Genomic DNA, 288,358 nt, shown 5'->3' with positions numbered 1-288,358 from the left:
CGTGCACCGAGCGAAAAACTTACGAAAAGCGGCCGGAATATATGGCCTAGGTCCTAGATTTCGCTGTAAATAGAAGAATGTGAGCCGAAGATAGGGAACCCTTTGAACTTGTATTTGGCGTCCGATTGCAGGCTCTGAAGAACTGCGTCATCCTTCTGGGTAATGTTGATGTCGAAGATCCCGGAATAAAGTGCCAGCGACTAAGTTGTCTTTATCGGACACATGTTGAAGAAGGGAGGGGTCGCTTCGTCGGGCTTTTGCCGTAAGGTAAAAGTCAGAGGTTTATGGTCCGTGAACAAGGTGCTTAATACTCAGATACGCGGTTAATAATTCACGATCATAAGCGCTGTAATTCCGAGAAGAAGAAACTCAACGGTTGCCAGCTTCGAATCGCTCTTTGGTGAGGTTGCTAAGGTGCTGGAACAACTTGGAGGCCAATATTCCAAAACTAAAGGCATGGAAATAATAGCAGGATGTGATGTTAACGCCCACCGTATATGCTGGGGAAGTTCCAACATCAATGTGAGAGGATCGAGACTACTGGGTAATCTGGTAGGAAGCGAATTGCAGATTTTCAATTTGGGTAATGAATTCACTTTCTTCAAAATGGAGTGGAGAATATCAAACGATATCACGCTCTTGGATCACAGGTGGATTGATTTCGTAATGCACATGCACCCACCTCCACCTACTTTATTTCGGAGTCCACGAAAGCGATAACGGAAGTATGCGACCGCCTGAATGCAACACTGCATGTAATCCACAGTTGGTGCCTCCATAATGGACTCACGGTGAATGCTAGGAAGACTGGAGTAAATATGTTCACTAGGAGCGTCAGGTGGTGCAGCTACACGCTACCCACCTTAGCAGGGACGGAAATCCAGTTGGAACAAACAGTCAACTATTTAACAGTACATCTGAGCCAAGTTAACGTGGAAGTACCATATCCAGGAATAATACCAAAAATCCTGCAGATTGCTCTGGGGCTGCAGGACTGCGATAGGTAAGACCTGGGGACTTGCACCAAAACGGATTCATTGGATGTATACATCCATAATAAAACCCATTACGCCGACGGCAGCATACGAAGCTATTCTAAATTTACCCCCAATCTATTTGGGGGTAAAACCGAAAGCAGTTAACGATGCAAATAGGCTAGATACCATTAACGCCTGGAAAGTCGGCCAATTATACGGTCATGCGTCCATCTGGAGATTTCTTGGCAAACATCAGGTGGCTCTCATGCCCGCCGATCATACGGTTTCCAGATTCGTCTTTGAAAAGACATATTGGGTCGTATTCACCAAAAGAGAAGAATGGTCTATAAATGGCCACGAATATTTTGGGTTAACAGACTTAATATTCTTCCCCGATGGGTCAGCCATGGAAAATGGATCGGGCGCAGGGGTGCTCTCGGGAAATCCGATTATGGAATTGGCTCGACCTCTCGGAAAAATGACGATCATATTCCAGGCGGAGATATATACCATTTTATTGGCAGCAGAAGGATGTTTGCGGCAAAAATGGAGGGGTCGCTTCATTCAAATCTGTTCCGACAGTCGGGCGTTGGTGTGAAGTTGTCATCAGAAACAGTCCTGATGTGGGTGCCTGGGCACTTAAACGTCGCTGGTAATGAGGAAGCTGACAGACTGGCTCGTCAAGGTTCTAAATCCACAATGGTGGGGCCAGAACCAGCTTCTGGCATCCGGCCATCTACTATCAAATCTGCTCTGAAGGGGGAAATGACAGGAATTCACGCAGCCGAATGTAGAGATGTGAACTTCTGCCTACTGACGAAAATCTTTGTGAAGGAATCCGATGCCGCTAGAGTTATATTTTTGGTGTTCCTTAAGAAGTGGGACTCCCCACACTAAACTAAAAAGGCAAAAGTCAGAGGCTTATGGGCCGTGAACAAGGTGAAGGGCCTGCCTTAATACTCAGATACGCGGCTAATAATTCACGATCATAGGCGCTGCGATTCCGAGAAGAAGAAACTCAACGGTTGGCAGCTTTGATTCACACTTTGGTGAAGAGCAGCGCCTACTACTGTTTTTGAGGCATCGACGAACACGGCTAGAGGTGCATCTTGTTGAGGGAATTCCAAAAGAGTAGCGTTGAGCAGCTGCTACTTGATGGTTTCAAACGCTGGGACAGTTACTGGAGAACACACAATTAATTGCGAATCCTTGGTCGTAGGAGCGTACAGGAAGGCGTTAAGTAATGCTTGATGGTGAGCGGCTTTGGGGAGGAAACAATGGTAGAACCTTACCATATCCAAGAACCTTCTAAAGTCTTTGACTGCCTTTGGCAGCGGAAAGCTGACGATTGCTTGCACCTTATCTGGGTCGGGTTAAATGCTGTGAGGGGTGATGGAATGGCCTCGAAATTTCATCTGCTGTTGGAGAAATTTGCATTTCTCAACATTGAGAATTAGATCATTTTCAAGGAGGTATTGAAAAATGCACTCCAGACGTACCAAATGCTTGGACTCGGTGGAAAATGCGACCAGAACGTCATCCAAGTTGACGAAACTGAAGTCCAAGTTTCGTAGAACAGAGTTGATGAATTTCTGGAAGGTTTGTGGCGCATTATCCAGGCAAAAAGCTCGAATAGTCCAAAAGGAGTGCTAATTTCTATCTTTGAAATATCTTCCGGAGTTGCAGGGATTTGATGGTAGGCCTTGGTGAGATCCAAGGTTGAGAAAAAGAGACAGTTTGCCAAATAGTCTTGGATAGGTGGAATGAGGTATCGGTCTGGAATCGTCTGAGCATTCAGGCGTCTATAATTTCCACAAGGTCGCCATTCACCATGGGGCTTCAGGATCAAATGGGGTGGAGATGACTAAGTGCTTCTGAAAGGTCTGCATATACCCTGTTTGAGTAGTTACTCAAACTGTTTTTGCGCAATAGCGAGCTTCTGGGGTAGTAGAGGAGGCACCTACGAGAAGATTGGGGAACCAGTCGTGTTGATGTGATGCTGGACATCATGCTTAACTGGCTGAGTGGGACTACATTCGGTAGCAATGTTGCGAAATTTTTGGAGGAGTGCGCGAATACGTGGATGGGCAACACCCTAAAAAACGATAGAAAGAGTGTTGCTGTTAGAGCTGGTTGAAATTTTCCTTGACTACCAAAGAGTTTGTGAGGTCTACCAGGGACAGCAACTCTGCGCCTAAAATGGGAACACTGATGTCAACCAAAATGGAGCGTCAGGAAAATGTCCTACGCAAGCCAAGATTCACGTCTAATTGCCTGTAACCGTAAGTTGCGATGGGCTTGGAGTTTGCTGCCGTTAATTTTAGCTGCTGGGGAAATAGTTTTTTTGCGTCTGGAGACGCGGAGGACTGTGATGTCTGCGCTTGTGTCTATAAGCGTATAATGTAAGGTGACGTGTTGCTGCACTTCGGGTAGACGTCGCTGCGCCCCCAGAGGATTCAGATTTTTGGAGTCGCGTTAAAAGTTGGGCGGTATATTTCGTGGTTTGAACCGCAAATCTACTGTGGTACCAGCACACGCCGGATTTCGATGTGAAATTATCCACTGTCGCCGTCAGTGTGGCCACATTGCTCGTAGACGCGGCCAATTGTCTCTGAGTTCCGTCATCTTGACTGATTTGCGAGACCACGGGATGCGTGCATCTCGTGTATCTTATCCGCAGTCGCGATCGACACCTCAAGAGAATCGCCGTCTGCACACGTTGGATGGCCTGTGTATCCTCCGGCAGTCGCTGAAGTCACATGGACGTTAGGAGCTCCGGGCCGACCTAGTACTCACCCAGCTGCCTCATTTTCCGAAGCAAATGGCTGAGTGTGCGGTTGCCAAGCGTTAATTCTGTCAGCAAGAGATTCAGCTTGGTCGTCTCACTTACCTAATGAATTGGTCTTTCAATTATGTTTTTTAAAACTTTTTTCAAAATCAATTGAGCCGAAAAGGCCTACTTCACATGACAAAGATTACTCCGTGTGAGGGGAGGTTGCACCCTCTTCCAGTTCGCCCAGCATCGTTCCGCCACAAATAGCTTTCCTCTACGTGAGTTCCATTTAACGGAATCTATGGCATTGGATGAGTTAAGGGGGCTAGGATCCTTTACGAGGAAAGATCTATATGACCGAGAGTTTGTGCCCTGACGTCAAAATTGTTAGAGGCACTCAGCATACTGAGACAATTCTGTTTCCAGAACCTAGTTATAGTCATCTTACAATACCAGATAAATACCGAGAGGAAAACTTGTTGACACTGCTTACTTAGTCTATGGCTAATTGGAAAATCGGATGGAACCTTGCTCCCTTCTTCGGCTGCTACTTGCAGTTAAACCGAAGAAGGGAGCAATACGTTTCTGAAATGCATGTATTTGCGGAAAGCTGCTGTTTTTTATTAAAACTAAACTACAAGAATCGCAGCAAAACGACTATTTGCCCATTTTAACCTTCTCAGTTTTCTAGCTCTTCGGAAGCCTTACGGAGCGAACGAAGTTTCTCTTAGGGTTTAGACGTTCTGCGATTTACACAGGTTTAAAAAGTCGAAATTATTCCAGTGGGTCGGTTCATTTAAGTTATCTTTATCTTACATCATCCTCGATTTAGCTTCTGGAACACTTGGACGACGAGTCACTTTGGTTGCTCACCAATTAATGGGGTCCTCATGCAAAACCGCTTGTATCTCTTCAGATTTTCATGACTCAGCGTGGTCACCACGGCAGGCAATCTAAATGCGTAATTTTATGATTCGATTCTAAACAATGCGAACATGCTTACGTAATTCTTCGGAGCAATAATTATTGTAAACATTTCTGTAAAGTACCGCAATAAATTGTTGAAATCCTTTTGTAATACCAAGTTCAAAACATATTTTGGAGGTGTTATCGTTTGATCCCATCTCACTCCCATGCTCGAATAGCCGAAACGGGCGACATTTATTCTGTTTTTGAATTATATAATGGACTATGAAAGTTTACATCAGATAGAAGGATTCGCTTAGATAGGACTGAAATTCACATATAAATGGCCAGATATTGTGTTTTCGGTAACATTTTGTATTATTATTCATTCATTGGGAAGAGCGATTCGGTTTAATTTTGTTGTGATTGTGCGCGATTTCAGGATTTATTGAAAAAGATTTCGATGAACGGCTTTATGTCTTTGGATGTTTTCACAATTTCGAGTAAATTCTTATTTCAATATTTACTAAGGAATATTTTATTGTTTTTATTTCCAGACAAAGTGGAGAAAGTCGAAATCGATCTTCCAAACAAAAAGGTCTTTGTGAAATCACCAATGCCCAGTAATGAACTCCTAGAAGTTATTCAAAAGACGGGCAAGTCCGTGTCGTATGTGGGTGTAAAGCAATGAAGGCTGTAGATATTTTCTGTTAAAATGAATTGTTATTTTTCTATATTTTTTGCTTGATACTTCTGAAGTAACCAGTGTCCGAATTTATTATGTATAAATGTATTTATCGTCTATTAATTGAAATTATATAGGTTTATGTGAGAAAATTTGATGGTGTTTTATGGACTTATATTGGGAAGGGAAGAATTCTATTCTTGAGCTTGGGGGACAGACATAGGAATAGCGTTTTCTCGCGCGTAGAGCATTCATGTATTACCATGTAAATAGGAATTATTGTACTTATGGTAGGGTGTAGGGATAGGTAGGTATCAGTGGCCGCTCCGAGGAGCTCAATTAGCGCTGTGGTGCGCCGTTTTGATGCCAAAAACTTCTAAGACCGCGACTACTGTTATGAGGAGGCAGAGTCTAACCGGCTCGGATCTTCAGAGCCACCCCGTAGCATTCATGAAGGAAAGCAGCTCTCCCACCCTGCAGCTAGAAATCTCTCTGAGGCGTCTGTAGCCTGACTCTAGCTAGAGCTGGGCAATCGCAGAGAAAGTGGATGAGGGTTTCCCTTCCTTCTCCGCAGCTTCGGCAATGCGAATTGTAGGGTGTGCCGAGGCTGGCGGTATGGTCCCCTATGGCCAGACTGCTGTAATCTTGAATGTATTGTTATATTATAAGCGGGTCGAATTCTCCTTGACTTGGCACAGTTCGTAAGCCTTCGTCATCTAAGGCTCGCGGCTGCTAGGTAGGGCGAGTAGACTCCGCCCTCAAAAGCCGTCAGCGAAACACCAACTGTATTCACCAAAGGGCTGTCAAGAGCAGAGCCTCACCTGGCCAATTCGTCAGCCCCCTCATTCCCCTCTATATTCCTATGCTCGGCAAACCCAGAAGAGGGTGACCTTGAGTGTGCCGCCCAGATGGTTCAGCGCATCTCTGCTCTGCCCCATCACCTTGGAAGATGTTGTCGCAGAGTACAACGTTTTGATGGCCGCTTGGCTGTCGGACAGAATGGCTACGTTACGCTTGGGGGTTGAATCTCGCTCCAGCCATCGACAGACTTCCAAAATAGCCAGTATTTCCGCTTGGAATACATTGGCGAAACCTGGGAGACCAAATGACTTGAATACACAGTGTGTATTCGAGAAAATTCCCGCGCTGACCCCACACGCCATCTTTGATCCATCGGTAGAGAATACTGAGTCACAACCTTGCAACACGCCGCCGGTCTTCCACTTTGCTCTGGTGGGAAAGTCCACAGCAAACTTCCATATTTAATGTGAAGGTCTAGGGGGAGGAGATGCAGGAGTGTATTGAGAGCATCTGCCGGGCAGGACTGCAGAGCTCCAGTAGCACCTGCACACGCAGTTTTTTGAATCCCATTAAGCTTTATCCTATTACGTTTTTTGCTCAAAACCTGCCACCATACAATAGAGCCGTACGTTAGGATCGGACGCACTACAGCGGTGTACATCCAGAGAACCATCCTCGGCCGGAGACCCCATTTCTTTGCAAAGGTTCTCTTGTAAGCCATAGAAGGCTATTCAGGCCTACTTAACCCTCAGTTCTATGTCTCCAATTTAGCTTTGGATCTAGGATTACACCCAGATACTTTACATTAGAGGAAAGAACCAATCGCCGTGGTAGGTGGAATTCAGATATCCTTGCCTTGGTGATGAATAATATCAGTTCCGTTTTGGTTGGGTTTATGTTGAGTCCACGTCTAGCGGCCCACAGGCACACCTTTCGCAACGCTCCTTCCATGCTGTCGCTCGTAATGGATGGAAACATCCCTGATACTATTATCATCAAGTCATCGGCATACGCCACCACCTTCACCCCGCTGCTGTCCAATGTTCGTAAAATTTCTGCCATTACTACTATATCTCCGCTGTTCTGAAGAGATGGCTCCACCCTAGGGCCTGTCTCTGTTAACAACTCTGATCAAGTGATTGCCTCCCAGATCCGACTATAATTGCCCTTAAGTCAACCCCCGTCGGACCGTCGATCGTCATCTCCTCCAACAGCTCATTGACGGCGTCGATTGGACCTAGGTCGTCGTCCGGTTTTGCACCCGCGTTCCTGACTCCGAACCGCACTTTATAGTCGACCTTTTCTTGTGCCTCCAGGCACTCTTCGTTTATACGGAGTAGAAAAGTTTGGCTGTTTGTCTAGGGTTCCTCCCTCCTCCTTGATAACAACTCAGTAGGGGTATGTGGGAACATTTTTGGGAATTAGACCAAATTTGGAAGACGAGAAGAGCTCCTTTCCGATGTTTGAGACTTTTGGGGGAGAGAAGAAATGGTTGGGTCTTATGCCGTCGTAAGCGGAATACTTAGGAACTGTTGCGTGAACATTTCCGGTTCTATCATTTAATCATTTTGTCACATTCTGCACTCATGCCCAGATTTACAGCTGCGGCTAACCAGAATGTTCACAATTCTTCTATATATTATTTCACTTTTCGACACAACGAACTTTGTAGTACGTTTGTTCGGTTCTGATAGAAATTTTTTTAAGGGAAGTTTAAAGCGATTTAGAAACATCAGGAAAGAAATTTTTCATATTGCGAGGAAAGTAGGCATGGATAAAGAAGATATATATACATATATGGTTGCCATTTACGTCTTGCCGGGGTATGCGAGGTGTGACAGAGCAATAATGTGACTAGCTATGGTACGCTGTTACCAGATCGCGAAAGATCTGTGCCAAAATGGTTTCGAAAAACCTCACAATTGAGCAGAAGGACAATCGACAAAATAAGTGTCTCGATCTTCCAGACAGAATCGCTAATGAGCAACATTTCTTTAGTCGTGTGGTCACAGGTGGTGAATCATGGATTTTTGAATACGATCCTGAGACCAAGAGGCAAAGCGAGGAGGCACGCTCCAAATTTTCCTCGACCAAAGATACCTGGAATCAACAAATCGAAAATCAAATCAATGCTGATTTGTTTTTTTTTGTGACAAAAGGGGAATCGCCCACGAAGAATTTGTTCCTTCAGAAAAACTATCAACCAAGTTTTTAATAAAGACATCCTTGAAAGGTTTAGAAAAAGGGTGATTTGCGTGAGACCAGACATTGCAGATAAAAGAATCCTCCATCATAACAACGCCCCATGTCACTCTGTGGTTCCCCAGCCACTCTATTCACCTAACTTCACTAAAAAATGTCCTCCATCCATCCATCCATGCAACTCGTCTACGTCCTCTGGACAAGGCAGCATGAAGAACGTCACTGATACCATGAAAAAATAATACCGGTGACCCTCTGAACTGATCTGATCTGATCTGGAATCATCCCACCGTTTCTGCCTTCTCCTGTATAGGTCTTTCCTAGTGGCTTTTTGAAAGTCCGGATTCATCTCGAATGGATTCGCCTTTCTTCGCTGATAGAGATAGTATGCTTTATTCGCTAGAAGGCCAAAAGGAATTATTCCCGCGACAACTCAGACTGAATCATTCGATATTGTTCTATATGCGCTCTGCATGCACTCAGCGCGATTGACCGGTATACTAAACTCAGTTTTCTCCGGTTCACTGTGTTGTTCAGTGCTCTAGTCCAGAGAGTATCCTCCGCATATAGAAGAATGAATTTTGCTACCTCTACAATATAGAACCTGCAAATATATTTTGGCCTTACGATATTAGACTAATGGTAAGGATAATTCCTTGCTAGAGATGAAGTGACCTTTGCCACCTTTTCTCGTGCATAGATAGTAGAAAGTCACCACGTATTAAATGATCGATTTTGAGACGATCTCGTGATCAGCAACCCCACTATTAACAGGATGCTCTTTTTGCGATTCCTATTTTAGTCCGCCAGGTCCAGCTTAACCATTCGTAACCATGATTTGATGGCATGAATGGTTCCAGAAAAAGTTCTTTGAGAGGTAATTCTGAATTAACCGAGCTAAGTAGCCAGAGACATCCAGTTTAGCCAAAGTGCCTTTAATGCAACCCCAGTTGGCTGACTTAAAGGCCTTTATGACATCTAGTATCGCTACCACCCGGCACTTATCAACGGATATTGCCTCCCGAGCTATATCCATGACCATTTCTATTGCAATGACCGTAGAATGGGATCACCGAAATCCATTTCGTCGCTGTGATAAATCGTCCGTAAGTTGGTTGAACGAGAGCAGCCTACTCTCCAAAATTCTCCCCACCGTGTCCAAAAGACAGATAGGGCGATATGAAGAAGGCGCGCCAAGTGGTTTTTGGTATCCAGTTTCCGATCTTCTGGTTTCCCCCATGTACTCTGGCAAAGTCTCGTTGCTCGCAGTCACGATGATATCAACATCGTGATTTCGGTTGTCGCTTCTAATGTCCAGAAGGATGGCCGCTGTGGGTGTAGTGATCACTGACCTGACATATTATTCGTGTCCCCAACGAGGTACTAAGGCATGTCAGATCGACGACCGAGACTAACCCTCAACCTCCGATGGTCGGCGCACATCTATAGTATAGCTTTCAATTAAGTTTTGGTCCTTAGGGTTAGTCACCCGGCTTCGCTACTGTAAGGCCCCGTGTTGAAATTGTCGGCAATTATTTTACTATTGTTTCTTTTATTTTTTCTATTTCACGTTACCAGACGAGCGTTTCATGCAAGTCGTGTTACTGTAATTCCGTTGTGGTTTACAAATTACCACCACGTCTACATTCGACTCTCGAATGGTTTGTCAAAGCAGCTCCTGAGCTGCCTTACAGTGGTTGACGTTGATTTGTGTTTCTCCTCGTACTAGATGCAACCTAGGTTTTTGGGTTAGCAATTGAATCTCTTTAGGGATACGTGCTCGCTGAGTTTGCACATGGTCCACCCTATTCTTGCTTTGCCTAGTGTAACTATTTTAACTCTCCCCTTGATTCTTTTTATGGTACTTTGTCCTATAGCACTAGGATTGCATTGCTCCTTTAGTGCAGCACAGATATCTCTCCAGGAAGTCACCTCTTCTAAGCCTCGCATTCGATAGTTTTTTTTTTTTTTTGGGGTAGGGTAGGTGAATGCATTTACGCACAAAGTGTTGGACTCCCGATTTGGTACGTCGTCGGACTACCAACTAAACACCTCCCCATCGTCAGAGAGCTAGCCTGGAACCGTTTGTCACATTACTTTGGGCTAGTCCCCGAACTCTCCCGCCTTGCGGAGCATTCAAATCAAGGAATTCCTTTCACCAACGGGAGGGGAGAGGAGGAAGGGAACTGTCAGTTCAAGGAACCCCCTGCCGTTCGGCTCCTCCACCGGTCGAGTTCTATCTTCTTATCATCGAGAAGGGCCCGAACGTAATGGGCAACACGGTTCCACCTGTCAGCAGTCCTCAGCATCTCTCCGACAATGTTGTCTGGAGAGAGATCCCCTGTGTTTAAATAGAGCTGCTGACGAACCCCATCCCAACTTCCACAAGAAAAAAAAGTGTGGTGGGCGTCGTCCACAACTCCATTGGAAAACACACAATCCGGAGAACGCGCATTTCCAATCTTGTGCAGGTAAGACTGAAAACTTCCATGCCCACTTAAAAACTGGGTAAGGAAATAGTCAGTCACACCATGCTTCCGATGAGCCGCGCAGTCCATCTGTCTCTAGTTTCATTTTGCCACGAGAGCTGCCACTCGTTCTTCGCGAGCAACCACCTCCCTTGGCTCATCTCCCTTGCGCTTGTATATGGTCTGACGCTCCTTAGCACGAAGGGAAACGGGGATCACTCCCGCGATCACCATCACGGCCGGTTCAGAGACAGTGCGGTACGCAGACGCCACCCGCAAAGCTCCCCGTCTCTGTACTTGCGCGAGACGTTTACGATATACCTCCTTGCTAAGGGCGCCAGCCCATACCTCTGCGCCGTAGAGCAGGACAGACTGCGTTGAACTCATCAGGAGACGTCACCTGCTAGACGTAGGACCCCCAATGTTTGCCATTAGCCTACTTAACCCCGAAACTCCAGCCCGCAGCCTTGTTCGCTGCTGCGTTGATTTGCTGAGAAAAGTTCAACTTTGAGTCAAGAGTCAACCCGAGGTACTTTACCGTTGATTTTGACTCGATTATCGATTCGCCCACCGATATGGGACGCAGGGTCGGAATTCGCCTTTTAGTCAGGATGACTACTTCGGTTTTTTCCAGTGCATGATTGAAACCATGAGTAGTCAACCATCCGCTTACCCGTCGCATCAATATGCCGAGTCTGCTTTGCGCCTGTTCGACAGTGCGTCCAGCAACAAGCGCTGCGACATCATCTGCATAGCCGACCAGGAGCGACTCTTCTGGCATATCGAGTTTAAGCAGACTGTCATAGGTAGCGTTTCAGAGGTCCGGCCCTAGGATGGATCCCTGTGCTACCCCCGACGTGACCTCCATCCACCTTTGACCCTCTAGTGTTTCATAGAGCAGGGAGCGGTTCCTCAGATAGTCCCTCAATATCCGTAAGAGATAGTTCGGCACGTTGAAAGTATTATCTAGTGTGCCTAGAATGTCTTTCCATCTTACGGAATTAAAGCCGTTTCTGACGTCAAGTGTTACGAGGAGCACCACCCGTCGAGTTTGGGGGCTATGTGCCCCTGCTCGTCGAACGGCCTCCACGACTTGCATGACAGCATCAATTGTCGATCTCCCTGCTCTAAAACCAAACTGCCGGGGAGATAAATCTCCGGCAGCGCGTATCGCTTCGGTGAGTCTACTTCTGATGAGCTTTTCGAGCACTTTCCCAGCAGTGTCAAACAAACATAGTAGACGGTATGAGGACGGCAATTTGGGGTCGCCTTTCCCTTTATGGATCAGCGCAAGCCTCGCAACCTTCCAACGAGCAGGGAAAATGCCCTCTTTCAGGCAAGCGTTGAATGCGCCGAGCAGTAGGTCTGGCCGGTGTTGGAATACCAGTTTGTATACCTCTGCTGGAATACCATCTGGTGCTGGTGCCTTCTTGCTTTTTATGGAGATGACTACCTGTTCCAACTCTTTTATAGAGAAAAGTGGACAGTCCTCTGTGCTCTCCGCGCCGACGTCGTCATCCCATACGGGGTGCGCAGGGAAAAGTGCTCTCACAATGCGGTGCATCTGCTCGGCCTTAAGTGGACAGGGTTTCCGCAGAGCCGCGATTTTTCGGGTTACCAGTTTGTAACCGAGCCCCCACGGATCCCCATTTATTTCGTCGACCAGATCTTGCCAGTAGCGAGCTTTACTCTTGTTTATTGCGCTGCGGAGTCCCCTTTTGGCTGATTTGTACTCCATCATTATGGTACGTGCCTCCTCCCAGTCGCCTAGAGTTTGTATCCATCACTTCGAAAGCAATGTATTGGTGGTCACTTGCCGAGAAGTCTTCCAGGACTCGCCACCCGTCTACCAGCGGCACCAGTGATTCCGACGCGAAGGTTACGTCTGGAATGCTTCCCTCGCAGCCCGGGCGCCGGAACGCTGGAGTGGATCCGGTGTTTAGAAGTACCAGTCCTGTTCTCGCCGCCATTTCCAGAATTCGTTTCCCTCTGGAATCTGTATGAGGCATGCCCCATTCGAGTGCCCTAGCATTGAAGCCACCCCGACCCGGATCCGCCCATCTGTGCTTAAGATAGCGTCCTCCAAAGCATCAAGCCTCCTTTGAAAGTCCGGCATCGTCTCATTCGGCGTAAGATAGACACTAAAAAACGCTATCCCTGAAACAGCCGTCCCCTCGGCCTTGGGCAAGAACCCTAAGGAGGGTGCCGTCCCGAACCCAGATGGCAGCGGTACCTGATATGTCTGGGTGCCATGAAACTGGGCCCTTGTTTTGGTACTGCTCACTGATGAGTACTAAATCAGCTTTCGTCTCGACAGCGAACTGCGCTAGCAACTCGTGAGCGGTTGCACTCCGGTGCATATTGATTTGTAGGATGCGAATCATGTTGACCGCGTCCTAGCTCTCTCCAATTCTGCTCGGAAAACTGGACACCACCCCGAACCCGCAGTGTGCGCAACGTTCTCATCAGTCGCGCCACGGTCCCTGCATAGGGCGCAGCTTTCGTTTTCATTGCAGATGTTCGCTTTATGGCCTGCCTGGCTGCATTTACAGCATGTTGCTCTTCTGTCAGGTCCCCGACAAGTTGCAGATGTGTGCCCATAATCCAAACATCTGTAACATTTGATTGGCGCGGCCCGGATTCGTATCCTACACACTACCCAACTAATTCTTATTTTCCCGCTGTTTAGAAGCTTCCACGCGGATTGCTCGGCAACTTCCACCACAGCGAGTTTTTGGCCTCGGCAGTTCGCGGAGGTGATACCAATCCGGACATTGGTTATCTCCAGGCATTCGCGTTTGATTGCCTTTTCTACCTCGTTCTTTTCCGTGAGACAGTCAAGGTCTCGGATTTCCAAAGAACACGTGGGTTCCAAGCTGGAAACTAAAACTTTTTTTCCCAAAAACCCCTTGACTGCTTCACAGAACGTGACTTTATTTATAGTCTTCGGGCCTAGTTCGACTAAGACTCCACCACCCTTCGTTTTACGAATGGAAGACACTTCTGCTCCATTATCTTCGAGGACTTCCGCAAAAGTCTTGCCTTCCGTCGGCGTTGCATTCGATAGTAACCTCCTGCTTCCTGGCTGCAACCTCTGCTTGCTCTCCTGGCATCTTTTTCATTTTGCCGCAGAAACTGTCCACAGTGTCTATCTATAAATCTATTTGGTTTCAGCATCAGGTCGCCTTTCTCTTATACTTGATGTGGCGCATATAATCACCCAAGTTCCAAATTCACCTTTACTTTTTGAAGAATATCTGCAAAAGCATATCTCTCTCCTTGGAAATATTTAGTTACGGACGAATCTTTCTCCTGCCTTTTTTCCTCTTTTTGTTGCTAATCTTTGTCCTTTTTTCAGTTTGTCGAATGTTAGTTCCTTCCGCTATTGCAGGCGCTGAGGTCGTAGTGGAAAAACTACCTGCTTTTGTCGCCTCAGCTTTGTTCGGTGAAGAAGCCTTTTTTCTTCTTTGTAGCTCGCTGGGAACCTGGAGGCTGGCTTACTGACACTTTTCTTACTATATTCGCTCGCTTTGCTGCCTGCTTTATCACTAGGGAGCATCCCTTGCGTTTCCTGCGTCATTTTACACCCCTTATCAATCTTACCCCAAATCATCTATGTTTCCAAAGTGAAGGAAGAGCTCTCTCTCTTTTCGTGCCTTTTACTTTCACAGTTTGTACCAAAAGCAATTATTTCGATGTGGGGACTATCTGCATTGCCTTCCGAGTCCTTCGACAAATCTCAAGTCTATCGTTGCCTCCGGTGCTGATCTCTTGTATCATTAGAGTAGTAGCTAAATTTCCCATTATTGAGGCATTGCCGCCTCTGGATATCGATATCGGAAGCCCGCTTGCTAGTACCAGGATCTGAATTCGATAATTCAAGGAACAGCTTTAGTAGTGGATAATAAATTGATAAGAGAAATCATCCCCGGCCGACGTCTGATGGTCTCTTAAAAAACCTGCACCTAAATGATGGACCATCCTTTCAGGCAGATGTCATGGAGAAGGGCAGAATTGTTGACATCGTAATAATTCTAATGCTTATCCTTCATCTTGTCATGTTCTTGAAATATTTCAAGAACGATAGGACAATAGACACAAGACGGTGAGTCCTGGTGCTGCTTTTCACGGCACACCACAGCTCATGCAAATTTTTCCAAGTGAAAATGAAAAATTCGGCTGAATGGCTAAATAAAAAAGGAAACTGGAGTCTCTAACTATCGACGGGTTCCCGAACGCATCGTAATTCCGCCACTCAGCCACAAAGGAACAATGTAGAAATGCTTTTTCCGAACAAATCGAATGTAATGAAATAAATTTCCAGTCCATCAACCACAGCTACACTTTCTCCCTGGTGTGTATTTTAGTACGCCTTAATTTTGTTTTCCTTCATTTCGTCTGTTCGCTCGTTCGTCCATTGTGAGCCTGTCGACAATTGTTAGGACTCTCCTTTCCCCATTGGATTTTATTTTTATTTGTCACCCTTAGACTCACCCCGTTTAGCCTAGCGACCAAGGAGCGAGACTGAAGGCAGCCATGGGAGCATCCGGCGCCCGCTCCACTTGGGGCCTTGAGCAGAACGAACCCAAGGTAGCCCGCAAAAACTTTCTTCAAATGCCCCATTCAAATTTCATCCATTGGAAATTTTCCCTTTTGGTCTTCCAGGAGCCATTTTAGAGGTTGTATTGTTTGTTGTTTCGAATTCTTGTAAAAGGAGTCGGGGGAGTGTGGAATAGTGAAGACTAGCCGGACTGAAATAAAAAATTGCTGGACCACGAAAATTGAGATGACGGGACAAACAGCTTCTGGAGGAACGCAGATGAATGGGCGTATTATCCTTAGAAAATTGAATGGCGGCAATTTGTGTTTTATTCTTGTCATTATTTATTGTAGACGTTATCCGTTGTCTGAGATCGGAGTGCTCAGGACATGCCGTTTTGTAATGCATGTTGTTCGGTTTTTATGTGTCCTGCCGGTGGGTGTAACGTCTAACGTGGGCAAGGAGTTCAAAGGGTCAAATCGTTGTTTTACGTTTCAGTCCCATAATTCCTCCAAACATAAATCTCATCACTTCCCACAACCTGAATTTAAGAAGAATCTCAGTCCACCAAGGACGATAAGCCAATCTAGTAACAGCGTCCTCTTCAGAGATAACTAAATCTACGTAATTCGGGCTAAAGATGGCTGGAAGCGCTAGTTAGTAGTTTCGAAACAAGAGCGAAATGGGGCAGTCATTAGGGGATAATGGTGACAAAGGATTCTGCCCATAATCCTGATGATAAGCATAATTGCAATACATTTTCACCAGCCGCACGGCACTCATGTATTGGATGAATACCCAGAGCTCAGAATATTGAAATATAGACAATTTAGCTGCTAAATCGTTCGGAGAGGAGCTGCAAATTACCGAGAGGATAATTAATGTTATTTCATGATAAATGTTTGGATGGAATCCTAATTCTATTGAAATCGCAACGTATCCTGGAAACTGCTTTAAAATTGCTGGTCAATGACTGAGTAAAGAGATTTCTGGCTTTACGGAGTGAATGGATGTGGTGAAGTTGAAAGGTGCGGTTCCTTAAGCCTTTAATGGATATGTAAATAATAAGGACATTGATACTGGTTTATGTTTGAATATTTTGCGGGATACCATGGATATAGTGATTTATATCATTGTATAGTTTAAAGCAGCAGAATGGTTCCGTACTTTAGTTCTGGGACTTAAATTCGATTTAAGGTTGATTCATATAGCAGATGGATGAATCCTGCAGGCAGGACGCTTCAGAGTATCTCAAGAAGCTGATTTTTGTCAATCCTATATTAGAAGCATAAATACTAAAGACTGTAGTAGGCGCACAGCTTACTTCTTAAGTTTCGATCAACCTATTCTTGGTTTTTTTCAGGGGCTCCAAAAGATATACACTTCTCCTATGTGCCTTAAAATAGCTTAAAATGTGGCTCCCAGTAAATAGGGTTGTGGCGGAGTGATAGTAAGCACAGGCTAATGTGCGGCTTGCCAACTGCAGGATTGTGCACCGCCGCAAACGTCCCTGTACTCAATTTTTGCAAGGCAATTGTCGCCCGTCCTTAATGTGTGACCTATCCACTGCCACTTCCTCCTTCCAAATACATCGCATACGAGTGCAAAGCCTATGCGCCGATCAAGGTGTTCGTTTGAGAAAGTGTGAGGCCACCGTACTCTGATGATACGACGCAGATAGGTATTGACGAAAGCTTAGACAAAGAATATTAATACACAACAGTCTCAAGTTGATCTATAGACAGGGAAGCGAAAGCGGATCTAGCGCTGTTAATGGGTCGACTCCATCCAGTTTGTTGCCAACGTCGGCAAAAATGACGTTTCCTGGATATACAAATTGATGCTCTGCCAATTAATGCAGATATAGTTAGGGTTAGACTGAAAACCTTGGTTCGATTGGTGTTTATCTTCATTCCAACTGAATTTGCCCATCTTTCCAAACCCGGAGCCTTTTGGCCAAGGCTCTTGACCTGAGCCTAAAATTAAGGCGGACACGACGGATGGAGCACCAAAAGAAAAGGTGGGGAGACGAAGGATGACTAGACCGCCAGCTTTGGTTATTAAACTGACGGAAGGCAAGACTTTTACGGAAGTCCTTAGCGAAATCCGTTACAAGTTTAAATCCGAAGATAACGGAGCAGAAGTGTCTTCCATTCGTAAAACGAAGGGTGGTGGGGTCTCAGTCGAACTAGCTAGCTAGCTAGAAGCTACGTTCTGTGAAGCAGTCAAGAGGCTTCTGGGAGAAAAAGCTTTGGTTTCCAGCCTGGAACCCACGTGTTCTTTGGAAATCCAAGACTTTGACTGTCTCACAGAAAAGAATGAGGTAGAAGAGGCCATCGAACGTGAATGTCCGGAGGTAACCAATGTCCGGATTGGTATCACCTCTGCGAACTCCCGAGGCCAAAAACTCGCTATGATGGAAGTTGCCGAGTAATCCGCGAGGAAGCTTCTAAGCAGCGGGAAAATAAGAATTGGTTGGGTAGTGTGTAGGATACGAATCCGGGATTATGGGCACACATCTGCAAACTGTCGGGGACCTGACAGAAGGCAACATGCCGTAAATGCGGTCAGGCAGGCCATAAAGCCAACACCTGCAATGAAAAGGAAAGCTGTGTCCTATGCAGGGACCGTGGCACGACTGTTGAGAGCGTTGCGCACACTGCGGGCTCGGGGTGGTGTCCAGTTTTCAGAGCAGAATTGGAAAGAGCTAGGACACGGTCAACATGATTCGCATCCTACAAATCAATATGCACCGGAGTGCAACCGCTCGCGAGTCGCTAGCCCAGTTCGCTGTGGAGACCAAAGCTGATTTAGTACTCAGTGAGCAGTACCAAAACAAGGGCCCAGTTTCATGGCACCCAGACATATCAGGTACCGCTGGTATCTGGGTTCGGGGCGGCACCCTCCTTAGGGTTCTTGCCCAAGGCCGAGGGGACGGCTTTGTCTAGATTCGGTGTTCAGGGATAACGTTTTTTAGTGTCCTGGTCGGATGTGACTTCAATGCTAGGGCACTTGAATGGGTCATGCCTCACACAGACTCCAGAGGGAAACAAATTCTGGAAATGGCGGCAAGAACAGGACTGGTAGTTGTAAACACCGTATCCACCCCAACGTTCCGGCGCCCGGGCTGCGAGGGAAGCATTCCAGACGTAACCTTCGCGTCGGAATCCCTGGTGTCGCTGGTGGACGGGTGGTGAGTTCTGGAAGACTTCTCGGCAAGCGGTCACCAATACATTACTTTCGAAGTGGTGGACACAAACTCTCGGGGTGCGCCGCCCCGGCGATCTTTCTGTGCATGGAACGGCGCGAAAGTGAACACCGGGAACTTTGTCGAAACTCTGGGAACAGGTGGGGCCACGCAGGGGGGTACTCCTGTATTGGTGGACAGTGGAAATCGCAGAGCTCCGGAAGGAGTGTCACACGCTCCGCCGCTTAACACAACGTCTAAGCGACCGGGAGGAGGCATGTACCTAAATGACGGAGTACAAATCAGCCAAAAGGAGACTCCGCAGTGCAATATAGAAGAGCAAAGCTCGCTGTTGGCAAGATCTGGTCGACGAGGTGGATGGGGACCCGTGGGGAATCGGTTACAACTGGTAACCCGAAAAATCGGGGCTTTGCGGAAAACCTATTCATTTAAGGCCGAGCAGGTGGACCGCATTGTAAAGGCACTCTTCCCTGCGCACCCCGGATGGGATGATGACGTTGGCGCGGAGAGCGCAGAGGACTGTCCACTTTTCTCAATAAAAGAGTTGGAACAGGCAGTCCTCTCTATGAAAAGCAAGAAGGCGCAAGGACCAGATGGTATTTCAGCAGAGGTATACAAACTGGTATTCCAACGCCGGCCAGACTACTGCTCGGCGCATTCAACGTTTGCCTGAAAGAGGGCATTTTTCCTGCTCGTTGAAAGATGGCGAGGCTTGCGCTGATCCATAAAGGAAAAGGCGACCCCGAATTGCCGTCTTCATCCCGGCCACTATGTATGCTTGACAATGCTGGGAAAGTGCTCGAAAAGCTCAACAGGAGTAGACTCGCTGAAGCGATACGCGCTGCCGGAGATTTATCTCCCAGGCAGTTTGGTTTTGCAAAGATGATGCTGTCATGCAAGTGCAAGGTGATGTCATGGCGCTTGTTGCTGGAAGCACTGTCGAACAGGTGCAAAGCAGACTTGGCATATTGATGCGACGGGTAAGCGGATGGATGACTACTCATGGTTTCAACCTTGCACTGGAAAAAACCGAAGTAGTCATCCTGACTAAAAAGAGGATTCCTACCCTGTTTCCCATATCGTTCAGCGAGTCGATAATCGAGTCAAAATCAGCGGTAAAATACCTCGGGTTGACACCTGACTCAAAGATGAGCTTTTTTGAGCAAATCAGAGCAGCAACGAACAAGGCTGCAACTGGAGTTTCGGCGTTAAGTAGGCTAATGGCAAACATTGGGGGTCCTACGTCTAGCAGGCGACGTCTCCTGATGAGTTTAATTCAGTCTGTCCTGCTCTACGGAGCAGAGGTATGGGCCGACGCTCTTAACAAGGAGATATATCGTAAATGTTTCGCGCAAGTACAGAGCCGGGGAGCTTTGCGGGTGGCGTCTGCGTACCGTACTGTCTCTGAACCGGCCGTGATGGTGATCGCGGGAGTGAAGTATTGCCTCACGATCACTGATTGGTTTACGTTGTGGCCTGAGGCAATGCCTCTGAAGGACATAACAGCATAACAGCAGCTAATCCCCCCAAAGGGGTAAGTGGTAACCATATATATTAAATAGCCAATGAGTTGTTCCCCCAAGAGCACTTGACGCCGAACAGTAGAAGAGTCCGGGTGTTTCGAGAAGTTTTGAAGCGTATTTCAACGAACCGCGAGCGATCATGCGTAGATTTGGTTAAACCGTTATATCCTACCAAGGGATAAATGACAACCACATATAGCGTAAAAGTGTACTACTGGCACCCGAGGGGAGCTACGATTACCCGCAAGCTTTTTCGTTATGCAACATATGGCCAGTTACGGTAGCTTCTGCTTCCTTCAAAAACGCATTCCCTTGTACTTCTCGTACTTTGCGACGATAAGTTTCTCATGCTTATTGATGGGGGATATGATCTGGGTCTGTGTCAGTCAACCTTGAAGATAATACGGACGTTCCAAAATAAAGTGGTTAGAAGCATAGTAGACGCTTTCTGGTTCATTCTGTATCATCTGCAAAAATGGAGTTGGTTATTCATTGTAGACCTGACAATTAAACATAGTCACTGACTACGCTCACATGAGAGTAACAAAGTCCGTAGTCGTAGTTTGGCGGGAGGTGGTTTTAGTGGGTAAAAACCTTACAGTCTCAAAGATCGTGAAACCTGAGGCTAGACTTTTGAAGATTTCCACCTCTTAAAAAAAGATCTGTTTTCACACCGAGCCTTGGACATGGCCGATAACTTCACCCACCATCATCATCATCATAAACGGCGCAACAACTGATATCCGGTTTAGGCCAGCCTTAATAAGAAACTCAAGTCATCCCGGTTTTGCGCCGAGGTCCACCAATACGATATCCCTAAAAGCGTTCTGGCCTACGCCATCCTTCCATTTCAGGTAGGGTGTGCCTTCGCTTCTTTTTCTACCATAGATACTGCCCTTATAGATTTTTCGGGTTGGATCATCCTCATCCATATGGATTAAGTAACTCGCCCACCGCAATGTATTGAACCGGATTTTATCCAGAACTTGGCGGTCATGGTATCGCTCATAGATTCCGTCATTATGTAGGCTATGAAATCATCCATTCTCATGTAGGAGCCCAAAAATTCTTGGGAGGATTCTTCTCCCGAACGCAGTAGAGTCCGCAATGCTTCTTGCTAAGAGTTCGCAATGTTTCTTGCTAAGAACCCAGGTCTTCGAGGAATCCATGAGAACTATAAGGAGGAGGTAAGATCATTGTCTTGTACAGTAAGAGCTTTGACCCTACGGTGGGACGTTTTGAGCGGAACAGTTTTTGAAAGCTGAAATAGGCTCTGTTGGCTGCCAACAACCGTTCGCGGATTTCATTGTCATAGGTGTTATCGGTTATGATTTTCGACCCTAGATAGGAGAAATTATCAACGATCTCAAAGCTGAAATCTCCCATCTGAATTTTTCCCGTTCAACCAGTGCGATTTGATGTTGTTGGTTGGTTGATTTTTGGTGCTGACGGTGCCAGCATATATTTTGTCTTGTCTGCATTGATGTGCAGCCCAAGATCTCGCGCCAATTGCCGCCTGCTTGATCCTGATGAAGGCAGTTTGTATATCTCGGGGGTTGTTCTTCCGATGATGTCGATATCGTCAGCATAGGCCAGTAGTTGAGTGGACGTAAAGAGGATCGTATCCCCTTGACCGTTGTTGATGCCGAGTGATCTCGAGAGTGATCCTGCTGCTTTTATCTGGTCTCGCACATTGGTCAGGGTCAGCCTTGTTGGTCTTATCAGATTCGTTGGGATACCGAATTCTCTCATTGTCGTGTACAGTTTCACCCTCGCTATGCTATCATAGGCGGCTTTAAAGTCGATGAAAAGATAGTGCAACTGGTGTTCATGTTCCAACAGTTTTTCCATGCCGCAGAGAGAAAATCTGATCTGTTGCTGATTTGTCTGGAGTGAAGCTTTTTTGGTAAGGGCCAATGATGTTCTGGGTGTATGGGGCTGTCCAACCTAGTAAGATAGTTGAGAATATCTTATAGGTTGTACTCAGCAACGTGATACCTCTATAATTGCTGCACTGTGTGATATCTCCCTTTTTATGTACAGGGCAGATAATGCCTGGTTGCCAGTCGTCAGGCATCGATTCGCTGTCCCACACCTTGAGCATAAGTTGATGAACTGCTTGGTGTAATTGGTCGCTTCCATATTTAACCAGTTCGGCTATAATTCCATCGGTATCTGGCGATTTATGATTTTCAAGTCGATGAATTGCACGGACTGTTTCTTCTATACTTGGTGATGGCAATGTTTGTCCGTCATCTTTAGTTGGCGGGACCTCCAATTCGCCGATGTTCTGGTTGTTGAGCAGTTTATCAAAATACTCAACTCATCGCTCCAATATACTCATTCTGTCGGAAATCAGATTTTCCTCTTTGTCTCGGCAGGATGCGCATCGAAGTGTGTAAGGTTTCATTCATTCTGCTGACTTGTTGGTAAAACTTCCGCGCTTGGTGCGGGTGCTCCCTGTTCTTTTCCAGCTCACAGACCAGCCAGAGATAAAGGCACTTTTGCTGGCCGGCCATTGATACTCCCAGACGATGTTTGCGCATTAAGAAAGTTTTTCCACTGCTGGACAACACGTGGATCGCGGAATCGACCCGTATTCAATTTCAGGGGCCGATGCTCAATTTCTCTGTGAGCAAACGTAGTAGTGACAATTCCTTAACCTGCTACGGACCGCGGTGAGGTCAATCAGACTAGATGTCAATTGAAGGTCAGTCGAAATCAAGCTGATCTTGTAGGAGGTCCTGTCTTCGAACAATGTTCGCTGATAGCGATGCGGTGAAAGATGCAGAAACCCACATACCTGTTACCATTGTTGTTACAGTCACCGAAAGCGTGCGTCCCCATCACACGCTTGGGCAATGTGTTGTCATTGGTAGGCAGCGCCCCACGAGTTGGTATTTGTTTATTTTCTAATATGACCTTTTATATTCTATTTATATTCTTTATTCAGCTTTAGAAGTTCAGGCTCCCCTCTTGTCCTTTGGCAAAGTCTCCTAGCTCGCAGGCATGATGATCCCAATCGGGAAACTTCCTGGTTCCACCAGTAGTCTCATTTCCTACTGAGATGCAAACGTCGTGTGGAGTCGCATGCCTTAGTCGCCCGCTGACAAAGGTTATTCACCTTTTCCAGTAACATTCTCTTTGGGATGTGACTTTCTTTTAAGGACGCTTGAAATTCCTCCGCCGCGAAAGCTTCAGTTTCCCAGCCACCTATCCAGGGTTTTTTTTCTTCTCTTGCAACTTCGACTGTCGCCTCCTCTATTTTTAATGTCGAGAAAAATGCCCTGATGGTCAGTGTGGGTGTAGCGTTCGCCTACTCCACTGACCATGCCTCTTTTCAACGAGGTAGTGATATAACTCAGATCGACGACTGAGCATAACCCTCTGCCTTGGAAGATGGGCATGTGTCCAACGTAGGCTAGCACAATGTCCAGTTCTCCGCCAAGGTTTTACCTAGGATTGGAATCTTGGTATTCGTCACTCGGCTTCCTGACTCTAAGGTTCGTGAACAATAATTTTATAATGGCGGCGTATTGTTTCTTACATGACTTGTCGCGTTTTCCAGAAATATCTTTGCATTACCATAATTTTGATAGGGTTTGCAGATTACCGCCACGTCGACTTCTTTCTGAGTTCTGCGTTCGCCTGATACGGCTCACATTACTACCCAAGTCAGTCGATTCAAGATCCGCTTTCAGTCTCCGAAGGGTATTGGCATAGAGTACTTATCATGATCACAATATTTTGATGTTCTTAAGGAAGCTCCTCCCGAAGTACGTAGAATTACACATTGGAAGTACTGCCCAATTGGATCTAGTCAGAAATCGGCTCCGGTCTTGTGGTGCCTTCCACAATACAATAGTTTAATGCCAACCATGGCAGGAGAGAAAGGAGTACTCTACAGAGTCCGACCATCTAACTTTGGCCCAAAATATCCAGCCTATCTCCGGATTCCTCGTGGAGTTACTGAAAGCAAGAATTTAGGTGGATCTCGACACTGTTACCAGAAACCAATCATAAAACATTTTCGAGAGCCAAAGGTCGCTGCTGGCCCACATCTGTATATCCCTTGAAGTTGAGTCCTTGAGTGAATTCTTAAACCCCAGCTCAAGGGTCACATAGCTGTCTCAGCGTGTAACCAAAGCATGCGACGCTACGATGCCACGACAACGTTTGCACCACGGCAAGAGGCCAAACTACTGGTGGAACACGGAGATCGCCGCCTTGAGATCCTCTTGTCTCCGAGCGAGGAGACTTTCCCACAGGACAAGGGGAAGGTCGGAGCACCAGGAGCGTGAGGAGAAATACAGGGATCTGCGAAGCAACTTTAAGAAGGCCATTCGGAGAAGCAAGCGGGAATGCTACCAGAAGCTCTGCATGGAGGCTAATGCGAATCCGTGGGGTACAGTCTACCAAGTTGTAATGAAGAAGATCCGCGGGCGAAAATCACCTCAAGTGACATGCCCACGGCTCTTGTTGCAAATAATTACAACTCTTTTCCCGCAGCAGGAGCAGGACGAAAGAGAACCCCAACTGACAGCTCAGCAGGACGTCTTCTCGATTCCTGATGTTACCGAAGAGGAACTTTGGGAAATCTGCAGACGTATTGGGGGCAGCAAGGCAGCAAGGTGGCGGTTAAGGCCAGACCAAGGTGGTGCGCAAGCACATTCGAATCGTGCAGGGCGGAAGCAGTGTTTCCCGCTCAGTGGAAGAGGCAGAAGCTGGTGTTGCTACCGAAGCCCCGAAAACCGCCCTTCGTACCCTCTTCATATCGCCCTATTTATCTCTTAGACACCATGGGGAAGATGTTGGAGAGGGTGATATACAACCGGCTGCTCCCGTTCATCGAGCTTGCGGGTGGTCTTTCGGAGTGGCAATACGGGTTTCGGCGAGCCCGTTCTACGGTCGATGCAGTAGCAAAGGTCGTATAATTGGCTCGAAATGCAATGGCCATGGGCAAATGCTGTGCTCTGGTGACGTTGGACGTCAAAAATGCTTTTAACTCAGCCAACTGGGGGTGGATTAAGGGCGCTTTGGCCAAACTGGGTGTTCCTAGCTACTTGGCTTGGCTCATCGAGAGTTACTTTTCGGACAGACTTCTCTGGTACGAGACGGACGACGCGACGGGCCGAAAGAGTACATTGTGACAGCAGGTGTGCCGCAAGGTTCTGTATTGGGACCGCTGCTGTGGAACATAATGTACGACGGAATGCTTGGCCTTCACGTGCCGGAGAAGACAACGCTGATTGGTTTTGCGGACGACCTGGCGGTAGTTGCAATTGCAAAGCATCCCGAGGACGTGGAATTTTATGCAAATGAAGCCATTCCATCAAGTCATGGTTACGAATGGCCAAGCTGGACCTGGCGGACGAAAAGACGAAGGCGGTCCTCATTATCAACTGTAGGAAGAACAACACGGTTACCATCCAGGTTGGTAATCGTGAGGTCGTCTCAAAATCGGTTGTCAAATACCTGGGGGTGATGATCGATGCCAAGCTGAGTTTCAAGGGACACTTGGATTATGCGCGAGAGAAGGCAGCAAATGCCAGCTCATCTCTTGCAAGGATGATGACTAACGTGGGGGGGCCGAAGTATAGTCGCAGGCTACTCATCGCGGGAGTGGTGAGGTCGCTCCTGCTATACGCCGCCCCTGTCTGGGCGGGAGCGTTGAACCACGCTGTCAACCGGAGGAAGATAAGTTCGGCATACCGGCCAATTGCGCTAAGGGTGTGTAGCGCATTTAGGACGGCGTCGACGGAGGCAGTGTGTGTCATCGCAGGAATGATCCCTATAGATCTTCTAGCGGGCGAGGAACACTGGCTCTACGAAAAACGGAAGGCAAATCCAGCCGAGGTGAATGCGGATTTCCGAAAAGCCATCAGGAGAGAGTTGTGTGGCAAGTAGCAACAACGATGGGATAACTCCGACAAGGGCAGGTGGACCCATACATTGATCCCGTGTATCGAGAAGTGGGTCAACCGAAAGCACGGAGAATTGAATTACCACCTGACACAGTTCCTTACGGGACATGGTGGCTATAGGAAGTACTTGCATCGCTTCGAGTTGGACGAGTCTCCCAACTGTCCTGAGTGCGGTGCTACACCCGAGGACCCGGAGCACGTTATGTTCCATTGTCCCAGATTTCTGCAGCAGAAAAGGAGGTTGAACAGCATCTTAGGGGCGGACATCGAGCCCTCCAACCTGGTGGAAGAGATGCTGAAGTCGGAGGAAAACTGGATGGCGGTAAATAAGGCAGTAGCCATGGTGCAGACAAAACTCCTGGAGTTGGATCGAGCTTGGAAGGCGGCGCGACGGAGACGAAGTTTTTTCACGGTGGTCCCGGGGGGAGAGGCGGAAGAGTGGAGGTTGTTTTAGTGGGTGCGAATCCCACACACTGCTGCAACCTGGCGCAGCAGTGTCTTTCTAAGATTTCCACCTTCATCCATAAAAAAAAAACCCAGCTCAAGACATCACACATATCGAATTGAATATACTATACAAACTATCTCTCCTTAAGATCCAATTCTCTGGGTAACCTTCAAGGTGGCGTAGAAGAATAACCCAACTTTCCTGGTCCCAGTGGGATAACACCTCAAGGTTTCCTCCTTCCATAAAACCAAAGGAGAGGGACTGAAGATAAGACTTTATATGTAAACGTAAGCATCCTTTTTTCTTGATAGCCCTTTGAGCCCGTTTCCCTCAAAGTGTTTAAAATTTAGGATTCCATGCAAATCTCGTTGAATCATAATTAATTCAACCGATAATACGTTAACGACGCCTAGACTCGATTGATAATTCCCTACACGTTCATCGGTGGCCGTTTGCGTCCCAATTCGTTTCCTTTCCTTTCACAAGGTTTCGATAATGTTACAATGAATCTATCAGGCGAATGGCTGGCCCAACGAAAACACAAAACGTTTACAAATCACAAATGCCAGATGAAATAGTCGACGAGAAGTTGGGAAGCCGATCGCAATGGCGGCCAGGCAGGACCATAAAAACTCATTTTATTGTTCTTGTACGTAGTTACGTAGTTATGGATCCATAAATGCTGCACGAAATGACTCTTTTCGTCTTACTGGAAATTTATTATGTACGAATTTGTGTATGGGCTGTTTCGAGTCTCAACTTTATTCAGTTCCAGTTGGAGCGTAGGATGGCCTTCCCTGCGGTCCGCAGGGATCGGCAGGACATATGAAAAGCGAGGCAACTATTTGCCTGTTTGCTGCTGTAGACATTACATTAGGATGTCCGTATAATACGAAGTGGCACATTTGGGATTAAAATAGTGAAAATCGATAGCTGTTACGTTATGATTATGGTAGCGTGGCAGCGGAGCCTGGGAGCCAGCTTGCTGCCATGTACACGTATGTATATCCTGTGGAGGACGTGCACGACGTACGAGATGCTACGTGAAGGCTGTGGGACGCTTGTTTGCGAAAATGCCGGCGGAAAATTGATTGTTTACAATGAGATTTTTCGCATAGTGCAAATTCGGCTCCGGCATTAGAAATTAATTACTCCATTGTTCGCAATTTGTTAAATATGCTATGCGGAATTATGTTATGAGCGTCAAAGGTTTCGTTGGGGATGTTGCTACGTTCATTAACATGCCGGGGACATTTCACTCTATGTTGTTGTGATCAGGGATGATATCCGGGATAGAGAGAATTGTTCGGCGTGTAACCTTTTTGCATATTTTAAAACAAGGTCGAAAGGGTTCACCTACACAAAGTGAATGAGGACGTGACAAATTTAAGGGTATTTGTAGTGTTGTCAGGCTGCTTAGTTGCAAATTTGTTTTGGGTTCCCCGGCGAACCGTTGGCTTTCTTTGGAATGTAATCAAACGGTGTGCGATAGGAAGACCTTATATGACTGCAAAGCGAAGGAAAGAAGTATCCTGCGGGCCATACCAAATATCGAGTATTATTCTGTATAATGCGAAGAATATTATTCAATTTCAGGGTCGGTGAGATACTATCCCAGTGGCATTGTTCACGTTAGACAGCACGGGGAATATCATATTGCTTTTAGCCAGCGAAAGTCCTTGCGATTTCATCTAGTTGGTAATCCCTACTTACATGAAATATCATTCAATATGCCGGTGAGCTTTTAATCTATAAATACATTCGATATGCCATTGCTTCCTGGGATATATAGCCGACGGTATTGATTTGTTGTTCTCGAAAAAGGAGATGGAAATAAAAACTTCACATATGAGCAAGTCCTTTATGCAGACCTGATAGAGGTTCCTGGATAATTCTGCCAGAGGAAGTCTATTCAGGGAAAAATATGTGAATTACCATGACAATAAACTTGCTACGGAGATAATTCTAACGGGGCCAAGTATCCCTTTATCGTCTTTTCAGGAGTTTCATATCAAATCCTTTAAATGGATTGGAAGATTTACGGCGAAAGAGGTTATGAACCTTTCTGCCCTTCTATTTAAAATTCATCTCATATTGTACATGAATTCCGGTGGGATGGGGCGTCGTTACTAGGATACCAAATATTTGCTACTCAATTGATAATTTCACTGTGCAAATCTGAAAATAATCTACCGCTTTCATTCCGAAATGAATGAGCAACTTATATATTTGTCAGACATGGTGGAGTCATACAATGGTAGATGCAGAATGAAAGAAACGAACCGTGTATTGCTATTATCCAAGAAACCTTTTTCATTCTGATAAGAAATCTTGAAGCAGGAACTCGGCGAGAAGCCTTTTCAATTTACCTTTCCCCCAAAGGTACCTCCATAAAGGGAAGTGGATGAATCCCGTCGGTGTAATACATACGTACATGGAGAATGTACGCATATATGGGACAGGGTCTCATTTGCTGCCAAGTCTAATCCAAAAGCAGCGCAACACACTCTGTTTACGTACATGAACGTACTCAGTTAATGTGAATAGATAGATGGATATCCTTGGGTTAAGATAATGTATTATACACTGGAGACTTGGGGAAAGGCTGGAAAAATTTGAAAACCTCAAATACACTGTTTTCACCATATGTTCTTGTAGTTTCATTTGCTTTCAACCCGTGTCGCATTTTGTGTACACGATTGAAACAATGAAGCGGATATAGAAGGAGGGTTGGGAGCTTTAAATTTCACTACGGAGGAATCTTACCGGTGATATTTTCTGATGCGGTTTGAAGGGTATTCATGGTGTTTTCTAGGTTCCTCCGGGAAAACACTTAGGGAAGGTGTGGGGGTGATTGGAGAAAACGGATAGAGAGTTCAAGAACATATTTCGGGAGGATTATCCCCTTCGTGTACACCAGACAATTTAATTCAAGCTAGGACCCTGTAGGAAATCTGGAAGGTATGATATGGGGGATCGTCAGGTTATTCAGTGACAGGCTAGCAAACTCTTATAAAGATAATCGTACAGAGAGACTGTGATCCAGTGTTAAAAATGACATTCCTACCCGAGAATTTAATTGTTGGTAGAATAGTAGGCTACCCAACCTCTGCTCTGTTCGTGCTCAAACCGAATAATTCGTCGTCGGGTAAAACTGATTAAAAAGGATAGAATAACCCTATAAAGAAGACTCTTGAAAGCAGGCTGCTTAGAGCTGAACATTAGTTTGCAGTTAGAGGGTTATGATCGGTGCACTTAAAAACTATGTGATTGATTAATGGCATGCACTCATGTTATAACCATTGAGGGGTTATTTCGTTAGTAATGGAGGGATCATGACTGTCCTAAAGACTTGAAGAGATAATAATAGTGACTGCAGTAACGGAGAGCAGCTCCCCCACGTAAAACACCTTATCGTGCCGGAGGAGCCTGTGGTAGTTTACTACTATACTAAGGGTGTCCAAAAACATATGGAGATGGAAATAAAAGAACAAGGAACAAGTGGTAAGAAGTCATAAACTTCGATCCGCCCGCGACTTTGAGAAATCAGCTCGTGGCCGAGGCACGAATTTTTGAGGCCTCATCAGATTCATGTTCCCCTACGGAGAAATCTGTGGAAGACAGGTTTTCCACTTCAGTGGAAAACCTACACCCGGTGCCTACGGCACGGTCAGGCAGAAAGGATAATACAGCAACTCCCTTAATGAGAGGAACTGGAAACCTGACTATGACCGGCCTGTCGGTGACACTGTTGCCTAACTTTTCCAAAAAAATGGGAAAGAAAGGCTCGGTAGAAGGAGACTTCAGTCGCAAAGGGGAAGAGGCTACAGGCTTGCCTGTCAGAATCTTTTCCTCCGCCTCTACCAGGAAAAGTGGAAGAAAGAGAAGCTGTGATGCGAAAGCAAACTGATCTAATTCCGGTATGTGGAAACAGATCTGCCCGGACACCGTAAACCTTGAAGGGCTATTAGCCGGACGGCACTGCAAAACAAGGTGAAGTTTCTTGCGAATGAGGACATGCTCGTTGGTACACCACCAAGTGTAGCGATGTCCAGAGAAATCGGACCCAAGAAAGCGGGTCTTTCGGCGAAAGGCAGCGAACGCAGCAGACTTTTCAGTTAGCGGTGGTTTCCATATTAATAATAATCGTTGGGCAACAATCCAATTGGATCTGGGCCATGAAGTGTGTGAGAGCACTTCATTCAAGACCGAAACAGTACACTGCAAGATTACAGTACCCTGTGAATTGACCTTACAATCTGCACTTCAAAGTTGATGAGAGACTGGCGAGTGCTAGATGAAGTCTCACTCTCAGATCACCAGTCAGATTTAAGTCTGACTATTGCAAGTGAGCACTCTGTAATAAAAAGGCGGAATCCTAAGAAAATGGATTGGACAAACTTCAACGAACTTCTTGGCGACAAAGTTGAGCTCCCTAGGAGGTTAAGGACTGCTTTGACGGATAGAATATCAATTAGAAACTCAGAATCACACACTTTAAAAAGGCTTGTCCAATTTCCCGAGGCCAACTAGGTAAAACGGTTCCATGGTGGAACCGAAAACTGTAAAGACTGAGGAAATCAACCAGATGACTTCTAAATCGAGCTTGCAAAAGCAATAAGGAAGAAGACTGGTCAAACCTCTGGAACTCACAGCGAGAATATAAGAGGCTCGTAAAACGTTCGAAAAGTGACTCGTTAAGAGCATACTGTGAGGAATTGGAAGTTAAAAGGGAGATTTCTAGGCTGTGCGGAGTCCTTAATAAGAAAGAATTATCCTGGTTGGGCTCTCTTAGAAAACCGAATGGTATTTTCACGAATTTCAGAGTTGAGCCTATACAGACTCGCTAGGAAGTACACCATCCGGGAGAGCAAGTGACACAAGTGGGAGGAAGAGAATTGGCGGTTTCTGTAAACCTTTCAAAACGAAGGTGTTATAGGGAGAATTAGTATACGGTGAGAGTGGTTGTTACCAATGAAAAGGCGAGAGCTGCTGTATTATCATTTAAACACTTCAAAGCACCTGGCATCGACCTAGCGGTGCTAAAGGTAGGTATAGAGCACTTAGGGTGACTTCCAAGAAATATTTCATTTGCAGAAGGTTAAGGTGGCCTTCCTACCGAAGCCTGGGAAAATCTTAAGAACTTCAGGCAAATCAGCTTAACATTATTTTCGCTTAAATGTCTGGAGAGACTGATTGAGCGTCACATTCGTGAGAAGGCGCCAAGGTCATCATCATCATCAACGGCGCAACAACCGGTATCCGGTCTAGGCCTGCCTTAATAAGAAACTCCGAGGTGCGCCGAGGTCCACCAATTCGATATCCCTAAAAGCTGTCTGGCGTCAGGACCTACGCCATTGCTCCATCTCAGGCAGGGTCTGCCTCGTTTTCTTTTTCTACCATTGCCCTTATAGACTTTCCGGGCTGGATCATCCTCATCCTGCTAGATCTAGATGAAGGCAGTTTGTATGTCTCGGGTGGTTCTACCCATGATGTCGATATCGTCAGCATAGGCCAGTAGTTGGGTCGACTTGAAAAGGATCGTACCTCTTGCATTTACCTCAGCATCACGGAACACTTTCTCCAGGGCCAGGTTAAAGAGGACGCATGATAGGGCATCCCCTTTTCGTAGACCGTTGTTGATGTCGAATGGTCATGAGAGTGATCCTACTGCTTTTATCTAGCCTCACACATTGGTCAGGGTCAGCCTAGTCAGTCTTATCAGTTTCGTCGGGATACCGAATTCTCTCATGGCCGTGTACAGTTTTACCCTGGCTATACTATCATAGACGGCTTTAAAGTCGATGAATAGATGGTGCAATTGTTGTCCATATTCCAACAGTTTTTCCATCGCTTACCACAGAGAGAAAATCTGATCTGTTTTTGATTTGCCTGGAGTGAAGCCTGTTTGGTATCAGCCAATGATGTTCTGGGCGAATGGGGCTATCCGCAGCGCAAGATAGCGGAGAATATCTTATAGATGGTACTCAGAAACGTGATACCTCTATAATTGCTGCACTGTGTGATATCTCCCTTTTTATGTATGAGACAGATAATGCCTCTTTGTCAATCGTCAGACATTGATTCGCTGTCCCATACCTTGAGCACAAGTTGATGAACTACTTGGTATAACTGTTCGCCTCCATATTTAACTAATTCGGTTGTAATTCCATCAGCTTCTGGTGATTTATGATTTTTTAGCCGATGAATTGCACGAACTGTTTCTCCTATACATGGTGGTGGCAGTATATGTCCGTCGTCTTTAGTTGGCGGGACCTCCAACTCGCTGATGTTCTGGTTGTTCAGTAGTTCATCAAAGTACTTAACCCATCGCTCAAATATGCTCATTCTGTCGGAAATCAGATTTCCTCTTTGTCTCGGCAAGATGAATATCGGGGTGTGTAAGGCTTCACCCTGCTGACTTGTTTGTAAAACTTGCGCGTCTGGTACGGTTGCTTCCTGTACTTTTCTAGTTCAAAGACTCGTTGGTTCTTCCAGGCTCACTTTTCCCGTCTGTGAAATCGCTTCTCCGTTTGATGGAGTCCCTGCGCGTACCCGCGTTCTTTGAGAATGCAGCATTACTGGGTATGCGGCAGTCTACATTGGCCCCCCTATGTGTTCCGACATTCATCAAGGCTGGGAGGTGGCGGTGTTCGATCAACTCGTGGTCAATTTAGTTGAAAGTGGTCCCGTCTGGAGAGGCGCATATATGTTTGTGGACCGTTTTCTGCGCAAACCAGGTACTTCCAACAATCATTTCGTATTACACTGCTAATTGAATGATCCGCAGTCCGTTATCATTTGTATTTTGGTGTAAGCTATGGGAGCCAACGTATCGCCTGAATACGGGCTCCTTCCCTACTTGGCTGTTAAAATCCCCAAGTATGATTTTGATATCATATCTGGGACAGGCTTCGAGGGTTCGTTCTACTGCTTCGTAGAAGGTATCCTTCTCGACTCTGCAGTCTCCTCTGTAGGGGCGTGAATGTTAATGAGGCTTTTATTCCTAAATTTGCCTCGCAAGCGTAGAGTACATAGCCGTTCGCTTATGTTTTGAAAGCCGATAACAGCAGGTTTCATGTTTTGGCTGACTAAGAAACCTACTCCGAGCACATGGTTTACTGGATGGCCACTATAATATATGGTGTAGCGGCTCTTCTCCAGGAAACCGGTCCTTGTCCAACACATCTCCTGTAACGCTGTTACATCAGCCCTATATTGGGACAGGGTATCGGCTAGCTGCTCATCAGTTTCATCTCTGTACAGGGAGCGCACGTTCCATGAGTTCGTGGTTGTGTAATCGGTCCAGTCCGAGGCTCCTGTTGTGGCTTCGTAACAATTTGTTTTCCGAGTAGGATTGTCAGCCCTACCCAAACCCCTACCTGGAGGACCAGTTGATACAATTTGTTCCGTTTTTATGTGCGGGAGACTCGCCTTCATCCTTCTTCGTCTGCAGCTTTTCGTTAAGATAGAGACCGCAGCGGTCACCACGTGGAGGTGGAGATAGGGTTTGATAGTAGAGCTGTTGGTGTTGGTTCAGCAGGCGTTCCCCAGGTTTTATGCTCTACCGTGGGTATCAATCCACGTTTCGCCCTCGGACCTATACTACCCTTTGACCACCAATCTTCAGGATGACCGGGAGTATCAGTGATCTGCCTAAATCGAAAGAAGATTGATACTCTTTCCAGGCGGTACTACGAATTATTGACACCATAGGATATCATGACAACGACGTTTCACTTTGATAAAAAGTTTGGAACACGTTGGAGTGGCAAGGCAAATTGGGAGAGCGTGACTGTGACATATACTTACTTGGTGCACTGATGGATCCTTCACAACAGAGTGAGCGTACTAGGAGCATTGGCACACTAGTATATTTCAAGTGGAAATATACGCCATTGAAAGTTCTAATCGAGACCTTTGATTTAATATGCTACACGCCTATATCCGGAGAAAAAATATTTAAATCCCCCCTTTGCATGTATAGGAAGACCCTTTAAACTCCACCTAAATTTATGTCACTCGATGTATGCGTGGGAGTTCATAGTTCCCATCTGTTTACCAAATTTTGTTCAGGTCGGTTTAGCCGTTTTGGAGAAAAGTGCGTGTAACAGACAGACAGATAGACAGACAGACAGTGAATCGATTTTAATAAGGTTTTGTTTTGCACAAAACGTTAATAACTCACGAGTTTTCCCACAAGAGACGTAGGTTCTTAAGGGCAGTATCTTCACCCCAAAGAACTTTAATGTGGAAATAACCGTGTATGGGAACTGAACACGTGATAGTTGGAAAAGTCAGTTTAAACCGAATGTTCTGAAGGATTGACTAGGGACGATGATCTATGGTAGCTCTTTCCGGATTCTTACCTAAACAAGAAACATTTTCTACGTCTTCCTAATTTTCCAAAAATCAATCATTTTAGCGGTCTTCGTTCGCTGGTAACTTTAATTTTTGTAATAGGAAGTGATTCAGGTTGAATAACTCCAATTTATTTTCTTCCTTGAAAATATAAATGCAAACAGGGATATCAGCATGGATCCATCTGTTTAAAATATTCGAAATTCGCGAAGAGTTAGGTACTTACCTTCGCCTAAAGTGTGGCATTTTTCAAATGGCGCAGCTATCAAATGCTGTATGAATTTGTCATTTCGATCCCCTGTCTCCTGTTACATAATATGCTTAGGTAAATACACATATGTACATACGTAAGTGCTTACATTTCGTCTCCCATCATAGCGGAGCAATGAGAGCATGCAAACAATTTAAATTTGCCTTGTAACGACCACGCCATAGGCATGTCTTCCTCCTTTACCAGGACACCCCCTCTTTAGGCTCGCATATTCCAGCATGTTAAGCCAAAACAGTATGGAATCGACAATGTTTATATGTTGCCATGTTACAATATTTTTATGGTATTGTTTAACTTTACGCAAATGATATGAAAGGATATTTTCCTCTTATGGGATGGAATTCGAGTAAATATGAGTTGGAACTACGAGTGCTGAATTCTTTACTGGAGGAAGTAGGTTTGGGCACATTTAATGTATGTGTTTACTAAGCCTCGGAATTTTTCTTTTGGAGGAACATTTTTTTGATGGGCTCATATCCATATGTGTGGTAAAGAGTTTGGGGGCTCTCCTTAAGTCCCTTCGAATTCACGATGGTGACATTGCATATGTATGCATGAGACAGCGCCGATATGCTGAATTCCTTGTTTTATCGATTGCCAGATAGAGGGTTTAAACAATCATCTACCCCGTGTTGAAGCTGTAAATTTGGAGATAACATGCATGTTAACTCCTAGAGATTTCCAAGTTTTTGACTATAGCACTTAAGAACAGTTTTACAGAGGTGGCGGTTATCGTCCCTTATATCGTTGGCTTAGTAATTGGCTGGGACTTTCCTCAATGTCAAAATAGTCTTTTGTTAGTCTATTTTGGTCCAGAATAGTGAATCAGCCAACCAGGAGAGGAGGAGGCTGGTGCTTTTACAAGTTAAAGGCTGGAAGCTTCTTTATATAGAGGATTTAGTGCTTGCCTTTGTAACAAGTTCACCACTTGTAACTTGGATGGATAGTTAATGCTACATATATCGTTTTCTTTCGCTTTGTATGTATAACTCAAAGCGTGCCCAGAATCCTAGCTGAGAATGAGGAAGGATTAAATTAATCCTAATCCTCTGGCAATTAAGTATTCATTCGCTGTATTTCTTGCCTATTGGACTTTAAAGGATGACCTTATCTAATAGAATTCATAGGACAGTAAACTCTAGTAATTTTATAATCGTTTCTCCTAATGAAATGCTATTAATGCCACGGAGAAAAACAGTGTTTATAGTTACGAATTGTAGCTATAATTATAAGGCGTTAATTGATTTTTGCAAGGGGATGCGCTTCCCTCCGATAAAAAGCATATCCTAAACCAGTGGTGAAACCTGAAGCTAAGCGGTAACCTAAACCTCGAGTGAAAGTGTGACTACCGTCTCGAGAGTGGAATAATAAATACTGAAGTGGGTACCAGGCGACCCTCAGTTTCAATTAGCTTTGTCCCGGCAAAAATGGGAGCCTACCGAGATCGAGTTATTTTTCCCAGCAAAACGAAGGCCAAAATTAAATTTCAATGTCCCAACTCTTAGGAAAAGGGGCAACCCTTAGTTCATTGGTGGAGAGCATGAGTCAAGACTCAGATTTCCTACTCAATTGGAGACCAATCCAATTGTTTCCTAGTTTTTAACGGACGAGCCGAAGCAAGCCCCTTTTGTTAGCACTCCTGACCGCGGGTTTCAGTCGGCGACTCCTGCTCAAGCTAAAGTTTTACACATGGGTAAGCATCTATCTTTGGGTCAAAAACAACCTCTAGACCAACCGCCTTCAGTCAAAACAAACCTCTCCGGGCAAACCAAAACCCCCGTGTTGTGTTTAAGTTGAGGGGGAAGGATCATACGGGGCATCTGTGACTAAGGGCACATTGAAGTTGGGCCGCTGGGCTCTCCGACGTTCTGACATCCTCAGCCTAAAAGGTAGCAAAGAGGGCTCGACCGGCATCGGCGAAGTCTTTATTTCCAAACAAGGCTCTCGAAGCCAATGGATGGGTTTTATGTGGTTCGACAATTATTCATCCGGTTACGATATTCAGCAGTGGCAATACCTTAGCGGGAAAGTGCTCCTATTTGTAAGGATTGCAAGGCATTAAGCCTTTTGAGTCGGTAGGTGTGTACCAAAAAATGTTTCAGCTAAACTTTGTCGACGAAGGCACGAACGATTGGTTCATACAGTATTGCTTCTTTTTCTACGATATGTGGGAGGGTACGCGACTAGCCCTGAAGAGGGTCTTCGAACTACCATCATTCAAAAAGTCCTTCCTTTGCATGGTGGTTTTAAAAGGCCTCTAGGGTACCTTGGTTAACGACTTATACGATGGCACACGGGCAACCTAATCATTAGAAAGTTGACAGGGAGATAAGTCAATTTGTTCGTGTGGTGGACAAAATTCGCCCATGCCAAAAAAGAAGTTATGACCATATACTACCATATATGCTGGGGAATTACCCAATTTCTTTAAGGTGGTCAGCTGAGAGGTCATCGTCATCACTGTAGCATCCTCTGACATACGGCTGTTATCAGAGAGTGGAGAGTATCAAAGATATCGCGCCCTCGGTTTACATGCACATTAATTTCGTAATGGATGCGGATGCACCTCCACCGGTCAAGGGTGAAATCTACCTGCATTACTTAACAGCCCTTGGCTTCAGATGGAGAGGGCTTACTACTTCGGCCAAGTGAAGGTGGATTTTGCCCGCCTATAGTAAGACCTAATTGCGACAGCCTTTAGAGGTAAACGCGTGCAAATGGGTTCAGGATTATGACAGTCTGCACGCGGCACTGGTTAGTAAGGGTCCATGTGGTCAGGGCCGTGTTGTTGAAGCTGCGGACAGGAGAAAAAAGCCCTCAGGTATTTTCTTTGAGATTGTCAAGCTCTAGCAAGATCCACGCTGTGGACATTAGATAAATAATTCTTGGAAGACCTCAAAGACATCTGTAGCTACAGAAGGAAAATCAAGGGCTGCTCCTCTTGCTCTTTCTGCAGTAGTCATGATCTTAGGAGTGTATGGTACCAAAACGGTATACCACAGCTCTAATTGGGCTCCTCAGAGCAGCAACTGATACTCCCTAGCAGCCGATGCTGAAGCCGTTCATGTCAACTACTCAATTATTATTATCTGAGGAGGGTAGAGATTACTTAAATAAGTGTATTAAAGTGAATCTATATTTTGAAGGAAATTTCAAGAAAGACGAACCCCGAAAAAAACCAAACAGTAAAATTTCTAGCTTTAATGCGCCAGGAGCCAAACTTGTAAACCCGGAGACCCCTCCCCCCATTCACAACCATCTGAAGAACGTTGCATTTGGACGGCCACAAAAATACTTGGGCCCAGTCGCAAAAAAGTCGGAACGAATGTTTCAAAAATGAATGCAAGCTAACGTCGGAATGGAAGCAATGACTTCACAGATAGAAAAATGAAGCCTGGGAGAATCAAAAGATCTGTGAACTCGAGAATTATAGGGAGCAACCGCACCTGATGCGGAAATTTTACTAACAAGTCAGTAGTATGAAGCCACATACAACACGGTGATCATCCTGCCGATGAAAGGAACTGCTCAGCAATTGATATATCTGCGAGTTGACGACGGATAAATGCTACCATCGCTAAGCGTGGAAGAATCAGTCCCTGTTCTTCATCAGCTTAAGAAACATAAGAAGCCAGGAGCCGATGGAATCACAGCCGAACCAAAATAAATACAAAGGCAATCAATTACAATGGTTTAAAAGAAGGTGATAGTTAGTTAGTTTAGTTTAGTGGGGGGAACCGCGAACATCCCTGCGTTCGATCCGTTTTCCTTGACGGACCCTTCGGTGAAGATTATTAGGTCTGCAATCCCAAAAGACTTGGAGATAAATTTAGAATAGTTTCCAGTGCCGCGGTCGGTGTACTAGTCATATTCCCAGTAATACTTATGTAGACAACCGAGCCTCTGAATCAGCTTCCTGCTGTTAGCAAAGTTCAATCTCGGCCATCAGGTGACACGTGCATATATCACAGTGGGTTTTATTATCGATGTATTCATCCAATGAATCCGTTTCGGAGAAAATCCCCAGGTCTTACCTACCACAGTCCTCTAGCACCAGAGCGATGTGAAGGATTTTTGATATTGTTCCTGAATATAGTGCTTCCTCGTTAACTTGGAAGCGAGATGTACTCCTAAATAACTGACTGTTTTTACCAGCATCCTGCTAAGGTGGATAACGTCAAGCTGCCCCATCTGATCTTCCTAGTGAACACTGACCGTGAGTCCATTATGGAGGCATCAACGGTGAATTACATGCAATGTTGTATTTAGGCGGTAATATATCACAACTATTTAGACTAGATCGTCCCCAAATGGTTGTGTCTAGAAGCCATAGCAAGGTGTCCAAAACTAGGAGCCATAGCAGAGAAGATAGAACCTCTCCTTGTGCGCAGTTCCTAAGACACCCTGCCTCAATAGACTTCTGTCCGACCAATATGAGGATCTTTCTCCACTCTAGTATATGAAGGATTCAACTGATTAAGAGCAGATCGATTCCATGCTGTGTAGTAACGTTACAAATCGCCGTGAATGAGGCATAATTCAAGATGCCTTCGATGTCCATGAATGCACCCAAGACGTGTTCTTTACCGGACATCGGCCTCTCAATTTTTGGCGCTAGCTCCTGGAGTGCTGTCTTTGTGGATTTGCCTTCCTGGAAGGTTGCCTAGAGTGAAGTGGACACCTAGAGATATATGTATCGCTTATAAACCAATCTACTAGTCTTTCCAGTCCTTTTAGCAGAAAGGTAGTTAGACTGATGGGTCGAAAGCTCTTTGCGTCTGTGTAGGTGGGTTCCCCTGGTTTGGGAATAAATATTACTTTCACATCACACAAGCTGGTTGGAGCATGAGCATGCGCTAGGTAAGTATAGTATATATTCCGAATGTAAAGATCCAGGGCATCCATTGCCTTAATTACTAGAGCAGGAATAACGCCATCTGGACCTTCAGACTTGCATCTATGGAACAAGTTAAATGCCTATTTGACCCGTTCCAGTGATACTACTTTGCTTGCCAGAGTTCAATCTTTCAGTTTAGGGCTGCATCTGTCGGCATCGAGAAGAGATTTTGGAAGCTGCCTCGAAAATGCACTTCAAGCAAATGGTTTGCCGTTTCTTCATCACTTTCTGTGTACTTTCCGCCCTGTAAATGTAAATAACCCAGTCTCTGGCTATGTTCTTTAACAAGGATCGCTTCAGTTTTGAGGTTGCCTGAAGGGTGTTTGTCTCTTCGCAAAAGCGTCCACATGATGGTCGTTTAGCCGATCTTATGATTTTCTTTAGAGCCTTCTGTGCATCTTTATAGCGATTCCAGCCAGCGGTTGAATCATACTTCAGAGAACGATTGAGGATCATCCCTGTCGCTCTCCTCTGTTTTGCCAAATCCGAGTTCCACCTTGGTGTTTTACCCTTCTTTGGCGTTTTGAGTGGACACTTTTCTTCGAAAGCTTCCCTCATGCTAGTTTTCTGGGTTATTTTCTAAATTCCAACAATGGATTTGATGCGTCAGCCAAAGATCGTAACTCGGCCAATCAGTTTTGTTTTGTACGTCCCCTAATCTATCTTACGTGGATTTCGAATTGGAGTGGGTGAAGGAGAATCTATGCCGACTACGGAATTAATGCGTCTATGATCTGAGAGCCCGAAATCCTTTGATACTCTCCATTCTCCGACAAGAGCCACAATGTCAAGGGATGCCACCTTGATGTCGAAGACTTCTTGCCTGACCACGTTGAAGAAAGTAGGCTCATTACCCAAATTGAGAATTAGAAATTCGATTTTTAACAGATACTCCAGTAGTTTCGATCCTCTCGGGTTGATGTCGGAACTTCCACAGCATATATGGTAGGCGTTAACATCGCGTCCTGCTATTGTTACCATGCTTGTTCTCTTGGCATATTAGATAGCTTTGATGAATGTTCCACTGGGAACTTCGTCTACGTCAAGCAGAGCACCATGGAATCTCCTTACTTCCTTGTTGGCTTTTTATGTTCAATTTGATCGCTGTGGTGACGTCATCATCTAGGTCGTTAACCAAAGTAGCTTGGAGGTCTTTTGAAACCACCATGCAGGAGCGGTTTCTATCACTTCTATTGGCATTCAACAAGTTAACATGTCAGAAGTTTAGGCCCCAAATTTTTCCACCAACAACCCATAGTTCTTGTATGAGATATACACATGTCTTGCAGCTATTGATCCGACGACTGATAAGTGCAGTCACTGCTTCACAATACTGGAATTTATCTGAGAGATATGGCACTTCATCTACAATTCAGGTGAACGCACGTCCGCTTCGATGGTTTTAGGAGTCGACACTCGTAATGTGACGGTCTCTAGCCCATACTGGAGGCGGTTGACTGTTTGTTCCCCAACCTTCTTGTATCCGGTTCATGAACGCCGATAGTGAGGAAAGTTTCCGGCCTATCGGCTCTTCTCCTTGCTGCCTATTACCGTCCAGGTGGAGGTCTTGAGGTTATTTTGGACTACAAGTAGTTCCAGAACCTCAGCACCATTACGCTCCTCTTCTGAAAACCAGAGAAAATACTTTTTAAACCCTCTGAGGGTCAGTCACGCATTCCCCCTCCACATCGTTGAAAGAGTAGCAGTACTGTCTGAGGCACTTGTTCGCGCTTTCGTAGGCAAAGTTTCTCCGTAGCATTTTAAGGTATACACCTACCGACTCAAAGCGTAGTATAATCCCTTGCGACGATGCAGTCCTTATAGATAGGAGGAGTTTCCTATTAAGCTGATTGCATTGTTCTGTATCGTAACCGGCTGGATTGGTGTCGTCTTATAAGACGATAGCCTTGACTGCAAATGAAGACTTGACCATTGCAGGCCTGGCAAAGAAGACTCTTCTTTGCTGCCATTTGAGCCAAAGAGTTGGGATCGTCAGAAGACCACTGCCGCTTTCGTTTGCCTTGCCAGACGATCCTTTATCTTCAAAATTGGTACAACCCGGCGGTTGTCCTTTGCCCGGTGTGATTTGCCCCAAGGCGGTTTGCCCGGAGGCAGTTTTCCTGAAGGCGATTTGCCCGAAATCGGTTTGCCCGAACGTTTTTTGTCTGGAGGCCTTGTTTTGCCAGAAGGCTGTTTGCCCGGAGGTTGTTTGCTGAACGAAGCTTGATGCTTACCTGTAGGTAAAGCTTTAGCCTCAGCAGGTGGCGTCAATTGGAGCCCGGGGTCAGGAAAGCTGACACAAGGGGACTGTTTCGGCTTGTTCGTTAAGGACTGGGTTCCAATTAGGTTGGATTCCACTTGAATAAGTGGAGAATCTGAGTCTAGACTCAGGTTCCTGAGCGAAGAGCTCAGGGTTGCCCCTTCGCTCAAGGTTGGATCGTCATGATCAAAGTGCTGTGCTTTCTTTTGTATTTCCTTTTAAATTTATGTCTCCATTTTTAGTTAGTTGAATAATTCAGTAGAATTTCCGACTCCCCATTTTATATCATTTTCCATTTCGTTTTCGATACCATTAAGTCGTGAATATCCTTTCTGTAACTGTTCGAGCTAGATATAACCTTTTAGAAAGATAATGTAACTTCCGGTCCTACTTGCAAGATATGCATACAATGATGGTTGTTGCCTCTTCCTTTGCTCTTGCCATAACTTTTTCGTTGCTATTGACAGTTTCCCTATTCGGGGATTATTTGTATTCTCTACATGTTGCACATATGCTCCAAAGGATTCTCCTTCATCACTGTATCTGCTCACATCCGCTTGTTTATCGAGCCGTTAATGCAAAGTTGCAACATCGATGTTGATTTTATCGTTGCAGATTTGCTGCAATTCTGTTTTGTGTGCAAAGTAAATACGAGCAACCAGTACGCAATTAAGAGAGTTCACGTTGGAAGTTGACGCTCCCGAAGAACCACTTTCCATACAAAACTTTCGCAGGTGAGGCAACTGCTCGTGTATAATTTACAAGTGGGAAATCTAAGGGATGCGAGGTTGAATTGCCGAACTTTTAGTTCTCCGAAGAACACCAGGTAATTGGAGCAAAAACTAAATGACCAAACTTGAGTCCTGAAGCTCTGGCACGGGTTTCCGCACACATTGAAAGCAAATATACGTAATACATACACCTAAGTAGTTTATTCCTATTACACGTCAAGCAGGGTGGAAAATGGTACACGCAAGGCTGTAATACAACTCTTTATGATACCAACAACTGAACAGTAGAAAGGTGAGATTCCTACATCTCCCTCTCCTTACAGAAGACGTAATTTTAGAATATCGCAAATATTATTTGCTTCACTCCACATCGTCACTGGAACAGGATCGTAACCATTTCTGAGAAGGAATAATATCCTTGAAAAGCTTGTAACAGCAATAAGACGAAATTACTCTATATTTCACTGTGTCCTTATGTCCTGAAGTATTTGCTATGAAAAATTCCTCCCTCTACTTCGGTTGTGTTTTTTGCAGATGGACATTTGTAACTTTAATATTTTTTGCAGGAGTCGTAATTAATTTGTTTGGTCTATCCAATTTAGAAATTTCTTGGAAATGAAATGATCTGGGATATTTGAAGGAATTGCGTACGAAGTGGATAGCCTTAGTGGTTGCCATGGGTGTTTGGTGGACATTACCATCAGGTTTTTCTTGGGAAATAGGAGAAAAAAATAGAACAAAATCATCTTGAAGAAGTGGAGGAGCCAGTGCTGACATTGCGTATTCCTTTTGAGTGAAGCAGGAAATGATAGGATGACTTAATGAAATTCGGCTGAAGGATATTTTTCTATTTTTATTTTTCAGGTTGATGAATGTCGCCTTGGCTCATATTTTAGCGGGATAAACGTGGGCTATTTAAAGTAAATTGCGGATTATGTTTTCACATTATTTTTATGAATAAAAATTAGGACTAATAAGTGCTAAGTACAGTTGGGTCTGTTCGTCTAGGAGGAATACCGCACGTTCCTTACTTTCTCCTCCTGAAAGTAAAGTAAATATAAGAAAGAAAATATCCTCGCGAAAGTCAAATTAATATGACGAAGGAAATAAATGAAAAAAGATTTAAATGATTGTTGACTTGTTAGTATTTGGATAAGTCCTCCTTTTTGGTGGTTTTATTTTGAAAACTAATTATCACAGTGAGCTGAGCGTTTCTTTGTAGTATAAATGGTTTCGTAGCTTCTCTGTTTAAAAGCTTTTACGGTAACAGGTTTTGGGTGTGAGACGGTAGAGCGGTGGATACAGTAAATAAAATATTTTAGATTTGTCTTGTTCTGTTTCACTTTACACAACCAATTGTATTATTCGCCAATGTTAAGCCCTCCAAGCCAGCAAGCTAATAGTGGAGTATATATAGGTAAGGTCCCCGAAGGAATTCCAAAGACCATAGAGGCTGAAAGGGCAGGATCAAGTAGGGAAGTAGACCTGCAGCCCAGTGAACAGAAGAAGCTGGACGACCTGGATATTCTACGGCTTATGTTGGACGATATGCAGAAAAGTACCATGCCGGAAGAGGAGGATCATACTCTGACAGTAGAGAAGAAAGAGCTTCAAACACCAATCTAGTTAGTGGGTTGCACTAAGATAACTCAGGTAAAGCTCCACCATGCGAGAGATGCATCTGCAGTGATTATAAGGGTCACCTCCAAGGATAAGATTGGGATAGTGGCGGCTCAAAAACCGTGAATGTACCGGGGTAAATTCATGGTCCACAAGGAGGAACGAATTTGGGGCTCCTCTTACGAAAAACAAAGACCTTGCATCATTCTTAAAAGAAATTTAAAATATATGCATATATGTGTCTTTCCGAGTTGCTGACGAAGAAGAACTTGGGAGGCAGTCATGCCATCGAGATACTTCCCAGGGACAACATTTAGATCTCACCGGATCTGACTAGTGAAGTTCTGCGAGAAGAAGGTGTTATCACTGCCAACGAACACCAGCAGCAACATTTATCGAAGAGGTGAATACCTTTTTGAATTTATTTTCAAGTTAAAAATATACAACACAGAGTCAACTCTAACATTCTTGCCCAGCACTAGAAAAGAGGTACTAGACATACTCTGGGGAATACTCTGCTGAACGGGTTGGTCAAGAATTGGAGAATGTCGGATGAGTCTTCTATGCCGGATCACAAATAATCAAATTCGGCATTGAGGGCCACTCTGTGATAAAAAAATGGTAAGGAATCCCAGGCGGTCAAAGGGTAGTATAGGTCTCAGGGCGAAACGTGGATTGGTACCCACGATGGAGCATAAAACCTGGGAAACGCTTGCTGAACTAACACCAACAGTTCTACTACCAAACCCTATCTCCACTTCCATGTGGGGATCGCTGGGAGTTCTTTCTTCATGAAAAACTGCAGACGGAGGAGCATGAAGGCGAGTCTGCCGCGTCTAAAAACGGGACAAAATGTACCAAATGGTTCTCCAGGTTGGGGGTTGGGTAGGGCTGATAACCCTACATGGAAAACCGATGTTACGAAGCCATGGAAGGAGCCTCGGACAGGATGGATTTTACAACGACGAAACCGTCAACGCCAACGAATTAACGATTTGCGCATTTTCTCATGGAACGTGTGCTCCCTGAATAGACCGAATGCTGCTGAGCAGCTAGCCGGTATCCTGTCCCAATATAAGGGTGGTGTAACAACGTAGCCAGAGATGCGATGGACAAGGAACGGTTTCCTGGAGAAGAGCCGTTACACCATATATTATAGCGGCCATTCAGTAAACCATGCGCTCAGGGTAGGTTTCTTAGTCAGCCAAAAAATGAAACCTGTTGTTATCGGCGTTGAAAATATAAGTGAAAGGCTATGCACTCTGCGTTTACGAGGCAAGTTTAGAAATATAAGCCTCATAAACGATCACGACCCTACAGAGGAGACTGCAGAGTCGGAGAAGCATACTTTCTACCAGGCAGTTGAGCGGACCCTCGAAGCCTGTCCCAAGTATGATATCAAAATCATACTTGGAAATTTCAACAGTCAAGGAACGGAGCTCGTATTCAGACGATACGTTGGCTCCCATAGCTTACATAGGAATACCAATGTATCGCACGAAATGGTTGTTGCAAGTACCTGGTTTCAACCAAGTTGACCACGTACTGATTGAACGCCACTACCTATCAACCTTGATAAATGTCAGAGCATATAGGGGGGGCTAATATAGACTCGGACCACTATCTCGTTGGCATGGTGCTCCGAGCTCGAATTACGACATCACCTATAATCCCCTCTGACAATCAGGTGAGAGTGAACACTGAAGCCATTCACAACACAGCCCTCCGCGATACCTATAAGCGCGAAATGGATGCCGCAATAATCGCAGTCAACAGAGATCATGAAGATGAAGTATCAACAAATGATCCTCACAACCACCTGAAGAATATTATCATTGATACGGCCACAAAGATACTTGGCCCCAGTCGCAAGAAAAGTCGAAACGGCTGGTTTGACGATGAATGTAAGTTAGCAAAGGAACGGAAGAACGCTACATACTGAGTAATGTTGCATTCTCAAAGAACGCGGGCACGCGCAGAAACTTATCACGAACTCCGTTGAGTGGAGAAGTGACTTGACAGACGGAAAAAGGAAGCTTGGAAGAACCAACAAGTCAAAGAAAGTCTGATTTCCGACAGAATGGGCATATTGGAGCGATGGATTGTGTATTTTGATGAACTGCTCAACAACCAAAATATCGGCAAGTTGGAGGTCCCGCTAACTGAAGACGGCGGACAATTACTGCCACCACCAAGTTTAGGAGAAACAGTCCGTGCAATTCATCGGCTTAAAAATCATAAGTCGCCAGGAGCCTATGGAGTTACAGCCGAATTGGTTTGATATGGAGACGACCAATTACACCAAGTGGTTCATCAATTGATGCTCAAAATATGGGACAGCGGATCAATGCCTGACGACTGGCAACGAGGCATTATCTGTCTCTTAGATAAAAAGGGGGATATCACAAAGTGTAGCAATTATAGAGGTATCACGTTGCTGAGTACCATCTATAAGATATTCTCCCCTATCTTGCTAGGCCGGATAGCCCCATACGCCCAGAACATCATGGGCCTATACCAAAAAGGCTTCATTCCAGGTAAATCAGCAACAGATCAGATTTTCTCTGTGCGGTAAGCGATGGAAAATTGTTGAAATATGGACACCAGTTGCACCATCTTTTGATCGACTTTAAAGTCACTTATGCCAGCATAGCCAGGGTAAAACTGCCGTATACAGCCATGAGAGAATTCGGTATCCCAACATAATAAGACTGACTAGGTTGGCCCTGACCAATGTGCGAGGCCAAATAAAAACAGCAGAATCATTCTCAAGACCATTCGACATCAACAACGGTCTGCGACAAGGGGATGCCCTATCATGTGTCCTCTTTAACCTGGTCCTCGAGAAAGTGTCCTCTTTAAGTCCACCCAACTACTGGCCTATGCTGACGATATCGACATCATGGGAAAAACGACCCGAGACGTACAAACTTCCTTCATCCATATCGAGCAGGCGGCAATTGGGGCGAGATCTTGGGCTGCACATCAATGAAGGTAAGACAAAGTATATGGTGGCAACGTCAGCGCCAAAACGGAAAGAATGAACAACATCTAATTGCACTGATCACACGAAAACAATGAGATGGGATGCTACAACTTTGAGACCGTTGATAATTTCTTCTTTCCTAGGGTCGAAAATCACAACCGATAACAGCTATGACAATGAAATCCGCACACGGTTGTTGGCAGCCAACAGAGCCTATTTCAGCTTACAAAAACTGTTCCGCTCGAAAGGTCTCATTATAGGATCAAAGCTCTTACTGTACAACACTATAAACTTGTCAGTCCTTATATATTCCACGGAGACCTGAGTTCTTAGCAGCAAAAATAGGAACTCTTGGCTGCGTTCGAGAAAAGAATCCTCTGAAGAATTGTTGGCCCCCTACATGAGGATGGACGATTCCGTAGCCTACATAACGACAAAATTTATGAGCGATACCACGACCGTCTGGTAATGCATAAAATCCGGTTCAACAGGTTGCTTTGGGCGGGCCACTTAATCCGTATGGATGAGGAAGAAAATCACAACCGATAACAGCTATAACAATGAAATCCGCATAAGGTTGTTGGCAGCCAACAGAGCATAATTTCAGCTTACAAAGACTGTTCGGCTCGAAACTTTTCAACCGTAGGGTCAAAGCTCTTACTGTACAAGACAATGATCTTGTCAATCTCCATGTATTTCTCGGAGACTTGGGTTCTTAGCAGAGAAAAATTGCGAACTGTTGGTCGCGTTCAAGAGAAGAATCCTCTGAAGAATTTTTGGCCCCTTACATGAGGATGGACGATTCAGTCCAAAAAGTCTATAATGACAATATCCATGGTAGAAAAGGAAGATGAACCAGGCCTTGCCTGAGATGGAACGATGGCGTAGGCCAGGACGCCAGTCAGATTTTAGGGATATGGAATTAGTGGACCTCGGAGGTCCATGACGATTTTGTGGTTATGGAGACGTAAGGATTGGACGAGTTTGTCGTTTTTCATACGGATCTTCGGCAAGCAGGTGGGAGTTATCGGTCTCCGGGGAATTTCGTCGTATGGTACAATATTGACCCGCAGACCATCTGAAAGGAATCAAAGCGGGGTATATATAACATTTGTTTCCCCTTGTCGTACGCGAGATAGTCGATGATCATCTCCGATAGTTTGGTCTCAACACTGGTCCATTGTCCACATCTCCGGCGCCAGCGGTATTCCATTGCCAGCGCCGCCCGGATCCTTGATTTTCTTGTCGAGTTATAATATTGATGCAATCACTGTGAGTCTATTTCGCTATGCCACTATATGATGATTTTTGAAGCAGATAGTTGCTTGGCTACTAAGAGGATGCTAGGTATGAAGCTATGCTGTTCGATTGCCACAATTCGGCTATTATATGTGTGATGCAGTTTATATGTACCTTTATAAAGTGGATCCATTCATTTTGATACTACTCATTTGTGCTAATGTGGGCTGGAATTTAACTGGGTTCGCTATCATATTTGGTGGGCTTTTCAATGAAATATACAATGAGAAAACCAGGGGCTGTTTTTCCCTAATCTATGTGTGTTTTTCAATAACCTGCGGACCTATCCACATGGGACCAGCTTTTTTGTTTATTCGATGTTGACACATTTGATATCTAGTTGATTGACATCAGCATGATGCATGCAAATTTGAATTCCAAACTTAGTCTATAACTCCAGAGCTGATCAATGGAATGCAATTTTGGAAAAATACACGCAACCATAGACATAAACTAACAAGAGCGCCTTTGACCGAAAGCAGAGCGCACGGGATCATAGAGATTACAGAATGTTTCGATAAAATTCCACTCATAGAATAAAGCGCTTTCCGAATAAATTCAAATTTTTCAGGAAAACTTCTGTTTGGACAAGCTATATTGAATTTTGCATCGACATACCGTCAAGTTCAGTCCTTTCAGGATCCTTTGCATTGGCCATGCTACAAAGCTACAGATTTAGGGAACATGCCATCAATGGCTTTTCACAACTTTCCAGAGAAAACTAGTTGCGAGTTCAAATCGACAAGAACTTTATCTGGTGATAGAACTTTTCATTTCCTTTCGCTAAGTGTTTTCCCAGCTTCTTGCCGTTTTCGTACGGTGCGGTGACCGACCCCCCATTTCGCGCCACAAGGATACGCGGGCTTGGGCTATTCGCGCTTTCTAGATTTCCATTAAAAATTGAAGTTGTATCCTGGGGAAAAAATCGTTATCCATTAGACTTAGCACGATATCCTTACAAAGCAACATTGTGTTGGACATTTTGCTTACAGGATTTTAATTTGACACAAAGCGCTGGGATGAAGGAGAGCAAAGACGAAAGCAGCAAGACACTAGGATTGAGTATGTCTTGCCATAAGTCGTATGGATTAAAGTGCACTTGGGATGGTTTAAGGCGAAGTGGGTAAACCACTTTTATTACCATGCAATTGGTCTGATAGATGTACTGAGTGAGAGCGATGCGAGCGTTTAAGGACGGACGTGAAAAGTGGGTTTTCAGTTTTATGGCCAAGTGTAAAATTTTTAATACTTGGACTCTAGTGAATTTAAGAAGTAGCATTTATCTTAATTGCATGCTCAAGATGAGCTTGTAGCATCTCTTGGTTGCTACTTGCTTCATAGTTTCTGCACTTGGTGATACAATTTTCAGTAAAATGTATGAGAGAAGTTTTAGGCAAGGAGTACTAGGAAGGATGGTTTCTTTTCCTCGTTTATTTCTAACAAGTGTTCTGCTATATATCTACCGTGTAGATAAACGAAGATTTATATAAATAATAGATATGTATGGGGAGAGATGAAGAGACTCCGGACTGTGCTAGTTCATCATTTCAGTTCGACAGGATTTGCCATCATTTGGTGTGGGGCATGGTGATAACAGCGGGGATTGGTTTAAGCAAATTTAGGATTTCAAGGCAAAGCTTATCTTTGTCTTTGCTTTGGGTTTCATTTTCGTTTTAATTTGCCCACTGGAGGAGTGTCCGGCAACGAGATCCTTCCAGACCGAGGGGCGGTGTATTAAGTAATGGAGTCCTTTTTTAAATCACCAAGCAAATAAGTATTTAAAGTAAGTTTAATAAAATATTACGTACCACTTTGAAAAATTGTCGTTCTATATGTACACGAATATGGAGGAAAGAGGAGAAGGTTAAAGGGAACGATTGCAGGAAATCATCGGTCAAATATTTAACCTTAATTTCAGTATTGATTATATTACTCCAAGGAAAAAGAGTAGGGGACAAAGTTTTCGGTACTCTACAATGGAAATAGGGAGTCCCGCCATGAGTTATCTTCTGGGGTAGGTCGAGTGGATGCATTTAGACACTATGTGTTGGACCCCTGTAACGGTAAGTCTTGGAACTACCAATTAAGCTCTTCTCCGTTATCAGAGAACTACCTGAGAACCGTCGGAACTATTATTACTACTACCTTTCAAAAACCGGAGAAAAGAAAAAGAATTTGTTTATTTAAGGAACCCCTGCCATCTAGCCATTCCATCGGTCAAGTTCAATCTTCTTCGAGGAAAGAAGAACCTTATCGTATTGCGCTACGTGAGTGGAGCTAGATTTCTAATAAGCCACGCGGTCGATTTATTTCCTGCTTCTTATAATTGCATAAGGCGCTTACGATACACATGCTTGCCAAAGCATGGGGTTCGTGTCTTCTCAGCATTCGCATCATTTCACTCTCGTTGTCCTGTGACGAGTGGACGAGGGACTCATTTCTTTATATGCAGCATATGTCTGTTTCTCCTACTTAAGTCACTTCAGTCCCTCTATTACCCTCCTTTCAGTTTCCTATTTCCTATTCCAATAGCCACTTATTTTAAAATATTAATTTTTATTTTCAATTCTATTTACAACACTTTTCTCCCCTTTTGACTTTAATGTAATCATTTAATCAAGTTTTTTTAAGGAAGTGTGTTACTAACGCTTGTTTCTAACTAAGGCGAAATTTTGTATATGCAAATGCGCCGTTCGCGCGAATTAATTACACTTCATCAAGTTTTCTTTGCGAGCAATATCTGTGGAAGGCAAGTACCAAATTTTTAAGAAAAGTGAGTGGTGGCAGCTGTAGTCAAGATATGGACGTCTAGGCATTAAGTCTGGCTAATAATTCGTGAACAGAATGCCTTTGATCGTGCCAAGTAATTTCTGGCGAAGAATTCTAAAAATAAAAAGTATTCAACTAACGGCGTCCTAGTTTTTCGAGGTCTGCAATCTTTTATAGGCAAACTCATTGTATTCTGGATAAGGTAAATTTAGTAGTGTGGTGTTTTCGTTTTCACCAAGTGATTTGGAGAGTAGGCCTTCATCGGTTTTTTTTAAAGAACACATAGTTTTGATCTACTAGAGTTGTGGAATAATTCTTTAGGGTTTATAAAGGCCTGGAAATAAAAGTTTCATAAAAAAACAAACTCAAAGTAGGAACACTCCGGTGGAGTTTCTATATTTGTGGTGCTCCATTTTTAGATTTTGGGATAGCTCCCTCCCGAACGACTTTGGCCACTCAGGATGCTTTTTAGACATGCAATTACATATTCCACTACAAAGACCATATCTCTCCGCTGCACAGCAGAATGGACTGCATTGTATTTAAAAGTAGGCGTCTCCTACACGAAGGTGGGACCCCAACCTTTCCTTTGAGCCGACTTCGGCTTTGTCCGCTGCTGCTTTGATTTGCATGAAAAATTTATTTTTATCCGCAGTATAGGGATTTTCTTTAGCTTAGTCAAGTAATTTAATCCAGATGACGTAGGGCTGAAACCATGGACAGTTACCCATCTCTTTTCCCGTCGCATCAATATACGAAGCTTTGCGCTTTTTCAACACTAAGTTCGGTAACAAGTACTGTAAAAACATCGAGTACGATCATTTTGACGACCCGAGATTCGAACCTAGAACCCTACTTAGGATATCTCCCTCAATATCTGCAAGAGTTCCTCCGATAAAAAAAAGAAGTAAAGAAAGACGGATGACCAGTTTATAACTATGTTCCCTTGGGTACTCGTTCTGTCAATTTTGGTCATTTCCTCCCAGCCGTTTGAACGTTTGCGTGTAATTTTCGCCCACCGCCAACATATAGAAGGCTTGTTGTTCTGGATGCCTTTCGGACGAGGAAGTCCCGCAACCTATTCTAACTGAGTGTATAGCAGCGCCAGCTGCAGACCTTCGATTTCAAAGTGTCCTTGGGTGCTCTTTCGACGAAACTTCCAATATGGTGGGGTATATTGATGGTTGGGAGGTGGGGTGTATTGATGGTTGCTTGTCGCCAGGTTTTTTAGAACTCACCACCTCTTCATAGACGGTGCCTTTGATTCCAACATCGGAGGTACTTCCTTTGCAATCTGAGTGCTGGTGTTTAGAAATATGAACCAAGCTCTCGTCATCATCATCATCGACGGCGCAGCAACTGGTATCCTGCCTAGGCCTGTCTTAATAAGGAACCCAAGACATCCCGGTTTAGCGCCAAGCCCCACCAATTCCATATTTCTATAAAATGTGTGGCTGCTCACAACCATGCGCGGATTTCATTGTCGCAGCTATTATTTGTTATAATTTTCGACCCTAGATAGGAGAAATTTTCGACAGTCTCAAAGTTGTAGTCTCTTATCTTTATTGTTCTCTTGCCCAGGGCGACTAAGTGTTATTATTTTTGCGACGGCAAGAAACACACAGACATCCCACCAATTCTTACATTCAAAGTTTATCCTTGTTTGGAATTTTGACGATCATCCCCTTTTGCCTCTTTCTGGGAAATGACTCGGATTTTCGTAGGAATGGAGGACGCAGATCTTCAGTAACTGCAGTTGCAGTGGTAAATAACTGTCAAGTCCAGCGAATTTACTCCGCTTGAGAATAATGATGTTCGAAATGATTTCTCTTCTTCTTGGAGGAATAGTCGGTATCCGCGTGTTACGGTGAGTCGCTATTCCATCCACAAGAGGGGGAACTCCACCGGGGTTGATACGGATAAGAACCATGGTGAAGTCTTCTTTTCACCTCTTCAGTTGCTCGTCATCGTGGAAGAGAAGTCGACCTCGACGTCTTTCACAGGACTGTCGAAAGATTTGGGGCCTCATGCAAGCTCTTCGAGAGACGGTATACACTTCTGGAATCATTGCTTTCTGCGGCATCTTCCGCACCCCTGGCCAGTGCAACATCAATTTTTTTGGTACGGCGTACACCAAGTTCTCGGCTTCAGCTCCGAATCAAAGTCCGAGCTCGCCACGCCACGCCCGATCACTCGCAGCGGTCAATAGAGCCTTCAATTCCTTCCGTTCATCAATCTGCTTCCACGATTCCGCAATCAGCCAAATTTTATATTGCCCTTCGGGACGTACCCGAAGAGCACCTGAGAAAAGAGTATTTTTGATGGCAGTCTAATGCCATGTCTATCGATAGCCTCAGGCGGGTTACTCAATATATCTACCATCCTATCAGCAAGATAGCTGTCGAGTGACAGCTGGATCATACAAGCGCTCATGTTGGAGTGAACGTATGGGACCAACAGAAGGTGACTCTTTTCGAGGCCGATGTCAGCCCCTTTCTTGTTACACACATCTAGGAGACAATTTCTAAATGTACTGCTGGTCCCGAAGTTGTCGACCTGATTGCACGTACGGTGCCAGTCAGTTGAAACCCATAAAGTCAGGACAGGCTTTGTTTTAAAACAATGTGCCACCGATAACGAGGCGGTGGAAGTTGCAGAAATCCACAAACTTCCCACCATTACCATTCCGGTCGTCAAGACCGTGCTTCCTCTTCACATGTCCGAGCAAGGTGTCGTCAGAGCCCACCTTGGCATTCAGATCTCTCATCATAATGCCATCTTCAGGAAGCCTTCCCTGAACTGCATGTTATTGCTCCTTTTATGCTATATTGTACAATTATGATGCTCCATAAACTGGATAGGAATATTGCGATCAGAAGTCTGTTAGAAACCGGTTCCAAGGTGAAGAGAGCGCACCTTTCCGTTGCTGTGGGAAACAACCTGACACCGGATTAGCGTCTACTATCACTCGGGTTTCCAAATTACAAAGCACATTGCCGCAGAGTGGGGGAAGTGCGCTCCTGAGTCTCACCATTTTAGTTCGCTTAGTACCAGAAAGTCGAGAAGCGTGCGCACATTTCAGAAATCAATCATAGTCCATTTCCGATAGCCAAAGGTCGTGTGCGTGAGGACAGTCCCTATCCGAGATGTTGTTGATCTTTCGGTATATTGAAGTTTAAAAATTTGCATGTTGCTAGGTTGCTTTTAGTCGCTTTTTACGACTAGCAGGGAAGATCTGAGTGGCTTCTTAAGCCCCCACCCGCAAATTGACAATGTGCACACACAATTTTGGCATACATCGAGGTTTTTGTTTGTGTACTTAGCAGTGCGGAAGCCATATTGCAAGTCGGACACCAGCAGAATGTTTTCATGTTGAATTCATGATCCATAGTCCCTTTCAGGAGTTTGAAAAAAACCTTTCTTCCACCCTTTCGCCGCGATCACCTGAGGACACCGAAGACCCGCCTGCCAGCACTTGTCATACCAACATGTCAGCGGTGTGAGGGACAAAGCAGGAATTAAATCTATGAACACTTACGCCTCAAATGGGGCCCCACATTAACCTAAGCATACGCCCTATAGATAAACCATTTGGTATGCACTTTTTACTGATGTCAACTTGTCAACTATTTTAATTATTTTTTAATTTCCTGACATATCGTCGATGGAATGGTTCTCCTATATTTGCTACATTAATTAGTCCGCGCTAGGGCAGTAGTGTCCTTTATATACAATGGCTCTAGGCAGAAGCTTCTGGGATGATGAATGATAAATTTTAATCGGCTCTCATGAGAACATACCGTAATTGGAGTGGAGCTGATTTTCTCTCCAATGGTTACAAAAAGTTATGTTTTCCAAGTAATTTTCTTTGCAAAGTCATTTTTTCCATGTCAGCCTTCATAAATTTCCATTTGAATATTTTATTCATGAAACTCTTTTACATATCTGTGCAATTTAAACCATTTTGACAATTAAAATTCAAATTAAATTATTCCAGGTACTGTGGAATACCTAAATATCATATGGCGCCCGCTACATGGTCCTTTCGTGTATTATTAAAGTGAAAATTCTGAACACACGGAGACATTTTTGCTTCTAATAGCATATGAGGGGGGGGGGGATTCTTTAGAGAGCTTTTGTTGCGTTTCTATGGAGGAAAATCCTTCTTTTCTGCCTTTCTACGATGACATCGACATATATGTATGTATTTAATGCAAAGTCCTATTCTGGGTAGTGGTAAGTGCCACCCCAATGCGTTGTTGGTCCTAAGGGCCGATCCTTCTTTTTAAGATTTGATAGGAGCTGCACTTATTCTTATTGCTTTAAACTCTGACAAATGGAAATCCCTTCGCTGGTAGTTTCCTTTGTTTGTGCTTTTAATTCTCTCAAACAAAAACGCTTAAATATGAATCACACATGCTTCCATCTACACCGAGACTCTGTGGTGTTAGAATTTTGTGTGTCTTCTGACGCACTTGCAGGCGAGGAAAAAAGGACTCCATTTAAAAGATCAAGTTAGAAAAAGTGAAATGGAAATTAATATGCTCGACTGGGTAGTCCTTTCGGTGAACATACAGAGACTAAAAAAGAATTAGTAATTAAAAAGACACATAGCGATGGGAGTGACTGCGGTAACTGGAAAGGTTATGCCATGGCAACAACTACCCTTGCCAAACAGAATAATTCTACAAAAAGCTGGTGAAGAGGAATCTACATTTGAACCCTTGTTTGATGAAGGGATAATTTTTTTCAGTCCAATTAACCCTTGGACCAACAATCAATTTTTTGCACGACTGGCGGTATATCGCGAATTTGAAGGAGTAGACGTTTGGGAGTGGATTTGTTATGGGAATGATATTGTGTGTTTTGGAAAAATCAAGTCGGGTTTGTTCTATTTTTAAATCTGCTATGTAAAGAGAGAAGTACTCTTTGATTGCTGGGGTACTTTTCGTTCCTAAATGGAATATATTTAGACAAACATGCTTCAAATGAACCATTTAAGTTTTTCATTTATTTATTTTTTTTGATAATTCATAACACTCACAGGGACCGAAGGCTATAGAATTTCTGAATGAGTTGGTTAACAATTCGGAGCTATTAAACAACTGCTTCATGGATAGAGTTTTCTCGTATGAACCGCGATTTTTAAGGTTTTGTGTAAACACAAAACCTTATTAAAATCGGTTTACTGTCTGTCTGTCTGTCCGTCACACGCATTTTTCTCGGAGACGGTTGCAGCGATTGACACCAAATTTAGTGGAAAGCTGGGAACTGCGAACGCTCATGCATACAGTGAGGCCTTTTACAACGAATTTAAGGGGGGGTCCCCATACATGCAAAAGGGGGGTGTACATTTTTTTTTCATCAAATATAGTCATGTGGTCTTAGTTTTCACATTTGTTGGGAAGGTGGGGAGTGCGGGTGGTTGAAAGTGACCATTCCTTTACGGGGGCCATTCTCAGAAACTACCCAACCGAAAAATCTGAAAAAAATCAAGAGGCTGCCACTATATGGTGCCTGGGCTCCGAAATACCTTCCACACTGATATCTGCATAAATAAAGTTAATAATAGTATATTACTGTAATTTTTAGTAATTCGCTGCAGAACCCCCCTTAAATTCATGCTAGGACCACGAAACGCAACGCAACGCAACAATATAGGGTATAATATAGAGCATGATCTCACCAAGTTTGGTGGAAATCGCACTATTACTAACAAAGTTATAATACGTCAAAGTTGTCGCTTCTTCGCAAATTCAAGACTATAAATGTCAATATCATCCGAAAGTGGATATTCCCACATAATATATGCATATATTACGTGCTACGTACTAAGGAATACACAAGACCTTTCGTACCTGAAGCGTCCAGCTTCCGGTTTCCCGACTTGTTTGTAATACTCCTGTCTGTCTTTGATCATTTCCACATAATGGCATGGACTAATCCTGAACCACGCTACCATGTTCAGGCTAGGACTAGTGGGAGGAGCTTTGATGCAAAGGTACGATTAGTCGAACAGGAGTATTCGATTGTTACCTCAAATTGAATTAGGAGCTAGTTTGTTAGCCGAAGTCTTAAAACGAAAGATTGCCTTGGAAAATATTGTTCCTTTTGATAATACTTTTTAGCCAATAAAAAGGAACAATATTTTCCAAGGCAATATTTCATCTCATATTGAAATAAGGACAAAGATGTTTGAAATAGTGAAAATCGCTTTTCTAACAAAGCAAACCGTTGAAAATGAAACAAAAAATACAGTGGTAAAATGAGAAAGCCTTTGACGAATATAGCACGTTCTACAGGATGAACCAACGGATGTTATATATTTGGAAATCCTTTCAGTTTTTAAGGTTTTAGGTAAAACAAAACCGGATTACCGTCTGTATTTTTATTTGAGGAGGTGGAAATCTTCAAAGACACTGGTCGGGACACGCCAGCCTGTGGGACAATTGTTCTCTTAAACCACCCTCGACTTCTCCCATGCCCCGGGGGACGACCTTAAGTTATTATGTCAAGTCAACTCACTCTAGCTTGTTCACCTTCCTTCTCTATGCGACGTACGTAGCCGCGCTTTTCTCGTCTCCTCTGCCCTTTGCAGTTTACACTGGGTACCTAACACCAGATTTTCTGGTACCAGCACCTCTCCTAGAGTCTCTACTAGATTCTTCCTTTCTTCCACAGATCTTGGACAGTGGAAGAATATGTTGTCTGGATCCTCTGGGATTCTATCGCAATTCGGACAATCAGGTGAAGTATCCAGTTTAAACCTGTATAAGTTCTGGCGATATGCTTCATGCCCCTTGAAAAACTGGGTAAGATTACAATTCATTTAACCGTGTGGTCTCTCCAATCACTCCTTATAGGCTGGCATGAGGCTGTGTGTACACCGACCCTCTCGCAACGCTCTCGCATAAATTTACATATCTCTTGCTTTCGGCGTTCTTCGTCCTAGCAAAGGGCGGACTCTGACAGCTTTCGGGGACCTCTGAATGTGGCGGGAATTTGTTTAGTCAGCAGAGATGAGTTGCAGGAAATTTGCGGTAGAATAGGTGAAAACAAAGTTCAGGGGTGGGATGGTATATTGAATAGGCCCCTTAAACTTGCCGTGAAATTTAGACTGAAATGTTCGCTGAGTTGTTCGAAATGTGCATGTCTTAGGGGATATTTCCTGCGGCGTGCAAGGTGGTAGAAGTTAGTATTACTGCCTAAGACTGGTAAATTTCCGGCAGAGCTTTATGTCTTTTGGACACTGTGGGGAAAATGCTATAATAGATTACTCGCGGTTGTTGCAGGCCAGGGACGCCTCCCAGATCGACAATGTGGATACCGTAAAATCAAATCAACCACTTATGCCATCAAATTGGTTACTGGATTGATCAAAGATGCAGTTCACGGAAAGGGTAGTACTACCAAATATTGCCGGTATTCAAATTAGGAATCATATTGTCACTTGCAAGCCTACCATTAAATACTTGGGACTGATGATAGATGCGAAGTTTAGTTATAAGCGGCACATGTAGCCTGTTTGCGACAAAACATCTAACGCAAGTATGGTCATGGTAACGATGATGTCGAACGTGGAAGAGCCACGGTATGCTTCCAAGTTGCTCATAGCTAGGATAGTGAATTCGAGACTGCACTATGCAGCTCCTGTTTGGGGAAAGTTATTGCAGGTTACAGTTAATACAAATAAACTGAGTATAGTCTACAGAAGAACAGCCCTAATGGTGTGCTTTGCCCTCAGACTGTCTCAGATGATGCAACAATCGTCATCTCGGAAATGATGCATATTGACATCTTGGTATATGAGTCGATCTAGATTCGTTAAGGGCGTGTAGTATCCATCATTGCTGACTGATTTCACTAGGAGACACCCTACCCCGAACTCAACCGTTTTCGAGATAGATAGGCTATTGAATTAGATATTTTGAAATATGTGACTCTTATTATGATTATTTAATTTTTACAGGTAGGATAAGATGCTTTATGATCTCAATAACCATAATTGTACGTAAATTAACTAAATAGATCGTTGTAGAGGATTTAAAGTTAAAAAAATTAGTATAAAGTTTAATTTTCTTTAGAGGATATCCCAAAAAAATATGGCAATTGCTTTGCGGATGTGCCCAAAAATCATCATCATCATCAACGGCGCAAAAACCGGTATCCGGTCTAGGCCTGCCTTAATAAGGAACTCCAGACATCCCGGTTTTGCGCCGAGGTCCACCAATTCGATATCCCTAAAAGCTGTGTGGCGTCCTGACCTACGCCATCGCTCCATCTTAAGCAGGGTCTGCCTTGTCTTCTTTTTCTACCATAGATATTGTCCTTATAGACTTTCGCCTAAAAATATCTACGTTTTATCAGCTATCCAACTAGGTATAACAATCTAGGGTTTTATTTAAATTCACAGAAAAAACTTAGCTTCTTATGCAACATGGGATTTAAAAATAATGGTGCTTATTTAATCTAATTTATTGTTCGAATTTAGATAACTAAATAAAACAATAGATGGGTACAAAATAACATTTATTTAACTTTTATGTTTGAATAAAATACCTTTAAATTTCATGTTGAACATGTCTACCTCTGTTTTGCACACATTTCCACACTCTTTTGCGAAGGCCACTTTTTACTACACCAGTTGTCAAAGTCTTTATTTCATTGGCCGCATTAATTATTCTTTCTTTCAGAACTTCAACCGATAAATTGGGTTAGGCTCACTGTACACCATGCTCTTCATGTGCCCCTACATATAAAAATCCACGGGGGTTAGGTCTGAATTTTTGGCTGGCCACGGTCCAATCCATTTGCTGGGATAATTTGTGTCCAACCATTCTTTAACACTTCTCCTGAAATGCGCAGGGCAGCCATCATGCTGAAACTACATGCCTCGAAGTAGATTGAGTGGGACATCCTCCAGTAAGTCGCCTAGGTCACCTCTCAAGAAACTTTCGTAGTCTTCGCCATTTAAATTATCAGGAAGAAAGTAAGGCCCAATCAAATGATTAGAAATGATGCCCATCCACACGTTGTGACCCCTTTACTCTCTCCTTTTTGGGACTTCCTTCTTTTGGGGCCCAATAGTGAACGTTGAGGTAATTTGCAATCTCATTTTTATCAAAGTTTGATTCATCAGCCCATCCTTCAGTCCGTGTCCTAAGAAGACCGTGGGATTAAGTCTTCCAGACAGGTCCTCACGTAAAACCCTCAAGGACTTAACTGTCAGTGCAACTGAAGTTGAAGAGGCAATAAAACGAATGAAATCAGGGAAAGAAACGGGACCTGACGAGATCGCGTCTGAGCTCTGGAAAACGAAGAGCTGGGACTCGACACTGTGGCTCAGTGAATTCTTTAATCTGGTTATTCAGGAAGGAAGAACACCATTTGACTGGCAAGAAAGTACCACTGTTCCAATATGGGAAAAGAAAGGTAGTCCAGCAGAATGTTCAAATTACCGTCCGATCCGATTACTTTCTCATACCATGAAGATTTTTGAATGCATTCTTGACAACCGTATTCGCATCGTTGAAATAACCGTGAATCAAGTCGGACGCAATACACGCTGGGCGGTTACTCATGGAGAAACACCGTGAGAAGCATCGCCGTCTTTACATTGCATTTCTGGATTTAGAGAAAGCGTTTGACCGTGTGCCACACGAACTCATCTGGTATGCTCTACGACAACACTATGTGCCAGAAGAACTCGTGCGCTGGGTTCAATTGCTCTACCACGATCCGAAAAGTAAAGTTCCAAGTATGGTGGATGTATCAAAACCGCTTCGTGTCTCTGTTGGTGTTCATCAAGGAAGCGCCGTCCCACCACTCCTATTTGTTCTTGTTAATCTAACGTCCAGCGCCCTACACACTACTTTATGTAGATGATGTTTTCCTAGCACGGTCTCAGATTGAATTTACACAAAACTGAATTTTTGAAGGCCGATCCCCATGAAACAGGCACAATCACTGTCAGCGGCAGTGATCTGCCCAGAACTGAGTGATTTAAATACCTCGGGTCAACGCTATCAGCCAATGGAGAACTGCGTTATGAAATTGCTTCAAGCATTAACGCAACCTGGACGAAGTGGCGTTCCACAACTGGTGTTCTTTGTGATCGACGTATCAACGAACGTCTCAAATTTAAAATTTACCGCAATGTCGTCCGTCCTGTTGTTCTCTATGGTTCTGAGTGTTGGCCATATATAAAAGACAATGAACGACATCTTGCGGTAATGGAGACGAAGATGTTACGTTGGACTACTGGCGTCACACGTTTTGATCACATCCGAAATGAAGATATCCGCGACCGTTATAGGATTGCGCCGATCATGGAAAAGTTGGGACAGAGGCGTCTTCGATGGTATGGTAACGCAATTCGGGCTAACGAGAATTCACTTGCCAAGATTGGTTTGAACATCGAAGTCGATGGTAAATGACCAAAAGGCAGGCCTAAACAACGGCGGCTTGATACGCTGGATGGGGATTTAGCCTGGAGATTGCACCTAGATCAGGCATTCGATAGAGCCAAATGGCGAAACTGATCACGACGAGCCGACTCCGCTTGTGAACGGGACAAAGGCTGAAGAAAAAAGATTAAAAGTGTTTTTTCGCGGTTGCTGAACTGGTCGTAGGCCACATCCCAAAGGGACGTCATAAGATCTGGCGTTGAAGCGGATTGATGAATGGAAGGCTGAAGGTTCTATTTACTGCTGCGAGCGAGTGCGGGCGTGACGCGCTCGAACTCCGATACCGTTCGAAATGCCGAAAAGTTCAGCCTGGTGTACACCGTGACAAGAAAGAATTTGCTATTGGGCTGGTTAGGGAAGCGGAAGGTGTCGCAGATCACAATGATTTTAGGATCTATACCACATCACGAAAGGCTTGCATGTGGTCGCAAATGTTTCGATGATTCTATGAAGAACGTCAACGGTCGACTTCTTATCCACGATGATGAACAACTGAACAGGTGGAAAGAACACTTCACCATGGTTATTAATCGTATTTCATCTGGTGAGGTTCCTTCTCTTGTGGATAAAATGACAAGTGACTGTTCCTCGAAGCAGAAGAGAAATCATTTCGGCCATCAATGCACTGAAATGGAGTAAATCTACTTGGCTTGACGGTCTCCCGGCAGAGTTACGTATAGCTGAAACTTCAGTTACTGCTGATCTGCTGCTTCCAGCCGTACAAAAACCTTGGGAATCCGAGACCTTTCCCAGAGAGTAGATAAAGGGGATGATCGTCAAGATCCCAAAAAATTGCACCCATTTTGAATGTGACAATTGGAGGGTTATCTGCGTGCTCCCTGTCTTCACAAAAATAATAGCTAAAATAGTCCTGAAATCCTGGAGTTTTAAGATTTAACTTATTGTTAGTTTCTATTCAGAAAGATTCAATAAAATGATTATGTCGTTCCGTGGCTTCTATCTGATGATATGAATTGATTCCTTTCAAATATCCTCCAGATAACAACTATTCATTTATTCATTTTTCTGCCAAATTACAGCATCCCAAGAAACGGTTATTATGTACCGATGGTTATACATATATACATTCATGTAATACAGTTTCAACTTGTGCCAAATCGGATTAGGAAATGTCACAGAAAATCATTGAAGCGAAACTGTAAGTGGATGTGTCCTTTCAATCGACTGACTCCTACAGGGTCCAATCTGAATTGATATAGTGACCATCAAAATAAAAGATATCAAGGATTCAACTCGCAATTGGGTTGCAGTCCGCAAGTGAAAATTTGTGGCAGCTGAAAATAGCTCGGAAGCTGATTTAATACATTAAAAGTAAACAGACCAGAAGAAATGCTCCCTTAAATTGCACAGCAGTAAATGCCAAATGGAATATATCAATAAATACATAAATTTGCAGTTTGATTCAATACTCCATACTATTTAATTCGAACTGTATCCGCTGCCATGTAATCTCAAAACGAAACTCAACCACGCTACATGCGCCGGGAAGCCAGAACCTAGCCACAAAACGATACGTTTGTCGCTCCAATGTCCCTTTCGAAACCGACAATATATTGTAATGAGTGGTTCTGCCATAATTTCATACATTGTTTCAATGTCACTGTCTACAAAATGCTACCCCTCCTACGCCGCGCCATATAGTGGAAGAGACCACCACGTTATCCTTTACCCTTATTGTCTTCCTCCGAACCGTTCGTACTTCTGCCGATGTTTTTGTTCCCGTCTCGACACCGCCAGCAGATTAATTTCGAATGTTGATTTTGACATGGTATATGATCACGTTCAACGGAATGTCCCAGCCATTCAGCAAGTTTCAAACATCCTTTCATTGCCTTTACGCTTCCACCATTGGCCTTTTACGCTATTCGGTTGCTACCCCCATTTCTGCAGCCATTGTTGTGTATGGTGTATGAGGAATGTAGAACATGTCGTTGTCATCTTCGGCGTAGATGTCGTACTAATCCTGGATCTATTGTCTAGTTATTGGCAAAGAATCTGGAAAGTTGTTGTCAAAAATGGTAGAAATATTCGGGACATGGTATCAACAGTGTTGTTGTGTTTAAAAGGGGTTTGTCACTTTTATTCATTGCTACATGTCATGGTTAGAAAGCCAATTTCAAACAAACTTCGAATGGCATTCACTTCCCCGCTGGTGCTGAGTAGACTGCTAATCTACCCTCGACGCTATCTCCAGGCCTTCAAGAGCTACAAGCAGGCGGATATCCATCAGAAGAACAGGCAGACAACGTCGTAGGACTTGAGGAATTCCCAGGAGGTCGCTGAAAATATTTTTACGAAATACACTTTCAGCATTTTTGCTTCATTTTTCGTATATTATAAGCTGTAAGGGCAAGGGTCGTGAACATCCCCCGAGATTCCTGGAGTTCCCAGAAAATAACATTTGGCAGAAGGTAAAGTTAGAGTGTACCTTTCCTCGTTGACAACCCTTCCTGCCGCCTGCCGAAGGCATCCACTTCCTCACAGATTCCCAACAATAAACTCGCCGGTCAGAATGCAGTGAATTTCTTCAATTGGATGCCAACGGAAAATGAGAAATTGATTTCGTGCAGAGAATTCTTTCCTGTCCGTATCCCGCAAAATGCGTTTACACATTCACAACATGCAGGGGGATTCCGAAAGTGTGTAGAAAGAGGAGTTTTGCTACTTGGCTTGACAATGAAGGACGCGAATGAAAGTTACTGAAGGAGCAGGAGACCGGACCGAATGGAAGGAAACATCTGTTACTGCTGCTGCTAACAGGATTGTTGTCATTTCTCCATTCAGAGTGCAGACAGGAAATTCGCAGAAACATTTACGTCCGGAAAATGCATTTCGAATGAATTGAATGTGAGGGTGTCCGGAGGCGGTAAGGGTTCGTTACAAGCACATGTATTTATTATATTTGCCCGCAGCTTGGCTGGGTCAAATTGAGTTTCTTGGATGCCTGGAATAAGTTTTAGTTGGGTGCATTCAGGCAAACGATGAGCAATAGGTTTTCCAAGTTTTCTTCGAAATTAAGTTTGAAATGAATGGCATCTGAATATGATGAAACTGTGAAGGACCTCGCCAAGTTAATTAAAAATTTCATTAAGAGCAGAGCGAATGGATGAGGTCGTTCGTAGTTAAATTTGCATAAGAAATAACTGCATCCTATCTTTTAGTAAAATAGGGAGCGCATAATTAACAAAAAGTTTGGATTTTGAAAAGGACTTTCTCTCTCTTAGAAATCACACATAAGCTTGATGAAAGGGATAAGATAAAATGCAGACTTCCACAATATCATATTTGCTCTATTTGGTAGGAGCTCTTTAAATCAACACATGGTAACATCTCGCATATATCTAAAAGGTTTTAAGTATATTCTTTCAATGGATGAATGACGAAATCTTAAAAGCACGTTGCTGCAACGTGTAGCAGCAGTGTGTGGAATTCGCACCTACTAGAATCTCCACCACTTTCTCATCTATTTTCCCGTGGGACCCTTGTGAAGTATTCATCATCATCAACGGCGCAACAACCGGTATCCGGTCTAGGCCTGCCTTAATAAGGAACTCCAGACATCCCGGTTTTGCGCCGAGGTCTACCAATTCGATATCCCTAAAAGCTGTCTGGCGTGTTGACCTACGCCATGGCTCCATCTCAGGCAGGCTATGCCTCGTTTTCTTTTCCTATCATAGATATTGCCCTTGCAGACTTTCCGGGCTGGATCATCCTCATCCATACGGATTAAGTAGCCACAACCTTTTGACCCTTTGACCCTTTATCCACAACCGGACGATCATGGTATCGCTCATAGATTTCGTTGTTATGTAGGCTACGGAATTGTCCATCCTCATGTAGGACGCCAAAAATTCTTCGGAGGATTCTTCTCTCGACCGTGGCCAAGAGTTCGTAATTTTTCTTGCTAAGAATCCAAGTCTCCGAGGAATACATGAGGACTGACACGATCATTGTCTTGTACAGTAAGAGCTTTGACCCAATGGTGAGATGTTTCGAGCGGAACAGTTTTTGTAAGCTGAAATAGGCTCTGCTGGCTGACAACAACCGTGCCCGGATTTTCTCATCGTAGCTGTTATCGGTTGTGATTTTTGACCCTAGATAGAAGAAATTATCAACGGTCTCAAAAATGTATTCTAATATTTTTATTCTTCCCGTTTGACTAGTGCGGTTTGATGTTGTTGGTTGATTCGTCTTCGGTGCTGACGTTGCCACCATATATTTTGTCTTGCCTTCATTGATGTGCAGCCCAAGGTCTCGGGCCGCCTGCTCGATCTGGATGAAGGCAGTTTGTAACATACGTCTCTCTCTCAGCATAGGCCAGTAGTTGGGTGGACTTGAAGAGGATCGTACCTCTCGCATTTAGCTCAGCATCACGGATCACTTTCTCGAGGGCCACATTAAAGAGGACGCATGATAGGGCATCCCCTTGTCGTAGACCGTTGTTGATGTCGAATGGTCTTGAGAGTGATCCTGCTGCTTTTATTTGGCCTCGTAGATTGGTTAGGGTCAGCCTAGTCAGTCTTATCAATTCCGTCGGGATACCGAATTCTCTCATGGCCGTGTACAGTTTTACCCTGGCTATGCTATCATAGGCGGCTTTAAAGTCGATGAATACATGGTGCAACTGTTGTCCATATTCTAACAGTTTTTCCATCGCTTGCCGCACAGAGAAAATCTGATCTGTTGCTGATTTGCCTCTTTGGTATGGGTCCATGATGTTCCAGGCGTATGGGGCTATCCGGCCTAGCAAGATAGGGGAGAATATCTTATAGATGGTACTCAGCAACATGATACCTCTATAATTGTTGCTGTGTGATATCTCCCTTTTTATGTATGATACAGATAATGCCTCGTTGCCAATCGTCAGGCATTGATTCGCTGTCCCATACCTTGAGCACAAATTGATGAACCACTTGGTGTAACTAGTCGCCTCCATATTTAACTAATTCGGCTGCAATTCCATCGGCTCCTAGCGACTTATGATTTTTAAGCCGATTAATTGCACGGACTGTTTCTCCTATACTTGGTGGTGGCAGTATTTGTCCGTCGTCTTCAGTTGGCGGGACCTCCAACTCGCCGATGTTCTGATTGTTCAGTAGCTCATCAAAGTATTCAACCCATCGTTCCAATATGCCCATTCTGTCGGAAATCAGATTTCCCTCTTTGTCTCGGCAGGATGAGCATCGTGGTGTATAAAGCTTCATCCTGCTGACTTGTTGGTAAAACTTCCGCGTCTGGTGCGGTTGCTCCCTGTACTTTTCTAGTTCACAGGCTTGTTGGTTCCCCCAGGCTTCCTTTCTCCGTCTGTGAAGTCGCTTCTCCGCTCGACGGAGTTCGTGATAAGTCTTTGAGCGTGCTCACGTTTTTTGAGAATGCAACATTGCTCGGTATGCGGCATTCTCCCGTTCAGTTGTTAGCTTACATTCATCATCAAACCAGCCGTTCCGACTTTTTCTTGCGGCTGGGGCCAAGTATCTATGTGGCCGTATCAATGATAACATTCTTCAATTGGTTGTGAAGATCATTTGTTGATGCTTCATCTCCAGGACCTCTGTTGATTGCAGTTATTGCGGCATCCATTTTCCTTTTATAGGTGTCGCAGAGGGCTGTCTTGTGGATGGCTTCAGTATTCACTCTCCTCTGATTGTCAGAGGGGATTGTAGGTGGTGTCGTAATTCAAGCTCGGAGCACCATGCCACCGAGATCATCTATATTGCTCCCCTCTATATGTTCTGACATACATCAAGGCTGAGAGGTGGCGGTGTTCAACCAGCACGTTGTCAATTTGGTTGAAAGTGGTCCCATCTAGAGAGGCCCACGTATGTTTGTGGACCGCTTTCCCCGCAAAACAGCATAGCCTTTCGCTTATATTTTCAAAGCCGATAACAGCAGGTTTAATTTTTTGGCTAACTAAGAAACCTACTCCGACCACATGGTTTACTGGATGGCCACTATAATATATGGTGTAGTGGCTCTTCTCCAGGAAACTGGTCCCTGTCCATCGCACCTCTTGTAACGCTGTTACATCAGCCCCATATTGGGACAGGGTATCGGCTAGCTGCTCAGCAGCATTCGGTCTGTACAGGGAGCGCACGTTCTATGAGCAAATGCGCAAATCGTTAATCCGTTGTAGTTGCCGGGTTCATCGTTGTAAGATCCATCCTGTCCGAGGCTCCTTTCGTGGCTTCGTAACATCGGTTTTCCGTGTAGAGTTGTTAGCCCTACCTAACCCCCAACCTGGAGGACCAGTAGGTACATTTTGTCCCGTTTTTAGGCGCGGGAGACTCGCCTTCATCCTTCTCCGTCTGCAGTTTTTCATAAAGAAAGAACTCTCAGCGATCACCACGTGGAGGTGGAAATAGGGTTTGGTAGTCCAGCTGTTGGTGTTGGTTCAGCAGGCGTTTCCCAGGTTTTATGCTGCATCACGGATAACAATCCACATTTCGCCCTGGGGCCTATACTACCCTTTGACCGCCGCTTTGAAGTATTACTTCGCCGAAAGGGTTACGGGGTACGTCAGTATGTTCAAATCGCGTATCTCTCATTTATTGTGGATCAAGGTTCCATCCAGTTGTTGTAACTTTTTTTTTTATCGCGGCTTCTCTTTTCATTCGTGAATTTTCGAAAATGGGACATAAAATAATACACGACTTTGAATGTAGCGATGTGTTCCGCGGATTCGTCCAATGCGAGGGGATGTTAATACTCCTTATAACTACGGGTCCTATAAGAAACTGCGTCTGGTGGTAATTTAATTTTCTCTGTCGCTCAATTTATCTTTCAATGCATGCTAGCGCATGAATCCAGTTATCCTTTTTCTCCTCGGTACAACTCCTTCTTGGTGACTCTTGGAAGTTTATAATCACTACGGACAAATTTGCCCTCTTTCATGGTGAAGATAGTGTGCGTTATTCACTAGAAGATCTAAGAAGGTCATTCCTGCGAAAACGCATAATGGTTCATTCGATGCTGTTCTATATGCAGTGGAAACCCTCACCAAGTTTGGCCGATATGCCCAGACAGGAACCACATGTAGCAGTTTGGTTGTGAATGACAGTCCGAGTCTCGAGGCTTTTAAATCCCCATCCAGCGTATAAAGCCACCGTTGTTTCGCCCTGCCTTTTGGTCGTTTACCATCGACTTCGATGTTCAGACCAATCTTGGCAAGTGAATTCTCATAACGCGAATTACGTGACCATACCGTCGAAAACGCCTCTCTCCCAACTTTTCCACGATCGATGCAACCCCATAACGATCGCAGATGTCCTCATTTCAGATGTGATCAAAACGTGTAACGCCACTAGTCCAGCGTAACATCTTCGTCTCCATTACCGCGTGACGTCGTTCATTGTCTTGGTACCCACGATGGAGCATACAACCTGGGAAATGCCTGCTGAACCAACACCAACAGCTCTACTACCAAACTCTATCTCCGCCTCTACGTGGTGACCGCTGGGAGCTCTTTCGTAACGAAAAGCTGCAGACGGAGAAGGATGAAGGCGAGTCTCCCGCTCCTAAAAGCGGGACAAATTGTATCAACTTGTCCTCCAGATTGGGTAGGGTTGACAACCCTACATGGAAAATAACTTGTTACGAAGCCTTAACAGGAGCTTTGGACAGGACGGATTATACAACGACGAACCCGGAAACGACAACGGAATAACGATTTGCGCATTTTCTCATGGAACGCTCCCTGTACAGAGATGAAGCTGATAAGCAGCTAGCCGATGCCCTGTCTCAATATAGGGCTGATGTAATAGCGTTACAGGAGATGCGTTGGATAGAGACCGGTTTCCTGGAGAAGAGCCACTACACTATATATTATAGTGGCCATCCAGTAAACCATGTGCTCGGAGTAGGTTTCTTAGTCAGCCAAAAAATGAAACCTGCTGTTATCGGCTTTGAAAACATAAGCGAACGGCTATGCACTCTACGAGGCAGTTGATCGGACCCTCGAAGCCTGTCCCAGATATGATATCAAAATCATACTTGAGGATTTTAACAGTCAAGTAGGGACGGAGCCCGTATTCAGGCGATACGTTGGCTCCCATTGCTTACACCAAAATACAAATGGTAACGGACTGCGGATTATTCAATTAGAGGTGTCACACGAAATGGTTGTTGGAAGTATCTGGTTTGCGCGGAAAGCGATCCACAAACATACATGGACCTCTCCAGATGGGACCACCTTCAACCAAATTGACCACGTGTTGGTCGAACGCCGCCACCTCTCAGCCTTAATGAATGTCAGAACATATAGGGGGACCAATATAGACTCGGATCACTATCTCGTTGGCATGGTGCTCCGAGCTCGAATAACAATACCCCTAGAATCCCCTGACAATCAGGTGAGAGTCAACACTGAAGCCATCCACAACACAGCCCTCCGCGACACTTATAAGAGGGAAATGGATGCCGCAATAACCGCAATCAACAGAGGACCTGGAGATGAAGCATCAACAAATGATCTTCACAATCACCTGAAGAACATTATCATGGATACGGCTACAAACATACTTGGCCCCAGCCGCAAAATGAGTCGGAACGGCTGGTTTGACGATGAATGTAAGCTAGCAACGAAACGCAAGAATGCCGCATACTGAGTAATGTTGTATTCTCAAAGAACGCGGGCACGCGCAGAAACTTATTACGAACTCCATTGAGCGGAGAAGCGACTTCATAGACGGAAAAAGGAAGCCTGGGAGAATCAACAAGTCAGTGAACTAGAAAAGTACAGGGAGCAACCGCACTAGGCGCGGAAGTTTTACCAACAAGTCAGGAGGATGAGCCTTGTACACCTCGATGCTCATCCTGCCAAGACAAAGAGGGAAATCTGATTTCCGACAGAATGGGCATATTAGAGCGATGGGTTGAGTACTTTGATGAGCTACTGAACAACCAGAACATCGGCGAGTTGGAGGTCCCGCCAACTGAAGACGACGGACAAATACTGCCACAACCAAGTTTAAGAGAAACAGTCCGTGCAATTCATCGGTTTAAAAATCATAAGTCGCCAGGAGCCGATGGAATTACAGCCGAATTAGTTAAATATGGAGGCGACCAGTTACACCAAGTGGTTCATCAACTTGTGCTCAAGGTATGGGACAGCGAATCAATGCCTGACGATTGGCAAAGAGGCATTATCTGTCTCATACATAAAAAGGGAGATATCACACAGTGCAGCAATTATAGAGGTATCACGTTGCTGAGTACCATCTATAAGATATTCTGCGCTATCTTGCTAGGCCGGATAGCCCCATACGTCCAGAACATCATGGGCCCATACCAAAGAGGCTTCACTCCAGGCAAATCAGCAACAGATCAGATTTTCTCTCTGCGGCGGGCGATAGAAAAACTGTTGGGAAATGGAGAACAGTTGCACCATCTATTCATCGATTTTAAAGCCGCCTATGATAGCATAGCCAGGGTAAAACCGTACACGGCCATGAGAGAATTCGGTATCCCGACGAAATTGATAAAACTGACTAGGCTGACTCTGACCAATCTGCGAGGCCAGATAAAAGCAGCAGGATCACTCTCAAGACTATTCGACATCAACAACGGTCTACGAGAATGGGATGCTCTATCATGCGTCCTCTTTAACCATTGAGGAAGTGATCCGTGATGCCGAGGTAAATGCAAGAGGTACGATCCTCTTTAAGTCCAGCCAACTACTGGCCTATGTTGACGATATCGACATCATGGGAGGAACGACCTGAGACGTACAAACTGCTTGAATGCAGATCTAGCAGGCGGTAATTGGCGCGAGATCTTAGGCTGCACATCAATGAAGGCAACACGAAGTACATGGTGGCAACGTCAGCACCGAAAAACCACCAACCAACAACATCGAACCGCACTGGTCAAACGGGAAGAATAAAGATAGGAGAGTACAACTTTGAGACCGTTGACAATTTCTCCTATGAAATCCGCGCACGGTTGTTGTCAGCCAGCAGAGCCTATTTCAGTTTACAAAAACTGTTCCGCTCGAAACGTCTCACCATAGGGTCAAAGCTTTTACTGTACAAGACAATGATCTTGTCAGTCATCATGTATTCCTCGGAAACTTGGGTTCTTAATAAGAAAAATTGCGATCTCTTGGCCGCGTTCGAGAGAAGAATCCTCCGAAGAATTTTTGGCCCCCTACATGAGGATGGACAATTCCCTAGGCTACATCACTACGAAATCTGTGAGTGATACCATGACCGTCCGGTTGCGGAAAAAATCCGGCTCAATAGGTTACGGTGGGCGGGTCACTTAATCCCTGTGGATGAGGATGATCCCGCCCGGAAAGTCTATAAGGGCAATATCTATGGTAGAAAAAGAAGACGAGGCAGACCCTGCCTAAGATGGAGCGATGGCGTAGGTTAGGACGCCAGGCAGCTTTTAGGGATGTCGAATTGGTGGACCTCGGCGCAAATCCGGGATGTCTGGAGTTCCTTATTAAGTCGGCCCTAGACCGGATACCGGTTGTTGCGCCGTTGATGATGATGATGATGAACATGTTATCTCGTAGTATTGAGGGGTGAGAAAGAGGTCCACTTTCCCATTTCACTTCATTCGCAGACTACACAAACCTGCTAAAGTGCCTAAGTGGGACCTCGAACATACCTGTGCAAGCGCGTGTTGGCGGGGTACTTTGGTGGAACTTCAATATTGCGGGTAGCGCTTTACGGTCGATTTGGCCAACATTTTAGGTTTTTGGGAAAATGCTAGCCTAAACTATCCATTGGGCACGGCTCGTATAATATCTTGGATTGGGGAAATGCTTTTCAATTGTGCAGTCTAGATCTGTAACTTCTGGTGGACTAGGTTAAGGAGCAAAGATAGAAAAATCAATCCCTGTGCAGTGTCCACAATCTAATCTATCTTGTAACATCCTTCTTTGTAGAGTCAGGGTCAATTTCCTCTTCCTGGTCAATTTTAAAGTATCCAATTTCTTCCCTTGTTAACTCTATTATTTGCATACTTTGTATTTGACTGATTCATAATTCACTCTGATATTCTATATCTCGTTCTACTCCTGATAAGTTACAGAAAAGTTCAATTCAATTCGAGAGGTTGGCCCCGGAACTATTTATCTTCATCGATACATAATAAGAACTATGACCGTTAAACTATTCGGTTGCCAAGTAGGTCACGAAGGTAAACATCTCATCGAACTGCTTCCTTGAGAAACTACAACTAACTTCCGTCCCTCCAGGAGAGCGCACGAGAAGTAGGGAAAAACCCTTATGAAATATTATTCCACTGGGAATTCCTTTTATTGCAATGCTCAGTAGATGAAAGCGGCTCCTTTGCAACGATTATCCTGCACACTTCCAAGCAATTTCTCATGTTGCTGTTAATAAGAAAACAATGCGATGAGAAACTTTCTCGATTTATTTCCTCAAACTTTAAGGAATCTTTAAAGAATTCGCAACACCGCAAAGCAATAAAAGTTTTGCAATTATCCAAGGTGCAAGTTTGAATGCGGTACATTTACATTCAAAACAGGATCATGTTGCAACAATGTGTAAATATAATAGATTATCTGGATATGTGCAATATTGCACGGGAACATTGTAAACATTTTATGGAGCTCTCGATACTGGCGTGTCTTATGGTCGACTTCAATCGGAGTCGTAAAACTGGTGCTGGAATCCACCTTTTGGGGTCGTTCCCCATTGGGGCTGTGCTTCCAGGAGTATGCGAGAACCATTCAATTAGTGAAAGTTCTGTTCTTGTAGCTCGCTTCCTTGGAATCAACTTATTATTTATGCCACCATACATTTCCGAGGAATAGTTTATTGTCAAGGATTTCCCTAGCGCTCTAAAACGGCGGGGGTTATTTGATGAGATTAGTTGTAATCCAGGTGAATAGTACTTTGACAGATTTATTCACAGAGGGAGTGAAAGGATCTCAGATGGAGCACGAAATAATTAAAAGCGATTCTTAATTATTTTCGAATGAAAAGGGCAAAGGTGTTGCTTCCCAGATCCCAAAGCTACTCCTCGTCCTTCCGAGGTAAAATACCTGTTTCATGGGAAATTAATCGATCCACGGCTACAGTAACCAGGGAGAGAGAGTAATTAATCCCACTAGATATCATAATTTTGAACTTTTCTTTTGTCCTTAAACATTTCTTGGTATCCATGTTTTCGGTTAGCACAGGAAAAAACAGGATCTTTCGGCGGCAACATGCCTAATCAAATTTCATGCTGCCGGCATATTGTCTGATGAAATTAATCCTTTTTCTAATGGGAGCGCTTACTCATGGCTTTGGCGTTCTGGTGGAAGTACAAACCCCCCCCCCCCCCCGCCGTTCAGGTATGAGAAGCAACGATGAGAAATCCTGAAGGCTATCTTGGGTTTGTTCGTTGAAGGTTCTTTGTGTCCTGAGGGGTGGGGGTGAACTGATGACTGCTTGAACCAGGGGAGCGTTGTGCTGCGTTTGAAAGTTTCCCTGAATCAAGTTCGAGATTAAAACAAATATTCATTTGCGAACATATTAGATGCTTATTTGTTGATGCTGGGAGGTAGAAAGCTAATTGTTCAGGATGAAATTTGGTAATTATTTTCAATTCCTTTGCGTGTGTGCCGCTTTGTTTGATGAAAGCTATCAAATCTTTTGTTGAGGACGTGTATATTTAACTTTGGGTTCTTTGCTGGAAAATGTTTGTTCAGGCAACCTGTGTTGTTGAAATGCGAAGATTAGAGGGAGTTTGCAACGTGCTCTCTTGGAAGTTCTAGAAATTCGTTTTGTTTCAATGTCAACTCAGGTGTTGTTCCTGCCAATGTTTATGGATACACTCTACAGTAGATGAACTGGTAGATGATAAGCTCTTGGAGCGATTTCTTATGTCAACAGTTTATAAGAACCACAAACGTATGCTTGTACCCTCCTTAGACAGCAACAGATGGAAATAGTCGCAGAACTCTCAAGAACTTTCCCTTCTTGCAGTTTGCCTCCACTTATAGCCCCTGGAGGGATTGAAATAGTCCCCATAACAACTGAGCTTACAACATCCTTCGTCTTCTCGTGAATGTCCTCCTCAATGTATGTATGACTGATCCCAAGAATTTAATATGATGTTCAGCTTCTTTTGACCGAGTAATGTTTGTTTGAATACTAAGAACTATTCTTATTTTTCGAGGACGTAGTGCACAAGGATCGCATTTCATCTCATTATAATATAATGGGGCAGATTTCTATTTGGAAATAAGGTAACTGAGCTGGAAGAAGGCTCTTATGTTCCATTTATGGGAAAAATGAGAAAAATATAATTTGGGAATTTCCATGGAAATCTTCTTTTCTGGAAATTTTGGTATATTTCAGGGTTACCTAGAAACGGGTAGCTAGGATTCATTCTTGGGAAAAGTAGTGCATACAATCGTAATGGTGGGATTAATATAAACTCTTTGAGGCTGATGATGAGAACATTTTTTTAATCCAGTTCAAGAGGGGTGGAACTGGATTCAATTGGGTGATTTTTTCTTCGTGGAAGGCGATTCTTATTCTTGGTTTTTCTATGGAATAGCAAAATGGAAATACGGCAATCAAATTACAATTTCAATCAGCATTTCTTCGTTTCAAGGTGAAGGTTCAATTTCCAACCTCATCCCCAAGTCTACGGAAGGGGAATCCCGATTAATACTCGTGGGAGCCACGCCACCTAAAAAGTTATGACGATTGGTAATTTCATCATGGTAAAGTTTGAACCTACACCCGGAGGGAGAGGGGATGAGTAGTGTATGTTAAGTATGGTGATGGGCAGAGTATGGAAGGGAAGAAGACGATGTTTACTTTCTAGCCACTTGCGTGGGTGCGGTAGGGGGTGGAGGAGGAAGCGTTCGGCCTCCTTTCCATTCTCTCTTTCAAATCACTGTGACAAGCCCAAAAATCTGACCCCTTTTTAGGCGGAACAACTTTTGAAGAGGGTATGACTGCTAGGTTTCTTTAGCAGGGCGTCCTCTGTGGGTAGGGTTGAAAATTTAAACTTCACCATCTGAAAACATCGCCAGTGGTAGGTTATTGGGTTATTCCATTGAGAACCCTCGGCGGCACAGAGCACGTTTGCAGAATAGTGTATTTCAACATGGTTTCAATCAGACTGTCTGAGTGTTTCAGGATGCATAGAGAAGCTGCAGGAGATCTAGGTTTGATACCTGTAGCTGACAATATTATGGGAACTACAACTATCGAAACGCCAAACTTCATTGATTTCCTGACCTTCCTGCTCAATTATTTTGGTTATTCTTGTGTAGCAAATGGCTAAAACTCATATATATAGTTGCCTATTCAGCTCTTTACTCGGGGACAAGATGCAACCGTGGCGGATTCCACTATGGACCTCAAAATCTTCTAATATTTTACCTCGGTGAAGCACGTGACATTTTGCGGCATCATATGCCGCTCTTATAATAGCTATTATTTTTTTGAAATGTCCCTCCTGAGTAGAGCACTCCACATATACTTCTTCTTTATGTTGTCATTCTTCTCGAAATCGGTGAAGAGCAGGTAAAGCGAAGATCTAAACTCCGAACACTGTTTCAAAATGATCCTTAGGGTGTGGGTGTGGTCGACGCAGGAGAATTCGGAGCGGAAACAAGCCTGGTCTCTGTTGATCAAGCTTCCGCGATATTCTTTGATGCGTTCCAGGATTACTTTAGCTATTATCTTTGCGAAGGTACGGAGCATGCAGACACTTTTTTAACTGTCACACTCAAGACGAGTACCCTTCTCTGAAATTTTAATCATAATCTCTTTCTTATGCACTTTTCGAAAGGTCAAGGATTGTCAAGATTTCCCTACGAGTGGAACTGGTAGATTTGCAGCTATAAATAACTCTGCATGGAGACCATCCACCTCATGGATGAGAAATCGGTCATTAACTTTCTTGACAGAACCATGGAAAGATTTGCACCCACATGAAATTTTTTCGTGATGTGGCATACACTTCTAAAATCATCGTTTTCTGTGGCATCTTCTAAAATAAAAAGAATAATAAGAAATGCCGATAGAACGGATTGGGATTCTTATGCTAAGCACTTGAGTAACAACATTGCTCTCCTTCAAGGGGGCGGTGACATAACGGGTGAACTGGAGCTAGAAAAAGTGGGGGGAAACCTTAACCTCATGGACTCATATAAGACAGCTGTCGGTGGAGTAGGAAATTAACCAGAATGAGAACAGATAAAACTCTTCAATCGGTCAAAATAAACTGGAGACTGGCCCAGGTATAAAAATGCATTGACTACGTATAGCAATGCGATCAGGGAAGCACAACAAACGAAACAGTTTCAGGGAATTCTGTGAAGGAATCGAACAAACCATAGAAGCATCCAGCTTTTATAAAGCTGTAGCTAAAGAAGGACAATATCTTCTGTCTGTCTGAAGAAGAAGGATGGGACATTTATCGAGATTGTGGAGGACAGAGTATACCTGCTTCTCAGAGCTCATTTTCCGGGGTCTTCTCCCACGGCGAAAGGCGACAGAATTCTGCTTGACACCCCAACAACGAATGAAAAGGGAAGAAACGAGAACTGGAAAGTAGCAAAAGAGGTATGCTCGGAAGCTAAGTTAAAGATGGCGTCCTCCCAGCACTAACCCAGAAAGTCCTAGAAATCAGCTTAGATTCTCTTCTGAGGATGGCAAGACCTGGGATATATACCAAGCGGGTAAAAAGGATCCTTTTCACTCTAAATCTTCATCATCGTTTGTACTCAGAAAGGTGAAGAAGGTCATAGACAACTATATTAAAACTAACGTTCTAAAGTGTCAAGGCGCTTACCGGGCAGGACGGTCAAGCGAAACTGTTCTGCATCACCTGGCGGATGTATTGCGGGATGCTCTGATCCTCAAGGGAGTGGAAAATACCCTGGCTTTCTAGATGGTCAAAATGTGAGAGAGTAGGCAAATAAAAGTACAGGTACAAATTCTATTTTCATGAATATTAATTAAGGTTGTCTACAGGGCGGGGTATTATCACCGCTTATGAAGATTATGGTAGTGAACGAACTCCTGGACGAGCTAGCAAATACTGGGATACAGGTCCAGTGTTAGGCGGACGACATTGTTTTAATTTGCAAGGACAATACCCTATGTGATAGAATCTAATCTGGATTATGGGTTACTAGTGCCTGGTGCAGGAAGGCGGGTCTGTGTATCAATCCAGTCAAAACCGCCATACTACCATTTACTAGGAAACGTAAGCCTGATCACCTGTGAGCCATAAGGTTGCATGGCATGGGGGTGAAACGAGAGACAGAGGTCAAATATTTGGGAATTACGTTAGCCCAAAAATTACTCTGGAATGTCGGAAACACTTGTCGGAAAGTTCAAGGGCTTTGATGACTTGTAGGTCTATAGCAGGCAAAAAAATGGGGTTGCAGCTAGAAGTAAGGCCAATGATTACCAATGGGGCGGTAATATGGACGCAAAGAACCGAACTCAGTACACAAGCCAGGGAGTTACGCAAACTCCAAAGGCTGACTTGCGTGTGTATCAGTAACCCAACGACACCCCCGGAAGTCCTTCTGGGATTAATCCCTCTCCATCTGTACATACAGATGCAGGCAAGAAGAGCAATATTCAGGTTGGGCGGGAGTATCATTGAGGTCAGGAGCTGCCTAAATCGAAGGAATATTGACATTCTTTCTATGCGGTACCCCGAATTATTGATACCAAAGGATAACATGATAACGAGTTTTCACTTCGACAAGAAGTGAATACGCTCGGCTCGCTGCTGTCATGTTGGGTGGGAATTGCCCAAGAAGGGAGCAGGGGCGTTTTTATACGGGTCTGGACCCTTTTGTGGAATTGGAAACGGGTTCATGGCTACGATATTGAAAAATGAAGAGCAACGGCTAAGGGAACTATACTGGGGGAGCCTAACAGCAATGGATCAGGGGTGCTTATTGGGGGATAGGAACCCAAGCGCACAATGGACTGTTTAAACTTTACCAGGAAGAACTTATTATATAGAATTACAGTGGGCCACTGTCGATCAAACTATTAACTAGGTAAGCTATGGATATCTACGGACACTACCTGCAGATGCTATGCGGAGTGTGTTGAAAATTCTGTACACGTTCTGGGATAGTGTCCGGTACTTGTGCAAAGTAGGTCCAGGCATCGGGAGAATACTTAATACCAGATGCAAAATTGAAAGATTTGGAAGTAGGGAATATACTAAAATTTAGACTTGTTTGCGCACTATAGTTGATAGGTACACAATAACCAGTAAATAATAGTTCTTTAATGACGTAGTGCGATTTCCCCTTAATAGAATAATAATAATAAGCCTAACCTCTCAACAAAATAATGATCATATTCTGATCGAAGGCTGGGGCAGTTTATTGACAGCAGAAGAAAATTTACGACAACAATGATGGGGTCGCATTATTCAAATCTGTTTCCACAGTCAGGCAGCGTTATTAGAACTAAACAATAACGAAAAATCACGCCAGTTGGTGTGAAGTTGCTACATGTTACTGTTGCTGGGGCAGATGAATCCATAGTGGTGGACCAGTACCAACTTTTGGCTTCCAGCCATCTACTCTCAAGTCTACTTTGAAGGGTGAAATTGGATGGATTGTCGCAGTCGAATGGAGAATTCCTGCTGTCAGACGAACATCTTTTCAAAAGAACGCTGGACCGTCAGGGTGGCTGTGACAATATGCAGTCAAAGTGAGGAGAAGGAGATGGTTTGCACTTCATCTGACCGGTCCCCTCAGACCTTAGACAAAGGTATCTTCGTAAGGTTTTCTTCAATGAAGAAGCAGCTCTCTGCCTCTGAATGATATTCTCAGACTTGCGAGAATTGGAAAACGCATCATAGCACAGTTTAGCTAACGGAAGCACTGAGCGTTTGGAGCTGTGTCTCCCTCCACTAAACTATAATAAACTGAACCAGGCACCATGACCTGACTGAGTACTAAGAGTAACCGGATTCTAAGAGACTTGCAGGAAAATGAGAAATGGTAAAGCTGTAAGTCCAGGTGCAATTCCTATAAGACCTCTTGAGTGAGTAGCCTTCTTTGTCAGATAAATAGTGTTTGTGGTTGACGACTTACAAATAACTCGAAAAGCCATAGTCGCATCCTAGGAACTGGTTTTAAATGCGATAATTTGGTTAACCGAGCAGATAGGTTGGATTAACCCTCCTCAGTGGAAACATACATAGATTACGTGGACGGCGAATTTGGTTGGAGAAGCTGGAGTTTAGTATTCGATCTTCTTTGTTTAAAGGTGATAATTAGCCTTTCTCGTGCTCTGACAAAGAACTACGAGATACGTAGATTTTTAAGCCTTTTTTTATTATCCAATCTACTTGATGGAACCTAAATCACGAAGGATACATATCTTGTATGATTAAAACATGAGTAAAGATAGCGGAGGGTTTGGCTTTCTGGTGCTTTCTATTATTATAAGGATCAAAACAGACAAGCGTAAACATAAATAGACGACTAATTCCTAGAATTCCAATAGTGCCATAAATCCATGATACCCAAACAGAGCAACTATCATAAATTGGATTATCCGACAGGACAGTAGTTGCTCCTATTTCATACCATTCGTTTTCTGCCTTGGCGAACATCCCTTATGGTGGAGCGAGTTAGGTTCTCCTAAAATTCCCAGACGATAATTATTCTAAAAGTTTTCAGGCATACCCAAAACTAGGCCTCACGTTCGGACTAACTCGGTTGAAAGCTAATGAGTAAGTCAAACACACACTAATTAATTTTCTCATAAATAATACAATCCATCAACCGGATCCAACCATTCAATTAACTCCGAATCATATCAATTTTCCGATCCTTAGCTAATCCATGCCGAAACGCCTAATTTGATTCCAAATTCATCCGAAGAATAAATATATTCTCAATAAATCCTTCAGACAAAAACCAGGACATCAGCAAGTGTGCTCACTCCCTGTTCGGTTGATGTATTTTGTTTAATCATGTCGACTGATTTCAGTCTAATCACCATCGTGGCGGGGATGCGGCACGAGTGGGGCTCCGTTGGGTGGCGGGGAGCAACTTGTTGAAGGCGCTTATCAAAACGTCCTTCATTCTTTTGAAGGTCAGTCAGATTCCTCTGCGAGAAGATGTACGAAGCCACGCGAGGAATGACTGGTGGGGGTTAACTGGGGGAGGAAAAAAGTAAATCAAATTTTGTTCACATTCTGGGAAAATTACGCTTTGTTTCTGACGGCATCGAGCCCGTGAAGAGATTTTCAGAAAATTCGAATCTGTAACGTTTTTAACGAAAGTTTAATCTGGGACAGAATGCAAATGTCGCGAGGCTTTTTGGCGAGAAAGTATGAGTTCAAATATTGCTGAGGAGCGAATTTAGGTAGGGAAAGAAAGGGCAAAGGACACAGACCTGTTGAATGCTTATGGGGGAAGAACAGATTCATTAAAAATAGTAAGATAATTTTATTAGCACTAAATTGTGGTAGCATCATTTTTGAAGTAAAGTACTCCTGTTGCAACTAGTACTACTGTTCAGTAATATGATGCTCAATAAACATATATGTAGCTTTGTTCGAGCGCATGGACACTTCATTAAAACATGCTTCCCACTTCAGTGGTAAGATCGCATTGTCTGTAGCGCAGGCTGACAGAAGAAGTGTATAGTAACTCTCATAGTCGGTGAAACTGGAAACCGGATTATAGCCGCTCTATCTAGGACGAATTGGGGAATTCAGTGGAACCCAGACTAAACGCAGTAAAGTCTTCACTTACCGGTGGTTTTTCATCACATGTAAGACCACACTTACGTATGTCCATAGGACCATAGGAGCTCAATTGGTAATTCTTAATCGCACACTTTAGGATACTATGAGGTTGACAATCCGTGGCCAAAAAAGGAGTTCTATACTCTGAGAATTTCAAAATACCTGGCATTGTTGACGTTTATGGAGCGATACTAAAGGACGGTATAGGGCACCTAGGCAATTTCAAGAAAGCATCTTCCGGTCGAGTCTTGCTTAGGGTACATGCCTATTTCTGAGCAGAAGTTTAAGGTTGGGAGGGGGGGAGACTTCGTAATTCGTACTTCGTTGCCCGGTTGTTGTTGCTGTTGTTGCTTACCTGTTTAAAGAGGTTGATTGGCGTCCAAGCCTTTGTACGCATTGCTCCGCCTGTGTTCGACCTCGTCTAGAGATCAATTGCATTTGAATGTGGTGTGCCACGCCTTCTACTAGTTTTCCAGGCGTTTGTTGTTATATTTTTCAACAATCGTTTGGAATTAAGCGAGGTGTTACTGACTTTTGAGCAGGACTCCCGTGGATCCACGTTTCTTTGCTGGTTTGAAGGTAGGCAATGTTGTTGCTCAAGTGCATTGCATAGGATTCCCAATCCGTTCTCCTGCGGTTTCTTATTATTCTTTACCCTTAATGACGAATCTGATTATTCTGCAATCAGACATAGAGGGCTTATCCGACACCTTCCAATTTCTGACCAGCCTGTTCATTGGAGTATTTCCTGCCCAGTCTGGCCACAAATGTTGGAGTTTCCCTAAGTTATATATTTCTAACTTACTGCTAAGAATAAATTCAAGAAAGTACTCACCTCTACGATTGGTGTCGCTGCTTCCTCAAACTTCGTGGTGGGCGTTGGCATCGCAGCCGAGGAGTAGTGGCAACACCCTCTTCTCATAATACTTCACCAGTTTTGCGACTTGTTCCGGTGGAGTCCGGTTTTCGTCTCCTGGGAAGTATCCCGATGCCACGACTGCTTCTTGAGTGCTCCTGCCGGCTTCCAATGAGACTTGGATAGCTACAAGATCCCCGTTCAGGAACTCTGAAAGACATATGAATTTTAAATTACGCTTAAGAATTATGCAAGCTCTTGGTTTTTTTACAAGAGGAGCCCCAAATTACCTGCATGTTTCCTCCTTGCATAGTACAAATCTGCCCACCCAGGCCTCCTGAGCCAGTGCTATTCTAATGTTTTCCTTGGAACTCGCCCTTGCAATTACCGTAGATGCACCTTTCGCATGGTGGAGGTTTATCTGGGCTATTTTAGTGCTGGCCATTGGCTCCGGTATTGTTTGGAGCTCTTCTCCACTGTCGGAGTATCGCCCTCCTCCTCCGACATTCCGCTTTCTCGCGCGTCGCTGTCCACCCTGAGCCCTAGAAATCCTAGGTCTAGGTCGTCCAGCTTCTGCTCTTCACTGGGCAGCAGGTTTACTTCCCTGGTTGATCCAGCCCTTTCCGCCTCTATGGCTTTCGAGGCTTCTTCGGGGACCTCGTTATGCTTTTCACTCGGTGTCTCTTCCGAGGTGTCGTTCCTTGGCTTTTCCCTGTGCACATGCATGGGAATGTTGCCAAATCGATAGTTGATATTTCAACTCCGACGTTGCTCCAGGGATCGGTCATCGACCCCCTTTCCCTCCATCTTGCTCCTGAAGACTCTCCATAATCGCGTATGGAGATCCTCATTCTTAGCGATTAATAGCTCCATGAGATCTTCCGTCTCAATTGTTGCAGCTCTTGGGAGAAAAACTGGCACCATGTTTACTCCTGGTATATCATCCCCAGCGCATCTTGACAGTTCTGCTCCTTCCCAGCCTGGCAATTTAGGAACTATGGTCCTAAGCCACTCTGCAGTGTCTTCCGTCGCGCAGTCCACCAGTGTGTGACATGCTTGAAAGCATATCCCGGTGAATACAAGTCCATCCCTTGCACATCTGCCTGACGATAAGGTTTTCGATACTTTCCTGCTCCTCACGAGTGAATATATGCTCGGGAAACATTTTGGCAGTATGGTCAATCGAATACCTTTGAAAGCACTAGCATTGCTAATGGCGAGCTTCCTGATTCCTGCTTCCACCGCTCACCTGCCCGGGTTTTCTCCCCCCTTTGGTTCAGACCATACTATTTAGCACCTGCGCCACTGAGATCTGTCTCCTTCCTGACATCTGATATATTTATCTCAAACGTGTTTTTGCTAGTCCCTGTTTTTTTGAGCAGTGGTGTTCATTGGTTGTTGTCCTCGCAGTATACCAATGTTGACTTTGGATCTACTGCTTGACATCCCAACTTTTCCCTCTTTGGATGTAATCACCTGACTCTCAGTATTTCGAGGATGTGCCTCCGCCTGGCTAACCAGTTTGTGTGCGGTACGGGGTCTTGCTTTATTGGATGTAATTTTTTTATTTTTTTTACTGGTACTTATTTGATTTCCACGATAATGGTGGCTAGGAGGTCCGCCGTACCATAGCGCCCCGAAGCACGGTAAGGTCTAATTTACGCGCTGAGGCGACCAGGTATCAGAGAGGTTTCGTTCGAATACAGTCGGTTATCCCCGATTGCAAACTATCCAATGGGCACGGTTCGCCTGACGTCCTGGATTGTTAGCGTTTTTTTAACAGTAGGATCACCTCGTACAGGGCTAATACCATTCACTAGCAGTCTTGGTAGACGAGAGGCTTGGCCCCTGGAAAGCCGCACATCGCCTTAGAGGAGAGACAGCTGACTCTCAGCGAGAGATAGGTTGGCCTCAGGGAGCTATATTCCGCGTCAGTCTATCCTGCAATATATGCATAGCATTCTTGGTCATCTGGATTTTGTATATATTTATTTAGATTATTTTTTGCTCGGAAAAAAACTAAAAATTCAGGGAGTTAAATGCAGATTGGTGCATTTTAGGTTATAAGGTAAATTGAGAAGGCTTTTCTGTTACAGTAGAAAAAGGTAGGCCCCCTACCCTTGATCAGGCACAGTCTGGGATATAAGACGGTCATCAATATTGTACACAAACCATCAGTAAAAGCTCTGCAGCAACCATCAGAAATAAATCTCACGCTGTTAGTCATGTGAAATCAGTGTATCTCTTGGGTGAAGCTATTACCAACAGCCTGTTTGGTTTCAGGCTCACGTATAAGGAAGAATTGAAAGCATTACCGTCGGAGCTTCACTTTCACAGTTCATCAGAGTGCCCACAGGATTTTCCACCAGGCAGGACGTATCAGAGCGCCTGAGCTTCCTGAAAAAGCTTTAAACAGCTTCACGATTTTTCCCCCGCCTGTGCTTCGAGAGATGCTTACACGTCTTCGAAGCTGTGACCTCGATCTGTTAACTTCGCCATGCTCCCATAAGATTGTTAGGCCCTTTGATAGTGCGTTACCGAGGCGAACGAAAAACCAAAAACCGTTTCAGTCAACGAACTGCAGTTAGCGACGGGATGCATGATACATCACCAGTCGAGTCAAAGGTAACTTGAAAAGTTACTTTCGATCATGCCAATTTGATCAACGCAGCGTCAAAACAATTGTCAGGCCCCCTTTAAATTAAATTTAAATCAGATGTCCTTCATAGGGGGAGTGGCCATCGCCAGTGCGCCCTCAGTAGTACCACCTGGAATCAGAAAACATCACTGAAATCATCTCCTCTGTATAGAAGAAGAAGAAGATAACTTCTTCCTGTTAAAAACATCAAGCGAAGAGCATTCATTAGGGATTACTGTGCTCACTGTATAATTTTGCTATAATTTATTTAACCTTCATACATATGTATGGAGAAAGTTTGATCAGCTCGCTTCTGAAAGGGACTTTAGAAGTTAAGAGAACGATGTTCACTGTTACAACACTTCATTTTATTTTATTAAAAACAGTGGAACTGCAATGCTTCAACAAAGGGTGAATTTCATAAAAACTTTTTATAGAATCCTTTCACTATATCCAACGACACAACTGGTGCTCGTTATTTTTATTAATCTAATCACGTCTTGTCTCTTTCCGTATTCACTTTTTTCTCTATGACATCTGACATTTCTTGTCACCTACTCTGCTCTTCACTCTTGTAGCGAGGTCTGAACTGAGTGGAGAGCGCCGGTGACGTCATCTGTCCGCTGGTATTCGCAACATTCGAAATAAATTTCGAATGCCGCGAATCCTGCCGCGCCATAGGACAATAGTACCGTTGTGCACCCCCAATTTCTTACATAAGAAATACACAAAACCTTTCCAAGTCCCGGTTTCCAGCTTGTTTCATTTTTAATACGCATTACTTTCACATCGCTATAAGAAATTCATTTGGGAGATATAACCTTTGACTACGCGATCCACTTCCTAATAAACATCCATACATGGTTAAACACCCCTTATGCCTGCGAGGTAATCAAGTTCCTCTAATAAACAAACGACATCATTAATTATTTCTCATTTCAATTCTCCTCTATCTAAAAAATAAAAGTAAACCTTTTCCATTAGAAATGAAAAGCACATCAGAGTAAACACGAAATATTTCGCAAATGTTTATTTTGGGGCAGAATAAGTAAATAACAGGAAGTGGTGGAAATTACCAACGGCAACGAGATTTATTAGATGTGTTCCATTTGATAGACCTCACAAACATTTGGGAAAAGTAAATTCCTTTTCGCAATCAGAAGATTCAACATGCATACATATGTACAGAAGGATACTCGTCTGTATGTAGCCAGGCAGGCGCTGGTATCTTCAATCTCGGCTGGATCTAACTGAAATCATAGCATTTTAACAGGACGACTCGACACATGCAAGAGAGCCTTTCCAGTTTGGGTGATTGCCATCGCTTATCTTGTTAATTAGGACTTAGCACTTGAAAGTGCAGGGAAGAGTTCATTGGAGGAATTTATTGATTTCACAGGGACTTACTGATGTGATGTAATTAGGGCGTACAGTTGCTCCTTTTAACATTATCGCAGGAGTAATTGACGTCGTTAATGTTAAGTGAAACTCGTTATTAATTGAAAATGAAAGCTGATTTTTAGTGCCTACGCTAAAGGGGGGTCTTTTATTAGTTAATAAAGTTAGAAAGACTTCAAACACTGGCCCCTCAATCTGGGATGCTAACTTCCCTTGCTTTTAAATTTTTGCGTTATAAGCCTCTTAGAAATATATTCAGGATTCAGTTAAGCCTTTGAACTTTCAACCTTAAAATTCTCCTTGTTCTCTTAGTGATACTACTATAAGTAATAAGGATATTTCTTTGTTTGGGGGCAGGGTAGGTGAATGCGTTCACATAGTGTTGGACTCCTGCAACGATACGCTATCGGACTATCACCTAGATACCTCCCCATCATTAGAGAGTTAGCCTGGAACCAGTTGTCCCACTACTTCGGGTAGAGGCGAGAGGGGAGTTACCCCTCTGCCGCTCTTGGGAGCCCTCAAATCACTAACCCGGGGTTAATGTTGCAGCCACGAATCTAAGTTGCTAATGAACCGCAGAGTCCATCTGCCTCTTGTCTTACGTTGCCTAGAGAGTTGCCATTCATTGCATCTGGCTCTTCTCCTTTACGTCAATATATGGTTTTACGATCCTTGTCAAGAAGGGCAGTGGGAATCACTCCCACGATCACCATCATAGCCGGTTTCGAGACTGTGCGGTACGTAGATGCCACTCGCTAAGTTCCCCGTCTCTGTACTTGCGTAAGGCGTTTTCATATGCTTCCTTGCCAAGAGCATCAGCCCATACCACTGCGCCGTAGAGCAGCCCATACTACGTTGTACTCATCAGAAGACGTTGCCTGTTAGACTCAGGACCCCCATGTTTACCGTTAGTCGACTTAAGGTTGAAAAACCAGCTGCAGCATTGTCCGCTGCTGCTTTTATTTTCTTAAAAAAGCTCATCTTTGAGTCAAGAGTCAGTCCAAGGTTGGTTTTGACTCCATTATCGACTCGCCGATTGATAAGGGCCGAGATTCTCTTTTAGTCAGGGTGACTACTTCGGTTTTTTCAGTGTAAAATTGAAACCATGAGCAATAATTCATCTGCTTACCCGTCACATCAATATGCCAAGTTTGCTTTGCGCCTGTTCGACAATGCTCCCAATAAGCGCCGCAACATAATTTGCATAAACCCCGCATCCACGATCAGTTAGCAGGGCCTGTCAGTTACGTCGGATGAGCCTGCAATGTACTCGGCCACTAGATAAACTGAAAGTACCATACACGTACCGGCAAATCCGCAAGTTCACTAGTTAAACTTCAGAAGTGGAAGACTTTGAGGCGAGAAGGTGATAAAGCTACCCATAAAACACGTGCTCAGAATCTAAACAAATATGAAATCCACACTCATATCCTAAGCAAACATGTCTGGCCGATTGGCCGAATTATGTTTTGTTCGTTCGTCGACCGTCGGAGCAGTAAAAACTGACAAACCAACTGCATGGCATCATCGTTACGGCTGCTGGTTAAATGCGGACACTTCAGACGTAACTGATAGCCCCAACTGATCGAGGATGGCGAGCTTCACCGGCCAGGCGCGACCCTTCTGGCATGCCGAGTCTAAGCAGACTGCCATAAAAAGTGTTCCAGAGGTCCGGCCTCAGGGTGGATTCCTGCACTACCAACGACTGGTTCTCCAGCCTCCGTGATGGATGATTTGAATCCCAAAGATGGGTCCTGACAACACGTTTTTTGGATTGGCGGAAGGTTTTTGGAATTCTGCAACATCAATCGCCTCGTTATTGGTAGCATATTATTCGAGCACAGAGCGAGATGTGCGAAACAAGAGAAGCGCTGACATTGGTCTCGAAAGGGATCACCATCTGATTTGTTTTCGTGTTGCCTCCGCTAGTTCTCACAGGGTCGGAGAGATGGGATCCCCAAGTGGGAGAGCTATCTTAGTGATCGGATGACAGATACACTGAGCAACCCGCCTGAGAATATCGATGAACATTGGGCGGCCATCAGCAATGCTTTTTTCGGGTGTTACGTAGTTCATCGGCCACATTCTGAAGGAGCATCATTAGATGTGGCTGACTGCGGGATCGTGGAAGCGGATAGATGAATTGAAGTGATTGAAGGCTCTATCGACTGCCGCTGGTGATGGCCGCGTGTTCCACTTGAACTTAGATACCTGTCGAAATCCCGGCTTACTCAGCGATACGAAGTGTGTATCACGGACGAAGAATAAAGCCGCTGGCTCAACGGTCTCCCCGTAGAGGTATTTATCGTTGCACCCGAATTTTTTGCAGATCTGCTACCTTCCCCAGAGAGTGGCAGTATATTGCGATTTTGACTGAAATCCAGGCTATGTAGCGTCCAACCAAGTGGTGTTACTGGAACGCCGTAATAAATGAAATTCGCTTGCCTGGATAATCTGGGTTCTCAAAATGCGAATATATACGAATTGAATTGTGTGTGGTGGGGGAGAAGTTATAGCTTCTGAGCACTCAGGCCGTGTTCGCCCAGTGCACTCGTCACCCCCATTTAACAGAATATTCCTGATTCGTTAACGTATCGCAGGATTTCCGTTAGTGGATGTGATGACACCCGCCGCAACTGGAGAACATCGGCACCAAAGATCTGTTGCCTGATGTGTCCATAGCCTGGGATTCCGCTGCTTTTCGACAGGATAAACTGTGGGGTACGCATGTTTGGTTCTGGCAGTTTGGTGTGTGTAGCAGCGTTTAGGCTCTGTCATCTGTCATTGTGGGAAGCTTCTTCCTTGTTTTTGATGAGAGTCTTTATCAATGCTACTGGTACTCCAATTGCTGGTTCTTGCTTCCGAGATTTCATTTCGCTCGACACCACAATGAACGGGTACCCAGAGTAGTTCCGCCGTATTGAATTTAGAAACAGAGTTTTATCGATTTCGACATTCCTGAACGATTTTTTAAGTGATCAAAGGACTGATCAACGCCCTCAATGTAGCTTGACTATCGCAACAGATCGCGATGCGCCTGCCCTTCAATCGCTCGTTAATCATCCAGGTTGCCGCCCTTAGGATCGCATACACTTCAGCCTGAAAACCGTTCCAGTTTGTTCCAAAGGAAAAGCCCACTTCTCGTTTTTATTCCAAGAATCCTGTTCTGGTTTCGAGCCATCGGTTTAAAAGACTTCTTTATATCCCGCCACGTATTCCTCTGGGACTTCTCAGATCTCTCTACGCTTCAGGATAGTTTCATATCTTCAACCAGACAGATGTATGGGGGCACGAGTATCGGATGGCACTATAAGAACTGGATTCAATGCTCCCATTAACTCTTCTAATGGTCTGCGTTCCCTACATCCGTTGTTTCTCCATAGATCTAATCAAATTAGTCTATAAGCTTCTCTTATTGCAGTACTTTGACTAAATATATCCAGGGGCTACAAATTTAGTAATGCATTTTGAACTGCCCCGGATACCGTGCTCATGGCACCGGTGATACCTAAACACACAGTTTTTTTACAGTGTGGCTAGTTTAAAGCGAAAACTCTTTTGTTTCACCTTAACCCACCACACTACGGATGCATAAGCGAACATCGGCTAATGATAGCAACATATATCCACATTACTAACTGAGGCCTAAGTCCCCATGTCGAGGCAAAGTTCCGTCTGCACAGCTCATAAGCTGAGAGCCCGTTTCATCTTTACCTCAACATGTTTGTTCCAAAGCCTTTTATCTAGAGAGACTCCCAGATATTTCACTTCTTCGGAGAGTTGAAGGGTAGTACCTCTCATCTCAGGGAGGCAAAGCCCATCCAGTTTTCCGCTTTTTATGAATAATACCATTATAGTTTTATTAGGATTAACTGAAAGACCGTGTCTGAGGCACCAACTGTCTACCGGATCAACGGCACGTTGTATATTTCTACACACCATTCCAAGATCCCGATCGACAGCAAGCACAGTCACGTCATCAGCATAAGCTTGAGCGTGTATTGCAAATTTTGCAGTTCACGTAGTAGTGAGTTGATTAGCATTCTTCACAGAAGTGGGCACAGCACACCTCCTTGGGGACAGCCTTTCGTTGCATCTGCTGTTAGGTAGCGAATAAACACCCACTTCAGCACACAGCAATCTCTGCGTTAGCTTAGCGTGGAACCACTTAATTATTAGTTTTCATTAAGTGGGTGCGACAAAAGCCCTTCGCACGAATGTGACGCTCAACCAGTCTCTGCAAACTTTTCAGCAACAATGAAGTCAAGCTGATCTGTCTGAAGTTCTTTGGATTAGAATAGTCATCTTTCCCAGGCTTCGGTATGAAGACTACCTTTTGCCAAGAGGAAGGCACGTAGCCCAGAGCAAGATACCCTCTAAAAATATTTCTTAGAAGTTGCTCTAAGTGCTCCATACCCTCCTTCAGCATTTCTGGATAGACGCCATCCATGCCAGGTACTTTGAAATATTCAAAGGACAGTATGGCAGCTTTCACCTTTTCATAGCTAACAACCGCGTTCGCAGTGTTCCAGTTCCCCTTGCAGCACTTGCATCTGAAGGGCTTGCAAGAACCGTCAATTCTTCTCCATCTCTCACCCGTTCTCCCGGGTGGTGTATTTCCAGGAGGGTCTGTACTGATTCCAGTCTGGAGCTCGTGAAAGTACCATGGGGTTTTCTAAGAGAGTCCGACTCATCCGTTGTAAGGACCCTGCACAGCCTTGAGTCTCTCTTTCACCTTCCAGTTCCTCACAGTACGCTTTAAGAGAGTCTCATTTCGAAAACCAAACAAGCCTCTTATATTCACACTGTGAGCTCCTGAAGTTTAACCAATCTTCGTTCTTATTACTTTTGCATTCACGGTTCAGAAGTCGCCTGGTTGATTTCCTGAGTTTTTGCAGTTCCCGGTTCCACCAAGGAACCTTTTTACCGCTTTGGCCTCGGGAAATAGGACAAGCCTCTTCATAGCACTTTAAAATTAAAATTTCTAATTCATCTTCCAGCGCCAAAGGAGCTGTACTTTATAGCCAAGAAGTTTATTGGACTTTGTCCAATCCGTTTTCCTTGGGTTCCGCCTTTGTATTGCGAACTGTTCACCCGCAATAGTCAGATTGTGAGACCTCGTCTAGTACCCGCCAGTGTGTAATCAACTCTAACACTTTTGAGGTTCAAGTTGTTAGGTCAATTACTTCGCAGCATTACGTTTGCAGTCACAAGACCAGCTGAAGTGATGAAATCAAATAGCTTCTCTCCTCTTGGATTGCATTTGCTACTATTCCAACCAATATATTGAGCATTCGCATTGCAAACTATTAGGAGTTCGAGTTCACTTGATTCTGCATACGGATCCACCAGATCCCTAAGTTCTCGCGTCGGTGGAGGATACAAAGAATCATAGTGTAAATAAGCGGAGGCAACTATGATGTTTTGCCTCATATCGAACGATGACTGTAACTAAGTCGAGGGAACAGAACTGTCTCAGCATGGTTGCCTCTAACCGTCTTGATATCAGGGCGCAAGCTCTCGGTCTTATGGATCTTTCATCGTGGAAGGTCATAACGCCCTTTACTGATCTAATGCAGATTCTATTAAATCGAATCCATGGCTCTTGCACCAGCGAAATGTAGGGGCAGTCCTGCAGCTTTATCAGCCACTTATCGCTGCTAGGAGGTGGCTTTGGCATGCTGCAGGTTTATTTGCCCAATCTTTATGTTTTTCGACATAGACTTAGTCTAATGAGATATGGAAAACAGTTAGAAGTGTATGCCGCGTTTTCGGGATTTCCCCCACACTGTAACGCCAGAGACTCGATTGTCTAGTGTTTGATTTCTCTGAGAAAAGCCGCACTTGGAGGTACAGCAGTTCTCGTGCCCTCATTGATGAAAAATTTCATCTTATCTCGCAGTGCATTCGTCTGTTTTCCACTTGGCACCTTGACTGGTTTGCAGTGTCCGGTTTGCATAGATTCCATCACTCGAACTGGCGTCCAGTCAGTTCGGTTCACGCCTCTAGCTTCCCTTTCTTCCGCCTGTTACTTGAAAGGTGTGGGAGAAGTTACTAGCAGGTAGGATTCACTCTGTAGTTCCTTCACTATGCACTATTCTTCCCGCGCAGCTCCATTGTGGAAGAGCGCACGGAAGATGCTGTAATTTGCTCTATATTGTGTGAGTCGAAGACCATCATTGTTCTTCGCTCTCAAAATGGAGGTGATGCTCTACAGTTTCCTGATATGATTGAATTTCAATCTATGCCCGGGTTCATCAAGCATGAGGATGGTGTCCTCTGCCTTCCTTCGAGAGCCCGATAACCAACATTCGACATGTTGTGTCCTGAGCAGCTCAGTGTATACAATAGCGAACTTAGGCCGATCGTCAGAACTCAACGCCGGGATTACCTGTTGGAGCCACTTCAAGGCAGCCTCGTCAGTGCATTTCAAATGGAGAAGCCCATCACGAAAACCTTGACTGTCAAATTTTGGCTTTGTTCCAGGCTCCAGCATTTTTTTTCCACAGGCAATCTCGGAGGATGGTAAATTGTCCGTCTGACATTTTGCCGTCTATGGAGAAAACTCCCATGACAGCAGTATGAACTGAGGCTTCAATTTGCGCATACGTATTCTTCCTTCCTGCATTCGTGTCGGTATTCCTTTGGAAGGGACCAGCTTCATTGAGATCTCTCTCGCAGATTTAATCACCTTTCGGCACACCGGTCCTTATCCCCGTGGATGGGAGGAGGCGTGGATGTAAGCCCTTATGCGGAGCACAATAAAGCGTTGGCCACTACAGATGTGTTGGTCTTATGCTTCTTGCACGAATTACCGCTGACAGAAGAGTGTGGTGCGTCCAGTGTGGATCTCACCGGGGTTACCAGTTTATCTCCACCTTCCGCCGAAGATTCCATTTCCTTGCTTTCGATTTCTCTGGACGTCACCGCACCTAGTGGTGCACCCACGCCCATGTCGTCATACCCAAGGTGCTTCATCTTCCTTCGCAGTGTCTTCTTCTGCCCCTTGGATACATTTCCACATACCGACGTTAAAACAGTATCTTCCATGTCGCCACCCTCCCTTTCTTCCACCCTTCCCGCTAAGGGTGAAGAGGAAGGTTCTGACAGGCAGAATTCAGCCTCTAGTCCCGTCCCTCCTTAGTGGCCCAAGTTCCCTTCTGCCGAGCCTTCGTCTTCCGTTTGCCGGTAGATTTGGGCTGCTCGTGGTCGCGGGTGGAATCGATGTCTGTGGCTTCTTACTACTTGGAGAGTGGAGTAGTAGACTACTCAATGCTGCCTCACCCCGAGAACTATTTATTCCCGAAAGTCTATCTCAAATGTATACCAATTAAGATCTAGGCGAAGAGCTCATTACTTAGGTCTAAATCGTTCGTTTCCTCTTTCGTTTGTACAGAGGCCAATCATTTGTATTACCTAATGAAACGTCTGTAACTTTATACAACTCCTTTTGTTACGAATAATTGCTCCAAACTTATCACTTGATCCTAATCCTTTGGGATTCATATCAAGTCAAATTGATCCCGACACCTTAAAATCCCCGAAGTCCATAAATCTCTGTCCTATGCCAACAATCTCTACACCCAAAACATAACAAATTCCTTGCGAAAACATGCAAGCGAATCCTTTCGCTTCATTTAACGGGACATTTTTCGACTTGATATTGTACCTCTCACAGTTTTCCACTGTTCAAAGGCGAGGAAAAGCTGACGAGGATAAATTTCGCGCAAGAAAAATGCTAATTTCGGAGGGGGTCAGTCTAATGATCACAAAGATTCTGCCTGAAAGGTACCAATTGATTTCGTCGAGCTACGCTTCCGATTAGGGACGCTTACGGCACGGGGTCAAGTCAAAAGGTTAGATTTGATTTGTAAGGATATTCCGGGAATAAATTTCACAGTCATCACTATCTCCATTATAAGCGCCCCATGATGCTGTTGTTCCTGCTACACTTTGCTGACTCGTGACCCTCCCGGATGATTTAGGTGATGATAGGCAATTTGTAGGATAATATATTTTTTTTTTGTTTTGTCCATAAGTTTTCCATGGGATTATGCGAATAAAAATCGGAAAAGGAAGTAGATGAAATGAAACGAGGAGGTGTTGATTTATGGACTAGGATTTTTCCCGTTGGATTATTTATTGGCGCCGATTTGATCGGGCCATATGAGGGATGAATGTATGTATCAATTCTCCGTAGTGAGATAATGGCGACTGAATTAGAGGAAAATGTCGATAAAATATTATGAAGACATCATGGCGCGTAGCGGAACAGAAATTCGTTACATAAGTTATCAATTAAGTTATATAAGTTATATGCACATTGCCGAATTCTGACTACCTGGGACTATTCTTTTGGGGAGCATCTATCAAAAGTACCATGAAAGCACTGGAAGCATATGGAACTTCGCAATCTCTGAGGAGCATGAATACTTCCCTATTCAACAAGTGTCTTACTTATGCTAATAAAAAGCACAAAAGCACCCCCAGATCAGAGGCAATACATCATATTGATAGTGAAAGCGGCTCATTGTGATCACAAAATGTGGCTTCTCCTCGAAACCCGGCGCGTATGTATCCATTGTACAAGGACCCAGCAATTTCACTTTAAAATGTCTTGCCTTATTTGAAAGTCATTTTACAACCTATCTTCGTGGCATCCATTTTATTGCCTCCACATTTCCACTTAAGGGATGGAAAATACATACTGAAATGCCTCACTTGTAATTTATATATTGTGCCTCCGCGAGGGATGTCAAAGATAAAGGTCAATGAATATTTGATGAACCGCCGAAGTAACGTTACATTACAGAATGTGGTTTCATTCACTTTCCCGCTCCGTGGAGAGCAATAACGAGCAATGGGGGGCAATATATCTTTCAAGGATATTTTGATTGATGATGTCCCACGTATCCTTGTACCGGCAGAAAATTATGCTTCTAATAAGCGGCAAGCATCTTGTTTCGATGGCACTAGGAGATAGATGGTGCAGATGCTATTAGAACGCAGTGAAAGCTTTAATAATGTTTGCACGACTCACAGAGGCCCTCTTGTCTGAGAGGGTACATATTGATGAGTTATACCAGACGCAATAAATATTTGGTAGGTTGCTGCCCTAGTCTGGTGGGGTTGGATTAGGATTTTTATATACATATGTTCATACATATATTTTAATATACATATGGCATATATGCATGTTTAAACGAATGCAGTTGCAAATAATCCTCAACAGCACAAGGTGAATTGGGGGTCATCTCCGTGGAAAATAGCAACCACGGTATTCTTGGTGGTGGTCCATTGGATCCATTGGGACTATCCATGATCTTTAAAGAGGAGGTGCCCAAGCAGGTAAGACACACGAGGAGGGACCTGGAGTTGTCAACAGGGAGATATGAGTCTGGCTCTGCTAAGGTCGTACTTGTAATTTGTATTAAGAGTCTGCCCTTTCGGACTTCAAGTAAGATACACTAAACCGATATTAGTAAACTGCGCAGATGGTTTTTGGCTTAGGCGTCAGGAACTGGAATTACAATTAACGACGCGTAAAAATCAGTTGTAATCCTTGCTGGAACCATCGACACTGTCAGCAGAGGAAGAAAGGAGGTCTAGACCTCTAGCTCTGCTCATCAAACCGAAAGAAGTGAAGGCATGAAGACATTTCAGCAGTTGTTTTTCATACGAAAAATAAAGACTGGCGGAAGTTCTGAGAAGAAATCAAGGGGCTATGGGGAGAGAAGGCTTTTCTAGCTAGGAGCGTGGAAGGTTCGCCGAACTTAAATGATTCCGACAATTTTACATTCTTTTATCAAAATATAAGGGGTATAACGACCAAGCTGTCGGATTTCAAACTGTCTGCCTTTGCATTCCAAAACCACGTCATCTATATTTCTGAAACCTGCCTGGATGACAATAGTTTAGATTCCGAGCTCGTCGAAGATTATTTTGTCTTTCGTTGTGACAGAGACTGCGCTGCGCTTGGCAAGACAACCGGCGGTACTAATTGCTGCTAACTCCCCTCTCCGTGCTGAAATCATCTTTTCTCCTTCTCTACCTATGATTCTGTCACCATACGAGTCATTCCGTCAAACGTATGCCCCTTTATCATATCGTGTGTATATTTTCCCTGCCTCAGTCTACCTTCTCTGCACGAGGATTTCTTTGATAGATTATCAGAGGTCCTAATCGTTTTGTTTCCCTCACTTCCTTTCATCCTCTGTGGCGACATTCATCTTCCCATGCTCTCCTGGCTCATTACTCCTGGCCTTCCCTCCCTCTCTAATAACTCCACCACCCTTCTCTTCCTCTATCCACGTTCAAGTATATCTGTGACGCCGTCCAGGTTAACCTTTCTAGAAACCACTTAGATCGCACTCTCGACCTTGTGCTCCCTAAACTTCCTGTGCGTTGGCTTCCCCATTCCTTTCATGCTCCGTCTTACGTTGCCCCCGACGCCAGTGATCATGCTGTCGATTTCGATGCTCAGACATCTTGACTCCACTCTCCTGTTGCTCGCAAGCCTACCGAGTTCAACTTTCGTAAGGCGAATTTCGAAGGTCTGAACTCAGCCTTGGCGGCAACCACCATTTACGTGTGACCAATCACTCAACACCTTCATTTTATCTGATCTTCTTCCTTGTTACGTCCTCTCCTCTCCTAAGTGCTTACGCTTTTACCCTGTCTGGTTCACAATTGAAGTCCACAAAAAACTACGTCAAAAACACACTGCGAGGAAAGTTCCTGTCTTCTAGGGTCTATGTTGACTTAGCTTTTTTTTCAAATCTCTACGTTCCTCGGTCAAATTCTTAATTAATAACTCCAGAAACGAGTGTTTGATTAGTGTTGAAGACTCACTGAAGCGCGGAAACCTCAAACCTGTCTGGTCCCAATTTCGCAGCTCCCGCTGTTCTGCCCAGCTATCCCTTCTGTCCGTTAAATTCTCTGGCTCCTCAGCTAACTCCCCCCAACTATCTTGTGATTTACTCTACTGCTACTTTTCCTCCGCATCCCTCCTGCTAGCGGATGTAGCCTGCCTCGTATCGTCTACCATTCCCCTTGTTACCCCTCTTCTTGTCGAGTACCTCGTTGATATACTTGATGCCCATATCGGACCTGGCTACGATGGTTTTCCAAACCTCTTTTTGCTCCCTTCTCCTATCTCTTACTTTTAACAATAGCCTGGAAAGAATCATTTTTCTGGCTTGTTGAAAGAGGCTCTCATCATCTCCATACAAAAAACCCATTTCCCCCTCTCCACCTGTTCCAAAATCTTGAGTCAGTGACTGGTTATCCGCCCAATTTAGTCACCACATAGGGAAAGAGAAACATGGCCTTGTTAAGCGTAGGTCCGCTGCCTCGAATCCGCTTGACTTTACCAACTTTGTCGCCAAATGTCTAAATTCACGGCAAGACGTACATACCATTTACACTGATTTCGCTAAAGCCTTCGACTCTGTAAATCACAAGATACTTCTATCCAAACTCTCGTCTCTAAGCGTTCCCCTACCACTTGTTTTATGGCTTGCTTTTTACCTTTCCAACCGATCTTGCCGCGTCTGTTTTGATGGCTGCACTTACCACTCCTTCCCCCTTTCTTTGGTTTCCCATAGGGGTCTATTCTCATCAGTTATTTTTATTTTTTATCAATGACTTTCCCCCCTTCTTACTTGTTTTTGTTTGCTCTATGCAAACGACCTTAAACTGTTTTCCGCTATATCGTGCCCTATAGACTATGTTTCCCTTTAAACCAACCTAGAAACTCTGGTTCGTTGGTGCTCGGCCAATGGTTTAGCGCTAAACGTCAGAAAGTGTCACTTTATGTGCTACTTCCTAAAATCCTCACCCACTTCTTTCTCCTAATCTCTTAACGGATATCCTTTATCCTGCTTAAATTCCATTCAAGACCCTGGAGTCACTTTCAATAATAAGCGCCGCTTTGACACCCATTGCTTCGAAGTCATCAATCGAGCAGCAACATTGTCAGGCTTTATACTTCGCTCTTCCCCTGATGTTGACTCCATCCAACCCTCCTTACCTCTCTTCAATTCCCTCGTGAGGAATACTCTCGAGTACTGCTCCGTGATCTGATCACCTTCCCGTAACTGTGATTGTCTTGCCCTTAAAAATGTGCAACGGGCGAATTTGCCCGTTCCCTCTTCTTTAAGAAAAGCTTCTCTCGTGTGGACTATCACTCCGGTCTTCGCTTTCTGAATCTTCCCTTCCTACAACAGCGTAGATCCCATCTGGATCTATGAACATTTTTTAAACTTCCCTCGAATCTGTTGGACTGCTCCGCCTCTAACGACATCACCTGCCGTCCTGCGTTTTATAACACACGTAACGCAGACATTTGCAACGTGCTCTCCGCAGAGCTCGAAGTCTACTTCCATGAGGTGGATAGGAACTCGTACAGAATAATGACAACTTGTTTGGATAAGTTGGTGACTGGAAAAATCGGTACTTCATGGAAATCCTGTTCGCACTACATAATCGATGGACGGCATAAAAAGGGATTATTCCATGCGAAGCCTTATTGGTTTCATGTTAACAACGTGAAGTTCGCTTTGAAAGATCTAGAAAAGGCTGTTCTTTATATGAAAAATAAGAAGGGAGGTGCATGAACCCAAACTGGTGTTTCACCACCGGAAGGATTTAAGTGTGTGGGTGAGGAGAGGAAGAGGCAAAGCTTGCAGTCCTGGAAGACTTCTCGGCAAGCGGCTGTCAATATATTGCACCTGAAGTGGTCGACGCTATCTAAGGAGATATACTCGTCTGATGCTGCCCTTACACATGGAACATTGTGGAGATACACATTGGGAGATTCGTCGAAGTTTTTGGAACAGGCAGACCTACGTTGAAGGTCACTTTTGGAGTGGTGGCGTTGCAGTTGACGCTGTCGTAAATTCTGTGTTTTACTTAATAACGACATTCTATGCGAAAGACGTGACAATCCTTTTGCGGTTTGGTGGGACGGGTCGGAAATTGCTGACTTCCGTAAGGAGTGTCTCCCTCATTTGGCACAATGATCAGATGGTTGGGAGAAGGCGATCATCACAATAGTAAAGCACAGATCAGCTAAAAGGAGTGCACTGCGATAAATAAGAACAAAGCGAGGTAGGCGGGGATCTGTATCTTTGTCACCTGGAAAATTAGGGCGCTGCGGTAATTGTGCATAGTTAATATTGACTAGATGGATCGCGTTGCACGGGCATTATTCCATAAACGTTTCGTACGAGTTGATGACAGCAGATATTCCGCCAGAAGCGTAGAAACTCAAATTCCACCATCGGCCAGATCTACAAATCGACGAGTTTAACGCTTGCCTTAAGGAGGACATTTTTCCTTTCCGCTTGAGGATAGTGGGGCTCGTGCAGATCGCCAAAGGGAAAGGACACTCTGAGCTGCCATCTGCATTTCGATAGTTATGAATTCTTGACACAGCCGGGAACGTATCCGAAAAGCTTATTAACTAAACTCGTTGAAGCGATATCCTTATATGTTGTGGAGGTCATAGATGCGGTTCATCGAGCTGAGGCACACGTCGCCGATCTCGACGAGTAGTGCTCCTCGTAACGCTTGGTGTCAGAATTGTTTTCAATTTCAGAAAATTTATTCCATGTTCCTAGTTATCTCTTACGAATATTGAAGGATTTTCTGAGAAGCGGGCCTTCTTTGAGACGTTCTATGGGACGCTGGAGGTCACGTCGGGAGTAACACAATTATCCATCTTAGGACCGGATCTTTTGAAACGTTTCCTACGAGAGAAGGCTCGACATGCCAGAAGGGTCACTTTTGGTCGGTTATGTGGATGGTGTCGTGGAAGTTACTGCCGAGCGCATTGTTGGACAGGCGCAAAGACGGGTAACTGGATGGATGAGTGCCCATGACTTTAAACTTGCGGTAGGAAAAATCGAATCCCGACAGTGCATCCTATCTTGATCGACGAGTTGATTAAAGAGTCATAACCGAGTGTTAAATTTGCGAGCAAATCAAAGCAGCAACCGACAAGGCTGCAGCTGGAACTTCGTCCTTAAGTTGGCTGATGCCCTTGGCAAGGAGGAGTATTGTAAGTGCATTGCTCAAGACGGCATTGTCTCAGAACAGGCAGTAATGGTGATCGCTGGAATGATTCCTGTTACCTCCTTTGCAAAGGAACGCAAAGCCATCTACATACGCACGAAAGAAAACTCAAGGGAATTGATTGCTCGTGAAGAACGGCAACATACATTAAACGAATGGTAACTCTCTGGACAAAATCAGCATCAGCCATTTAGATCCGTAACTGAATCGAAAGCATAATGAGATTGATTATTTTCTCCAAGATTTCGCCAACTCATGTTTTCTCGTCTTGTCTTCAGTAAGAAATGAATAACTTCACCGGCGTACGGCCCGGATGCCTGTGGACTTGCTAATGAGAAAGTGATAGTGTCAGTGGATGGGTCACACTTTAAGAAAGACGACAACTTTATCTGTGGTTATGTCATGAAACGTAATCTACCATCCCAGGATGAAACCTTGGACCGATATGGAAACATGTGGCACGGAAGAGCTGAGGAGGAAGGCAAGCATCTCGTAAAGACTTGGAGAGAGCCGAAGTATATTTCAGTAAATTGGCAGTGACCGCCTGTGGAGGTGATTTTCATGCCATGGCTCGTTTGCTGGATAATAGGGACCACATTTAGAAAATAAGGATATACCTATGTAGATATCTTCATTCCCCATTATCCCTTAAATTAGGTGTAGCGCCGCAACGCATGCATTGAAGGCTACCTAATCTGACTTGAACAATTGTATCCTTTCAGGGCTGTATTAATGGGCCAAAATATTTGCCTAGATATTAATGATCAAAGAAGTCGCTAAACCTCAATTTAATATTGAAAAAAAAAAATTCAAAATTTCAGGATCAATTTACAAAAGTCACAACGAATAAATGGCATGTATCATTTAGCCTATTTAGTATTCATCACCGTCTCCCCCGCTTTAAACTGAAGTCATCAGAATATTGATAGGTTAAATACAAGTCCTGAATCTATCTCAATAACGATAAAAATCAAAATCCTATCTATTCCATTGTACTCATCTTTCATACGAGCCGAAGCGCAGATAACGTCCATTTGTATATAAATCAGAACAGCGCAAGAGGCAAGCGTAGCCCTAAAGGCTCCTGACACGTAATCAAATCACTCTCTAAGAGATGACATTAGACGGGCTATTTTTCTTCTTCCGGATTCTAGTCACGTCCTTATGCCATTGTGTACAAATAGATTCATTTGGAAAACATTGCAATGCATGGAAGCAACAGAATTGCGGAAAAAATAGACTAACTAACACTGACAGCACACTGTAAGCGAATACAAGGGTTTTTGTCTGGCTCTACGGCAGGATATGCTTTTATTTTAGGGAGTAGTCGGGACTGAGTGCTGAGGGTGTTGGTAAAAAAAGGTTTTACGATAGTGCAATCTACTCTGATCTGGTCTGTCTATGGTTTTGTTGCTCGGCGCTGAGTCTATATTTTATTCAAGGTCGAGTCCAAGGATACTCGTACTTCAATGGCAGATACCTTCTATCATACAATTTCCTTTCCATAGAAGTGTGCTTGACATGTTCTCCAGTACAGGCCATGATGTACAGGACTAAGATCATGTCCATATGTACACGGGAATAGTACAATAGGTTGGATAACATGACGTCTATCATCGAAATTTCTATCTGAGATAGGTCCATATTTCTGAATGCAGATTCCCGTCGTCGTAAATGTGATTGGAATGGAAACATTGCGCATTGTTATTAGAAGTCATCCAAACTTCTTTTATAAATATATTTTTTGATTATCTGAATTGAAGGCATTATCTGATTATTTACAAAAAGTAATTTCCTTTTGTAGTTTTAGTTGAAACCACTTATCATAATTTATTTAATAAAGTAAATAAAGACGCGCCGCTCACGCTTCCTAGTAGTGACGTTTGCTTCCTGGAAGACATACTTCAGACTATCCAAGGATTCTGTCTTGGACGTTTCACTGACGTATAGACTGAATGCGTGGATAGCCCATGCTCGAGGACATTATATGTAGAAGCGCTCGAATGGTGGCTGCAGCGGCATCAGGATTGCGTTAATTTTCACCAGAGTGTGCGTGTAGCCTTCGATATGCATGGGGGTGTGGACTACTTGCAGCGCGTAACGAGATGGAGGAGGGGTCCACAATTTGGCAACAGCCTCCCGTAGCGGTCGAAATAATCCGGTCACTCCAAGACCGTCTGGCAGCACACTGCGGCTGTACGGAGGCAAGTCAAATGAAAGGCAAGATTTGCGATGAGGATGGATCATCGTGCGCGAAAATGACAGCCCTCGAATTCCGAGGCTAGCATTCTAGGATCCCATTGGACTACGGATGGTATGTAGTTGTCTGCTGGCATCTGAATTGTAGGAACTTTTCGAACTTCAACCAGATTCAAACTTAATTCTCTGGTCTGTGATTATTACAGCGGGAATACCAAAGCGTGGAATCCACTCTTAACAGAGGGCCTTAGCACACGAGTGCGCTGCAGTGTCCTTCAGAGTTTTTACCTCAGGTCATCGAGTAAACTGGTCAATGATGGTGAGGCAATACTTGTAGCCGTGCGAGTCTCGCAAAGAGCCAACAATGTTGAGACGTGTTGACCTTTTTTCATGTCTCAACTAAGATTTAAACAAAATAAAGGACTTCTGGGCTTGAACAGCATTACAACATCGAACAGTCTGTTGAAAAGATACCGATTTTGATAAGCATTAGGTTCGGTTTCAATGTTCGCTTCTTGCTGATCCTTTTAACTTTTTGATCAGATGTTCAAACTATCCTCCGCGGCTCCGTCACTTAGTTCGAATGGGTTTTTCACAGTGGGGAAACGTCCTGGTGTTAGAGCGTTAAGGTAATTTGGGTCTGTGCTTACACATGCTTCTATCTGAGCTAACGTCGTGTATAATCTCCTCCACGTTCAATAAATGCTTTCCAATTATTTTCAGTAGATGTCGCCTCATGGGTTTCACGGCTACTTCCCAAATACCTCCAAAATATTGAGGTTGTGGTGGGATCTTTTGTGCCGCTTTAACAATCTGTTTTGCAGCCTTTTTAAGCAGTTTATTAGCTCCAACGAAGTTGGTCCTGTTTTCACCCTCTCCCTCTTCGCGGGGTAAACCTTCTAATTACAGTGATGTACGTTTTTACTGAAAGATCACTTGCCAATTCCAATGAGGAGCTTGTATTGAAAGGCATACGAAGACGGCGATATGAGTTTTGGTGGTCTTCGTGCCTCTACCACTACTGGATTTGTTCGTGATGGGGCCAGTGTATTCAATCCCGGTAAGTACGGTAAGTAAGCTTTTCCTGGTAGAACACATTCGGATCGTTGTTAACTCAGTAGCTGCTGGTTTGGTGTTGCGGTTGCCTTAAGAAATTTTACGCATTTTCTGGTTACTACCGTTACGACGGTTCTATTGATAATCCAGTATTTTGTGCAGATTAGAGCCTCAACCAGTTGGTGTTCAACAAGTAAAGCGAGGTGGTGATAGTGTTTGAGGCAGGTTTGAGGTTTTTTGTTTGGTGATGCTGAATCTTTGCTTTGCTGAATCCTTCCACCCACTCTGGGCAACTGTTTCGAATTCAGGAATGGTGCCAATCTGACCAGACTACTTGATCTTTGCAATTGCTGGTTATTGTCGGGAGATTTCATCTCAAGTGGGAATGTTTTCCGCTGCGCTAACAGAAGACAAATGATTTATGATTCTCTTAGTTCCTTGAAAGTAAGAAAGGTGCTGTTGGGGTTCCTTATCTATCTCCGGCAGTAGTAAGATAAGATTTTTTTCAAAATGTCGTCTTTGCTCTTATTCTCGATGCTGAACCTTTCTTTGATATTCGCCTCGGTGTTAATAGTCGTCGGATTTGACGAAGGCCACCTGAAGCTCTGTTCGATAATCTTCTCTGGGTCATTCCATCCTAATTTGTTGTAGATCTATGCCTGGTGAAGTGATTGTACAGTCAGGGAAATAATAAGGTGTAACATGACTCCAACCATGTGCCTTGAGAGTGTCCTTCACTAGGTAGCGCTGCCCTACATAATTCGAGACGTGGGATCGATTTTATTTTCACAGGGGCGATTTTGGATTTGGATGTGATGAGTATGTCGAATGGCCTGTTTCCCGGTTCCTTTGGTGTGGTGGGATGGTACACCATTTAATTCCTGAGAGTCATAACTGCTGCATAATGATTTTGCCGAACACTATACATGGTTGTAATCATTCGGCTAGATCAAACAGCTTAGTCATGTCTGAGAGAAATAACCTTTTTGGCAGCACTTCTTACCTGATAGGCCCTGGTTGGATGTCGCCACAATCCCAGTGTCTAAATGTATTCATTCTCTTGGATGTTGAGCGATACCTTAGTTTTTCGGTCGCTGTCGGGAATTATCGATAACATCTCGTTGCGGTTGGCAGCCTACTTCCGCAATTTAAACCCACCGCTCTGCGGTACTGCCATTAAGCATGCTTTAGACCTTTCACTTGGTTAATGTTGTTACCTCCTTCCAGGATGTGGTTTACGTAGAAATCGTCAACCATAACTTTGCATGCCTGAGGGTAGCATAGCTTCTCATGTTCAGCTAATTGACGTAATGTCTGTAACACTCAAAATGGGGCACTTGTGGTACCATACGCGATCGTGGTCAGACAATGTTTGATTTGTGTCAAAGCATGGTTCCGCCAGAGAATGGGTTCAACATCCTGGTCTCGAGGATCCAACTTTGTTTGTCTAAACATCTTCCCGATAATCCCCTTAGGAGGATATGGGGGTGGTTGTTTTGAATGCTTGGTCCGATCAGCAAAATGTCGTTGAGAGACTTCCCTGATGACATTGTTTAGGATGCGTTCAAAATCATCCGCAGCTTGGTGGTTGTACTCTGTCCTGTGTATATGGTCGTGTTGCAAGTAATTGGTTTGACCGATAGGTGGTACTCCTCTATTAATTCGGTGTATTGTCGCTTGATATTAGCTAGTTTCTTCTCTAATTGAAAAAAAAAAACCATTGGTGCGCTTTTGGTTGAGAATCAGTGTTTGTGCGGGCTTAACATGGTCCTGGAATGGAAGTCTCATTCTGTACCTCCCGGATTCTTCGCGTCTAGTTTCATCTTGCTCCACTCGACTGTGCATATTTTCTCCGGGGCTCTAGGTTGATTGACTGCTGGTTCGGTGCATTCCCAGACTCGCTCAACAAGCTCTGTTCTTCTTCCGTACCGTTAAACGATGAACTCTTTGTGACGCGGTTTGAGCAGGCTGTGGGTCCAAGGAAAATCCATCCGAACCTCGTATTGATAGTACAAGTGAACACTCATATGAGACTCGGTGCAATCAATGAACTGAAGATGTCGATAAGTCCAGCCGGAGGATCAGTTAAATTGCTGCGTGATAATGTTAAAGGCAACTTGAACTTCGCCGAGAATGCTGTGTTTGCCACTACCAACGTTGCAACACTGAAGAACTCGTGTCTGGTCCTGGTCTTTAGTTGCAACCTAGTTATGTCTCCTGTCCGTACCCTTCCGACTGCTTCAGGACCACATATTCGCACACCGTTACACTGACTTTTCATACCCAGCAGTTAAGCTGTTGACTCAGTGAAGAGGGTCCGCTGTGATCAAGAATCAGCTAGTACTTTGAACGATGTTAATTATAAAGAGATATTTCTCACCTTAATGCTGGCAGTGGCTAGTAGTATGCTGGGATTTATCCTCTGCTAATAGTGCCTCTGCGACTGGTGCTGATAGACTTTCGCTGGATTACACCACATGGTTGGTGGGAAGTAAAGTATGGTAGGGTTCGGCACACGTAGGACTCAACACTGGCTCATGTATTCCCGCTGTGACGGTATACTGCTCAGATCCCTCATCTGTATCGTTCCAAAGTATCCTTTACAAGAGAGCTCTTTTGAATCCAGTGTTATCTCGGCACGACATTTATTAGAGCCCGCCGCGGCTCGAGCTAGCTTCAAAATCACGTCTACGGCGTTGATCGATGAATGAGTTTCACAAAAACCAAACTGTTGCTCCGATAGGCTATCCCTATATTCTATGACCGGGTGAAGTCGATTGTAGATAACCTTTTCCAGAATCTTTCCTACCATGTTGACAAGGAGAATCTAGTAGTATATTGATATATGTTCTGGTTGGTAATTGGAATTCGGTAGCAAAACTAGTTTTTACCTTTTCCACCAATTCTTCTACAATGCATGCCTCAAATACGTTGATAAACCCGTTGGGTCTGTTTTAACAGCGAATTTAAGAACTGCATTGGGAACAGTATCCAAATCAGGAGCTTTATTGTTACTGATTCTCCGGCAAATCTCCGCAAGTTCCACCTCTGTTACCGTAAGTATGGTGAAGATGTCTAATGTGAGGGAATGGGTTTACCTGGATCCAGGGGATAACGTCTTTTACCATTTATCTGACGCCGAACGAGAGGATGCTGGACTTTCCGTGTCGGCTTGATTCTCTGGAGGACGCCGTTTCGAGCACGGAGGAGACGAATCCTGGTAGGCGGTGATTTTACTGCAAGAGGGAAATGGATTTTGGAAATGGCGACGAGAGCCGGCTCGTAATTTTAAACATGGGATCCACGCCAACATATCGGCGCCCAGACTGTGAAGGAAGCATTCCTGACATCACTTTTACATCGAAATCTCCGGCATCGTCGGTGAACAGGTGGCGAGTCCTAGAAGACTTCTCGGCAAGTGATCACCAGTACATCGCGTTGGAAGGGGTTGACGCTACTTGCCGACGAGCACCAACGCGACGCTTCCCCTGCCTGTGAAATGTGGCGAGGGTGAACATCGGGAAGTTTTTCGAAGCAGTAGACAGTAGGAAGTAGGCAGAGCCGCGCTGGAGGGCGCTCCGAGGGGTGGTAGCATTGCAGCTGACACCGTTGTAAATTCAGTAGTGAACCTGATAACGAAGGCGTGTGAGGCTTCCATGCCCCGGAGGGGCCCCAGCCGCGACAAACCTTCTATGTACTGGTGGACGGCAGAAATTGCCGACCTACGGAGGACCGTTTGGCATAAGGTTTGCATGCCAACGAGGAGGCATGTGCCATAAAGGCACCATATAGATCAGCAAAAAGGAGACAAGCAAAGCTTTTATTTATAGCTTTTTTATTATAAAAGCAAAGCTTTTATTTATATAATAGCTTATAGGGACCTGGGGGCTATAAGCTTGTCACTCGAAAAAGCGGGGCTCTGCGGAGGCCCTGCATACTAAGTACCGACCAGATGAACCACATTGTACGGGCTTCCCTGGACCTCTTGCACGGGGATGGCAATAGCGCGGAAAGCGTCGTGGATTGCCTCCATTTGACAATGAGAGAGCTCGAAGAAGCGATACGCAATATAAAAAGCAACAAGGCACCGTATCCCGGGGGAAGTTTAAAAAGGAGGGAATTTTTCCTTGTCGCTGGAAAGTAGCAAGACTCGCATTGACCAGCAAGAGTGAAGGAAACTCAGAGCTCCTGTCTACATATCGACTGTTGTGTATGTTTGACACGGCCGGGAAAATGCTCCAGAAGCTCATCAGGACTCTTGCGGATATTGAGGGATTATCTGAAAGACCGCTCCTTGCTCTATGAGACACTAGAGGGCCAAAGAAGGATGGAAATCACGTCGGGAGTAGCACAGGGATCCACCCTAGGGCCGGACCTCTGGAGCGTTTCCTACGATAGTCTGCTGAGACTCGATATGGCCGAAGAGTCGCGGCTGGTCGGTTATGTAGACGACGTTGCGGCACTTGTTGTCGGACGCATTGTTGAACAGGCGCAAAGCAAACTTGGCATATTGATACGACGGGTAACCAGACGAACGTCTGCTCACGGTTTCAGCCTTGCGCTGAATATCGATCTGGGAGTTGACTATAGAGTCAAAACCAGCGGTTAAATACTTTGGTTTAATGTTCGACTAGAAGATAAGCTTCTTCGATCAAATTAAAGCAGCAGCGGATAGGACTGCAGCTGGAGTTGCGGTCTTAAGTCGGCTAATGGCGAGTGTTGGGGGCTCTCTATGTACTAGGAGATGTTTCCTCGTGGAAGCAACGCAGCCCTTCAGTTGCATCGTAAGCGCCTTGCTAAAGTGCAGAGACGGGAAGCTTTGGGAGTTCCGTCTGCTTATCACACTGTCCCCGAACCGGCAGTGATGGTAATCGTGGGATTCTCGTGCCCTCCTTGTCAAGGAGTGTAAACCTATCTACCGCCATAAGGGCTAGAACTTACAAGTGGTGGTTGCCCGTGAAGAATGTCAATCCATCCTTACCGAGTAGCAACTCTGTTGGCAAAATGAGCCAAGGGGCAGATGACCTGCGCGGTTCATCGTTAATTTGGACGCGTAGTTGAACCGAACGCAGAGAGATGATTACTTCCTTACCCAGCAGGAATGGAGTTTTTCAGCCTTGCCTGCACAAGATTGGGAAGGCACGATCTCCTGATTGTGTGTTCTGTAATGGAGTGGCGGACGACGCTGAACACACCTTTCCTCTTGTGAGAGGAGGGACGGCTTTCGTTAGCAGCTTTATGCAGATACAGGGGCACTCTCTCCAGACAACATTGTCAGAGAGATGCTAAAGAGCGTTGGCAACTGGAGTCGTGTTGTTCATGTTCGGGCCCCTCTTATTGGGAAGAAGATTAAATTCGACTGGTGGAGGGGTTGGATGGTAAGAGGTTCCCTGAACTAACAACCCCCTTCTTCCCCTCCCCTCCCGTTGGTTAAAGGGATTCCCTGATTTGAAGGCTGCCAAAGCCAGGAGAGCGGGAGGGCTAGCTCGAAGTACTGTGTCAAACGGTCCAGGCAAGTTTTCTGACGACAGGGAGTTGTTTAGTTGGTAGTCCGACAGCATACTGTAGAGGGAGTCCACTACACTCTGTGCGTAAACGCATTCACCTATCCTGCTCCCAAAAAATACCAGTGATGCAGGGACGAGTGGGTGAAGCGCTGGCGTAGTGCGTTGCTTCAGATAAATGTTATTTTGAAGGAGATAAAATAAATTTACCTGAAATTGAGTCGTTTTTGTTGCATTTATAAATTTACGGTACTTTTTGATTATAAGGTATAAGATGGCTTTCAAACTAATTCTTTCAAATAAAAATCGATAAAAACCTAAAAGATTTGTAAAAGATGTGGGAGTAAGTGCACAGAATAAATTCTGCCTGTTTCGATAAGTAGGCACTTTGGTAATTGAATGATGTTGAAAAGTTTGCTAATTGATGCATGGTTGAACGCCGAGGGAGTATTTTGACGGCCCAGAACGTTTTTTCAAAACCGCAGTTTTTCCATTTAGAGATGTTTTCGAAAGTGGAAAGTACGTCGTTGTCAGAATTACATTTTGTTCAGAAAATAATAACAAGAGGTAAATTGTCCAGTGTATTTAAAAACCATCAATTTTTCGAGATAACTTTTCTAATTTAATACCCAACCGTGCTTAGCTTTGTACTTGAAATCTGAGTCAAATTCATTAAACTTGTGTCCCTTAGGGCTACGTTGCTAGGTTACCCCTTGTTCAGGTCGTTGCAAGGCTAGTGGCAAAACGTTCCTATTCCAAAAAGAAAATCCCCTGACTTCTGGGAAGTATACAAAGTTCCTAAGTATTCGAATTCCTTGGAAAAAGATTTCATGCCAATCATTTTGTCCCGATTATTTCCTGGAGAGTGAGGAACAAACATCACGCTTGATAGAAGGAAAACCCACGTCAATGACCGATTTCACCGATATCTATGCTTTGATTTTCCGGAGGGTGTTGTCATTAATGATGAATTTTCCGTGCAGTTCTACCGTAGGAGCGTAGGTACGATATCAATTCTATTGATTAAGGATTTCATGATGGCACCCACTAGTTTATTTTTGGTGAAATATCAAAAAATCGAATTCGCCCTCCTGACATTTGATGTAGATAATTTCGATGCTTTAACGATAGCAAGCAGGAGCTTCTCTAATGTTTTTAATCAATTTTAAAATAAATTTGGTTTGATGGAAGTCCCTTAGAGGAAACAGATCCTAAATTTTTCACTGCTCTTCAGGAGCTTACCTTTGAACTTTGTTAATTCTTTTATTGAAGGAAGAAAAATGTCCCTGAAAATATAATCGCGGAGCGTCTGTATTTATTTCTGGTCTCTGAGGTAAACGGTGGATTCTCGGTTGTGAGGATGTCAGCCATCACTCATAGCGGCCTTATAAGAATAGAAGTGCTGTTGCCCATTAGTTGTTATAATATCCATAGTAAGGGAGAATGGGTTACTATTCCCCTATTTGCGCTGGTACACAATTTAAATGGCGAACATAAACAAATCAAACGAAGAGATGGTGCAAGTGAAAAGTGACCTGGCTGCGTTTATTGGCAGAACGAAAATGGGCCCGGTCACCCCAGCGTCCAGCGAAGGGCACAGCAAGGGCTGAAATACCCGACGAGACATAGGGACGCGCAGACGGAAAGAAAGACTCGCAGAAAAGGTCGAAGTGTAGGAGGGGATAAAGCGTGAATGTCCAGAGGTAACCAATGCCCGGATAGGTATCACCTCTGTAGATGCTCGAATCCTGGTAGGCGGTGATTTGAAGGCTAGGACCCTTGAATGGGACATGCCTCAGTCAAACTCCAGAGGGAGACGAACGTTTGCTGTAAATGGCGACGAGAACCGGGCTCGTTGTTTTGACCACCGGATCCACGCCAACGCCATAAGCCCCATAGACACAGTATAGCTCAGCAAAAAGTAGACTCCGTAGCGCTATAAATAAAAACAAAGCTGGCGGCTGGCAGAACCTTGTCAACGAGGTGAATGAGGACCCGTGGGGACTTGGCTATAAGCTTGTCACCCGAAAAATCGGGGTTCTGCGAAGGCCCTGAATACTAAGTACCGATCGGATGGATCGCATTGTACGGCATTGTTCCCCAGACATCCTGTACGGCTTGATATCAATAGCGCGGAAAGCGTCGAGGTTTGCCCCCTTTCGCAATAAGAGAGCTCGAAGGAGCGATTCTCACTATGAAAAACAAGAGGGCACCAGATCTTGATGGCATCCTGGAGGAAGTTTACAAACTGGTGTTCCGCCAACTGCCAGACTTGCTGGTTGCTTGAAGGAGGGCACTTTTCTTTGTCGCTGAAAAGTGGCGAGACTTGCGCTGATCAGCAAGGGTAAAGGAGACCTGGAGCTCCCATCTGCATACCGACCGCTGCGTATGCTTGACACGGCCGGGAAAGTGCTCGAGAAGCTCATCAGGAGTAGACTCGCTGAAGTGATCCGCGCTGCCAGGGACTTATCATCAAGGCAGTTCGGGTTCAGAACAGGTAGAGCCTCAGTGGATGCTATTATGGAGGTCATAGATGCGGTTCAGCGTACCGTGGCACACAGCCGCCAATGTGTTCTGCAATGAAGTGATGGACGACGCTGAACATACAATCCACTGTGGTGACCCAAGTTGGATAGGAGAAAAAGGAAAAGGGGAGGGGATAGATAGATAGATATTGATTGTATGTTAGGTTAGAGGATAAGCGATCCCAGTTGATTGATGGTGAAACAACTATGAAAGTGTCGAAATTGGCTTAGCGGAAATTTAAATCAACTTATTTTTGCGGCAGAGCTCCGCTTCAAATTCCATAGCTGGATGGTGTGCATCGATTTTGACATGTTGGGATATACGCGGAATTATGGAGGGGTAATGTTCGGGTAGATTCGAAAGGCAGTGGTAGGAAATGCGTATTGCTTCTTGGTGTTGCATTGTAGGCAAGAACAGGTAATCATGAATGAAAAAGAGTATTGTGGCAGAATGAAAAGGTTTGTTGAAAGGATTAGAAAGCCAGAATGGTTAAACCAGTTGAGCATACAGAGGTTAAAATTTTAGAGAGGAAGAGAGGGGACGAAAAGCAGCTAACATTAAGAAGGTCAGAAAAGCTATACAATTGAAAAACATTCAATAAACAGAACGGAGTTGGGCAGGGAGACAAGTAAGCAACTCACTCATAAAGAGAGACAGAAGAGGAGAAGATGACATCGGCGCGGATTGGATGCTTAATTGCAATTAGGACTCCAGCGACAGTCGACTTACGTGAAGCGTTGCCAGCTCTACCAGGGTGTTTCCATTATGACACTGAGGGTCTTTTCGGTGAGATTTGAACAATCCTTCAACAATCCTTTAGTTCATATCTCCCCATCCGCACTCTGGACTATTCTATTCCTGGTAACTTTGTCCAATATCTCATGACGACGAACCCATTCCCGATTCCACAAAATGGTGCTAGTCCATAAAACCGTGTCTTTGAACTTTTTGGTAAGACTTCAGGGCACAGTGTGGTTGCCCCATGCATCTAGCGGGCTCTTAGATCTTCTTACTGTCTGTAAAGTCGCTTCGCTGATTGGTGGAGTTTGTATAATGTCTTTAAACTTGCTCACAATTTTGAAGATTGCCACATTGCACGGTGCGTAGCAACCTTCCTTGCCATTGCTAACTTGGAATTGTCAATGAATGAGCGTTACGATTATTTAGGAACGGGGGACAAATTGGTTTGTGGCTGTATCAATGAAAATGTTTTTGACGTGGATCGGAACTCAGTTTGTTGTTCCATCCCCAAAGTATCTGGTAGCTGCTGAGGTAAAGCTATTTTGATGCCAGAAGCTTTCAAGGTTGTGCTTGTTATGCAAAGGATTGGGAGCAAAATTTAGCCAATCAAATTATCACTGACCGTGTCGGTGACTATTTTACGCTTGCGGCTCGGATAATGCCCCAAGAATCGACAATACCTCCACTTGAAATAAACTGGCCGCCTGACTAGGCTTCACTGTGCTTATCCGAAAATATTTCCACTCAGAATCCGCAAACTAACTCTATTCTGTCTGGAAAGAAGACCGTGTCGTAACTCTGCAACACTTTGCCAGTCTCCTACTCTTCCCTGGTTGAATAACTCACTGAAAATTCTCTTGGTGTTATGGAGGACCTTTTTTTAGATGGTTTCAGTGTTTACTTTTACCTGAATGTCAAACGTGATTTAAGGTTTTGTTATTATTCGAATCCGGAACACCATACCAACGAGATAGTGGTCCAGTATTTATTACCCCCTCCTAACGTACGTTATTCGATTGATACGTGGTCGATTTGTTTGAAAGTGGTGCCATTTGGGGAGACTCACGCTTATTTGTGGACCTCCTTCCATGCAAACCAGGTAGTTTTGATGAACATTTCGCGCGATACAGCAAGCTCAGTCCTTTGTCGTTGGTTACTTTATGACGCTACGGCTTTGTAACAGATAGTTTTTCAGAGTAGTGTTGTCGTCTATTCACTTAACCCCAATCTGGGGGCTCAGTTGGTAGGGATTGCCCCCTTTTATCTTTCTTTGAAGTCTGGGATTGATCGTAGAAATTGAGGAATTGATAACACAGTTCTAAAACGAACCCTTAATGAGATGTTGTTATAAAGACGTTCGATCCTCGCCTAATGAAAAAGAAAAACGAGAAATCTCCCATTAAATTTTAAGCTCCTATTTTTGAACCTTGTTATCGTCAATGAAATGAAAGTCGGAGCCGCGAGATATTCAATTACAGAAATTCTCCAGTTTTATTAATGCTTTTAATGCCCATTCCCCAGAAACAATTATCTCTGCTACATTTACTGGAAAACACGAGTAAAGTCATGGTTTTACAACTTGACAAAAATCTTTTAATCGATTCGGGGGGGTGGGAGAGAAAAATCGCAGAGAATCTCTGTCCCTTTATAGCCCTCTTTTACTGATATTTTCTTAGGTTGACATTTCCGCCTATTTCTTTTTTCGCGTTTCCCCTTATGCAGAGATGCAAATGCCGTGGAGATGAGATTAATTTTCTGCTATTGTCGTCCTTGCAGGGAGGAGCACGTAAATCATCTCTAGAAATGTTTTACTTTTCGCGGGGTGGCTTTTAGCATTCAAGCAATTTTATGGGGGTGATAAAAAAAATAATGCGATCGTAATACACACGTTGAAGCTCTTGGGGAGGACTCCCTGATTCGATTGTTTGTGCGTTACAGGACAGAAATCCTTTCGAATGGCTTTAATGGCGATTGTAATCAGATTGCTCCTTCAGTGGTTTAAACGCCATAAAATACCCTTTTAGGCTATTCAGAATGGTCCCTCCTAATGCCTTGTGACTGGATATCAGATATCCTGTTTTATGGTGTCGGCTAACACATCACTCCTGCAAAGCGTTGCGTAGGAAACTTGGCCACATTTGAATTTTCTCACAACTAATTACGGCCCATTTTATCATTTTATGTCCTTGAAAGCACTTTATCCGGCACTCTCTCATTAAAAATACGAACTAGAGGATCTAATTAAATTCAACAGCTCAAAGACAACTTCTTTTATTCCTCCCTTGAAAACTTTCTTTTTATTCAATGGAGGAACCGTGTTTCCCGGCTCATTTCAAGCATTCGGCGGTAATGTCGTCATAAAATTGAATAGAGAGTCAGAATGAAATTTAATTTAATGTTTTCTCGCACCGGAGTAACGCGCAAAAAATTTCCCAGAGAGAATAACATAATTACGGGTGGTTCGAATCATGGTTGATGGTTGAAATGTTACGCGGCCCAAACAAAGGAGTGGAAAATAAAAACCGAATGGCTGTCCAGCAGCAGAGGGGCTTCGCCTGGGAATTCGCATGCAAATTCCTCCATCTTGATAATGACAGAAGACTCAGGACACCGGGAAATGAGCGCTAGAAAGAAAAATGGATTATCATAAAATATAACCAAAAGGGTTGGCATAATAGGAGCTTGATTTATGGGATGTATTTTTTTGATGAGGATGGACGGAAAAGCTGGGATACTTTTTTATTACCGAGACCATTCTACTTGGGTCTGTTCTGGTACTTCCTTACAAAAGTGAAGGCGGAAGCAGATGGGTCCTGGGAAAAGTATTGACTTTTTAATGTTTGGATGAATGCAGGAAGCGTGTCCGAAATGTTCCAGGAGAATAGATTAGGGGGGGAGGTTGGTTAATTAATGACAGGGTAAGTTTGCTTTATTTTCTGGCTTACTCAGACGTCTCTCCAGTGTAATTGGTTTCTCTCGAGTAGAGCTTATACTGGACAAGGCGATTGGGCGTAAAAATTGCTGTTTTGTAGGCAGATCCTTCCGTAAATCTTTTTTTATATTTCGATGATGTACTTCGTAGCGCTCGTAAAGAGTTTAATTGTTTTAGATGATGTCCCAGAGATACTCGTTCCCTTGTAAAGCAAAGACATTAGAAGAATTTTATCGAATTGGCAGTAACAGCTAATATAGCAGTTAAGGGCAACAGACTGCAGCCGTGTTTCCGCATATGAGTATTTTGATACATTCCTGAATATGTAGTGGACTTCGTTAGTTTGTATATGTAATTCTTAAAGCTAATTTTTCGTGTTTGCTACCTGGCTGCGATATGTGTATGTCCGTTGACAACTGGCTAAAACACCCCTTATTGTTCCTAGGTTAATAACCTGGCTCCGTTCGACCCGTTATATTGGACTAGGCCTTTTAAATATAGAAATATACAATCCGTGGTTGGAGAGCCTGAACTGGGAAGCCCCTATAACTCTCCAACTTTTTTGCCTTACGTATATCTTGCGCAGTGCAGGATTGCCCTAATTAAGGTTTCTCGGAAGTACCTGATTCCCACTTGTCTGCCTGTAACCCCCTTGTCGGATTGAATAGTAATCAATCTCACCGTACCTCTAGCTAAATTACGGTCGCAGGTCACTGATGAGTTGTCCATTGATATTCACCTCTCGTCCATCCTTCCTAAGTTTGCTGCTATGCGCTGATAGTGTAATCCCTTTCCAATGTTTTCCTCACCTTAGATATATACTTCTTCGTTCCGGATCGCACATACAATCTAAATTGCCTCAGCTATCACCAGGCGCTTGCGATATATTTGCTTACTAAACGCACGACCCTTCGCTTCAGAGCCTGCCACATCCACGGCTTTATGACATGAAAACCTTTTTGTTCAGTAGCTCTGTTATCCTTCCAGCCATTCTATTTCCAATTTCCTAGACACCACCCTGACAATTTCTTTTGGGGTAACGTAGGCGAATACATTTACGCACACAGGTTGGATTCCCGCAATGGTACGTCATTGGACTACACCTCTCCATCATCAAAGAGCTAGCCTGGAACCGTTTATCATATTACTTCAGGCTAGCCCCTCCGGGGGACTGGGGGGGCTAGCCGGTGAGGAGGAAATTAACGATTAGTTCAAGATACCTCTGCCATCTGGCCCCTGCACCGGTCGAGCTCTACCTTTTTTGCAATGAGAAGAACCAGAATATAATGTGCAACAAGCCGCCATCTGTCAGCGCTCCTCAGCATCTCCTCGATAATGTTGTCTGGAGAGAAGCCTTGTCTTTAAATAGAACTGCTGACGAATACAATTCCACCTTCCACAGGAACAAAAAGGTGTGATGAGCGTTGTCCACAACTCCATTGAAAAACACATAATCAAGAGATCTTGCCTTTCCAATCTTGTGCAGACAAGACTGAACACCTCAATACCCACTTAAGAATTGGATAAGGAAATAATAAGTCTCATTGTGGCGTGCAGGATTCGCGGCATTCGAAATTTATTTTGAATGTTGCGAATACCAGCGGATATTCTGCCGTCCCTTCATGGCACTCTGCTCTCCACTCCTGTGGCAAGGTCTAAAGTGAGTGGAGAGCGCCGGTGATGTCATCTATCCGCTGGTATTCGCAACATTTGAAATAAATTTCGAATGCCGCGAATCCTGCCGCGCCACATCACTATGCTTGCGATTTAGCCAGCATCTAAGTTGCCAATGAGGCGCGTAGTCTATCTGCTTGTTGTCCCATTTTGCCAAGAGAGTTGTCACTCATCTAGGGTGCGTTGGTGATCTTTACGAGCAAACACCCTCACTTGCTCCACGTTCGCTAGCAAGAAGGGCAACGAGGATCACTCGACGATCACCATCATGGTAGAGACAGTGCGATACGTAGAAGTTACCCGCAAAGCTCCCCATTCCTGTATTCGTGCGAGATGTTTACGATATACCTCCTTACCAAGAGCGTCAACCTATACCTCTACTCTGTAGAGTAAGACAGACTGCATTGAACTCATCAGAAGACGTCGCCTGCTAGACGTGGGGCTCCCAATATTTACCATTAGACGATTTAAGGGCGAAACCCCAGCAACAGTCTTGTTCGCTGCTATTTTGATTTGCTCAAAAAAGCTCATCATTGAGCCCAGAGTTTGTCCAAGGCACTTTACCATTGCTTTTGACTCGATTATTGACTCGCCGTTGGATATGGGACGCAGGCTCGGAATTCTCTTCTTAGTAAGGGTGACTACATCGGTTTTTCCAGTGCAAGGTTGACACCATGAGCAATCAACCATCCGCTTACCCGTCGTATCAATATGTCAAATTTGCTTTGCGCTTGTTTGACGGTGCCATAAGGCAGGCTTCCACGTTCCGTTCGGCCTGTCAGTTACGCCGGAAGAGCTTGCAATACACCCCGCCGTTAGTTTTACTGAAAGCATCATACACGTACCGGTAAAGCCGCAAGTTCATTAATTCAACTCTGGACGTGGAAAGCCTTGAGGCCTGAGAGAATTTGAGATATTTTTGTGTGGGTTATCAAAAATGTAAATTAGCGATAAAGATGGTCATAAAATCCTCTCTCACATCCTAAACAAGCATGTCTGGCCGGTTGGCCGACCACCTGAATAGTGAAAACTAACAGACCAACCCATTCACGTTACGGCGGCCGGCCAAATGCGGAAGCTCCAGACGTAATTAACTGAACTGAATGTCGATGGTGGGCTTAACCGACCAGGCGCGACCCTTCTGATATGCCGAGTTTTAGCAGACTATCATAGAAAGTGTCGCAGAGGTCTGACTCTAGGTTAGATCCCTGCGCTACCCCGACGTGTTGTCCAGTCTCCTCTAACCCTTTAGCGTTTCATAGAACACTAAGCGGTTCCGCCGAGCTTTACAAGGAGCACCACCCGTCGAACTCAGCAGCTGTGTACTTCCGCTCGAGGAACGGCATCCACGACTTTAGACTTTGTATTAAAAACGAACTGCCGCAGGGATAAGCTTTGCTCTAGTTTAATACAAAGCGGAGTCTCCTTTTAGCTAATCTGAACCCTGTCATTATTGGACATGCTTCCTTCTGGTCGTTTAGACGTTGTGTAAAGTGGCGAAGTCTGGGAAGCTCCTTCCGGAGCTCTGCAATTTCCGCCGTCCACCAATACATAGAAGGCATCTAAATGCCCTCCTGGGAATGGAAGCTCCGCAGGTCGTCGTAATCAGGTTCATAACTGAATTTTCGGCAGTGTCAGCTGTAGCGCCAATAAAATAAATAGTAAAAATCCCGATGATAACTAAAAAAATAATGTATTTTAAAAACGTTCGTTTTATTTTAATTTTAAAAGTCTAGCAACTGTATCCTCATAAAATTTTCGATTAAGATGGCCATTGACTCTTTCTTTATTTCTATGCTATTTGCTTCCGAATGCTGGATTGCAATTGCATGTATTTCGCTTGAGCTTGTCATCTCAGGTAATACGGAGTGCCCCGGTACGGATGACTGTTTGGGTCATTTCCCCAGTTCCACCTACTGAGTATTGCTTTGCTCGTACTGTTTTGACGACACGTCTTCCACAGCATGAATCGCTTTAGGCAATCTTCCTTTAACGAGCTTTTCCAGGAGCTTAATGAGTTCATGAGCTCAAGAGAGCAGCTTCCTTCTGTCCAACGTTGAACGTGCTGTACCCGGCTTACGCCTAAAGAAAAACCTTGAAGAATAGGGGACCTCATCCGGTGTCTGTGAAGAGGCTGCGGGGAAAGAAGGCTCTGCTTTCTTGCCTATATGCTTGCTGAAAATTTGAGATTTTGGTTGCCTCACAGAAAAGATCGAAGTATGAGAGACCATCAAGCATCAATGTCCGGAGGTAATAAATTGCCGAGTTGATATCACTTCTGAGGATTGTCAAGGTCAAAAACTCGTTATGGTGGAAGCTACCGAGCAATACGCGAGGAACTTATTAACAGCGGAAAAGTCAGAATTGATCGGGTAGTGTATAGGATACAAATTTGATTTCGGCTACACGTCTGCAATCTACTGAGAACTTGAGAGGAGGTCAGCATGTTCCAGATGCAACCAGGTAAGTCATTAATCACAGCATTGCATATAGCGCGGATTCGGTCATCAAAAAATCGCTTTTGAGCGAGGAGGAGGACACTCCTGACGGTGACCGCACTGTGGGCAGGTTAAGTACCTGATAGCAGCCCGCGGAGCTTCCATGCCCGATGTCATCCAGAGGTGGCAAATCTTTTATATATTGGTGAATGGTGGCAATTGTCGAGCTTCGGAAGGAGTGTCTCAAGACTCTGGTCGGGCTAGTGAGCATCGCCGACATGGAGACCAACTGAGCCATGTTGATGGTATTCGTGTTTTGTAGATAAATGTCCTATAGCCGGAATGGCCGTTTCCACTTCGATCGGTGGAGGATTGAAAAATGCGTAGTCGACACGCGTGGTCGTCAGAAAGGGTGGATCATAGTTGTTATCCTGATTACCTTACCAATATTCCTCCTCAGTACAACTCTTGGATACCGAAAATGTTGCCAGAAGTGCCCCGCGATCGACTTGGATAAGGAATGTACCCTTAGTGTGGATTATCCCGACGTCTTTGAGTGATACCTCGACCCTTTCTCTGTCGGAGACCGCCAGTTGAATGATTCGTATAACCAGTGTTTTAGTTTCATCAATTCCTTCCATGCGGTCACGTTGGACGTTTTGTTGTCTGGGCCACATTTTGACTTCTTCGGCCGTTGGTAGATTGTATCTACGACACAATTAGGAATATGATCCAATTTTTTGATGAATTTTGGGAGCATAAAAATACATCTTTTTGTAGTGGGCATGGCTTAAACTCAGAACCGTCAGACTCGAAATAGGTTAACTGATTGAAGTCTACAGCCACTATGAGGACGTTGAAGCGGGGAAACACGTGTAGCGGTTGATATAGAGGAAACCGGATACTACAAACTGTTCCTTCTTCTTCTGTAGTGATGTGCGATCTTGAGCGATCCGAGGCATCTCATATAAGGAGTCGAAGTTTGATAATATGTCGCAGATGGTATAATCAGTACCCACTTTTTCACCAGGTCCAGAATGCTTCTGTTTCCATATAACGCAGAGAGCAACTTATCATATTTAGTATCCAGTTCACCGTAATAGATACGACTGACTCGCGTCCATTTGCAAATGTCATTTACTGATTTGATTGATTGATCTGATTTTGTTGGGTTCTCGTTTGTACCATTGTAAATTGATCGTACGGGAGAGTGTTGATATCGTCGTTGACTTCGTGCATCCATCGACTGCAAATACAGATGTCAACACATTCCCCAGTAATCCTCGTTTGAACTTAGTTTGTATACTCAGCAGCTCATAAATCTTGCTGAAAAGATCTATTAGTTTGAAGGCAAGATGCTGAACCAAGGGGGTTGTTTGACTTGACGCTTTAGTATTTAAACAGATCTACCTTGCCATATCGGGAAATCAACCTGCATTCTGAAGGTCGTTAAACTGCAAAATTAACCTGCAACTCTGGCTTCACAAAGCTTTTCGACGTGCCACCCAGTATGATGGCTTCACATTTCATATTTGCAGATATGCTTTGGGCGATTGTTATGCCGAATGACAAGAGGATAATTGTCGAATTTAGCAACTCTCTTGGGTAAGTGCATGGAGCCGACCCTACCTTCTTCGGAAACTTCGTCTTCGTAACTATTTTACCAGCATCAGATTACTGTCTCGGCATTTACTGTGATTTCTTGGGGCGTAGCAGTTTGGCGTGCTCACCCAATGGCACCGACAATTGCCTTTCAGTTTTAAATGATCCGATGGCTGGATGATCTCTGGATCATCTGCAAGCTTTATCGGCAAGGGACAAAGATTCATAGCACTAACCGGCTTGTTTTGGCAGCCATGATATGGGACGGCGATGGTTTGAATTCTCTCGTCATCTCCTGGGTAGATCTTCAGGAATCGGGTCACTTGCTGTAGCTGTTGCTGTAGAAGAGCCAGCTTTCCGGTCTTAACATTCGGAGTCTCGTCAATTCACTTTGTTCTAATAAATGATGTATATATTCTCGATGCCACTTCTGTCAGAACGTCAGATGTACTCAATTGCTGCCACCCCTCGTGCAGACTCCATTGAGTCCAATCAACCTCAGAAACTGATACTGATGGCTGTACCAGAAATTAACTTGGCGTCCAGGCTGCGACATCATCATTATTGTTGGAGATTAGATCCTGAGGTTTCGAGTTCAGGCAAACCTTAACCTGGTATAGCACAGTCGTAAATTGGAATAATTTTCACTTCGTCGATTACCCACTTCAGATGTTGCTAAGCTGTTTGCAGGGCCTCAGGGATCACGAGAATACATTTCGAATTAATACCGTCCTTCGCGGATATAGCTAGGGGTAACCTTCTTCTTTGGTACCACTTCTATCGCCTGTTGTGCCCCTCCTCTCCTCCTCCTCCTAACTGGTTGCTTCCCTTCACGAAATTAGTACCATTCTCGATGTAGATCTCGGAGCATTTTTTCTGTTTCTTCTACTTTCACTTCATGGTTACATTTTACAGGACCTATTTCGGTTATTAGGATGTTTTCTCCAAAAAATCTGAAGCCGTTTCTGCCGAAATATGATGTCTGCCCACATTAACTTTATTTGTTCAATAAAATAATACCTTCATACGAAACACGTGGCTTTAAGATAAAAATTCAATACAAGATAAAAGGAGGAATCGCCGACGCTAATCGAAAGAAAATCAAACAAAGCAGCCATATTTGATTTATTTTTCAATAAAACATCTCTGAGAGCTTAATGTCAGTTCCACTGAAAATCTAAATGTGCTCTACTTAACCATCATAAAAAGTCGATCATATCGAGTGAAAACAAGATTCCTGCCAACTCACATAGCCGCTCCTATTCTCCTTCTTCGAACAAAACAACCCCCAAACCTCCCCCACTCGCCTCCGTTCCGTTGCCTATTTCTATGTTTACTTCGGTAAATTGACCAGCTACCATCTGTCGTATCACATTTCCTTCCGCCTCTTATCGTGGTTGAGGCCAAGCAGAAATAAATCAAAGCCTATACAGAAGCCATTTCTAAGTTTGTTCATATCAAATTTATATCAAAATGTCAAATTATCTTGTGAAAGGCAAAAAGGATACAAAGAAAAACCGAAAGATCCCAAATGGGTTATGTCCCTTTGAATTGCGACCGAAGTTTTCTTAAAGTTCCATTACCCTGCAGGGTTTAGTGTCCTAATCAGAGGCTTTAGTGAAACTTTTGACTTGGTTGTCAAGTCCTCGAGTAATTACAGAAGAGTCCATTGGGTATCAGCGGGCTCTGTCGAATGTCGAAAACAGTTGGGGTTGAACTCCTTCGGCACTCTTAATACAGGAGGGATTTCCTGCAGTTCCTTTGCGATTTGACTTTTCAGCATACGCTCAATTTACCACATGCTAAAAAATAAATAATGGAAACTAAAAGGACACTAAACGGTCACTGATTTTACCCTCATTTCGGTTCCTATCCATACCAGCGCCGCTTTTAGGATGTGGTCCTTGCCGTAGACCCATCGTTCCCTTTTAGTTTGGTGACATTTCAAGGATAGCGCACAATTCAAGCGGAACTCAAACTTTTCCGACTTTTTTTCGCTTTCCGATCAGAGGAGTTATCCCGCTGTCAGTTTCTATTTGTATCCTTACACGAATCAGTTGAGAAATGCCGAAAAACTTTAGTCTTTTTTGGGTCTTGGCTAGAACTTCTTAGCCACGTTTGGAATGGCAGAAAAAGGGAAGCGGGTAAAGCATTTAGTTTGCGCTTCCAGAAGGGAGTTATGGGTATGAAGATGGTGCTGATACTGTGCCTGTTGGCTAAGTATCAGAGCCCGGTGGATATGTAGGGATGAAATGATTTGAGTCGAGCGAGCGGAAAGGTTTTTGGATTAGTGCCAGCTGTGAATGTTATGTTGGCATTTTACTGTCTGAGAACTTGTAGAGTTTAAGAGTACCGTGGCGTCTTCTGGATGGATACTTCAGCTTGCAATTTTGCGTCCAGTTAGGTCGTCATGTTTAATCAAGATGCAGTTGAGAGAGCGGACGAAGCGAATTTTCAAGGATCCTTAGTCAAGTGAGCTTTAAAGGAGCAACTGCGACGGAAGTGAATGGAATGCCATTTCATGTTCAATAGACAATTATTGAGATAACTAGTGCAATTATCAACGTGGGAAATGCATTATCTTAATTGGAAGAATTATCCCATTTTCTAAAAACAAATATTGATTCCTTTTAATGAGGGTTTAATAGTGATTAGTTGTAATTGGAAATGGGTATTTTAGCTTTATGTGAAGTAGAAGGTCGACCTTAAAATTTTTTGGAGGTTTCCTCTAATGAAATATTTCACTTTAAGCATTTGTTTTAATTTCGATCGTTTGAGTAGCTCAGAAAAATATTTTAATAATACAGTTAGTTGACTCTTTCTGTACGTCGTCAACGTTGCATTTTGTGTGTTTGATCAGTGCAAGCAGTGAACCGCTACATGGGCAACCTGGATATAGCTGGCTTCTTTTCGCAAATAGTCTGTTTCTTTTTCAGGGTCTTCAGTGATTTGTCGAATCGAGTCTCTGACTTGGTGAAGGAACCAGTAGATAATCAGAGCCCTCTTTCCAGTATGGTTTAATTGAAAGGTCTTGTGAGGTGTTATTTCATTCGCTAAGGTGAGCATTTTACTGTTTATTGCCGTGGCCAACAAATTCTGTCATTATGTAGGAATCGGATTACAGGCTGGTCCGCATTTTAGGGTTGACCGTGGATTTGGATCTGTACTCCACACGAGAATCTGAATTATGTACCGACAGCTCCACTACTCCACTACTATGATGAGGGCCGCGCAGTACGCCGACAATATCATCATCATCAACGGCGCAACAACCGGTATCCGGTCTAGGCCTGCCTTAATAAAGAACTCCAGACATCCCGGTTTTGCGCCGAGGTCCACCAATTCGATATCCCTAAAAGCTGTCTGGCTTCCTGACTTACGCCATCGCTCCATCTCAGGAAGGCTCTGTCTCGTCTCCTTTTTCTTTTCTGGATCATCTGTTGAGCCAGATTTTATTTACAACCTGACGTTCGTGGTACCACTCACAGATTTCGTCGTTATATAGGCTACGGAATCGTCCATCCCCATGTAGGGGGCCAAAAATTCTTCGGATATCGATATCCCTAAAAGCTGTCTGGCTTCCTGACTTACGCCATCGCTCCATCTCAGGAAGGCTCTGCCTCGTCTTCTTTTTCTTTTCTGGATCATCTGTTGAGCCAGATTTTATTTACAACCTGACGTTCGTGGTACCACTCACAGATTTCGTCGTTATATAGGCTACGGAATCGTCCATCCCCATGTAGGGGGCCAAAAATTCTTCGGAGGATTCTTTTCCCGAACGCGGCCAAGAGTTCGCAATTCTTCTTGCAAAGAACCCAAGCCTCCGAGGAATACATGAGGACTGGCAACATCATAGTCTTGTACAGTAAGAGATTTGACCCTATGGTGAGACGTTTCGAGCGGAACAGTCTTTGTAAGCTGAAATAGGCTCTGTTGGCTGACAACAACCGTGCGCGGATTTCATCATCGTAGCTGTTATCGGTTGTGATTTTCGACCGTAGATAGGAGAAATTATCAACGGTCTCAAAATTGTATTCTCCTATCCTCATTCTTCCCGTTTGACCAGTGCGGTTTGCTGTTGTTGGTTGGTTGGTTTTCGGTGCTGACGTTGCCACCATATACTTTGTCTTGCCTTCATTGATGTGCCAATTACCGCCTGCTCGATCTGGATGAAGGCAGTTTGTACGCCTCGGTTGGTTCTTCCCATGATGTCGATATCGTCAGCATAGGCCAGTAGTTGGGTGGACTTGAAAAGGATCGTACCTCCTGCATTTACCTCATCACGGATCACTTTCTCGAGGGCCAGGTTAAAGAGGACGCATGATAAGACATCCCCTTGTCGTAGACCGTTGTTGATGTCGAATGGTTTTGAGAGTGATCCTGCTGCTTTTATCTGGTCTCGCACATAAGCCACGGTCAGGTTAATCAGTCTTATCAGTTTCGTCGGGATACCGAATTCTCTCATGGCCGTGTACAGTTTTACCCTGGCTATGGTATCATAGGCGACTTTAAAGTTGATGAATAGATGGTGCAACTGGTGTCCATATTCCAGTAGTTTTTCCATCGCTTGCCGTAGAGAGAAGATCTGATCTGTTGCTGATTTGCCTGGAGTGAAGCCTCTTTGGTATGGACCAATGTTGTTCTAGGCGTATGGGGTTATCCGGCCTAGCAAAATAGTGGAGAATATCTTATAGATGGTACTCAGCAACGTGATACCTCTATAATTGCTGCACTGGATGATATCTCCCTTTTTATGTATGAGACAGACAGTGCCTCGTTGCCAAACCAGGTACTTCCAACAACCATTTCGGATGACACTGCTACTTAAACGATCCGCAGTTCGTTATCATTTGTGTTTTGGTGCAAGCTATAGAAGCGAACGTATCGCCTGAACATGGGCTTCTTCCCTACTTGTCTGTTAAAATCTTCAAGTATGATTTTGATATCATATCTGGGGCAGGTTCCGAAGGTTCGTTCTGCTGCCTCGTAGAAGGTATCCTTCTCCGACTCTGCAGTCTCCTCTGTAGCCGCGTGAACATTAATGAGGATTTGCTTATGTTTTCAAAGCCGATAACAGTAGGTTTCATTTTTTGGCTGACTAAGAAACCTACTCCGTGCACATGGTTTACTGGATGGCCACTATAATAATAATAATGGTGTAGCGACTCTTCTCTAGGAAACCGGTCCCTGTCCAACGCATCTCCTGTAATGCAGTTACATCAGCCTTGTGTTGGGACAGGGTAGCTACTGCTGCTGCTCAGCAGCTTCATCTCTGTACAGGAAGCGCACGTTCCATGAGAAAATGCGCAAATCGTTATTCCTTTGTCGTTTGGATAACATAACGACGAACCCGGCAACAACAAAGGAATTATTCTCTCGCATACGCTTAAGAGCTCCCAATATTTATTGCTTAGACCTCACGCCTCCGAGGTGTACAAGAGGACTGGCCCGGTCATTTTCTAGTATAGTAAAGGTTTTGACCCTACGGTGGGACATTTCGAGCGACACTGTCAACACTGTCGGTTGTCAACAATCACGCGCCGTATCACCCTCGTAGCTGCGGTTACAATTTCCGACCCTATATGGTTGCGATTGACCCCTAGGTGGAATATAGCGCGTCTAGCGTATGCGCTCTCTTTCGCGGTTACCTCAAATGCCCTTCAGCTCCCCCACGACTTCCCGAGAAGCTTGCACTACTCTTCTAATTGTTCTGCAAGAAGTGCCTTTGGAGCGACTCACTCGTCAGACATCCTGGGTGAGTGGATTCAACTGCATATAACAACATAGAAAGAACACTAACACAAAACAGTCCAACTTAATGGTTTTGAGATAACTGCATTCCCAGATTTTCGACAAGGCAGCTAAAGCGGATCTAGCGCTGTTAATGCGTCAGGCAACATCTAGTTCGCGCCATCGTCGGCAGAAACCACGCATCCTAGATATTTATATATTGATGGATGCCTTCGATCCTCTGCCCATTAATGCAGATACGCAGAGTGCGATGACCCGTCAGAATGGGAACCTTGATTTTGTTAGTACTTATCTTCAGTCCCACTCTACTTGCCTCTCTCTTCAAATCCATTCGGTCAAAGTCCATGCCCCAGTGAGAGAGCAAACACATGTGATCGTCATAGTCCAGTTGTTAGAAGAAAGATGTCATTGTCCATTGAATTTCTCCATATTCTCCGGACAAGGCAGCATGAAGAACGTCACCGAAAACAAGAAGAAAGGATGCAACCTCGGTGCAGCGCGAGACATTTTGCACCATCATCGTTCTGCTAATAACTATCAGTTTCCCCGGGAAGCCTCTGCTCCAGATACATTGCCTGTTCACGCTATTGAAAGATCTCTCGAAATCGACGAAGAGCAGGTACTGCAAAGATCTAAATTACGTGCACTGTTCCGAAATGATCCATAGGGTGTTGATATAGTCAATGCAAGAGAATCCGGAACGGAGACCAACCTGTTCTCTGTTCTCTTTCGACATGTTTTGCGTTCCAGAATTACTTTAGCCATTATCTTTGCAGCGGCAGCGATCACGCAGATACCCCTTTAAGTGTCACACTCGATCATCGCCTTCTTCCACTCTCCGGGGAAAGTTTTTGGATTCCGAAGATTTCTGGAATCAGTAGATCTGCAGCAACTGTAGTTTGCGGCGATAAACAACTCTGTGAGGAAACCCCAAGCCCAGCGGCTTGACTCTGTTTGAGTGCATTGTTGTAGAGGAGAAATTATCAACGGTCTCCAAGGTATAGTCTCTTCTCTTTATTATGCTCAGGTTGTTAGTGTCAGATGATGTTGTTAGTTCTTTGGTTTTCAGTATTGACGTTGGTTCCATGTACTCTAACTTGCCTTCATTAATGTGCAGCCCATGATCTCCATCTCCACGTGGTTGATCTCGATGAAGGTAGATCGGACTTCTTCTTCTTCGTAATATCAATATCGTCAGCATTATCGCCGATGACTTTTTCCAGGGCCAAGTTCAGGGGATACGCATATGTAACTCCTTATCTTAAACCGTTGTTGATGTTAAAGGTCTCGAGATTGATCCTACTGCTTTTATCTGGTCTTGCACGTTGGTTAGGGTCAACCTAGTCAGTCTTATCAGTTTCGAATTCTGTCATGACCGAGCACAAATTTTACCCCAGTTGTTCATCATTAGCAGCCTTGAAGTTTATGAAAAGATGATGCGACTCATGGTCATATTCCAAAAGTATTCCATAATTTATCACATAGATCTGTTGCTGGTTTACCTGGAGTAAATCCTCTTTGGTATGGGCCGATGATGTTCGGTGCGTATGACGCTCTTTGGCGCAAAATAACGGAGAATATCTTATCGATGGTATGCAGCAACGTCATACCTATATTATTGATACACTGCGTGGTATCCCCCTTTTTATATATGGTGCAGATAATGCCTCGTCGCGAGCTAATAGTTAGTTGAAAATCGTGATAGGTCTCTGCGCGTGCCCGTGTTTTTTGAGAGTGAAGCATGGCCCTGCATGCAGCGTTCTTCCGTTCCGTTGTTAGGTCGAACTAGTCGTTTTGAATCTTCCTGGAGCTGCGGCCAAGCATGATAATGTTCTTCAGATGGTTGTGAAAATGAATTGTTGATGCTTCATTTCTAGGGGCTCTGTTAGCCGCGGTTATTGCGGCATTCATTTGCCACATATAGGTGTTACGGAGAACTCTGTTATGGATGGCTTCAGTTTTTACCCTCACTTGATTGTCAGAGGGCACTAAAATTGGAAAATCTGGTGCAGATTACACTACTGTTAGCAATGTCATAACTAGAAAAATGTCACCAATGGAAAGTCGCTTTATCCTGAAACATCCTAATAAATTTGTATTAAATCTAAGTAGACGCTACCACAACCACGCGAGCAATATTATTCTAATTAATGAGAATATAAAGGAGCTTCTTTCGCTATAGAGAAATTTTTGACACGTACATTCGATATAATTGTAAAATCCGAAGGAATAACTAAAAATAGACTTCTATACAAAGTAGACCCATCGAAAATAAATACTTAACACCTACTCACTCCTATAATGCCAAGCATTCGGTATCAGCCGATACTAGAACAGCTAAGGATAATAAGATTAACTTGGCTCCCTCCTCGTCCATGTAAAACATGAAGACCGAAATATCTCGACCCCCATACCCGCTGCCAAGGGAAGTGTTCCTGAATTTAATTTGCAAAGTAACCAACCCCCAAATAGCTACTTACCTTTGAGGATCCGCTGGGCTTCCCACTATTTGTGAAAGGAAACGACAGGATTTACATAAAAACTTCTTAGGTTTATTTCTTAACTAATTCATTTATGATTTGTATAAGTCAATGAACATTTTTATACAATGCATGTTGTTGTAAGTTTTTATCACAATTATCACAACAGCAATACCTTAATTTAATTACCTCCATCCACTTTCATGTTTCTATTCAATTAAGTCCTTTACCGTTACTTAAATTATATCTTTTTTGATTCCTGTATGATTTGACTGTGTGAGTCCTCTTTTTCGGAATATGTTTGAATATAAAACTGAATCTGGTTAGGTTTAGAGTGTATGTACGTAATTGCTTTACCTTGGCTGTATTATAACTTCATTTGCTGCCTGGCTTCATTTCGATTTCGTCCTTTTCATCTTCCCTTATGAATCAATTTTCGTTTGATTTCTCGCTACGGTGACGCTACGAACGAATGGTCATGACGACATGTAGGTGCACTGTGATTTCTTCAAAGGTTCCGTGACCTCCAAGGGTGGTATCGCAGCTCGTTTCCAGTAGTCACGAACGTTCTCTACAGAGCTAAGGACACGGAGGAAATTTCTGCCAGCCAACATGCTAATGTCCTCCTCGCTCCAATTTGAATCCTCGAGCAGGGTGGCAAGCAGGTTGGGATATTTGGAGACATCCTCGAGCCCAACAGGTGGTGACTGCATACCATCGTATCGAGCCCCAATGCCAATATGCTGGATTCCAGCTATCGAGCGAATGTACTTGATGTGGGCGATCACGTCATGCAGAGTTGAAGTTTCGTCACAGGACACGTGCTGAGAGTCAAAGCTAATCATTATTAATCCCCCGTTGTCGGCAACAGCTCGTAGTATCTGATCTGGTATATTACGTGATGAATTGCATATGCTTCGAGCCACGGAATTGGAGAAGATGACTGGAGCCCTGGTGAGCTCCAGGACATCACGAACGGTTGCATCTGATGAGTGTGAGAGGTCAATCATCATTCCCAAGCGGTTCATTTCTTTGATTATTGCCTTGCCGAAAGCGCTTAGCCCTTTATCCATAGACATAGAACTGGACCCGGCCCAGGATGTATCGCATTGGTTTGTAAGCGTTACGTAGCGTGCACCAAGTGAGTGTAGTGAACGTAGAACGCCTAAGGATGATCCCAACGCATGACCACCCTCAATACCAATTAGTGATGCTAACTGACCTTTTTGGTGTGCAGCGAGAATTTCCTGTGATGAAGCGGCCAGGGTCAATTCCTTAGGATATTGTTCGGCAAAACGGTGGATGATATCGATTTGTTCGAGAGCTATTTGCACTGCATCTAATCCTTGTGCTTCGCATGGTACATATACTGACCTAGTAGGATAGAGTTCAGAGGAGTCTTTTAGAGGGATTATTTATTTAATTAAAAATATTAGGTGAAAATGAAAAATCCAAAATCGCTTCCTCTTCTAAATATATTTACTGTTTGCAGATATGCACATTTTGGCGACTACTTGTCACTTTCATCAGTGATTGGGTTTGGGTGGGAGAAGAAATCCAAAATTGTTCTACTTGTTTTTACACTGCCAGGTAGGGGGAAGGAGCAGTTAAACCCTCATTCACGCTTTCCCCCGATTACTTTTCTCACCGATGGAACGGATGTGTCCACTAGTGCGTCTCCTCACAAATTTTACGTTCTCCCTGGAAACCATGTGATTATTTAGGACGATATGTTTCGCTACCTTCGATTTAAAAACTATCGCACCCTTTTTTTCGGCGAACTCTGCTTCCTTCAGGTGCTCTCCAAGATCTTTTTTCCACGTTCCTTCTGGTTTGTCCAATGAATTATTTACTGCTATCTGCGCAGGAAATTTCATATAGCCCGGTCTTGGCCATTTGGTTGATTGGATCATTGTTCCATCCCAGAAGAGTTTTAAGCTAGATTTTCCTGTTGCTGAAAACGACGTCCAAATCATGTCTCCATAGTTTTCGATTCAACGAAAGGGCAATTTTATTGAATTTTTAAAGTTATTAGCCATCTGGGTAGTTGGCCCGGAGTCAGCTTGGCCGTTGAAGAGCCCTCTTTCGTTTGCTGATCAGACAGCAGATGGTTCGGTCGGTATATCCATTCAGTTTGGCGACCTCACAAATGCATTTCGTTTTTTTCATGCAGCATCTGATGAACCGTGCAGTAGAGTGCGATTTGAAGTGCCGTGATAACTTATTTGGTATCTGACTGTTTCCTGTAGATCTTATTTTGCATCGCTAGGATGAACTCGACACTGGATGCAGTCTATTGAGGAAGTCGAGCGTTTTTTCAACATCCTTCGTCTTCATGACAGTGCATATATCGTCTACATACTTTTTCCAAAATGTTGGCAACAAATCCTCTGCAGCTAGCTTCATTTCCAGGCTCGACATGAAGATTCCGCTAATGAACGGGAGAGGGGATCCTCCATCGGGGCTCCTTTCAATGTTTTGTAATATTTACGTCTACTAGTAGAGTAGTTATGCTCCAAATAGAGTTTGATTAGCTTCATATATTTCTTTACTTCACCTCTCCTCTTCCTCCTCTTCCGATCTCTGACATAGCTAATCCCCTACGACGAGGGTCGCTTCTTTGGCCAACACAGTCGAAAAAAGATCCCTGAGGTTGAAAGGCCCTAAGTCTTCGTCTTCTTCGGCTTCTTAAAGCCTCAAATGAATTCTTCACCGATCTAGATTCAAACAGTTTCTCCATGTTCTGAAATTCCACCACCAACCATTGACAATCTGATGTTCGGGAGACATTTCCGAGGAAATTATTTCCCTCATCTCCTTTTCTGGTTTATGGATTTTGGAGAGTGCTTCGATCCTAGGAAGTGCGAGGTTTGAGATTTCCAGTCTGTTGATTTGTAAAAGTGGTTGGCCATTCTTAATAACTATGTCCACCTGTTTTACGAGTTGTGGTTAAGGATCGGTGCAGAGTGTTCTGTACCGTACGTTATTCAGCTCATTTTCATGCGCTTTTCATAGTCCGCTTTATCGTTTATCCCGTTTAGAGTTTTCCTGTGAGCTCCTTAATTGTCTTCCTCTTTTTGTTGGTGTTCCTGGCTTCCCTAATGTTAATTTCCTTGACGGCGTCTGCTGTTGCTGGGGGAGTATATTTGAATTGGAATATGGAGAGTGAATACAAATAGAACAATTCTGGATTCATTTTCCCACTCAGTCTTTACTCAGCAAGCCCTAGATGAAGGAGTTACCTAGGCAATCAATATGTGGAAATATGAGACTCCCTGCCCGCACGAGGTCCCGTCAAAACACCAAGCCTTCCACCGCCTCCTCCTCACTTTTAGTCCAAATTTCTAACAATCCTCACTCAACAAGGCCAGCACGACGTTTCACTATGTAGTGAAATTCAAAGCAGAGCAATTCTACGGAATAACACAGTGTCGCAATCGGCTGCGAATTCTTGACTTGCTTCCAACTGCAACCCCCAAGAAGCACGAATATAACCTCACCTGCATCAATTGCGGCTGAAATACACATGCGGCGAGGCACTACAACTGCCTGATGTTTGCCTGCCAAAATCTATCTACTTTCCCATCAAAACTGATTACCATTTCTCTCCCTAAAGTAACCTCACAACCCAAGCCCACTCACTTTACTCTCGACTCTCAGTCACACCCTCTATCCTACGCATCCATCTCAAGAAATACTGCTCGTCCATAGACCTCTTTTGACATAAACTTGGAAATCCAAACCCTCTTCAATACGTCTACCTCTCAACTAGCCAACCAACTCAGTTCCTTCTTCCCCACATACAATACCCTGTCATTTCCAATGAGGAAACGTCTAGTTATTCTGTTCTTCCTTTGTCAGGTTGCTGCTAACAAAATCTGCTCAGGTGATATTGATGAATATTAATTCTGTAGTGAGTAAACAGGAACGACATGAATAAATGAACTTTTTTTCATACATCTAATTTCGTCTTCCTTAACGAAATTAAATTAAACAACAGATATAATTTTTACATACCCAACTATTCTGCATTCCATTACCATCGAATAGGTGGTGAAGGGGGAGGGGGTGATGCCATCTTGGAAGCAACTCCTCTTCCCCTCCAGAAAACTTTCATTTTTGCAACAATCGCCTCTTCCCTTGAACGAACTATCGTCTCCGCCTCCACCTACCTTTCACATTCCTTACTAGCCTGCCCTAACCAATCTCTAGACCCAGATTATCCTACTATGGCTACCTAAAATTTAACCTAAAGCTTCCTCTCCCCCCCTACCCGTCCACAACCTAAATCGACCCTGCTATACAAAAATAGTCTCTGCTGCTTAGCCAATCTCCAATCAGCCAGTTTCCTTACAGAATCTACACACAGTGTCCGTAGATATCCTTAGCTTTCGTAGGTCATAGTTTAGCTGGCAGCGAGCAGAGAGTATTTCCACTATGATGAGGCTCTTCTTGGTGAGGTTCAAACAATCTTTCAAGCGCTTGGTTTCAATACCTACTATGAGCACCCTGTACTTTACCATTCTTGATAAGTTCGCCCAGTAAAGTTCCCTCACCCGTTCCTCTCCATTTTTAAATGTCGTAACGAATTTCCGACTTCATAGAATGACACCGGTCCGGCGTCGCTCACCCTTTCCTAGCCAACTCGTGCGTTGCTCCAATGCCTTCTAATCCAATATGGTTCAACCCCAGAGTGTCCAGATCTTCTTGAGTGAGCCGAGCGTATTCACTTTGTTAAGGCATCCCCATACCAGTTTGGAATTTATCTAGTAAGACCTAAGTGCCTTAATTGCCGCTTAGCTGTCGGTTAGAATAGCAATGTTCTGCCCCCTATAGTTCTTTTTGAGGTTGAGGGGGTACATGCTGGTATGCTATTAGTTCAAAGCGTATTTTCCTTGTTCCAATGACCCCATCACCTGCTACCTCTGCCATAAGGGATCCGTCAGTGTACCAGGTAATCAGTTTAAGACGTATGTCAATGTCACGCTCTCCCAGCTTGCCCTGTTGCTCCAACGTGTTTCAAACTTTTTATTGAAGTGGAACTTGTTTGTCAAGTTATCTTTTGATATCAGTAATTTAGGATGCCGTCTTGAAAGAATATTTTCGGGGTGCAACCCCATTTTTTTTCGGTGCTATGGACCTGCGAGTCATTTGTACCTGTCAGCACTTCTGTTAGCCTACTCTCTAACATTCTGCCCATTTGCGGATTAGGGCGTCTAGAATCTTTGGTGCGATGTGTTATAAAACATACCTTTGTCCAAAATCGCACACAGTGTTATGGCATCTCGTGATATATCCGTCAGGTGATATAGTGACCGTCCTGCCCGGCAAACGTGCTGACATGGTTGTAGAGGATTGCGTATTAGAACGTTAGTTTCAATATAGTTGTTTATGACCTTCTCCACCGTCTTAAGTACGAATCGTGTCAGGCGGATTAGTCTGAAAGATTTAGGGTGAAAACGATCGGCAATGAAGATCACTTTTGGCTGTCTGCAAGCCTTGGGTATATATCCCAAGGCTTGCAGAGAGATAATCCCCCTGCCCCTTAGCACACTTAGGAGAAATCGTAAGATGATTTCGAAGTATCTCGGTAGTACTGCTGGGAAAATGCCATCTACTCCGGGTGATTTCAGTGGTTTCAAGGTCCTTACTGCCCATCGTACTCTTACCTTCGAACATACCTTTTTCGCTAGTTTCCAATTCACCTTTTTCCCCTTCAGTCGATTGTTGGGATGTCATGCGGAATGCCATTGTCTTCCACCATAGACACCCCAGGAAATGAATTGTGAGAAGCAGATGTATCATATCCTGCTCATTCTCGGTAAATATCTCATCTTTCTTCTGCAGAGAGACAGAAGATATTGCCTTGTCTTTGGCTATAGCTTTATATAGCCTGGATGTTGATGTAGTTTGTTCTATGCGTTCACAGAATTCCCTGAAGCTCTTTCGTTTTGCTTCTCTGTTGGTGTTGCTATACTCCGTCAGTGCCTTTTTGTATCTCGACAGTCCCCGATTTGTTTTGCCCGGTTGAAGAGTTTTTACACCTTCTTTCTTATTCCGGCGAGAATCCTGCTCAACCGGGGCACATCCCTTGATGATTTGATTGCCTTAGCCGGACTACTGGCCTGACGACTCTTTTGAGGCCTTTCATCACTGTTTCTAGCTCTATTTCGCTACTGATGTCACCGCTCTCTTGTAGATGAGCCATGTTGTCAACCAACTGTAGGTGTAAGAGTCCCAAATTGTTCTCTTGAGATTCCTTACGATTCTATTTAGTTCCGAGTTGTTCTCAATATTACATCTGATTAATCTGTGATCCGACATAGATGGCCGACGTCATCCGACGGCAATTTTTGACCAAACCGCTCATCAGAGTGTTCCCTGGAGTTATATCTAGTACCTCTTGTCTGGTGCTTTGTTTGTATTGGTAACTTATTACTGAGGTGGAATTCCGGAAGCATTCGCCTCTTCGATTAATATCGTTGCTTCCCCAGACCTTCTGGTGGGCGTAGGTATCGCAGGCGAGAAGAAGTGGTGGCACCTTCCTTTCGCAAAATTTCGTCAGTCTAACAATTAATTCTGGTGGGATCTGGGTGTCGTCTCCTGGAAAGTGTGCCACAATTACCTGTATACTTCCTCCGAGACCGCGAATCTGCCCCCGGTATACCCAGAGTTTCTGAGCCAGTACGTACTTTTCTAATGTTATCCTTGGAACTTGCTCTTGCAATTACTGCAGATGCATGGTGGAGGTTTATCTAGCCTATTTTAGTGCTGGCCATTGGCTCCGTTTGTGTTCGGAACTCTTTTCCATTGTCGGAGTATTATCCTCCCCTTCCGACATGGCCTAGATTGGGGTCATCTACCTCCAGGAGGCGTAAAAGTTTCCCCGTCTCAATTGCTATGGCTTTGGAAAAGTATGTATATTATTCTGAGCACATGTCGACAGTTCCGCTCACTTCCATCCTGGTATTTTGGGACTATGGTCCTCAGCCAGTCCACCAGTCGCGCCAGTCGCTCAGTTTATAAGTTTTATTAGCCGAAAGCATATGCCGGTGAACACGAGCTCCCTATTCTATCCCTCACACATCTTAATGACGATGAGGTCCTCAATTATTTCTGGCTCCTGGTGAGTGAGCACTTGCTTAGGAGACTCCTCGGTCTAGATCCGTAGCGTTTTGTGAATAGTAGGGTCATCTCGTACAGGGCATGTCTACTACCACCCACTAACGATTTTGGTAGACGAGAAGCTTGGCTTCTGGTTTGCTCCTAGAAAGCTGTATTCCGCATCAATCTATCCTGCAGTCTACTGCTTGACCCCCTGGCCTTGCATACTCCACCGCACAATAGCCTCAAGTTTCCCTATAAGCATCCTATCCACATCCACTCACGATTGATATCTAATCTCTTAACATTCTTCAAATCAAGAGGGTTTTTTCATAACTTTCACCATAAGTCATAAGTCTTAGTTAAGTTAGTATTACGTTAAATTTAGCATAAAATTAAGCAATAGGTTAATCTTCAGGTATAATTTTATGATTGTTAAAGATAAGTCATAGTGTTAAGTTTTAGTCATAAGCTATTTGTACTCTTAAATATCGTAAAATAAATTAAATAAAAAATCCTTTTTTACTCAAACCCAAACACTAATGAAGACGACAAGTAGTCCCCGAAATTTTAGTAGAGGAAACGGTTTTGAATTTTTTATTTTTAGTTGTATAACTTTACTAAAAGGCTCTAAACTCAGGTTTTGGTAATAAATGAAGTAGATTAGAACTGAGATCGAGAATAGATACTTACCACACTTGTGCTCCTACTAAGCCCTCTTTCAGTCTTGGGATATCAGTCTGTGACCACCAAGGTCTCTGCCAAATCGAAGCTTCTTCAACATCCTTATGAGTCCTGTCCAAAATATCTAAACTGTTGTGAGAGTACTTCCTAATATTCCAAGCTAAATTATTATGCCCATCAATCAATGGTATATCCTTCAGGATTTTCCTCACAATTTTCAATCGTTGATCATGTGAGTTCCTATTCGGGGTCCTTAATAAAAATTGATATAGAAGAATTGCAACTATTGCAATTAACATTAACGTTACGATAACAGAGAAACTAAAAACGCAATATTTCCGTTTAGATGGAGCTGGTTTGATTTGTTTCTTTGATTTTTGCAAGCTGGCCGCGTCTGTTGATTCGGAATTTGCCAAGGAGTCCTGTCGGGTGATGGAACGTCGAATGTTTGAGTGTTCTGTCACGTCCGGAAGGCCACCGAAGCCAGTTGTCTGCAATGGAAAAAGGAAGGCCATGAATAAAATTAAATCTATTTTCCGAGCTAGCAAATACGTCTCTGAATAAAGAGAGAGAATAAAAGTTTTTTCTAGGAAAGAGGCAGAAGAAGTATGCCATTGCTCAACATCTCCCGAATTTGCGCAAATTAAATACTGAGAATCCCCATCTGTTTCGTCAGGAAGATTTCCAACTGAGTTATTCAAAAATTCCCACACAAACACACATTTCTTTTGGGTGATTGTTCCAATTCTTGAAAAAAGGAGATACCATAAATATAATGCTTCGTAAGAAACCACATGCGCCCATCAAATATATTTGAAAAGCCAGGATAACGTTGCCATTCAATCGTTTAGAAGGAAAAAATATTTCAGTATTATTTTCATGGTTGTTAGGCAACTGGAAACAAAAACATTTCATATTTATCCATTTTATATATTCCGTTTTAATAAATCCCTGAAGTTTTTGAAGTTAATTTTAAGCATGAAAATTTCTACTCATTTGAAGTTTCCTTTTAAAGCTTTCAAAGACTATTTCAAGGACTTTTTCAACGAAGCTTAGTATAAGCTATGAATATGACTCTTTTATTAGAAATGATGTGTACTCTTATTCTAGGAGTTGCTAAATTTCAAGCATGACCTTGGGGTTGAAAACAGTTAAGATTTAAAGATTTGAGTAGAATTTTTCTGTGCAAATGTTGAATTTTCAACCCCACTCCCGTAGGAAGACGCGGTAAGCAGGATATGTAGAAGAGAGGGGAAAGTTTGCCCTCTCTAACTATTTCAAAGATTTGTGGCAGTCAGTGCTCTTTAAAAAGTTATGGCGCGCTCAGGGGTTATTTTTATATCATTAATAAGCGTATTGAAGGTTTTGAAAGGGGATATGGGTGCCACTTGCACATCGCGACGACAACTGCCCTTATAGCCAGCTTATTTATGATATATAAATAAACCCTCTCTGGAGCACCATAACTTTTTTAAGCGGGGTTGACCGCCGCAAGTTTTCAACGGGACTAGCAAATAGGGCCCTTCCTTTTTCTTTTGGGGACCTTCTCTAACGTCTTTCACTCCTAGGTTGGGGTAGACAAATCAAATTTTGTCATGATGATATCACTGCAGATAGATGCCGCAGTGTTTCAAAGGGGTTTGAGACAGAAGACTTCCTACTTCTCTCTTTATATCATCCTGTGTTAGGAATGATTCAAAAGTGATGACATTGGAATCTGTATGAGAAGTCCAAAAATATCGAACAGCGTCTTGCCATGTGTAAGTAATGAGAGAACTATTCAGTTAAGGACACATGTAAGATTACCTTTATGTGGAAAAACCCAAAGGTTGGTCCAGTTAACTTGCAGCGAAGCAAAGTCTCTTCCTCTTTATTGTCAGCAAAGCTGGCAAGTTGCTGGGCATGTATCCTTATGGTATAAGAGCCTTTGGTTCGGTTTAGCAAAATCTGTGATTGGAATGAATTATGAATTGGATCGCTAAAAGGGGTTATGATCTTTTATAATGCAACGACCCGCAACCTCGAAAGAATATGTCCTGATGTTAGAGATGTCCATGCTGATACTTAGGACCTAGTTCCAAAAGCGTCCTGTGCTCTCCGCTGATCCAAGAACTAAGGAATCAAATAGCGTATGCGAAATCACGTGGTGTCGAACTTTTAATGGGTTGTGCTACGAGCCCTCAATATATTTGTTATGGAAAAAGTAAATGTACCTCTAGAGGAGAGAGGCTATTTGATTTCACCACACACAGTTATCTTATGAGCGTGAACTTGGGGTGCGCCTCCAAAGTGTATATAGAGATTTCATGATTATATTGTGAAAGAACAGAACAAATAGAGTGAATAAAGTATTGTAAGCATGAATAAGTGACAATTTAGGGACCATTAGCACCTTTCTGGGGGATGAAAGTCGAAAAGTACTCCTCCAATTTAGGGTGTTATACCGACCGTGTTCATTGGATAATTTGAAGTCGGTAGTAACAGCCCCAATGGGTAAATCTAGCATTGCCGTGCGACTTTGGTCTATACATAGTTTGTCGAATCTCTTAAATCGCATAACTATGAGAAACATATGAGCGGCGAAGTCAATAAACACAAATAACAATAACAAAAGACTTAATAATCAAGTGTGGCCCCATATATATATAGTCGCCTTTTACCCTTTGGTGGGGTATACCACGGTAATCGCATCTATAATACGTACTATCGCTCGCGGTTACTTGAAATTCCAAAAAAAAGTTGAAACCTGCCGCAACGACAGTGTCACAAGCGACCCAAGCAACAGTTAATTATATGAGCATCGACCTGCCACCAAACGAAATATATATGGTTGACATTCACCCTTTGTAGGGTACAGTGCGTCAACTACACCTATGCGCCATAGTTCGCTGTTACCTCAAATGCGCTACAAAGGCTTGGAGCCTTCGGGTGACAGTGGTGGTCACCACCCATGAGCTACTCCCTTATAGCAACACTGAAAGGGCACTAAACCAGAACGGTCTCAACTTGTTTTTGGTGTTGAGCTAACTGTATTTTCAGACTTTAAACAAGGCAGCGAAAGTAGACCTAGCGCAGTTAATGCTACTATCGTTGGCAGAAACCACGTTTCCTAGATATACCTATTGATCGACCCCATCGATGCTCTGCCCATTAATGCCCAATAATCCGTCAGATTAAGAACCTTGGTTTTGTTGATGTGTATGTTCAATTCAACTCCAGTTGCCTGCTTTTTCATAGTCAGGTCTACGACCCGGTGTGAGGGCAACCAGATGTAGAACCCGAGAAAAGAGAATTTTTGATCGATATACTTAAGCGGGGTGCTCAGTAGATCTGCCGCTTGATCAGCAAGTTAGCTCTTCCACTATCGAGGGACAGTTGGGTCGATGCTGAACTTAAAGGGTCGCAGCTCTCTTACCTTCCGAGAAGTGCGGAAGCAAAACGCAAGCGAACGCAAGGAACTATGAGATGGTGATCTCGATGTCAGTGCCTTTCTTGTTATGCACATGCAGAAAACAACTCCTTAACCTACTACTGATCGCGAAGTCGTCGATCTGACTATTCGTATGGTGTCGGCCAGTTGAAACCCAACTGATCTTAAGGTATGCTCTGTGCTCGAATAATGTGCCACCAATAACGAAGTGGTGGAAGTTGAAGAAATCTACAAACCTTCCACCATTGCCATTACGGTAGCCAAGAGCAGTGTTAAGTGGAAAGTTAATGCTATGCACCTTGGGACCTTTTTCCCAAAGTGCACCAATACATTGAAGTTATTGCTAGCTTCTTTAACTTATATACTTGTACGGGTAGCCGAGTCTCATATGGGTTCACTCCGTATTGCCACTGCTCCTAGACCAAATTAAAAGAAAAACGTTATCTAGAAGATTTCCTTATTAATCTTTTTTTTGATATTATGTACGTTCTAAAACCCCTGGCTGATAAGCACACGAGATCCATTGAATGAAAACGCAGCAACTACCCTCGCTAACTGGGGGTGCTACGCCTTTCCTAAAATAGAGTCTCCTGCATGTAGCCAGCAGAGCTCTATCTGTTCAATGTTGGAACTAAGACACTTTTCCTATTCTCGGAGCAGAGCAGCATGCAACATTCATTCGCTCTCTACACTGGCTCGCTTCGGGACGTGGACCTTTCATATCATTACATCGGGTTTCTCCATCACAAGTCTGCCAGAAGCTAGCTCCCGAGTCAAAAGAGCGCACCTTGCGGTAGCCGTCAGAAGCAATTCGATCCCGGTTTCGCGTCTGTTACTTGGCTGCCCAGAGTATAAAAGTACGTCGCCGCAAGAGGGAGAGGAGTACTCAAGATGGCTTCCCGCCTACGGCGGTCGCAGTCTTTAGTGAATCTGAAAGCTTCCTTCAGAGAGGGAGAGTGTGCAGATTCTTCATTGCAGAAAACCTTACCAACGTGTATCAGTCTGAGATCTAAGGAGACCGGACAACTCCCCCACATTGGTTGTATAAAGTCGAAGCCCGTGTCCCGTTAAAATCTGTACTAGGGTTTTATGTCCCACTTCCTGAGGGACAATAAAAGTGCCGCTCTAGCGGCCCGGGTTCTTTCACAAGAATTTTCGCTTGCCAGCAAGAGATCAAATTTCTCCACTCCGCTGCGTGAATCCTTACAATCCTGCATGCCGTCGTTAATAATGCTGACCGACTGTCGGAACAAATTCAAATTCTCCGACCCTTCCATTTGTCGCAGACATTCTTCTGCTGCCAATGAAATGACATGTATCTCCGCCTGGAATATGGTCGTCATTTTTCTGATGGTCGGACCACTTACGTAATTGGATTTCGTGACTGGCCCCTCGGTGAAGATTATTAAGTCTGTAATCCCAACAGACTCATTACTATTTATCGACATTTCTTTTCTTTTGGTGATTACGACAGTGTATGTCTTCTCAAAGACAAATCTGGAAACCATATGATCAGCAGGCATGAGTCTATATGCATCGCTGGCTGTTTTCCGTTTCATCTCCAAATGAATGAGGGGATAGATTTAGGATAACTTTGAGTGCCATTTTGGTGAAAGTCCGCAAGTCTTACCGATCGCAATCCTACACCACAAGAGCAATCTGCAGGATTTCTGATATTGTTCATAGATACGGTTCTTCGGTTTGCATGGTGTCTAAATATTTTACTGTTTGTATCAGCTGATGTTCCTAGTGAACATGACTAGTCTAGTTTTCCTAGCGTTCATCGTTAGTCCATTGCGGAGGCACCAACTGTGGATTTCATGCAGAGTTGCATTCAAGCGATCACATACTGTGTCGATAAACTTGCCGGTAATTAGTATGGCAAGATCGTCCATAAATGCTTCCGCGAAGACCTTTTTGTCATCCTGTAGGCATAACTGGTATCTATTACCAGGAGCCATAACAGGGGGAGAGAATGAATCCCTGTGGGGAGCCTCTAAGACATCCTGCTTCAATAGACTTCTGACTGTCCAATATGTGATTAATAGCGATTCGATTCCATGCTATATTGCCGCGTCACAAATTACCACAAATGTGGGATAATTGAAGATATCTTCGATGTTCATGAATGCGCATAAGGCGTATTCTTTTTCGGACATAGCCTTTTCAATTGTTGTCTTGGGCTCAAGTAGTGCTGTCTCCGTGGATTTGTCTTTCTGGTAAGCATGTTGCCTATGGTGAAATGACTACTTAGGAATGTGTGTATCCCTTATGAACCGATCTATTAGTTTTCTAGCACTTTTTGTAGAAAGGAAGTTAGACTGATTGGTCGGAAGCTTTTTGCGTGCGTATCTGGGTTTCCCTATCAACAAGATCAACAACGGTCTACGACAAGGGGATGCCCTATCATGCGTCCTCTTTAACCTGGCCCTCGAGAAAGTGATCCATGATGCTCAGGTAAATGCAAGGGGTACGAGCCTCTTTAAGTCCACCCAACTACTGACCTATGCTGACGATATCGATATCATGGAAAGAACGACCCGAGACGTACAAACTGCCTTCATCCAGATCGAGCAGGCGGTAATTGGCGCGAGATCTTGGATTGTACATCAATGAATGGAAAACAAAATATATGGTAGCAGAGTCAGCACCGAAGACTAACCAACCAACAACATCGAATCGCACGGGCCAAACGGGACGAATAAAGATAGGAGACTACAACTTTGAGACCGTTGATAATTTCTCCTATCTAGGGTCGAAAATCACAACCAATAACAGCTACGATGATGAAAATCGCGCACGGATGTTGTCAGCCAACAGAGCCTATTTCAGCTTACAAACACTGTTTCGCTGGAAACGTCTCACCATAGGGTCAAAGCTCTTACTGTACAAGACAATGATCTTGCCAGTCCTCATGTATTCCTCGGAGACTTGGGTTCTTAGAAGAATTACGAACTCCTGGCCGCGTTCGAGAGAAGAATCCTCCCTAGATGAGGATGGACGATTCCGTAGCCTACATAACGACGAAATCTATGAGTGATACAATGACCGTCAGGTCGGCTCAATAGGTTATGGTGATCGGGTCACTTAATCCGTATGGATGAGGATGATCCCTCCCGGATAGTCTATAAGGGCAATATCTATGGTAGAAAAAGAAGCCGAGGCAGACCCTGCCTAAAATGGAGTGATGGCGTAGCTCAGGACGCCAGACAGCTTTTAGGGATATCGAATTGGTGGACCTCTTTGCAAAACCGGGATGTCTGGAGTTCCTTATTAGGGCAGGCCTAGACCGGATACGGGTTGTTGCGCCGTTGGTGATGATGAGGTGAGTTTCCCTGGTTTGGGAATAAATGCCACCTTCACATCACGCCAGTTAATTTGAATATAAGCGTGTGCTAGGCAAGTATGGTATATATTCCGAATATGTGGACCTAGAGCAGCCATTCTCTCTATCACTAGCACAGGAATGATGTCATGCAGACCAGCCGGCTTGTACCTGTGGAACGAGTTAAATGTCCGCTTTACTCGCTCCAGTAATACTAGTTTGCATCCCAGATTCCATTCCCTCGGTTGAGGGCTGTATGCATTTGTCAAGATGAAATTTTGGATGTTACCTGAAAAGTGCACTTTAAGCAAATGGTTTGTCATTTCTTTATCACCCCATTACCCCAATTGGATCTGCAGATCGGTTCCTACTAGATATTCTACTAGCCTGATGTTCGAACTTTCCTAGTATATATGGTGGGCGTTAACATCACATCCTGCTCAGGGTCACCGGAGGTTATCTGGTACCATGGGAACCAGGATGGCTCTCTGAGAGCAGGAGAATTTGTGGGAGATGTTTTCTCGACCCGGTTATCTGTGGTTGTTTATGGAACTGGAACTGAAGACAATTGTAGAAAACCTTAATATGGGCATGTTGTATGTATTTTTTCACGTTGTAGCTGTGTTTTTAAATTTAGGATTTTTTTTTTTGGAGTAGGGTACGATGCACCTCCTTGTCACGGGCATCAGCCCACACCTTCGCACCGTAGAACAGATCCGACTGCGTTGCTCCCATAAAGAGACGTTTGCTAGTAGATAGGACCCCCAACGTTCGCCATTAGCCGACTTAAGGCCAAGACCTCAACTACAGCTTTATCCGCTGCTTCTTTGATTTGTTCGAAGAAGCTTAGCTTGGAGTCGAGCATTAAACCAAGGTATTTAACCGCTGGTTTTGACTCTATAGTCAACTCGCCGATCGATATGGGACGGGGGTTTTTCCAGTTTTCTAATGTGCTTAGTAGATCTGTCCATCTTACGGAATTGAAGGCATTTCTGACATCAAGCGTTATGAGGAGCACTATCCGTCGAAATCGGCGGCTGTGTGCCTCGGCTCGATACACCCCAATTACGAACTCTTTAATAGAATCCACTGTGAATTTCCTTTTCTGAACCCGAACTGCCTTGGGGATAAGTCCCCGGCAGCACTACTACTACTCTTGATGAGCTTCTCGAGCACTTTCCCGGTCATGTCCAGAATACACACCGGTCGGTATGCAGACGGGAGCTCCGGATCTTCTTTTCCCTTGCTGATCAGTGCGAGTCTAGCCTCCTTTCAGTGACAAGGAAAAGTGCTCTCTTTCAAGCAAACGCTGAACGCCCCAAGCAGCAAGTCTGGGCATTGGCGGAGCACTAGTGTGTAAACTTCCGCCGGGATGCCATCAGGACCTGGCACCTTCTTGTTTTTCATAGTGAGAACCGCTTCTTGGAGCTCTCTCATTGTGAAAAGGGAGCAATCCTCGACGCTTTCCGCGCTATTGACATCAACCCGTACAAGATGTCTGTGGAGTAATGCCGGTACAATGCGGTCCGTCTTGTCGGTATCTAGTTTGCAATGCTTCTGCAAAGCGCCGATTTCCCGGGTGACAAGTTTATTGCCGTGTCCCCACAGGTCCTCATTTACCTCGTTGACCAGGTTCTGCTAGCCGCGAGCTTTGCTTTTATTTATTACGCTGCAGAGTCGTTGATCTATACTGTGCCTTTATGGCGCATGCCTCCTCGTTGGCCTGTTAACGTTGTGCGAAACAGCAGGGTTTATGGCACTCCCTCTGTAGGTCGGCAATTTCTGCCGTCCACCTGTACATAGAAGGCTTGTTACGGCTAGGGCTACTGAATTTACGATGGTGTCTGCTGCGATGCTACCACCCATCTCAGCTCTGCCTGCTCCAAGAGCTTCGGCGAACTTCCCGATGTTCACCCTCGCGACAGGCAGGGGGAACGTCGCGTTGGTGCAAGACGACAAGTTGCGTCAACCATTTCGAACGCGATGTACTGGTAATCACTCGAGAAGTCTCCCAGGACTCGCCACGTGTCCACCGATGGTGTCACAGATTGTGACGCAAAAATGATGTTATGGATGCTTCCTTCACAGCCTGGGGGCCGAAACGTGGCGTGGATCCGGTGTTTAAAATTACGAGTCTGGTTCTCGCCGCCATTTCCAGAATTCGTTTTTCTCTGGAGTCTAGCTGAGGTATGCCCCACTCTCCTCCGTGCTCGAAGCGGCGTCCTCCAGGGCATTAAGCCGGCGCCGAAAGTCGTCGTCTCATTCGGCGTCAGGTAAACGCTAAAAAACGTTACCCCCAAACACCAAATCCTGACAAACCCATTTCCTCGGCGTTGGGCAAGAACACAAAGTCGAACGTCGTCCCGAACTCAGATGAAATTTAGGGTTAATGTGGCTTGGAATGTAAGAGAGCATTGTATTAGTGGTAGGAAACTTGGATTGTGGATCTCGCTAGGTTCATTCCTCAAGTCACGTAATAAGGGAAAGGATCGTCCATAAATCATCGGAGGTTATCCAATACCATGGGAATCAAAATACCTCTCTAAGCGTTTATGCGAATCTATGAACGTTGTGTTAGTACGGAATCTGCGCTCGTAATGCTGCCAAAATTGTGGTTCTGGTTGAGGGCAGCCAATCAATTTTTACCCAGGAGGACCTTACTTAACTATAAATTCATATTAAACTCCTGTGGGTAAGACCGATGACCTCTAGATGAACCTCAATTACGTACTTCATTCGCACGCTCCCTTCTAGCTTTTCAAATCCCCGGATGTCTGCTAGCCAGTGGGACTATATTCCTATCCTGCTCCCTTTCTACAGTTGAATATTTTAAACCTGCTTCAAGGTTAATTTTCTTTCATCACACCGAAACCGAAACAGCGCAGAAATTATATTTCCAACTTTCGCTTCTGGGAAACACCGCCAAGTAACTGCAGTGAAATCTTGAAACTCCTGCGCCACATCATTTTAAGGATACAAAAGAAATTGAAAGACATTAAATGACGGCTCGTCCCCATCCAAAGCGTTTTAAAATTCTACCATGACAAACATCAAAAGGTTCCCTATTTGCAGCCAAGGCACTGGAAATATCAACTTTTTTCTTCCAGCTCGTCCTCAAGCACAATGGCCGCCTTAAGAACTCATACATTCAACTCAATATTGTACTTAGCGTGAATCAAGGCTGGATCTTTTTGATATCACTTTTAAATTGCTTTTGCCTTTCACTTGCGTCGCTTCCTTGCTAAAAGCATCTTTGCATTATGAACAAAATCCCTCGTGTGCTAACAGGAGTGCATTTGAAGAGATGCTTAGCTTACATTGCTGTTATCGTACGAGGGCTGTAATCATTTTCCGCTTTGTTGCTCACAACTTCTTAGCATGTCAAGCCTGCTTAAAGCTTCAAGTGTAATATGAAACTCACATGCACATATACTCATATGTGGCCCGGGGATACATGTGTGCATTCCACGTTAGCATTGAAGGTGCCTCGAGATCAAGCATCCATAATTTGCCCAACGTAAGGGTCCTGCCTCCACATTTTTGTACTGATTCGCCGAGGAACCTTCATCTCAAATTTTTAGTAAATTTAAATACTCACAGTGGCCATAAAAGACAATAGTCCCCAATGAGCGTGGAAGAGGTGTCCAAAAGTTTTCAAAGCCAACGTCCAGAAACACAAAACTGTCCTTGCCCAAAGCAAATGAAAGTGCTCACCTAGATACGAGCCGCCTATTCACAACTAGGCTCCTGTGGAAAAAGTGCATTTAGCCTGACACACTTTGCCGGCGTAGTGTACGGAATTATCATTCTATAATACACATTGGAGGACATGTTGGTCTCATTTACTGGAGATGCACACTTTCGGGGCGGAATTTTTAGGTCGATGACACACTAGGCTCTAAAATCTTGCTAAGCAAACATCATCAGCCGAGGACACGTTGAACTCACCGAAGAGGACATATTCATGCATTCATCTCGCATGCCAGTGGGCAGAAAAAATTGAGTTGTTCAAAGCAAAAGACATCCCACGCTGTCGGCTCCATGCACTACACTTCCAGCTGATCCCATCGCTCTAGTTCAGCCTTGACTCGTTTGCCAATTCACAATCCTCTTATCCTTAAATGTATCTGCAGGACCATCATCCACTTTCTTATTCAGGTCGGATCATTAAGTATGCACGGCATCTGGTCCAAGACGAAGACAAAATTGACTACACCGTTTCGAAGGATACGCGGTAAGGAACCAAAACGATACCCATAACAATGTGGTATGGCGCGGTGATTCCCTTGAATGGCTTCAATTTTGTTTCGGAAGAATATTCTTGTTCGTGTAGAAGGATGTCATTCTGCCAAAGTTTTCTTATGCGTCGTCTTTCATTCCTCCAATGTTCATGTCGGCTGCTGCCGCCTTTAAAATTTTCAAAGGACGTGAATTTGAACTGTTTTTATGGCTATGATTTTTTCTTCTATAAAGAAAAGGAAACGAGACAGAATGGGGGCGACTATCAGCCCAGTCAATACAGTCGGGAATGTTTCTTGTGTTGGGGGTGGTGAATTGTTAAACGAACTTTTGGGGTGCTTTGCGACACTTATGGCGAAGGTGCATTGAGCCCTCATGCTGTCTCGCCTACCTTCTTTCGGTAGTTATTTCCGAGAGGAAAATTGGATTCAACCCAACAATTTGACAATGGCCTGTTTTGTTGACCGTAAAATTAGATTGAATGGGAGCGGCTGATGGCGTAGGAACGCCGAAGTTTCGTGGCAAGGCTCTGCCGCTATCTCAAGAACGTTTATTTATGCGAAAAATTACTTGGCTGGTTGTGAAACGTTTAGCGATGGGGTACTTTCGCCAGGACAGGCCCTACCAATATTTCACCTAACTTTTTGTGAAAATATATGTGGCTATAAGGTTTGAGGTTAATAACACGCTTCCAGATATATATAAGGTCTGAATGTGTTTACGAGAATTTCGAAAGGAGCTACAAGCTTTCAGCATCAGATCGGGGGAGTCATTTAAGGCAATGCTTTGGGAGAAGTCGCTAGTTCACTTGGCAAACGTTCAATTTCTCTTGAACTACATACACATGTAGAATCCCGAAGGACTGGATTTAGTTTAAATTACATAAATCAATGAATTTATAGCTATTATGTCCGAAAAGATGTTTTTATATCTTTATTTTTCAGCCGAAATATAGGTCATGGTGTTAAGCAGGTAGTTTGTTGAAAATCACAGGGGAAAGCATATATCTATGCACACTCTTGGAAGAGGGCAGGGCCTTTACTTTCAATAAATAGTAAGGGAAGAACGAGACCTTTTACTTTGGGCTTAAAGGCGTATATAAATATGGCTGTATCACATCACTATCTCGGGGCCATATCGCATCAACCATATTTACCCGGTATCGTCGCTATTTTCTGCTATTGTTATGGTGCGCCTTTCCCTACCGAAGAGAGGAATGTGGAATCCACTGCCGTCAAGCTGAGTGAAGTGAGTACCAGACCTTTTATTCATAACCCGAAACCCTGGACGTCGGGGGATCCCTCAAAAGTAAAGACCGACAAGAACGTCGGTCACCGGAAGCCAACTAAGAAGTGAAGATCCGTTGCTGTCCTGCTCAAGGCCCAGTACGAGAAGGCCGTGCATCTTCTCAGAAAGATTGCTAAAAATAAGGAAGCTGGTACTGTCAACGAGCTAGATAAAAAAGGCATCGCTCAATACCAGGCGATTGTTGAGGAATACAACAGCAAACGCCTGGCAGATGAGCAGAAGGTGAAGCGCACCGCTCTCAAACGCAACTGATCTCAAGCAAGGACGAACAAGATCACAGGCGGAGCGGAGTGGACAAGAGCTCGGACGCTAAGCAACATCTGGAGAAAAGTACACAGCAGCAGGCAGCTGACGACCCACGAACTGCGAAACCCTTTAGTGACATAGCCAGAAGCCATTTACGTGTGGCGCTGGCGGATGGTAATTCGGCTAGTGGCAAACTAGCGCCGAAGGTGTGGACCAGCGTTAAGGCCACGCTGTCGGAGATGGTCGCTGAGCATCTCCTGGACGCTAAAGGCAAACACACCAGATCCATCCCTGCTTGCGAGGACCAATTCTTCGGGGACTTTTTCGGTTCGTGCGCCGCTAAGATCAGCGACACCTGGTAGGGCGTGAAACTCAAAATCATCCCCTATGACGAGATTCCCAGGAGACCGGTCGTTCGCATCTTTTTGCCGAATATCCGCGTGGATAAGGACAAGCTCGTCCAATCTCCGCGTCATCAAAACTCTAGATTCCATAGACGATTGGGTTGTTATAAAGGAGCAGGAACTCCAGACAAAAAGCCAACCTTTTTTACTCCGTATAAACGGAGAGTGTCTGGAAGTACTGGAAAAGGTCGACTATAAAGTACTGTTCGAAGTCAGAAACACAAAGGTGACAGTGTTCCGCTCTGCAAAAGCGGAAGACGACCTGGATCCAATCGACGCCGCTAACGAGCGGTTGGAGGAGATGAGGGTCGGCGGTCCGATGGGGACTGACTCGGCAGCGCTCGAAGTGGGCCTCGGCTAATCTGATTCTTTTATTTCTAGAAGAAGGCATCGACATTGTACTAATACAGCAGCCTTTGGTCGGAGGCGATCGAAGTATCAAAAGACAGACCTAGGGCATATATCCTCGCGAAGAAGTGTTTGCACGCTTTTCTGTGTCCGGACCTGAGTTCCAGTGACCTAGTCGGCAGGCGGGGGCAAAGTGTATATTTCCTTGACTTACATGGCTCCGCCAGAAGAACTACAACATTTGACAGCAACCATAGCAACAAACAAGGCCAACCTGTTGATAGACTGCGATGCGAATGTAAGGTAAACGCTTTGAGGTAGCTCGGAAATCAACGTGAGAGGTGAGCCATTCTTTGATTTTATTATTAATATAGACCTGTCGGTGTGTAACAGGGGTGGTACACCAACCTTGCATTTCCTCAACTCCGAGAACTGCGACCGTTCAGAGAAGGTCCTTGTTCTCACCCTTATAACTGACAATAGGATTCTTAAGGTGGAGAAATGGGGAGTGTCTGACCAGAGATCCTTCTCAGATAACAGTTGAATACTTTTCAGTCTAGATCTCGCCGCAGACGTCCCCAAACCTTTCAGAAACCCAGGCAGGGCAGTGGCTTCTCATATCACCCACTAGGGATGGAGCTTCATCAGATGGTGCATGATTAAGAATCGTGGTGAAGTACTCCTTCCACCTTCCCAGTTGCTCATCATTGGGGAAAAAAGCTACTGTAAGTGTCCTCTGAGGGATCATCTAACAACTTACGATCATATGCAGGCTGTTTTATGATTGATATATTGTGATGAAATTGTTAGCGGTTATTGCGGTATTTATGAAATTTCATTCACTACCCTTTTCACAGTCAACTAAACCTTGCAAGGATATTAAAATTCACCCGTGCCTAAGACACAGACACTTTTGATAGGGACCAACGATTATTAACGTTGACGGGCGAGTTTTTCGGAGTTTGTGTTGTTTGTGAAGCGAGAATGTTTTACTAGAGAAAAGTCGGATCACGGGGACGACCGTAATGAATTTGGAGGGTTCAAGGTCTGTTTCCCAGTGAATATATGCAAAAGCAACATGCCAGTGAAGGCAACCAACCATCATCCGATCGTCTCTTGCGAAGTCAATATCATATCGATCCTAAATTTACTGTTTATCATGATGGGGCTAACTCCACTGATATTCGTTGCCCGGGAGTCGAAATTCAAGTGAAATTAATGGCAGATTCTGCCATCCAACAGGTTAACCCTGCTGACGTGGCGGAAAAGACGTACAAGTCAATAAGACCATGCTTCCCCATCATATTGCCAAGCAAAGTCTTATCATTGCTCATTTTGAAAATCAGATCGCCCATCTTACAAGCTGCGTGTAGGTTCTTCATAACCAGGGCTAGAATTTCAAAGTCACAAGGGCTGCAAGTGATAAAGTTATGATTGTTGGAATTCCGCAACGATACACCACGTACTACCAACCAAACACCTTCCCCTCGTCAGACAACTTACCTGGAACCAGGGCTAGTCCTTCCCTCTCCCACCTTGAAGGTTCCCAAGTCAGGACATTTTTTTCACCAACGGGAGGGGATGGGGACGGGAACTCTTAGTTCAAGGGACCTCCTCCAAGGGCCGGCCCTTCACCGGTCTATCTTTTTTGCAACAAGAACGAATGTAATGCACAACATGACTCCACCTGTCAGCCCTCCTTAGTATCTCCCTGTCAATGTTATCTGCGGCGAGGTTCCCTGTGTTTAAATAAAGTTGTTTACGAATCCCATCCTACCTTCGACAGAAAGAAAAGTGTGATCGGCGTTGCCCACAACCCCATCCCAAAACACACAGTCAGGAAACCGTGCCTTCCCAATACTGTTCATGTAAAACCGAAGACTTCCGTGCCCATGTAAGAGCTCGGTAAGGAAATAGTTAGCTTCACCAATGTTTTCGAATAGACCCCGGAAGTAAGTTGCCAATGAGCCACGCAGTCTATTTGCGCCTTATCTGGGTTTGCCAAAAGTGTTGATACTCATTTAGTGTACGTTGCCGTACTTCTTAAGTCTTTTTGCTTGCTTTATGGTCGTTAGCAAGAAAGACAACGGGAATCACTCCTGCGATCATAACCACAGCTGGCTCAGAAACAGTGCGATTGACAGACGCGTCCGCAAAGCTCCTTGTCACTGTATTTGCACACGGCGCTTACGATATGCCAAGAACATCAGTCAAAAGATCATCAGTCAAACATCTTGGCTCCGTAGAATAGAATGGACTGCATAGCATTCATTAGAAGACATCGCCTCCTAGATGTAGAATCCCCAATGTTTGCCAGTAGCCGACTGAAGCCCGAAACTTAACCATTGGTTTTACTTGATTATTGACTCGCCGTTCGAAATGGGACGTAGAGTCAGGATTCTCGTTTTAGTCGGTATGACTATTTCGGTTTTTTCTAAAGGAAGGCTGAAACCAGGAGTCAGGATCCATCCCCTTACCCGTCGCATCAATATACCAAGTCTGCTTTGTGCCTATTCAACAGTGCGTCCGGCAACAAATGGGGCAACATCATCTACATACCCGACTAGGTGTGCCTTTTCTGGTATATCGAGTCTTAGCAGACTATTGTAAGAAATAATCCGGTCTGGTTATAAAATGGATTCCTGCGCTACCTTGCACGTGAACTTCGTCCGCCTCTAATCCTCTAGTGTCTCTGGAGATAATCCCTCAATATCCGTAAAAGATAGCTCGTTACGTGGAAAGCATTGTCTAGTGTTTCTAGAATGTCTTTCCATCCTACCAAGAGAAGCTGAAAGGACCAAGCTGTTGAGCGTTGTAACTTCGACAAAGGCTAGGAATCGAGGAATGGAAGTAGGCCTCGAGCTCTACGAAGGGCACGTTGAAAATGTTGCGTTCCGTGTATTATAAAATGCAGGACGGCAGGTGATGTCGTTAGAGGGAGAGTAGTCCATCAAACCCGAGAAAAAATGTGCATAAATTCAGATAGGATCTACGCTGATGTAGGAAGTGAACAGAAAATGGAACGGGTGAATTTACGTTGCATATTTTCAAGGGTAAGGCAATCATAGTTACAGGAAGGTGACCACATCACTGGGGATTACTCGAAGGTGGTCCTTACTAAGGAATTGATGAGAGCAAAAGGGAGTTGGAAGGGTCAAAATCAGAGGAGGAGCGAAATATAAAGCCTGACAATTTTGCTGCTTGATTGGTGACTTCGAGGCAATAGATGTCGAAGTGGAGCTTATTGTTGAAAGTGACTCCGAGGTCTTGAGTGGAATTTAGGTATGATATGCAATGTCGGTTAATAGAGTAGGAGAAGGAAGTGGATGAAGATTTAGCGAGTAGCACATAGAATGACACTTTCTTCCGTTTAGTGCTAAGTCATTACCAGAGCACCAATGAACTAAAGTGTCTAGGTTAGATTGTTAGACAGCCCATAGGCGACGATAGAACGGAAAACCGTTTACACTCGTTGGCAAACAAGGACAAGTAAGGAGAGGGGAAGGTCGTTGATAAAAAGTAAAAGAAATAAAAAAACCAGAATAGATCTATGCCGGATGGTGGGGGGGGGGGGGGTGGAGAAAGAGCGTGATATGTAGCCATCAAAGAAACCCGGTTGGATCGGTTGGAAAGAAACGCTTGGAACGAGAATTTGGATAGAAGTATTTTGTGATTTGTGTGTCAATATAAATAGTTCCTACCGTGAATTTAGATATTTAACTAGAAAAAGGTGGTAAAGCCGAACCAGTTGGAGGCAGTGGACCTACGTTCAACAAAGCCGTGGTGTTCTTTCACTATGTGGTGGGTGGACAACCAGTTGCTGCTGACATATCTTTCCAAAATTTTGGAGCATGAGGAGAGGAGTGTACTGGACGGTAATTTTCGACGTACGATTGCCAGTGGAAGGGAGAGATTTAAGCAAAGGAGGTTTGGAAGACCATCGTAACTAAGTTTGCCAATAAGGTACTCGGCAAGGAGAGTGGTAAGGAGGGAGATGGTAAGCGATGTGGGGTAGATTTCTTCCACTAGCGGGATGGCTCTACAGGACAAGAGAGTTGCGAATGCGGGACCAGAAAGGTTTGCGGTTTACGCGCTTTGTAAAATTACTGATTAAGAATTTGACCGAGGAACGCAGAGTTTTGAAAAAAACTAAGTTAGTCTAGGTTCTAGAAGACAGGAACTTCTTTCTCGCAGTGGACTTTAGTAGTGAACCAGACAGGGCAGGACAGAGCGTGAGCACTTAGGAGAGGAGAGGACGCAACAGGGTAAAAGATCAACCAGGGGCAACGTAAGAGGGGGGGGGGGGTGAGGGGATTGAGAACGGCAGCGCATAGGAAGGTTAGAGAGGACATGACCAAGAGTGCGATCTATGTCGTTTATAGAAAGATTAAATTGGAAGGTGGTGCAAGTGTACATGAACCTGGATAGAGGAAGGAAGGGGTGAGTGGAGTAATTAAGGAAGGAGCGAGGGTCAGGGCTAGCAGGCTAGGAGAAGATAGGAAAACTAAAGTCGTCGGAGAGCATAAAATGAAGTGAGGGGAACGAAACGATTTAGACTTATGATAATCTATCGAAGAAATCCTCGTGTAGAGAAGGGGGCGAGACGGGGAAAAATACACAGGATATGATAAAGAGGATACGTTTGGTGGAATGACTTGTATGGTGACAAAATCGTAGGTGGAGGAGAATAGGAGATTTAGGGGGTTTAAGGGAGCTTGAGAAGGTAATAATATCTGTGGACCCTGTCTAGAGAGTCTGTGAGGATAAAGTCCAGCACGGAAGCCAGACTGAAAACCAGGAAGCAGTGAAGATCATAAAATTCCTGTCGGTTCTCGGGTTGGTCGACATACTGTACGTAGTGATTATGTATACTATAACCATTAAAGGGACAAAATATTTCTTTTAGAAGGGGATGCAACTTCATTGACAATATTATTATTATTATTAACACCGAATATTTTCTAGGCGTTCCCAACGAAGGTTGAAACTGCATCATCGAAAACACTTTTATCAAGCCCTGAGTCTCGCTAAAATGTACTTTTTAACGAGATGCAAAAACACTAACTGGGGTTTTTTCCGCTTGGAAGCCATCATTGCCAACCAGCTAACTTGTTTTCATTCATAAAATATAATTCTTTGTTCCTAAATTCCATTCATTGTGAATTCATGTTTAATAATTGCAATTAAACCCCAACGGGACCGATAGAATATGTTTCAATTTTTCTCCTGACTCCTTGAAAGCATTCACACTAGAACAGTTCGGAAACTGAAACCACATTTCCTCGCATTCTGTTCAACTCACACCACAGTTTAAGCAAAATTTAACGTTCCAATAATTCCATAATTATTACCTTAAAACTGATTTTCATCGCCGTTCACGGTAACCTCATGCTAACATGAAACTTTCGAATAGTTTCGAACTTCACTCAACAAATGGAATCGAACAAGCGAAAACATTCAAATTCCAAGTTTCGAATTCGCAACAGTTACCCAACACCCCTCAACTATTCAAATGTTAAAAGGGGTTTGAATATGTATGCCACGCTTTTAATCAAACCAACCCCCACGCTCTCCATTTGTTTCACCTGCTTCAACGTTGCCTCTGGAAATTAGAAAATTTCCATGAAACTTCTCCACTAACTTGTCTAGAAATAAATTGCCAGAAATTTAATTGCCATTAAAGAGTAAGTTTTAAGTCATTAGGCTGGATCGCTCCATCGTTCATTTACGTCGACTGAGTTTGCTGAAAGCGAGACTTAGCAAGGTAAGCCGATCGAATTGCCAATTTCGTCCTGCTAATAGCTCCCGTACCCAAACTGTAACAACGGAGAATTCTTAAAATTTATACCCCCCATCCCCCAGCAAATTGCCGGAATATGCTCGTGTAAGTTTTCCATCTTTAAGGATTCTATTGCTAAGGACCCTTGCTCCTTCTAATAAAACTTCTTGTGAACTTTGCGGCCCAGGCTATCGTGTATTGGATCGGAAACTTTTCTACTCTGACATTTTAACAAGTCCAATGTCGAGAGTAGAACGAACTTTGATCTTTGCATGCCTGGACTCTCCTTTAAATCCCTATAAGGTGGTCGGGGTGTATTAAGTTGTACAGGCAGATGGCCTTTTGGGATGGACGAGCCATAATCAATAATTTCCAACTTCTTAGGTAACTATCGAATCGATATTAGCATAATTTCGGAAGGACGAATTCTCAATGCTTCTCTGGGAGTCGCCATCATCATCCGTCTTTAGTTGAAACCCATTATTTTTTCGTCCTCAGACGAAAACGCTATGGAATTTCGTCGACGAACTGAAGCTAGCAAGGGACTGCAGAGTACAGAAAATGTCCTTCACCTTCCATTCCACTGTCAGTGCTCCCTTGAGCTCGACGGCTTTTCTTTTACTTAAAGACAATTCATCTCCAATTCTTAGCTCCGTCCAGATTCTGCGGAGACTAGCACGCGAACGGCAAATTTACGACTTTATCGAAGAGCTAGCTGGTTGTCGTTTATTTCGTATTTTCCCTCTATTATCCTTCAGAAATGTCTTGAGCTAAATCTGTGACTGAGAGTGCTAGGACAGAAATGATTTTTCATTTGTTTTAATACAGAAAATATTCCTTGGATGTCTTCTTGGAGATGCAATTAAGAAAATGGAATCCGATTATTGCGACGTGATGTCTAGACGGAATTGAATATTTTATGGAGATGCAAGCCGTTCAGGTGCTTGAGTTTATAGTGAGATATTGGTGTTTAATTCTAGGTTTTCGCTTTACTCTAGATGACAGCAACAAATGTGGTAATTATGGAACAACCGAATAAATTGGAAATATACCAGTCAAGACAAAATTGGCTTCTTGGGTCTAAGCCAAATCCTGAGAGGAATTCGCTCGTTACTAAACTTATGCAATTGCGTCTTTATCTTATCATTTGCGCTGCAACAATTAAATTAAATGGTCTTAATAATAGGATATACCCCGCTTGTGAATGGGACAAAAGCTGAAGACAAAGAAGAAGACCAATTTTCAATAAGACTTTGAATCCTCGCTGGACAGAAATTAATTTCATTGAGCAAAGAGGGTGGCATGTGGCGGTTCGGCAAATGGATTCTGTTGCTTTGTGTTGATTGCAATGAAAGGAAGTAGATTGGTCGTGGTGCGAATACCTACTATTTTTAATTACCTAGGATTCCTTTAGTATTGCATGAAGAGCCAGAACAATACCGCTCGCAAGGTATGCACATTATCTCTGTCTTCTGTCTCCTGTCTTCTGTCTTCTGTCTTTTGTCTTTTGTCTTTTGTCTTCTGTCTTCTGTCTTCTGTCTTCTGTCTTCTGTCTTCTGTCTTCTGTCTTCTGTCTTCTGTCTTCTGTCTTCTGTCTTCTGTCTTCTGTCCTCTGTCTTCTGTCCTCTGTCCTCTGTCCTCTGTCCTCTGTCCTCTGTCCTCTGTCCTCTGTCCTCTGTCCTCTGTCCTCTGTCCTCTGTCCTCTGTCCTCTGTCCTCTGTCTTCTGTCTTCTGTCTTCTGTCTTCTGTCCTCTGTCCTCTGTCCTCTGTCCTCTGTCCTCTGTCCTCTGTCCTCTGTCCTCTGTCCTCTGTCTTCTGTCTTCTGTCTTCTGTCTTCTGTCTTCTGTCTTCTGTCTTCTGTCTTCTGTCTTCTGTCTTCTGTCTTCTGTCTTCTGTCTTCTGTCTTCTGTCTTCTGTCTTCTGTCTTCTGTCTTCTGTCTTCTGTCTTCTGTCTTCTGTCTTCTGTCTTCTGTCTTCTGTCTTCTGTCTTCTGTCTTCTGTCTTCTGTCTTCTGTCTTCTGTCTTCTGTCTTCTGTCTTCTGTCTTCTGTCTTCTGTCTTCTGTCTTCTGTCTTCTGTCTTCTGTCTTCTGTCTTCTGTCTTCTGTCTTCTGTCTTCTGTCTTCTGTCTTCTGTCTTCTGTCTTCTGTCTTCTGTCTTCTGTCTTCTGTCTTCTGTCTTCTGTCTTCTGTCTTCTGTCTTCTGTCTTCTGTCTTCTGTCTTCTGTCTTCTGTCTTCTGTCTTCTGTCTTCTGTCTTCTGTCTTCTGTCTTCTGTCTTCTGTCTTTTGTCTTCTGTCTTCTGTCTTCTGTCCTCTGTCCTCTGTCCTCTGTCCTCTGTCCTCTGCCTTCTGTCCTCTATCTTCTGTACTCCGTTCTCTACCCTCTGTGTATAATCCTTTGTTCTTCGTCTTTTCTTATCTGACTTTTGATCTCTGCCCTCTGTTGGATGCGTGTTCCATCAAAGCCAAACGGCGTGAAGGTGAACATGGATAGATTCGTCGAAGTTGTTGGAACCGGTAGAGCTGGGATAGAAGACACCTGAGGGGAGGGAGGAAGGGGGAGGTGGCGGTGTTGCCAGATGATCAGATTTTCTCTCTGTGGCAAGCGATGGAAAAATTGCTGGAATATGACCATCAGTTGCATCATCTTTTCATCGAGTTCAAGGCTGCCTATCACAGCGTAGCCAGGGTAAAACTGTACATCTCCATGAGAGAATTTGGTATCCCAACGAAATTGATAAGACTGACTAGGCTGACCCTGACCAACGTGCGAGGCCAGATAAAAGCAGCAGAATCACTCTCGAGTCCATTCAACACCAAACACGGTCTAAGACAAGGGGATGCTCTTTCATGCGTCCTGTTTAACCTTGCCATGGAGAAAATGATTCCCGATGCAGATGTCAATGTAAAAGGCACCATCCTGTTCAAGTCCAGCCACCTATTTGCCTACGTTGACGATATTGACATTATGGGAATTACAACCCGAGGTGTACAATCTACCTTCATCTAGATCGAACAGGCGGTGCGAGATCTCGGACTGCATATTAATGAAGGTAAGATGAAGTATATGGTCGTAGCGTTAGCATCAAAGAACAAAGAACCAACAACATCGAATCGCACTGGCCAAACGAAAACTATAATTTCTAATATCTAGGATCGAAGTCACAACCAATAACAGCTATGGTGAAGAATTTTTGGCCCACTACATGTTGACAGATGATTCTGTAGCTTACATGACGACGAAATCTATGAGCAATACAACGCTTGCTTGTGGATAAAATCCGGCTCAACAGGTTGCGGAAAGTCTATAAGGTCAATATCTATATTAGAAAAAGAATACGTGCCAGATTCTTCCTAAGAAGGTGCGTTGACGTAGGTCAGGACGTTAGACAACTTTTAGGGATACCGAATTGGTGGACCTGGACGCAAAACTTTGGTGTCTGCAGTTTTTTACTAAGGCAGGTTTGGTCCGGATACCAGTTGTTGCGCCGATGATGATGATGAACCTCATAACGACAGCTTGGAAACCCCATGCCCAGGAGGGCATCTACAAATGAAAAAACTTCTATGAATTAGTGGAGGGCAGGAATAACGCTTGCACGTCCGGGAAGAAACATGCGCCACGGTGACAAAGTAAAGATCAACCAAAAGATGACTCCGCAGCACGATAAATAGAAACAAAATTAGCTGCTGGGAGGACCTAGTCGACGAGGTGAATGGGGTCAGTGGGGAATCGGTTATGAACTGATAACCCGAGGGATCGGGGTCAATAGATACCTTGTTCGCTTAATGCCGAACACGTGGACGGTATTGTACGGGCATTACTTCCTACACATTCCGTACGGGTTGATGACAGTAGCATCTCAGGCACTGTGGGTTGCCCACTTTTGTCAACAAAAGAGCTGCAAATCAAGAAGGCGCCAAATCTCGATGTTATCCCAGCAGGAGTATATAAGCTGGTGTTTCGCCATAATCGACACCTATCGCTTAGCGCATTCAATGCTTGCCTGAAAAGTGGCATTTTTTTTCCCGCTGAAAGGTGGTAAGGCTTATGCTGATAACCAAAGGAAAGGGAGACCCTGAACTGTCGTCTGCATACCGGTCACTTTGTATGCTTGACAGACCGAGAAAGTGGTCAAAAACCCCATCAGGGGTAGACTCGCTGAGGCGCTAGGTACTGACGGAGGTTTATCTCCAAGACAGTTTGGCTTTAGAGCAGGGAGATTCACGGTGGATGCGGTCATGCAAGACATGGATGTAGTTCATCAAGCTGAGGAACAAAGCTGCCGATCTCGACGAGATGGTGGTACTGGTGGTGCAACTCCTGATAACGCTTGATGTCAGCAATGCCTTTAATCCCCTAAGGCGGACGAATATGCTAGGCATGGGTGGTGTCTGCCTATCGCATTGTCTCTGAACTGACCGTGACGATGATTGCAAGAGGCATTATGATAGATCTCAATCAAAAGGGCGGGACGGTATTTCCTGATTTGAAGGCTTCAAAGGGCGGGGAACGGGTGGCTAATCCGAAGAATATGACAAACGGTTCCAGGGTAGTTTCTTGATGATGGATGGAAGGCGTGTTTAATTGATAGCCCGTCAACATACTGTGGCGACAGTTCACGAATGCGGGCATAAACGCATTCTCCTACCTTACCGAACAAACGTGTATTAGTTGCACCTGAGTGTAGTTCTACAAAAGCGTCAATACACGATCGTAAGTTACTTCTAGCCAGGGGGAGCACCAGTCTTTCTTTTCAAATCTATCGACGACAAAGCAATTTAATTGAAAACACCCGAGAAGCATGAACAGCATCTAAAAACTATATTTAAACGTTTCATGATGTCGGACTGGATTTTCTATAAACGTGCCCAATACTGCCGAAGTTCAACCACCTAGTGATATGAGAACGCTGAAATAGGCGAGTTTTGATAAAAGTATCTTGTAAATCACAAGAAGGCTTCAGGAAAGTTAGTGTAAATGGTATACATATATACTTACTGGGAATTTCGACATTTGTCCACAAAGCTGGTGAAGTCAAGGAAGGGCATACCCTTCCAAGATTTCAACAAGGTAAGTATGATGAGAGCCTCTATTCTCAGGCTAGTAAGATGTTTCTCTTGGAGGTTCTTGTTAAAAATAATTGACAGGGGAAGGGAAATGGATCGATTAGCATTAATATTGGCGTCGTGGTTGCCAATGAGGCACTCGATCGAAGAACATTGAGTTAAAAAAACGACATCAGCATGAGTTCCAGAAGACAGTAAGTTTCGAGTTAGTTTTTATGGACTTTAGTGGTGAATCAGACTGGGTAAGAGTACAGGGACTTAGGGCAGGAGGGAACGAGATCTGAAAGAATGGTATAGAAGGGGTTGAGTACTTGGTCGTATATTAATGGTGAAAGGAGGAGGAGGAGGCCCAGCTAATTGTCGTTAGAGCTAAGTTCAGGCTTGCGTACGCGGGGAAGTGTTGTCGGGTAATCCATGCATCAAACTTGAGAGGAGGATGATGGTCGTCAGGGGCTCTCTTCGTGTACGAGATCTGATTGGAGGAGACAGTACAGCAAACTACTATTGGGGATGCTCTTTCGAGTAGAGACGCAGATGCTCGAATTCAATGAAGAATAGAATGCAATAATATACTGTATTGAGGAAAAGTTTCGTAGTTTAGAACGCTTAGAAAAGACCGACAGCGGAGCTACAATTCCGAGTTTAGAAGCAAGCTGGTAAGGCAGTAACCGGATTCGTATTGTGTTGCCTTTAGGTAGCTCTGTGGGGTGCAGTGGGCGAGGAAAGGCAATTTCAGTGGGAAAGGTCCTTTCGGTATGGTTTTTTATGTTTTCCATTTCTTTACAAAATAAACAGATGGAATGAAAGATAGATGGATAGACAAACTGCGAACCGATTTTAATAAAATTTTCTTGGCTCTAAAACCTTACAAATGGAACGATTGACGAAGGAAAAGCAAGAAAGAATAGATATGCATGCCCATATCTTTGGCAATGAAGCTGTTTATGTCAATGCGTCAGTCGATAAACCATGGATATTAGGTAAGGATCCTATGATATTGCTATCTTTGTTGTAGAATTGTGCGGTTCAAATCTCAGGGACTTGTAACGGATGTGGATGTGGGTACCAGTCAATTCAGCTGTGAATTAGTACCTGAGTAAACCAGGGCAATAATCACGACCGAGCGCAATGGTAATCACAGGGTACTTCAAAGCGGAGATTCAATTGGATTGTCCTTTTTATTTTTGTTGGAGGATAATGATTGTGGAAATTCGAAAGGAATGCGAATATTTGGTTAGGGGAGCATTAAGCGTTTAAGATAAGGTCTCTGGGACTTTCACGAACTCATCGAGAAAAGCTACACTCCCAGTAGCCGAAGAAGGGACACAGGAGAAGACCAAGATTATTTACCAAACAACGGAATAGGTAGGAATTCGTTCAATAGGGTTAGAAGGAGGCGAAGATTGTAGCCAACAACTTGCCAATCTACGTTTGCGGGGGATTATGCACATAGATAACAGGTGATTTCCAATTTGATGAAATCGATTATCATGCATGGTCCTAACCCCAGAGTATGATTCAAACCCATAGGTTTAGATGAGATAATTCTTCTTTGAGATACGTTTTCAATACATGTGGGTGTTACATTTTGGGGATATGCATCTTGCACGTCCGGCGCAAGCTTGTATTTCAAGAATCTACGGTGCTTTAAGATGATGGAAAAGTTTTTGCGCAATATAGGGTATCCACTTTATTTGGTGTGCAGATCTATCCATTTCGAAGTGTGTCAAGACCCTTATCTGGTATGAAAGTGCAACTTGTTGTCTTTCACTAAAACAACCCATACAAACAATAAGTGTCTATTCTATTTGTGGGGTAACGCCTCAACCACACCAAGAGAGTACTTCCTTTCGTTTTTGGCACTGTTCCCCAGCTCCCTTTACGACTTTCCGAGAAGTTTGCACTTTTCCTACACTAATCTGCATCATGGTTATCTAGCCCGTGCGCCGACAAAGTTCTTCGCTTGAAATTAGAAGCGACGATTCACTGATTAATGAATGAAAAGATTCGGTTGAGACGTAAAAAGTTCAAGGCAACCTAAAATTTTGAAGAAGTTTCATTGTCATTCGGGTTCTGAAAAAGGCATTCGTTAGGATCTGTAGAGTTTCGTGTCTGGCGAAGAATAAGAAAAAGGCTTTGGCACTGTGACGGAACGAGAACCTGTCCAATTTGAGGAAGCTCCCCATACTTGCAGTCATACAAAGACTGTATGAAAAGTTGGATATCGACTATGAGGATTTCCAGGAAATGGAATAGCGATTCTGTCAGATTCTGTAAGATCCTGGCGAATGAAGGAGACGCCAGGGTCGAACCTTCTATGAGCTGTTAGTCCGGACTTCCCCACTAGTGAGGAGGGCTACGAGTCAGAACACCTCTAGGAGGATTATGCAGCTATTTCAGAATATCGAATCCGTAATCACAGAAGATCAGAAATCATTTATAAATAGTCTATGGCCAGATAAACCGCCGGGCCCAGATTGCATAATTTCGAATTTCAAAGGATTCTTCGTCAATAGTCAAGAGCAACGGATTCTTGTCTTGGCAAATCAATTGCATCTATTTGGATGGAAGTATTGTTAGACAACGCATAAAAAGCTACCGGTTTCATTAACACTGCAATATTTGAAAGAGATTGTCTCCTGCGCTTTAAAAAATATGAAGATTCCAAATAATCCTATTCTGCGGGAAGCATTAGAGCAAAAAATCATTAGAAGGCTACTGATGGAAAAAAATATATCCCGAGGGCTTTGTAAATCCCCACACCCTTTGAACTCACAGTATCCAGCTGCGGGTTACAAATTGAAAATCCACGATTCCATCAATGCTACGTGCCTAGTGGTGGTGACGCCTGCGGTTTTCTCCTCGCACTCTCCTTCCAGACCACCTTCATTGCTTCCGACTGTTATGAAATCTACAGTGTTTTTGGTCATGGGCTATTTTTCAAAGGAAATTTTTAAGGACATTAACTCATACGTTACATAAATTTTCCTTAAATCCAAGGCGCCCCATTTATCTACCCCGAAAAGGCTTTTCCCCGCCTACTAAACTAAATGAAAAATGAAAGTATATGATCAAGATAATGAACATTTTCCCTTCTGTCGTCCTTTCTCCAATGAACTTTAAAAAAATCGTTTTATTTTAAACTCTACAATTTGTTTCCATTATTAATGGACAGCAATTTGTTGCATGGCTTAGTTGGATCTTTTTGTTCTGGTTGGATTTTTCAACGAGGAAAGGATACAGCGTTGTCCAGTCATCGGTCCATGAAGCTGAATCAATATGTGTTTTGCAATGTCGTATGTAAAATACGTTGAGCGGATACCACGGCTCTGGCGGTGGGTGGTGCAAAAAAGCACGGACTGAAAAATCCTATATGAATTTAACAAAGCGGTCAGGACTTTTCGATGGGGTTACAAACCATCCGTTTAGATTTTATGATTCGCATTCATGCATTGAATTGTTTCCGGATAATTTTTGAGCCCAGTGGAGAGGAATTTATGTTTCACGTTATTTAATCTACATATCGGGGTTCAGTCGAGTGTTAGGATCAGAGCATTTACCATGGTAGGATATTAGGGGCCAGAATGGTGGGTCGATTATTATTCTGATGCATATCTATGCAGTGCGACACTAGTTTTGTAAAAAAAATATGGAAATATCTAGAATAATGCGTTTAGAGATTAATCGACCAATTAAATCAATACCGGCTTAAAAATTCATAGCTTGAATATCTGCGAAGAGATTTGCATTCTCTTCTACCCCCATCGAAGAGATTGCCTGGCCTTAGAAGATTCTAAGGGATTTGCTTTTATGCAGGTAGTCATGGGGGCTCTCTAATCATCACCTTGTTGACGCTCTTTGAAGTGGATTGTAGTTCAAATCCGCTTATGCCTTTTGCTAGCTGAGATGAGGGTGATTATCCCCAGTCTTTGTCAATTATACGCTTGGCATTATGCAATTGGATTGCAGTTTTTACTGCTCTTGTGGTAATATTTATCATATAATTGGAAGTACTCAGTGCTAATATGAGGACGAGACTTGTCTGCTGATCCCTAGCTTTAGGCGAGGGTTGTTTGGTCTTTTTTGGTCAATAAAATGTCCTGATGATGATTCCTGGGTGTAATATGATTGGTTTGTTGATAAGATTTACTTTTTCTAAAATTTTTATTCGCCCTTGTTTCTACCGTCTTTATGAGTAATCTAATTATCCGCGTTTGACACTGCAGATATGCCTCTTATCCGAGAGGTTCATTGCCCAGTTTTTGTTCTGAACTTTATGTTTTTAGGATCTGTGTTCGCTATTACCAATGGAGTCTCCATTTTGTTAGAGGGAAAGGCGGTCATGGAAGTCCTTCATTCGATGACAATTATCCTTTCTAAATGGAAAGATAAGAGTATTGTTAGGAAATTCATGGTTTTCATTTTTTCTCTGGACACAACTGTAAACTAGTTTTCTATTCCTCAGTTAAGACTAATTTGTTTGTGCGTGTATGAGTAACCCTTTTTGAAAAACGCCATATGGCACATCTACCGTTGTTACTTCTGAGAACGGAGCGACCTTTGACTGCAATAAATTCAAAGGAAATAATCAATTTCGACCTTCTCCAACTTTATTAACAATGATGCGATTCGTTTCACACTTTCCAATATCATACACAAACGGGTTTGCATAAGCGGGGCAAAGTTGCTGCCGATTTAGTAGATCCGGATAACCACTCAACCTTGGGGTGAACTAACGTGAGTGGGGATAACGGCGATGACCTGGCATAGCATTGATTTGGCAAACGTTTCGGAATAGGTTGCGCATGAGCTGATTGTTGTGATATCCTGTTACCTTAGTACAAGAGAGGAACATCTTGTGGAAACGGCTTTCAGGTTAATGTTACAGTTGCCTCCATCTCGAAAATAACTTTCAGAGGGCTGCAAGCAACTGACTAGCGCCTGATCTTGCCTCTGAACACAAACTCCCATAAGAATTTGTGTCAACCCACGCGTGGCATCCTTGTTCGCATTGACAATTACAGGGATCATTTAAGGTGACTGTATTATTTAGTGGAGGTAGCGGCCTGCAGCTGAAACTCAAACTACAATGTCAACATCAACAACAATAATAGTAACAACAAACACGACGACTCAACTGGCAATAACCGGATTTTTTAGAAGGAGCAACAATATAGATAGATTCCGTTAAAACTTCCTTTGCAAGTAGTGCAAAGTTAAGACCATCATCTACAGAAAAAGTAGAAAGACCCACTGTCCCAACGGTGAAGGAGGATAAGAGTCCTGGAAGACAGCTGAACATGAACTTAGCACATCGCTAGTGCAGCCCTTCTTTTTTTTAGAAAAAGAGAATGGTAGTTCAAGCACTCTGGCCTTTAGTACGCCCATTGTACTAATAAACGTGCATGACTATAACCGGAATGCGGATCCGGGGCACGGCCTCGAAATCGTCAAACTAACTCCCAACCCTCAAGTTGCACAAAACGAAGTGTTCTCAGCTCGTCAGAGGAGGAGCAAACAATCGACAAAAGGAAGCGAGGGAAACACAGAGTGGATCTGCCAACAAGGATGCAGCAAGAAAATTCTGCGGCGTTGGAACCATAACAACAACCTAAGTTGAATAACGGCCGCAGCGGCTAAACTGTAGCAAAGTCAAAGTCGATTATGACGGCAACATCAGCGCCGAAGGAAAAAAAAGGGCAAACCATGGTCAGAGACCATTCTCATCAAGGCGAAGGACAGCTCCAACCCGCTGCCTTATGTGTTGGGCATACGAACCTATAGCTGGGGCTTGCAAGGAGAAGGGCTTATGCATGTGTCACAAGTGTAGCGGACCCGGGCATCAAGTGCAGACTTGTGATTCGGCGAAGTGCTGTGTTCTTTGCAAGGATCGCCGTTGGCTGAAAGAAGATGTATCTCATATTACCGGCCCAGTGCGTTGCTGGGTCTTCAAATGGAATTACAGGAAGCGATATGTCGAGCACCATAATCCGCATCCTGCAGGCAAATGCAAAACATAGGAGTGCAACTGCTTACGGCCTGATGTGGCAGATGGTGCAAGAAAGAAGACTTGACTAGTTGCTTCTCAGCGAGCTGTATCGAGATAGGATCTCACTACCGTGATATACCGATATATATGGCACCGCTGCCACTTGGGTGAGAAATACAATTAACTTGCAAGTGTGGGTCCATTGTCGAGGAGATGGCTTCGTTTGGGTTTGTTATGCATAAATGATGTTTTTCAACGTTTACCTCAAACTGAACAAATCTTTCTCCGCTTTTCGGAATAGACTCGCGCCTGGCAGGACGAGACTAAAAACAAAAGAGGGGGAGTTCTAGCCGAAGGAGCCTTTAACGTCAAAGTTTTCGAATGGGGTATGATTCAACCAGATTCCCGACGCATACATATTTTTAAGATGGCCGTTAGGAGAGGACTTATTATCTTAAATATCGGCAGTACTCCGACATTCCGAGGGCCTGGTTCCGAGGGCACTATTCCTAGCGTAACCTTCGCTACCGAGTCCTTAGTATCAGTGGTTCAACGATGGAAGGTATTGGAAAATTCACGGCTAGTAATTATCAGTACATTTCCTTCGAAGTGGCAAACGGCTCTTTCAATGTTCTGTTGTCCGGCAAACACCCACTTGGTGGAACATCGGAAAAATCGACATAGCAATATGTCGAAGCTCTCTCAAGAGGCAGCCAGAAGAACTGCTACTGAATCGCTTGTAATGCATCGGCGCTCAAGATGAAACTGCGTCCCGGGAAATTACCCGTGCATTGGTGGACGGCTGAAATTGTAAGTCTTCGAAGGATTGCTCAGTGCGGTAGGGACGCTGCTGGCAGGAGCTAATCAACAACGTTAGCAGAGAGCTACGAGGCCTCGGATTTCAAATGGTTTCCAAAAAACTCATTGTCCATCGTTCACTGTGTTCTATGAAAGCAACAAAAATTACAGAAATCGTGTTGACACTTTTCCTTGTCCACCCATCCGAACAGACACTGGCGATGAAGGAGTGAGTACTGAGAAATGCCAACTCTGCACTGCAAAGGATCAAGAGGAGGTGGCTCTGGTCATGAAGTATAAAAAAGCACCAGCACCAGACGGTATTCGCAGCGTAGTGTCGAAACTCGTATGTAAATACAAGCCAGACTTGCTACTCGCCACATTCAACGCATGTTTGGCAGCGGATGCATCTTCCTTCGGACTCAGAGGCACCGTCAGCTCAATATGTTGGACACAGCAGGAAAACCATTTGAGAAGCTCATAAAGTCACGAGACGGGCGATCCACAATTGATTCGATTGTGCAGGTGATCCAAGCTTTCCACGATCCGAGATGCCTGATGAATGGCATGTGGCCGGATTCGGGGATAATGGCTCTCCCTAGTTCTAAAGAAAATCAAAGTTGTTGTCCTGATCGAGGAGAGGGTTCCCACAGTCCTCCCTATTTAGGTTGGTGAAACCAGAGTCTTGTCGAAGCCGCCCGCGAAATACCTCGGCATCATAATAGACACGAAGTGGAGCTTCTTCGAGCAGATTTGCAATACTGCAGACAAGGCTGCGGCTAGAATGTTTGCGATTTGTCAGATGATGTTCAACGTCGGAGGTCCCTTATCCAACAGGCGTCGCTTGCTAATGAGCCTGGTTCAGTCCGTCCCGCCGCTAGATAGAGCCTGTACTCTCTGCCTATGGCTGCAATCCTGGGAAAGAGAATCAAGAGGTAGATGGACCGCGCATCGCATAAAGGACGTGTTGCCGTGCTCAGCGGACATGGGTATTTTCAAACTTACCTTTCCACAACTAGTGTTCTTTGTTCTCGACGTATCAACAAACGTCTCAAATCTAAAATGTACGGGGTACGGTAATGGATACGAAGATGTTGCGTGTGGCGTGACACGATTTGATCACATCCGAAATGAGGATTCGGAGGATTCGCGATAGATATGGGATTGCACCGATTGTGACAAAATTGAGAGAGGGGTGTTCGATGGTATGGTCACGTAATTTGCGCTGACTAGAATTCACTCGACAAGATTAGTTTGAACATCGAAATTGATGGGAAACGACCAGAAGGCAACAACGGTTGCTTAATACGCTAGATGGGGATTTGAAAGCCTATGGCGCTATGGATAGGAGAAATCGCTGGGGTAGCCTAGGTTCCTTTAATTCACGGGGTTTTGCTTGCTTGACTAGGCCTGACCTGAGGTGTTTTAACCGGTAGTCTGCCTAAGACGAGAGTCCGGCGCTGTGAGCCAAAGCGCATTTCACCTCTATGCGCCCCCTCCTCCCTTTGCCCTATAATTGGCAAGGAGACAATATGGGCACGCAGGAATCAAATTATCCGCGAAATGGGTGGAATTCGTAAAGGTCGAATTCCTTTGGGCATTTATATTTAAAGAAAATGCTAAGTTGGTTTCAAATGCGTGAGCTGCAAACCTTGAAACTGGAGCCGGCGATTTTAATACTTGGGTCGTGGATGGGGGCACTGGAACTATAATCGTCGCAACCTATTTGAGGTTTCGGCGAAGATGGACCTGGTGGTTGGAAATACTCGAAGTACACCTGCTCTGCAACGGAAAGGCTTGGATTTAATAGTCGATTGGACATATGTGAGTATCACGTTAGGCATTTTCCTTAATGTGGTACCGGTGTAGTTTGTTAGTGAGCCATATACCAGTATACCATCAGACAACAGACAAAATTCAATGGCGTAGTGCGTCCCCGTGAGCGGAAGATGGAAAACAGCGTTGGCCCGTGAAAACATTTGGGCGTGGAGATGTTATTGAGAAACAACAATTTCAATGACGTGGCCTTAAAAAGGATAGTATGAATAACAGGCACATAAAGCACATAAGCTTTTGAGCAGGAGGTCTTGGTCACGAATTTAAGGAAGATCGAATTTCGGCGAGAAATGGGAACCATACAAGGGCATTATATAATAACTAGATTTAAGCAGGTCATATGAAACAGCAGAAGACGAGGCAGACCCTGCCTAAGATGGAGCAATGGCGTAGGTCAGGACGCCAGACAGCTTTTAGGGATATCGAATTGGTGGACTTCGGCGCAACACCGGGATGTCTGGAGTTCCATAATAAGGCAGACCTAGACCGGATACCGGTTGTTGCGCCGTTGATGATGATGGTGATGATGATATGAAACAGCAACGGGCAGTCCTTTAAACAACTTTGTGTAAAAGTAGATTCAGATCCTGGGGAATAGTGTAGAAGCTAATTATGAAGAAGTCGAGGAGATTAACATCATAATTCGCCCGATAGCATCTTATCTTCCTCTCCCATAACGAGAACCGCAAAAAATGTGAACCAGCGCCGGAAGTCTTCGTTGGAGGGAAGTGTTTGGGAACTAGATTTGCGCATTTGAGGCATGCATGAGAGTAGGAGCTTTTCTTGCTTGATAGAAGTGGAAAATACTTATTTTGCTATCGACGTCCTATAATAATAATAATCGTTGGCGCAATAACCCATATTGTATTAGGCTTTGAAGTGTGTTAGAGCACTTTATTCAAGACGGTAACGGTACACTACAGTACACTGTAGGAGGCAATGTGGTCAGCAGTGCGCTCAAACCAGGTTATTACTCTGATTTGACTCAGGCACTCATTCACAGCTGAGTCCACTGGTATCCGACATCTAGTCCCGATAACAAATCCCTCCGCCGCCAGTGAGTTCTGGACCGCAATCTTTCGCTACGACAGCTCTGCGCTCTAACCACTTGAGCTACACCTAGGTCCTATAAGTAGCCGGTAAACCTATCACCACTCTGTCCTATTTGCCTTTTAGATACGATAGGGAAGATGATAAAGAGGATTATTTTTACCCGCTTTTGTTTATCGTAAGGATGCCTAATCAGAGCCGCACTTTCGTCAATTTATTCTACGATCGATGGTATGGACCTAGTATTGTAGTCACCTCGTGACGCGATGTCTTTAAATAATTGCTGTGCAGTGCTGATGTTGGACGTCGAAAATGCCGTCAAGAGATAAAGAGCGTATTGTCTAAAAGGGGGTAACTAATTATTTGATTGAGTTAATCGACAGTTACGTCTCGGAAAGGACACTTTGTGTGCGATGCAGTTGAAGTTCCTAAGGAGTACCCGGTCTTGACAGGAATACCATAGACCTTAGTGCTTAGTCTTTTTTACGGAGCGTAACATACACTGATGCCCTCTTTCTTTCTGTACCGAAGGAGGCTATGATAATTTGCTCTGTGGACCATTTGACTGTGGTTGTCGTCGCTAAGAAGCCGCAGATGCTGGAGTATACGCTAGTGAGACCATAGGCAAAATAAAAAGGAAGAAACTGTGGATAAAAGAGATGAAATTTGACTTAACGGAACAAAAGGACCGTAGGAAAATTAAGACGATTTGTACTCAGGTTGGTGCCCTTTTTATCTTTTCAAAGGCTGTTATCAAGTACCTAGGGGTAATGATTGACTTGAACATCATGATCAAGATCACGTTATGTGAGATCTGAATTATGAATGTCACGAGGCAGTAAATACCTGCATGTAGCTGGCACGTTTGAACATGATCTTCCGTTTAGTGATACTAGCGACCTTCAAGACAACCTCAGATGAACCAATGTGTGCCATTATAAAAATGATTTCGATAAATCTTTTGGCTACTGAGGTGCCCTGTCTATACAATTAAAGGAAAATTAATATACTTGAAAACGATATGGAAGAACGAACAGCGGCAAGGCAATCTTCGTTTTCTTCAGCCTTTGTCCCGTTCACAAGCGGGGTCGGCTCGTCGTGATCGGTTTCGCCATTTAGCTCTATCGAATGCCTGATCTGGATGCAATCTTGCCACTTTTAGATTGCCATCCAGCGTATCATGCCACCGTTGTTTCAGCCGGCCTTTTGGTCGCTTACCATCCATTTCGATGTTCAGACCAATCTTGGCGAGTGAATTCTCATTAGCACGAATTACATGACTATACTATCGAAGACGTCTTTCTCGCAGTTTCTCCACGATCGGTACAACCCCATAACGATCGCATATATCCTTATTTCGAATGTGATCAAACCGTGTTACGCCACTAGTCCAACGCAACATCTTCGTTTCATTACCGCAAGACGCGTTTCATTGTCTTTTATAGTCGGCCAACACTCAGAACCATAGAGAGCGACAGGACGGACATTGCGGTAAATTTTAGATTTGAGACGTTCGTTGAAACGTCGATCACAAAGAACACCAGTTGTGGAACGTAACAACGGCAAGGCAATAATCGTTGAAAAAGTGGCAACAACGGGGGGATGATTTCCAAAAGAGTTGTTAAGCGGGGGCAGCAGCGCCTTTCTAGGATTTCCAAATGGAATTACCTTCTTTAAATTTAAACTGTTGTTATCAGTGACGATTTAAACCCTTTTAAACTCCTTTTGACAATGGCGCTCTATTTTGCTTAAAGTTATTCGCAAAACCATTGAAATCTACTTGTTGGGATGTCTTAGGGCTAGTTTGCTCCTTAGTGTCCTTACCTAAAATTGGATTTAAATGGGTTTTTAACTTCCTAATGTTGTAAAGGGCGGGTATCTATATAATCCCATTACAACCGTGTCTTCGGTGGTGGGAAAACATACAATGCGAGTCTGACTGAAGTTTTTTGGTGCCAGGGACACACTCAACATATTGATAAAGACCCAAACACGATGTATGATAGTGAGCTTTGTATACATCCTTCAAATTCAAACTAGTGAACAACAATTATATCAGACTTCTATCCAGCCCTCATCCCTTGCCGGCAGCTAGAAAAACTTTCATTCTTCTGATTCTGAAAAGCCAAAAAATGTCGTCTGTCTCTTATTGTGTTATGTACACTGCCCTGGAAGCCTCCCGATAAGAACGACACAAGTGAAAAGAAAAGTGAAAATAACTTTTCTCCTTGGCAGGGTGAAAGTTTTGTATGATCCTAGTCAGTGTCGTTGTTGGCTGTCTCACTTTTGTCAACCATTATAAGTATGTGCTCTTATACATACATTATACTTATTTTCTTGGTCCTATGATCCTTTCTTTGCCAGTCACCCTTAAGGGGATTAACTTGTGGATATTTTTTTGGAATTTTTTTTTCTTTATGCTAAGATGGCTTTTATTTATTTCTCTTATCAAAATAGAAACGTAGAAACAAAACATCCGGTGATAAGAAAGTCCTCGTATGAAAGGGAGGCTCTGAAGATTGATGTTGTCGGGAGCAGGGAAGAAAAAAGTCTCTTTTGATAGGCTTGAAGGTTTGTTTGTTGTCTGCAAACTAAGATCCTGTGTCCGTTACAATAGATGGGGACGTTTCATTATTGATGTCAGACCTGGTTCATTATGGATTATCCTTGTTTAGGTTTCGGATGCTTTCAGCGTTTCTTGCTATCTTTCCAGACAAGATAAGTAAGGCTCAGTGCGAAATGCTTGGTGTTAATTATAGATTCGACCTTCACATAATTACTGATATTGGAAAAGTTTGATGCGATTATATTCCATAAAGTTGATATACAACATTTAATTAAAGGATTCGTCCTTAATATCCGGACTGTTGATCACACTTGCACTCCGACATGCATCCTTCTACTTTCATTCCACTCGTTAGAATCAGGAAGTTCCTCTCATGTTGAATGGCTTGTCACGGAATTTCCAATTACTTTCCTGTTTTCCGTAGCGAACACATTACAGCTCCCTAGGCGTTGTACTCGTGCACAATTAATCCCCGTGAATGGGTTCAGCACATGATTGAGGTGTGCTTAACCGGCAATAATGCGCCTCAATTGCAATAAAGTCATTTCCAGGAAAGTGTCGGATTATCGAAATCCAATCAACAAACTCAATTGTCTAATTCTAAACGAGTAAACGCAGGATCTATTGCATTAAAACGTGGGCAAATGCAAGGTAATGCGTTTATTACTTATTTGCTCCATTGTAACATTACACAATGGAACCAGTGGGGGTGGAAAAAACGTGCACATTTAACCGTTTCATCGGATGAAGCTGATAAAACTACTCCAACATTGCGACCCATTACGTTTTCAAATGTGGCTGCAGTAAGGCCAGGACCCCCATAAAATGCCTGGGAAATTCGGAAATTAAACCCGATAGAAGCCATAATTGTAAATCATAAAAAATTATTCTCCGTATGTCGTTTGTATTTGTTTCGGTTATCCTTTTAGTTCACGGCAGATAATATAAATTTATGCAAAACATTTTCGAAATTTAGAGTTGGTCCTAGTTGAGCGATAAATTTAACGTTCGTGCCTTATGACCTGCACTCATGGCTTCCTGCTTCCTATCGCAAACGATGCCCTCGAATAATGTGAGTCCTGACTTGCCAATAAAATATAAATTTATTCGTTTGTAGGGCCAAGACGAATGGTCGAGTTTATTTGTTTTACTCCTTGAAAAAAAGGATTTATGTTCGTACATTACAGGTATTGCCTGAACGGTGCTATATGTCTTTGTTTTTGGGTGCAGAATTGAAAGCCGTGAATTTTCCAGAGGAGTTATTTAGGTCGGGTTATCTGGAAAGTGCTGGGTGGCTTGAAGAAATACAAGGAAATGGCCTAAACGGTGGAATTCAATTTAAAAATTTGAATTTCATAAAGCACATCAACCATGTTAAGCGCTTCAACTTTAGTTGTGGGGTTGTGTTGTAACTCTCAGATGAGGCCACAAAATAAAGAATGGCTCTCTGTGAAGATGCAGGTAACCTATTCTGATTCAGGGAGGGGCTGCTCCCGATATCCCCATGAAACAATTTCAGGTCTTCCATAGGATAGCGTACTTGCTATCATTTCATGCAGATATCCGATGGCGGATTGATTTTAAATTTGGGCGGTGACTTAGTGGTGAACAGCGTGACTCAGTGTAAAATCTAGACTAAGTTGGTAACTGAAATACTGGTTTGTGAGCAGGTTTTCTTAATTGAGGCAAGAATACCTTAAAAAAGGGTTTTCGCCAGTGATGTTTTATCAGCGCGTCATAACAATCCAATACCATTCTCACTGATGGAGAGCTACGTCTTGTGGTTTACGAGGTCTGCATAAGGCGGTTTGGCGTCAAATTGCTTATAGTAAACGATGGGATATTGTGTACTAGTGTAGTAGCGGTGGGGTGGCCTGCAGTAGTCCATTGCGGATTTAAACTTTACAAGTGATAAGTCACAGACTTCGAGTCCACTCGTGACTTTCAGGAAACAAGTCTCAGCCAAGGCACGGGTTTTGGTAATATCACCACATTTATGTTCCCCCATAATTGAATTAGTCCTGTCGGAATATGGCCATTAGGTGCACCATTTTTTCATCGACTTTAAGGTCGCCTATGGTAGCGTGACCATGGTAAAACTGTAGGCGGCTATGAGGGAATTCGGTATTCCGATAGGCCCTGACTAGGCTGACCCTGACCAATGCACGTGGTCAAATAAAAGCAGCAGGATCACTCTGGAGACCATTCGACATCAACAATGGTCTAGAACAAGAAGATGTCCTATAGTGCAGGCTTTTTAACCTGGTGCTGGAAAAAGGTATCCGTGATGCTGGGTTATATGGGATAGGCGCCATCTACTTTAAGTCCACCCAGTTACTGGTCTATGCTGACGATAGCGGCATGATGGGGAGAACAACCTGCTTTTATCCAGATCAAGTAGGTAGCGATCGGCGCGAGATCTTGGGCTGCACATCAATGACGGCAAGAGGAAATATATGGTGACAATATCAGTACCAAAAGCCACAGAGACAAAAACATCAAGTAGCACTGGTCAAACGAAAACAATAAAGATAGTAGACTACAATTTTGGGGTCGTTGATAATTTTTCCTGTCTAGGGCCGAAAATCACAACTAATAACAGCGATGACCATGAAATCTACGCACGGTTGTTGGCTGCCAACGAAGCCTATTTAAGCTTACAAAAACTGTTCCGTTCGAAATGTCTCACCATAGGGTCAAAGCTGTTACTGTGCAAGATAATGATCTTGTTGGGTTGTTAGCAAGGATATTTGCGCACTCAATGCCACTTTCGGTTGTGGATAAAATCCGGCTCAACAGGTAGCGGTGGGCGGGTCACTTAATCCATATGAATGAGGATGATCCAGCTCGGAAAGTTTATAAGGGCAATATCTACGACAGATAAAGAAGACGAGGCAGACTTTGGCTGAGATGCATCGATAGACCAGGGCGCCAGACCGCTTTTAAGGATATTGAACTGGTGGAAGTCGGCGCGAAACTGGGATATCTGGAGTTCCTTATTGAGGCAGGCCTGGACCAGGTACCGGTTGTTGCGGCGTTGATGAGTGTAATAAACATTAGGTGCTTAGGCGTGACTAACGTACCATCTCTAGTGGCCTATTTTCATCTACGAAGGGCTGATCGGCAACTATTTTTGTAATTTTCTACTGAGGCGAACTTGTATGTCGCTTTGCTAGCTGGTACAGGAATGTGGTCAGAATCCTTGGCACAATTTCCTACCATGTGATGTATTTCCTCAACAACGTTTTTATCACACCTAAGAGTCAACTTTTATCACAAATGGTGCCCAACGTGGGGTAGTTGTCGGCATCTGCGCTTTTCGCTGAAGAGATCCAACTCGTGGCATCCTGGTCTGGTATGTGAAGCAAAAGGTTGGCTCCTCTTCTCCTCATTTTGTCTACACATAGCCCAGACCACCAATCAGTTCCCATATTGTAGTTTAAGGGTTACCAGTACTTTCATGTCGCATTTCTTAAGGGACAATAAAATTGCCCCTCTGGCGGGTTCTTTAACAAAGATGTTTCCCTGCCATCAATAATTCCATTTCGCTGCGAGAATCTGTGGCGCGGCAGGATCTGCAGCATTCGAAATTTATTTCGAATGTTGCGGATGCGGACGGGTAGATGGCGCGGAACTCTCCACTCGCTCATTTTCGGAACGCACCAGGGGAGTGGAGAATTAGCGATGGAAAAATGACGTTGGTTGGGACAGTAAGGACCGCATGGAAATAAGCCGGTCTCTTCTGTTTCCAACCGCGGCGGCGTACACACGAATTTCAATAAGCGAGCAAGTACTGTACGCACATCTTGTGATAAAGTTAAATAAAGTAAATGTGTCGTGATTTAAATATACGAATTTCAATTTATTGCTAAATTGGTTTAAATATTGCCAAAGTGGTGACCCCGAATTCGCACCAGCGCCGCCGCCGAGCAGAACCCCAAGGCCATCAAGTCTGGTGTTTCCGCCATCGTGGTTTTATTAAGTTGGAAAATTTGGGAATACAGTAACATACAAAATCCCATCAGCGCTACGAGCTGACGACGTAAACAACGCCGCATCGCAACCCATCAGCACTCTACAACGGGAACAGGCAGGCACTTCGCATAAACTTTTTTCGTTTCAATTTTCGTCGAAGGCGCATTCCAATAATACAGCAACAACAGCTCCAGGAGCAGCGGAAACAAACAAATCGTCATCAAATTTTTCCTCATTATCTCGATATCGAAGCTGTGAATCTTTTACCATTTTTTTTTTGTATGCATTTCAAATTTAATTGTTAATTATAATATTAAGAGTTTAAATTGTGAACATATTTGAGAGAATAATAATTGAAATCGCTGCAAGAGACGGCGTTAGGTGTTTCACATCGCGGGTTCTCCGTTTCCTTGGTGGTGTTTTCGGTCTGCGCTGGAGAGCGTCCGCTTCGGTCGTCATTTTCTCTGTTCGTGCGTGCATTTGTGGGTGCGGCCTGCCGTGTCGGAGTAAAATTCACCGCGTTTCATTATAAATTCACCGCGTCTGCATTACAAACTCGTACTTTCCGTTAAACAAGATGTCGTTTGACAGCAAAGACGCGGCAGGCCCATCGGACCCGCAAGTGACCGCCCTCGCCGTACGCGTTCTTCCGTTTTGGAGGCGGAACCCGGAGCTGTGGTTCGTGCATTTGGAAGCGCAGTTCCAAATGTCCGGCATCACATCGGACGCGACCCGCTTCAACTACGTGGTGGTCGGCTTGGACGAAGAGTCCATTCTTATGGTGTCTGACGTAGTGAAGTCGGCATCATACACGCAGCTCAAGAGTGAGTTGATCACGCGCCTGTCGGCAAGCGAGTCGGCAAAATTAGACCACTTGCTGGCGGGTTTAACGTTGGGTGATTGAACTCCCAGCCAATTGCTTCGCGAAATGAGGCAATTGGGTGGGAGCAAGATTGGCGACGACCTGATCAAGTCGCTCTGGCTGCGACGGCTTCCGGAGGGCACCCAGGCGATACTAGCTTGCGTTTCCGGTTCCTTGGAGGAACTGGCAGCGACGGCCGACCAGGTACAGGAGGTGTACGTTCGCCCAACCATAGCGGCCGTTCAACCACAGTCGGATGAGGTGAGCGACTTGCGGCGCGAGATAGCTGCCTTAACAGCCAGCGTGGCCGAGATGCGGGCGACGTTGGACGCTCAGCGTTCGAGTGCCAGATCGCGAGCTCGCTCACGGTCTGCCACACGAAAAGGGCGTTCGGGTAGCAGGTCGTCAAGACAGCCTGCGGACAAAGGTATTTGCTAGTACCATCTGAGATTCGGTGATAAAGCGACAAGATGTACGCTACCTTGTAAATTCGCGCCTACCGCAAAAAACTAGGTCCGCGGGGGGTCTTGGCGACGGCCACCCAGAGCGCAGCGCCACGTCGCCTAACTATTTTCGACCCCCTCAGCAGGTGCAACTACCTCGTCGACACGGGTGCGGAGGTTTCGGTTCTTCCCGTACCCCGGCATCATCGACTATATCCACAACCCCTCAAATTGGCGGCAGCAAATTCCTCCCGCATCAATACATACGGGTACAGGCAAGTGGACGTGAGTCTTGGCTTGCGTAGGACGTTTTCGTGGCGTTTCATCCTGGCGGATGTCAGCTTCCCCATATTAGGCGCAGACTTATTGTGTCACTATGGGTTGCTGGTGGACTTGCAAAATAAGTCCCTTATAGACCCCACAACCAACCTTAATTCGTCGGGCCAAATGGTATCTCACGCTGACAATAACCTTTCCGTTCTTTTGGAAGACATCACCGACTCTCGTGTTCGGACACTCCTCCAAAAGTTCAGCCAGATTACTACCGAGTGTAGTCTCTCGAAACCAGTGAAGCACAATGTGCAGCACCACATAAATACTACTGGTTCCCCGATTTTCTCGAAGGTGCGTCCTCTACCACCCCAGAAACTGGCTATCGCGCGGAAAGAATTTGAACAACTTGTTCAACAGGGTATCTGCAGGCCCTCAAACAGCTGTTGGTCTTCCCCTTTACATATGGTCCCTAAGCCAAATGGCGAATGGCGTCCCTGTGGGGATTACAGAAGGCTAAACGCACAGACTGTTCCTGACCGATATCCGATTCCACTCATCCACAACTTTGCGCATTACCTCGCGAATTGCCGCATCTTTTCAACCTTGGACTTAGTCAAGGCATACCACCAAATCCCAGTAACTCCTGGGTTTTAAACGCCAGCGGACTACGGCATACCACCCGCAATCCAATGGGATGCTGGAACGTTGGCACCGGACGCTGAAAGCCGCCTTTATGGCACGCGACGACCCGTCCTGGATTCAAGTCTTGCCCCTCGTCCTACTCGGCCTTCGTACAACCCGCCGAGAGGAATTTGCTGCCAGCCCCGCGGAGCTGGTATACGGGGAGAACCCAAGACTCCCAAGCGATCCGGTCTTCGACAAGAGATCGTGTCTCACGGAGTCGGGGTTGGTGCGTCTGCTGAGGGACAATCTTCGACGCATCAAAGCGCCACCACCCACTCGACATTCGTCCATACCTGCTTGTTCGCCCAAGGAACTGGACACATGCACGCACGTGCTGATCAGGACGGATTCCGTCCGGAAGCCGCTGCAGCCTCCCTATGAGGGCCCGTACCGCGTTCTCGAGAGGGGAGAACATTTCTTCCAGCTCGAGATCGGTGGTCACAAAAAAGCGGTCTCTTTGTCCAGGCTGAAACCCGTGTGCGCCCCGAAGCAGCGGCGTGTCCGCTTTGTGGATTAACGGCGAACGAAGTTCCGGGATCCGTCGCCGAAACCCCCTAGGTTTCGTCTGGGGGCGGAGTGATGTGGCGCGGCAGGATCAGCAGCATTCGAAATTTATTTCGAATGTTGCGGATGCGGACGGGTAGATGGCGCGGAACTCTCCACTCGCTCATTTTCGGAACGCACCAGGGGAGTGGAGAATTAGCGGTGGAAAAATGCCGTTGGTTGGGACAGTAAGGACCGCATGGAAATAAGCCGGTCTCTTCTGTTTCCAACCGCGGCGGCGTACACACGAATTTCAATAAGCGAGCAAGTACTGTACGCACATCTTGTGATAAAGTTAAATAAAGTAAACGTGTCGTGATTTAAATATACGAATTTCAATTTATTGCTAAATTGGTTTAAATATTGCCAAAAATCCTTGCAATTTCGCTCTTCAGGATAGACTTTACAGTGAAAGGTTGGATTCAAAATGCCGGCTCTGGCCCGACCATTGTGAATCCAGATTGTTTGCAATGATGTTCCAGTGCCCTGACACTCACATTCAGGATGTTTCGTTTAGGTGGCCAAGTTTCAATAGCAACCAGTGGCAATTCCACACCAAATGGCTTGATATGTTGTTGTTATTAGGTGCTGATATCCCTACCCGACTCGTTGAACTGATTCGAATAGTGCGACCTCGGAATTTTTGTCGCACCCATTCTTGTGCTGCATGGCATATATCTTCACCTGGCATATGGTCCTCATTTTCCAGAAAAGACGGGTCAGTTCTATAAGGTAATTTCCCGTGAGTACGTATGCAAATACAAATTTTAAAACTATATGAACGGCAGGTATCAGAGCCACCTAATGCTTAGAAAAAGAAGTTCCAGATGGATCTATGGTCGCATGATTGGCCGCCTTTCCGGATGTCAATAGTATCAAACCTATTTGAATCGTTAGCTGCTTTCCGTTTTATATTCAAATGAAGGGGATAGATTTAGGATAGCTTCGATGGCCGCAGTCGGCGTAATATTCATTGATCCAGTCATATTTAGGACTGGGAAGGCCCAGAGGAATGCGTGGCGGGATATACGGAAGTCTTCTACACCGATGGCTCAAAAACAGAAGAGGGTTCTGGAGCCGGAGTCTACCCGCCTATGGACGCATCAGGCATCAGATCTTTGGTGCCGATGTTCTCCAATTGCGACGGGTAGCATTACATCCACTAACGGAAATCCTGCGATACGTTAACGAATCCGGAATATTCCGTTAGACGAGGTTGGCGAGTACAATGGACCAACACGGCCTGAGTGCTCAGAAGCTGTAGCTTCTCCCCCACCATACACACACACACAATATTTAGGCTACAAAGCCTTTGAATCTGTGCTGGTAGTTTCCTGCTGTTAGTAAATTTCAGTCTCCGATTCAAATGGGGTAATAGAGTGAGAACCCCTACAGTGAAATGGCCCCCTAGGGATGTTGGAATCCCTTATGAGACGATCTGCAAGTCTTGAAAGTCTTTTTAGTAGTTTCCCTGGTTTGGCAAGAAATATCATCTTTACATTACGCTAGTTAATTGGAATCAAAACTTATGGTACGCATGCGCGGTATCAATTCCAAATATACGGATCCAGGGAATCCATTTGCTATCACTAGATAGTAATGATACTATCCGGGCGCGCAATAGTGTGTCTATGGAACACGTTAAATACCCATTTTACTCGCTCAAGTGATGCTACTTTGCACACTAGAGTCTAGTTTTCCCGATGAGGGTTGTATATAGTTGTCGGGACTGAGCTGAGATTTTGGATGCTGTCTAGGAAGTGGACTTCAATCAAATGATTTGCTGTTTCTTCATCGTTTTCCGAGTACCCCCGTCCTGCAAACATGGATAACCCAACTGCTAGCTACGTCCCTTGACAAGGATCCGCTTCAGTTTGAAGTTGCCTCAAGAGAGTTAGTCCTTCGTAACAGCGTCTCCACATAGATTGTTTAGCTGACCTTATGCTTTTGTTTACAGATTTCTATGTTTCTTTGCACTGATTCCAGCTAACGACTGAATCGAGCTTTAGAACTCGTTTTTGGAGTAGCTTTGTCGTTGTCCTCCGTTTTGCCAAATTCGAGTTCCCCCATAGTGTTTTGTCCCTCTTTGGGGTATAAAGCGGACAGCGCTCTTCAAAAGTTTCAAAATATCACATTGAAGAAAGTGACCTCATTATCAAAATTAAGAATGTACAGTTCGCTTCCTTCCAGACACTTTAATTGTCTCTGTCCTCTTGCGCTGATCTAAGACCATCCCAAGGATAAAATGAGGGCATATCCTGCTATCAAACCGCACTGGTCAAACACAAACATGAAGAAGAATAAGGATAGAAGAATACAACTTTGAAACCGTTGACAATTTCTCCTATCTAGGGTCAAAAATCACAACCGATAACAACTACGATGATGAAATCCGCGCACGGTTGTTGTCAGCCAACAGAGCCTATTTCAGCTTACAAAGACTGTTCCGCTGGAAACGTCTCACCATAGGGTCAAAGCTCTTACTGTACAAGACAATGATCTTGCCAGTCCTCATGTATTCCTCGGAAACTTGGGTTCTTAGCAAGAAAAATTGCGAACTCTTGGCCGCGTTCGAGAGAAGAATCCTCCGAAGAATTTTTGGCCCCCTACATGAGGATGGACGATTCCGTAACCTACACAATGACGAAATCTATGAGCGATACCATGACCGTCCGGTTGTGGATAAAATCCGGCTCAATAGGTTACGGTGGGCGGGTCACTTAATCCTTATAGATGAGGATGATCCCGCCCGGAAAGTCTATAAGGGCAATATCTATGGTAGAAAAAGAAGACGAGGCAGACCCTGCCTAAGATGGAGCGATGGCGTGGGTCAGGACGCCAGACAGCTTTTAGGGATATCGAATTGGTGGACCTCGGCGCAAAACCGGGATGTCTGGAGTTCCTTATTAAGGCCTGCCTAGACCGGATACCGGTTGTTGCGCCGTTGATGATGATGATGATGATGATATCCTGCTATTATCGCCCCGTCTGTATTTCTGCCATATTGGATAGCTCTGATGAATGTTCCACTGGAAACTTGGTCCACGTCTTAGGGGAAATAAACAGAGAACGAAAGACTCTTCATATCTCCCTGTTAAGTTTTTATAGGTAGTCTGATAGCTGTAGTGTCGCCACCACATAATTCGTTAACTAACTCCCGATAATGGAGACGACTATATAGTATTGTGTATTGAACTACGTAGGGGAAACATTCGCGTCAAGGCACATTTAAAAGAGTTAATAAAACGAGTGTCCGGATAGCTCAGTGGTTAGAGCACTGGGTTGTTATACGGAAGGCCGCGGTTCAAATCTCGCTGGTGGCAGTAGGATTTGCATCGTGACTTGACGTCGGATACCAGTCGACTCAGCTGTGAATGAGTACCTGAGTCAAATCAGGGTAATAATCTCGGGCGAGCGCAATGCTGACCACATTGCCTCCTACAGTGCTCTGTAGTGTACCGTTACGGTCTTGAATGAAGTGCTCTAACACACTTCAAGGCCCTGATCCAATATGGATTGTTGCGCCAACGATTATTATTATTAATAAAACGAGGCAGAAAAACATATCAATTCTCCAGTCTCACGACATATTGTGGAGCTTGGTCAAAATTTGCAGAAGGTAACGGTGCTCATAGAGGTGAAACGCAATAAATTAGACTTCTACGAAAGTTTCTTCATTGGAAAAGAGCCTCAGGACCACCGGTAGAATACAGATATGAGTAACGCGCACTAATATCTATCACAAGGAAAATTGGAATCTGTCTGTTTTTTTTTTGGGCGTTGGGCGGGTATGTTGGGCCACTGGCGAAACACGCTTCGATCACATCCCAAATGAGGATATCCGTGGTCGGTAAGTGCTTGCATCGATCGTAAAAAATTTCGAGAGAGGCGCCTTCGATGGTAGGGTTATGTAATTCGCGCTATCGAGAATTCACTTGTCAACACTGAATGATGGCTTGAAAACCTCGCGACTGCAGCCAGATCCAGCCTTTGACAGAGCAGATTGGCTTAACCGATCAAGAGGTGCCTTTCTGAACGGGGCAAAGGCTGAGTGAGGAGAAGAAGAGAATAGTGCAGAATTGACAAAGGTTATTAAAATACAAAGTTTGGAAATTTGTACAAAAATTGGAACGCAAAAAGTAAAATTAAAGGAAATCACTTGGGCTGATTAAGCTGGTCTTCGAGGTTGTGGGTTGTGGGAGCGATGGACTTACAACCTGTGCAATCTAAAATCAAACCACATGAACAGAGACATAATGAACAGCTTCGGAAAAGATTGCGTAAACGAATGAATGACTACGCTTTCGGATTCTGGAATGCTAGATCATTAAACAAATGCTTTTTTTGTCACCATACGCACCCCATATGAAGAAAAAAAAGGCAAACTGAAAGAGCAGTTTCACGATAGTCTGGAGAGACTATATAACTAACTGCCTACAAATGATGTGAAAATATTGCTCCGCGATTTCAATGCCAACGTTGGGAACGAGGAGACACATCTAGGAACAACCGGGGGGACAGTTGTCATGGTGTATCAAATGACAATGGTCAGCACCTCTTTGACTTTGCAGGGACCAAAAATTGAATCATAAAATCGACATGCTTTCAACAGTAGCGCATTGACAAAAGGAAATGGGCGTCCCCAGATGGAATTAGTTTCAAGCAGATAAACAACGTTCTCAGAACCTAAAGATGGTTATTCAGCATCGTTGATGTGAGATCATATTGAGGAACAAATTTTCCGAACACGTTTACACGTGCCAAATTTCAAGACCGGTGGAAATAAAATCATCCCACTTCGAAAATTCGATTTTGGAAAAGTAAAAACTACAAGAAGGAAGAGTTTCACAGGGGGCTCTTCAATGACACCTGGTATGACCTATGCGTGCTCTCATAACACCAGCGGTAGAAGTGGTTGAAATGTATCCCAGCGGCAGTGAATGGATCGGTTTGATGATAAATTGCAGGAACCACTGACAAGAAAAACGAAGCACATAGACAACATACGGAGTGAAACATAAGGACAACGAGAGAAAATTACGAATATCTCCAGCCAACAGCTAATAATAATACATTTGGACAAGGAATTAAAGGAAATTGACGACAGCATTACGAACAACAACGCAAAAAAGTATCAAAGAGCCTAAGGCGAGGATATTAATCCAAAATCACTGTGGAGGCATGAGCAGATTAACGAGGATTCGTCCGAACTCCGCACCAGAATGATATAATTCACCACAAAGTGAAACTCACCCCCCTGAGTGGCTCACCTACTTGTTGGTAGCGGGGTGACAGTCACGAGGCCGGCAAAGCAATCGTGGAAGTTGAGTCGAGAATTTGTTGTCAAAAATAGAAGTCGAATTGAGTTTTTAAATTAAAAAATAAAAAATATTTCTCCCAACGAGCTCAGTTTTTCGAAGCCATGAACGTGCACGGGCTGATATTTTATTTTGCTTTATTGGCATAGATGCGATGGTATTAGCTAATTGCAGGACTCGTTGAGGTCCTCGATGCACGACTACTCGATCACCCATTTCGGGACGGACGACGAACGAGTTTGGGACCTACCACTCGAATACAAAGCTCCTACCATTACCGCTAGTTTGGAGACGGCAGCCGGGAGGGTTGCCACCGTCTGCAGAAGCTCAGCAATTTGGTCCGTCGCTTCTCGTGACACTTCATTGACTACGGGGCATGCACCTCATGGATTTTGTCAGCAGTGTTTGCTGACACCTCCAATGATCCGGAGCCCGCACAGGCAAAGATGGGCTGGGTGCTTTCCGGAAGCCGCTGCAACCATAGCGACTGCAGAAGCTCTCCCCCAGCCTTATCCCCATTCAGCTGCTGCTCCTAAAGTTGGCGTCCCAGATGTCGGGTTTATTGCTGAAACCCACCATTAGTTGGGGGTGGGGTAGTGTGGAGGCGCGAGCTGATTAACGAGGATTCGTTCGAACACCGCACCAGAATGATATAATTCCCCACGAAATGAAACACACCTGCCTGAGTGGCTCACCTACTTGTTGGTAGCGGGGCGACAGTCACGAGGCTCTGCCGGCCAATCGTGGAATATGAGTCAAGAATTACTTGTCAGAAAAAAAAGTTGAAATAAGTTTTTGAATTTAAAAGTAAGTAACATTTTGTAATCATTGAGGGCGAAAGTGAAACACATGAGTGATAGGCGCCTAATTTTAAAGAACCTACCCCTCTACCCCTCGCATATAACTCAGTCCCCAGAACAACACTACTGAAAGAAATAGAGTCAGCAATCAAATGTCAAAAAAATGCGTAAGGTGCCAGGCATAGATAACATCCCTGCTAAATTCATCAAATCAGGCGGTCCATGCACCACGAAAGCTATCCGTAATTTGGTTCTGTCCATCTGGAACTAAGAGCAGATCGTGCGTGGTAGTCAAAAACTGTGTATGCTTGGTCCATAAAAAAGATGACAAGTTTACATGCGAAAATTACAGACGTATCTCACCACTCTGAATGTCCTATAAAATCTTCAGAAAATATTAGTACGGAAAACTAGACGATGAAAATCGACAATCGGCCACTGTTCAAAGTAATGTTTGATTCATGGATTCCAGGAAAACTGGTAAACCTTGTCAGTTTTGACCAGCAGGTTGGAATCACTAATGGCTTGACAGATGCTTTTGAGGCTGGCATTGGGTTGAAGCAAGGAGAGGGGCTGGCAGTTCTTAATTTGGCATTGAAGCAAGTTATACGAAAGTTGCCTGTGGGCAGAAAAGGCCTACCAAATCGTTGGGTATGCTAACGATATAAACATCATGGCGCGATTTTTCACATCAGCTAAGAATATTTTTATAAACCTCAACGAATTAACGAGTAGATGATAGAGATTATGACGCAAACGAGAAGAATAACGACGAGTACAACTAGGAAAATGTGGAAAACTTTATATATTTAGGTGTACAACTGACGAAAGATGGAAATCAAGTGGGGGAAATAAAATATCGAATTCAGTATTCAAACAGAGCTTTCACTTGGTGTTGTCGATTTAAAATGTGCTCTACATATATAGCAAAGCAAAGCTCCGAAAATACAAAACAATAAGATCTGTGCTATGCTACGGATGTGAAACATGAACCTTAACACATCATCATCATCAAAGGCGCAACAACCGGTATCCGGTCTAGGTCTGCCTTAATAAGGAACTCCATACATCCCAGTTTTGCGTCCACCAGTTTTGGTCCACCAATTCGCTATTCCTAAAAACTGTCTGACGTCCTGACCTACGCCATCGCTCCATCTTAGGCAGGGTCTGCCTCGTCTTCTTTTTCTACCATAGATATTGCCCTCATAGACTTTGCGGGCTGGATCACCCTCATCCATACGGATTAAGTGACCCGCCCATCGTAACCTATTGAGCCGGATTTTATCCACAACCGGAAGGTCATGGTATCGCTCATAGATTTCGTCATTGTGTAGGCTACTGAATCGTCCATCCTCATGTAGGGGGTCAAAAATTCTTCGGAGGTTCTTCTCTCAAACGCAGCCAAGAGTTCGCAGTTTTTCTTGTTAAGAATCCAAGTCTCCAAGGAATACATGAGGCCTGGCAAGATCATCGTCTTGTAAGAGCTTTGATCCTATGGTGAGACGTTTCGAGCGGAATAGCTTTAGTAAGCTGAAATAGGCCTGTTGGCTGCCAACAAACGTCCGCGGGTTTCATCATCGTAGCTGCTATCGATTGTGATTTTCGACCCTAGATAGGAGAAATTATCAACGGTCTCAAAGTTGTATTCTCCTATCCTCATTCTTGCCGTTTTACTAATGCGGTTTGATATTGTTGGTTAGTTGGTTTTTGATGCTGCCGTTGCCACCATATATTTTGTCTTCCCTTCATTGATGTGCAGCCCAAGATCTCACGCCGCCTGCTCGATCTGGATGAAGGCAGTGTGTACGTCTAGCGTCGTTCTTCCCATGATGTCGATATCGTCAGCATAGGCCAGTAGTTGAGTGGATTTAGAGAGGATCTTACCCCTTGCATTTGCCTCAGCATCACGGGTCATTTTCTCGAGGTCCAGGTTAAAGAGAACGTATGATAGGGCATCCCCTTGTCGTGGACCGTTGTTGATGTCGAATGGTCTTGAGAGTGATACTGCTGCTTTTATCTGGCGCCGCACGTTGGTCAGGGTCAGCTTAGCCAGTCTTGTCAATTTCGTCGGAATACCGAATTCTCTCATGGCCGTATACAATTTTACCCTGTCTATGCTATCTTAGGAGACTTTAAAGCCGATGAAAATATGTTGCAACTGTTGTCCATATTCCAACAGTTTTCCATCGCTTGCCACAGAGAGAAAATCTGATCTGTGCTGATTTCCTTGGAGTGAGGCCTCTTTGGTATGGGGGAATGATGTTCTGGGCGTATGGGGCTATCCGGCCTAGCAAGATAGTGGAGAATATCTTATAGATGGTACTCAGCAACGTGATACCTCTATAATTGCTGTAATTAACTCAAACTTCTGGAAAACTGGTCAATACCTTCATGAGGAGGGTGCTGAGGAGAATTGTAGGAGCTAAACGGCTGGATGACCAATGGCGAATCGGCTACAACCATTAGTTGTACCAAATACTTGACGATCCTGAAGCCTCCATGATAATCAAACTTCGAAGATGCAATGGACTGGTCACGTTCCACGTGTGGGTGGCACTCCTATACCTGAAACGGTATTTGAAGGGAGAAAAGAAGGATGGAGGTTGGTAAGAAAACCCTGAAAGGTCAAATTCTATTGACGGAGACTGTGCATCACTGCTCGAATTTCGAAGTAGGAGAACGTGATCAATGGATCGAGATGATTGGAGCAAGGACATCTTGAAAGCAAAGAACCGAAATGGGCATGACGACGTAAGCGATAAAGGCAAAAGAAGAGCAGAGAAAAAGTTCTGAGACACCAAATAGTCAGTTAGCCTGGATGAAGATTCTTATCAAATACAATAGCACTTTGCAGAAGCATTACAAGTTGATGGAGTTTCTTTTTCGGAGAACTCCACGTTTCCTGCATTTGTTGGTATACTTTCTTTATGTATTTCGTGCCTGGAATGCACTTCTTTCAGTGAACTATCCAAGGCTTGCCATTGAAATGGATGAAGGACATTGCTAATGACCCAAATTCTACTATTGGCAAAGCTAGATTTCTTCCAGTTGAAATAAATGCTTAAGGTTTAGTCAAAAGCGGACTTTCGTACGGATAGGCTTAATATTATTTTACAGAGAAAAAACCGGCCTTCGATGTCCTGGTTCTACTTTGCAAAATATTTATCTATAATATTATAGTTATTCCACAAAAAACAGTTGTGCTTATGTGTACATATGCATGCATATCCTTAGAGTTCTTCCACTGCACATGATGCTTATATCTGTATTGAAAATATTTTACTTATTCCTGGAGCAAAATATTTTCAGGATTTATACATTCCAATTTGTACACCAAAGGATATGAAAAAGCCTCCTGAACGCACAATATATCTTTTTTATTTTTTACAAATTGAATGCAATATATTTGTGGACGGGGATAAAAATCCTTTTTATTTATCCTTTTTTTCAGAAGCATAATATGAAAAATCAACCGCTGTGAAAAATAAGCTTTAAATCAAAGTAATTCCAGTTGATTTATGAGTAAAGTGTTGGGTTGATGTGGTCGAGCCATGATGAGTTGCAAGGACTTAAAATTTCCTGCGATATTTAACACATGCAGGGGAGCAGTGAAAGGTCCATGGAAAGTATCAATAAATTTATGTTAAAAGCAAATATACTGCAGCGAACAATAATTGCTTAACTGAGTATTTGCAATATAATTTTGTTCCTGGTCATGTGACCGTGGGTTCTCTTGTATGACTTCCGGAAAAACCAACATTTTATGCCGGCAGTTGTGCGGTAATTTTCTTTGGAATGACCGATTCGTCGGTTTTTGCTGGAAAAGCTACTTGTATTACGTAGAATAGTATGCAATAAAATATGACCTATTCACTACGAAAGGACGCGGGCACGCGTGGATATTTATCACGAACTCCAGCGAGTGGAGAAGCCACTTCACAGACGGAAAAAAGAAGTCAGGGCGAACCAATAAGTCTGTGAACCCGAAAAGTACAAGTAGCAACCGCACCAGGCGCGGAAGTTTTATCAACAAGTCAGCAGGATGAAGCCTTACACAACTCGATGTTCATCCTGCCAAAACAAAGAGGGAAATCTGATTTCCGACAGAATCGGCATATTGGAGCGATGGGTTGAGTACTTTAGTGAACTACTGAACAACAAGAACATTGGCGAGTTGGAGGTTCCGCCAACTGAAGACGACGGACAAATACTGCCAACACTAAGTTTAAGAGAAACAGTCCGTGCAATTCATCGGTCTAAAAATCATCAAATCATCAAGTCCCCAGGAGCCGATGGAATTACAGCCGAATTGGTTAAATATGGAGGCGACCAGTTACACCAAGTGGTTGATCAACTTGTGCTCAAGGTATGGGACAGCGAATCAATGCCTGACGATTGGCAACGAGGCATTATCTGTCTCATACATAAAAAGGTAGATATCGCACAGTGCAGGAATTATAGAAGTATCACGTTGTTGAGTACCATCTATAAGATATTCTATGCTATCTTGCTAGCCAGGAAAGCCTCATACGCTCAGAATGTCACTGCGCCATACCAAAGAGGCTTCACTCAAGGCAAATCAGCGACAAATCAGATTTTCGTAGTGCCGTTAGCGATGGAAGAACTGTTGGAATATGGACATCAGTTGCACCATCTTTTCATCTTTGAAGCCGCCTGTGATAGCATAGCCAGGGTAAAACTATACACGGCCATGAGAGAATTCGGTATCTCGACGAAATTGTTAAGACTGACTAGGCTGACCCTGACCAATGTGCGAGGCCACATAGAAGCAGCAGGATCACTCTCAAGACCATCCGACATCAACAATGGTCTAAGACAAGTGGATGCCCTATTATGTGTCCTCTTCAACCTGCCCGTCGAGAAAGTGATCCGTGATGCTGAGGTAAATATAAGGGGTACGATCCTCTTTAAGTCCACCCAACTACTGGCCTATGCTGACGATATTGACATCATGGGAAGGACGACCCGAGACGTACAAACTGCCTTCATCTAGATCGAGCAGGCGGCAATCGGGCGAGAGCTTGGGCTGCACATCAATGAAGGCAAGACAAAGTATATGGTGGCATCATCAGCACCAAAAACCAACCTAACGGGAAGAATAAAAATAGGAGACTAGAGCTTTGTGAACGTTGGTAATTTCTCCTATCTAGGGTCGAAAATCACAACCGATAATAGTTACGATGATGAAATCCGCGCACGGTTGTTGGCAGCCAACAGAGCCTATTTCAGCTTACAAAAACTATTCCGCTCGAAACGTCTCACTATAGGATCAAAGCTCTTACTCTACAAGACAATGATCTTGCCAGTCCTCATGTATTCCTCGGAGACTTGGGTTATTAGCAAGAAAAATTGCGAACTGTTGGCCGCATTCGAGAGAAGAGTCCTCCGGCGATTCCTTAGCCTACATAACGACGAAATTTATATGCGATACCATGCCCGTCAAGTTGTGGATAAAATCCGGCTCAATAGGTTACGGTGGGCGGATCACTTAATCCGTATGGATGAGGATGATCCAGCCCGGAAAGTCTATAAGAGCATATCTATAGTAGAAAAAGAAAATGAGGCAGACCCTCCCAGCGGTAGAGCGATGGCGTAGGTCAGGACGTCTGACAGCTTTTAGGGATATCAGATTGGTAGACCTCGGCCCAAAACCGGGATGTCTGGAGTTCCTTACTAAGGCAGGCCTACCCAGATACCGGCTGTTGCGCACTTGGTGATGATGACGATGATGGGTACAACCACTTGGGAGTTACTTTCAACTGACACCGCCTTCTTGTATCTGGCATACAGGAAATCCTGGGAACAAACAAGAATGTCAACTTCCTAAAATAGCAAAAATAGTCGACTCCATTCATGATATCCCGTAATAGAATAAATGAAACTGACGTCTACTAACTTATAGTTCAGATTTTGTCAGTTCATGAGAAAGTGTCAGCTTTATGAAATGGAAATATTTTTTCTGTTTAAGTAAAAGGATTCAATCCGCACGGGCCCAAGTGCTGCTAACAGTTCTGTCATATGGGATGTTTTGAAATGAATACTACCTACCTAGTCTTATATATCCAAGGAATTCTGGTTCAATTCGACTTCGTCTAACGTTACTGACGTTACTATGTTGAAATAAAAGATCCAATTGGCAGTTCCATGGACCAGATATCTGCAGTCTATGGACTTTTCGGACACTAGAATTTTAATGACGGCCCAATCACAGGGTCATATTTAAGGTAGAGAAATTATGTGGGTTGGATATCAGCGATAGTAAAGTCAACGTCGCCAGGACAATTTTATTGAGGTAAAGTAAGTTCTCAACCATCACTTCCTACTGTATCTCTATTGATAATAAGTTAGATACTAAAACAGATTATTTTTCAAATAAAGATATATAGATAGAGATAGTAGGAGGGGATTTTTTCAGAAAAAAAGACCGACATAGTTAGTTAGTTTAGTTTACTGGGGGGAGCCGCAGTTCCGAGCACTCAGATCGTTGTTAGGCCCATTGTTCTATCCCCGTAAATTGCGTATTCAATGGCTTCCCGCCTACGGTGTTCGCAGGCTTTAGCAAATCTGAGAACATTCTTCAGAGGCAGGGAGTGTGCAGATTCTTCATTGAAGAAAACCTTGCCAAAGTGTCTTCGTCTGAGATCTGAGGAAGGCGGGCAGCTGCATAAAAAGTGCAGGGCTGTCTCTCCTCCTCTCTCCTCCTTCTCACATTGGCTGCACATAGCCGAAACCATTACCCCAATCTGGCGAGCCAGTCTGTCAGCCTCCTCATTACCGGCGATGTTAGAGTGCCCCGGCACCCACATCAGGAATATTTCGTTCAGTCGACCAAGTTTCAGCAGGACCTGATGACAACTCCACACCAACTGGCTTGATATGTCGTTGCCATTTAATGCTGATAATGACGCCCGACTGTCGGAACAGATTCGAATGGTGCGGCCCCTCCACTTTTGTCGCAGACATTTTTCTGCTGCCAATGAAATGGCATATATCTCCGCCTGGAATATGGTCGTCATTTTTCCGAAGGGTCGGGGCATTTCTATAATCCGATTCTCCGAGAACACCCCTGCGCCCGATCCACCCTCCATGATTGACCCGTCGGTGAAGATTATTAGGTCTGTAATCTGAAAAGACTCATGCGCCAAAGACCGCCTTACTTGTAAGTACTTTGTGCAGTTCCAATGCAAAACACACTAAAATGGTAGTATTTTCATGTCTGAATATCGTTCTGGGAAATGCTGATAGCGCCAATACTTATCGGAGACAGGATATGGGATCGGTGATAGATCTGACTTTTGTTAGCGGAACATTATTTAAGGATCTCCAATGACGTGAGCGAGGAATATACGCACAGCGGTCATCAGGCTATCACTTTCGAGATGGAGCGTAGGACAGGTGCAAAACGTATTAAGAAAACTGAAGTAGCGAGTTGGACATCCAAGAAACTTGACAAGGAAATGTTCGAGGAAATGCTTCTGTGGAAGCGATGCCGATAGGAAACGCGGAAGAAAAGGTGAGGCAGGGTCTTGAAAGGATACAAAAAGGATGTGACGGTTCCATGCCACGACGCATTGTACTCAAGAAGCGAATGCCCAACTTCTGGTGGAATGTCGAAATCGACGAACTTCGCAAAGTTTGCTTTAAAGCCAGGAGACAGAGTCAACGTAACAAAAACCGGCCTGGGCCTGAAGAATTGCACAACTTATATAAGAACGCGAGGAAGAAACTGGAAGCAGCCATATCTATTATAGAAGTGAAACTAAACACTTCAAGAGGTTATGTATGGAAGCGGACACCGACCCATGGGGAGGTGCATACATGGCAGTCATGGCATCAATCAAGGATGAACGCTCGCCATCGATCACCAATCCTGATTTACTGCGGGATATCGTTTGTACCCTCTTTCCAACCATTTCAAATGAATCGAAACAGACGGACAGATTTCGATAGAACTCCCGAGATAAACACTGAAGAAGGAAAAAAGAAAATTGTGGAAAATAAAGCCTCAGGCTTAGATGGTATTTCAAATGAAGTTCTGGCAGTTCCCGTTAAAACAGTCGGAAAGTGATTCGCTAAAACATTTACGACGTCCCTCAAAAAAGGAGAGGGAAGAGTGGAGGAAACAGAAGCTGGTGCACATAGTCATAGAATTCCTCCGGGAGAAGCAATTATGTTACGATTCGGACGATGGACCTAAGACATATAAAATAACTTGCGAGGTTCCACAAGGATTAGTCGTCGATCCTCTCCTGTGGATAATAATGTGTGATGAAACTTTAAAGTTGCAGTTGCCTAAAGGAGTGACAATCATTGGCTTCGCAGACGACATGGAAGTAACATTCGTGGCACAAGATACTGAGGAGATCGAATTCCGCACGAACGAGGTAATTTTTGAAATAAAGTCTTGGCTGGAAGACGCTGGTCTGACGCTCGCAGAGCATTAAATCGATGTTTATGTTGATCACCAAGCGAACGAAGCAAACCTCTATAAAGATCAGATCAATGTAGGTGGTCATAGGTAAAGTCTCCTTATCTCGAGAGTTGTCAGGTCCATCTTGCTTTATGCAGCTCCAGTCTGGACATCGGAGTTAAAGCTAGTAGCAAATAGAAGGAAGATAGCGTCCCCATGTCGATTGAGTACATTGCGAGCGTCGTGCGCTCACCGTACAACATTAGATGAAACAACATGTGTGATAGCAGGCATGGTCCCCATGGACATCTTGGCGAACGAGGGTCGACGCCTCTATGGCCATCATATGCAATCGGCGAGTTCTGTACCTATTGTCGGCAATTAGCACGAAATAAGGCTATTTTTGAGTAGCAAGAAAGATGGAATGATTAAACTAAAGGACGCTGGACTCATAGGTTTATTCCAGACATCTCAAAATTGATCACTCGAAGGCACAATGAAGTTAACTACGACCTAACTCAATCCTAATCGGAAGTCTTACATAATCATATGGTAGGGGCCAGCGGTAGGTTTTGGGCCTTTCCACCTTCCGACGCCAAAAAAAGGCAGGCAAACAGACAGTAAAGCGATTTTAATAAGGTTTTGTTTTACATAAAACCTTTTTGGTTTTGTACAAAATGTATGTCAAATGGACCCACATTGGGCGCCATTTTCAATAATCGAGAAATTTGAAATCTCAAATCATTGGAAGCGATGAGTCCACAACCTTTAGGTTAATCGGTCTGTACCGGCCAGCCGCGCAATTTTGTGGGGAATTTAGGGGACTACTTTGGGATTAGGACCTCTAGGAACTAATCCTCAATTAAATCCGGGGAATGGGCGGGTCATTCGATGAGCACACCATACCAGTGTACAAAGGATACTATAGCGGCCAGATTAGAAGTTCGTAGCATCCTCAAGAGAAGCAGTACTCCAAAAAATTGTTGAACAGTACTCTTCTAAAATGGTGAAAGTTTTGGTGGATTTCAATTGCTGGAATTGCCATCAACGGGGCATACTAGCAGTCAATGGGGAAGTGGATAACTATTAGTGATGACTATGGCTGACCACAATACAAATGATTTTCTCACCTAAAGAATCAAGCGAACACCCTTAGTCCCTTCAATACCTTATACCACTCTGATTATTGAGCTACCCCAGCGTTTCAGATATTACTTTCCACAATTAAAATTTCAGCCCAATATTCATTGCTATAAGGAAGTCAACACTAGCGGTCCTGAAGCTGTTGAATATATTGCTGCAACCAAGAGATAAGAGAATGTATTATATATAATAAGAGGCGGTGGTGATGATCCGCAACATCGAAATATCTTTAAAATATGTTTTATTGAACACAGTTTCTGGTGCTCAGAGGTGGCGGTGTGGAAGACGGGGCGGCAACCCTGTCGGCCAAACCAAAACCAAGTGGCCGAGGAGAAAGGCCTAATCAGGGCGATCAGACCCGAGTCTTCACGGGGAGTCATCTGAAGTGGCAATTTGGTCACGAAACCTTACCAAGGGTATACTGGTACCATGGGAACCGTGATAGCTCCTACACTTCATACTTCGGGTGAACTTCCATGTGATGTGTGAGTACAGCTCGGTTATTTGTAGTAGGCCCCTATTACTCCTTAGTTCGGTAGAGATTTAGGCAATTCTTGCAGTATGAATGCTAAGCCATGCACTTGGTATAGACTGGTATCGTTGTTGCTTGTCTCAGCGGGACTCTGATTGTGGTCACAAAATCAATCCGTGTCTTAAGACGACCGGGGGATTAAGTGGTCCACACAGGTGCTCACGTAAAACCCTCAAGGACTCACTGTCCCTTTTGTTCTGTGCCAACGATTTTACACTGTTTTCCGCTATATTGTCGGCTATGGACTGTGTCTCCTTCCAAGCAAACCTAAACACTTTGGTTTGTAGGTACTCTGGCAATGGTTTAGAGCTAAACATCAGAAAGTGTCACTGCATGTGCTTTTTGCCCAAATTTTCACCCACCCCCTTTTCCTGTTTTCTTGACGGATATTCCTTATCATATCATATCTACAATCGAGACCTTCGAATTACTTTCAAAAATAAGCTCCGTTTCGAAACCCACCTCCCCCCTTCCCCTCCGGATTTATGCTCCGCTCCTCCTCTGATTTTGACTTCATCCAATCCTCCTCAGCTTTCTTCTTCATGGTGAGAAGTATCCTCGAGTACTGCTCCGTGATCTAGTCACCGCGAACTGTGATCGTATTGCCCTTTCCTTTCAGAAAAACTTTCCTCGTCTGGACCACCCTTCCCATCTCCGCTTTCCCTCCTCCCCTTCCTTCAATAGTGTAGAACCTATCTAGGTTTATGGACATTTTTTAAACTTTATTAGGGTCTGATGGACTGCTCTGCCTCTGATGATATGAAAATATTTTCGTTGCGTGTTTTATAATACACGCAACGAAAACATTTTCAACGTGCTCTTCGCGGAGCTCGAAATCTATTTCCATTCCTCGACTTTGTCGAAGTTAAAACGTACAACAGCTTGATTCCTTTCCTCCTTTCAGTAGTCTTAAGCATAAGCATAGCATAAATCATGAACAACGACGCAGAAACCGGTATCCCGTCTAGTCCGGCCTTAATAAGGACCTTCAGACTTCTCCATACACGGTTTTTTTCCTGGGTCCTCTACAAATTTCACATGTTACTCTTATAGACATTAGGGAGATTGTATAATCCTAAAACTTCTCTTCAGCAGACCTCGTCATAACTCGTCTGAAAGCTCTGGGCTAATTGACTGTCTCCCTGGCATGAATCAACTAGGGTCCTTTCTGTAGGGTATCCTTCTCCGGTCTTACTATAGGTGATCTTGGACGGCATGAACTTCTGTGAAATACTTCTTTTTGCCGTTTCTCTATGGCCCGCCAAAAAGCAAACAGGAGACCTGTCGCTACTTCGGAACTTGCAAGTTAAACTGTTATGGATTTAGGAAGAATGGCAAGCAGAGGGATCGACAGGTCATATATAAACTAACAGAACAAAAATTCTCATCCTGGTGCAGTATCAGATTTTTTATCTGTATTGTAACGACCGAAAATCGAAAATGTGAAATCAATAGTCTCCCTAAGTATTACAGTATTTAGTTACTCTGCCTTTGATGTCACAAAGTGCTATGGCCCTCGAAGTGTAGACAGCTCTAAATCCGCTTCCATTATTCTGTTTGAAATTCGAAAATGCATTGGCTCTAATTATACTATAAAGCTGGGGCCATTCGACTAGAATGTCCTGCTTGTGTCATTACACAGGATAACTGTGTGGAGAACGACAACCGCCACCATTCAGTGTTTTCAGGTCTTTGCCAACTATTGTGCATGCTGCACCCTTATAGTGCTATCCGTTCTCAGGTCTGATACCAGTGGAAGAGTTGACGAGAAAAAGATACGGGCTGGAGATAAAGCACATGTTAAAACAGGAGGGAGCGTCCAATGCTGACCATGTTCTATGATAAAAATGAGACGTAGATTATGCGTCAATAACTACATGCTTTACCTCATCTAGTCGCTCCCAGACGTAATATTTGAGCGATAGGTTAGTCACTACGTCTAGCGTCAGCAATTAGATATGCTATGCAACACTCCTCCTACATGATATTTCGCTCACAACCGAACAGACTCCATCACCTTAAAATAGACCATTAGTCAAACTCCATCAATAAGTTAACAAATCCCTATCTGTTCCCGACAAGAAAGATAGCAATTGACTTCAGAATGTTAAACCAGTTTCACAAAGACGCCATGTAGGAGTAGAGAATCCCAAAAGTATGACACGTGTCAAGAAATTCACACTAAAACACTCTTCCATTCCTGGTAAACCTATCCTGCCACTGACAGCGATTCAGACCCTGTTTTGATAGCACTTTTTGAGCTTCAAACAACTTATTTGAACATCATAGCAAGGATTTGCTCAACGATTATAAAGCAGAGCGACAAGCACAAGAAGTGAACGGAATTTGCTCCCCCGCAAGCAAAGACTTCAAACGCCCCCACAGGACTCTCAGGGAAAAAAAAGAAACAACGCGAATACTATTAAAAAAAGAATTGTAAACTTTACTTGATAGTCTGCGAAGTTCTCAAAGCTCATGTAGGTGCACTTGCAGGGTGGTTTCTTGCTTTCGTCCTCGGCAGTTAATCTCGCACTTCCACTACTTCCGCCAACATTATTTCCACCGCCGCTAGCACTACTGCTGCCACCACCGCCCCCAATTCCTATTCCTATGATGAGGGCAGTACATCCGGCGCCACATCCACCACTCATTAGACTTCCACCTTCGTAAGTATTACATCCACTCTCTCCGCCAACAGGATCCTCAGTTCCATTGAAAGGTTTCGGAATGCACGACGTCGAAGAAGATATCATCTGGGGTGTGGGTGTTGGAATGGTTGTTGTTTCGCCACAGTGCAAGGGCTTAGTCTGGAGGAGGTTGGCTTGGTGTTGTTGTGGTGGCGGATAATGTTGTGTCGCTAAAAGTGGGTGGTGCTGGTATTGATGGTATGGGTAGTAATGATGGTCGTAGTCAGACTTTTGAAATATCACGCCGCCACCGATATCATCACCCCCGCTGCCAGAGGATGTGTTTAGTTGCTGGAGATGTTCTCGGGAATAATTTGCCGGCACTATGGGTATGCTGCCAGCCGCAGTGGCATGGGTCGTTTGTATTGGAATTTGGGACGCGACTGGGATGGAAAGTCCTGCGGCCGTAATTGTTGTCGCACCCGGCACGCTTCCCAAGGGAACAGCTTGCGGTTGGGGTTGCTTCTGTATTCCTATAGCTGCTGCTGCGGCCGGAGTCATCGTTATCATCACGGGCACCATACTAGCGTTTGTTAGGCCAAATAATTCGAATTTGCACATTTCGTCGGGTGCTTGTTCGAAGTAATTCAGCGGACGCACATCCATTTTCACACAATTTTCTTTAAACTGCCGTTGACGAATGAGACTTCATATATCTAACACTTCAATAAATTCCTGCACACCGATTTCACGCCTGACACAGATGCACCTTCCCGAAAATCGCACTGTTTTCTCGATAGAAGCAATACCGAGACTGGAGAAACATGTTTGTCTGTAACAATTCCATAGGCATCTACAGGATTCCTTTTAATATGGTCGTGCTCCCTCTTTCCATATCCTGCTCTTCTCAATGGTCATGCGCTTTATTTTTATCATCTACACAGCGCAATCATAACATCGAGTCCCGTTTTGATTGTTTCTCGTTCTGTCGGAAGGTCTATGATCCTTGTGGATTGCTAGGAGTCACACTATGTTTATTGGAGCTGGTACACTGTTGAATTTGCAATAAGAACATGATCCGTAGTTCGTAGTGGGATACATTCGAACATGTCAATAAGAGGTGGCTTCTCTATCAGTCCAGCAGGACATCCGAGAGAGTTACATTTCGTCCTTTTTGAACATTTAATTAAAAGTTAATTTAATGGGAGCTGGTTTCAGGGTTCATTTTCGGTAGAATTTACGGTAACGCTCTGCGCGAAGACTGATGGTAAAATGTGAACGGACCGACAGGGCGAAAGTCCACAAATGTCCTGCGTTATATTGGTTCGTCGGGGAAAAAATGTAATCAGAAATGGTAGCATTTGATGTATAGTAATGGGGACAGAGGATTTGGCATACAGTACGGCCCGAAATAAAATTTCATTTCCAGGTACTGTAGCTGGAATTGCGAATGTTAGGAGCACATAGGTGATCCTTAGCAACTGGTACGCTCTCCTATCCTCGTTCAGTTTCCAATTAAGGAAAGAGCTGTCTGCAATTTTGGAAGTCACATCCGACATGTAGTCAGGCAACATGTTATCGAAGAGTCCTTAATGAAGGCAAATGTTATTCAAACCATCATTATAAGTTTCAAAGTATGGGTTCGGACATACGTATATGCTTTGAAAGAAGTTAGATCGGAACACTCGTGCTCCTGATCTGAGGGTACGTAATCAACATTTTTCCTTACAAAATCAATGAACTCGTTCAACCAAGCCAGAGTGTACGAAATACGACCCCCGACTTTTATTTCACTATGCACACCATTCATTCGTTTGCTAAGGAAAAACATTAGATCCTGAGTGTTCGTCCAAGTCCTTCTCAACAGCTTCGAGAAAAAATTCTTTGGTAGACATTCCAACGAGACATTTTGCGTGTTTGAATGGAAGGCGACCGGCTCATAATAATCAACATGGAAAAATAAGGATATTACCAGATGTTCTGGGTAGAAAAAGTCCTTTATAGTGATGCTTGACATCCCTTGAACCATCTACCAATTTTTTTTCTCCAGAATTAATGGATTTCAATTCGGTTTTGTTGCGGAGAAAAAGCAGGGACAGGCGGACCGTGGATATAATACCCAAAGTTCAGTGGTTGCCCGTCAGAAAAGGACATTGTCGTTCCTATAAAAAGAAAAATTAAAACAGAAAATGAATTGCAGGAAAAAAACATACAATACTTTTGTATTGGCACAGCCAACCGCAGCAATGATGGAGGATTCAATAAAGAATGCCAACCGTGCCGCTGATGCCTTCTGCTAGGAGCAGAGATAAAATCGACATTTTGCGGAAATATAATGTAGGATTGGTGGTTGCGGCTCGATGGCGCGATTTTGATACAAAAGTTCAGTGTTTTTTTCAAGTTACTCGAATATGTGGTGCCTGGTGATGCTGCATTGTAACCAGACGCGATATGGAGGCTTCCAGTTTGGTATGCAGTTGAAAATGACTTTTTTTTGTCCTGAATATTGCAGAGTTGATAGCGTATTGATAGGGAAGACTCTTAGGGTCGGCTGTGAATGGAAGTCGACTGCAATAGCGTTGAGGGAGCGACTGCCTTTATTTAGCATAGAAATGGGGCTGCATGAATAAGCAGTTGCTCCCTGATAAACTACTGCTTCTCCGTGAATATTTTCCATTTGATATTTAGAGAATTTTTTTTGCTTCGGAGCTATTGAATGAATGAAACTGAAATGATGCAGACCAAATGGCCTGTTAAATTGAAATAAATTACTCGTGTTTTATTAAACAAAAAACATACTCTGAAATCCAAGGGAGTTAGCAGCATAAAAGTCTTTAATTAGCGAGCACAGAAGGTAAGAAGCTCCAGCTGGCACTACTTGCAGCTACCAGTTATCTTCGAAGAAAAACGAAGAAAGGCTGTATCACCTCCACCAGACGTATTAAACTGCGCCGCCTCCACCTTCCCGACACTCGACACCTCCAAGGACCTTGGGACATGCTCCTCATCAGGGTGGACGATCCTAGGAGGCCAATGTTCTCACCATACGAGGGCCCCTTTAAAGTCCTGGAGCGTCGGGAGTACTCCTTTAAACTCGACGTTCGGCACAGGCCCAAATGGATCTCCTTGGTGAGGTTGAAGGCTTTCACCGAACCGGGGACGCTCCTAAAAAGCGTCTGCGTCAGGTTGGCCCGGTAACTTCATCAGCGGTATCACTCTCGGATTCTTCCGCTGAACCTTCACGGCTTCAGCTAGGGCCGAAAGGTCCAGCAGCACATCGGAAGCAAGAATCATCGACTGCATTGTCGGCCGTCAATTTATCTTCACTAGACGCCCTGTAGTATCGGCAGCACAGCTGGCGGCCTGATGCGAGGCTACTTCGAGTTTCCATTTTCTTTTCTTGTGCTGATTTTCTGCGAATATGGACGTGGTGGTCCCAAGAATCCTTATATAGGTTTGTTTCCTTTCGTTTGAATAAAATGTGGCATTGAATTTAGTTAGTGGTTAAAATTAAGCGGACTTGATTTTATTAAACCGCTCCACATAAAATAATATTTCAATTCGGACAATTGAGGAATTGAGAACAAGAGAAAGATTAGGTGGAAGCCTAAATGAAATTTGTCATCGAAGATTACACCTAGGTCTTGAAAGGGGGTCAGTAATGAAAGAAGTTATCCACGAGAATAGAGAAAGGATGTTGAGGAGGAGTTAAGCGAATGGTGCATCCAGTGCATTTGCTGATATTCATTGTTAGCTTGTTAACGATCACCAATGGATAAGTGTATTTAAATAGCGTGTACCTCCTGTCCTGTGTTGAGGCATTTAGCAACGATGCTGGTAAAGACTAGAAGGTTTGAAGCAGTAGATCGATGTTTCATGAATTAAGGCTGCTCTTTCGTTATGAGGTTATGAAGTGCACCAACAGGTAATCGTGGACGTATCTCTCAAGGCTTTTGGAGAAAGAGGAGAGATGAAAGATGGGACGGTAGTTCGCGTCTAGGGTACGATCTCTGCTTTCGAGGAAATTTTTAGCAAGGCGCCCTTTCCAAAAGTGAGGAAGCTTTTGTTAAATATTATACACAAAGGGGGGGGATGCATTGTTTACAATTAACAACTAAGAGGCGAGGAAACCCATCGGGATTAGGTCTGACATTGGTGTTAAGGTTACCAATGAGGAACTCAACTAGTGAGTGTGTCAGTAGAGAAATAGTGGGAGATTCGAACCAGAGTGTACCTAGGAGGGGCATAAGGTGCACAGTGGTCGAAGAAGTAAAACCGGAAGAGTATTAAGAAAAAAGGTGGTCAGTATTAAGAAAAGGTAGTTGGCAGTAGAGTCAGCAAAATTGATTAAAGAAGGGAATGATTGAGAGGGGTTATGGGAATAGCGAGTGTGGGACCGAAAAAACTTTACACAGGCCAATTACCCATGGACGTGTTGATCCATGTCCTCCTTCCTAAGGTGTTCCACATTCCTACGCAGTGCTTTCCTCTAACCAACCAGAAGGAGATTGCGCCATCGTTTTTCGACGACAACAGGGTGATCTGTGCTGCTATGTGGCGCTTCTATAGGCAAAATCCTCACTTCATCGACCCTTCATTGATTTTGAAAAAGGTTTTACCCCTCAATTCTCTCAACTAATGGTGTGCGCAATTTATACTGGTTTCTCCAAAGCCGTTGATACCGTTGACCATAATATTCTCCGGTCTAAACTCTCATTACTCAACTTCTTTCCCTAAATCATCTCATGGCTTTCCTCCTATCACTCATATCGCTCCAGCAAAGTTTCTTTTCATGGTTACTTATTTCGTTATGTCTCTCTGCTCTTTTGATTTTTATCAATGACCTCGCCTCCATCTTCACCTGCCCGTGTTTGCTTTATGCAGACGATATAAAATTATTTCCCTCTATTTCTCTTTACTGTAACTCAGCTCTCCTTAGTACTCTTCAACTCCCTTGCCAGAAACATCTTTGAATATTGCTGTGTAGTCTGGTCCCCATTCCGCATTCATGACTGTCGCGCTCTTGAAGTTGTACAACGCAAATCCACGCGGACCCTCTTTTACATAAAGAAGCTTCGACGGGTTGACTATCCGCCACAACTCGCACCCTCAATCTCCCCTCCCTGCAACAATGCCGTATCTTCCTAGATATGTATACTCTTTTCAAACTCTGCAATTGCCTGATGGACTGCTCTATCAACTCGGATATTATTATACTTTCCGCACCGCCTCTCATAACACAAGTAGTGCGGACATTTTTGAGGTACCCTTCGCGGAGTTCGAGATTTACTTTCACTCCCTGGTCCCGAGGCTATGCCGGTCCTACAACGCACTACAGCTTGAGTCCTTTGCCTCTCTTTCCTTTTCTAGTTTTAAGCGTAAGTTAAGCCATTTACTTAAGGAATTTGTTTTCTGTATATTTTCTGCATTAAACAAGTAAATAAATTAACAACTCAATCCAATTTTGAACTGGTGGGGGAAATATCTAGGGCATCGAACAGTTTATGTACGAGTGTAGAAGTGTTGTTGCTACTGATTACCGCGTCAAACATGATGGGATATAGGTGACCCAACATGCACCAGAGTCTTTCAGTTAAAGCCCCTTCCAAAGCAAAAAAAATCTCGAGCAAATTGTTCAAAAATGGAATGATCGTCTCTTGCAACACAGTCTCAGATTGAATCTGAATAAAACTGAATTTGACGTTCCACAAATGGTGTTCTCTATGATCAACATATCAACGAACGTCTCAAATCTAAAATTTACCGCAATCTTGTCCGCCCTGTTGCTTTCTATGGTTCTGACTGTTGGCCGAATATGAAAGACAATAAACGGCGTCTTACGACAATGGAGATGAAGGTGTTGCGTTGGACTAGTGGCGTGACATGCATTGATCACATCCGAAATACGGTGCTCAGAGGTGGCTGTGAGGAAGACGGGGCGGCAATCTTCTCGGCCAAACCAAAACCAAGTGGCCGAGGAGAACCTCCATAGTGGTGGCACCGGGAGACGCTCTACTCATTATGGCTTGCCGGCCGTGATGCAGTAGGCGAATGCTCCAAAGGCCTAATCTGGGCGATCAGACCCGAGTCTACACGGGGACTCATCTGAAGTGGCAATTTGGTCACGAAACCTTGCCAAGGGTATACTGGTACCATGGGAACCGTGATAACTCCTGGACTCTCATACTTCGGGTGAACTCCCGTTGTATGTGAGTACAGCTCGGTTGTTTGCGGTTGGACCCCTAGTGGGAGTTTCATGGTGGTTGTGGTTATGCTCAAGCAACAAGAGACGGAGCCTCGGCCTCGGTGTGGTGTTCCTTTTCAACACGGGTGCCGTACTCCTTAGTTCGGTAGAGATTAAGGTAGGTCTTGTACCCACCAGTATGAATGCTAAGCCATGCACTTGGTATAGACTGGTACCGTTGTTTTTTGTCTCAGTGGGGTTCTGATTGTGGTCACAAAATCAATCCGTGTCTTAAGAGGACCATGGGATTAAGTTGTCTAGACAGGTACTCACGTTAAACACTCAAGGACTTAACATCCGAAATAAGGATATCCGCGATTAATATTGGGTTGCACCGATTGTGGAAAATCGATGGTGAGCGACCAAAAGGCCGGTTGAAACAACGGTGATATGATACGCTAAATGGGGATTTGAAAGCCTCACTATTGCATTCAGATCAGGTTTTTGATAAAACAAAATGGCGAAACCGTTCACGATGAGCCGACTGCGCTTCTGAACGGGCCTTTGGTTGAAGAAAATGTAAAAGATTCTGTTTCGGTTTGCATCAATGAAGCCGGTATCCAAGATGTAGTATATTTTCGGGATATTCTGCCAAGAGCTTGGGATCTGGAAAGCATATTATCTTTGAAATGGGCTCCTCAAATCATAGAAACAGAAAAGTTGGGGGAGGGGTGGGGTAAAATTGTTTTGGGAGTACCAGTAAGCAGCTGGGCAGCGAAGTTCTACGGCAACAGCAACATTCTAGATGAAATACGTCGGGAAATCTGGGCAACACCCATGGACTATGCCACACGCAATCTGAACTTCACCAGAAACTTTGCTATGAATTTTCCAATCAGGGCAAAGTTGAAGACCGGTGGTGTGTTGCAAGATTATGACACAGTATTCTTTACGTACGGATCAAAGATGACTTGTGGAGTCGGCGCAGGGTTTTTCTCGAATACACACAGAGTATTCAAGTCGTTTGGTCTCCCAGGTTTCGCCAGTGTATTCCAGGCAGAAGTACTGGCGATATTGGAAGTCTTTCGATGGCTGGAGCGTGATTCGAGCCCCAAGCGTAACATAGCCATTCTGACCGACAGCCAAGCGGCTATCAAGGCCTTGTAGTCAGCGGTGACATTTTCCAGGCTGATGGGGCAGTGCAGAGACGCGCTGAACTGTCTGGGCGGCATGCTCAAGGTCACTCACCTCTGGGTCCCCGGGCATAGGAACACAGAGGGGAATGAGCGGGCTGACGGATTGGTCAGGCAAGACCCTGCTCTTGGTAGTTCTTCGGTGAATATAATCGGTGTTCCGTTGGCGGCTGTCGGGGGCCGAGTCTACTCGCACTACTTAGCAGCTGCGGGCCCAAGTCAAGGAGAATTTGCCCCGCTTATTACATAGCTCGACCACGAGAGCTCCTGTGCCAGACGCGTGCCCATAGGGGACCATGCCGCTAGGTTCGACATGCCCTACAATTCGCATTGTCGAAGCTGCGGAGAAAGAAGGGAACCCTCATGAGCTTTCTCTGCGATTGCCCAGCTCAGGCTAGAGTCAGGCTGCGGACACTGGGCAAAGCATTCTTTGGGGACCTCAGAGAGATTTCCAGCTGCAGGGTGGGAAAGCTGCTGTCTTTCGTGAATGCTACGGCCTGGCTCTAAAGATCCAAGCCGGCTGCACTCTGCCTCCCTGCTTCGATAAAAACAGTCACGGTCTTAGGAGTTTCTGGTATCAAAAAGGCGCACCAAAGCGCTAATTGGGCTCCTCGGAGCGGCCACTGATACCTACCAGCAAACAGAAAGGCCTGAAAAATAGATCACATAATTGCTACGAATATGGAGGTGCAAATTATAAAATTGTATTAAATTTAAAATCATTTAATTTTTAATTACGGTCAGATTTACGTAATTTATCTACATTATCTCATGGAAATCCGAAATCTGTTAATATCCAAGGAGGTTGAGCTCCTCTCCCTGCTTTCATTTTATAACAGAATATATCGCAGATATTAAACCCCCAGGATTTAATGCTAATTGAAAATTCATTTCGATATCGTATGCTATTCACCCGTGGATATCAAATTGTTTATCCGAATGGAGAATAAAGGGCGTATGTTTTGAAGAGCTACCATCTAAAAAGTATTCGTCAGAGGGCATCATTTAGGGGGGCTGAAACGTTGCTGGTTGGCACCAAAACAATAACAATCGCCAACGATATCATATGCCGCTACAATCCCCCAATAAACCAAACAAGCTGCTGAAAACTCAATTTTAATTAACTCATGGATGCCATGGAAGTTTTTGGCCCCGATAGAAATACGTTCGCTTTCGAATTCAAATCGAACAAACTTTATTTCGGTTCCAGATGGTATCATGCATATTTACATGAGAAGGTATTGAATGTTTGTTCCCATGGAAGTCCTCCCGGCAGCATCACGTACGCAAGCCGGGAAAGGTAAGTGTAGAGGCAACCACATTTTACCTGAGCTCGTTAGGTGCAATCTGTAGCCAAAAGTGGAATCTGTTGAAAATATTTCTGAATACCGCAAAATATGCTACAAGAGGACTCCCTTCCGATTCACTGGAGTCGTAAGCTTTGCAGAGTCCCACGTAATATTTTGTTTACTAAAAACCTAAATACGCGACGTACACCAAACACATACTGAGCTCAAATCAGAGTATCCCACTAGTTTCTTAAGCCTCCCTCCATTCGTCCTTCCTCCTTTCACCGGGCACCCACAGATCTGAAGAATATGTAGTCGTTGAATTTTCGCTTCTGCAAAATGGAGAACAAACCACACAACAAAAAAGATCCACGCCAGCTAGTTTTTTCCTGGCAAGCTTTAAATGGTGTATAATTGATGAAAGCGATCTAAAACACTGGCATGAAGCCAAGAAAGTTGCTCCCTTTGCGCCAGCAAAAACAGGAGCTATCATGGGTATGTAAAGTGGTAAGGCAAACACATCACTCCTCAGAGAGCCCGTCCCGCAGCTGCTGAATATTCAATTAGATTCTTAGGTGACAAGCATTGTGGAAACCACCACCAATTTCACACCTACATTGTCTTAGCCTTCATTGAGTGTAGGTTAGCATGCGGAAGTGAGTTCCTGTTCGGCACTCGGGTCCAATCTTCAATCTGCTGTTAAGTATAAAGAAGCTATCTCTCCCTCCTATGCCCTGGGCTCGCACTTCTTCGCCATAGTTTCCGTATAGCGATTAGAAGTCAGGGGTTATATGGTACCAGCAATGATAGGATAGTTGTTATATGTATACCAGCTCGTTTTTCCGTCAGAAGTCACATTATCCTATGAGTCCCGCTGCATGAAGCGCGACGAAAGTTGTCCTTGCTGAGGAGCAGCTTTCCAATGACTCTTCTTCGAGAAGAATTCTCAAGTTCTTGGCATGTGCTCCTCCGCATATTCTATCATACGAGTATGTGCGCTAGTTTACGCCAGGATGCACCTTAATGCACATTGTTTTGAGGAGTTATGTGAACACTATCTATCGACCGTATGACGTTCAAGTTTTCCTTGAACCTATGCATTTTTGATAGAAGTTTGGCTTAACCCTGCAACGGGCTCAGTTTCTTCAGATTGCATCTTTTATATGGGATGCATAATATGCACGCACTCTGGGTATGATGACAAGTGTTCGCTGAAAGTTTGGATGGTTCCTCAAAAGTTATGATTTGATTCGTGTGAGTTCAACATCTGCTAGTTGTCAACCCCCATTGACAATGGGTGGGAGACGATTTTCCTTTGGCCCGAGGTTTTCTCTGCGCCCGGAATAGAGCAACTTTGCTAAAATTAGATTGATTACGCAATTATGGCCGGGGTTGAAGCACATCATTTTCACCTCCGGTCCAGGTTTTCCTCCCTATGGTTCCGCTTCCTATTGATCACTACACAAATTCTGTGCACGAAGCATAATAATCGAGGATGGACTGGAATGTGATGTATTAATATCAAAAGCAGTAGTTTTATGGTAGTTTTGCAAAAGCTGCTGTTTCTAAGATCTATGCATTATACTTCATTCCATCCTTCAACGAATGCCTTGAGGGGGTGTGGAAGCTCACTGTGGAATCAGAAGCTATATAAGTAGTAATCGAATGTCAAGGTGTAATTCCCGGCCCATGGACTAAGTAGTTGCAGGGACTAAAATGTGAGCGAGAACGGTGAACTCTCTGGGTTTCAACTATCCTCATTTCAGCAGAAAGGACTCTATCGGGATCCACCTATTTGCTCCGGTAAAATAAGGCAATGGCAGTTAATCATGAAATATGAAAAACAACAAGAATTTCCCTTTTGTCTTGACGATGCAACTCTTAGTAACCGGTAATCCTGACCGTATCAAAAGAGAACCTCAGTCGAAATCCAGATTCTACATACATATATCCATTTGGAATGGAATTAAGTTGGGACCCAATCTTTAAGAGACGAGTTGAAAGAAGCTCCTTCTCTCAACATTCCCGAGCTTACGCCCTAATCGGGGTCACCTTATGAGGCCAAAAACCTATTCAGGGGTAAGCATTGGTTTATTAGTAAAAGCTGACAAATCTACTTTTCCTGACAAATCGTCTTGGGAAAACTACATAGGTTGTACAAGGGTGAGCTTGCACCGGCCCTGTGATTATCCCAACTCGTTAACTCACATGGCAACAAAGAAGGCCCGGCCGGCAACTGTGAAGGCTTCATTTGTCAAGGCCAATGGGCGGGTCTGCCTGAAGATGCCAATCTATCAGATTACAATAATTAGCGTGTGAGCCGCTTAGGAAGCAACTCTTACTTTGGCTTTGAGTGGCTGGGTATTTTATAAAATGTTGGGAATGACATAGGTTGTATACCTCTTCCATCAACATTAAATGGGATGATGCTCGATTTAACCTGAACTTAAAGGCATCTTTATCTAAAGCGAAAGATTTTAATGGACCTCATGCAAGAGATGGATGCCTCAATAACCGCAGTCAACATAGATTCTGGAGATGAAGCATCAATAAATGATCAATTACCTGAAGAACGTTATCATAAATACAGCCACAACCATACCTGGCCACAGCCACAAAAGGAGTCGGAACGGCTGGTTTGACGATGAATGTAAGCTAGCAACGAAACGGAAGAATGCTACATACCGAGTAATGTTGCGTTCTCAAAGAACGCGAACACGCGCAGAGACTTATCACGAACTTCGTCGAACGGAGAAGCGACTTCATAGACGGAAAAAGAAAGCCTGGGAGAACCAACAGGTCTGTGAATTTGAAAAGTACAGGGAGAAACCGTACCAGGCGCGCAAGTTTTACCTACAAGTCAGCAGGATGAAGCCTTACACGCCTCGATGTTCATCCTGCCGAGACAAGGAGGGAAATCTGATTTCTGACAGAATGCGCATGGGGGCGCGATGGGTTGAGTACTTTGATGAACTACTGAACAACCAGAACATCGGCGAGTTGGAGATCCCGCCAATTGAAGACGACGGACAAATACTGCCACCACCAAGTGTAGGAGAAACAGTTCATGCAATTCATCGGTTAAAAAATCATAAGTCGCCAGGAGCCGATGAAATTACAGCCGAATTGGTTAAATATGGAGGCGACCAGTTACACCAAGTGGTTCATCAACTTGTGCTCAAGGTATGGGACAGCGAATCAATGCCTGACGATTGGCAACGAGGCATTATCTGTCTCATACATGAAAACGCACATATCACACAGTGCAGCAATTATAGAGGCATCACGTTGCCGAGTATCATCTCATCTCTCATCCCACTACGCCCAGAACATCATAGGCCGATACCAAAGAGGCTCCACTCCAGGCAAATCAGCAACAGATCAGATTTTATCTCTGCGGCAAGCGATGGAAAAACTGTTGGAATACGGACAACAGTTGCACCATCTATTCATCGACTTTTAAGCCGCCTATGATAGCATAGCCAGGATAAAACTGTACACGGCCATGAGAGAATTCGGTATCCCGACAAAACTAATAAGACTGACTAGGCTCACCCTGACCAATGTGCGAGGCCAGATAAAAGCAGCAGGATCACTCCCAGGATTAATCGACATCAACAACGATCTACGACAAGGGAATGTCCTATCATGCGTCCTCTTTAACTTGGCCCTGGAGAAAGTGATCCATGATGCTGAGGTAAATGCAAGAAGTACGATCCTCTTTAAGTCCACCCAACTACTGGCCTGTACTGACAATATCGACATCATGGGAAGAACGACTCGAGATGTACACAGCTACGATGATGAAATCCGCGCACGGTTGTTGCTAGAAAACAGAGCCTATTTCAGCTTACAAAAACTGTTTCGCTCCAAACGTCTCACAATGGGGTCAAAGCTCTTACTGTACAAGACAATGATCTTGCCAGTCCTCTTGTATTTCTCGCAGACTTGGGTTCTTAACAAGATAAATTGCGAACACTGGGCTGCATTCGAGAGAAGAATCCTCCGAAGAATTTTTGGTCCCCTACATGAGGATGGACGATTTCGTAGCCTACATAACGACGAAATCTATGACCATCTATACCATGACCGTCAAGTTGTGGATAAAATCCGGCTCAATAGGTTACGTTGGGCGGGTCACTTAATCCGTTTGGATGAGGGTGATCCAGCCCAGAAATTCTATAAGGGCAATATCTATGGTAGAAAAAGAAGACGGGGTAGACCCTGTCTGAGATGGAGCGATGGCGTAGCTCAGGACGCCAGACAGCTTTTAGGGATATCGAATTGGTGGACCTCGGCGCAAAATTGGGATGTCTGGAGTTCCTTATTAAGGCAGGCCTAGACCGGATACCGATTGTTGCGCCATTGATGGTGATGAAAGGGACCCAGTCCTTAATAGACGAGTTGAAAGAAGCCCCTTCCGTCAACATTCTTGAGCCTATACTTCATTCGAGGCCACCTTATGAGGCTGAAACCCTATCCACGGGTAAGCATTTGTCTCTGAGTAAAAACTGTTAACTCTAGTCTTCCAGTCAAATCGGTTTGAGTGAACTGCACAGGTACAAGGGTGAGGGGAAAGCATCGCTCGAGGCATCTGTGGTTCAGTGCAAATCGAAGCCGCACTGGCCCTCTGATGATCTCAACTCGTCAACTCGCATGTCAACAAAAAGGCTCGACCGGCGACAGTGAAGGGTTCATTTGCTGGTAAGGCTATCAAAGTCTATGGGCGGGCCTTGTTTGGTGTTCTGTTATTTCCCTGCGATGTTAGTCAATGCCAAACAAATCTTTTGGGGAAGTTTTAATATCAACACGAGAGATCCAAACTGTTGAAATACTGATCTGAACTGCAAATACTCAACTTAAACAATGAATTCAGTTTCGTTAATATGGTCAGGCGATCACCGTAACAACCAGTGCCAGTGTTGGGGAAACAACCCAGATTATCACAGCTTATGAAGGTAGCTGCCCATTCAGTACGCCAAAGGAATATAAAATATAAAAATAGTGAAGAAAAGAAAGGGCACGCCTATACGGAGCTTTGATATCTAATTCAGCTGGTGGCTGGAATCGGTATAAAGAGGCTGTAAGACTACATCCGGTAATGGCAAAAGGAGAAATGTCATAGTTGCCTCTACTTATTTACCCTTTGTGTCCTCTACTGACCCAATAACTTAGTTATTGGGATATGGTAACGTTCGCAGAATCAAATGATTTTGAACTCTTAATAGGCGCGATTAAACGGTTCCCTGGTGTCGTCGGGAACTATAATAGCTCAGAAAATCGATCAGAGAACTTCTGAATCATGATTATGAAAGCAATAAGAATGGAGACTGTTTAAACTTCCGGAACCCACAGCATGAATATAAGAGGCTCGTAAAACGTTCGAGACGAGATTCCGCTAGGTCACACTGTGAGGCACTTGAAGGTCAAAAACAGTCGTCCTTAAAAAGAATGGGTGGGCCAAGTTGGACTCTCTTAGGAAACTAGATGGAACTTTCACGAGCTCCAGAGTTTAGTCAATGCTGGTTCTGTTGGAAGTACACCATCCAGCAAAACAGCTTTCGATAATACGTCGGCATCAACAACACCACGCTGCACTGCACACAACAGTACAGTACACGCTGAAGCACTCTTCTCCACCGTCCAGCTGAGGTTTCCGTTGAAGTTCGCGATTAACTCCAAAGAGTGTGCATGGAATTCTCGGAAATGGATCCCTTGCATTGAGCAGGTATTCCCAGGCTCTATGTATCTCCAGAAACTCCGAGAGCTCTATCAAAAATCAAAGATGAGATTTAAATCTGCAACTACAATCACTTGTGTATTGTTGTACAGTAACGGCTGTCAAATTTCATTTATCTGGAACGTCGGCGGGACCCACTAAGGCAGGACATTGCTAGATTGACGCAATTTAGCTCTGGCAATGCTGGCAGACAGGCGAAGAATAAAGTGCAGAGGGGTTACCGTCACTATGCCATCCCCAATGAAACATCCGTAGTTGGAATTCTGGACACACTAAAGCAGGACGCTCCAGACGTGTCCAGAATGCAACATACGCGAGGAACCAGCGGAGCTTTTTCAGATCTCTTAACGAAGCCCAACAGAGCGTCCAGAGAGTGCAGTTTTCGGTGACGGAAGCGAAAGTGTGTTGAGGTGGACTTTGGGGGTTACCCGCCCAGCATGCTGAGCATGCTGAGTGGTGATCCGCAATACCAATACGCCTGACATGAATTTTGCGGAAGTTTCCGAAGAAAAAGTTCGACGAGCCACAAAGAGCTTCAAGAACTGGAGGCTCAGTATAAAAAATTTACCAGCATACACAGTCGGTTGGCACACACACTAAATGGGGTCATGAGTCCGCCGGAGCAATTTCCACCCTTCCTCACTGCGGAGATTACCTACCTTATCCCTAAGAAGGACACGATGCAGGACCCCGCAGACAAAAGACCGATTACTTGCTTACCAACCCTCTACAAATTCATAACGTCATCATTAGTGGGAGAATAACGACATTCTGACCGAGGAGCAGAAGGGCTGCCGAGTTGGATCAAGGGGTTGCAAAGGGCAACTCATTATCGACTCGGTAGTTGTAGGACAAGCAACTAGAAGCCAAAGAAACCTCTTTAATTTCTATATCGATTATGCCAAGGCTTTCGACAGCGTTCCGCATACCTGGCTAATCGATGTCTTACCTCTGTATCGCATTGATCACAAACTAATAAAGTTTCTAGCGACAGTCATGGAAGGGTGGCACACCACCTTATCGGTGCTTTCATCTGAGGGTGTGAATACCTTAGAGCCCATCTATATACGGAAGGGTATCTTTCAGGGGATTCATATAGTCCCCTTTGCTTTTGTATGGCACTGAACCCCGTGGCTACTGAATGATGTTAGAGGGCATGGTATTGCAATAAAGTATGACCTACGTGCTAAGTGCGAGCTGACACACTTGATGTACTTTGATGACATCAAGCTGTACTGACGAGCATCTTAGAATTCTGTTGCGAATAGTAGCATGTTTAGCTGTGATATTCGGGTGGAGTTTGGATTAGACAAGTGTCGAGTCTAAGCCATCTTCAAAGGTCATCACGAGCTGGATGTCGGACATAGCATTAGTGACCTCCACATCGAAGCTATGACCGAGATAGGCTTCTAGAAGTACCTAGGAATTCTGCGAAGAAACCCATGCTCGAGTTGGTGATCTGAAGGATGCTGCTGTCTGAATTCCTGCGACGTGTAAAACTGGTACTGAAATCGCATCTCTCGGGGATGAATAAAATAATCGCATTGAATGTATTCGCTATCCCTTCACCTGCTTATGCATTCGGAATATTGCCGAGGACGAAGACCGATCTGGAAAGCGTCCAGCCGCGGATACGGACCATTATGTCCAAATTCCGAATGCATTATCCAAAGTCTGCCGTGGAGCGGATGAACCTGCCTCGTGTCATCGGAGGCAGGGCGTGGTTGACGTAGCGGCACCACATCATCGGTAAGTCGACCCGCTGCGCGCTTATTTTTACAGCAAAGAACAGGCGAGTCCCTTGTATGCAGCTCTATCGATCTTTCAATGCTCTGAGTGGGGTGAAGTCGGGCCAAGAGCGGATTGATGAATGGACTACTTTTGCCCGTCTCCATGCCCTTGGTATATATCACAAGACTATGCTCCTCCTTACTCCCCTCAGAAGAGGCTCCAAGATGATTCCTAGGCCTTTCTGGATTAGTGCTGGGAAAATGGCATCTGGGTGATTTCAGTGCTTTAAAAGTTCCCACTGCCCCCTTAGTCTAGCTTCTGAACATACCTCTTTTGCTAGTTTCCAGTTCCCCTTTCTTCCAATTTTATTCATTGTTGCCAGGCAGAATGTTGTCGTCTGTCGCCGTGGATAGGACCCCGGGAAATGAGTGCTGAGAAGCAGGTGTACCCTGTCCTCCTGATTGTCGGTAAATGTCCCATCTTCTTTCTTCAAACAGACAGAGGATATTGCCCGTCTTTGGCTACAGTCTTGTAAAGTCTCGTGCTCTAGACAGATGTTTTCCACGACTATCCGAGATGCTTTTAGAATTTCAATCGAGAAAAATGGCAGCATTCTGCTGTGTGGTGCTATGCTAGATGGTTTCTTTGCAGCCTTCGTAGCGCAGTCCGTTTATGTATAAGATAGAATCTTCATCCACTTCCTCGGATACACATTATTACCCTTATCGGCCTAAAAGGCGACTGGGAGGGTGATTGGTTTGATCACATGTAGCCTAAATACGAAATCTTTGTATTTAGCTAATCATACCAGAGCTTTTGCGCTGTTCAACAGAAAGCTAATGGGGTGATGATTCAGTTGAATGGGGCGAACCTAAACTAAATAGACTTAGTAAAAGGAACTATTATAATTAAGTATAATTAGGTTACATAGGTTGCATAGCATCTTCGATGGCTAGTATAGACTAGACTGTCCAAAAATGTACAAATATTGAAAGATTCTCAGAATTAAATAGAATTGCGAGTTGCCCCTATTATCTGTGAAGGGCGAATGAGCTCCGCAAATAAGGATATACTGAGCTAATTAGAAGAAAACTTCTTTATTTTTAGAATTATGAAATATGATACATGCCAATTCAATCACATTTCCAAGTGTCATTTGATGGAGGCCGGAGGTATCATTATCCTATCATCAAATCTGCAGAGCTTGTTTTTGTAATGCGATGAAAATTCCAATCCGATAAAGAAAATTGAGGAAGAAAAGCACCACATGAAAGTCAATAAACGGAAAGGATCTCGACCTCAAATGCGAAGGACCTCTCGAAAACTCAATGAAATATAATACGCACGACTTTGTCACTGATCCTTTATGCTGGGAGAGTGACTCTTTTTTTCGGTCATGTCCCCCGACTTCCAGGATATATAAAGCACTCCAGGCGACCGCATAAAGGTTAAATATGGCTGCTATTCAAGGAAGGCAAGTTGCCATGAACAAATGTCTGTCTGCTGGAAATTTATTCAAGGGATTGAATATTGTCACTTTTTTCGTGTACAAGCGGAAGGATGTTATATTCGTTGCCAGAATGTCTTGATTTGGTGGTTTTGTTGCATTATAACTCCCTCCTGCATTGTAGCATTGTTACAGACAATGTAGTCGATTTCGTTTTTGCCTTGTGACAGGGTTGCTTCCACTATAGCGGGAAATTGAAGGATATACGACAGGGAGATGAGAGCTAGTATCCGGGTCTTTGCCGTTCATGTCGTTGGTTGCTTCTCATGGTACTTGCGGAAGCGAAAGAATGAACCATCTTTTGTAATTTAATGATATGCATGGTGTGCAGAAACAGGACGAAAAAATGTCGAAAAACTTTTGAAATCTAACTAACTGAAATTTGCATGCTTGTCCCATGCTTATGGAAGTGTATTCAAATGTGTCTATTTGCTTTGTTGCCTGTCGCTATGTATGCTTGCAACAAGAGCAATGAAATAACCATGCCCGCTCTTAGAATTTGAAATAGAAATTTCGAGATGAATAAGGACGAGTCCGGGTTTTGGATTTAGTAGTGCTTCGCTTCAATTTGAGTACTCACTATTCCTAATTAAATTGCTAAGCGAGGAAATTCAAATCTGGAATCTCATTCTCGGAATTTAGGTCGGTACAATGTATAATGGATAGTCCAATATGTAATACACTCGTCGTACTACTGTTGAAGTGCCATGAGAACATGGTGCTGAGGTTTCCAATTAGTTTAACAAGTATCCATTGCTTCTATCCACTCCACATCATAACAGGACAATAGATTTGGATTTGGGAACTACTATGGTATTAGGACCAGAATAATAATTAGTTCTTTGATGAAATCATGTGCATACTTGGTAATTGCAGGCATTCTCGCACTTTTATGAAAGTTGAAATGCTGCTTTCTGCACTACCTAGGATAAGTTTTCTTTAACTTAATTGTTGTCAGAAGGGTCTTGAAGAGCTTGCACAGAATTCGGTTTGCGGTAGACAGCAAAATGCATTATTATTGAAAATCTTTCAAGGCGCCCTAGGGCTTCCTTCTTTTTCTTTAACTATTTTGTGTGCCTCGTATTTCCAGCGCGCTCCAGTTGCCGATTTGAGTTGTGCGTACTTCCTAGCATGGTCACCCCAATTTCCCCAAAGAGGACATCGTAATTGACATCGAAGCAGGACTCAAATATACATCACTAGAGATAAAAGCCGCCACCTGAGAAGAAATTAGGCGTCTACTAACCACCACCAACCGAATGGCCACAAGGAAAAGACCATCGCCCAATCACCACAAAACTATTAAGGAATTGAAAGATAAACCCGTTTTCTACTTACCAGTAGGCAAAGGAAACGCAGTGATCATCATGGACAAAGAAGCATACGACGACTTAGTACCCAAAAAATTACAAGAAGGTAAATTTCATGTCATCAGGAAGGGCCCTCTGCCAAACTTCGTTAAAAGAGTGGAAAAGGTTCTGGCTGAATGCAAACCCATTATTAAGAAAGCAGCCGAACTGAGAATGCCTAACCCATCTCTGCCTAAAATCAAATGTCTCCAAAGTATATAAAGAAGGCAACGAGGTTGGGGCGATAATAGCAGCAACGAATTCACAGACCCAAAATATTGGTGAATAAAATCCGGCTCAAAAGGTTACGGTGGGCGGGCCACTTAATCCGTATGGATGAGGATGATCCAGCCCGGAAAGTCTATAAGGGCATTATCTATGGTAGAAAAAGAAGACGAGGCCAACCCTGCCTAAGATGGGGCGATGGCCTAGGTATCGAATTGGTGGACCTCGGCGCAAAATCGGGATGCCTGGAGTTCCTTTTTAAAGCAGGCCTAGACCGGATACCGGTTGTTGCGCCGTTGATGATGATGATGAAAATATTGTGAGGTGACTCTTGGAAGAAGTCAAAAGGTTAGCCGTTAAAATAGGAAAACGGGCAGTGGGAAACGGCAGAGAAGTCAATGCCAGACTCAAAGAGCCCGGGGATACAAAGTGATGAATTACTAGCATCCTTCGACGTAAAAGCGCCGTTCTCAAGCATGCTGATGAAGGAAGCACCATACTCCTTCGAAGAATGGATCACGACACACGAAAACTCATCCGAATGGAGGAAGAAGGCTAGTTTATATAAGATACTGGCCTGCATGTGCATGAGTGAATGCTATTCCAGATTCAGGAATAAATTTTATAAAACAACCTCCGAGGTATCACCTCACACCGCTGCTATGCGAGGTATTTATGGAGAACCTGGAGAATGAACGCGAGGAGGCTGGGGCACTCCTGAGATTCTGGATCAGATACGTGAACGATGTTTTAGCAAACATCAAAAGGGAAGAAGCAGGAACAATCCTCGAGGAATCCCAAGTACACAGGAACATCCAGTTCACCATGGAGATCGAAAAGGAAGGGGAGATACCGTTCTCAGACTTAAAAATAATCCGGGAAAGAAGAGATTTTGAATTCAACATCTACAGGAAACGGAACCAAACTTATCCAACCATCACATACACTTCAAACCACGATTGCCACCATAAGATGGCGGCATACAACTTTATGATAAGAACACTGCTCAATAAGGAAAGAAGAAATAAAGATATGAACTACATCCTGAAAAAATGGATACAGCAGGAATCTCATTGAAAATCGGATCAAAGAGAAACTATGCCACGCATTTCCTGCCTGGACTGCGACAAGATTTACGTTGGGCAAACAAAACGGCAAGTCCACAACACATAAAGGAGGCTCAATCCGCTAAAAAAATGTATCTTCACATAAAGTCCGCGGTTTGCTAGACATATATTAGATTAAGTACAAGTTGCATAGCGACAATATTTTGAAGAAAGTTAACGACGTTAGGAAAGCAGACTCCTACAAGAGTCTCCACATCTCGAAAATTCCCCCCGAAATAAGGCTAAACATGGACATGGCCAGCAATTTTTCTACCTTAGTGGAACTTTTAGAAAAGGCTCGGAGAAGAATAGAAGCTTAATTAAGATATTACGATAACATGAGCAGGTATTATAAACCCAAATTATAAAGAAAATTCTCAGAAGATAAAACATTGAAGAAGGAGACAATTGGTTCCCGATATGCGTATTTGTATATATTACCAAATACTTTTAGACAATAAAAAGAAAAAAATATCTTCAAAGCCAATCTTTCACTTTAAGACTTCAGCTAACAAACTACTTCCTAATTCAAACCAGTAACTAACATGTTACTAGTGTAGAGACTCTACTCACCACCTCATGGCCTCAGCAGGGGACCCAAACCCAAAATATCAGTTCGCAAAGGTGGTGTTCCTGAATATTAGAGGGGCTTGCACTAAAATTTGGTGATGCTACGAAAGACATGACCCACTAAGTCAGCTACGAATATCGCAAGTTAATCTTCTAAATAAGAAGCCGCGGACAAGCAAAACCTTTCCATTTGTGTTCGTCTTCTCTTACCTATTCTCTTCTTTCAGAAGGAGTAAATCTCCTTATCCGTAATCTGGGGTGAAGGAATCGATGCACCTATCGGCTCCCCTCTAAACGCCTTTTCTACCTTTGGAGGTAATTATAGGACATTGCAACATTGGGATTCTGTTGTAGGGTTGATTGCTTTCCCAATATTTGTAAGGAAAAAATTGGGGTCGTCTTAAATAATTGTAATGGGAACCTAGCGACACGAAGACAGTACCCAAAAGGGCTAAAAGTCGCCCAACAACATCCAAGCGGCTCTTCGACCTTGGATGTTTTGGCAAGAGGATGTAGACACCGCAAAAAAATGTTCCTGAAGTTTCGCTTGAACCCGGTGTGGAGTCAAAGGAGCAACTCAAATACTCTACCTGTAAGGCCCCCCAGGAACCCAGTAATTAGGAGAAAGTGGGGATGCCGTCCCAATTCATAATGATTCTTTGACTGTCACGTCGCATTCACAGAATATGTTGAGATTCTCCCAACCGCTAGGCTAAAGATCTCAAAACTAAAGTTTACTTGGCAACTACCAACATTATTGCTGCCGTTGACAGAATTTTGGTTGATCGTTTCGGTAGCTAGATTACTGCGACGGAAGTTCGTACTTTGGTCTGCGTTGCAGCTGCTACAATTATTCGATTTGAAAATCAACATACTGGAGCCAATTACAGAGTTATGCGCAGGAAAAGTCCACCATTCTGGGTATTCCGGTTCAACAAAAGAGTCGAAAGTTAAGGAAGGAAATTGGGCGTGCCACGGAAGCACTTCTTGGAAATCCATCACCAAGAGTGCACAGATGCGTCTCCAATATCATTGGAAACTACCATTTGCCCAATGATATGTCAATCGAAGAAATCCTTGAGGTGCGTAAGCAGAAACTTGAGAGAGAGAGCTTTCAGCGACAACCTCCTCCTGGTGAAGTGCTTGGAGCGAGCCAAGCCGTTGCAATTTAGAAGCAGCGTGGTTCCCACACCTTATGCGTCAATGCGAAGCCCTCCCCGAAATGATCATGCCTGGCATAATTGAAGCTAACGCAGAAGCAGTCCTTGAAAAGCCTGATAGTTCCAAGGCGCTAGGAGTTGATAAAATTTTCAACTTCTGGCTGAAGCGGTTCAAGAGCACTTACAGGGCATGGGCAAATTATTTTAATCAGATGATTGTCGATCCGAAATTGGTTGCGCAATTTTTCACCAACGGGGTAACTTTTCTCGTCCCCAAGGGGCAGAATGCTTCTTGCCCTTGGAAATGTCGACCAGTTACTTATCTTCCTACCATCTGTAATGTATTCATTTCAGTTCAGTTCGCGAACATCTGAAAACATCTCCATATTTATAAATTGATAGCTAAGGAGCAAAAAGGATGCGCAAAATGCTCCCGAGGCTGTAAAGACACTCTAAGCGCACCGTAGTTTTATTTGGCTTTGAATCCGTTATCCCATCTTCTGTATGAAGGCAAATTCGGGTTCCAAGTTAAACATGACATATTGTTGAAATGTACATTAGGTCATTTAATGTAAATTGACGACATCAAATTGAATGCCAAAGGCGAGAACCAACTTCACTCCTTGCTGGACATCACTGGACTCCTTGCTGGGATTGGATAAATATCAAATGAAAACAATTGTTCGAAAATGACACAAGTACAGCGAAGGACACAGTCATAATAACATCCAAATTGAGGGTACGTCGACGTCTGCAAATACCTCGGCATATTGCAAGCAACAACAACCTGCTGTGACAATAATAAAATCTAAGTTGTTCAGGGAATTTGAACGGCGTCTAGATCTTAGAGTTAGAATCTGTCAATAGACGGGTATGGATAGTTGTTGCTGTTTACAACATCCACAATAGAACTGCCGAATAATTAAGGATCACTATCCCATGCCTCCAGGGAGTAAGGAGGTACTTGATTTAAAAAGACTGCACCACAATAAAGTGCATTCTCCTCGTGGCTTTTTCTTCGAGAAACAATCCTCTAGCCGTCATGACAGATCATGAACTTGAAAAGCAGAGAATGGGATCCCATGTCGAATGTTACTTCAATCCAACAGAAGATCGACATTTGGAAAGAGAAACCTATTCACGAAGGCCGTATCAAAAATTTGTTGTTGCCAAACATTGACATTGAAGCCTCCAACAAATGGTTGACTAATGGTGTACTTTTCACTGAGAATGAATGATTCCTAACTTCAGCACAGGATGCTTCGTTCCCAAAAAAAAAAATACAAATGGTACATCCTACATCCAGTTGTAGTGTATGCAACTATGAAGAAGAGACTAGTGGTAATTTCAGCGACGGGAATAATCCCAACAAATTTACATAAAGCGCTGAAAAGGCTCGATCTAAAGGCTAGGCTATGCATGGAAATGCAAAAGGTGGTCATCCTTGCAACCTGTGCTATATTCCGTAGAGTCCTCTCCCGTAACAGTCTGGGCTAGTGGGCTTCAGTCTTGATTCGCACTGTCTTCCATTTAAGACCTTTGTCTCTACACATTAGAACCACCGCTTATGTCAACGGGGAGACAACGCAGGTAAGGCTCACAAAGCATTGAAGGAGATACGGGGAGAACTGAATACACTTCTTGTAATGCCTTCTGATTTTCAGATCGTCATGCATATCTTTGATACGAGATACAAAGTTATCCTCGCAGGCACAGAAAATTCGAACTGATCAGAAGAGCTATTCTGGGTACTTGTTCACTGGGATATTTCATTAAACTGAGGTGTCGAGCAAAGCAGTCCACTATGTTCTGAGTACTCAAAGGGAGAGTTTCTCCACGCATGCTTACACTCCTGGTGTCGAATTTCCGATTTAGATCTTAATTTGATCAGCAAAGATATAGATCAAGATCGCCGACCATTTCAACCACGGGCGATGAAACTTTACTTAAGTTATTCAGTATGAAGTATATTGAAATAATCCTTTTATATCCTAAGAAACTATTATCAGGGATGAATAGCAGGCCGCTAACATCAATAGTATCAGAGTCGAAATTGCACTTGAAATAATCTTTGTTTTCAGCCCCCTTTGCCATCTTCACTGGAGATACAGGAAAACTTATTGTTCTTTATAATGGTTGTCGAAATCACGGTGGGGATGTATAATTGTATATGTATATGTGGATATATAGTTAATGGTTAACTAACATAGCTAAAATAAAAAATATTGTACTTCCTATTTACTTTCCACCAATTATCTTCGGTGCTAAAAGTGTTTTTTTTGTGGAGGAAAATATTTAAAATATATTGATTATACCTTCTGCGACTTGATCAAGTTATTTTCAAGGTTTATTGAAATACATTGGAGAAAAATACCTGTAAAGAAAGTGAAACAAAAAGTTAATAAAATAGCACAAATAGAAAAAATTGTGAGAAGCAAATTCAAAAGGTCAAATCCAAAACAAAGTAGCAATCACAACGACACTCACCGAGTGAGAATATCATGCCCTAATCCCAAATGGTACCCCATCCAAGTATGAACAATTTCTAGTAACGCTTAACCTTAAAAATAGAACAAAGACGTATTGTTGCTTCAAAATTGACTTTGCTTGGCGAGTTCAGCGGAATTTCCAGATTCAAATAAAATTTCTCCAGGATTCTATTTAATTCATCGGTATGTCAAAGTATTTCAGTGGTGCTGACATTCTATGATGTTTCAAGGAGTAGTAATTTACTTTATAATAAAAAATTACCAGGAATTCTTAATTTAAACGTAAAGTGCTAGAGGATTTGCCTCGTTCTGGATGCCCATCCATGTCAAATACCGAAGAAAACGTCAAAAAAGTGAAAAAATGGTACTCCAAAGTCGTTATACAAACTTAAGAGATATTGCTAGTGAACTTGAAATTGCATATAGAATCGCTCAACATATTGTGGTGGAAATTTTGGGAACGACACGTGTGGTATCCCTGTCCATTGCTGCAGGCGTGAATTTCGTGCAAAAACAACATCGAAAGACGGTTGTTGAGAACATAATTTCTGAAGCGAACGATCATCCGACCTTTATGAAACGAATAATTGTTGGTGGTGAGATGTGGGTCTATGAGTGTTCCATGGATCCAAGTCAAAAATTGTTCGATCGGGCCTTTGAAGATCAGCTGAAACTGAAAACCGAAGAGAGCTGAAGATCATCTCTTTGGCAATCTACCAGCGGCGATTGAACAAGTGGGCGAAACGTTGCTTCAGATGGATGTTATTTTGGACGAGAGGAGGAGGTTGGATGTGCGTTTGATTTCATCCACTGTCGCCACAAGCAAGCACTTTCTTCGAGACTGTTCAGTATTACATTTCCGGGAGGAAGATCATACGTCCAAATCGCACATTCGTCATCACCATACTTTCCAGGCTCTATCCAGTTCACAGAGCTGTATTTTTATCGTTGCTTTGCAGCGTTCGCCGCAGTTTATTTTGCATCTGATTTTAGCATCTCCTTCACAAGTTCATGGCGTCGCTAAATTTCCTTTATTCCACGCATCTAATACAACAGAGCATATTACAGAGGACAGTCGGGAGACCCGTACAATCCAAATGCAAATAACTTCTGTAACCACTGTTTCCCATGAGAAACTGTCTCACGTGGTAATTCAATTTTTCGTACTTTCACTCGACCCAATTGCACGAAGTAAGTGTGTAGGGCAGCCTGTCCCATCCCACCTATTTCTTCACACTGTTTTCCTGGTGAGTAGAGTAGTCCAATGCAATTAGCCGCATATGTTAGGATGGATTTCACCACCCGCAATTAACCTGCAACCATAGTTTACCAATTCCAACATCAGATGACCTTCCTGGAATCGAGTGGCGTCTCACTATTGGCCAGCTTCATCAATGCCAGATTTACTATCTCTTTCAAGTTTTTTAGTTTGTAGCACAAACTCGCCATCGATCACGGTTATCTGAAATGCCATTCATCGCGATCACGGTTATCTGACATGCAATTGTCACCCCTCTTTAATGAGTGATCTATCCACTACCACTTCCGTCTTCCCATAACATCGCATACGAGTACCTAGCCAGTGCGACGGCGAAGCTCTTCGTTCGAGACAGTGTCAGACCAGCGTCCTCCTATGATACGACGCATACAGATATGAAAGCTTGGAGTCTTTGAGTAAAAGTGGAGTTCACTTTCCTATAAAGCAAAGCAGAAAGAACACTTGCACAAAACAATTTCAACTTAATCTTGGTGTTGAGATAACTGTATTCCCAAATTTTAGACAAGGGAGCGAAAGTTGATCATCATCATCAACGGCGCAACAACCGGTATCCGGTCTAGGCCTGCCATAATATGGAACTCCAGACATTCTGGTTTTTCGCCGAGGTCCACCAATTCGATATCCCTAAAAGCTGTCTAGCTTCCTGACCTACGCCATTGCTCCATCTCAGGCAGGGTCTGCCTCTTTCCTTTTCCTTCTTCTACCATAGATATTGCCCCTATAGACTTTCCGGGCTGGATCATCCTCATCCATACGGATTAAGTGACCCGCCCACCGTAACCTATTGAGCCGGGTTTACACGAGGACTGGCAAGATCATTGACTTGTACAGTAAGAGCTTTGACCATATGGCGAGACGTTTCGAGCGGAACAGTTTTTGTAAGCTGAAATAGGCTATGTTGGCTGTCAACAACCGTCATCGTAGCTGTTATCGGTTGTGATTTTTGAACATAGATAGGAGAAATGATCAACGGTCTCAAAGTTGTATTCTCCTATCTTTATTCTTCCCGTCTGACCAGTGCGGTTTGATGTTTGAAAGCTGATCAAGCGCCGTTAATGTGTTGGGTAATATCTAGTTGGCTTGCCAGACATATAAATTGATCGGCGCCTTGGATGCTCTGCCCATTATTGCATATATGCTATTAGTTTCTCAGGAATGCACTCCAGACATACGCTATCGAAAGCTTTCTCGAATTCGATGAAGACCAGGTGTAGCGAAGATCTAAATTCCGCGCACTGTTCCAAAAATGATCTGTTGGGTGTTAATGGGGTGAATGCAGGAGATCCTGAGCGGAAACCAGCCAGCTCTCTGTCGATCAAGTTTTCGAGATATTTTTTATGAATTCCAGGATTATTTTAACTATTATCTTAGAAACGGCAGGAACTCCGCCATGCTATTAACATAGTATACTGGTCCCAAACCCAGGTAAAGGAGGAAGGTTTGAGGCAATGTAGTCTGTACTATGCTCAGTAAAACAAAAATAAAATGCAGAGATCAGGGAAAGAGATAAATAGAGTATAATTAGAGTTACTCCACTATGTCAAATCCCACCTGATCTCTCTTGGTGACAGGTTCCGCGACAAGCGGAACATCGAAGTCGATGGTAAACGACCAAAAGGCAGACCGAAACAACAGTAGCTTGATACGCTGGATGAGGATTTAAAAGCCTCGAGATTGCACCAGGATCAGGGATTCGATAGAGCCAAACAACGAAACCGATCACGATGAGCCGACCCCGCTTGTGAACTGGACAAAGGTTGAAGAAAAAGAAGAAGATCTATGCAACGGCAGGGAGCACGAAGGTACCCTTCCGATTGTCACACTCAAAACTCTGGAAAAGGCCACGGATTCTCAAGATACCCTTACGAATGGAAACTATGTTTCATCAGCAGTATCTGCAGGTATAGCGATAAATAATTCAGCAGGGAGGCCGTAGAGTCTAGCGGTTTTACTCCCTTCGACTGCATTGATGATTGAAATCGGCATGTTACAGTGACGAGCCATCTCATCCTCAAGAGAAGGAACCTCACCAGATGTGATCGGTTAGGAGCCATGATGAAGTGTTCTTTCCATCTCTTCAGTTGTTTATTATCGTAGATGAGAAGTCGGCAGTTGACGCTTCATAGGACCTTCGAAAGATTTGGGATCATATGCAAGCACTTCCGTGATGCGGTATACAGTTCTGATATTATTGCGATCTGCGGCATCTTCCGCTCCTCTGACCAGCGCAATAGTAAGTTCTCTCTTCTCGGGATTACGATCGATATCGAAGTTCGAGCGCGTCACGCCGCCCTCCCTTGCAGCGGTCAGTAGAGCCCCTTCCGTTCTTCGATTCGCTTCCACGATTCCGCAGTTAGCCGGCAGGCCCTTCGGGACGTAGCTGACAACCTATGTAGCACACGAGAAAGGAACAGTTTTAATTGCAGCCCAATGCTCATCGATATTCTCAGCCGGGTTACTTAGTAAATCTGCCGCTCTATCACCAAGATGGCTCTCCCTCTGTCGAGTGACAGCTAGGTAATAAAAGTGGTTGATGTTGAACGCATGTTGAATAACACGGAAGCGATCATCAGATGGTGATTCCTTGGAAGCCGATGTCAGTGCCTCTCCTGATACACATATCCAGAAGATAGCTCCCAAATCTATTACCGATCGCAAAGTGGTCGATCTGATTTCTTGTTCGGAGCCGGTCAGTTGAAGCTTCCTTATGGCGGCTTCTGTTCTCAAATAATAAGCCTCAGCAATATGCCTGGATGCCGAACCTTCCACCATTACCGTTACGGTCGCCATGATCCTATTTCTCCCGCACATGCTCGAACAAGGTTTTGTTAGATTCCTTTGAATTACGTTAATTACTCGTCGAAACCATATCTCTCTACTAGACGTCTACGTCATGACACGCGCCTTGTGATAGACGAATTTGCGTCTGCTACCATTTGGGTTTTCGTAGTACAAAAGGATATTGCCATAAGTGTGACAAGTACTTTCCAGATTCCTATCATCTTAGGCCCAGAATGTCCAGCTTATATTGCTGGAATTCCTGCTGGAGTTGGAGAAAGCGAGAATTCTGAGGACCCTCGCTACCGTTATCAAGGAGAGTGTGCACATTGCAGAAGCCAACGATAGTCCGTTTTTGATAGCCAAAGGTCGTGTGCATGAGGTCAGTCCTTGTCCAAAGCGTTGTTGACGTTTCAGTAGCAATGAGGTTTCAACATTTTAAGGATCTACCTTTCTATCCCTTTTAGTTGCCTCTTACAACAAGCGGGGAAGATTTTGAGTGTGTTCTTAAGTTCCAACTCATAGATCAGATTTGCGTAACCCTCAAGAAAGCAATAAATTAAAATCGGCCCGCCAGCCTAAGAGGACTAACTGGTTGAAGTGCAAGAAATATGTCAGCGCTCATCTCCACGTCATACTTCCATTGAAAACTTGTCACGAAATCGACAATGCTGCCGAGCAGTTCACCCTCCTCCGCCGCTGAAAAGTAGTGTGCATTCAGGAAAATATCGTCGCACAAATCCAACAGCTGATAAGGAGTAAACGAAATTTAAGGCGGGAACGGTAGGAACATCGATCCTCCAGACTGAAACAGGAGCAAGCAAAATTCACCAAGGCACGAAGAAATGCTCTGAAAGCGGAAGTAGAACGTGAATTTCAGCACTTCACGAGCAGTCTCAGATACTATCATAGTATGAAGCTCGGATGAATTTCCCCTAAGCGACTCAAATGATTGAAAGACTGACAGTAGAGCAGATGGCAGCTTTCCTGACGGCCTGGGCGAAGTTACGGGGTTTATAAGATACCTATTATGCAAATCCACTGACAATCCTGCGCCTAATATGGGACTGCTGATGTCTGCTACTACAAAACACCATGGAATTTGCCGCCCCTAGTTTAAGTTGTTGCGGAATCAGCTTGTGATTCCGCGATACCGGGAGAACTGAGACGTCTGCGCTTGTGTCGACCAGGTAATGGCGCTTACTCGAGAGATCATGTATTGTTAGGCGGCGTGGAGCTGCGTTCTGCGTAAGTCCCCATGAGTTCAGTATTTTGAAGATGTGAACGTGCACCGACTTCTTGGCTTTGTCGGCAAAGATGCGATGATATGAGCAAATTGTAGGACTCGTTGAGGTCCCCGACGCGCGACTATCGGATCGTCATTTCGGTTGGAGCACCGCCAACGAAAAGCTCCTACTGTTGCCGCCAGCGTAGAGACGATAGCTGCGAAGGTGGCCACTGTTTTCTGAAGTTCAGAGATTTGATCAGCGGTGTTTTCTAACACCTCTAAAGATCCGGAATCCGCACGGACCAAGATCATTTGGGTCTTCTCCGGGAGTCGCAGTAAACACAGCGACTTTAGAAGCTCAACTCCGAACTTATCCCAGCTCAACTGCTTCATCTCACGCAGCAGTTGGCTCGGGAAGCTGTCGTGTAAGGTGAGCTCTGTCAGTTAGTGACTCAGCTTTGCTAACTGTCCGTTTGATGAGGGTCCCCTTTAATGTTGAGTAGAAACACATCGTCGATGTCAAGTCCAGTCTACTGGACGTCGTCGAGGCCGACGAGCGGGTGATTGAATCGCGTAGCATCAGTAGTGATGCCCGCGAGCGCTTACTGCGCCTCTAAAATTGTGTGGTGGGGACTTACTGCAGAAAAACAGTATCAGCTGGGGGTAGGGTATTGTGGAGGTGTTGTAGCGTGGAGCCGCTTAGCGGAGATTCGTCCGAGATCCACCCCATAGTAGCGCAACTCACCACGAATCGAAGCTCACCCGCCTGAGTTGCTAGCCTACCTTCAGGTTGACAGTCATGAGGCCGGCACAGGAACCGGGCAGAAAAACAGTCTGCTGTTAACAAGCAGGAGACAGAACAGAAAGCTAAAGCGACCGGTACAGGCTGAACCACCACTAAGGCTTGCTAATGGAAGCTGGGCGAGGAGCCATGACGATAAAGCAGCAGTGTCTGTGACTTATCTGCAAGGTGTTTTTTAACCAAATTCCTCGTGGCATAGCACAACGGAGCAACTTCATAGAATTGTGGTGGCGAAAATTAGCCGAGTATTAGAGGAGAGGAAGTATTGTTCTGAATGTTTCTGGACATAGGACAGGGATTCGATAGAGTATGGCACGAAGGTCTGGGGTGCAAAATTAAAATATTGCTTCCCACTAATGTTCACAAGATTCTTAAATCATATCTTTTCGGGCGGAAGTTTAGAATTCGGTGGAAAAGTTTAACTGCGGGTGACCACAACGTCAAGTCTCAATGCTGGCTTACCGCAAGGAAGCGTACTAGGACCGATGCTGTACCTTATCTACACATCACACATAGCAAGTAGTAGTAGTATAGTCATATCTATATTTGCGGATGTTAACCCATGTAGAATCTCGATTAGCATCTTGCGTTCGACAGCAGCACTTAAATCAAAGCGAGGACAGGCTGACCGCCTAGAAGATCGAAGTAAATGAGTCGAAATGACCTTATATAACATTCATGCTCCATCAGGAAACCTGCCTCTGATTAACTTAAATGGAACCCATGTGCCAAATATCTGGGATTGCATTTGGACAGACATGTTAAGTGCAAAAGGCATATTGAAGTCAAGAAGCAACAGATGACCATTAAAGCAAGGAGTCTACACTGCTTTTATACAAGCGCTCTATGCTCAAATTGGAGTACAAAGTCTTTTTGTAGTCAGTCAGTGAAAAAACCTACCAGGACATCTGCAGTCCAATTATGAGATTCTGCGAGAATATCTAATATAGAGCTATAGTAACGCGCGTAATCCAGAATTCTGCTTATAATGACAGAGGCGCCTTGGTTTACGAAAGATAACCAGCTTCACAGATGCCTACAGAGATTGCAGCCCATACAAGCATTATTATGATTCTGTTAAGGAAAAGTCGCACCGCGTCCTTAAAGAACTATTGTGTTCTGGTTATACTATCTCAAGCAGGCTAACCGCCACGAACTTTAGTATGTTCCCTACTTTCCGATTTTTCAGCTTTGCATTTGGTATTAAGTGTTCTCCCAGATGCCTCGACCTACTTTGCACAAGTGCCGGACACTGTCCCAGGACGTGTATAGAGGTTTCGTCATATTCCTCACAAAACCTGCAGACAGTGTCCGTAGACATCCCTAGCTTCCCTTTTTCTTTTTTGAGGAGGTGGAAATCTTAAAAAGAAACTGGTCTGAACACACAAGCGTGTGAGATTTTTACCCACTAAAAGCACCCCCGACTCCCTCCCTGCCCCGTGGAACCACCATAAGGTATTACATCACGGGGCGGAGTCAGCTTACTCTAGCTTAATCCCATTTCTTCTGTACGCGGCGCACGTGACCGCGCTTTTCTCCTTTTCTCTGCCTTTCGCAGTTTATCTTGAATAGATGCGATCATGGAGTTGACCGCATCCCAATTCTCTTGATGTGCTAACATTTTCGGCACCAGATTTTCTGGTACCAGCACCTCTCCTAGAGTCTCCTCTAGATTTCTCCTTTCTTCCACAAATCTCGGACAGTGGAAGAATACATGCTCTGGGTCCTCTGGGACTCCATTGCAATTTGGGCAGTCGGGTGAGGTCTGCAATTTAAACCTGCGAAGGCATTGGAGATATCCTCCATGTCCCGTGAGAAACTGGGTGAGATTATAATTAATCTCACCGTGTCGTCTCTCCAACCACACCTTGATGACAGGAATAAGCCTGTGAGTCCACTGACCCTTTCCCGAGCGTTCCCACCGCTCTTGCCATCTATTTATGGATCTCTCCCTCTCAGCGTTCTTCGTCCGCGATGAGAAAGAGGTTGGCTTCGCATTGTATATGTTCGTCATCTCATCTGCCAAGATGTCAATCGGCATCATTCCAGAGATGACGAATGCTGCATCATCTGAGACAATCCTGAAGGCAGAGCATACCCTCAGGGCTGTCCTTCGGTAGACTGCTTTCAGTTTGCTACTATTAACTGACATCCGCAACGCCTCGCTCCAAACTGGGGTCCCATAGAGCATGATTGAGGTCACTACCCTGGCTATAAGCAACCTAGAGGTATGCCGTGGCCCTCCGACGTTCGGCATCACCCTCGCCAGGGCGATACTAGCAGCGGATCATTTATCACAAATATACTGTACGTGTTGCTTATAGCTAGGCTTCTTGTCTATCATCATCCCCAAGTATTTGATGGTCGGCTTGGAAGTGATGATATGATTCCCGATTCTAACACAGGCGTAATTTCTCTTCCGGCGCTTAGTGATGAGGACCGCTTCTGTTTTTTTAATGCAAGCGTTAGACCAGAGCTCTCTAACCAGCATTTGACAGCACTGATTGCCTCGCTTGAGTATAAGTCAGCATCTTCGAGATGCTTTGCGACAGCAACCAGCGCTATGTTGTCAGCGTAACCCTGTGGCGCGGCAGGATTCGCAGCATTCGAAATTTATTTCGAATGTTGCGAGTGCGAGCGAATAGATGGTGCGGATCTATCCACTTTGCGTAGCACGCCAATGGAGTGGAAGATCTCAGAAAAGTGTGCGATGAGTAATTTTGTTTTTTGTAGACCTGTCACTAAAATTTAATTATTCAGTTGGACTTGAAAAAGATTAGAAAGTTTTAGATAATATTAAAGTGATTTCAGATTGTTTATGAATTGGCTTTTTAGTCCGAATTATTAATAAGTTATTATTGGAAGTTTTTCCAACTAGCAGATCGAGTTGAATGGCTGCTACTGAAGACTGTATCTTGTGTGCTTAATCAGTGCGGAGTAAAGGAATAGATAGTCTATTGTATTATCAAGTGAAGTAGCAAAAATTGAAGGATTACTTAATTGGTGACCCCGACGTGATTAAGGTTGGTCGTGGAATCTATAAGAGACTTGTTTTGCAAGTCCACCAGCAATCCATAGTGACACAGGAAGTCTGCGCCTAGTATGGGGAAGCTGACATCCGCCAGGATGAAACGCCACGAAAACGTCCTACGCAAGCCAAGACTCACGTCCACTTGCCTATACCCGTACGTGTTTATGCGGGAGGAATTTGCTGCCGCAAGTTTGAGCGGTTGAGGGAAAAGTTGATGATGCTGGGGTACGGGAAGGACCGAAACCTCCGCACCCGTGTCGACGAGGTAGTTGCGCCTGCTGAGAGGGTCGAAAATAGTTAGGCGACGTGGCGCTGCGTTCTGGGTGGCCGCCGCCAAGACCCCCGCGGACCTAGTTTTTTGCGGTAGGAGAGAATCTACACGGTAGCGTACATCTTGTCGCTTTATCCCCGAATCTGCGGTGGTACCAGCAAATCCCTGGGTCCGTGGACTGTCTTGACGACCTGCTACCTGATCGCCCTTTTCGGATGGCAGACCGCGAGCGTGCTCGCGATCTGGCGCCCGAACGCTGAGCGTCCAACGTCGCCCTCATCTCGGCCATACTGGCTGTTAATGCAGCAATCTCGCGCCTCAATTCACCCACCTCATCCGACGGTGGTTGAACGGCCGCCATTATGGCACGCGACGACCCGTCCTGGACGCAAGTCTTGTCTCTCGTCCTACTCGGCCTTCGAACAACCCGCCGAGAGGAGTTTGCTGCCAGCCCCGCGGAGCTGGTTTACGGGGAGAACCCGAGACTCCCAAGCGATCCGGTCTTCGACAAGAGATCGGGTCTCACGGAGTCGGGGTTGGTGCGTCTGCTGAGAGACAATCTCCGACGCATCAAAGCGCCACCACCCACTCGACACTCGTCCATACCTGCCTGTTCGCCCAAGGAGCTGGACACTTGCACGCACGTGCTGATCAGGACGGATGCCGTCCGGAAGCCGCTGCAGCCTCCATATGAGGGCCCGTACCGCGTTCTCGAGCGGGGAGAACATTTCTTCCAGCTCGAGATCGGTGGTCACAAGAAGGCGGTCTCTTTGTCCAGGCTGAAACCCGCGTGCGTCCCGAAGCAACGTCGTGTCCGCTTTGTGGATTAACGGCGAACGAAGTTCGGGGATCAGTCGCTGAAACCCCTAGGTTTCATCTGGGGGCGGAGTGATGTGGCGCGGCAGGATTCGCAGCATTCGAAATTTATTTCGAATGTTGCGAGTGCGAGCGAATAGATGGTGCGGATCTATCCACTTTGCGTAGCACGCCAATGGAGTGGAAGATCTCAGAAAAGTGTGCGATGAGTAATTTTGTTTTTTGTAGACCTGTCACTAAAATTTAATTATTCAGTTGGACTTGAAAAAGATTAGAAAGTTTTAGATACTATTAAAGTGATTTCAGATTGTTTATGAATTGGCTTTTTAGTCCGAATTATTAATAAGTTATTATTGGAAGTTTTTCCAACTAGCAGATCGAGTTGAATGGCTGCTACTGAAGACTGTATCTTGTGTGCTTAATCAGTGCGGAGTAAAGGAATAGATAGTCTATTGTATTATCAAGTGAAGTAGCAAAAATTGAAGGATTACTTAAACCCACCACTGTGGCTTCCTCCGGAAGGGGAAGATTAAGTGCATGATGTGTGTGCATGATGTTCCACAGTAGTGGGCCCAATATGTAGCCTTGTGGGACACCCGCGGAAACAACGTACTCCTGGGTACCGACATCGGTGTCACACCAGAGCCTCCTTTCAGTTAAGTAACTATCGACGATAGCAGCGAGATAGGCAGGAATACCAACCTTCGCTAGGGATTTCCGTATTAGATTCCAATTGGCCGAATTGAAGGCATTTTTCACGTCTAGGGTTACTACCACGCAATATTTGCTGGTACTACCCTTTCCGTGAATTGCATCTTCGGCCAAGCCAGTAACCAATTTGATGGCATCAATGGTTGATCTGGCTTTTCGGAACCCATACTGCCGATTTGAAAGGCCGCCTTGGCTCTCAACAACCAGGAGTAATCTATTATAGATTACCCGCTCTAACATTTTCCTCACCGTGTCCAAAAGACATATGGGTCGGTATGGCGATGGTTCACCTGGAGGATTACCAGGCTTAGGTAGAAGTATCAACTTCTGTCGCTTCCATGCCGCTGGAAATATTCCCTCGGACATGCACGCTTGGAACAACTCAGTGAACATGTCCGGCCTGGATTTCACGGCAAGCTTATGGGCCTTATTCGGTACTCCGTCCAGGCCCGGCGCTTTATTGTCTCCTATTCTACCGCAGATCTCCAGCAGATCTCGTCTCTGGTGACCCGCGGGATTGCCGTCACATTCAGAGGTGGTTGGAATGTGTCGGTGCTCTCCTCTTGCTGGGGGAATAACCCCTGGATGATTTTCAGTAAGAGGGTGGGACACGTGATCTGCGGAGATGAACGGCTTCTGAATCGTCCCATCACGAATCCATAAGCTCTCCCCAACGGGTTTACGTCCGCTTCTGAGCAGAGCTGCTTAAAGTATTTCCGTTTGCTTCGCTGGATGGCGAGCTTGAGGGTTTTACGGGCTGCCTTGTAGTCGCACTCTTTCTGCCCTTGATCGACTCTACCTACCGCTCTCTGAGCCACTCTTCTGGGTCGGTGGCAGGTTGATCGAAGACCGGTCAGTTCATCATTCCACCAGTAGTTTGGTCTTCTACTGGGGAATGAGCACCTCCAGGGCATGGACGCGTCACATGCTTTGGCGATGCATTAAGCCAGATGGACGGCTCTTTCCGTAGAGGCGCCTGCTTTATCAGGTTGATTCAACCACATCTCTATGAAGGTCTGTTCATCCAAAGATTTTGCAGACCAGCCTGAAATCTTTTTCGGGGGGGTTCGTATCCCCCAATAAGCACCCTGCACTGCTCCATCTTAGAGTCATAGCCGTGAAACCATTTCCGATTCCACAGATCGGTTCTGGCCCGTGTAAAGGCCTCCCTGCTTCCTTCTTGGTTAGTTCGTCCGTTGCCTCGTTGCCTTCCAACCCAGCATGGCCTGGAACCCAGAGTATCCAGACCTTGTTGGACGAGCCGAGTGTATTCAATCTCTCAAGGCATTCCCACACCAGTTTAGAGTTCACCTGGTGTGACCTAAGTGCCTCGATCGCTGCTATCGGTGAAAATAGCAATGTTCTGCCCCCTGTAGTTCTTTTGTAGATTAAAGCAGGCACATTTGTCTATGCGTATATTTCTGCCTGGAATATGCTAGTGTACCTGCCAATTGGTTCAAAATTCATTTTCCTTGGACCAATGACACCGGCTCCCGCTCCTTCTGCTGTGGGGTATCCGTCAGTGTTCCAAGTAATCAGTTGCTGGTTTAAGCCATATGTCGCAGCCACGCTCTCCCAGTTTGCCTTGTTACTCCAACGTGTTTTAAACTTCTTACCGAAGTGAAACCTCGTTGTCATGTTATCCCTTGGTATAAGTAATTCGGGATGCCGCCTAAAAAGAATGTCAATCTTCCTTCCCTCCCCGCCTCACTGATGCTACTGGTCATCTTGAATATTGCCCTCCTTGCCTGCATCAGTATGTGCAGATGGAGAGGAGTTAATCCCTCATGTTGGGCATGTCTTCATTGCTCTACTGATACACACGCAAGCCAGTCTTTGGAGGTTATGTAATTCCCAGGCTTGTATGCTGAGTTCGGTTCTTTCTGCCCAGATTACCGCCCCGTAGGTAATCGTTGGCCTTACTATTGCATCCCCAACCCCATTTTTTTCTTGCTATGGACCTACAAGTCATCAGGGCACTCGTGGCTTTCCAACAAGTATTTCCGACATATGTCTCCCAGAGTAATTTTTGGTCTAGCGTAAGTCCTAAATATTTGACCTCTGCTTCTCGTTTCACCTCCATATCATGTAATGTTATGGCTCTCAGGTGATCAAGCTTAAAACAAAAAATATTCTGCTCAATTCTGGGACACCCACGTTTTGAGATATCAAATTGACTATTCCAATTTTCTCTAATCTCAACTTTGCCATTTGTTCCAATTTCGCAACACTGAGTCCTTATAATGTAAAAATTTCATAAACATTAATGGCGAAGAAAGAAAACAGGAATTCTCCTCTTCAAAGCCTTCCTTGGAGATTAATACTACGCTCATTAGATTTTAAATATTTATACTTTCATCAGACTTTCCATTTCTACGTATCTGCATTGATACTACCGTAGCAAAGCGCTATGCGGTCCTTTGGTGTGACATGGATCATTCGAAATTCACTGGAGCTATCAAAACAAGTCAATCAATTTTCTGTTGCGTGTGTTATTTTTTTTCGGTCCCGGTCTTCGCAGTTGAGACTGGGACTACGTTTTCGTTCAAAAATTTTAGAGAAATATGGGGTGGAATGGTTATCCTAGAAATGACGCCAATATGGGACTATTGTTAACTATGAGGCGTCGGATTTAAAGGGATAGTGAAGTAAATGTGAAGCTGCCCTAATTAAATTGGAACCTCCGTCGACTTTTCCTATCCGCCACTATCGTTGACCCCGGGTTTTATGCTTTACTTTTACACTACCTCTCCGCAAGTTCGCTCTTCATCACAACAGCTTTACTAGGATGAGGTCCTTTGAGTAGTTGTCCCATCTTCCTCTTCGTCACCTGCGATGCTGGTCTCTCCTACACTGACATTGTGCTGTTGCATTGCTCAACGCAAGCAGTACAACAAATAACACAAACGGAAGAAACGGCAACAGCAGTCAACAGATGGAAAATGATATACGCTATCCTATTCGGAAAAGCTGGCTTTTTCAATTTTATGACTCATAAAATTGTTTTTACCAATTTTCCGCTACGGTGCTCCTCAAAGGACGATATCTGTATGAAACGTCAGTTGAAAATGCCTTCCTAAAATATACATAAATGAAATCCACACAAAATGATAACATAAAAGAATCCTTGCAATTCGAGAAATCATCGCAGCTGAACACGAGGACTTCGTTTATCAGAAGGCTAAAAGGGATCAATGGATCCCATTGCACTTCGCGTGTAGCTCCTTCTGGATGCATACACTTATATGCATGAATCAATATTGATTCAGGGGATAAAAAGGAAGCCAAGTGCTTTCAGATGATTTTTGATCCAGGATGGGCACTTAAGTTCTATTCAAAAATGTTCTTTTGATGTTCCTGGATACAGGAATATTCGAAGGTGGAGTTATTTCCACTTTGGGATTCGTTTGAAGAGAATTGATTTAGATGTTTTTTTGCAGGTGCTGCAATGGAAGTATAACCTCATGTAAATTCTCGTGTGAGGCTATAAGAAGAATATCAGTTGGAGCTCGCAGGAAATATCCCTGGAAAAGGGAGCAATCTAGATTCTCAAACCGAACCGATTGCCTACTACATTACTACTAGTTCACTGAAACGTGTAGAAAGGAAACTTAGAAAAGAAAAGCATTCGCATCTAAACAGCAATAAAAGTCAGAATACCAAAACTGATGTTACTAACGAAAGTGATTTTGCTTTAGATTCCGGGTTGAATATTTTAAGGAGTTCTCGGATTCTGGTTTATAAAAACTACTTTGTTTTGAAGCCTGACATATTCTGACTTTGAATTCATATTTTTAACTGCAGACTTTTTCATGAATCATATGCGCCTGCCAAGCTTGCATGGCAGAGAAGAGCAAATTGGAGATCCCATAGTGTTCCTTTATTTCAATAAATTCCCTAGGAACGGGGTGAAATCATGCGTCCCTCTAATCTATTCAGCTTCCTTTCAAGGAACCACCAATTCCAGGATTTCTATATTGAGCCCGGATTTTCTGTCCTTGGCCGTTCTGGTAGTACACAAGAACTTTGCGAAGTGGGTTTGTATGAAGAAGTTTGAAGTGCAAAAATGTGGATTTTGTTTGAAGACATTTAAAAAGGACGACTCCTAAAACATGGCATACCTCAATCCGTCCTTGTCTTTGGGATCGGAGTGGGAATCACATGGAACGAAAAATTTTAGAAGAATAGTCAGCCTGCTGGTTTCAGTGGTCTGTGTGTGTGTGTGTGTGCTGGAGAAGAAGTATATAGTACTCGTCACCGCCATCTAACGGAATATTCCGGATTTGTTAACCTATCGCAGGATTTCCGTTAGAGGATATGATACTATCCGTCGCAACTGGAAAACATCGGCGCCAAAGATCTGATGCGTGATGCGTCCATGGCCGGGCATTCACATAAGAATTGCTCCATGGATTCCGCTTCCTCATTTCAGGAGGGACACGTATCATCTTGAATAATTCCTATTCTGAACATATGTGCAGCCTCCCTCGACGATTACCTACCTTGTCGCGGTGAGGGAGCTCAGTAACGAAGATCCTCCAGGAAACGGAAGGTGACACCTGAAGCCAAGCAGTAATCAAAACCCCAAGCCAAGGTATGACTACCGTGTCGAGGGCTGAATGGTCACAGCGGTTAAGATGTGGCCATAAACGAATGTGGCCGTAAACAGGCGACCTCCAGTTTAGCCTTGTTTCGGCAAAAGAGGGCTCTGCCGAGATCAACCTACTTTCCACGATAAAACTGAGGCCATGGCAGCCAATTATGATAAAACAAAAACATAAACCTGTTAAACAAATACAATTAAACCTCAATCGTGACGATCCAACCCCGAGTGAAGGGGCAACCCTAATCTCATCGATGGAGAACCTGAGTCTAGACTCAGATTCTTCACTTGCTCAGGTGCGAACTAATCTTATTGGGACCCAGTCCTTAACGGAAGATCCGAAGCAGGCCCCTTCTGTCAGCACTCCTGACCCCAGGCTGCAATCGGCGCTACCTACTAAGGGTAAAATCTTGCCCATGGGCACGGACAGCGAACCGCCTTCGGGAAAACCGCCTCCGCGCAACGCGCAACCCAAGAGCTGCGCCAAAGTTGAGGGGATAGGATCGTTTGGGGCACCTGCTAAGGGGAAGCCGAAGCGGCAGCGGTCCTCGGACGATCCTAACTCTTCGACCCAAAAGGCTGCAAAGAGAGCTCGGCCTGCTTAGGAGGAAACTCCTCTTACCTGTAAGGACTACATCCTCGCAAGGCATTAAACTTTGCTTTGAGTCGGTAGGTGTATACTGTAAAATATTACGGCTAAACTTTTCTGACGGAGACACGAACGAGTGGCTCAGGCAGTACTGTTCCTCCCTCAATGATATGTACACAGATGCAAAAAACTTCCCACCGACCAGTCTAACTTCCTTTCTACTAAAAGAACTAGAAAGGCTAGCAGATCGGTCCATAAGGGATACATTCATTCCTAAGTGGCCATTTCACCATAGGCAACACGCCTACCAGAAAGGCAAATCCACGGAGACTGCTAACCCAGATTCACAGACTTGGTTGCCTAAGTATTACTGGAGTGATGAGTACCTCGTCGACTGCGGCACTTGAAGCTATCGTAAATTAACCCCCCATTCACTTGGAGGTGAAGCGGAAAGCAGCCAATCACGCATATAGACTCGATACCATTGGGGCGTGGAAAGGCTGCCAATCGCACGGTCATGCGTCTATCTGGAAATTCCTTGACTAACATCCGGTAGCTCTGATGCCGACCGATCATATGGTTTCCAGATTCGTCTTTTCAAAGACGATATTGTCGTAATCACCGAAAGAGAAGAATGGTCGACAAATGGCCATGAGTCTTTTCAGATTACAGACTTAATAATCTTCACCGACGGGTCAGTCATGGAGGGCGGACCGGGCGCAGGGGTATAATGGGGTATTATGAAACTGGCCGGCTCCTTGGAAAAATGACGACGGCGGAGATATATGCCACTTCATTGGCAGCAGATAAATCTCTGTGACAAAAATGGACAGGTCGCACCATTCGAATCTGTTCCGACAGTCGGGCGGCTTTATCAGCACTAAACAGCAACGACATATCAAGCCAGTTGGTATGGAGTAGTCATTAGGTGCTGCTGAAACTTGGCCGACTGAACGAAACATTCCTGATGTGTGTGCCGGGGCACTCTAACATCGTTGGTAATGAGGAAGCGGGCAGACTGGCTCGCCGAGGGTCTGGATTCATAATGGTGGGGCCAGAACCAGCTTTTGGAATCCGACCATCAACTGTGAAGTCTACTCTGAAGGGTGAAATTGCAAGGATTCACGCAGCCGAGTGGAGAAATTTGGACTCTTGCCGGCAGGCGAAAATCCTTGTGAAAGAACCCAGGGCCCCTAGAGCGGGATTTTTATTGTCCCTTAGGAAATGGAAAATGAAAACCCTAGTAGGGCTTTTAACGGGACACTGCGCCTAAAACTGCCATGCGGAAAAGATTGGGGCAGTCGTTTCGACTATGTGCAGTCAATGTGAGGAGGAGGATACGGCCCTGCACTTTTCATGCAGCTGCCCGGCCTCCTAAGATCTCAGACGAAAACACCTTGGCAAGGTTTTCTTCAATGAAGAATCTGCACACGCCAGGGAAAGAGCCAATTTTCGGATTCGAAAGATGGCTGGGTCAGTTTGAAAAGTTCGAATTTATGCAAACCTTCCCACGCTCTGCATGGGCGAGAACTATTTTACGTTTCGGCATAGATTCTACAAAACCACTGTTATTCACTGAAAGGTTCATCAATCGAAGAAGAAATTGAGCGGAGGCGAATAATGCCTAAAGTGGAAGCGTTGATTTATATGCGACAAAAGATGTCAGCCCTTTTGGAAATCCATGAAGGGTTTTGGTGGTTACCTCAGCGACAAATTGCCATGTTGGGATCCTAAGAAAAACCTTGGATATTTTAATTTTCTGGGTGGGTAGTATAGACCGCCTTCCTCTTCTCTTCCGAATATCCTACAGTTTCTCAGTTTTTATCTCTAGAAGACTGCTGCATTACTAAGGCACAAACGTACCTCTGCTCCTGGTACAGATAATATCACTTATTAATATTTACGCTAGTTGGCGCCGGAAACATTTACGGCGCTGCTGCAGGGGCTTAACCTCACCTAGTGCAGGTTGAGCCCTCCTGAGGATTCGTCTACTATTCAGGTGGTAGCCAGCTCGAAAGCACTTAAGGACCTAGAACTTTTGACTAGTTACCGCGCTACTGCTCTCAATAATGTGTTCACCAAACTGTTTAACTCTATGATCAAGGTATTTATAATTTTATTGAAGAATACAAAGTCCTGCCTGCTAGCTACTATGCCTATTTGGCGGGCAAATCTACGTCTGCTTGCATCAATGATATTCTTTTATACATTTCGATAGCAAAATGTAGAGGTCAGCAAGTGTTCGCTGTGGTACTGGATGTGCAAAATGCCTATGAGAAGGTTAATATGGCATTTCCGCTTTCCTGCTGAAATTATTTTATGGGTGTCAAGGATAATGTCCAGTCGAGGCCTGCAACTAGAGCTGGGCAGCATTCAAGTTGGAAAAGGCATTCCCGAGGTTGCGTTTTAAGTTCAACGTTGTTTAAAATCTATGAAACATCCCCACATGATAAATGCTCTGATAGCATTGAAATCTTCCAATCTACGGACGATTTCCTCATTATGGCCACTGGAGACAATTGGTTGTCGACTTCCAAATGTTTTTTGATGAATCTCGAGGATTGGGCCTACCAATCAACATAACCAAATCCCAATCTGTATCCTTCGAGAGAAGCAGGGTAACACCCCCGCTCAAAAATTAATAATCTTATTCTGGCCCATGTTAAATGCATCACATTTTTAGGTAGGGAGATAACGAAGACGTGTTCGGTCGGAGACCATTTGAACTCCATTATTCCTAAAATTGTAAAGGCAGGTTTATTAATTTTTCAACTGATTTTTTGGGGTCTCACACCCCGGAAGTCCATCAATATCTGTATATCTATGTAGATATATAAGGCCCATTACAGAGCATGCCGTTACGTCCACTATGAATCCGCTAAAATACTTTGAAAACAACCTTAACTCAATATCTGCTCGTATCGTGAGAAAATGCTTGGGACAGATCAGGATCAACCCATTTCACCAGATTTTTGCTTTGGCCAGCAAGCCGCCTCTCGTTTCAGAAGGCCTCTCACGGTAGCCAAAGAACTTTTTAAATTAAAGGATAGAAATACCAAAATCTATCATTTAGCGGTTCAAAACTCGGATGTTGAAAATGGTCTCTCCTCGATCTACTGGTTGTGCTGGAGCTTGTTTGACACTGTAATTCTCAATGTTATTCCCGCAATCTCTAGTAAGATTCAGATTATCTTGTCGTATGATTTAGGGGGCACCTGTGGCTGAGCCCAGGTAGCGGCTGTGTGTGGTGGGGCGATGATGGGCCTCAAATCAAGGGGCTTTCTGGTTTTGGCGTATGAAACGTTCATACGGGGTGAGTCTGGTGTGCGGTGGTCTGGATGGGACGCAGCTCTCAGTTCTCAGTTCTCCTTGGATATCAGTTCGGTTTTAGCGGTTAAACTTTTTGTTGTTCTTCAGGCCATCAGGCTTTCAGGATGCGTGAGGAGAAAGTTGCATCATTAAAGACTCTCTCCATACTTGTAAATTACTCAAATCAAATACGCCATCGCATCACCTAGTGGGCAAAATACATGCCCTTGCTTCTAACCCCTTTTTAAGTCTTTAAAAGTTCTATGGTTTAAAAGTTCTATGGTAAATGAACTTGCCAAGTGTAGAGGCCCGTAAAGCTCTGGGATTTAGTCCAGTCATTTTATTCGAACCCTCCCTTGTAGATGTGCTGAGCGCAATCCAAGAACACTGCTATAGAGAGAGGCAGGAGTGCTTTTTGTCGGTATCACGTGTCAAAGGACCATTTTCCTCCAACATTCGCGTTTCTTTACCCATAATTCAGTCTGAGGCTACGCGTACGTTAATGGCTTCCGACAAAAAGTTACTTAAGCGTCTTCAAACCAATCACACATATAACCAAGTTTTTCTAAAACGGTTTAGAAACATATGTAGATTCGGGCAAATCTAACACTTGCATGGTTAAAGAGACTAACAAACACATAATCTGTGGGTGGAAGGATTATGCAGATGGTATAATAAGTTTTTAACCTTCAACAAATCTTTTTGAGTAGAGATTATTGCATGATTGATGGCCTTTTGTATGTCTTTATATAATTTCAGTTTCTTCGGCATTTGACGGTCAGAGGCTATTTTCATCAAGTCGAACGAAGGGGAATCTTTTTGCTGAAGTTCTTTGAGCAATCCGCAACAACGCCACACCAGAAGACGCTGCGGCGATTTACTTGTCTAACTCGGGTGGAAGACTGACAAGGACACGTTCTGCAAGAGAGTACAGAGCCCTCAAAGCAATAGTTTCCTGCCTAGAATCTATATGCACCCTCGAAATCGGACCATCATTTAAGGATTACCTTTTTCCCTTTCTACAGTAAGGATGCATACTCTTACATCGAGAAAAGCCAGCAATACGAGAAAATCCAGAAACAAAGCCTACTGAAAGGGTCAGATGTAGTAAATTTTTCTTTTTTCAGGTGACAGAAGTCTCACCCCTAATATAATATGGACAGATTTTAACACTTTATATTTTACAGGAAACTATAGGTTGTTGAAGCTCATCTACTATATTATTTAAAAAAATAATATGATTTCTGAAGAGACCTAATTTTTCCCGAGTGGTTTGAGGGGTGATCAAAGCATGGCAACTTTTTTGAATCCACATGCTGGTTAAACAACTTTCACCCTAGCGAGCACAAAGTTTATTTCAGTTGTCCTTCGGCTAATCGTCACTCTCCCAACATCTTCAGCTCAAAGACCGCCTTCGAACCTGGAACCTACTTGTTATCCTGTCCCCATGCAAATCCCAACCAAATTATATAGCCTATTTGTTTGAAAGTTTTCTGCTATCGAATTCACGTGCTTCCCTCCGACTTCCTGCCTGCAATATCGTTCCAATAAGGAATTATTACAATCACACAACTTTTCGAAAATTTCTTATTCTCTTTTACCATTCAATTCCCCATGCTACGGTTGATTAAGGTTACCCTCCTGACCGCGTTGGCCTTTTCCCTGAATGTTCTACTCCGGTGACCCTGGGAAAATGCAAAATCCAATTTTCTCCAGAACGTCTTCCCCGGGATGTTACCTAATCCTACAAAATGGCTTGAATCCTTGGCTCGATAATGGTCTCGAAAGATTCAGAAGCGGATTAATTCTTTGCTTCCAAGTGGTGTGTGTTTTTTTATGGGGCACTTGGACACTCAAAAAAGGGAAGGATCTGCTTTTGCGTTTATGTTCTTTTGGCCATTCAAACGGACTGAATTAAACATAATCTGTTGGTGTTGGAGGGGGTGGTGATGTGTGAATGTGTGCCGGTAAACGACTTAATAACTGTCGGTATTAACACTGGGAGGCCTTACCGTGAAGTTGTTAAACTGAAAAGTGTCTGCACTTGAGACAGCGAGGGATTGTTGAAAGTGGAAGTGGTTGGAGCCGTACCTGTTTGCTTCGTATTGGCTCGGTAAGTGGTTGCTGTTGAAAGCACTGAATGCAATGTGCTAACAAGAAACTGATTACTTTTGAAAGGACTTCTTTGTTTGTTGGTAAACTTTTCTCTGGTTGTTTCGTCTTCTGATTCTCAGAGGACATGGACGCCTTAGACTACGCTCGTTGCCATTGAGTGCTTTCTTTTACGGGACGAGATATTTACCAGTGGTCAACATTTATGTTTGGTCAGAATGTGGTCATTGGGTGTAAGATTCTTCTCTTCTATTGTATTACAAACACATTTTGCGGTGCATGCAGTTCTAGGTGTGTCAGGTGTTCGGTGGCTTTGATATCAATGGGGACAACATCATCTGAAGGAGACTTCAAGTTTGCTGTACAGTTGAAATGCATTTTTGTCGTTACAAAGGAGAGGCACTTAACAGGGTGTATTTAGAGTGGTTATATTATATATATCCACCGTACCCTGATAAAATGTAAATTATGAAGTTTACGCGAAATTAAAGTTTTTCTTTTAAGGTTTTGTGAAAAGCAAGACGTTATTCATTATTAAAATCCGTTCTTTGGCTGTGTTTCTTTTATGGTTGGAGATGACACTGATTTGCTAGAATACAATAGTGTGCTGGATTCTTACCCTTTGAAACGACTCTCTCCTTTTTCCTTCCTCATCCCCAAAGGAACCACGGCATAGCATTACTTCGCGAGGAGGACTGTACTTTAAGCAACTAAACCTTCTCATCTTCCTTATGATCTCCGCTTGCAAAATTCTGAAATTTCCGATTACCTCTCCTCTCACAATGTTTGGGGGGGGGGGGGGGGGGGTGTTAAGGCTCCCTTTCAGAAAATCTTGAAACCTCGGCTTTGACATGTTCTGTGGACAAAATCGGGAACCGTATAATACGAATCGGTGCAGATGCTCCGTACAAGGTGGTAGTCAATTTTGCGGTGTCGTCGTTAAATGAGAGTTCAGACCCAGTGGTCTATTTGTGAACCATCACTTCATGGCGTCCATTTATTCAGTGACTTTCTCGTTGCCGCTCTTTAGTACTCTATATCCTTTTCAGGTTGACTTATTGTTATTTTCTGGTTTAGGCAGCTCACTTCAGCCGCCAGAAGATTCCTGGGGATCATTCCCGCAATAGCACATGCAGCCTTAGCGTAATTAGGTGGTACGAGTTGTTTACTTTTATCCGATTGATCTTACAAGCTAGTGTAAGCTGTAGCATTCCCGAATGGTGCCCGTCGTTCATCCTGGCAACACATTGCTCGTTTGTTGCTTTCTCATATGCACAGTACAGGATCCCCTTGAAACCGATAATAAAGTCTCCTTCGGTATTGGAAGGACAAAGATCAAATTGTAAGTCGCATTGCACGGAAAAGGAGGTCTATGGTACCCCTGCCGCGATGGTGTATTGCTTAGGTTCTTCATACGTACGTGTTCTTTCGGAGAGGTAACTTTTTATTAGCTAAGTTACGTAAACAGGGACACTCATTTTAGCCAATGTTATATTCTAGGCGCCTGGAAACGATCAGACTATTTCGGTGGCTCCTTGAAATGCATGGGTGTCTTTGTGTGGAATTAAGCTTTGGTTGCTGTAACAAAAAAGTGTTCCAGAAGAAGCGTCAATTTTGTTGGTCTGAGACTGGTATTACATAGTCCCGACTTTTCTAAATCGTTTGCCTTTCTTTGTAACGCAAGTCAATATGAGATATGAGTGCTGTTGATGCAAACGGCCAATAGTGTGCCCTTTTCTCTTCTGAGCCATGTAGCTCTAGAACGAAGCACCCGTCAGTCATCCAGAGAAACTGAATTAGATTCCATTTCATTTCTCAAGGTTTGGACAATTTGCTACCATTTTCACCTTGTAATCAACCCGTACACTGATATTTGCCCCGTAATTCGACAAAACTCTCCGTTTGATATTGTGTCAAGCCAGACTACTCCGATCATACGCCGCAGACATGAGGTGGTGAAATTGTGGCAGCCTAGAGTAACAATGCCAGTTACTGTCCATGTGATACTCCCACGTCTGTGCTATAGAGAGAACATTGGCACATACCAACCTCCACTTGATGTTGGTATTGAGGTTAAAATTCTAGGGAATTCCTCTTACCGATGGGAGGGGATTTTCCTGGCAACAAGAAGATCCTGAGAGTAATGCGCAATACCACTTTCCCACCACACTAGTACTTCCCAGCATCTTTCTGACAAAGTTGTCTGGAGAAAACTCTTCTGTATCTGCTTAAAGTAAAAGAAAAATATCGGAATAGTCCACCAACCCATTACAGAACATACAGTTAAGGGATCGTGCCTTGCCAATCTCCTGCAAGTAGGACTTTCAGTCTCCATGCTTGGTAAGGCAATAAGCAATCTTAACATACTTTCGCTTCAGCCACGGGTCTAAATTGCCTATGTGCAACGCAGAGTTGTCATTCGCCTAGTGTACACTGTTGTTTTTCACGACCTACTACCCCTTTAACATTTTTCCCTTGCTGTTGTAGATGCCTTATTTTCCTTACCAAGGAGGACAAATCTAGCTGCGCCTATTGGGAACTTCATCCAAACCAAGACCTTTATTTTCACTGTTTCTTCGCCTAATTTCCACAAGTATCTCCTCAATTACCAATGGCACGTTTATTTATACTTTTGCGTTTCCTGTGGTTTTCGCCCAGTTAACTTCTTCACAATAGCCTTGTTCACTATTCCCCAATGGTTCAGGTTTGCTTCCACGTAAAGTCTTTCAAAGCATTTCTACAAAGTTGATTCATATAACCTGCTTGCACCTACAATGAAAGTTCACGTGTTTGTACGTGCCAGGCTCAGAAATTTGAGGGGGTCCATTGAGCACTTCATCTTTCATGTGTTATTGCACCAAAAATTCATGTGCCTCTTCCGCATTGGATTCTGAAAAATAAACACAAGGAGGATTCGCGCGAGCCTATCGCATGACCAACATGTGAATTAAAACTGAAAAAAAACGGCTCGACCGCACGCGTGGATTGTAGCTGTTTCACCAACAACCACTGCTGAATAGTCAACGGATTCCAGAAGCGGAATGCGGTGCTGACTAGCAATCCGCCATAGAGTGGAAATACTACCCACGGCATAGATTGCAATCATGAAGTAATGAGATAATTCCTTAATAGTTTATGGTTATTAACTTTGTTAGTTAATTGAAAATTTTCTATTCCAAGTTCACTCCCAGTCAATTTCATCACATTTGGCTGCTAACTACAAAATTTAGAGAAAACTCACGAAATAATTAACTCCGGAAAATCCTACGAGCTGCAATCGTTAGATTAATTCCACATAATGGAGAAGGAGAATTCGCGGAAAAGACCAAGCGCTGACTTTACGTTTGATTCCACTTCTCCACCTTAAAGACCCCAAACTCAAATCCCAGGTCCAGCTGTTCAGCCATCCATCCATCAGCCGGTCTCGGCCCCGCTAATCTTCATTCCCTGTACATAGCCTTGAACTTGAAAGTCCATGCCGGTTCAGCGACAAGAACAACGGATACTGTTGTGTTGTAGTATGAACCTCAACCACGATCAATCATCTGCTTGCACCCAATAATATGCAATATGGGCGAGGGTCAACGAACGATTGGTCCGGCCCATTTTTGCTTGCACTATTTGAAAATTATTTAAAAATTGGGATTTGAAATTGTTTAAATGACTTTGGTTTATGGAATTTAGGAGAAAGAGACCAGTTGCTGAGTTATGTTAAAAAAAAGTAGAATTAATCATTTTAAATTTTAAAGATGTTATTTAACTGAAGGGCGGGATGTGAATTATAAATACGAGAGGAATAATTGGGAAAGCTAAGGGATGTAGAAAAAACAAATGTGAGGAAAAGGCAATATTACACATTATTGAATGCATTCTTTGGTCAAATTGACCTCGGAAAAGGCGAATATTCTATCGATAGTACATCTCACTAGTAAGATTCGCTAGCCCAGCATGGTAACGCCGCATACTCTTATTATCCGTCCGACATTTGAAGCCTCCTAATAACATCTCTACGAACGCATCTTCTTCAAACTTTTTCACGGACCAATCCTGATCTCCAGCTCCCCATTAACGCGAACGCTAGCTGCTGCATGGCCCATTTCCGTTCTGGAAGAAAATTCCTTCATGGTCGGTATTGTAGTAGGAGTCAAATCATTGCCCTCGCCAATATGATACTCACATATATTAAATCAACTATTGGGCCCAAGCTTGCCCTTCTAAAAGTGGATACATTTCTAGTGTTTTCATGCACCAAGCTTAGCAATGCAAAATCATTTCGTCAGTTTTACACTCCATGAATATATGAATTTTTTACCTATCGTTGAGGCCAATTCGACATCAATAATATCTTTTCGGTCCATCTTAGGCAGGGTTTGCCACGTCTTTTTTGCTACCGTTATAATCTTTCCGGGAAGCGGATTAAGTGACCCGCCCACCGCAACCTATGTGGCCGGATTTCATCCATAACCATCCATAACCAGGAAGTCGTGGTATGACTAATAAATTTCACCTTCATATAGATTACCGAACCGTCTCTTCTTGTAGGGGGCCCAAAATATTTGGAAGGACTCTTCTCTCAAAGGAATTTTTTTCGCTAAGAACTTAATCTTCGAACACATGAAGATGATTTCCTTATACAGACAGAGCTTTAATCTTATGGTGAGACGTTTCGAGTGTAACAGTTTTTGTAAGCTGAAAAAGGCTCTGTTGGCTACCAAAAATCATGTGCTGATTTCATCATCACAGACCTAATTGGTTGTTATTTTCAATGGGGGAAATTTTTAATGGTTACAAAGTTTTGTTCTGCTATCTTTGTTGATCTTATTTGACGATGCTTATGCTTCTTTGGGTTTTCGTATTTACGCTGCCGCCATGTACTGCGTCCTGCGCGGTGTTGCCAGAGATCTCGCGCCATCTCCTCGTTCTGAATTCAGCTAGATTGTACATTTCGGGTTGTTCTTCCGATAATATCAATACCGTTAGCATAGGTCAATAGACTTGAAGACGATGGTGTCTCTCGCATGTACATAAGTACATCAACATCGCGGATCAGGTTTTCCAGGGCCATGTCAAAAAGGATATATGATAGAGTAAATTTTTGTCTTAGACAGTTGTTCGGGGTGAACGCTCTCGAGAGTGATCCAACTGTTTTTTATGTGGCCTTCCACGGGGTCAGCCTAGTTAGTCTTATCAATTTGGTGGGTATACTAAATTCCCCCGTGGCAGTGTAAAGTTTTACTCTGGCTACTATCATCGACGACCTTGGAATCAGTGAGGAGATGGAGGAATTTTCTCCATCGCTTGCCGCGGACAGAAAATCTGATTTATTGCTGATTCGCCTGGAGTGAAGCCTCTATGATATGGGCGATGGGCGAGTGGGACTACCCGGCCTAGCAAAATAGTCAGCAACGTGGTACCTTCATGTATGGGACCAATCGTTGGCTGTCAATCGTCGGGAATTGATTCACTTTCCCTGGCCTTGAACATCAATTGTTGATCCGGTGGATGTAGTTGGTCGTTATACATACAGTTTGGTTGTTATTTCATCGGCTTCTGGCGACGTATGATTTTCAAGGCGATAAATTGCACGGACTGTTTCTTCTATACTTGGTGGTGGCAGGTTCCTGGAACCCCAACTCGACGAGCAATTCATCAAAGAACCCAACCCATTGCTCCAATATGCCCATACGAAGTTAGTGATAGGTCTCTGCGCGTGCCCGCGTTCTTTGAGAATGCAGCATTGCGCGGTTTGCAACATTCTTCCGTTCCGTTCCTAACTTACCAGTCGTTATGATTTTTTTTGCGGCAGGCGCCAAATATGTTTGTGGCTATATAAATTATATCGTTCTTCAGATTGTCATGAAGACCATTTGTCGATGCTTCATCTCCAGGACCTCAGTTAGCTGAGGTTATTGCGGCATGCGTTATCAGAGGGGATTGTAGATGGTGTTGTTATTCGAGCTCGGAGAACCATGCTGACGAGATAGCGATCCGGATCTATATTGACTTCTCTATATGTTCTGACATTCATCACGTCTAAGAGATAGTGGCGTTCGATTAAGACGTAGGAAAGTTGATTGAAAGTGTTCCCGTCTGCAGAGGCTTTGTCTGTTGATAGACCGTCTACCGCGCAAACAACCATCGCGTGTGAGAATCCGCACTCATTTGGTATTGGCAATTTTCTGGAAGCTATGGGAGCCGACATATCGCTTGAATACGGGGTCCGCTTCTACTTGACTATTAAAAGCTCCGAGTTTGATTTTGGTATCATTCCTGGCGGTTCGTTATAATGTCTCGTAGAAAGTTTCCTTATCCTTTCAAAGCCGATAACAACCGATTTCATTTTTTGGCTGACTAGAAAATTTACTCCGAGTACATGGCTTCCTGAATGGTCGTTATAATACATGGTGTACTGGTTCTTCTACAAGAAACCGGTCCAGTCCACTGCATCCCCTGTAAGCTGTTACATCTGCCTTACTTTGTGACGGTTTATCGGCTAGCTGCTGAGCAGCATTCGACCTGTGCAGGGAGTATACGTTCCATGAGAAAATTCGCAAATCTTTAGTCCGTTCTCCTTACCGGAACCGTCGTTGTAATATCCATGCAGTGCAAGGCTTCTTTCGGTTATCAGCCCTACCCAACCCTCAACCTGGAGGACAAGTTGGAAATCCGTCTTCATCCTTCTGCGTCGGTAGTTTTTCTTTAAGAAAGAACTTCCAGCGATCCCGATGTGGAAGCAGAGATAACGTTTGTTTGTAGAGCTGTTGGTGTCGGTTCAGTAGGCATTTGTCGGGTTTTATGTTCCATCGTAAGTACCAATCCACATTTCGGCTGGGAGCTGTAGAAGCTTTCGAACGTATTACCATCGACCTAAAGCCAACCGGAAGGGTGCAGTGAAAAGCGCAGACCCTATTTGGAAACAGCAGGACGCTAGGATGAAGACAAGAAGCAGAAGATTTGGAAAACGGAACTATCAGTTCAATCAAGGTAAAATCCAAACGGAATGGGGAATGGAGCAAGGTGGTAAATAAAAAGTTGAAGAAAAAAAACAAACATTCGAATTTTCCGAGATACCATTGTTGTTTCCACCAAGGACAATCGATGGATCAGAGATCGACGAGTACAGTCGGTGTCTCACTGGGACGGAATCAACTCGCATTATTCAACAAACGCGGACCTCAGATGCCGAAGGCTCACCACCTGTGAAAAGTCAAGGAAAATTTAGCCCGTTTATAGCAAAACTCGATAGCGGGAGGTCCTGTGCCAGACGCGTGCAAATGTGTACAAGATAGTGGACCATGCCGCCAGGCTTGGCATACCCTTCAATTGGTATTGCCGAAGCTGCGGAGAAGAAGGGAAACCGTCAGGCACTTCCTTTGTGATTGTCTAGCTCTAGCTAGAGTCAGGCTACGGACACTGGATAAATCAGTTTTTGAGGACCTCAGCGAGATTTCTAGCGAAATTATACTCGCCTTTAAACTGGCAATCATATCATCATTATGAAGTCCACCAGTGATATTTGGGGTGATGATATACACGAAGCTCAGGTTTGGTGGGTAAAACCCCCCAAATTGACGTAAACAACCCAATGTTATTTCAAGATTTTCACCTCCTTAACCAAAAAAAAAACATGAATCGATTTTAATAAGGTTTTGTTTCCGACGAAGCCTTAAAATGGTGGAGACAAAGCTGCAGAGAGAAGATCCAGACTCGGGGTGGAAATTATGTGAAAAGCAGAGCTAAGGCGAAAATTGTACGGGTTCGAAGTGAAGTCTATGGCGGTCCCTTCAGTATCCCCTGTTTTCATTGAAGTATTTATCACGGCTCCTTAAGGAGGTCAAGTCTGACTTTGTAAGAAGTGTTGCCCTGTTAAACTTATCATCATATCCTGTAATATAGATGCGATTTAACTGAGGTGTTACATTTATGACTGACTAGGCTGACCCTGGCCAATGTGCGAGGCCAGATAGAAGCAGCAGAATTACTCTCAAGACCATTCGATATCAACAATGGTCTACGACAAGGGGATGTCCTATCATGCGTCCTCTTTAACCTGGACCTGGAGAAAGTGAACCGTGATGCCGAGGTAAATGCAAGAGGTACGATCCTCTTTAAGTACACCCAACTACTGGCCTATGCTGACGATATCGACATCATGGGAAGAACCACCCGAGACGTGCAAACTGCCTTCATCCAGATCGAGCAGGCGGCTATCGGGGCGAGATCTTGGGCTGCACATCAATGAAGGCAAAACAAAGTATATGGTGGCAACGTTAGCACCAAAGACCAAAGAACCAACAACATCAAACCGTACTGGTTAAACAGGAAGAATAAGGACAGGAGAATACAACTTTGAGACCGTTGATAATTTCACCTATCTATGGTGGAAAATTACAACCGATAACAGCTACGGTGATGAAATCCGCGCACGGTTGTTGTCAGCCAACAGAGCCTATTTCAGCTTACAAAAACTGTTCCGCTCGAAACGTCTCATCATAGGGTCGAAGCTCTTACTGTAAAGACAATAATCTTGCCAGTCCTCATGTATTCCTCGGAAACTTGGGTTCTTAGCAAGAAGAATTACGAACGCTTGGCCGCGTTCGAGAGAAGAATTTTTAGCACCCTACATGAGGATGGACGATTTCGTAGCCTACATAACGACGAAATCTATGAACGATACCTTGACCGTCCGGTTGTGGATAAAATCCGGCTCAATAGGTTACGGTGGGCGGGTCCCTTAATCCGTATGGATGAGGATGATCCAGCCAGGAAAATCTATAAGCGCAATATCTATGGCAAGAAAAGAAGAAGCAGACCCTGCCTAAGATGGAGCGATGGCGTAGGTCAGGATGCCAGACAGCTTTTAGGGATATCGAATTGGTGGACCTCGGCGCAAAACCGGAATGTCTGGAGTTCCTTATTAAAGCGGGCCTAGACCGAATACCGGTTGTTGCGCCGTTGATGATGATGATGTTATATTTATGTGGAATTTGCATATACAATTTTAGTAAGACCATCACTAGCTGGGGGCTTAGTTTTTAATTTTCTCGGCGAAGTATCATACGACCCCATTCAGCTGGGCGATTTAAAAAAATATTGCACCTGACAAAATTCGCAAGAATACTGCAGGCTTCATGGGTATAACTCTTTGTTACCAGTTACGATGTAGTATATATATTGCGTTGGTTACTAAAACAACCCGTAGAATTTAGCCATTGTCATGGTCACTGAGCAGCATGATAAACAAAAAGGATAATTTTATGTGAGCGATAGCCTCAAAGAATAATCATATTCCGCTCCTTTTAACAACCTAAGCCCTTTGGCCATGCTGAAAACAACATACGATACTTTTTCGAAATGCGGCCGTTCCCAGTTATTACATGCAGACAGGAGCAACGCCGTTGTGCACTCTATGCAAAACCATCAACCGGGATCCTTTTCACTGCCTTCCAGGTACGAACAACACATCCTGTAAGCGATATGCTTTTGCATAACAAATGATTTACGGTATGCAATTTTCAATTTCTACCGGCGGTAAGTCGTCACGGGTTAGGGAGGATCAGAAGGACGTTTCACAGAGAGAGAGACTACCCTTACATTGCAGTTTTTTCTATCAATATTCTTGGCAGACTCGTACCTTCGAGTAGGAGTTTTCCCGTTTACGCGAACTAGGTCGATGGAAAATGGAAAATGGAAAAATGTTGCGAAAATGTAGAATGTTCAGAATGATTTGCTGCTTCCGTAATAATTGCAGTGTCGAGCGTAAAACTAGGGAAAGCAGGAAAACGTGGGAGTACAGATACCTATCGAGCGTAGGTAGGAGCGCATTTACATATGTTATCGTTAGGAATTCAACTGCTTGTGTATAAATTCTACGCAACCACGCGGAACTTTTTTCAGCTTTACGGTCCTTGTCCCAAGTCTTGCGGATGTAACTTTTCCAACTTGCTGCCTTACACTATTTCACTCAAGGCATTTGGTTTTTCTTTGCGCTTCATGGTATGTTTACAAAACTTTTTAATGAACCAACTTTATCCTGGGGTTTTCTTCTGGAGACATCCATTAGGTGCACACATTGCAATTCAGTGGGACTTAATGAATGAATGTTCCCCTCAGGATATCTGAAAAAGTTTCAAGCTATAATTGCACTAAATATTGATCGAGCCTTGAAGATACCTGGGGAGTAGGGTAACACGGGTTTCTATCCAGATTGGAATGTGTTCACGTAAGGTAGAGAATGCGAGGCTGCATCTTGCCAGGTGAACAATTTCAAACTTGTAATGAAGTGACGGGTTGAAATGTGAATGCATTGAATTCTCGACATGAGAACTGAAAAGCGGGAAAGGCTTTAGATGGATTATGTCATCTTTTCTTATGATAAAATGTTTGAATAGATATTGCATGCACTCTGGCTCAGATACTTTATGTCCTCACCCTTCCGCAAACTTAGCGATGCAATGACTGATTGATATTGATATTCAAAATGTGGCTTGCATTGAGCTTCACATTCCTCCTTTTAACGTCGTCCTTAAATAGCTAAGTCTGCTAAGAATTTACGTCGATTCAAGGAACACATATCGATAAAGCCTAACTAAACTCCAGCCTACCAACTAGTAAACCTTACATAACCATAATATAGAATCGAATCACACTAAGTACCCACACTCAGCTCAGCAGACATAACTTCCTTCTAAATAGAAATTATGAGTTTGTATTTGTCTGCCAAGTCCCCCAGGATAACAATCTCTGTCCGTCTTATATTGTACATGCTCTGCTGGTATTTTATCAGAACATTGCCGAGAAAATTGAGGGAAAATACAATGAAAGACGGCAAAGCATATAGTTTCAGAAACTAGCGTGTAATTTGCAGTCCTTGTTAGAAAACATCCTTCCTCATTTATTCACAATATAAGTGGAATTATCTGTGACAATAGCACGGAGACTTAGGGATTTATTCCTTGAAAAGATGCTTTGTATTGCTGATATGCTTCGAATGAGATGGTGATGTAAAATTTTGTAAAGTGCATTCTGTTACATGAGGATGAATGGAGGGTTTATTGCTGATGTTCGACAGGACTCGAATTCTGTTTCATAATTACCATCAATTGTGGAAAAGTGCATTACGTTTGGTCCTATGGATGTGAATCTAAATTGAAAATGCTAACATTTCCAAAAGTGTGCAAAACTACGTCATTTAAAATGTGGTAAGCTTTTAAGGGTGGTTGTTAGAATCAACAATGCGCAAGAAGTAGTAAGAAGTAATGCGGGAATGGCCTGCCTGACGGTAGTAGTTGATATAAAATGTCATAATATCGTCCACCAATTGGAGGCAGCACTTATGGAATATTACGCGTTTATTACCGAAACTAAAAAGTAACTTCACTCGAATACTATGAAACTACCAATCACACATTTTTTCAGGGGTTAATTTGGGTCCTGTCTCCTTATTTTAAAGGCCAATCGGGACTGCCAGGAGAACTGATGCAAATAAGGAGGTAAGAAAAACTGTTTATCCCATATTTCGTCCATTCAGGAGTCTTTCAGTCTGAGCGCAGGCTTTTGAAAAGCTGAGGAGGCTTCCCAAAGACAGAGAGTGATCACAGCTCTTGTTACAGAATCGTCATCTCCTCTTAAATTTAAGGAAGCTGGGAAGCTTCATATGAGGTTTCGAGCGGTTTCTGCCTCTTCTTTTTTTTTCAAGGTAATATTTTTATAAGTAGTACCTCTTTAAAATGTTTATTAACTAAAGGTACGGACAAACTGGTAACCTCGGTGAGACCCAAACTGAAAGCACCAGACTACTCTGCCAGCGGTAAGGCGCTTAAGAAGCATAAGACCAACACATCTCTGGTGGGTAACGCTTTATTATGCTCCGTACCAAATCCTATTCCCCCTCCCCCCTGAGGGGTTAGGAGCGATGTGCCAGAAGGTAATCAAACCAGTCAGAGAGAACTAAACGAACGTGATCCTTTCCATGCTAATACGGTCACGATGACGGAAGGAAGAGACGTATGCTCCAGCTGCGGCCTCAAATGTTGGGAAGCCAACATTTAGCATTCAAGGTTCTCGCGATTGGCTCCTTCATTTTTCAGGGACTATTTCAGTGACAGGCCCCGCGACAGGCCGGCTAAGCAAATGCATCCAATCTCGTTAGAAACAAGATGATCGGATCGGGTAATAAGCCTCGGTAATGCTAAGGTGTCCACCTCCTGCTCCTGTCGAGAAATGGGCGAGGGCTCTTGACGCATGGACGGCGTCAGGACGTAAGTAAGTTAGTTCGAACAAAACAAATACGTATCTGCACGCTAAATGTTGGTACCCTTACTGAAAAGATGGAGGAACTCGCAGGAGCCCTTCGGAAAAGGCGCATTAATATCTGAGCTCTGCAAGAAACCCGATGGTTTGGTGCCAAAAGCAGCGATATTGAATGCGAATGCGGTAAATATGACTATAAACTTTGGTAGCCCCCCCCCCATTTTGGTAGCTCATACACTCAATACGGTGTTGGCATTGCCATCTCACAGGGTTTTCGCGATGCCATTAAAGAAGTCGAACAATTTGATGATCGACTGAAGAACCTCACGGTTATATCAGCTGATCGGATTGTTGACTTCTTTACCGCGTACGCATCACAGACAGGTCGACCTGATGACGAGAAAGATGCCTTCTGGCAATTTCACGATGAAAAGTCTTGCCACGAGCCTGCTGACGACTATATCATCATTGCCGGTGACCTTAATGGTCATGCGGGTGAAAGGGTAGACGGTAATAGGTGCATGGGAAAAAGGGTTTAGAACGCGCAATGAAAGTGACGAGCGTATAATCGATTTTACTACGACCTTGTACTTATGAATACATGGTTCATCAAACGATTGTCTCATCTTCCTACATTTTATATTGACTATATTCTCATAAGACACCAACATTTTACCACCGTCACTGATTGCAAAGCCATTCCCTATAAGTCCATCGCACTTCAACATCGGCCGTTGATTGCCGTCGCGCGAATAAGGCACCGATAAAACAACGTGAGAAACACACTGGCTCGCCGCGCATTAAATGGTGGACGATTTCATCAGAAGAAAGAAGAAACGATCTCACTTACGGGATTACCAACCATTACGAATGTGTAAGAATCGTGAAACCAAATGAAAGACACGATCCCCAAAGCGGCCTCTGCTGCCCTCGGGGTCACCAAGTCAGGTAAGCGATACATCAACCGAGATACTTGACCTGGGAATTACGATGTTGGACTGAAGGTCCGAAAAAAGAAACGCCTCTACCACAAATTTCTCGACGATAAAACACTGGTCAATTGGCAAATTTATAAGAATACCAACCGGGCCATCGCTGTTACCCAAGCTGACCATTACAAAAGTCTTTACAATAAACTGGTCACTCAGGGTGGTGAAAGAGATATGTATCGACTATTCAAAAGCGTAAACGAACGTACACAGGATATCGAACACTTCCGTTGCGTTATTGACAAGAACGGTACTATACATATCGATCGTCGAGCCGCGAAGGATAGATGACGAGAATATTTCGAACTGATCTCAACGGAAGAATTTATTCGTCAACCACTTCCACAAGCATTGGTGACATTTGAAGCAATTCTACCTGTCAGTGCAACTGAAGCCGAGAAAGCAATAAAACAAATTAAATCGGAGAAAGCCACATGACTTGACGACATCGCATCTGAGCTCTGGAAAGCGAAGAGCTGGGACCCAATACTCTGACTCAGTGAATTCTTTAATCGGGTTATTCAGGAAGGTAGAACACCATCTGACTGACAAGAAAGTACCACTGTTCCAATATGAAAAAAGAAAGGTAATCCAGCAGAATGTTCGAATTACCGTCCTATTCAGTTGCTTTTCCATACCATGAAGATTTTCAAACGCATTTTTGACAATTGTATTCGCAAAATCATTGAAATAACCGTGAAGTCGGATTTGTCAAGAACTGCGAAACTACTGACCCAATACATGTTGCGCGGTTACTTATGTAAGATCACCGTGAGAAGCGTCGTCCTTTCTAATTGCATTTCTGAATCTAGAGAAAGTGTTTAACCGTGTTTCACACGAACTCATCTGGTATTCCCTACGACAATACTTAGTCCCAGAAGAACTCGTACGTCAATTGCTCTACCACGATCCGAAAGGTAAAGTTCGAAGTGTGGCGGGTGTACCAAAATTGCTTCGTGTCTCCGTTGGTGTTCATCAAGGAAGCGCCCTCTTACCACTCCTCTTTATTTTTGTTATTGACACCGTCACACTGGACATCCAAGATTGCATCCAGATCAGGCATTCGATAGAGCCAAATGGCGAATCCGATCACGACGAGCCGACCCCGCTTGTGAAAAAATCAAAAATCATGTCCCAAAATATTTTAATGAAATTCGAATTCTAAACCGGTCTAAAGAGAGTTTTTCGAGAGCGCGTGCAAGAACATTTTCCGCCTCAGCGTCTGCATTATACAAGTGTCACTTGCCGAACAGCTGTAGAGATTTCTAGAATATAAGTCTCTAAGTAGTAGAAGTAAAGGAGGCAGTAAAGGAGAAGCTGGACGACTTAAACCCGGAGCTTCTAGAGCTCTAGATGGGTAGCGACTTTCAAGAAAGAGCCATGTCAGAGAAGGAGTGTGAAGAGTGTGACACTCCGGCAGAAGAGTTCTAAACACTAACGGAGCCAATGGACAGCATTAAGATATCTCAGATAAACCCTCACCACCACCAGTAATTGCAAGGACTCCTCTTGAGAGAAACCAAGAGCTTGCATCACTTTTAAACGTAATTTGAAATACGTTTATCATCGGAGCGATAACTATTTTGTCTTCCAGACTTCTTGCCCGGAGACCTTGTGGCTGTCAAAGTTTCACTAGAAACCGGAAGGGGACCGAACTTGAGAGACAGTCGTGGCATGCAGCTACTTTCCAGGAGACGATATTAGGATCCCACCGGAACTAGTAGCGAGACTGATGAAGTTCTACGAGAGAAGGGCACTACCACTTCCCCTCGTCTGCGAGCCAACGCCTTTCACGAAATCTGGGGAAGCTGAGACATTAATGGAAGAGGTGAGTATCTTCTTGAATTTGCAGGTAGAAATATATAACAAAGGGAACACATCCCAAGAGGTCCTAGACATAACTCTAAGAAATACTCTGCTGAGCTAGATTATCTGGAATTGGAGGATGCCGGATGAACTCTCTATGTCGGATCACAAAATAATCAGGTTCGACTTTGAGGGCAACTCCAAAATCAACAGAATAGTAAGTAATTCCACGAGAGATATTGGGCTCTCCCAGCCAAAATGAAAACACAGGTCCGGAAACTCTTTAACCGCGTAAAAGAAGCCGGGAATTGGCAGCGATACAACAACACTGCCGGCATATAGGAATGCGATCAAGCGAACAAAAACGGACCAGCTTCAGGGAATTCTGTGAAAGGATAGAGCAAACCACAAAAGCCCCGAGGCCATACAATGCTATAGCTGAGGACAGGGCAATTTCTTCTGTTTGTCTGAAGAAGGAAAATGGGACATTTACGGAGAACGAAGAGGACAGGAAATATTTGCTGCTGAATAGCCTTGGGATATATACCAAAGGCATAGAAGCGGGCAGAAGCGTCCAAAAACAGGTAAAAAGGATCCTTAAATGTTTCAGACCAATTTGCCTTACATAATTCATACTCAAAACGGTAGAGAAAGTCATAGACAACTATATTAGAAATATCTAGTATCAACACTCTTACCAGGCAAGATGGTTAACCGAAATTGTCCTGTATCAACTAAAGGATGTATTACGGGATGGCATAGAAACAATGGAAATAGCACCGACAGTCAGCAAAGGGTTCGTGTAGAACTGCTTCTTAATTCGGTTAACTGCATGAAGCGTTCTTGGTGTGGATGGCCCAGTCACGAGAACATCTCTCGTAATGAGGAAGCTGACAAGTTGATTAGCGAAAGGTGATACGTCTTCAAGTGTTGAATCTGCTCTAAACGATGACGCCGCAAGGATTCACACAGTCAAATGAAGAATTGTGAACTCAGCATGATGATATGCCAAACATGCACTTTTATCGTCCTTTAAAATAGGAGGCTTAAAAATTGAAGTGGACTTCTAGTGCCACACCTCTTTTTAAACTACCCCTGTTGGTGGATTGAATATGAAACAAGGATGGATGACCTCGTACTTCATTTGTGGCTTGATAGTTTCCTCGAAACTCACGAAAGATAGCTTGTAAAGGATTCACATAACGAGCAATCCCAAAAAAAAACACAACATGTATTTATAGAATAATTTTTTGCGCAATTAAATGAGGAAAAGTGCCAGCAGTGCCTCTGCTAGTCCTTATCCTGAAAGTCCAGTTTTTCACAACCTAATTGATGACACTATCCCAACATTGAGCTATCAAAATCTTTGACTCTGCATTTCCATTACTTTTGATTGACTCATTGTTAATTATCCGGGAATAAGTTGCACCTTCTGAAATATTTCAACTCACTCATTACCTTTTCTGTCACCTTAAGGACGTGATTGAAAATTCAAGTTTTTTAAATTCATTGCCCGGAAAATAATGAAAATGATTAGCTCTTTCAAAACTGTTTGGATGGGCAAACATTTTAAAAGGTAGAAATTTGATAAAGGACAAAATGGAGAAAGACATAATGTGGCAGCTCTTAATGGTGTAATTCCAAGAAAAATAACCCCTAATATCCTTTCAATTTGGGTGTGTTGGTTGCCGAGACTACCTTAACAAATATTTGCAGTAAATTTGAGTCAAGTATCTTTTTCACCGTGAGACCTTTTGGGGCTCCAGGCGGTAATCCTTTGTAAACAGATCTCGCCAGTTGAAATTTCTAAAAGGAAGGCTCTCTAATGCCATCATATTTGCAACCATTCGATGAAAAGTCCTGTATAGAACGAATCCTCTTCGGTGAAGGTTGATAACAGGCATTTTATGTTTACGTTTTCTTTGCTATAGGTTGCCAGGACTTTCTAAGAAAAGTTTTCTTTTACCAAATATCCATCCAATTGACCAAGAGTTTCTTATCTCCAGATGGCGATTTCAGTTGAACTTGACCAGGGCCAGGGTGTATGAAACCAGATAACAATCAGCCTCTCTTTTCGGCAGTATACTCCTTGGAATTTACTGTCAATATTTCTTTCCTTGGAAAGTTTTCCTATCTATTTACAAAGACGGGTGAATCTTCATCTTCAGCGAAATCTTGGACAAATGAATCTTTTTTCATTGACGTTATACTGAGCACCATAAACGCCACAGTGAAGTGAAGGCAATATATGTGCGTCCAATTTCTGACCACATTTATTTTAAATGGGTAATTTTCCTTCAAGGATGTAGCATATGGCGAAATTTATGTCGCACACGTGATCCATTTTACATTGTCCTTTAGCTGAAGATGTTGTTGTTCCCTTGTAAATTTCATTTTCAAGGAAGGAGGTCTGAGTGGAGATGATGCTGTTCCTAAAGAAAGTGGGGATAAGGACACTTAAAATTTCAGTTTTTGCTCGTTTGAGTTGTTCTAAAAATCCAGGTAATGAGGAATTTTGTTGTTGGTCCCGCTTGTTGTACATAATGTGAAAGCCTGACTAAAGTCAAGCGAATCTTTAAGATATGAAAAGGAACACTTTTTCCTCCAGGAGTTTAAGTCATAAGTATTAAAGTCACGTCCTGGAACTTTAAGCAACTCACATTTATGAGTAACTTACTAAACTTTTGTAAACTTTCCCTTAATTGTCGCATGTTTCACGAACTGTACTTCCAACTTGTTCCTTCTAGGCATAGTTGGCAGGAGTCGTTTCGCATCCATCCCGTCTTGCATCCTAATGAAACCACTACCGCAGTTTTCTGAAGTGCCATTACAAATAACAAAAGTGCACATAAACGCTTCAACCCCAAAGACAAGACACCATATCAATTGCGAGAGACGTAAATGCAGCCAAAATTAATTTGGGTCTATTTTAATGGAATTGTTCGACTCCGGCTAACCTGATGAGAACTTTTCCGGGGAAATACCACAAACTAATTACTGAAGGAATAACATTACACAAAACAGCTTGTAAGCGAAACGAACCTGATAATCCATTGAATTCCCATATCCCATATGATTGCAGGAGCAGGAGCAATGCTTGATATGATCCTCGAGTTCGTAGTCAATTACATCCGATTTGGAGGCTTCTCCGTCATTGCTCGAGCTGTTGACGACGTTTGATTGTTTGGTACATTTTGACTTCTTGGAAATGGGATGTCTGGTTGTGACGCTGGGTGTTCGCCTTATCGTGTCACTGCCATCATCGCTTGCAGTATCCGATTTGCCAGTGCATAGAAGGCTTGTTGTAGTCGCACTAACCGTCGGGCTGACGACCTCGGGTGGTGCAGTCGACGACAGAAACATCATCATTGTCATCATGTCCTTGTTGTTTTTGGTCCTGTCTACAACAGATGTCGTTTCCGCCCCGTATCCCAGTCCTACGACTAAGCTACTGGTACTGCCACTTCCGCCGCTAAGAATACTGTCGATGGCACTGTCGATGGCTGCAGTGTCAGATCCAAATGTGGTCAAACCCTTGCCACCCGTTCCAGCGGGAAATTGATGCGAACGACGTTGATGAGTTTTTCGATGACTTCGAATGCTACCCTCACGTGACAATGATGATGATATCGACGAGGACGATGGGCAACTATTGCTGATAACACTTCCCGCTCCACAGATGCTGGATAATTTTAATGGTTTGTTCAGGGAGGGCGGCAGGGGAAGCAGCGGTGAATCCGGAGGCGATTCGATAATACCACAGAACTCTTCGATTGTCGGAAGTTTGGACAGGGCTGGAGGAGGTGGTATCTGAGTTCGTGCAGGCTCGCTGATTGCTTCAAATTGGGCTTGTTCCTCTTCTTCGAGTGCCTTTAAAGCACGTAAATCCCATTCCCCGGATGTCATTAACTTGGAAGGCCGAAAAAAGATGTTTCCAAGATTCGTTCAACACTCATACGTTTCCCGCCGAAAACGCGATTATACTATTCAATAACGTCTGACTGCCATGTAGCGCACATGATTGGGCTCAGAAGTCGAATCTTATCGCGAAGAGTTCATCCACGGTTTTCTACGCAATTGGATGTCATTCCCGAAAATTTATACGTTTTCGAAAGGAGCGCCTTTCGCTGTACTCGGAACAGTTTGGATAGATTCGCGGACCGTGTAGCACTGAAGCAGAAACCTTATCAATGCTGGTATTTTGTAAACAAACTCCTGATTTTCTCAAGCTATGAAGGAGCTTTTTGTTCCACAGCCCGGTAAATTGGCGGAAACTTTCAGCCTACAAGTATCTGCGCATGTTCTGGGGGAAATATTATCATTCCGAGCTGGGAAGGAGCATAATCTTTTTTCCCGGACCTAAAGGACGTTCCGTGCAGGCACAACAAGTTAGTAGTAGCTGTAGAGTGGGAGATGCTTTGCCTCGAGGATGATAAATTTTTTACTCGGTCCTAGGATATCGAAAAAGTCTCATGTAACTGACCTTTGCTGAGAGGTAATCTTATGGCTTGTAGTCTATTCAAATGAGTACCTTCATCATGAATTTGATTCTCCTTTTTTTGGAGCGCTGGATCGTGTTCTGTTTTTATAGCATGTCTGAATAATGAACAGGGTGAACTGGAAAAGATAAACATAAACCGCAACACAAGCCAAACAAGCCGAGGATGCGACGACTCAAAGTGTAACTTTATCCCAAAAGGACGCAGCCTAGCTTAACCCAATCCTTGCTGACCATTTTCCGCCTAGAATATCCCCAGGTGATAAAACCGCGCCTTTCATCTTAATAATTAGTTTTGATTTCCTGACGTTCTTTTCCAACACTTTCAATAAAACAGCTCCTGCCAGTCGTAATCGAAGTCACGTGCTTTCACTCACCTACAAAGGGATTCGATATCGATTCAGATATTGTCCCAGCCAAAGGGTCGAAACCCTATAAACATTTTTCTCCAGAAATCTCACGTTGATGCTCCTTTATTTTCCTGGGGTACCAAATTTATTGTTTTCTGGCACAACTTCAATTACCTATCGCAAGCATTTGCCACCAGCGTAAATCCTAGCTGGAAAAACAAATATCTGATGATGTCGCTAGAAGGACCATAAAAGGAATGAATTAAGATATTCGTGTCAGCAACAGATTTTTTCATCACAACGTGTTCTTTGTTGCTGTTTGGCGATTTCTTTTCATTTCGTTTCTTCATCCTTGAAATCTAAAGGCTACAAGCTAATTGGAAAATCTCCATTGTAGATTTGATGAGGATTCAAGCCTACTTAGCTGGATCTAGTTGAGGGCAGAATCCTTTGTTATTCTGAATCGGAGTGGGTAGTTGAGCAGCTACAGGTCGATTTTGGTCGGGCTTTTTCCCACGTGTGGAATGTTCTTTAGCAATAAATTGAAGGATACGAACGTGCTGAATACGCACCTGATTTCGCCACTGCAGAAAAGTAGCAGGAATGAGCGGATGTTTGGGGCAGCTTCTGATAAATCGAATTATAGACTCACGTCGGAAACAAACACATCCAGTGGAATTAATAGAGACCGAATTGCTGGCCCATTTGTTTGTTTAACCTTTCCGCTTTGTTCTTCAACAAACTAAATTATTCTCAATTATTCTCTTCGAAGGGTTTCAGAAAGTGCCAGCTTATGTTGAGTAGATTTTACCCTGCCCCTGACATATAGCTTCTGTGGTCTGGAGCTTGAGATGGCAAATTTTCCGTTTGTTTTGCTTACTCAGAATATCTTCAGCGAAATGATTTGCTGTTTTGAGATTTCGTTTGATTCTTATGCTCAATACCAATTCAATGGTGAACAGTTTTTCTGGGAGTATTTAATTTTGGCAGGACTGAAATTGCTAATGTTGTTCGTATCGAATTGACGAAAAAGTAAGGTAGCAACTTCGTTTTCATCCACTGTTGCCTGATGCGATACGATTCTATTTTTTGAGTCCACCCTGGAATTCCCACACACCAATATAGATTCAGCTATAAAACAGCTCCCTCAGTTTGATCTATCTAAGGAAAAGAGGAGGGCAGCTTGTATCCTTATGAGAATTGGTCAGATGTCTTCATAAACCCAAAGGCCAATGATGGAATTTGCCCTTCGAAAGCCCCGCGGGATCACTAATTAGGAATTATTTTGTATTTCAGCATTTTTCTATTCGCATATGAGCCTTAGTAAAACATCTCATGCTCTGGATTTTCTGGTATGCCATTGTATCCAATTTGGCAAGTCATTCAGTTAAAGGTGGACCGAATAATATCTGTAGCAACTACTGTGACTTGTAAGGAATTGGGCAATATGTCAGTTGGTCTTCCCGTGTTCATACTCCAGATAGTCTCTAGCGTTAGCAATGAGATGAGATCACCGTTCCTCGGCGGGTCCATCTGCGTTGCCAATGATTATGCGCTCTTTCTCTTCCACATATGTTGCATGACACAGCTCAGTCTTTCTTGCCTGAATATATGGACTGGGATCATGTCCATCACCACACACCTTATGTACTGCTTTTAAGTGTATAATTTAAGAGTCGTCAGACAAGTATACAAGCTCTTCCGTCCACTTTGGCGATTAGTGTAGCATACATCCAACTATAACTAATCCCCGACTGTGTTTCTATATGTCGACATTCCGTGTGTGATGTCGTCCGTCTTTTTTGCCAAACATATTCTAGGACTTCTGCGCTACCATACACATCTTCTAAGTGATTTGTTTCAATAACTATAGCCAAGTCATCTGCAAAACCAATAGTCGTACCTTTAATTTTAACGATGTTCTCTCCGAGGGCCTCATCCGCAGCGCTCTAGAGAGTCCTGTTCCTGAAGTAATTCTCGACCAAGCTCGCCATGTATGCAGAAGTAGCTATTTCGGCCTACGTGTCTTTAATTCGGCTCTTGTTAGGCGGAATTAAATGCACTTTTGGCATCCAAAGTCAACACAGCAATCTCTAGAATTCACCTCCTTTCCACCGCCGTACTTATTGTGTACACAGTAGAGTGAACGCACTGCAACATATACTGGCGAACCGAATTTTTGTACTAGTTGCCTTTCTCCATCATCTGCTTCATCGTATTCAACCAGTGGCTCGGACAATAAAACGCTGGACCATCAACCGACCCATTGGCTTCTGAAAAACAGCAGGAATTTTTGTTCCTCTACTGGAAAGGGAATATTGCTTCTTTTGAACCCTCACCAAAGGTGTTGATTTAGACCAGTGTTAGTTTCAAGAGTTTGTCAGAGAATGGCATTCAAACCCGGGGCCCTACAGTCGCTGAGCATTTCGAATAATATAGGTATTGTGCACTCCTTGGGAGGCAGCTCACTTGTGCTCATATTTGTTTTCGCCACCATATCACTCTGTAGGTTCCCCCTCAAACGGTTTATCTTGGCATACTCGAATAGCTGCTTTTTTATTTGGTTGTCGCCACTATGGTTTACTCTATCGCTCTCTCGACGTTTACCTACCTTATCGTTATGAAGAGGGTCAGTAAGCAAGATCTTCTAGGCTGCAAGATGTGATACTTGAAACCAAGAGGTAACCAAAATTCCAATCCAAGGTCTGATTACCGTGTGGAGAGCTGAATAGCCACATGCGTGAGCGATGAACTACAATCCCGATTTTCAACTAACCTTGTCTCGACAAAAAGGGCCTCTGCCAAGATGGACTTTTTCTCCGATAAAACTGAGGCCATGGCAGTCATCTATAAAAAAACAAAAAAAAACCCTTGAAGAAACTAAAATAAAATTGGGATCCATCCCTTAACGAAAGAGGGAAGCAAGCCCCTTCTGTCAACACTCCTGTCCCCGCGCTTCAATGAGGACCCTGCTGAGGCTTGCCCATGGGTTAGCATCTATTTTCGGATAGCAAACAATCTTCGGGAAAACCGCCTGCGTGCAAATCGCCTTTGGATAAACCACCTTCGGGCAAACCACGTTCGGACAGGCCTCCCCCGGACAAACCGCCTCCGGAAAAATCGTGTCCGAGCAAATCACAACTCATGGATTGTGCCGTGATTGAGGGGAAAGGAGCATCCGGGGCACCTGCGGCTAAGTGCAAACCGAACGGCAATTCTTCCATACAAAAGGCAACAAAGAGGACTCGAGCAGCGACAGCGTTGAGCTATCGAAATCAATGGATGGGCTTTTATGACCACCAATCCATTCAGTTAGGATGCTGAGCGGTCCGAATAGCTAAGGAGGAAATTCCTCTTAGTTGTAAGGACTGCATCCTTGCAAGGCATTATGCTTCGTTTTATATCGTTTTTTTCTATATCGTAAAGTTCCACGACTAAACTTTGCTTACGAAAACACCAACGAGTGGCTCAGGTAGTACTGCTCCTTCCTCAACGATATATGGGAAAATGCGCGACTAACCCTCAAAAGGGACTGAGCTGACATCATTCGAAAGGCTTCCGCTGGCTTCCAGAAGAAGAGCATAGTGGTCCTGAGGTTTTGGAACAACTTGGTGTCCAGAACAGCCTCAATACTTCCACGTGGATGCTGCTAGGCAGCAAAACAGGAGAGAAGGCCGATAAGCCGGGAACTTTCCTTAGTATCGGCGTTCCCGAACAAACGGGCTGCCGAATCTACTACGGGCTAGGGAGCGTCACGTTGCAAGTCTCGGCTCCTAAAACTATTGAAGGGGACGTTCAGCCCACGGTATGAAGGGTGCCATATTTCGCAAATAAATTTGTAGCAGCGACTGTACTTATGAATCGTCAGATCAATAACTGCAAGACATTTACATGTATACCCTATAGAAGAACCATGGGTTGCTGGTGGGGTAGTCCGGGTAGTAAACTTCCAACATGCTGACCTGTTGCATGTTCTGCCAATGAAAGTGATTGATCCTGATCCTGTATGGTGGTCTCAAAAGGCCTCCAGGTTAATTTGGTTAATGACTTATGTGCTGGCGGCACCACAACGACAACACTAACCAAAAAATTCAACAAGGAGAAAGTGATTCTACAGCGCTCTGCATATTTCCCCTATGATGCCAGAGATGTTCCCAGCGAAACATTCTTCCGAGCTATCCAATATGTCAAATGTAAAGGCACGGGAGTAATAGCAGGATGCAATGCCAACGGCTACCTCATATGCCGCGAAAGTTCCAACATCAATGCAAAAGGACAGAAACTATTACAGTATCTGGTAGGAACAGAACTGCAGATCCTCAATTGGAGTAATGAACCCACTTTCTTCAATGTGGTTAGGCAAGAGGTCATCGACATCACAGTGACATACCCTGACATTGCGGCTCTTATCGAAGAATCGAAAATATAAACGATATCACAGACGCATTGATTCCATAATCCGATCCATGTCCGGCCACTCCATTTCCCAATCCGCGAAAGATAGATTAGGCAACGTATAAAATGTTACTGAGCGCCCAAGTCGCCATCTCTCGGAGACGCATCAAATCCATTGCCGAAACTCAGAAGACAACCTAGATAATCACAACTAGCATAGAAGAACCATGGGTTGCTGGTGGGGTAGCCCGGGTAGTAAAGACGAAATATATAGTGGCAACGTCAGCACCAAAAACCAGCCAACCAACAACATCAAATCGCACGGGCCAAACGAGAATAATGAAGACAGGAGACTTCAGACGGTTGACAGCTTAGCAGCAACGACGTTGAAATCCGCACACGGTTGTTGGCTGCCAACAGAGCCTATTTCAGCTTACAAAAATTGTTCGACTCGAAACATCTCACCATAGGGTCAAAGCCTTTACTGTACAAGACTATGATCTTGACAGTCTTTATGTATTCCTCAGAGACCTGGGTTCTTAGCAAGAAAAATTGTGAACTCTTGGCTGCATTCGAGAGTAGAACCCTCCGAAGAATTTCTGGCCTCTTGCATGAGGATGGACGATTCTGCAGCCCACATAACGACTAAATTTATGAGCGATAAAATCTGGCTCAACAGCTTCTGGGGCACTTAATCCGTATGGATGAGGATGATCCAGCCCGGAAAATCTATGGCAGAAAAAGAAGACAAAACAAACCCAGCCAGAGATGAGGCGACGGCGTAGGCCACGACGCCAGATAGATTTTAGGGATATCGAATTGGTGGACCTCGGCGCAGAATCGGGGTGTCTGGAGTTCCTTATTAAGACTGGTCAAGACAGGATACCGGTTGTTGCGCCGTTAATGATGGTAATTCTCCCGATATTAAATTATTTTGTTAGTTCCCCCCCCCCCCCTAAGTTTGCAAAGTGCGTTGGCTTTTACTCTGCGGGTCTTTGAAATTAGGCTTTTTAAGTCTTTGTAAGACAAAAAACAGGCGCGTGTAGGATTCGCACCCACTAAAAACCACCCCCGGTTTCTCCAGCCCCAGCCCGCGGGACCTCGATTTAGGTATCATTTCGCGGGGTAGATTTGCCCTTAGGCACTCGTTCTTCTCTTATTGGCGACTTTCCTCGTTCTTTGTTCATTCAGCAACTCCTCCTGCGTTTACCGTAAGCCGCTTCTCCTCGGACTTCAGCGTCTTCGTAACCAAGCTCTCCGGGGTCACGCTCCTGCCCAGCACCATTGCAAATCTTGGGCAGTGAAACATCACATGCTCTGAATCCTCCGGTATGGCATCGCATTTGGGACAATTCGGAGAATCATCCAACGCAATGCGTTGCAGATGCTGTGTGTAGCAACCACCGTGTCACGTGAGGAACTGGCTAATGTGGTAGTTGGTGTCCCCATATTTGCGATCAAGCGACACCCTAATGTTGGGAATGAGCCTGTGTGTCCACCGACCTTTCGTAGACTCGTCCCATCTGCGTTGTCAGAGATCATGGGACTCTAACCTTGCCGCATTTCTACGCTCTGCGTGCCCTCCATACGGTTTGCATGGTACAGCACACTCATTTCTTTAGCCAGAATGTCGACAAGGATCATGCTTGCCACCACCAATACTGCCTCATCTGATGTGGTTCTAAAAGCGCTGCAAACCCTCAAAGCCATCAGCCGGTAAACCGAGTTCACCTGCTTCCGTCTCTAATAGTTTACAAGCGCCTCTGCTCACAAAAATGACGAGTAGAGCAGAATGGAACGAACCATTCCAGCTAGCACGAATCTCCGGCAATGTTACGTCCCACCAATATTCGGTAACACTTTTTTGCATGTGCCGTGGTGGCACTGGCTGCTTTTTAGTACGCATATTCTAGGTGTTCCCTAAAGCTCAATTTGGTGTCAATTATCGCCCCCAGGTATTTGATAGCCGGCTTTGATATGACCGTATATCCACCGAACTCCACGTTCACTATGTTATTTTTCTGCGGTTCGTTATTAAGACCGCTTCCGTTTTCGTGTCCGCCAAGGTCAGCTCGGCTCTGTCTAGCCAGGACTTTACCGCTCTCACTATTTCCGTCGTGTAGACCCACACATCTTCTGGGTGTCCTGCTATAACAATCACAGCTGGGTCATTTGCAAAGCCAACAATCATAGTCCCCTCTGGGACGCGAAGAACAAGCAACCCATTATACATGATATTCCGCAACAGGGGACCAAGTACCGATCCCTGTGGTACCCCGGCTGTGACAATGTACCCTTTGCGGCCCCCATCCGTCGCGTACCAGAGAGTCCTCTCTGAGAGGTAGCTTTCCATCAAATTCGCTAAATACCCGGAGACCCCGATGTCAGTCAACGACTCTTTAATTCTGTTCCAGTTGGCCGATTTGAATGCGTTTTTAACATCCAGCGCCAACACGGCGCAACAGCCGCCAGAAATCAGTGCACCTTTTTTCAGATTTACTACCATGCTAATTTCGTCCAACGTAAACCAGGCACCTCGGAAACCAAATTGGCTTCTGCATCATCTTCCCTATTGTATTCAGCAGACAGATAGGATAATACGATGCTGGGTTTCCACCGGATAGGGAATATTCCTTTTTTTAAGCACGCCTCGAAGGTGTGGCGAAAAGGTCGGAACTAGTTTGGGGTTTTGTTGTTACCGATCCTACCACATATTTACCGCAGTTCTTCCACAATTACTGGGGGTATTATGCCCTCATTTAGCTGGACAACCATTTGATTTCTAGTAACAATCTGTTTCAGGAGGCGAGGACATGTCACCTGGGATGATCTCCGCAGCCTTTTCATTACCACTCTGTTGGCTTCGCCCCAAGGGTTTATGTTGGTTTATGTTGCTCCTTCGAATGGTTTTTTTTAGGCGACCCCGCATTTACCTGTGTGCCTCTTCTCCACCGTGGCGATTACCCTGGTATGGTATTCAAAGGGGAGCTGCTTTTATAACGTAAATAAGCGAATTGGTAATTATTGCTGCAGTTAGGGTGGGGACTGCTGCTTCACCACTTGCCTGGGAAGGATGGGCTTAAAAATTCAACCGACAGATATTGCATTTTATAGTTTCTCCCTCCTTCTTCCAAACAGGTTTCAGGTATCTTTATAGCTCTGAATTATAGAAATCAATTTGTAAATACAAAATTTCTCTTCCATATAATTCCTGCCAATCAAATGACTAATACAACAGGAAATTCGTCATAGCTTTCCCCAAGTGCCAATCTATCTACATTTTCGTAAGAGGAATGTTGTCTGTCTAACTCGAGTATTCTCTTGGTACCTCAGGCTTTTCCTCGTAGTCTAAGAAAGCGATACTCCTTGAATTTCCTCGAAATGTAGCAATAAACACAACCTCCCATGGCAATGTGTTCTTATTCGAAAACGAATCCATAAATTAAGTACATCCCAACATGTGATATTGAAGTCGTTTAGGGATAAAATAGCCACGAACTCTCTTGCTGTTGTTTGGCAATTTCAAATAAATCATGCGCCCGAACGAAGCAATGAATAGGAAACTGTACCCTGGAACAGGTTGGACTGACGCCCTCTTAGTGGAAAACACGTTCGTTATTTGACTCTTGGTAAGTATAAATAGTAATCAGTACAAGTTCGGTTTTCCGTAATAATTGGAGGTCATTCTATTGCACAGGAGCTATGTAAACTGATATTTTTGCTCTAGGATACCATAATTTCAGCCAATAATGAAGAATATATGGTAACTTGAGATTTTTGGGGATAACTTAGGTGAGGCTAGTTAACAAAGGAGAGCTAATATTCTCCAGCTCTTGGAGCCCCTAAAAGTCATTGTGCTAATTCCAGGCATACGAGATGTACATGTTATATAAACATGTGAAGTGAATCCCATAATCACGTGAGGAAGGACTTGATGACGACTCGCTCGCCCGAAGCTGTAGCATGCATTATAATTGTTGCTTATTTTCTGAAAGGATAATTACTGGACTCTATTTATGTTGACACCTTGTGGAATTTTTTATACTTTCTTTTATTTCAATATTTTGTTCCTTTTTTAAGCAGCACTCCGTCGTTAAATCCATGATCCACTTTTTTCGCTAGGTCAAATAATATACATACACACATACCGTTGCTAGGATTCGTTTCCTAACTCCGTGTGGAAACAGTTGCCCTGCAAGAGAATGTCAAGTCAATGCTTTCAAGAGTTTTCCACTTTTGGAAGGCAATTTTTGTGCCTACGGCTTTTAGTCCATGTTTCATCGCTTAGTGTTCCTTCCTTCTCTGGATTGCTCCAGTTTTAAAGGGATACTAAATATTCCTGGTTTGAACATAGATTGGATTCTCCAATGTCAAATATCCTGTGTTTAACAGTGTGGCCAAAAATTCAAACGAGGAACCGTGCTCACGAGAGCCAAAGTCGTTTTAAACCTGATATGTGGTCTTCTATGTATCTCAAGGCATCTTCTAAGGCACAAGGAACCTCCGTTGTAATTTTTACGAATTCAAACAATTCGTTATGAAATATAGGGATATCCACGTCTTTTCCTCAGATTTGCTGCAGATAGCTGAATGACTGCTCCGATTTTCTCTAAACAAAAGTGGTGATCAAAGGGTAGTATAGGTCCCAGGGGGAAACGTGGATTGGTACCCACAATGGAGCATAAAACCTGGAAATTGCCTGCTGAACCAACAGCAACAGCTCTACTACCAAACCCTATCTCCAGCTCCTCGTGGTAACCGCTGGGAGCTCTTTCTTAACGAAAAGCTGCAGACGAAGAAGGATGAAGGCGAGCCTCCCGGACATAAAAACGGGACAAATTGTACCAACTGGTCCTCCAGGTTGTGGATTGGGTAGGGCTGACAACCCTACATGGAAAACAACTTGTTACGAAGCCACAACAGGAGCCTCGGAGTGGACGGATTACACAACGACGAATCCGGTAACGACATCGAAATAACGATTTGCGCATTTTCTCATGGAACGTGCGCTCCCTGTACAGAGGTAAAGCTGATGAGCAGCTAGCCGATACCCTGTCGCAATACAGGGCTGATGTAACAGCGTTGCAGGAGATGCGTTGGACAGGGACCGGTTTCTTAGAGAAGAGCCGCTACACCATATATTATAGCGGCCATCCAGTAAACCATGTGCTCAGAGTAGGTTTCTTAGTCAGCCAAAAAATGAAACTTGCTATTATCGGCTTTGAAAACACAAGCACTCTGCGCTTCCGAGGCAAGTTTAGAAATATAAGCGCCTCATTAACGTTCACGCCCCTACAAAGGAAATTGCAGAATTTGAGAAGGAAACCTTCTACGAGGCAGTAGAACGAACCCTCGAAGTCTGTCCCAGATATGATATCAAAATCATACTTGAGGATTTTAACAGGCAAGTAGGGAAGGAGCCCGTATTCAGGCGATACGCTGGCTCCCACAGCTTACACCAAAATACAAATGATAACGGACTGCAGATTATTCAATTAGCAGTGTCGCACGAAATGGTTGTTGGAAGTACCTGGTTTGCGCGGAAAGCGGTCAATAAACATACGTGGGCCCTTCCAGACGGGACCACTTTCAACCAAATTGACCACGTGTTGATCGAACGCCGCCACCTCTCAGCCTTAGTGAATGTCAGAACATATAGGGGGACCAATATAGACTCGGATCACTATCTCGTTGGCATGGTGCTCCGAATAACAGCACCACCCAGAATCCCCTCTGACAATCAGGTGAAAGTTAACACTGCAGCCATCCACAACATAGCCCTCCGCAACACCTATAAGAGGGAAATGGATGCCGCAATAACCGCAGTCAACAGAGGACCTGGAGATGAAGCATCAATAAATGGTCTTCACAATCACCTGAAGAACGTTATCGATACGATACGTCCAAAAACATAATTGGCCCCTGCCGCAAAAGAGTCGGAACGGCTGGTTTGACGATGAATGTAAGCTAGCAACGGAATGGAAGAATGCCGCATACCGAGCAATGTTGCATTCTCAAAGAACGCGGGCACGCGCAGAGATTTATCACGAACTCCGTCGAGCGGAGAAGCGACTTTGCAGACGGAAAAAGGAAGCCTGGGAACACCAACAAGTCTGTAAACTAGAAAAGTCCAGGGAGCAACCGCACCAGGCACGCAAGTTTTATCAACAAGTCAGCAGGATGAAGCCTCCTACACCTCGATGCTCATCCTGCCGAGACAAAGAGGGAAATCTGATTTCCGACAGAATGGGCATATTAGAGCGATGGGTTGAGTACTTTAATGAACTACTGAAAAACCAGACCTTTCCTTAACCTGCCATCTCTGCAATCGAGTAGATCGATGACTGACGCATGTCTTCTTCTTTTTCTTCAGCCTTTGTCGCGTTCACAAGCGGGGTCGGCTCGTCATGATCGGCTTCGCCATTTGGCTCCATCGAATGCCTGATCTGGGTGCAATCTCGAGGCTTTTAAATCCCCATCCAGCGTATCAAGCCACCGTTGCTTAGATCTGCGTTTTGGTCGTTTACCATCGACTTCGATGTTCAGACCAATCTTTGCAAGTGAATTCTCGTTTGCACGAATTGCGTGACCATACCATCGAAGACGCCTCTCTCGCAACTTTTCCACGATCGGTGCAACCCCATAACGATCGCGGATATCCTCATTTCGGATGTGAATCTAAACGTGTGACGCCACTAGTCCAACGTAGCATCTTCGTCTCCATTACCGCAAGACGCCGTTCATTGTCTTTTATGGTCGGCCAACACTCAGAACCATAGAGAGCGACTGGACGGACGACATTGCGGTAAATTTTAGATTTGAGACGTTCGTTGATACGTCGATCACAAAGGAGACCAGTTGTGGAACGCCACTTCATCCAGGTTGCGTTAATGCGTGAAGCAATTTCATAACGCAGCTCTCCATTGGCTGATAGCGTTGACCCGAGGTATTTAAATCGCTCAGTTCTGGGCAGATCACTGCCGCTGACAGTGATTGTGCCTGTTTCATGGGGATCGGTTGTCGAAAATTCAGTTTCGTTTAGATTCAATCTAAGACCGTGTTGCATGGGGCGATCATTCCATTTTTGAACAAGTTGCTCGAGATCATTTTTGCTATCAGATGCTAGGAAAACATCATCTGCATAAAGCAGTGTGTAGGGCGCTGGTCGTTGGATATCCCGTGTGACGGTGTCCATAACAAGCACAAAGAGGAGTGGTGAGAGGGCACTTCCTTGATGAACACCAACAGAGACACGAAGCGGTTTTGATACACCCGCCATACTTCGAACTTTACTTTTCGGGTCGTGGTAGAGCAATTGAACCCAGCGCACGAGTTCTTCTGGCACGAAGTGTTGTCGTAAAGCATACCAGATGAGTTCGTGTGGTACACGGTCAAACGCTTTCTCTAGATCCAGAAAGGCAATGTAAAGAGGGCGATGCTTCTCACGGTGTTTCTCCATGAGTAACCGCGCAGCGTGTATTGCATCAGTAGTTCCGCAGTTCTTGACAAATCCGGCTTGATTCACGGTTATTTCAACGATTTCGCGAATACGGTTGTCAAGAATGCGTTCAAAAATCTTCATGGTATGGGAAAGTAAGCGGATCGGACGGTAAGTTGAACATTCTGCTGGGCTACCTTTCTTTTTCCATATTGGAACAGTGGTACTTTCTTGCCAGTCAGATGGTGTTCTTCCTTCCTGAATAACCCGGTTAAAGAATTCACTGAGCCACAGTGTTGGGTCCCAGCTCTTCGCTTTCCAGAGCTCAGATGCGATGTCGTCAGGTCCTGTTGCTTTCCCCGATTTCATTTGTTTTATTGCATCCTCGACTTCAGTTGCGCTGACTGGTGGAACTGCTCCAAATGTCGGCAATGATTGTGGAAGTGGAGGATGAGCAAATTCTTCAGTTGAAATCTGCTCGAAGTATTCTCGCCATCTATCCGTTGTGGCTCGACGGTTGGTAAGCAAAGTACCGTTCTTGTCATTAACACAACAGAAGTGTTCGATATCCTGTGTGCGTTCATCACGCCTTTTAGCAAGTCGATACAGATCTCTCTCGCCATCCCGAGTGTCCAGTTTATCGTAAAGATTTTTGAAATGGTTCGCTCGGGTGACAGCGACTGCTTTCTTTGCTTCCCGGTTGGCATTCTTATAAATTTGCCAATTAGCAGGCGTTTTATCGTCGAGAAATTTGTGGTAGAGGCGTTTCTTTTCACGGACCTTCATGTGCTTTTTTCAAAATTTATAATGGCTTCATTACTTTGACCCATCACAAAATATTCGCAACCTTGATAGTTTTGAGGTTCCTTTTGCGGAGCTCTCGTGCTATTTCAGCTCTCTCTCTTGTTTAGAATGTTAGGGGATTATAACTGTTTGCAGCTTGGTCCTCTGGCTTCATCCCTACATCCCTCACAAAAATAGAGTTATTGACCCTCTGTAATTTTTTGTTTTCCTTTTATTTTATTTTTTATGTACTTACATGCAATAAGCAATTGGAGTATCATCTATTTATTGTTAATCAAATAAATAAATAATTTAAGGACATAAATAGAACAGTTTTCAATTAACTTAATTTTTAGTTATTCTGCGAAGAGGAGGCTTTTAGAATAATAATGTTTATTGACCGGACTTACTATATTTAGCAAGAACAATAGTACTTAGCGTTAAAAAATACTTTATCCTTATTATCCGGCATTACATACACTGAATCTGCATTGATTTGGTCAATTAGCTATCAAGCTTTACGATACAGAAAATATGCATACAAAAAACTTGATTAGTTTGCTTCAAGCATTTCCAGGATCCAAATCAAGCATCCAAACAAGGCTCTCCTGAATACCCTACTTTAAAGTTCTGGACACTGAAGCTAATCTACCATTAAATCGCAATTTTCTTCTCTTGTGTCCTTCCTAACTACATTTTGCATATGAAAGAACCGGACTACAAGCCCGTAATGCAGCGAGTCCTAGATACAAGGAATATGTCCTTCCATATTACTCGACCATGTAACATCGCACCAGACATTTCCCCGTAGTCTCCACTCATCACAGTTGCTAACAAATTGCGCAAAGCGTACATATGACGACTATGTTGACCAGGACGTGAACTATGCAATCCGGGCCAGGATAATCATTCAACAAATGTTACGGTAGCACACTGCAGATGAACGCCATAGCCATAGGAGCCGTGCAGACAATGGTTTTTAAGTAAAGACATTTGTTTCAATTCCCTAACCAACCTTCACGTCAGCTTATTGTGTTCGGAAGTGGAAGTGCTGCTGAATTGCTTCCCTCAGTCCTGTTTATAAAAAGGTAACAGTAATAGCAAAATTCTGTTGTTTTATTCACTCGTTTCAGGATACTCATCGCATCAGGCATGGAAGAGCATGTTCGTGTTCAGAATAGTTTCTGTCTGCTACTCGGTGACATATTGCTTTAACTCGAAGCAATTTCCGTCTATTCTGGTTGACAGGGAAGCTACTGAGTGGAAGAGCGTATCGCAACCCAGACCAGAATGTCACACAACAAAAGTCCTGATATGTTTTGCACAACGTAGGTCCTTACCCCTTCGCTTCACTATCCCACTCCAAACTAATGATGGGCTGCAGGGCAAGCATGAGTGACAGATTGGCGCCAACAACTGGCAAACAGCCTCCAAGCCGCCCGGAGGATATGTTGTACCGCTACCTGGAGTAGGGTGATTGCTGTTATGTACATTTGCTGAGAACATTTACGTTTTCGGTGCTCCTCTGTATATCCTGTAGGTTTTCAGGGTAGTTGCTTGTCGAGTTCGCAAAAGTTTCAGATTTCGCTGGCGGGATTTATGTGTAAGTCAAGTAAAATTTAAAAGAAACTTTCTTTCGCATTCCCGAAAAGTGACTGTAGTCCTTTTACCGGCGCTTCGCTGACGATTTATAGAGTAAGGGGGCCGGTTAGGAGATGCGATTAGACTCACTTACATGGAGTGCTTCTGAATTTGTATTTGTTTGTCTTATCTTTCACTTTGTCACTAATAGTGAAATCTGACAGGAACAAATTTTATCATCACAAGTCTCGTAATACAATGACAAACTTGGTATTATCGATTCAACAAGTTACCCAAACTTTTATAAATTACGATAAAAATGAGGCCAAATTTGTGATGCTGTGTAATGCCACTCTTAGGTCTTCTGGTATGTTACCCCGTTTAAGATAATAGGGAGAATCATGTATCTTGAATTGGTTGACAGCAACTGCCTTAGTTGGAATCAGATTGGCCTCAACCTCAACCCCTGTGTCATTCATTTGCATCCAGTTTTTTTTGTCGAACTTACCTACCATAAGATGCACTGAAACGGTTCCAGAAATAGCACAAGCATCCTCAGGTGAGCTTTCTCTGGGAGTACTATGGACCCATAGCACTATTAAGTAGAAGGAGAAGCTCGCCGTTTTTCCTTCTATTATGGGATAAATAAGGTTATCATCATCATCAACTGCACAACAACCGGTATCCGGTCTAGGCTTGCCTTAATAAGATAGTCCAGACATCCCGGTTTTGCGCCAAAGTCCACCAATTCGGTATCGCTAAAAGCTGTCTGGCGTCTCTTTAGACCATGGATGTTTCCCTTATAGACTGTCCGGGTTGGATCATCCTTATCGATACGGATTAAGTGACCCGCCCATTGCAACCTGTTGAGCCGGATTTCAGTAACAAACAGACGGTCGTGATATCCCTCCCAGATTTCGTCGTTATGTAGATTACCGAATCGTCCATCCTCATGTAGGGACCTTATCATCTATGCATCTTTTCTTATCTCTTTTATATATTTCTTGAAGATGCATCTTTCCTTAGGAATATTTTCCCATAATTAGTAAATTATTTCTTCAAAATATGTCTTTATCTTGAAGGTCAAAATTTGGTCTTAACTCGCGTCTCTCGCCCTGGTCGCGTTTTTTTTTTTTGCTGAAAGAAGGGCTTTAGCCGAGCCAAGGAGACCCCCCACCAACGTTGAGGCTATTATGATGTCGGCCTCACTCGAGGACTTCGAGGGGCCTTCATAAGGTAGCTGCAGTGGCTTCCAAGAAGCGTCCGCCTAATTAGGACATGCGTACAGGTTTCGAGCTCCCCCCCAACGTCAGCATCCACGCGAACCCAAACGTGTGTGCAGCCATCCAGGTCCTTGGGGCTGTTAGCCTTCGTCGAAGAATGACGGGATGGCGGGTGTGAACTTAATTTGGCCACAGCATCCCGGAGTAAGCTTAAAAGCCCAGTGATGGAAAGAGCTGACCTGGTATCGAATACTGGATGGCTGGGGAGTCTCAAATTCTCCTCGTATACTAGCTCGGCGGAGCTGTACGGTGTACGTGCGAAGAGTAATGGTGTGGCATTATAGCGGCCTTCAATGTACTAAGTTAGCGTTCCACCATCCTATTGGGTTGCGGGTGGTACACAGTCGTCCGATGGCGATTGAAGCCAAGGAGTTTGCCTAATTCCGAAAACACGGAAGGCTCGAACTGCATTCCTTGGTTATTAATGATCTTCGTCTCTCCAAAGCGTGGTATCCATTCCCGACTCGGTGCCCAATTGTGCGGAAATGTTGGCCAGAGATACTGCTTCAGGCCACCGTGTGAACCTATCGATGATTGTGATTCAATATTTGAAGCCATGCGAATCTTGCAAGGTTCCAATGATGTCGATGTGGGTCGTGTGAAAACGCTTTGTAGACCGAGGGAATGAGTCTACTCCTTTCTGCACGTTCTGGGTGACTTTACACTTTACAATTAACATCCTTTTTATTGAGGGCCAAAAATATTTGCTTGTGACCAGTCGATTCGTTGTCCGAATGCCTGAGTGCGGAAGATCGTGTACTACGTGGAATACTTCCTTGCGAAAAGTAGCTGGAATATAAGGCCTGTTTCCTTTTTCAGAGGTCTCGCAGAGTATTTCGGAGGTTAACCTGCAGAAGGGGAATTCCCGAAATTTGTATTTGGAGTTGTTCCTGAGGCTCTGAAGCACTGCGTCATCCTTCTGTGCCATGGTAATTGCCGAAAAATCGATCGTGGCAGGGATTTTAACCTCTGAAACACCTGACAAAACGTCTGCAACTACATTGTCCTTGCCGGACATATGATGGATGCCCGAAGTAAACTGGCTTATGAAGTTTCATCATCATCATCAACGGCGCAACAACCGGTATCCGGTCTAGGCCTGCCTTAATAAGGAACTCCAGACATCCCGGTTTTGCGCCGAGCTCCACCAATTCGATATCCCTAAAAGCTGTCTGGCGTTCTGGCCCACGCCGTCGCTCCATCTTAGGCAGCGTCTGCTTCGTCTTCTTTTTCTACCACAGATGTTGCCCTTATAGGCTTTCCGAGCTGGATCATCCTCATCCATACGGATTAAGCGACCCGCCCACCGTAACCTATTGAGCCGGATTTTATCCACAACCGGACGGTCATGGTATCGCTTATAGATTTCGTTATTGTGTAGGCTACAGAATCGTCCATCCTCACGTAGGGGGCCAAAAATTCTTCGGAGGATTCTTCTCTCGAACGCGGCCAAGAGTTCGCAATTTTTCTTGCTAAGAACCCAAGTTTCCGAGGAATACATGAGGACTGGCAAGATCATAGTCTTGTACAGTAAGAGCTTTGACCCTACGGTGAGACGTTTCGAGCGGAACAGTCTTTGTAAGCTGAAATAGGCTCTGTTGGCTGACAACAACCGTGCGCGGATTTCATCATCGTAGTTGTTATCGGTTGTGATTTTCGACCCTAGATAGGAGAAATTGTCAACGGTCTCAAAGTTGTATTCTCCTATACTTATTCTTCTGTTTGACCAGTGCGGTTTGATGTTGTTGGTTGATTCGTCTTCGGTGCTGACGTTGCCACCATATATTCTGTCTTGCCTTCATTGATGTGTAGCCCAAGATCTCGCCCCGATAGCCGCCTGCTCGATCTGGATGAAGGCAGTTTGTACATCTCGGGTGGTTCTTCCCATGATGTCGATATCGTCAGCATAGGCCAATAGTTTCGTGGACTTGAAGAGGATCGTACCTCTTGCTTTTACCTCGGCATCACGGATCACTTTCTCGAGGCCCAGGTTAAAGAGGACGCATGATAGGGCATCCCCTTGTCGTAGACCGTTGTTGATGTCGAATGGTCTTGAGAGTGATCCTGCTGCTTTTATCTGGCCTCGCACATTGGTCAGGGTCAGCCTAGTCAGTCTTATTAATTTCGTCGGGATACCGAATTCTCCCATGGCCGTGTACAGTTTTACCTTGGCTATGCTATCATAGGCGGCTTTAAAGTCGATGAACGGATGGTGCAACTGTTGTCCATATTCCAACAGTTTTTCCATCGCTTGCCGCAGAGAGAAAATCTGATCTGTTGCTGATTTGCCTGGAGTGAAGCCTCTTTGGTATGGGCCAATGATGTTCTGGGCGTATGGGGCTATCCGGCCTAGCAAGATAGTGGAGAATATCTTATAGATGGTACTCAGCAACGTGATACCTCTATAATTGCTGCACTGTGTGATATCTCCCTTTTTATGTATGGGACAGATTATGCCTCGTTGCCAATCGTCAGGCATTGATTCGCTGTCCCATACCTTGAGCACAAGTTGATGAACCACTTGGTGTAACTGGTCGCCTCCATATTTAACTAATTCGGCTGTAATTCCATCGGCTCCTGGCGACTTATGACTTTTTAGCCGATGAATTGCACGGACTGTTTCTCCTAAACTTGGTGGTGGCAGTATTTGTCCGTCGTCTTCAGTTGGCGGGACCTCCAACTCGCCAATGTTTAGGTTGTTGAGTAGCTCATCAAAGTACTCAACCCATCGCTCTAATATGCCCATTCTGTCGGAAATCAGATTTCCCTCTTTGTCTCGGTAGGATGAGCATCGAGGTGTATAAGGTTTCATCCTGCTGACTTTTTGGTAAAACTTCCGCGCCTGGTGCGGTTGCTTCCTGCACTTTTCTAGTTCACAGACTTGTTGGTTCTCCCAGGCTTCCTTTTTCCGTCTGTGAAGTCGCTTCTCCGCTCGACGGAGTTCGTGCACGTTCCCGCGTCCTTTGAGAATGCAACATTACTCGGTTTGCGGCATTCTTCCGTTCCGTTGGTAGCTTACAATCATCGTGAAACCAGTCGTTCCGACTTCTTTTGCGGCTGGTGCCAAGTATGTTTGTGGCCGTATCCATGATAACGTTCTTCAGGTGATTGTGAAGATCATTTGTTGATGGTTCATCTCCAGGTCCTCTGTTGACTGCGGTTATTGCGGCATCCAATTCCCTCTTATAGGTGTCGCGGAGGGTTGTGTTGTGGATGGCTTCAGTGTTCACTCTCACCTGATTGTCAGAGGGGTTCTAGGTGGGACTTGTAGTCCGTCAATATTGTGAGCGGCCTGCCTTCTAGGGAGTATCGGAAGTATTTTATTGCCATGTACGCGGCTAATAGTTCACGATCGTGAGTGCTGTAGTTCTGAGGAGCCGTATTCAATTCCTTGGAATAGAAGCTGAAGGGCCTTCACCAAAAGGCGGGGAACCGACAAATACGGCCAGGAGTTTATCTGATTAAGGGAATGCCAGGAGTGTAGCGTCCGCCGTCGTGGAAGTCTTTGGTCTTGGGTCAAGACAAGTAGGTGTTGAGGATCGCTTGATGTTGTGCGGCTTTGAGCAAGAAACGATGATATAAGGTCATGAAAATACGGTAGTTAACGAGATTATGCGCAAAATCGTGGATGTATGGTATGCAGACTGGAATGGTCTGAGCATTCAGACTTCTGTAATCGCCACATGATCTCTATTCACCGTGGGGCATTGGAACCATATGTAGTGGAGAAGACCAGCAGCTATTTGATGGTCGACAAATACCCTGCTTTAAAAGTGTGTCGAATTCTTTCTTAGCAACAAGAGTTTCTGAGGTGGTAATGGACGCACTTTTATGAAAATATGAGGTATGTATTTTTGAAGAAGCGTGCAAATGCGAGGGTCGGCCTCTTCTTAAAAAATGATTGAAAGACTGGCAGTAGAGAAGGTGTCAGGTTTTCTTGCAGACCTAAGTGGACGTAAGTCTAGGACTTCGTTGAACGTTTTCATAGTGTTTCGTTGTAGCGTTCACCACATTATTATATGTTTATGCACTCTCCCAAAAACGGTGCCGGTAACAGTAGCTACGAACATGGGAGCATCATCATTGCTAATAAATAATTTCGCCTTCTCCATGGCATAATCTAGATAAACTTTTAAATTGCGCTTGGCGTCGATTTTTAACTTCAGATAAGTGATGGTGATAATAAGGGCCTCCATCTTTGATCCTGTTTGGTCTAGGAAAAACTTTCCAGTGAGATTTTGATGGCGGTGATGGCGTCACTGCGTAAAGTTTATTGGATGCCGTGGGCTCTTCAACTAAATTGATTGTTACTTTACGGGTGTGGGCCGTAGAATAAACTTAGCGGTATTCAATTTCTTCCAGTAATATGTCTAAGAGGCAAATTGGATGTTATGAGGTTGAACCTCCCGATTGGTTAGTGCCTTACCTTCTCCCAACTTCACTTCAAATGTATGTAACACAACCCGTTAACTATACTAATGCGGTGAAGAATATTCGACTGGTGAAGAAGCACATGGCATGCTGGCTTAGGACTATAGTCCCTAAACTCCCAAGCTAGAAGGGGACAGAATTGCCATCACGTGCTGCGAGCGTTATACCAGGAGCACACATGGTCGCAGTCTTCCCAAAGCCGCGATGATTAAGACGGGGATGCTTCTGCACCACCTAATCATTGAAAACATAGACCTACAAACGCGAGAGCTTTTGTAAGAAAGGAGGAAGGCAAAGGCAAACTCTTTACTATCAGAGTAGGTGACCGGTCCTGCAGACATCTAAACAACGTAACTGCCTCATCAATTACAGATTTTATAGCATACCTGTGAAAGGAAGAATACATCGGGCGGAAAGCATACTAGATCCCTGAAGGGATCGTGGAGACCATAGAGGCTGAAAAGGCATAGCCGAGCAGGGAAGTGGACCTGTGGTCCATTGAAGAGGAGAAGCAACACACATGTCAGAGGACAAGGATGACAATCCGACATAGGAAAAGAGCTCCAAGCATTAATGGAGCTAATGTCCAGCACTAAGATTGTTCAAGTAAACCCCCACCATACAAAAACTCCATCTGCAGTAATTGGGGGGGGCGGGGGCAATTTTCAAGCAGAAACAGTGGAATTGTGCTGATTCAAGAATCCTGAGTGTACCAGGGGCAAATTTGTGATTTGCAAGAAGGAAGCATACTGGTAATGTTACGATACCATTCGCGAAATACCAAGGGCTTGTATCATTCTTCATGTTTATTCAAGTGTCACTGTAAGCAGTGGGGAGAATTCGGAAGGCAGTCGTGTCATCAGGATATTTCCCAGGAAACGACTCCCGGAACCCAATGTTGTTAGACCGCTAAATTTCTACGAGAGGAAAGCGTTACCCCTTCTCCTCATCTGAGACGATTCTAACGTCCACCATGAAATCGGGGAAGCAGCAATAGTAATCGAGGAGCTGTTCTTGATTTTATCCACACAAACCAACATTCGTGACCATCACCAGGTAAAAGGTACTAGACATGACTCTGGGACTCTGAACAATCTGATGAACGGGCTGGTCAAGAATTGTAGTGTATCAGTTGAACCCCCTGTATCTGATTAAAGACAAATCAGACTCGACTTTTAGCGCAATTCGAAAGTAAGAGGAACAGTAGGGAATCTCTGGAAAACAGATTGGAACTCCGATACAAGACTACTAAGTGACAACATGGTTCATCCACAGGTGGGCGGTGATCAGGAGCGAAATAAAGTTGAAAACGTTAGTAGAACATCTCAGCAGAGTCGTCGTTAACGCACGTGAAGACAACAAGGACAAGGCTAAGAGAGTCACGTCATCAAGGGATTTACCCTAATGGAAGAGGAATCTAGTAAGAATGAGAACGAAGGTCCGAAAACACTTCAAATGGGCAAAAAACGGAGATTTGTAGAGGTACAAAAAATGCGCTGGCGACGTATAGCAACGCGAAGCAAAACGAAACACCTTCAGGGAATTCTGTGAAGGGATTGAACAAACTACTCCGGCGTCCAAGCTATAAAAAGCTATGGCCAGAAACTGCCTGAGAAAAGGGTAATTAATAACTAGCGAAAGAAGTATGCTGCGAAGTAGAGTAAAATGGGAAGATGAAACGTTTAAACCATTGAAATCAGCGAAAGTAGATGACAGTTTCCTTGCACTACCTCATAGGTGCCTACAAATTGCCTCTCCTAAGAGTTGTAAGGCACCACATAGCATTGGGATATATACCAAGATGATGTTGGTGGGCAAAAGCAGTGTTTTCTTTTTCACCCTAAATCCTTAAGACCAATTTACCTGACATCATTTGTACTCAAATAGTGGAAAAATTTATAGGCAACGTTTTAATGCGTAATTTCCTATATCCATGCAAACAGGCTTACCGGGCAGGGGGTCAGGGGAATCAGTTGACAGATGTACTGCTTGATACCTCAGAGACCTAAGGAATAGCATTGCGGGCATCGTTGGATATCGAAGGAATGTGCCACAACATATCCCACACAGAGACACAAGATGCTCTGATCCGCGGAGGAGTGGAGAACACTCTGGCCTTCTGGATGGAAAGGATGTTAGAGAGTAGGCAAGAAGAAGTGCCGACAGATATAAACTATATTGTCAGGATCATTACTCAAAGATGTCTATAGGGTGGGGTAATGTAACCGTTAATGTGGAAAATCGTAGTTGATTAACTCCTAGGAAATCTAATAAATTCTGGAATAAGGGTCCAGGATTACACTGAATGCATTACTCTAATCTATAGGAGCAAATATGAGGATACCTCATGTGACAGAATCCAAACTGGACTATGAATCTTTAGTACAAAACCAGCACTGAAGAAGGACCCATGTTGTGTCCGAAACACGTGTCTGCAATCCTTAAATAAAATCTGTTGTTAGACTGGAAACTTTTCCTTTTAATAATTTTATTTTAGTACCCGGTGCAAGAAGACGGGGTAGCGCACCAACCCAACCCAACAGAAGCGTTTTATCGAAGCTATATATGTATATTCAACAGTGACTTAGGGCTCGGATGGGTTGTCGTATTACATAACCCATCTAATAAAATTTCTCCTCTAATGAGAGTCTCGCAAGGGCACACTCTTCAAGGAATCTTGCAAGGAAAAATTCCGTCCTTTAGGTCAGGAAATCAAGGCTTAAAGTTCAGGTATTCCTTATGGTCCGGATAGCTCAGTGGTTAGAACACATTCAAATCTCACTGTAGGCAGTGGCTTCTACAGGGTACTGTAATCCTGTAGTGCACCGTTACGGTCTTGAATGAAGTGCTTTTAGAAACTTCAAGGCCTTGATCCAATTAGATTGTAGTCCCAACGATTATTATTATTATTCCTAATTGCCCGTGCTATTGACACAGATT

At 44.1% G+C, this 288,358-nt stretch overlaps 2 protein-coding genes across 2 annotated transcripts in view; one reads left to right on the top strand and one right to left on the bottom strand.

Annotated features, from left to right (window-relative positions):
- The window catches only part of LOC119649067 (copper transport protein ATOX1), a 7,405-nt gene extending 1,910 nt beyond the window's left edge, over nucleotides 1-5,495 (top strand). The window contains exon 3 of the mRNA XM_038051055.1: nucleotides 5,214-5,495. Coding sequence (XP_037906983.1) covers nucleotides 5,214-5,347 — 134 coding nt within the window. The 3' untranslated portion in view covers nucleotides 5,348-5,495. The remainder of the gene's footprint in view (nucleotides 1-5,213) is intronic.
- Nucleotides 5,496-129,828: 124,333 nt separating this feature from the next.
- Nucleotides 129,829-264,811, bottom strand: LOC119650357 (putative dipeptidase MGYG_00085). Its single transcript, XM_038053039.1, has 3 exons — nucleotides 263,702-264,811; nucleotides 137,533-138,014; nucleotides 129,829-131,109 (listed from the first exon to the last, which is right to left on the bottom strand). Exons 1-3 carry the CDS (start codon nucleotides 264,563-264,565, stop codon nucleotides 130,212-130,214), a joined length of 2,244 nt encoding a protein of 747 aa, XP_037908967.1. The 5' UTR covers nucleotides 264,566-264,811; the 3' UTR covers nucleotides 129,829-130,211.
- Between the last annotated feature and the right edge of the window lie 23,547 nt (nucleotides 264,812-288,358).

This window comes from Hermetia illucens, chromosome 2 (genome assembly GCF_905115235.1).
Source record: "Hermetia illucens chromosome 2, iHerIll2.2.curated.20191125, whole genome shotgun sequence".
NCBI lineage: Eukaryota > Metazoa > Arthropoda > Insecta > Diptera > Stratiomyidae > Hermetia > Hermetia illucens.
The sequence above is the reverse complement of the archived record's forward strand: the minus strand, read 5'-3'. Positions and strand labels throughout refer to the sequence as shown.

What these genes read in the sequence shown, in the direction of transcription:
- LOC119650357 (XM_038053039.1), bottom strand. Translation starts at nt 264,565, where the DNA reads ATGACATCCGGGGAATGGGATTTACGTGCTTTAAAGGCACTCGAAGAA. An exon ending in GGAATTCAATGGATTATCAG is followed by an intron (nt 138,015 to 263,701) that starts GTTCGTTTCGCT and finishes TTTCCATTGCAG; the next exon opens with ACAACTGGCTTCGGTGGCCT. An exon ending in TTAGTAGGAGCACAAGTGTG is followed by an intron (nt 131,110 to 137,532) that starts GTAAGTATCTAT and finishes CTATCCTACTAG; the next exon opens with GTCAGTATATGTACCATGCG.